The sequence below is a fragment of the Buteo buteo genome, chromosome 9 (assembly GCF_964188355.1).
Source record: "Buteo buteo chromosome 9, bButBut1.hap1.1, whole genome shotgun sequence".
NCBI lineage: Eukaryota > Metazoa > Chordata > Aves > Accipitriformes > Accipitridae > Buteo > Buteo buteo.
The window spans coordinates 39,308,293-39,596,650 of record NC_134179.1 but is presented as its reverse complement, the minus strand read 5'-3'; the positions used below and the strand labels follow the sequence as shown (position 1 = coordinate 39,596,650).

Sequence of the window (288,358 nt, the reverse complement as noted above, 5' to 3'; positions counted from 1 at the left end):
CAGAGAAACCCTATGTGATTCTAGGTTGTAGCCGGAGCCGAATGATCAGTTCCTCCTCCTGCAGCAGTTTTGCTTGGTTTTTTTGCGGTGACTTTGTATTCAGAAAGACACTTTTAAATGCTTCAGGATTTTTTTTTTTTTATTCCCACCTTCCTCTGCCCATCCCTTCAGGACACTAAAATTTATGCCTAAAACTTGAATCTGAAAGCAGAAGCATTCATGCCAAGCACTCTGTGTCCTTAGAGCCCTGTTGTCACTTGATCCCTGTTACATGCATCTGCATCTATGAGGTCAGAACCAGCATACTAGTGGGAAGGTGGTGATTTGACCTTGTACTTCTCAGATGATTTTTTCCAGATGCTTCTAACACAGCTCTCACTTTGGCTTTTGGAATTACTGCCTTTTTGTTAAAAAGCAGTAAATAAAAAAAAAGGGAAAGAGCTGAATCCTATCCCTAAGTGAAAGAAAAGGAAATGTCAAAACTCAAACATACAGGTTCCTGTTTTCCAGGCAGTCCCAGCAGTCAGCTGCAATTGCAATGAAAATAATAGCTCATGAGAAAAGTAGATGGTACTTAATTGATTTTTTGGACTTGAGCTTTTACTTAAGTAGTCCTTGCTCACGGTTGTGTTACAGAAAGCTTGTACTATGTAATTCTTCTGGCATTTTGTAAGTTTGTGAATTCGTAAATCAAAACAGGAGGTAGAATGGAGAACTGTCAGCTACAGGGACCAACATTTGGTTAGAATTACTAATAAAATAGTTTAACACTATTTTTTCAAACTGTGCTTCCTCTTACACTTCCTTTTTACCTGTGTGAGTTAAAGTAGAAAGGTGTTTTAGCTTTTCAGTTTTGAGTTACCAAGGAAAGTAGAAAGGTAACTTAAATAGGCATAGAAAAGGATATCTGTAACACCACCTACCTTTTGTATGGAACTCTTTAATATTGGCTCCAGTGAAGAATAACACTATACTTAAAGACAAATCTGAGCTATGTTTGTTTTTAATATAAAATACTGTACTAGATGCTATATATGCAAAACTAAATAGAGTCATGGAATACTTTATTCCTTCTTAAGTCTTGCAAACATTGCTTATGGCTAGTTAGCTTCTCTTGGGATGCTAATGCCATCTTTCCCATGAGAGTTAGTATTAGATGGGAGCAGGCCTGCTAAGAACTGTGTAGTTCATAAACAAAAATAAAAAATACTTAATTCAAAAAATGTGGTGTTTCTCCTATTGGTTAGGTCAGAAAGATGAGGTAAGCATTCATCAATGAATGAAGCATCTTTCATATAATTGCTCAAGCAAGCCTGTATAGCATAAAACATCATACAGACTCGAAAAGGGCAAGTAGTAGTGTCCAGATGTAAAGATGTTATGCATGTGGAGTTTGGAAGACTTGTTTGTTAAATGTTGCATTTAGCTGAAAGGGTTGTGAATAAGCAGAAACTGTATGTGTTAGATCTGTTGACTGTCACATTTAACAAAAAGCAATTATCTACCATAGTAACCATGACAGAATTCAGAATGTATTCAGACATACATAAATACCTAAAAATAATGCTAAGAGATGTCTTCAGTCCTCAATGTTCTTCTTGATTTAAAACAAAACACCCCCCCCCCCCCCCCCAAATTCAGAATTATAACTGAAAGTCTATCTTTACCTTTTCTGTAATGCAGCTATCTTCCAAAACCTGGTTATATATTAGAAGGCATAAAAGAATGTCTTTAGGTACTTCCAGCTTAAATCTAATTGTTCAGCTTGAACTGCACTTTAAAGAACTAGGTGAATCTAGAGACTGGGATGATGACATTATCTCAAAGGAAGTCAGTCTTCAGTGTTTTTTTTAAGAGTCTCTTCAAAGTATTTTAGTTTGGGTATATTGAGGAAAACCTTGCATCCTTTATGGATGTCAGTGTGGAAATGAAAATGCAGCCAAATAATTACAGTATGAAGAACTGAAATTCTAAGTCAATACTGTTTGACTCTGGTAAGCTCCTAGGTGGAAGTCAAAATACTAAGAAACGATGCAAATCCTGGTGAACTGGAGTAAGAATTGTGAGTTTTAAATTAGAAGCAATATGCTTCTTGGTAATGCATACCCTAAAATTGCAAGGGTTTTTTAACTGTACAACTTGAAGGGCTCCAAGTTTCAAAACCAAGCTTGCCCTTTTATAGCAGAAACTCTTGAGAAAGATACTAGGGTTGCAATTTATATTCCTGCTGTATGTATGTGGACGGTTTCTATGGTGTTTTCACTATCCTGTTTTTATAGGTGTCTTGGATTTTTCTCCACCTTGCACAGTGGGAGTTTTCTAAGAAATGTTCTTTGTCTTTTATCAAAATTGCACCCGAAGGCTTCAAGCATATAACACACCAAAGAAATAGCCCCTGTCTCACTGCTCGGGTTCCCCAGCTGCCAGTTTTGGAACTATTTCTTGAAAGGGGACTTGGAATCATCTTCTTGGCATTCTCTTGATAGATATCTTCCTGGTGCAGAAAACTTATCTGCAGTTCTCCGCCATCAGGCTGAACACCTGATGGCCAGAATATCTTTTAAATGCTTTCACCAGATCTACTGCTTACCTTCAGCTGTTTGTTTATCTCAGTGGCTGTCCTGGGTCTGTATTTTTCTCACAGCCATTTGACACAGATGGCACTTCTGTTCTGTAGCATTGTCCACGTGCCTTTTTGGTAGGACTTGGACTTTCTCATCAGTGCATAGTGGCATCAGTTCTCAGAATGTGGTTCTGTGCTTTGCTGCGGCTGTGATTTGCCTGTCATGTTTGGTCCTCCCTTAAATACAAACCTCTGCAGCTAAGTATGTGCTTAACTTCAAATGTCCAGTTTTCTTGGCTCACCCTAGACCTTGCCACTTGCTGGAGGTTAAGTATGTGTTCCTCCATAGGAGTGGAACTTCGCAGTGACATTTGAGAGCAATTGTGGTACTTAAGTTATTGAAGAACAGGACAGCAAGAAGGCAGAGGAACAAACGTGGCTCTTGCGGTGAGGGAATGATGCAAATGACAGAAATGTGATATGGGTAGAGATTGACTATTACAGATTTGAGGGTCTTTTTTTCAGCTGCAGCTTGTGTGAAATAATATTTATAGTATAAAAACCGGAGATAGAGATTTGAGAGTGACTGACACTTAGTGTTTTGAAGAAATTCCCCTCATAATACATTTCTGTGTATCCTCACACGCATTAACTCTTCAGGCACTACAGTACTGGTCAGGGAGGTAGCTTGATCACGAAGTGATTTTAAACCGATTCAACTGGCTGCTTCGGTGTGTGCTCTGTTCTTAAATATAGGGGTTATCCCCTTGGCATAGCTGGGAGTTCACACTGTGTTGCAGATCAGGTTGTCCTACAGCACTTTGCTGGTTTAGAACACCAGGCACCCAGGAGATGCAGCATTGCTGTGTGCTGCTGAGCCCTGTCCTTCCAACGCTGGAGCTGAACTTCGCTTGCAGATTCCCAAAGGGAAAGCAGCAATGCCCGTGATCTCTTGTTCCTATGATGCTGAATCAAGCTCAGCATTGGTATGCTCTATAAATACCTCCGTGTGTAATCTCTTTCTTCATAGAGATTTTTCTAAAAACTATTCAAAGGAAATAAGTCCCCAAGTGATTTAAAGAAAATGTAAATGGCAGGCTCTTTCCTGTGCTTGGCTGAGTCACATCCAATGTGCACAATTAACAGGTGCGTGGTGGCAAACTGTGCTTAGCAGGCAATGCTGAGCAGGTTTCAGAGTCCTGAATGTTGAATGAGTTTCTTCTGTAGCACAGGGTTTGAAAGGATCAGCAAGATAGTGAGTATCTCAGTACCTCTTTCATTCTCCTGTAAATTCTTGCTTCTGGATAAGCACCTTTTTTAACTTTGCAGGTTTTCTAGGGAGAGATGCAGACCTCATACCTGTTCTCTTCCTCCTCGTGCTGACAACATAGCTAGCAGGTTTTCTAGGGAGAAATGCAGACCTCATACCTGTTCTCTTCTTTCTCACACTGACAACACGGCTGTAGGCTTTGGCTGGAGCTGGAGTGTCTGTATATAGCTTCCTCGTTTGAGTCAAAGATGAGATCCAGCCTAGCTCTTGCCTTTTAATCTGTTGCTGGGCTGGCGTCTGGTGACGCGTTGAGCTAAGCTGGCTGCAGTGAGTTAATAGAGAAGAGGAAAGGTGTCAAACCCCTGCGGAATGGTTCGAGTACTTGCGGTGTCTGACCCATATCCTGAATGCTAAAAAAAGATGATAAAGCTGCCTCACAAGAAATTACAGAAATTTTTCCTTAAGAAGGTAAAATGCTTTTTTGCTTGCTGCTTTGCTTGCTTTAATTAGGTTGATGACAAATTTTGACAATTGCATTGTTGTTGTGCAGTTAGCCTTGTGATTTCTTTGCGCCGAGATGCCTCAAACTGTTTTCTCTATGTAATGTTATTCTTGGCTTGTGGTTTGGGACACAATGTAAAGCATCAAAACCGTACTCGAGCAGCATGCTACGTGGGTTAGTTTGATTACAGCTGCAGTTTTTGGGTTCTGTCACCCAGTTGTGTTATGCTGCCTTTTAACCTTGCTCCTTGACTCAGTAGCACCATATATTCTGAATCTGTCAAGCAATTTTAGTGCTCTCTAAGTTTTTTGCAGTGTAAGAGAGAGAATGCTGCTCGTTGACTGGTGCTTATTTAAAAAAACAGTTGATATTAAAAGATGATGTGCATATATTTTACATGTAGGCTGTATATTTGTACTCTGTTTTCAGATATACCCACGTAACTCAGTAGAGATATGGAGACATCTAATAAAAAACATATTATACTTTCAGGTAGAACTCTGTTTAAAACTACCCCTAGATCATATTTTTCTATTAAGCACTATACCTAGCTAAGGTTTGAGTGCTGTGGTAATTAGCTATCTGAAATAGCATTCTTGTCTGCATTATCTCTGGATCCTGTTTTGGCAACATATCCTGTAGGTTATGAAAATATACATATATATGCTGTTTTTTTTGCTCCCCCTCCTTCTCATCTTAGCTGTTCACACACACAGTTTATTAGTGGTTGATCAGAAGCGCAATCTGTTTATTCTGTAGAGCATCTCAATTTTAGTGCAGCGCGCTCTCAGTTGTAGGCAACTGGAATTTTGCATTTTCACCATGCAGTATAATTTCACGTGTATGGGATTTCATACTGGTATTTGTAATACGCTGCTTCAAAATAAAATATTCATCTTGGTTGTATTTGAACTAAAACAGCTTTAAAGGGGTACAGGAAAAGACAGTTCCATTTCAGTGCAAGTTAGAATCTGGCACATAGTTAACTGATTTTTGGCACCTTCACAGATGCAGATGGTTGGTTGTACCTCTTACTCTGGAGTAAGTTTCCAGCATTTAAACATTGACATCACAGTTATGCTGTTGAACTGTCCTTTTGGGGTTTCTTATGTCAACTGAAAAGAACTTTCCTTTTTGCTAGAGTATATACTCCTTACTGCTGGCAATATCTGATCAAATGTTCATAATTCCACTGGGATATAATAACAACTCTGGATTTTCTGTTACACTTCTGCATATAGGACTGAAAGCACCCAATTGATTAACATGGGTTAAAGTGCAAGAGAAAGATGAATTATGCTAGATTTGATTTTAATGTAGCTGCTGAAAATGTGTTTGAGCTACTGGTTTGAAGTGATAAAGTGAAGGTGGGTGCAACCAAGGTGGTGATGAGCATAATTTAACATGGAAATAACAGCAGGTCATTGCTAGTCTTGGGAGTACCATAGCAACTTGCTGTCTTATAAAAAGATGTATCTGTATGGTGCCACACAACAGAGATATCGAATAGGATTCCCATACTTGCCTGTGTTGACGGTTCATGTTGTTTCTCTGGAGGTGGATGGAGTATTTTCAACAAACTATGTTTTTATTTGTGGTAATGTGTGAAACACAATTGGTGAAAACATCTACAGTCCTTTTAAGAGTTATATGCTGGTTCAGTTTGTAGAGGTTTTTTTCTAGAGGAAGAAGTGGCTAGATTCTGCCCTCTGCTTATGCGTGCATACCTTGGACTCAAGCGAGTGCATGAACATATTAGGACAGAAACGTGACTCAGACTGGTCTTGTGCTTTGATTTAAGTCACAGTAATCAATAGCCTCTGTGATCCCAGACTATCTGGTTATACCATAGCTAGTTAGTGTTGAGAATTTTGTTTCCCTTCTTAATGACTGTTGCACGTGAGCAGGCAGGGCTGTGGTTAAAAAAAAAAGAAAAAAGTAATCTCTAATAACTGGGAGATGAATTAGGTGAACTATGTCCTGGAATGGTGGCTGGGAAGAATTGGTGGATATTTTCTGGCGTCTTATTCTGTGATAGTCAGATACAGAGTTCAGCTAATGATTTCTTCCTTTACTTATGTGGCCACTGTCAAAGCAATATCTTTTTGAAGCAAGTTTTGAAAAGGACCCATAGCTCCCTTCTTACTTTTGTGAATATAACTTTACAGTGGTCTACCTGATGGCTAGCTTACCTGAATATTGTTCAGATATTGGTGCAATTAAGTAGCTAAAAGAACATGCTTGTAATTTTGCATACAAAAGAATGCCCCAGACTGACAAGTTCTTTAAAATAATTAAGTAGATCAGACCTTAGGATAGTCCTGTATTTTCTGGGGAAAAGTATCTACTGAAGAACGACATTGAATTTGATTATTGCAGTGAACATCTCCTTCAGAACTTACTCTTCAATATTATGTGCTGAAGCAGCAGCCAAACATCTTATCAGATGTTACTCAGCTTACTGTTTGTGTAGGGACCAGCAGCTCTTAGGCAAGTGAATGATTCTTTTTAAGTACATTGAGGGGTGGTTTCAGAGTTAAGACTTTAATGGCTGTGTTGAAAATATGACTTTGCCCTGGACAGTGACTGAAAACTGGCATGTTGTGTTTCAAGCTCACATTATTATTCAGTGGTTCCTAAAACAACTTTTTTTCAGGACTGGCAAAAATTAGTTGATAACAGTACATTTACCAACCTTGTTGCCTACTGAACTTCAAAAGAACGGTCGTCTTTCAAAGAAAGGACAGCCGTTTAATGTGTGCAAGTGTTCTTCCATGTGAATTTACCTGTGCAACTAAGTTTCTTCTGAAACGATCATGCAAAGGCAGAGAGAGGTGTTCTTCCTGTAGCATAACAACATTGAATTAGGATGCTTTACAAAATGAGTATGCGTAGAAAATTCAATATCACATAAGCTGTTTGATTTAAGGAATGGATATGAAAATCATTGCTTGTAGTAAACTATAACTCAGTAATTGAGTCAGCAGGAAAATAAAAAGCTAGTGGAAAAAAAATTTTGCTTTGAATGGCATTCTGGCAGAGAAAAATAGGTTTTATTAAAAATGGGTAATTTAGAGTTTCACTGTTTAAGAGCAAGATGCAATCTCTGCTAATAGGTGAAAAGCAGTTAAGCAAAACAAATTAAGACTTCAGCTGATGCCCTCTTATAGGGATCTGGTGCTGTAAATGCTGATTGTGTGATTTATGGAAATGTGTATGTTCTTTGTAGCTTTAAAAGGGAGGATCTTTAATTATTTTCAGTGTTGTGAAAAACAATTTGGTTATGACTGCAGTATTGGTAGAATATTGCTCTGTTATAGCTTGTGATAAATGTCTGCCTCTTTCCCCACTGCCACCAACAGACGTTTCTGTCCTTAGGGAGAATGTATGGCTGAGTCACTGATACAAAGGAGAGCAGAATGAAAAGATACATAGCACCAAAGGAATCTGACAGTGCAGACCTCTTAGAAGTCTTTCTGTACATTCACACATATGCAAGTCATACATATGGGCAAGGTATTTAGTGATCTTTATGATGTTTCTGATTTTTTCATATTTTACATAAAGCAATATATTTCATACAGATGTCTATAAGGTTAGCTTTGTTTGTCATATGCATGCTTGTTGTTTGTTGTGTTCTGAGGAACCTAGGCAGCTTGTTGAGTTGAGGGACTGCTGTATCTTGGTGATGCTACCTGTCCAGTATGGGTAGGGAGCTGGAACCCTTCAGAACAGAAGGGTTTTCAAGTCATGTCCCCCCATGCGCACACACCTCTTGAAATATTCAGTGTCACGGTTCCTGTCTTTGGTGATGTTGTTGATCAGTATAGGGTCAGCCCTCAGGAGCACGGGGAATTTTAGTGGTGTTTAACTGACTTGTCTATTAGTATGTGAATATTGCAGGGCCTGTGTGTTAAGGCATTGAAATGTGCCTGATCTTGCAAGTAGTCTGGTTCTGTCATGGCTGGGACGTTGTTAGAGAAAGATGGGGATAGTCCTCTTCAAATATGTCGGAGAGTGTGGAAGGCATGAGAATTCACTTGTGGACCTGTTTTGAATGAGTATGTGGGGTTTCTCTTGTGTTTTGTTGTCTAAATAACCTGCTGTTGTAGCTTCAGCCCAGCTGGTAACAAAGCACCACACAGCTGCTTGCTCACTGACACCCCCCCCCCCCCCTCCCCCGGCCACAGTGGGATGAGGAGAAAATATAAAGAAATGCTTGTGGGTCGAGATAAGGACAGGGAGGGATCACTCACCACTTATGGTCACGGGCAAAAGACAGGCTCAACTTGGGGAAGAAACAAAATCAATTTAATTTACTACCAATCAAAACAAAGATATTAGGAAATAGAACCAACATTTAGAACAGCTTTCCGCCACCCCTCCCTCCTTCCCGGCTCAACCCCACTCCCGATTTCTCCACCTGCTCCCCCCGCCCCCCCAAGCGGCACAGGGGGACGGGGAATGGGGGTTGGGGTCAGTTCCTCACACCTTGTCTCTGCCGCTCCTTCTTCGTCAGGGGGAGGACTCCTCACTCTTCCCCTGCTCTAGTGTGGGGTCCCTCCCACGGGAGATGGTCCTCCATGAACTTCTCCAACGTGAGTCCTTCCCATGGGCTTCAGTTCTTCACGAACTGCTCCAGCGTGGGTCCTTTCTGTGGGCTGCAGTCCTTCAGGCACAAACTCCTCCAGCGCGGGCTTTCCCACAGAGTCCTGGCCATCTTGAGGGGCCTCTGCTCCCCTCCACGGGCTGGGGGGGGACAGCCTGCTGCCTCACCACAGGCTGTGGGGGCATCCCCTCCTCCCCTCCTTCCTCACTGACCTCGGGATCCCCAGAGGGGTTCCTCACATGGTGATCCCCTCCCTCACTGTAGGTTCCCCTTAAATCTGTTCTCCCAGAGGCACTACCGCTGTCACTGATGGGCTCGGCCTGGGCCAGCGGTGGGTCCGACATGGAGCTGGGGAAGCTTCCAGCAGCTTCTCACAGGAGCCGGCCCTGCAGCCCCTTCCCTGCTACCAAAAAAACCCCCGCACCACACAAATGCATAACATCTACTAATAGGGGTGTGTATACATGGAGGTTTTTTCCTCTATCTGGCACAGAGAAGGTTCAGGTTGGCTCAGTTGCCAGCTGGAGCCAGCCTCCTTGGCTCAGTCTGCAAAGACCTCGGTGCTTGGTTCATGAGGGCTTTGATTTCGTGTATGATGTTGGCCCATCATGACCACTGTTGACATTGCTTTGTCTCCGAAGTAAATGCTAATGAACCTTCATTTTACTATTGTGAGGACTAAGATAGAAAAGCAAAATTACTTCAGCTGGGCAGTTGTAGGGATGCTGTTGAAGCCAGGTATGGGAAAGGAGTCTTTCTGTTATTTTCAGCCTATGCTGCCTCGGACTATTAAGCAGAGCTGTTGTGGTCTGGAGCCAGCAAAGCTGCTGACCGGGTACGAGGACGATGGGTGACTGCAGGTACGAAGACCTGAGGCTAGTCAAGCCAGGCACCTTCCCCACGTGGCAAGAGGAGGAGAATAGGTTGGAGCTGGGACACCGGGTCAGGGGCAGAGCTCCAGAAAGCCAGCCTTGTGTTACTGCTGCAGTTGCTGGGGGGGACGCAAGGGATGGGACAGGCTGGAGAGAGCTCTGGTCGCTTCTGCATGTGTGGGGCTAGCTGCTGCCGTGTGATCCCTGCCCTGCACTTGGCAGCAACATCCTTCTGCCTCTCTCGGGGGCTGTGGTATAGGTAAGATAGGGCAGGGAGGAAGGCTGGTTTGCCACATACATCAGAGTTTCTCTGGCCAACCACCTGCTTTGCTTATGCCTAGAGTTGACCCCAATGCTGTATGGTCTTCCAGCTGTAAATTGGTGTTAAGAAATAGCTGATCTTTTGAACATGCATTATTAACTGCAAGTCCATAGATGTCTTTACAAGGAACCTTGCTGAAAATTGTATGTTAGAAAGTATGCAATTATTTATAATAATCTAGATCCCTGAAGTCCAGAACAGGTAGTGCCTAGGCATGGCCCTTTGAGCAAGTGATTGCATACAGAGAAACCACTGTCAAATGAACTCTTGAAAACACCGGTTTTTTGAGGAGAGGAAAGAAGAAACAACTGGGCGTTATTTCTGGCTGGACTTAAAAAGGAAAGTTGCAAGCAGGAGCAGTCTAGGCCTCTCACTCTTGGTCATTCCTGGTCGTTTAAAAAGACTTACCCACTGCAGTTTCAGAAGGCAAGTCTTGGACCTGCCTGCATGACACTGGCAGGAATTAGGGCTCTTCGAGCTTTTGGCTCCCATGTTGTTACTGCACTGAGTGGCAGAGGATGCTACCGTGTGTTTTGTTGGTAGTCTGTTTTGAAAGATTGCAGGGGAGCTTTCTAAGGCATGCAAGTTTCCTAAGGTTCACAAGACATTAACAAGAGAAGCATGCTTTTGAATGTGTGTTTCCTGTAGCTGAAGTACTGTGTTCAGTTCTTGGTAAGCGGCAACATGGAATGAAGTGGACTGCTCACAGAAAAGAGGAAACTTTCCTTAGGTCAAGGCAAAGGCTTTTAAAATTCTGAGTTTAGCAATGGTTATAGTTGTGTATTAAAATACATATAATATACATATATACAACTAATACAAAGACAAATAATATACATGTATAATATAAGATATATAATATACTTACCACAAAGTTGTATCCCCATATAAAAAGAGTATTAAGGTTGAATATAAAGCACTCCTGAACTTTCAAAATTACACTAGGAGCTAATCTTTACACTTAAAGGATTATATTCTGTTCTTTCCCCATGCAAACAAGACTTGTACATATTTCTGCCCTCTGTATTGGTGTCAGGGTTGTAAAGGAGTGTTTTATTTGGGGTAAGTGGGGAAGGGTTTGTTTTTGAGCTAAGCAACATACGTATCTTTTTCTCACCTTATTCTCAGAAATAGCTGAACCAGTCAAGCTTGAAAGTTTGCAAAAGAATTGAGCTTGAGGCAGTCTTCTGGCATGGAAACTTCAGTCTAAATAGATCTGATTTGGCAGAAATAGGAGCAACTGAAGCATAATTCTGTGATGGGTATGTGTCAGCAGGTTCAACAGGAGGTGGTGCTTGTGGAGGTGGTGTGGGAGCCACAATACTGAGGGAGAATGCAATTCAGCTGTTGGGGGACTGTGTCTTCACACACACACCCCATCTCCAACTTAAGTGTCTTGAGCATGCCCAGTTCTGTGAGCACAACTCAAAAATGTCTACTTACACACACCTCTACTATGTCAGTGGGACAGCTACTGTTATCCACGGGTTGTGTAACTGGATTGCAGGGGTGATGCAAATGAAGATTAAGCCCAATCCGAGAATTTGTTTTATGTGGTGAATGTGTGTCAGTGCAGCCTGGGTGGAGTTGTGTTGGCATGTCATCTGGTACGTGTGATATGGCCATAGGGATTACATATGGACAAGGAACTTTTTATTTCTGTACTTGAAGTGGAGGAAAAATGGGTTCCTTTAAACTGTCACAATGCCACTAATGAGAGGTTTGGATAGAATAGCAGTAGTTATGTGCAACAGCTTTATATGTAATGTGAAAACTCCCTGAATTTCTGATATGAATTAAGGAAGTAAAATAGCAGCTGTATTTTCCTGAGCCCAAATGCTGGATGGGGCTGATCCGTGGCTCTTTGCTAGCAGTTTACCTACAGGCTTCCTTCTTCCCCCTGTTTTAAACAGAGAAACAAATAAAAAAAAAAGAACCCAAACCAACCAACCCCCCCCAACCACACAAACAAACCTGACAGTGGTGCAGGAGGACCTGTGGAAGTGACAGCAAATTCCCACCTCCTAGATGTACCTGTTGACCTCCTATAAAATGCTCCTGTGGCGCCTAATACTGTCTTAACGCTTCGATAAGCTGTTGACGAAGTGTGAGACAGACCTTGGTAGCGCTTTGAGAAAAGTTTGTATTGTTTTGGCCAAGAAAACACCCTGGGGACTGTAACTGCTACCAGGAGATCTCTGCTTTCAGCCTGCCGCAACCACTCTGTGTTCTTTGCTTGCAGTGGAGCTCGGGCTGTGCCGCTGGCCCGTTGCCTGCCTTGCCCCGCTCCACAAGGCATCTCACCTGGCCGTGACCCACCATCACCTTCCTGGGGGTGCTGGGGGAGATGCTGGTGAGAGCGGGACCTTGCTGCGTGGGGACGTGGGCATGCTCTCAGCGGACGGCGCTTGTGCCTCCCTGGCTGAGGACGAAGGACCGCTTGATCTGTCTCCTGAAGGTTATGCGTCTATAGTGTTTCACCAACAGGCTCTCATTTTGGTAGGACTGGGAAGGCTGTGGAATATGGTCCGACTGAGGAATGCTGGCTGGGACTCCAAGATGGGAAGAAGCGCTGACAGGGGCTGAAGGAAGGAGTGGGGATTTTGACACTAACCTTTGTAAAATTGATGGGAATTTCCTTGTTATAGCTAGCCTAGTATGTCTATTAAGCATGTCTTGCAATTTAGTATCTTTTTTAAAGAACTGATGGGTAAAGAGGAAGACTACCTGAAACACCATTGTAACATTAAACAAAAGAAAATCAACAGAAAACAATTGTGTGTGGTGTTACACGCTTATATATGCTAACCTTGGTCTTATGTTGATGTGTGTTAGAATGGGATGTTCTCCCCAAATCCTTCTTGCACAGGGGTGACATCTTCCCTGGAGTGCAGGAGAGTAGTAAGATCTTTGATGACTAGTTGCTGTAACAACTACTGCCCAAGGTCCTGCTGCCGAGTGTGCAGAAAGTGCAAGGCTTCACTCTTATGTGAGTCTTTCTAGTATTGTGCAGGTCTTTGTACTGTACAGTTATTTCTTGAAATGTGCAGTCAAACAAAAATTAAAATTCATGAGGAGAGGTATGGTATATCACAGCTTTCTCTCCCCCTTCTCCTTTTCTGACACGTTTCTCATTTCACACATTGCTTGACATCGCACAGTGTCTCTTAGAGATCGTATGACTAATCCACTGTTAGTTCCTGAGAGTCCTCACCTGAAATATCTTTTTCTTTTGGCTGGAGGCAAGCGGTGGTGCTTTGTTCCCCAGGATCTTGCTACTGGCATTCGGGAATACCTCAGGGCTTCAAATATGTTCCTGTACTCAGTGTGTTGGGGCAAATGCTAGAGTGTTGTAAACCCTTTAAAAACCCAATCTTTTCTGAGTTTTGGAAAGGAGCTCTCTAAGCGGCTGACTCCTGGCTGTGCCCTGCTGCCTGCCGCATGCCCCTGAGGGCACAGACTAGTTAACTTTTACTAGCAAAGGTGCAGGAAGATGGATGTGTTATTGCTTTTTAAAGCAAAATTGATGCTGTTTGAGGCTTACTGCTATGAATATGCTTTGAATCTCAAATAAAAGAAACATGAAAGAGCTGAGGAATTAGCAGTCTGAAAAGGGCTCATGTGCTCTGTCTGCTCAGCTGCACAATTGGGGGAAATTATCCCCAAGCCTGTGGTGGGCATGTAACTGCCTTCTGAAAGGATCTTCCAAATACCTGTGTGTGATATCAGGTAAAAGTACAGGGCTCAGGAAACTATTGCACGAGAACTGTTTTCCTTCCTAGTTTACTCAGTTTTGGTATGTTAGAACAATGGGAATGTGATTTCTTAGTACCCATGACACAGTGCACTTGTCAAGTGTAGCTGTACTGTAATTCCTGGATGTATCTCTGGAAAAGGGGTGACATTGCTTTTGTATCAAGTCTACTTTCTCCATGCTTTCTGTAGTTGTTGGGGTTTTTTCTTGTGAGAGGACACGTGGCTTTCTGTAAAGAGAAGCTTTTGTGTTTTGTTTCTGTTAATGACTCTGAAGCGTGGTGATCTTCAGGACAAGTTATTGCAGCTTTTGCACCACGCTCTAGCTGATGTGGTACATCATGCTGGAGACCTGATTTGTTGCAGAGGAGGCTGCACAGAATTCAGCATAGCTGGTATTTTTTGTCTGCAGTGCATTGGGCCTAATTCTGCACCTGTCACAGCGCCTTTAGACTAGCCCTATAGCATAAAGGGCTATCCCCCTGTGTAGCTCCCATGGATACAAAGGCCAGAGGTAATAGCAATCCATACGCTCTTAAGGATGGCTGTTCCTGTTGCTTGGCTGTGCACTGTACATGCCCTAGCTTTTGATGCACCCCTGAATTCTCTTTTTGCTGAGCAGTCCCACACTGTCCACTCCCGTAATGCTTCACTGAGAGCTAGTGGGAACTTATGATGAGTCGTCAGTTGAAAGGAGCATGGTGAAGGAGCAGGACTTCGCATTGGGAAACACTCAGGCTTGGCTTTCGGGAAACTGAGTCAGAGTGGAGTTATCTCCATACTCTGTGGGGCTTCTGCGCTCGCTGTGGAAATGTGACACAGGGGAGTGGAGTTTGTCTGCAAAGACTTAGTAGATCAGCAGCCTTTGTGGGGACAAAGCCAGTCTGAAATAATTGATGTACATTATTCCAGCTTATCCTGCACTTAATTATTTCTGTAGCCTGTCATCTGAGCTTAACATGTACACTGCATTTGTATTGCCTCTCAAAAAAGCAAAATGTATTATGTCTTGGAAACTCGTAGTAGAAAAATCATCTTCAAATGATTGGGAAATCTGCAGCCCTGGTAGAGGAGTCTGAGGCAGAAAGTGATGTTTATGTGAAAGATGCTTGAAATATATAATCTCCTCTCTAAAGCTGTAACTTTTAAGGAAATACAGATTTTTTGATTCAAAGATGATGATTGTTTTTTTAGGGGTTTTAGCTTTCTGATCCATTGAGTGATTTTTCTTGAGACAGTTTTTTGCCTAGCTGTGCTCATGCCTTCAAGGGAGTGCATATTTCTTGATGCGTTCTGGCAGCGCTCTGTGTTCATAGTGTTGGCTTTAGTCAGTTCTTCTTTTCTGCACAGGTAGTATGCTAGATCCTTTGTTTTAACTAGACCTTGTGATGATAAGTATCAGTTTCTTGTTCTGAAAATCAGAGCATTCTCCCAATGGCTTGATGCTCAGTGGTTCCAAACAGGTACTTTTCCCTGCATGGAAAGCTGTCTGTCAGGGAATGTACTTGTAAGTGCTTTGGGCACTGTTGTCATTCAGATTATTTATACTTTACTGAACTGTAAAGTTCATGATTAGAGGGGAGAATGAGTTATCAGCTTCAGAAACAATTGATGAGTATCTTGTGTGAGCAAGTTGATTTCCTTCCAGCACCACCATTTCCTTCACAGGTATCTTGAATAGCAGTTAGTAATGTGCTTTTTTTTTCCCCCTTCCTTCTTTAATTTATTGCTGTTCCATTTCCTGGCTGACTTTCTGACATATTTCTTTCAAAGCTTTGGTCTGTTATACTTGATCTCTCTTTCTTTATCTTGATTTTCTTTAGCAAATAATCTTCAGTTTTAGAAAGCAATAAACTGCTAATAGCATAGTTCAGTGAATTATGAATTCACATGAAAATAGATTTATAGGTTTATTAATGCCAGGATAGTATAAAAGTTCTCAATTGTCTTTGAGCCCTTTTACTTGTGCTGCCTCCTCTACTAGTTTTCTTTTTTTTAACTTTAGGATTACACTCTATTCTAATTCAATGGTGGTTGTGTATGATAAGTTTTATGGCATAAAAGCTTCAGAGCTGCAATATCCGACTTGTCACTGGCTATGAGTTAATGGCCCAGATTCTTTCCTGATCCTTTTGCTGGGATGCCAGAAAGTCCTTCATGAATATGATGGTACTTGGTACAACATATGTAAGCATTTCAATACTTTAGACTCTTAATGCTGTATTAAGAGTACAGAAGAGTAGACTGTACAAGCCACAGAACTACTCTTACAGAGGCTTCAACTTTTTTCTTTTTATTCTTAAAGTTCATGTATTTCTTTAGCTATGTCTTTGGTTATACCCAGTTCTGTACATCCATCAGAAATGGACCTAAATTTGTACTGTAATCTGTACTGATACTCCTGGGACTTGTTGGATAAACTGGGGCAGGCTGGGGTGGGAAGAAGAGAAGGAACTTCAACTACTGCAAGGTATTTAAGCATAGTCATGTTGCACATCAGCACTTAAAATTTAAGTATACATGTTACTAGATGTAAGCTAAATAGAGTTTGCAGGAGAAGAATGTGAACATACAGAAATTAAAAAATAAAATAAACCATGCCGGTTTATCCTTTGAGTACGGTCTGTAATGGTGGTGCAGCAGTATGGCTACTTCTGCCAAATTGCAAGTCCAGTGTAACTACTGTTGAAATTTTTAACAGCAACTATGTCCACTGAAGGCTCAGAGCCTTAGATACCATAGATGCCTTTGTGCTTACCCAGAAATTTTGAGATGTACAAACAGTAAAATAATCGCTGGTCTTGCAATAAAGCAATGTTAAGTTCACCTGTTTTTTTATAAGGCTTGTGGAAACCCAAATGAGAGGGAAGGATTAGGATAGTGGGCTGCAAGTAAGAGTATTTGATTGCTAGCTTTTTGTTCTGTTATTTTGGTTGAATGTTTCGGCATCCTAGGCCACAATATCCTTAACTTCTAGCTTGTGGTGGTCGTACTTTTCTGAAATCAGACTTACAGGCAAAAGTGTGAAAGAGTAGTTCTTGTTGTTTTAAAGTTTTCCCCTTCTTCTCAACTTCCTATTTACTTTTTCATATCTCTTCCCTAGGTGAAATTTTGGAAAACAATGTAAGCAGCATCCTCCAAAATGCGTTCAAAGTCAGGTCCTCTGAATATTGTAAGGCTCAGCCTTGCTATGTGTTGCTGTTGCCGAATAGTTACTCCTTTGGTGCGCAGTGAACACAAAGATGTTGTAGGATTCCTGCTTTGGCAAAGTGTTTCTATCAAAGTCCAAACAACTTTCTCTTGCCATGGTTCAGTACTAAAGCCTTTCTACAAAGACAGGTGAAACTTGGTTCCTTAACTACCTTTTTGCTTGTCTTAAGATGTAGACTATTTTGGAAAAATTGTTTCTCTGGGCTTCGCTTTAAGGAGAAACTTCACTCCCCTGCTGAATCTAAGGTATCTTAAACTACCAATTTTTTTCATGAGTTTTCCCTCCAGGAAAAGTTAATGGCTAAGCATGGAGATTTTTCTGTCAAGTCTATTGCACCTTCTCCTTGCATTACATCCAAAGGATGCAGTTTTGAAAAGTGGAACTCCTTTTTCTTCACCCAAGTGACTTTAACCTCTTTCTTTGCTAAATACTCAAGTTGTCTCCTGTCCTCTGGAATCATCCCTGCATTCTTTGCCTTGTTTTCAAGTGACTTCCTATTTGTTTTGTCTATATCCAAGATTCAGCACTGTAGATAACAGCAAAGCACTCATGCTGTGCACCTTCTGCTGCAGGCACAAGTCATCCTTCCTGTTTATAGCTGCTCTAGTATTCTGAATGTCATTCTGGCCAAGTTACATTTTCTCCCACTTTCGCCAGTGTGATCTCTGTCTTTGCCTTTTCACTTTAATTTGTGTTGTCTTCCATTTCTTTAATTGCATCCCCTTGAATATGGGTATCAAGTGTCTGCGTAGCAGGTATATCCCATGTATAGTTCTGCACATCCAGCTGTACTTTTTTGCTTGCCATACTGAGTCCAGTAGGTATTAGCACAGACACGTTCTATCTTTTTTGTAGTTTTCCAGGGTGATGCAGCATCTTTTTCCAGTAGTCACTGCTGACCTTCAGAAATTATTTTTAAAAGGGAGAAACGTGCAAGTATTCAGCTCTCAAACTCTCAGGAAGTAAAAACTGCAAGCTTGGCACAAATCTTTTCTCAATGACTTCTGGTGCTACTCCATAAAGGAAGGTATGAGTCATGCAAAGAAGGTACCTTCCTGCACATTTCCAGATACCATGCAAGCATAACTCTCTCTCTTCCTTTGCTTGGGGTTTTTCTCACCTGTTTCAAGCTTGATGCAGGCTACCAAACTGGGTGAGTCTTGGGGGAATGGTAAGCATATACACCCTGTTTACTCGAGAGCAATAAATCCACACTCTAGTTGAGTAGGTGTAGAAATACCTTAGCTATTTCTTACTAGCAGTTGTATCAGCTCAGCACTGCCTAATTTAACCTGAAAAAGTAACTCTGAGATATATCTTCATTTTCAGGTCCCTGATGGGCATGTCTGTATTTCATCTCTAACTGGTTTCCTGTACCAAGCAGAGTAACATTCCATCAAAACCCCTAGAAATTGTTACTGACAGTGCATTTATAACCTACCATATAAACCAGGATTTATATTGCCATATTTCTAAGACTGGACTAGTTTCTAAAAGATACCTTCAGAGGTGAGGAATGGTAAGATGTGGCTGTGAGGTCCTCATTAGATATCAAGTGATGCTCTGTATGGAAGTCACAGGGTTGTTACTTGGCCCAAGTGCAAACAGTAAGTTCCTTGCAAAGACCTGTGTCAGACAAACAGTCCCTGAAGGGTAAGACTAGGGTGGAGGGTATAAAAGAAATGAGAGACTGTTCTTTTACTAGCTCTAATCCAGGATGCACCCTTTCTCATCTGAATTCCTGGTGATAGTTAAATGAGATTTGCAGCACAGACCATACATTTTTGTTTAATCTGATCCTCCCCTTTATAAAATTGGGTTTTAATTATGTTGTTTCAGCCTTTGACTAGAGTGAAGTCAGCCCACCATGACGTACTTAAAAGAAAAACAGCTTTTTAGCCAATTGCAAACTGAATTCTTTTCCACAGGAACTTATTTCCCTTCAGCTCTGCTCACGGGTTGGTGAGAGTGGTACCATTCCCAGAGCAAAGAGTGAAGCCCCTTTCATGTAGGTATCAGATCATGCTCGACAAGATCTCCAAAAAGTCTGTGGGCTGGGGTGCGCATTAGGATTAGGCGACAGAAGGTTACAAGTGTGTCTTACTTTATTTTTTCATTATTGGATTGAAATCAGGAATGTTTATGCAGTCCTTAAAACTTAAAGGGAAGTAGGCAGTGTTGAGGGAAAAGTAAATCATAATACTTCTTAATGCCCATCTCCCAAGGAAGTGAGTCTTAAAAAGGATTGCCAGTGCTTTTCTACATTACAATACTAGAATCCAGTAGACATGTGGAAATGTTATCAAAGAAATACAATACATGTCTTTAGCTTGAGCTGTGGTTAGCTTTCTCTTCTTTTACCATAAAATTTTATTTTGAAGTTTCTTACTTTGCTCACAGCTCTTGGGATTCAGCTATTCCTCAGCTCTGCTTTCAGAGAAGTAAACTGTAGCAGGAGCCATATGATTATACAATATATTTTCCCTACACACACACATACACACACTTTTCTGACTGTTGTAGTTAAATAACAAGGGAACAATGAGTGGATTTTATCGTGGCTTTCTGCTTATCGCTTTCTTTTGATTTTTTGGACTTGCCTTGGTGTTTTGGGTTTTTTTTTCTGTGCTAGATTATTTATTCCCCTCCTTATTATGCAGCACTACACTTCTCACTTGTGAAAAACTGCCACACTAAAAAACCTACCAACATCTTAACATGTATTTCTTTTCAAAGTGACCATTCTTCTGCTCTTCTCAATCCATTGCTTGATATTGTTTGAAATAAGCCTCTGCAAGATAAGTGATAGACTTATATAAAAAAAGGTGTATTCTGTGTGAAAGTTATTCTCATCCCAAACTGGTTTAAAATTCTGTTGGATGTTCTCTGCATTATAACTACATAAGTACATTGTTGTGAGTCATTCAAGCCACAGAAATGAGAAGTGAATCTAGATTTTCAAAATAAGTCAAATGAGTAAGCTCATAGAAGAGACATCTTAGACATCAGCTGTGAGGTGTTGGTACTCTATTTCTGTGGAAGGCTGATGCAGCAAGCAAATAGGACCTCATTCCTTTTATTCTCCCCTTCCTATCCTGCCTTCTTTATATTCATACTGATTTCCTTCTCCCTCAAGGATAAAAGAAAGCCCTGTAAAAAAAAAAAGCTTTCTCAGCTGCTTGCTCAAATATAAGCAACCTGTAAGGCTGGAAAATAAAGGTGCATTTACACAGACTGAAATGGTCAAGGCAACTGCTACAGATACCCTGGCTTTTCCTTAAGCCTTTTAATAAAAAGGAAAATGAATGCTTACTTAAATTTCATCTCAAGGGGATTATCTCTGGAGGCTTTAACAGAATGCATTGCTCAGCTCTGAAAATCAAGGGGATCTTGCAGCCATGGGAGCCCTTTTTGTTGTTTTGTTGCCTCCTCCCCAAAGAACAGCTAGTTAACATGGGAAGGCATCCACCGTATCTCACTTCTGAGTCTGGTGGGAGACCGAGTAATCTTAGTACAAGACTAACAACTATTGTAGTCAGAAGGAAAACTGATTAGAAATGTCTAAAAATATTTTTTTGATACTTATTCCTTCAGGGAATACTGGTTGGCTTTGTTTAACAGAAGACAATAGAAGGTGCATGGTTGCGCAGGGAAAACCAAGCTATTCGTGAAAGCATTAAAAAAGTAAAAGTGCATATTAGTTTGAAGAGCTGTGGATTGCCATGGCCTTGTGTACCTACGTATGTGCACATTCATAAGCAATATTGTGAGTAGGTAGAATTGCACACTGAGAATTGCACCTCTAGTATTGATTTGTCTGAACTGCCTTACAGGATGGAACTGCAAATATCCTCATTTATTTGGGAGAGAACTAGCAACTCAAGTGCACCTGGGGGACAATATCTACTTATAAAAACAATGTTCTCTCCATAGATGAAGAAAATGTAGCAGCAGTAACAAGGGAGGAAAAAATGAAAAACAAAACCAAAAAAAACACCAGCAAAAAACAAACCACCAACAAACCTTAGAAGCTCCTTTCTTTTCCGGGGTGTCAACAATTTTGCTAGTACCTCAGAGTCTGACAAAAGCTATCACTTCAGTATTTCAGCTTTTGGGGTAATAGTAAGCTGCATTATTCATTAAATGACACAAAACCTCTGTAAGATAGCTGAAGATGCCAGTAAGACCTGTTGATTAAAAGGGAATTGCAGAAGAAACAGTGGTAAACCTAAGGAAGTTGTTTTCTTTGTTTTGGTCTTTGCCTTTCCTGTTTGATGTTGGCATGGGTTTATCACATTTAATTTTATGTCAAAAGAGCATTTTAAATAACATTGTCCTATTAAAAGTTGCAGCTAAACTCTCCAGCTTAGTATATAACTGTAGTCAGAAAGACAAATTCAGGGGCAGAAATCAACCTGCTTGATTCAAGGAGAAGCCCTGCTTCTACAGATGTTACGCAGCTGTGTTTGTTGCCCACTACAGTAAATTTAGGCTGACACAAGCTATGGTTTTCCATAGCTGCTACACAGAGTACTTGCTGCCAATGTCCTCCTGTTACTGAACGTTTCTGAGGGGGCAAATAGTCAACTGTTGCAGATGTTAAAGTTGGTCGATGTGCGTCTCAGTCCTTGCGTGTAAGTGTTCCACTAAAAATTTTACGACAATAACTGTTTGCTAATGGCTTTTGTTATTTCAGTGCACAACAGGTGCAGCTGGTGTTTGTCAAGTCTGTGTTGAAAAGCTTAGAATTTAATTTTTGGCAAGTTGCAGCGGAAGAGGTGACAATATGGGATGGAGGGATTAAGGAAAGGGGAACAAACCTATGTTATTAAGGTTATGTAGTTACTTAATTTAAAAGAAAGTGAAGAAAGAGGGTAGGAGTTTTCTAGTACTTTTTCCCCTCTCCTTTAAACTATTTTGGGGAAGAGCTTGCCTGGGGAGCTGGTTCCTGAATTGAGTAACACCAGTCTATATCGGTGGACCTTGAACAAAAAACATTGTTAAATTAGTAAAGCATTTCCAGATTTTCCTCCTCCTCAGTCCACTATGTATACAAACTTTGTTAGGAAGAAATGGAAAGTGAAGTCCTTCCAATAGTTCATGCTCAGCATTCAATACTTAAAGGTTTTACTGATAATAGTAATCAAAATTTTGCATGATCATGAAATGTAAGGCACTTCAATCAGATACTAGGGAAATAAAAAGTGAGAAAAGATGTGAAAGCTATTGAATGTTAGCGTTTTCAGAAAATTATTGTAATCATTCAATTTTTACGCTGTCAACATCTTTTGGCAGGAGAACATAGATTCTATGTATTAATAAAGTCTCAACTTAGAGCTATCATGGAGAAAGTAAGAAAGCAAATGTATAGTCATAGTCCCTGATGGAATCTTTATACAAGCTTCTCGTGTGACTCGGCAGCAACCTGTCCTGAGTATTTTACCGGCTTTCCAATTAGACCTCAGCATGGTGGTTCCTGCTTGTTATCAGGTTGGATGCAGTTTTTGGGTCTGAAGTGGCATGCTGTTTCTGGTATGCTGGGGAAAAAAGTAATCTCTTGTTTACCTGTTAACATCTGATCCAACCACTTATTCAATATTAGCAGTAATGAATAGTAGCAGTAATCAATAGTAGGATGCTGTGTGTGTGCATGTGTGTATGGCAGCTGCTCTGCAGTTCGGTGCCTGTCTTTAGGACAGAGGTTGAAAGAGCAGAACAGATGTTCCCCTCAAACTGCTCTGAAGCTAGCAATCAGCCTTATGGACAGAAAAGGTGCAAAATGCAAACAGCTTGCTGAATAAAATATGCCCAAGTCCTGGTTTCGGCCATCGTTTCCATGGCAGCCTGGGGCACAATGGTCTGATGCAGCTGAGCAGACTGACCTCCCCAAACCTGGCTAATGACTCTCTTGCATGCTTGCCAAGGGAGCAAGAGGGAGAAGCCTCCCCGGACAGCAGTACCTCTCATGGAAAGAGCTAGAATTTATAGAAATTAATTTAAAGGCTCTCAGAGAGGTGAAGGAAGAGAAGACAGTGAGAACAAGGCAGAATCAGAGACACGGATGACTGCCACTAAGTGTCCATTCAAAAAGACGTGGGAGCTGGAGGAAAATGTGGAAAGATCTCAGCAACAATCTTCAGAGGACTGAGCTGGAAGAAGAAAGCAGGGTGACTTGAGAGGGGAGGGATGTCTGTTTTGGGGAAGGTGAAAAGGAAGGCAGGAGGGAACACCTGTAAGCTGTGGTAAGGAGCTGGCTCAGGTGGTGGCTGTTCATGTAGCTGCCTGACCGTGAGCTCTCCTCTCTCAGGGGCAGATGCCCAGGCAGGATGCAAACTGAGATGAAGGGAAGCTAATGCTTTTGCTCACTATTGCTTTACAAGCCCTCCCAACCTGCGTCACTCTAGAAGGATCTATAGACGTATATTTTTAATTAAGAAGTTTAGTCTGGAATCCTACAAGCCGATTTAAGAACCACTATTTACAGATGAGTGACTTTTTTAATTTTCCTCTTATGTTCTCAGTGAAAGGCTTGTGAAGGGAAAAAAAAATATACTCTGTGTTTTGTAACTCAAGATAAAGTGGTTTTATAGATGTGGGAAAAGTGCTTATGATGAAGTTTATAGTCTTCAAGGTGCTGATAAATTGAGACTAGCATAATTTGAAATACTGCATAATTTTTACATGAAGTTTGTGTAAACTGTATTATATTAACTTAATGTATGATAAACTAAAATAACTGAGCCTGCCTGTTTGAGAAGTATTTCCAGATGAAGCAGATTTGGACCTTTTATTACTAGCGAAAAACACCTAAAGTTTATACACCTTTGCAAATAACTAAAATGCAAACTGAAAGTGACCCATAGCTGTAGACAGTTAGTTGGAGGTCAGCAATGGGATAATGTTTCACATTAACTGAATTGAATGAAGGATGAGTACAAAAACATTATAAAATCCATTAATTCCTTTTAAGCCCCACTAATCTATGTGATTGTGGATAATCCTTTGGATGGCACCAAAATCAGTATGTGGGGTGTAGTCATAAGCATGATGTTCAGCCTTATAGCATTGCTTGTAGCCCACTGGTGCTTTTCAGAAACTGCACTGCCCATCATTTTCTTCTCTTCCACTAAAATACGAGTGTCTTCAAACTTAGAAGTGCCCCCATTATCCTTTTCCTTCTTGTCCTCTGCCTTAGGTTTCCTCAAGAAACTTACACTGGATGGTGTAAAGAATACAAACGTGTTTTTCCAAATTATCTAAAGACACAGGTTTATTTAGGTTGTGTTTAGTCAAGTATGGAGACACTGAAAACAGGAGAGTTCCTGACTTGCTGGGGAAAGCAAATTAACACCTGCGTGTTCATCATCTCTCTTTACAAGTCACGTGCTGGGACTGTTTATTTCAGGCTTAATGTTCTTTACCAAAACTACCAACGATTAATAATGCTCTGTCTACTCAAAGAACAATTTGACCTACCATGGTTTCCTCTCATTCCTTTCCTTTCCTTTTTCACCCCAGCCACTTAGAAGTATTTCCCAAGACAAACAAGCTGAAAAATCCAAGAGCAAGGAATTAAAAGATGTCTCAGTTATGCCTAGGCAAGTTGATCTTTCTTCTTACATGCATATGTCATTCTTCCTTTGCTGATCTCCAGGTTTAATAGTGAGTGAGTTTTGTTTTTAAAAGATGGAGATGCACTTCAAAGCAGCCTTGAATCTGTGATGCTGGAAAATGAAGAAGGGGTGTGGATATGGGGAAAGTATCCTTGCATCATTAGGAATGATCCATGCTTCATTAGGAATACAATTTAATTGAAAATCAGCTTTGTTTACAGTTTAGCTTCATAAGCTTTTATTTACTCTTTGCAACCCTGATTTCTGTGCAAATAGCTCCTTCTAAGCTTTAGCAGCATTACCACCACAACTTGTTCACAGGCAGATGGTGTGCTATTAAATCCACCTGACTGCCTCATCAACAGTGAGAGTAGACATGAATGGTTTAGCTGGTTTTAAGGGGGGAAAAAACCCCAGCATTAATACTAAAACAAATTGGTGCAGCATTGTTCATGACAGCCCTGACAAGTGGTAATGGGAATGCCTGAAAGTCTTGCCTAGATGATTTTTTTTTTTTTAAATTAGATAGTTCTTTCACTTCACTGTTGTTCTCATGGTCTCATTCTGGACTTTTGGTTGTTTGAGCTTTAATGTGTTACACTAGATGAAAAAAACCCTTGTATTTAGAGATAATTAAAGGCTTTTATTCTATTGGAAGGAATTGTTATCTAAATATGATATCAGTTATAATAAGGTGTCTTATTGAGAAAATTAGGAAGAGCAATTAAAAAAAAAAAAAAGCATTGATCTTGTACATACGAATAACTTGCAATGACTCATGCAGGTTGCCAAATCACCTGATTCAAGGACTTTGTGTCTGGTAAAGACTAATCCATCAGAAAAGGCCAATGGCTATTTATCACTGCCCTTTCTAGACTTGTCAAGAGAGCTTAAATCAAACATACAAATGAAAAAGGAAAAAAACAAAACCCAGAGTATTAGTCTATATAGTTTTATCAAACATGTAAAATTAACTTGGTGAGTCTTGCTTAGTTCATGATTTTCCACTTCTGTATGTGGTTGTTGATATTTACCTGGGAAGCATCTAGCCTTGCTACAAGTTTTGTTAGCAGTGATGAGGGGTTTTTGTTTTGGTTCTTTTTTGTTTGTTGTACTGGAGTTCAGTAGTATAGGGAGAAAAGATTGCACAGTATATGCTTCTGACAGTCTGAGAGTTTGCATCTTTATGTGGAGCTAGTGATTTCTATTAACTGGTCACTGTTGCCTTCTACAGCATGTAGAAGTACATAGAGCCGTTTTGATGCAAGCCAAACTCAAGACACCAAGCTGTGCAGGCTTACAGAATTTAATATCAAATGCAGAGGAGCTTTTAAGTCTATATCATTTCATTCTTTCAAAAACTAAGAATGAATGTGCTTCTCACATCTACATGTATATCAGTTATTTCTGTCTGGTTGCTCTCAAAACGGCTTTTTCTTTTACTTATAATGGAGACGATCCATGCTTTTTTCTTGTTCTCAAAGACTCAAGTTTCATTATTCATTTTGAGCTAAGCCATTTTTGGGGACCTACTGATGTATGGCAATGTGTGAAAAGAAAATAAAGATCAAAAGCAAGTGGCATGATAAAGGAGAAAGAGACAGTGGAAAGCACTTAGCTTTTCTTAGGTTGTTTTATTAAATGAATAAACCTCACACTTTTCATGGAAAAATTCCTACCACTTTCCCATGATCACTTAATACCTTAAAAGGGGAGGTGGGGTGGAGGACTTTAAAAACTGGATGATCAAGCACAGTGCCATATGAAAAATACAGGAGGGCCTACAGAGATACTATTACATATGAGCCCCAGAAGCAGAAAAACTATGACTAGCTATTCTGATGAATTTAGAAATTAATGTTTTAAGTAACAGCTGCTGGTAAAATAAGAGGATCAGAATATGTCTCCAAACACATATGATTGCAACCTTTTCAATCTACTCCAAAGATTACTTCTGCGCTCACTTCCCCACACCTCTAACTTGCCTGTGTTGCTTTGTTACTGAGGTTCACATACATAAAGTGTTTGTTATAGATCTCAGCAATGATAGTTCTGATGCACTTAAATAGCTTCTGTGATTCTCCCATAGTCTGTGTCACCCTTAATTTCATTTATTAGAACACTAGCTCCCTCCATCTCTCTCCATCTTTTCTTCTCTCTCAGTTGCATGGTTGAGAATGCTGATAATACATGTCATTAACACCCTGACCCTGGGCTTGTGATGTATAGAGAAGTTGTTAAGTGTTTGAGGTATTAACGATCAGAGCTGATGACAAGCTTTCCAAGCATGTTGCTGACCTGATGTACGAGGTTAATGTAACTGTTTGATCTATTTGATGATGACCAATAAGATTAAATATTTGCTGAGTAAACTTCCAAGAATCTAATCGGCTATTACAGATAGGAGATAAAATGAGAAGAGATTACAGTTTCGTTTCCCCTAAAGGAATACAGTATACATGCACCAAAATTGCTAGGTGATCCAAACCAATGTGAATTAGTGTGGATGATGGGAGGATTTGCTTCATAATCCCATTACTGCTCTTAAATAAAACAGTGCTGCAAGCATAGTAATGGGAGCAGATGCATCTGTGTTTTCTAATCTCAGGGAATGAATATTATGTTGTAATTAGTGCATCCCTACCTTTCTTAGCAATAAGATGATAGTTTGTTTTCCACTGGCTAACTTGGGCAGAACTGTCCCTCCTAACTTGTATACCTTGGTCTCCTTTTCTTAGCAGCTAATTTGTATTGTGCAAAATTAAGTGTATGTATTGATGTCTAGATTGTTCATGCACGTAACGATGTGGATTGACTTGTTTATTCCCTGAATTCTCTTTATGGACTCATTTTGATATAACATTTTTTTAGTTACTGATCTGAGTAGTTCAGGAGATGGCTGAACACTACAATTTTCCACTTCAGAACTGGCAGTGCAGCAGCTGGAGTGAAAATGTTCACATACATACAATCTTCAGTTTGCGCAAATCAAAAGGGTGACACTGATGTATTGCAGCTGGGGATCTAGGCCATCAGAGAGATAATGTACAATGAATAAAATTTGATTGAAGTGTGCTATAAGATTTATTTGCATAAAAGATGTTATTTATGGACAAAAATACAAAATACTACAACTACGCAGAGCTGGAAGTAGTGCTTAGGTAGGCTGTTTTCTAAACAGAGTTAGTGGCCAGCCAATGGAAAGTGTATGTTGTGAGGTTTTTACTTTTAACATAAAAGAAAATGTTGTCTCTTGAGATGCTCTGTCTTTCCGTTGTTGAATTTTGTGGGCTTTCATAAGCTGCTTAATTCTACTTCCAAGCTTCATGGACTTGATCTCACTTCCCGTAGCAAAACCAAGCTCTGCAAGGTGATGAGAGAAGTCCCAGTTGAACTGTTTCTCTTGCCAGTTTTATAGGACTGAGTACTAACCAAGAGCTTTGCACAGGTTTTCCCCTTTTTTCGCCTTAGTTTTCTTTATTTGCAGAGCAAGCTCTTATTTCTGGAATTGCTATACTCTTCTTTGCAAGGAACACATGCTTTGGAGCCTGGTGCATTGCTGTTGGGAAACGACAGCCTTCATGTCTGACTTTCATGTTTGTTTTCTGTGCTCTTCTTCTAAGAGTTCATGAATCTCTGTCAGCAGAGTATGCGGTGGGACTTTCACCTTTATGTCCCTACTTGCTTAGGATGTGCCTAGAATAAAGCAGTGGCGCTTTTGTTACTTATTTTGAAAAACGCTTTCTCAGGGAACAATCTCCTTGAGAAGTTTTATGCTAGCAGAGTGCCGAGTAAACACTAAGGAATATGCTATTGGGCTAACATAGGTATTTCAGCTGAGAAGAGAAAAAGCAGTAGATTTGAAGTGCCAACAGTAGAGAGATTCTAGGAAAAGGGTAAATATTTCTTGGTTTTCAGATTTGTGCTACTGGAATAAGCATGCATGGTAACGAACATTCATACACTTATTTTAAATGAACCAAACACCTATATGCAGAGACTTTTTCTGCTATGATTTACTCTTTTACATTGTACATTTCAGCCTAATGCTCTGTGCTAACTAAACCTTTCAATTATGTATGAAGAGACAAAATATAAATGATGACATTCTCTTCTACCACATTCTTCTGAAATGTGCTGCATCAGGTCACTTAACTCTTCAGCTGCCAGGAGAAGCAGCTTTTCCCTGATGAGTGGAAAAAGTTCTTTACTGAAAAGTGCTGAGATGTTGTTGATTCATTTATGGAGGGATTGGCTGATTTGAGCTAACTTTCTTCTATTAACATAGATGCTCAGAATGTAGTAGACTTATTAACTACCACCACCCTTTTCAGAACTCTTCTTCCACATTTTTTAATCACTTAAAACAGCAAATAAGAATTGCCATTCTGTCGTCCTAGAATGGTTTTTGTGATACAGCTGCTAAAATAGGGACTGCATAATGTCACAGAACTACATAGTTTTACTTCATTAACAAGCAAAAGGTTGTGAGGGAGAATACAGAAAATTGCAGTCAGGTTGTGTTTATATCCCTTCTTTTCTCTTTGGAAATTTGCTTCAGTTTGAAAGTCACAGTTTCTTTGTGAGAGCATTTCTTGGATAATTTTCTTAAACACTGTTATGAACTGTATGGATGCTCTGCTTTTTCTGATATTTCCTTGAAACAGTGTAATATTTGGGGATAAGTGTCTTTTAAGCTTCTATCACAATGCATAATGTACCAACATTTTTGAGGTACCAACAGCATATCTAATATAATTAACAGGTTCTTTGGACCTCAGCATTTCATTGTTAATTTTGTCATCTCTTCTTCAATTACGTTACATCCATTTTATTACTACTTCATAAATAAACTAGGAATTTTCTCTCTCTGTTTAAATATATAATTATTCTGAGGAATTTCACTTTGGCTACAGACTGTTTTAATCACAAACCTTCATCTAATCCTTATTTTCTGTAAGCCTAAACAATAATATTTTCATACAGGTTGCCCATATGATGTGCTTTAGAATTAGCATACATCTATTGAACGCATCAGCAAATTTGTAAGAGGCAAATTCGATAGGAGGATGCAGTATTGTGATGTTGACCTGGTAAATGACTTGTGTGCCAATGCTTTTTTTTTTTTTGGAATTATTTCATGGAACACTTTATTCAATTACTTCAAAATTTTTTGAGGAAGACATTGTTGAACAAAGCTAATGTCTTGTTCTTCAAGGCTGTTTGAGCATTGCTGTTTGAATTTACACAGCAAGCTATTAAAATGTTCCTTTCATGTGCTTCAACTATTGAAGTAGCTGACTTTTCCATGGCTTTATTCTAATGTCTTTTTGTCAGAAAGAAGGTGTATAAAGAGTACAGTAATTTGTATATTGTCAGAGGGATTTTTCATTTAGTATAGAATCATAGAATCATTTAGGTTGGAAAAGACCTTCAAGATCACTGAGTCCAACCATCAACCATGCCCACTAAACCACGTCTTGAAGTGCCCTGTCTACGCGTTTTTTGAATACCTCCAGGGATGGTGACTCAACCACGTCCCTGGGCAGCCTGTTCCAATGCCTGACAACCCTTTCAGTAAAGAAATTTTTCCTGATATCCAATCTAAACCTCCCCTGCTGCAACTTGAGGCCATTTCCTCTCGTCCTATCTCCAGCCACCTGACAGAAGAGACCAGCACCCACCAGTTGTATTATCCACAATCATGAGAATATTGTGGGAAACCGAGAGAGGAGCTGTGGGTTTCAGAGGGCATGATCAGAAAAAGATCCTTGCCAGCTCTATGGTGCTGTTGAGAGTTCAAATGCATGCTGTGCATAACAACTTGCATTCATGCATCTGCTTTCATCCAGAGGACAAGATGATAATTCTTCAAATACAGGAAGCAAAGATGATTACAGGCCAGGTTCTGCTCTGCCTTGTACCTCTTGGAACTGACAGCCTCAGTGCAGGTTGATATTTTCTGATTGGGCTGCAGTTTGAGCCCACTTGACAGGGGTAAGAGACTTCCCAGACAAGGCTGCAGGGCATGGCCCTGTTTCTCTTGTGTAGATGATCACACATGGGATGAGTAGAGGCTTATCTTGGTAGCCTCAGTCAGGATTAGGATTTTGCTTTACCAAATGCTATAGGCATTCAGGAAAGAAGACTGTCCTCTCCTCAAGCTTGATGACCTGAAACAAATGCCTGGCAACTTAATGTGGACTAAAAAAGCCAAAGCAGGGTTCTAAAAAAATGAAACGCATTGCTTTTTTTCCTACCTTCTTCCTCCCTTACTTGCCAGGTCAGAGGAGCCACCGCAGACATGGAGCATATTAAAAATTTCCAACCTGCTTGAAACTAATTGGTTCTCAGCTGCTGCTCCTCCTGCAGCTATGGGATGTAATAATTGTAGACAATGTCCATTTTCTATGGACCAAATAAGTCTTTGAAAAGAAACTGTCAAAATAAAGACCGAGGAATTTGAGCGGCGATAACAGGGGGAAGCCTGGTGCCAGGCGGGGTGGGGATGCAGATTGTTTCCTGTAGAACTGAATGCTGGGATGCTGCCACAATATCCTGGTGTAGTTTCACTTGTTAGGAATTTCACGCCAAAATGATATGAACGCTGTATTTCTTAGCAGGAAAGCGGGGTGAACTATTTTTTATTTCTTTTTTCCACGTCATTTACAGTGGTTATGCCAAGAATTGGTGGTGTTATACCAAGAATTAGTGATAGTTTCCCCTTGGTAATATTTTGCTTCATACTTCTAATGTTTTGATATGCTCTGCTACTCAAGATCATGTGCTTTCACTAAGAGTGGGACTGCCTTATCTAGGAAGACTTTGTACCATCCAGGAAAGTTAGCGCTGAAATGGTTAAAACCAGATGGGAGTTGTTTAGAAGAAACAACCAAACAAACCACAACAAAACAATATAAAACCCCATGAAATGTGGGGGTGAAAGGGTTTGCCCTTCCCTCCTGTATTGTGTTATGTAGAAGGCTTAAATGTAGCTTGTAAATTAATTAAAAAAAAATAAAATTGGTTTCCTTTCACTATATTTGAACAGCACACGAAAAAAGGTCTTGGCTACAATGGAAGCTTAAGTCTTCGTTATGGATGTCACTATCCATCTTTCAGAGAGGGAGTTGACAGCTTCCAAGTAAAACATCAGCTATCACTTCTTTTCATGTAGCCTTAGAAGTACAGAGAAGTTTGGATATTATACTGCTGATAGCACTGCGGAAAAACAGAGAAGTGGAAAAGAATAAAACAGTATTAATAAAAAGAAAAAATTTTTCCCTGTTTGCAGATAATCTTAGGTTATTTGTTTTTCCAAGTTAAATTTCCCATTTAAAACCCAGTTTTGCTCAATGTTTTTCCTAGTGAGTTTTTTCTCAGACTTTTCAAATTATAACTGTGAGTCAGAACTATCAAAAAGTTATGACAAATACCCACTACAATAATTTTGTATTAGCTGATGTACCTGACAAGCTAAAGTCTGTCTCTGGTAACTGTTGAGGATAACAAGACATCTCTTCTCTTGTTCTTTAGAAGTTTTGGTATGGTTATTTATTTTGGTGTAATACATATTTTTCACTTGCTAGCAGTTTTTTATTTGAAATTGATGAAATGCAAATCTGGTAATGTTGAACTTTTAGACCCATTTTCCCATTGGTGGCGATACATGTTTTTAAACTATGAGTGGCTGTAGTGGTACACACCTGTGATGATAAATGGTCTTTTACAAACGTGAGGCTTTCAAAGGTGGAGATGCAGCAACTCCCAAACACCTACTAAAGTTCACGTGATGGTTGATGGCTCTTGAACATTGTTGGATCTAGTTTTGTTGGTGCCTTCTACAGCCTCCCTCCTCTCGGGCCTCTTAGTTTTGACATCAGCATGTAGACGTGGTGTTGAAAGATTCCAGGTTTCACTAACTTCTCCAACAGGAGAGCTGCGTATACGTTTTGTGACATGAGACATTCTGAAAGGCCCTAAAATGAACGTACCCAAGTACATCTATAATAAACGCTTAGCAGTGCCCCGAGTAAATTAGTGTCTGCCAAAGCTACTGCTGGTTCAGGCAATCAACTAACTGCTTATTATTAGAAGCTGGGAAGTTCTGCGGAGTCGGGGAGGGGGGAGAAAGGTAGAAGGAGAGAAATCTCTACATACTTGTCCTGCTTGTGCTCCTTCCCCAAGCACGTGGTCCTAGCACCTCTGAGGCAGATGCTGGCCTCTGTGGTCTGTCTCAGGATGTCCTTTTGCTCTTGTGCCTCCATCATATTTGATAATCACATGAGGCTCTCCTGAGTCACTGGGATTGTTTTAAATACAAGCCGGAGAGAGTTGTAACTAATGCAGCCGTTTTGAATAGCTTTTCATTAAGGTCACTGCTGTTTCAATTTAAGTTCATTGCTGTTAGGCACAACTTCTGTTCAATGTGTACTGTAGTGATCTGTTGCTTCAGTGCTGATTCTACCCTGAAGGGCAGAGAAGTTCTTCCCCCTCCCTTTTTTTTCCTCAGCTTGATGTGGCTTTGTTCTGATTCAAAATGGCATGAGACTTCTGCTTCTGTGGTAGAAATGCACCCACCCGAGAGGTCCACATCCCCTATTTTCAAAAGTAACCGTTATGTGGACTTTTTTACATTAATATTTTTGCTGTAACAGCTGTGTTTGAAACCATAGCTATCTGTACCCCACAATCCTCACAGAGGAGTCTATTTCTGTAATGAGTTTTGGTTTAGTACTATCTGCTGTAAGATGACTAGAAATTAATCCTTTCTTGCTACTACTGTAATCCTTCCATTTGCTCTGTAATAGCTGCCTTTCAGACTACTATTGATCCACATACTAAGACTGTCAGCATTTCCAAGTTTGAGTCGGAAGTAATGGACATTTGTGCCATATATTGTTTGATACTTTCTTTCAGGCAGGCTATTTTAAAAAGCACTTCTGCCTGAGGATGCCATAGAAAGAAAGAAAAAGGTCAGCTTTCATCACCTGCTCTCCTTGCACACTGTCAATCTATGGTGTTGGTCAGGAGGCTATTCTGTACCAGGAATTTTACAAATTGTTTGTGTATCACCATCTGAATTGTTTAGGGGAAGTCAAGCAATCTATCAGCATGTGCAAGGCGTGTCCTTCAGAAGACAAAACATAAATTTTTCCACCCTATTACAGCTGCAATTTCATACAATATTTGACAGTAGAAATCATGCTCCTATTTCACTGTTTTGACTTAAAATGGAAGTTCAAGTTCCATGTTCAGCAGCTGGAACTTTTTGCTCTGAGAGGCCTCTTGGCTGTGTTCTTGCTGCACCCACCAAAGTGCTTGCAGGACCACTGGCATATTCCACAACATCACCTGCAAGCCCATCACCCACGCAGGCAGCGTGCTTTCACTGCTTGAGGCTTGCAGGCACTGTAATTTAAAGTAGCTTTGATATCTCTATGTTCAGGACCTGGGTTGAACAGACTCTTTTCTATTGGATGCAGTTTATCTTGTGTAAACCTGCCTTGCATGTGCCCAAGAACTGTTTATTCTGGATGAAGGTCTTGTGAGGAGTGGGGTGAGATGACCTTGAATTTGTCTATCAGCTGTTTATACAATAGGCATCCGAGCTTCTACCTGTATGCTGAACTGTAACTAGTGAATGAGTTATTCAGTCTGTAGCTGCGTAACACTGGCTTGTGTTTCTTTTGAATCAGCTGAACCTTTCCTCTAGCCTTGTTTTTCATACCTGTTGGTTTGAGGGGCAGTGTGGCAGCCTCACACCAGAGCGCCTTTGGCCAGAGGAAGGAAAATGGATAACAGCAAAGCTCCAGCATTATTTCCTGCTACACTAAATTTGCCTGTCTTATTCTTCTGTCTGTAATGAAGCACGTGGGTGCTGATCTGTTCGGGTCCCTGGGAAATGAAAAATGTGAGCTGATGTTTCCAGACTTGCAGGATGACACGCAGCTGACTTGCATTGCAATTCCTGTGTTGCTAACTGTGTGGCTGTGCGCAGTAGGAGCCGGATCTCTGCAGTGTGAGCAGGTGACAGCGTGAGGAGCGGGATGGGATGGAATGACTGGAAGTTCATAATACATATGTCCAAACAGGCAGCTAAGCACCTGGTGTTTATTAAACATCTCGTAGGTAAACATGTGCCAATGCTGACTGCTTGTGAGATGGGAAGAGGTGCAATTTTAAAAACTCAATAGAGATTTGAAGGGTGATCAGACCAGAATTTACATAACCACTCCCCCCCAAACCATGAAGCCAATAGTACCATATTGTAAATATTTAAGTACATGGATTAGAACCTCAGGTGCTAATTCTACACTCAAAGCAATTGAAATGAACAGAGAATGGCTTGCAAGTTTTAGGAACAAATGGAAATCAGTGCCTGCCTGCATACTTGAGGCTATAGAGTTTATCTGAACAATTCTACACAAGGACCAAAATTTTTTGATTGAACCAGAGCATTTTTCTTTAGAAAGAAGGCTTATTCTCAACTTACAGGCTTTAAAGATAGAAAAATTCATGTGTGCAAGAATATGCAACCTTTGGCTTGTATGCAGCTTCATTTTCCAGCTAATATGCACATCTGTAGCATTCGCTACATATCAAGGTGCCATGCTTAGTTCACTGGTCGGCCCGGACCAGGGAAAGAGACAGATAACACACGCAGTGTGAGCGCCAACTTCCGCCTTTTATTGCGCAGTTAATTCCTTTTATACTAACAAGGGGAGGTGGGGTTACAGGTACATCACAAGGCTGCGACTAACCCTCTAACTTTCTGTGATAACGCGAGATCTTCCGAACGCCGACCCCCACACACATCCATGTATTGATGTATTGTTTCTCACCTTTTAATATTTCTCCAGCTTTCTTAGGTCCTTTCTGTAATTCAAGAGCCACTGACTTCTTCAAAAGCCACCTTTTAATTCACAAACCCACTGTTCCGTGGCATCAGATCTGTTGTTATCGGGTTCAAGTCTTGTTCCTGGTACAACTTGGCACTTACTTGAATCTACCGTAGTCCCTCTGCATGTCTCCAGAGCAGGCTACCTAGAACCTTGTGATCTAAACCCAGGTAGTTTTACTTCAGAGTAACTTTTCTGCTCCCACTAAGCTGTCATGCTTACAAGTGACAAACGTGACCCTTCTGCAAAATCTGCATGATTATCTGGCACCCATCTGCAGAGCACTTGGTGCCTTCCAAATATTGATTAAAACGCTGCTATTATGACTTTCTATTTTCTCCAGTATTTTTTCAGTGAAGAAGAAAGCAAACAAAGTTGGTTTAAAATTTTAAATAAAGGGGAAAAAATTTGTTTCTCACCTACTTCTCCAGCTTTCCCTTTTACTTCAAATCACATTTTTGCCTGAACACACCACAGTGACAGTAAAGAGGAGGAAGATACAGCCACAGCTGGAAGGAAGTTTCAGTTCCTAACAGGAGGCTTTTTTGCCCCAGTGTTTAAAGGGCTTGAGAGATGTGGAGGCCATTTCAGGATTGGTCTAATGTCTTTCATGAGTTCATGGAGCTATTGTGTCATTTGAATGTCAGGCTTTCTTAGGAAGGAGACTGACTTGCCCCCTCCTGCCCCCAGTAGTCAGTCTGTTTGGTAGCCGCCAGAGAGATGGAGGTTGCCCCATTCCTTACTGCCGTGCCAGGGTACTCCCATAATCTCTTTAGTTTTGGTATTCTACAAGTTTTGGTGCTTGCCAGACCTCTCTGTGCACTGATTCAAGATGCTAAACCAGAAAAAAAAAACTTTACAAAGGTAAAATTAACAGTTTTCTTCCAGTTTATCTCCCTGAAATGATTCCTTGTGGTGCTAGAGCCTGCACGCCCACAAAACCTGTCCTTATTAAGACAGTTGTATATGTATACAGGCAAACTTACTTAGAAATGTTGCATACGATTTGTCAGTGTTTATTTTGTATTAGCAAACAATTAAAACCCATTTGTTCATTCTCAGTTTACATACCTGCAGAATTGGATCTCTTCAAGGTACAATAGGAGAATTGGGTCTTGTTTCATTTCTCCAGCTACCAGTGCTCTCGGGGTCATTCTTCTGCAGTTGCCAACGCTTTGTTTAATGGACACACCGAAGCCAGTATCATTCCAGATAGTTGTATCTGGGTTTCTCAAATCTCTCAACAGAGTTTAAAACAAACCCAAACCACCTTGTGCCTGTTATTTGCTATCTGAATCAGTGTATTTTCTCCCCACATTGTTTCTTCCCTCTCTCGAGCCTTTTGTTTGTGGCTTTCATATTGCAAGCTGTCTAGGGAATGAGTTACTTATCTTTATTTTGTTAAAGTGGTGTTCCTGTCAGTAAGTGCTTAACAGTAATGGTGTTAATAAAGGTAATGTTGAGTGGAGTGATGTTTGCTTATTACTGCTAGGAATCATTGTTCTGAATCTTACCTTACCCAGGCAGATGTTCAGAGTCACAAACTCACTTGTACCATTCAGCTTCCAAAGGTGGTGGAGGAAAACAATTTAGTTTTGATTCACAAACAGAGGAATTTAGCTCTTCACCACAGTATTTATTGTTCATTGTCATGTTTTCTAGCATTGTCTTTAAAACCTCAGCTGCTAGAATTGTGCTAATCCGTTAGAAAAGTGGCTTTAATTTATCTTTTCAAAGCAAAATATCTACTTGCCCTTCTAGAAGAAGCCTTCAAAGTGTGATTCAGGTGCACTGTAGCCTGAAAAGCTGGAAGGCAAATTAAAAAGAACTCAATATTAATCGATTCTGGAAGACCTCATTGTATTTGAGCGAGCCCCGCGATTTCTGGGAGCTAAGCCTCCCCTTTTTGAACTTTTGTGTTGAGCAGCTGAGCAGGCTGAAGGTATGGCATACAGACAATGAATAAGGAAACACAATATGAATATTGCTTTAAAGACATGCGTAAGCAGCACCACTTTACAAACTTAACAGAATCCTAATGCTAAAATTCTTACAAGCTGTTGAGCAATCCTAAAAGGTGGCCAGCTTTTTATGGATAAGCCTGCCCTAAGCCCCTGGTGTTAAATTTCAAGGTGGGAATTTTTGTAAGTGTACAAGCTGAATGCTAGGAACAGGTAGTTTCAGGACAGAGACCTCTTTTTCTGATTAATTCGGTAATATGAAGTGGCATTGTTGCAAATAGGGTAGCTGTCATCATCATGGAATCTTTGGCACAATAGAATACTGGTCCACAACCGGGGTTTCCAGATACTGCTGGCAGTCTGTGTTGTTTCCAAAGCTATTGATAACAAATCCTTATTTTGCAACAGTTGAACAAATGTGTATCTTTGTGGGAGAAATTATATTTGTTCTCCTAAAATATTTTTTTCTATCAGTGTATTGCTAAACAAAATCTCACATTAGAAAACAGAGACAGAATGTCGTATTAGTCCTTTATTTATGTCATGTTTGAACTTCATAGCTTTCACTATGCCAAGAGGTATCTGAGGTTGTTACGTTTTCGGTTTTGTAAAAAACATTGAGTTGCAATATATTGTTTGACCACTGAATGTCTCTGAAAACCACATAAAGTTCCAGGAGCAGCAAGTACGTTACCAATAAAGAGCAGAAAAACCGTGTAACTATTGAATTCCACAACTGACACTGGTCACAGTCTCTCAGCAAATTATCCCAAATTATACTTCCTGTGACTTAGCATATTCTGATAATTGGCCCTTTTCTTTAAGTTATTCTGCTTCTTCCTACTTTGCATAATCACAGAGTATAAGCCTGGAATGAACTTCTGCTGCTGGCTCTCTGGTTATCCCTGGGTTATCCTACACAGAGCCTGCAATTTGTACTTACAAGAGAGTGGCCAGAATGCAGTGAAGCTTCACTGGAAGACTTCAGGGGACAGCTATGTTCCTTGCATCTCTTAGCTGTTTGTTCCTGTGTCTAGTAACTTGCTCAGAACTTTTTTTGACTTAGTAGAAATATGAAAGTGGTGGGCTTTGGCTTCTCCTATTGTTCCTCGATGTATCCTCAGCTCAGGTAAAAGTACATTGGAGGATCTAATATGTCCTGTAGTCATGACACCTCCTTAAAGAGCTCATTCTATTGAGTTTATCAAAAAGGGAAAGAATATATCTCTTAGGATGTTCTCTAGCTGTTGTTTCATACTTTCTGTAACTTTTCTGATTTTTTCCCCATTCTTCTAGAAATGTGGACACCAGACCTGGATCAGCCCTGTTTGCAGAGGTAAAATTCCTACTGCAGAGCAGTGGCAGGAGCAAGAATATGAGTTTCTGAATTTTCCATTTAAATCGTCTTCTGAGTCACACCATTTTTTCTATGCAGTGGTGACTATTCTTTGTGTAACCTGCCATCCGTAGTACCCTTTATCCACTTGATTTTTGTGCTGCCTATTCTCTAAATTTTCTCCTAAACTCCACCCCAGAAGACCTGGAGCTTCTTGTTTCCTGACTGAGGTGTATTTGTAGTGACCTGAGTCTATTTTTTTTGATCTAGCAATTATTAAGCACCTTGAAAGGTTTTTCTTTAACATTTAATCCTAATCTGATCAGCTCCTAGCTTTTATTTAAATACCTAATCAAATGTATTCTGCTTGTTTCAAGCCTGAAAGCCCTTCATCGTGGGCAGATGATGTTCAGTAGGGCACAGGAGGGAAACAGGGGTCAGGACTTTGGTTTGGAGAGTAATGCTGATTTTACATATGGATTTGGGCTGTTTGTCTTAAGGCTTCAGCTTGCTTACGAGCATATGCATATCTGCTTCAGAAGGGTATTGAGATGTTTTAGACAATGGTTTTACAGGTCTTTGAAATCCTATGAGAATGGCTCCTGGATGTGTTTATTTCTGACAATAACAGATTAGAAATAATTCCTTTCCTTTATTTGGACTTTGGACATTATTGAGCTGTTCTGCATGGATTCTTTAATTCTTGAAGAATGTACTATGAAGTAATGATTAAAAAAATAAAAAATTATTCCCAACAAAAAAAATCTAAATAAAATTATTAAATGTTGATAAAAAGGCATGACTCACTGTGCTTATAGCAGAGTTGACATTTATTACTGAGTTTTAGAATAACAGTTTTTAGTGGAGTTGAGTTTGTTATCAAATTTCCGACTTCTCATGCTTGGGGGGTGTGTGTGTGGGGGAATGTCTGTATTTTGTTTGGTTTCAGTGAAAATATTGATTCCTCAGAACCAAAACTTTTCACACAAACATTTTGTGAAGAAAGCTTTCTTCAGGTCAAGGTAAGGAAGTGTTTCTGGGGGGGTGGCACCCAAACCAGGGGCTCTGGCAGAGGGGCAAAGGCTGTACGTGTGCTTGCAGCGGTCGCCTGTCCCCTTGAATCAGGGCTGAGCCGGCCAATGCTCAGGAGGCACCAGAAGGAGCTAAGGAGGGACGAGGGGGTATTGCAGGGGGCAGAGCCGGTGTGTGGTGGGGAACTTGTTTAATTAAAGCTGTGTTGAATGGGAGTTACAGCAAAAATGTTGTAGCAATATAAGATACACATCTGTAAATGGACTTTTTCAGTTCCCCGTACACAGAACAGGCTTGCTAATTGCCCCTATAATTTGGCAAAGCGTTACATGTGTCATGGTTTTCAGAGTTGTCTAACAAATTTTAGGGGAAAAGTTTATGATGCCTGATAATATATCATTTCTACGTGAAGACTGTCTTGGGTTGCCACTGACGAATGTTGCTGAGAAGCAGTGGCTGCAGCACATACGTTTGTAATGGTTTCTAGACACCGCAGTGTACCTGACCCTATTTCATAGCAACATAACTGCAGTTTATATGCTACCTTATTGTTCTTCTGCGTCCCGTTCTTTGTATGAAAGATCTGAATTGTTGGTTTCAACAGTGACAATAAGTGCTAATGCTGCTAGCAAAACATTCATCCTTAAAGTTTTTATTTTTAAATAAATCACAACTGAATTTGACTCCAGTCCATGGGTAGCAGTGGTAGAGTTTACATGGCCATGTAAGTGGAAGATATGTGGAAGTGATCATGTGTGTAACTGCATAGGAAGGTACTTGGTCAAGTACAACTGCTGCATAGGATTTTCTGTCACTGCAGTTCATTTAAGGCTTTCATTTTTCTAATCTATCTAGGTTGCAAACACTTTAAAATACAGGTTGAGGAGTAACTACCACAAGATGATGGTTCTTGCTATTTGTTCACAGTGCTTGATATACAGGATTTGGTCTAGGATGTGAGTGTTTATGTATCATCAAATAAAAGGTTAATATTTCTCTAAAAGTTAATTTCTTTTTTATTTGCCCTTTACATTAACAACAAGATGACAACTTTCTTGCTCCCTGCCTCTGCAACAAAATCTACAGTAGGTGTTTCCTGAGGAAAGAACATGTTCCAGGGAAACAAATATCATGTTGCAATCACTAAAATGGAATAAATTAACCTACCAAAATGTGTTTGTGCTGTGGCAATATCCAGAGGCTTCAGTCAGAGCTGTGGAGGCGTTGTGTTAGGCACCAAACAAGCATGGAGAAAGACGACTGTGGGAGGAACAATCTTGAGCTGGGGGAGTTAACCAGCAATCTAGCACCTGTGTTAATTACTGTCAAGAGATTTCTTGGAGCAGGCTTAAGTTGTGTAAGGAACTAGGAGCTCTGGTGGCCTCTAGCAGACAATAGGTTAGAGACCTGGGCTGTGGTATAATGGCAGTGTCCACTTTGCAGGGCGTGGGCTTTGAAGGATGATACTAATTTTATACTGTACTGGAGTGATTTACGAAGTATGCTTATTCCCTACTGAGAAATGGGGTAATCTACCAGAGAAACAGAAAGGTGTTACTTACAGTCAAAGATCTGCAGGAATCAAACTGAATGGGAAATAAAATCTCTCGCCCTGTTCTGGCTTAAGTCTTTCAAATGTATAATCCCCACACACAAGTCTGGTGAGGGAAAAGGTTGGAGAGCTATTGCTAGCCTAGAGCAGTGTTTTGTTTTGGTTTTGTTTGTTTTTAAGAAGGAAAAAGAAAAAGGAAGGGGGGGGGGGGGAGGCTGCCTGATCTTTGTCCCAAGACTGGGCCAGAACCTGCAAACTCAAGTACTATATAGCCCTTTTGAAGTTGTCGCTGGCAAACACAGCTTGGTGTTTTCTTGATAAAGTGTTTCTGTGCACCCACTGTTGGTAAAGAGCACCTGTTTTTCAAAATCTGTCCCCAGAAATAACAGGCTCTCCCACTGCAGAGCATTGCAGCCTTTAGAAAACACTCCTTCACCAGGTCTGAAAGACAAACTTTCTAGCTGGAAAATTAAAAGAAAAATGATAAAGCAAAGAATGACGGAACTAACTCAAATGTCTACACTTTTTTTTTTTTAAATGTGCCCTTTTAAAAGAAAGAAAAAGCTGCTATGGGCTGTGTGGCTCTTGCTAGCGTCTCGGAGAACCCGTGCAGGTGTGTGTGCAGGGGCACTTCCCCGCCTGCCCTGTTTCAGCAAAACCTAAATGCAGAGGGGCTGCTAGTGCTACCTGTTGCTGCTGAGCTGGCAGAAGTTTCAGCAGCTAGGCAATTTCTTTCTTTTGGATGATTTACACAACAGCTGGTATTTATCTACCCCACTCATTACACAGTAGACCTTGGATAGAATATGCTGTTTAAAACCATGGCCAAAATAAGAATTGTACAGAGTATTTAGTACTTCGTGTTGCATGAGTAATAGCACTGAACTAGAGATGTGTAGAGCAATGCTCCCTGTAGCTCTTCTGAGACATTAAAAATTATTTACAATTCTCTAATGAGACATATTTGCACGCATTTTTAATTTGGTAATTTATGAAGCAAGCCATAACTCTGACCCAAGTTAAGATTTTAATAAGCTTAATTTTGACGCCTCCTCTTTCACAGTCCTTGCAATAAGCAGCTCGCTGGCAAAAAAACACGTACCTGAGCTTGCCATTTTTGTAGTTTTGAGGAAGGCACTTTAGATGTTATTTTGAGGTAGAAAAAAAAGACCATTCACTGTAAAGTTTCTAGGTTTGCCTGTGATATGTTTCCAATTTATCAAAAGAATAAATTCATGAAGGCTTAAGGGAATAGCTTCAGCTAAAATTAAACTTTCTGCCTGTCATCTTAAAGTATTTTCCTCTTCCTCTCCAAACATTTCAAAAAATATTTTGTATTTAGTAAGCACAGAAAATGACTTCATAAAATGGCTGTGATAATCACAAAATTGGGCTATACACATTTGTATTATTTTAGATGCTCCCATCCCCTGTTATTTAGGCAGTTATACACCCTTTTGAGATAAGGACAGGATGTTACCTTAGTTTTACAGACCAGTGAGGCACAGGCAAATGGTGGTTTCTCAGTGTTGCACAGGGAGTTCGTGACTGGGAGGGAATTGAATCCAGGCTTTGCAAAGCCTGAGCTAATGCCTTTCCTCCTGCTGTGGTGGGGAGAGAGAGTCCTCAGCAAATGTAATATATCCTGCCAGGACTGGAGAGACAGGGTAGAGTTGTTCTATTTCTATCAAGTTCAGAGGGGTAGAGAACATCGGGGTTCAGTCCTCCTGTAGTACTGGGCAGTTTATAAAATCTTTTAGAGTCACGGCTCTTGGTGGCATTTCTGTCGCTGAGCAGAGCTGGGTCTTTTCCAGGCATATTGGGGGCAGTCGGGTGATACTTGTGTAGCCTCTTTTGCTTCTTTCTTTCCTTAAGAATATTTGAGATAAATCTACTGTTGCATAACAAAGAGGGAGGATTTGGAAGAGTTTGGAGCTTGACAACATGTAGAATTCCTGTCACTTCTCCTTCAGGCACAGTTTTGACCAAGCAGTGCAAAAAGCTTTGCAGATACTCGACTTAAACACATGAAAAAAATCAGAAATTTGGGACGTGGCACCGGTACAGAGATCCATATTGGTTCAGAGAGCTTAATCTTTGTCTTAACAAAATGTTAGATTTTTCTTTCATTCACACTAGTGTAAATCATAACCCCACTGAAAGCCGTTGATTTATTCCAGACTTAGGCTTGCGTGACTTAGAGCAGAAGTTGCTTCATTAGTTTTGTCCAACGGCAAAGGCTAGAGTACCCAGGTAACTGAGTGCTTGTACTAAAAGAAGTAAATTATTTCCTGCATCATATTCTCCTTCTAACAAAAATTTTGTAAGAGGTTGTGTGTGTGGGTTTGTTGGTTTTTTGTTTTGTTTTGGTTTTTTTAAGACTTGTAAGAATTTGTAGTGAGCCTTGCCTGCATGTAGCCAGCCTCCCTGCATGAGCTGTGTGCCGTTGCCTGTGGCTTGTGCTGGGGAACTGACGCCCAAATGGGTGATTCAGATGCCTAGACTTTGGCCCGGTTCCCTTTTTGTTCTGGCTGTCACTTTTTCCCTTTCCTTATGCCAAGATTATCCTCTGTGTTGGGTATTGCCTCTCATGTCTCTAGGAAGGGTCACCCTCAGACATCTCCTTGCAAGCTGGTACCACGCACGGCACGTGCCAAGTACTGGAACAAGCCACGGAGAGATTTGGGCGCAAGGAACAAAGCAAGCCTGCAGCTGCTCTGCCCGTTCCTCTCAGTCTGATCACTTACAAGTTCATAAGACCAGAGCCTGACTTTTTTTGCCTATTGAGTTTGGATTTATCCCTGTGTATATAAAAGCAGTTATTCACTGAGGGAAGTGGATTCTTGCAGTATGTTCCTATTGCCTTTTTATAGTAGCTCTTCTTGGCACTTTCCTGGCTCTTGTCACCCAAGAATTTTCAAATGGTTTATGTGTATAAATGTATTTAAGCATCAGTGCACTCCTGTGATATTTGGAGGCCACAGTGAGAAATGTAGTTACACTGTACTACTACCTGTCTGTTTGTCTAGATTTGGAAAATGACACTGTTTCACCTTCTAAAAGACAGCATAGCTAGGAAGAGTATAGGCAGCTTGACTGATATTATATGCTGAATTGCAGGAAAAGAACAAGGATATCTTTCATTGGCTTTTTTTTTTTCCTTTTCTTTTAGTAATGACTGGATGAGTAGGAGCATTACTTCTCCTGTTTCGGACTGAAATGAATGGGTTAGGTGCGGGGGGAGGTGGTCAGCATTTCATAGCTAGCTGTGTCACTAAGGTCCTTTTGCTGATCCAGTCCTCAAGAAGTAAATGATAGTGTTCTCCCTGAGCAGAGGACTGTGCTTGCTGAGAAAAGGAGGTGCTTTGCAGGCTGAAGATACCTGTCTGTAACTGGTTATAAATCATTCAGGAGGAAGATGCAGAGGATATCTCCCCTTTTCCCTGCTTGCAAGGTACAAAGTTTTTTAATGTTACAGGGTTTAAAATGTGCTTGTCAAAGACTTATCAAAAGATCTCACAATATTGTGGTTAAATTGTGCATATGAAGTGGAACAGTTTTACCATTGGATGAAATTTGGGTGTATAGCCAATTGTGCAACACAGATAGGAACAAATCTAACAGTCTCTTCGCAGGAACTATGGGATGTTTCTATTTAGATGGATTTAGTTATCTTATCAGCATGACTTGAGGTGCTTCTAGAGCATCTGTTACAATAGTATATTGTGCTAATTTCTACTACAGCTAGTAGTGGTTCTAGGTACATTCTAGGCAGTGGTTTTCCTCCTAGTTCTAGAACAATCTGATATTTTTTTTAAAGCTTTTATTAGTTCTTCGTTAGAACCCCTTAAATTAACCCCCTTAAAAACTACCTATAGAGGTAATGTTTGTGTGCCTTAAAACGTGAGGCACCTGTCAGGCTCCTTTCTAGCATGTGGGAAAGAAAGGAGGTGCAGCCCAGGTTTTCCAAGGAAGGAAAATGCAAATGAAATTAAGCTAAGAAAATGTGAAAATAAACATTGACACTTCTGTAACAACAGTGCCTATAAACTTATGCAGTTATCTCCCAAGAAAAGCACTATAGGTTATGCTATTTGTTTCTTTTCCAAACAAGCAACAGGGAAGACAGATCTTCACTCTAGGAAACAAACTGCAGCTTAACTATGTGGTTTCTTCCATTCATCATTTTCCTCTAAGTCCTGACAGTGTGCCTTTAGACAGGCTTTAGAAAAACTATTTTTTTTTTTTCCCCACCCCCTAAAGGTTTTTATTTCCTTCAGGGGAATAACTTGTTTCCTTCAGTATACTTCTATTTGTATCATTGACACTTCTGTTTCTCTTGCCTTTGAGGTGCTTTTACAAGGTATAATATCTAATAATTGCTGGGCACCAGGGCTAGATGCTGGAATCAGCTGGATGTGGATGGTGGCAAGGAGAAGCAGTCTGGATGGATAGCTGCCGTCTCGGCTCTTTAGCCCGCTGTGTGTGTGTGCTGTGGAGTGCTAATGGGAAAGGAGATCTCCCTGCCCAATAAATCCTTACCTGTAGTTCTGTTGGGATGGAGGGGCTGGTGTCATGTGTCTCACTTTCCAAAATAAGTAGTTTATTAAAATGGTAGCTTAAATTAGAAATCACTGAATGAACCTATTTGGCTGCAGGAGGGTATCCTGAAAAATTCCTGTTTATTAGGACAAGTGGGGGGACTCCATGTTCACGCAAAAGAGGAGGTGTTTGTGAAATAATATTTTCATTTCTGAGAGTTCAGGCTCTTTTCAATCTGTGCGCTCTTCCGAGGGCTGATAAAGGAGTCCTTAGCTGACAAGACTGAGTGAATATATTTACATTACCTCTCTGGTATGCAGGAGAGAAAATGAGGTAGCTACAGTCAGCTGAAAAATCAGTGCTGAGGACTGTGCAAGTCAGTTGTGATTGCCATGAATAAGAGTTAGGTAGGTGACTGAAGTGCTTTTCAGGAAATATGCTTGAAATACAATGATTTTTGCTATAAAGAAGAGAAGGAATATAGCTGTCTTTAAAGATTTACTAATCTTATATCTCCTATTGTATCTTGGAGGAATTCAGTCACAGATTATCTTACCATATGTAGTTGTCATATTGCAAAGATATCTATGGGAAAATACTGGGATTTTTAATTTTTATACTTTTTTCTGATTACGGCCATTTACCAGTATACTGTACTGTCAATGAATATTGAAAAGTATGGAAATAGATATATCTTGTGGGTTTAAGTGAGGACTTTCACAACATTCTGACTGATTTAATTGATGCGATTGTACAAACTGTAGTTGTCATGGTTTAACCCTATCCAGCATAATAATAATAATGATAATAGTAATACTAAAATGACAATAATAATAATAAAAGGATTGGAATATACAAAACAAGTGATGCACAGTGCAGTTGCTCACCACTTGCTGACCGATGCCCAGTTAGTTCCCGAGCAGCAATCTGTCCCCAGGCCAACTCCCCCCAGTTTATATACTGGGCATGACATCACATGGTATGGAATACCCCTTTGGCCAGTTTGGGTCAGCTGTCCTGGCTGTGTCCCCTCAAAACTTCTTGTGCCCCTCCAGCCTTCTTGCTGGCTGGGCATGGAAAGCTCAAAAATCCTTGACTTGGTATAAACACTACTTAGCAACAACTGAAAACATCAGTGTGTTATCAACATTCTTCTCATACTGAATCCAAGATATAACAGTATATCAGCTGCTAGAAAGACAATTAACTCTATCCCAGCTGAAACCAGGACAGAAGTGTAACTCGATGCATCTTATATTGACAAAACATACTTAACTGTTTCTCAGCTTGGATAGCTGAAGGAAGTGAAGTTTTTCTAAGTCCTGAATAAACATCTGTCCTGAGTATGCAAGTATTTGATGAAGCAAAGCCACATAAATGCGGATAACAATGCCTCATTAGCTATCGTTTGTTTCAGTTCAGGATTCTCATTGCAGTTTGTTTCAGTTCAGGATTCTCATTGCAGTCTGTTTCAGTTCACAAATTAGCATGCCAGTAGCCTTTTACTGCATTGATTTCTATTTTTTCAGAGAGCAATAGGTGACTGATTAGGGGGGTCTCAGACCAGATGACGATAACCATGGAGCCTGATTCTGATCTTGCTTGCATGAGAAGAGACAAGAAATAGTGGTGTTTACATCAGTAAAACTTAATGTAGAATAAAATTATTTCAGAGGGATCAGAATTAAACCCATTCCCATTTTCCTTACTCCCCAGGAAGTCTTACGAAGTAAGACTTTCAAATTTATTTACTTTGAATTATGTTAAAATGTATTTTAAATTTCTGAGCAATCTCAACCTTTGAATGCTTCGGTTAATGTTCTGAGCCAAATCTCACCCTGATGCAACTCCATTGAAGTTGGTAGACTCACACTCAGGATTAAATTGGTTGCTAAATTTTAGTTTGTTTTAATCTTTCTAGCACACCGTAAAACAAATTCCCACAGATCTGACATGTCACATGTATTTATATTTTCTCTTAAAATGAACCCGAGTTGTAATATAATCTAGCTTTTAAGTGTGTTGGGTTTGTCTTGTCTTCTGCTTTTTGTTCTATTCCTCTGTATAGTGGTATTTGTCCTAATGATAATTATGCTTATGTGATTTCTCTGAAGGCACAAAGAGCTTCAAAAGGCATAATTAAGCTATGCAGAATCCTTAGGAATCAGGCAAATGTCCTCACAACCTTTTGAGTGATCAGTGTATCTGGTCAAAACAAAGATGAATTTTTTTTCTGGATTTTAAGATCTGGGAACTTTAAATCATTATGCACCTATGAATTAAGAGGATCCTCAATTAAAGATATACAGTAAAAATACTTTCTATAGATTATTTTTGCAATATCTTAGTATGTTTTGTTCCTTTTAAGTGTATGAATTGGTGAGAGGTTAACCAGTTAATTGTGTTCCCAGCATCTTGAAGCTGATTCCTGTGAAGTGTACAGCAGCTGTGGTAAGGGAAGTTCATATAATGTCTCAATGTCATTTCAGGTGCCCAACCATAGAAACAGGCAGAATTTCTGTACCCCACCTGAGTGACAGCCAGTGCAGTGCATCTGCATAATGCCAGTTTTTTGTGAATGTTCAGTCAGTCCCTCGTGTCAGGGAGAAGGTTCTTGTCTGGCTGTTGAGAAGAGTACAGGAAAAAAAGGGAGATGAGAGTTTTCATCCCACTGAGTAGCTTCCCCACTGAACACTTCTGTTGAAGGGCTTCTGTTGACCTGAACTTACTTACCCTATATGTTTTTTCTATTCCATTTTACTTTTATTAGGTAAAATGAACTGTCTGACCAATAACCTAGCTGTTTAAGAGTGACTTGGAAGATCATGGATATGTTATATTGACACTGAGTCAGCAGTTGTCTTGCTGTACATGTCAGAATGACTGAGGCTTCGGCAGGCAGCCAAAAGCCATTTGTAGCATATTTCTTCACAGAACTCTGGTGTAGTAAGGAAGAATTGGTAGACTTTAATTGCCAGACTCTCAGTTTGTGAAATATGTCTTCAGTATCTTTTAACTTTGGCCTTTCATAGTCATTTTTGTTCAGCTTCATCTACAAAATTCAATTATTGGTGATTTAATTAAATGATAAAGGGATAAAGCAACATTGAGAGACTTAGTGAGAACAAGGCTACTGAATCCTTGAGTAGGTGTGCCCTGAGGCAGATGTAATTTGCAATGTGTAAAGAGAGCTTGTGCGTGCTGTAGCCACATCTATGTTAGGGCACCTGGCAGTACTCTGGGAATGCAGGCAGAGACAGGGTCTTGCAGCGGCTCTCACCAGAAAACAAATGTTCTGCTCACATATGCAGGCAGGTTTTAACATTTTGTTTTGACCTATGCTGGAAAGGGGAAGAGACGTACAGAAATGTTCATCAAAAGCACTTGGATGGAGAAGCCCTTGATGCAGAGCAAGCATCAAGCAAGAACCTGGCTTCTCCCGCAGTCCAGGTGAGAGTCATAGCCTTTGACCTGTTCTGGAAGAATTCACTTTACAAAGATAGTAGGAGGGAAAACTGCCCCCAGAATGAAAGGGTCCCAGCAAATAGTTCTTAGAAGGCTGAAGATATTCTGCCCCTGCTTTTGAACTGCAGAGTCAGATTAACTTCAAATGAACTCAGAAATAATAAAACACAATTTAAAATATTGTCAAATTCCATTTGAATTACAAAAAGACACCAGAAGGAAGTAATTTTATCGTTCTAAGCCAAAACATTCAACAGGTTAGCATTAAAAGACAAACTTGTGATTTTTGAATACTTGTGACTGTGGTCCGATGGTGCATTTAATTAAACAGTCACACAAACACTTTTTTTGGAAGTACTTTATTCATTCAACAGGCTTGAGAGTGTTCAGTTAATTAGTGTTAGTAGTTAATTAGTTAATTAGTAACAGGGATCACTGACTTTTCTTTCATCCTCTTTCAACACATGGGTGAAGGGTTGAGCTTACTACATGTTACTGTTACCTGCTCTGAAGACCACGCTGTTCATTTCCTTTAGGTACTTTTATATGCTGTGCATTGTTAGAATCTGGGGTGCTTTAGCAAAAAAATCATTATGAGATAAATGGGCCTGGTTTGCAGCTTGAAGATGGGGAAACTATGGCATAGGTATGAAAATGAAAGTATTCTGGAAAAAAAAAAAATCATAAATGAGCTGAACTGTTTTAACCTGAAACTTCCCTACAAAAGTCCTGTGGCAGGAAAGTGACTGGAGAGAAACTTCCCATGGCAGCATTTGCTAAATTTAAAAGTGGCTGAAAATAGGTCACATAAAGGAAGCATCATTCTTCATATTAATACTGTAGCCCTGCCTTATAACAGCAGCAGACCTGCTTGTTGATACTTTTAACATAGACCGTATTTCATTCAGCATTTTCTTCCCTAACAATTTTATCTGTATATTTTGTCTGAGAAAGAAGTTAGACTAACATAGGAATTGTATTTAAGAAAAAAAAAAAAGTTTAAAAATGTGGGGGTATGGCAGAGATGACTCATGAATCATATATGTCAATTTATGTAATACACAGCGAAGAAGAGGCACTTTCAGGCCCTTTTCAGTAGTGTATCTTTACCATATGAGCCTGGTGAGTGATTGGTGTTGCGTGCTGTGCTGGTCTAAGCTTTTAACATGAAGATGGGACACAAGTTGATTGCATGGTTATGCTATGCTGTTTGCGTATCTGTTGTATTTTGTCTCAAATTACATCAGACCTCTTGCAGTACTGCCTTTTATGCTTTTTCAGCTTTGAAGAGTGGGGATAACAAAAATCTATTGATTCCGTTGGCTAAATTAAACATGTAATATCCACAAAAGCTAAACTAATCCTAGAAACTACATCAAAACCTTTAACTTTCCTAGTCTTTTATGCTGACAAGATGAACATGGTAAAGGGTCTAAGCAGATACCTCTTGGTCTGTGAGCTCATCACTTCAACTCTGACAAATCCCTCCCAAGAAATGCAAAAGGGCTAGTACTGAATAAGGTATTTTAGTGTTGTCCTGTGTCCCAGAATACTTCTAGATGTTGCTGGAGGTGTTATTGTCAAAGGCATTTGCACAGCAGAGCTCAAGCATAAAGGCTTCAGTTCTCCCCGCAAGAACAGGGGCTGTTTACAGTGGTGTCCCAGCCAAGCCCTTGTTGGGGAAATCGTTAGGACTGCAGATCATTTTCTCCTGATTTGCAAAGACTTGTAGTGGTTTGTTTTGTTAGGGTCTGTGGGGAGAAGGGTGTAAGCTGTTGGAATTAGCCTACATAAGCATGCCCGAGTGATTTCCTGATGGTTTACAAAGGAGTCTGTGGCAGAGCTGCGAGTTGAACTTGGGCTTTCTGAGACATAGGCTAGAGTCCTGTCCATACAAACAGCCTGGTTTTCCTCAGACTAATCTGTAGAGCTGGAGGAGGCCTCCTTCCTAGGTATTTTTGCTTGTAGTAGAGAAATGCTAAAAATTAGACCAACACCCCTCCCCCCCAACAGAGTATCTTCAAGCGTTCAGTGGCTCTATGGCATGTGCTGCTTCTGACTCACTGACATCATTAGGAAAATGCATTATCAGAAAGTATTTGAGCCTCTTTCCTGAGCAGCTGAATAAACTGCTTTCTTGAGGCAAATATTGTTATCCTGTAGATGGAAATTTTTATCACAGTTTAGTCTGGGGCTAAAAGATATTTCTTGCCTTCCTTTCCTCTTCCCCTCACCCCATCTGCTCCTATTCAGCCTCTTACTAAAAGGCTTCAGTAAAACAAAAAACATGAGGTAAGTTGTCCTTGAAAGCAAGAATGTGTATGAGAGCAAAGGCAAATTTTTACTGTCAGTCTGCATGGAGCAGACCATGTTTGCAAATCATTGATGAAAAGGCAAGGCATTTCAAACACCTTGAAAATCTGGTTCCTACCCATAACCTGGTTTTCCTCTATTTAAAGAAAGTACTACTTAATGGTCATTTTTCCTTTTTGGCACAAATATTTATTAATTGTTTCTTCATGCAGTCTTTCTGTGGATTTGATGAGAACACAGAAAGGAATATGGGAGAGCATCATTTAGCAGCTGTTACTACAAGAGGATACAGGATAGCTGGAAAGGCTGGGGAAGTATTAAGCAGCAGGATCAGCTAACTTTGGCAGTCCTTCAGACCCAGGGTGTTCTGAATATACCGTTTAGCCTGTCTCTCGCCAGCTTACCTGTCTCAACTGCTTACCCTGACAGCCAAAGCCTCCTTCCAGCACACATCATGGCTCTGTAGAAGTGGACAGAGCGAGCAGCCTACTAGATTTGCTGCTGTCTTTTGCTCACAGTGAACTTCAGTTTCACCAGTTTTTCTTCTCTGAGGTTGAAGATGGGCCTGGGTCTTCAGAGTTGGAAATGAATATCAACTCGCTTTCCGGGAACAGTTGGAACTTCATTCAGTAGGATGTCTCTTGTTTCTCCAGAGACCGATATGCCTGAGAGCTCTATCTTATCAATTAAACCACAGCCCATCTCTTTTTCAATTTCCTGTGGCTGCTGAAAGGTGATTTTTCTTGTACTTATTTCCATTTCTTTAGGGTTTTTTCTTTCTTCCTTTCTTTGTCATGATTTGTATTCCTAGTGGAATTTGACTGTGTTAACAACTCATTTGTGGATATCTGGATAAGGATTTTCCAGGGCTGGAAGGGTGGTTGTTTTTAAATCATTGCAAATTACCTGCGTTCCAGTGAATTCAGTGACTGAGATTGCAATGGAGAGGAAAGAAAAGAAAAAAATCCATGCAATAGCATGGAAGGTGGGGAAGATTCCCACACCTGTTTTCTTAGTTAGCACCAAAGTTACCCCTGTGATCTCCTGGATTTCCTCCACTCAGAAAAGGGAGAGTACAAAATTGTCAGCAAAAGAGGCTCCAGGCCAGGAACTGTGCTTAGCCAAAATCCCTTCTGCAAGGAAGATATTTTTGTCTCCTGTTTTGATACCGCATCTCAGTAGTCTTCAATAGCACAGTGTGGGTTTATGTTCTTTTCCCTGTTCATGTTAGGCTTTTCCTATTCTATAGAAAATACTGATTTATTGCTCGTATTTTGGTCTTATCTTATCAATTGCATGTTGTAATTCTTTTGCCAAAAAAAAAAAAAATGGACGTAACACGGAGTCCCTGTTCATCACCCACCCTGATCCAAGCTCTTCAGGGTGGGTAGTGTCTGCTCATTTTGTTCGAAAATCGGTCTCGAGCCCTCCTCTGTACTCACCCACTTGTCTACGTCAGTGTGCCGCGGAGTAGATGTTTTAATTGGCAGACTGTATTTGAGGGTTTTCTTGCAGAGGTCTTCACAACTCCCTTCCCTGAACAGTCTTCTGCAAAGGTTCTGCCAATGCTCAAGTAAAGCTGTTTGCCTTGTGATCTTTCACAGGGATGTAGGAGTGAGCACTGAGGAAATGAGCAGAACCAGTTTGATTGCAGATGACAGCGAATCTGTGACAACAAAGGAGCAGAGGCAGGAATGGGAATTACCCTGTGACTGCTGAGGGGATTTGGGAGAAAGGAGGGACCCGATAAAGCTCTGAGAACTTCTTACCACAGTTTCAATATTGCAGGAACCCAAATAATGTTGGTTGTTTCTTTTTCTTGCTCTGGGATAAATATGGACACCTATAGCTCCAGCTGCAGAATGAGGAACTACTCAGACAAACAATAAAAAAATGCATGCCAGGAAAAAGCAATTCAAAACAGATATCTTCCTTTCTGAGGAATTCTGTAATGTGAGTCTTACTTGTCCAGGATTACTTGCCACTGAATAAAGAACAGGAAAATTTCATGAAGTTGCTTGCTTGATGTGTTCTTAGAAAAGGGAGAGTGGAGAACCAGACACTAAATTAAAAAGGAGGACATAAAATTCTACAATGTATAATTTTTATTTATTAAAATAGTATTTGAAAAAATCATTAGAGGAATGGGCAAAGCTTTGAGCTGTTGAAAGGATCAGAGAAGTAGTTTCTGAATGAGTATTATGGCTATCAGATCCGGCAAAGTCATGACCACACCAAATAACTCATAAAACTTCATGGACTCTGAGTCGGGGAAACATTTTTTATTATTGTGTTTGCAGAGCTTCAGTAAAGGTAAGATGTTGATAATCTGTAAATATCAAATCCATGTTACTTGAATCCTGTTACTTTCATGTCTTTATTTTGTTAAGAGGCAGGACATGAATATTAATTTTATTGAGAAGGAGATAAGTGAAAGTGAAAACAGGTTCCAGCCAGGTAGATCAGTCTTGGGGTGGGAACATGCTGTGCTGATATTGCCCACACAGTGCTGCCAACGTATATGAGTCATGAGTACCAATGCCACTTCCATTTATAGATTCCTTAGGAACAGATGCAGCTATACATGCTGTTGAGTGGCATTTTTTTTTTAAAGAAGGTTTGGGCTGAAAATGTTGAGCTCCGCACAACTGATTAAATCAATACAAGGTGTCCAGAGTAATTCCCCTTTGAGAAATTACTGAAGTGGTTGCCAAATGCAACTCCTGTCCTCTGGGGAAGTTCCAAAGCTTTGATAATTGCTTTTGTCCCCAGAACATACAAGCCATTAGAAAAGTTCATATAAGACATTAAAAATGAAATATTATGCTTTAGAAGAATATCAGTGTTTTGAAGTACAAACCTCTTGAAACAAAATGTTTGATTCTTATTTTCCTAAGGGAACATTCCAAAATATTAAGAGCAAATTGAATCAGATTCACATTCTGAAACTTTCCAGGCTAAAATGTTGTTTGGTTTCAGTTATTTCATCTAGAAAGCATAAGCTGGTCATAGACTGAAAGACTAGGGTACCTTGAACTATCTGTATATACTATATGTGGAGTGAGCCATATAAGCTGTGAATAACCATACAGTTAGTGTAACAGACTTTAACAGGTTGAAAACACCATATATAGTGTGCATATATTTAATACTTACGCACATACTTTATATATGTATGTGCATATATATTAGGTAAATTAATTTACATCTCCACACACCAAGTATTTATTGAGAAACCAAGGTTCTGAAGGAATAGGAGTTCAGGACTCCTCTTCCAATATCTTATAGAAAGAACAGTCTTCATGGCCTACATAATCCAAGTTGCAAAATATCCACTGTAGATGAGGCCATTGTGCCTGCAATAATCAGGCACTCTGTTGGGATATTTGTTGTTTTTATTGTTTCTGTTTAAAGGAATATTTTTCTTACTCTTTATGCTAAAAAAGAATTTAGGGTATGTTACTATTCATACATATATACACACATGTGTGCATATGCTACATCTAGGACAGTCTCTCAACATCAAAATTTATCACTTCTCAACAGAGGAAGTTTCTGGCATCCAGATGGGAGCACCTACCCTGGCAGAGCACACACACAATGTCATATATTTAAGTCCTATGAATGTAGTTCAGGTTGAGAGCTTGAAATTGTCACTTGTGTCCTATATGAATGTCTTAACCTTGAGGCAATTTTTGGGGTGTTACAATTTCAGTCTCTCTTGTGAAAACAGTTCTGCTTTATGTAAGTAATTAAAATACTAATTGAATCTGGATCTTTCACAACTTGAGATGAGTCCCATAACCAGTGGGCTTAGAAAAACAGCCTTGTTAGCCCTGTGAATGTGTAATTAGTTATACAAGATGAGGTTACTGCAGTAGAATAATTGAGAGCAGCTCACCTGAGAATAGCAGAGAAGCTGGTAATTAGTGCACTCACCTAGGCTGTAGGAGATCCACTCGTTCCTGGTACGACTTAGCCCGAGCTGGGATTTGAATTATGGCATCTCAGATCTCCAGTGAGCCTGTGGCTGGTTAGATTGTGGATTGTTTTGGAGGAAGCCTGTCTAGATTTTCATAAGAATTTTTAGGTGGTTTGGGGTTTCTCTGGATGAAGAACAAGAGAAAAAGAAATCTTTAAAATGTTTTGTAGTAGAAGAGTTTCCTCTTACGTAGCCCTATCAAGGATAACTGCACAAAAAATTAAAGAACTTAAAAAAAAAAAAAAAAAGTATTTACCAGGAATAAATGACTCCCCAAATCATTAATTTGTTAATATTATGATTTACAATAATACATAATAAAAGTCACTGCTGTTGCCAATAGGAGAAGTAGACAATGGGAAACATGATGTTTGCATTGGCCTGTATTTGTGTCTTGATTTCTCCAAGTGTTTACGCATTTTTCTTTCTCCTGACATCAGTTATGGAAAAGCCTTAGCACTGTGTTTATAATAGATTCTGCATACTTAACAGCAGTTCCTTTGGGAAAACAAACTCGAATATCTAGGAAATGTTGCAACCTATTTGCCTTTCATAGGATATGACAAGCTTCCTCCTTGCACAGCCCATGGTGTCTGCCTGCACGCCTGCTGGCGCTCCCCGCAGACAGCTCCAGACCCGTCTGATACTGGCTGTTCCCTTCTAGATGTTCTCTACCTACCGGGACGGATCGGTGAAGAACATTGGCGAGATGTGGAGTAGCTTGTGCCGCCCAAATTCTTCACTGTATTTGTTCCTTGGAATGAATGGAGAACTCCTCTCCAAAATAGGCTGAGACTATGTATAGCACACCCAGTCACAACCAGAGCTCCAAAATATATTAACCCCTTACAGTACTTTGAGCAGAACACAGCTTCACAGCAAATCTTTTTGCCCTCTCTAAAGGCACGCTATTTGCATATGACCAAATAATCTGTGTCATGCCTTAGAAAATAAGAGGGTAAGCGCTCCTGCGAAATTGCTGGCTTTGGCAATTAGTAGATTATATAACCTTACTCATGCGAATTTGTGCTTTAGCAGTCTAATACTTAAACTGCTGAATCTCTCTATAAAGTTGATCTGTTCCATTACCTGCTTGGGTTGTCTACAAGTAGTTTTGCTTCATAATTTGTATGAGGGAACAGGTGCACTGAGTCCAAGTTAAGTTTCTGTCATAATGCATTGCATATTGATTCTGCAAATAAAAATGTTGCTGCCCTTAACTGCAAACTGTCTTGGCTCTGGAGCCTCTGTTTTTTTAATGACAATTCCATTGAGTCGCCTGGTGCCAGTGAATCGTCCTAAAATTTGTTCTGTTTCTCTCGCCTAAGCAAGCCTGTGACGCTGTGCCAGACTTGACTGGAGCGTCTGACTATTCCTCTGACTACGATAGAGAAATAGTAGATGGCTCTTTCCATGGCAGCCCCTTTTTATTCTTTTTGGCAGTTCTTTTTGGCATTCAGAGGCAGACGTTGCTGAAGAAGCCATGTTCAGTTAAACTGCTCTATCTGATGTTCAGTAATTGGAAGCACTAAAGTGAAGCCTAGATCCACTACCATGGGTAGATCGATATTCAGTGGTAAGGTAAATTATTCTCTTACTTTATTCTAACTCTGAGCTGTCTGGTGCCCTGTGTGTCAACATCCTCATTTGAGATGTTTCCAAGTTTTGGATGGGAGTTGTTGCTACTCTTGTGCCTTTGGGCCAGTCAGGGGGCCAAACAATTTCTTTAATGTCATGGTCCCATAATTTTCTCTTTATGTCAATTAACTGGAGATGCATCTCTCATTCTGTGTCACTGATCTAGCTCTCCTTTTTATCACTTGATATTAGAGTCATATCAGCAACATTCTTAAAGCATGTGCTAGTGTCATTTGTCACTTCTTCCTTATTAGGCTTTAATATTTTATGTCCATGTGCTCAGCCTACGATACCTGACACTGTATTTCTGTCCAAGGGATTCTGGAGTTCTCCTGTGAGGTTTTTAATTGAGTTGATCTCTTTTATCAAATGCTGTTATGGAGGAGTTCTGTGACACTGCTCTAGACAAGGAGAACAGACCTAATAACACGACTGAAAAATTTGTATTTAATATCAATTTTTATTCATGCTTCTTTTATATACCTCGCCCTAAACTTTTACAAGTATATAAAAGCCACTTCCTGCCTCGGTTTTCATTGCTTGATTTGTTAAGAGAGTTTAATCATCATATATTCTACTTCCTAAAAAGGTAATATGATACAAATTTATCGATATTTCTCTATCTGATATGGGGTTGGTTTGGAATAATTAATAGCCATGGGTTTTTGTCTTCCTTGTCAAAAAAGTGACCAATATGTTTTGCTGTGTCTGCTAATAACTGGTCTGTTTTTTCCGCTTGGAAAGTGAACTGAAAATCATCCAAATGTACCATTTGCCCATGAAAGTGTTCTCAGTTGCTCACTGCAGTCATGACCAGTATTAACAATAACTGGAATATTATACATTCTGGTCTTATTCCAGTTACGATTACAAACAACAGGACAGCACAATTCTGACAGTACAATTTCTATCAAAAGCTTTTTGGAAATCTCTAATATTTTTCATGAATGGTGCTTGTCACTTCACATTAGCTCTGTAAAATAAGAACAGCCGTTTGACACCGGTGGTTTAAAATCTGCTTGGTGCTGTCTGGTCCAGAAAGCTACTTGCTTCTTGACAGGCTGCAGAAGGAAATTGCTTTTGAATTTTATTCCCACCCACACCCCCCCCACACTCCATGGTGTTGAGAATAAAACTGTTTTTTTCTAGACATTGAGGCTGACAATGCTACTATAACCTGAAATGCCTGCTCTGGGTCTTTCCTGGCTTGCGTTGGTGTCTTTTGTACTTTCCATATTATTTTTAAAAGCATGAGAGGTGACTAATGGAGTATTTGCCACTTGTTTAACAAATGCTCTCTAACCAATTTTCCCTGTTTGTATTTACTCACTTTTGTCATTTCTGACACTCTGAAGCTTTTAAATCAATGTCAGACTGTCAAAAGATCTTTATCACCAAATCTCCATCTTTTAGGCCTGATGTCTTTAAGACAATGAAGGCATGTCTTGAATATCTCTTTTTCATTGTACTTGTTCTTTACAGAGCACCTTTCTGCTTGTATGTTGGGCAAGACTGCCAATACTGCTTGAAAAAAAAAATCCATTGGTTGTTTAGTCTCTTTTGGATTCATTTTGGCTTTTCAATCTATATCTCCCTAGACTTTTTGCCACTTGTCTTTTCTCCTAGTTTCTTATCATCTAGTCTTTTGCTTTCTTTTTCTCACTGCTACCAAAGTAACATCAGAAATGTCTTCCTTCCTTTTTCATTTAATTCTATTTGGAAAAGTCTTTCTACTTTTCTAGCTGTACTATGGAATAACTGTAGTTATCACAAGGTGCCAAAGTCTTCAAGGTAGTTTTTTACCTTTGGGGCTTTCAGTTATGAACTGTTAACTTGAAGCCATTTTTTGAGATTCTCATCTTTGATTTTCACTTTAGTCATACAAAAGTTATTGTTGTATCTTACATTTTCTTGTTTATGTGTGTGTAAATATTTACTGAAGAATTACAAAAGTTAGTTTAAATGAAGTCATTTATATAAAGTTGTACGTCAAGTACAGTTTTACTTTCTATTTTCATGCAAGAAAATAGGGATAGACTTGTGGATTTTCCTTGTGGAAACCACACAGTTTTCTGTGAGAAAAATATTGTGATAACCAAATTAAAGACAGCTTGAACTTAGAATATCTGTACCACCTCGGAGGTACCAGCTCTGTCGTCATCAGGTAGATAGACTTCATGTGTAGGTGATGGTTAAATATATTTCAAGTATTTTATGAAGTGAATTGCTTAAACATTCCACTGATAAGCCTTTGAAAACAAAATCTGTTTCTTCAGTGGTGTGCTGGAAAGATTTTGTTCATGCCGTGTAACTGAATGTTAGTTTAAACTGTTGTGCCAGGGTGTGTGTTCATGCTGGAGTTCTCAGATGTCATAAAAAAATTCAGTTAGTTCCTTGCTTTTCCTGGCAACATTACCACTGATTTAAGATGCTTAATATCACATTAAGGCAGCTGACTTCTGTGCCTCCCTGATACCCAGTATCCAATTTCTCTGTGAGGGATTTGCAAGGATAGACATCCCCATTTTGGCAACAAGGCAAGGTCAGAGAATTCTTATGCTCCAGCACCCATTAAAGTCCATGCAAGGATGCTTAGTTATTTTAGAGAGAGACCTATTTTGGAAATCAATTAACTGCTGTCACCTCAACTCACCAACTTACCAACTCTCCCTCTAGTTCACTGCCTGAGAGAAAAATAGTAAAAAAGAATGCACTCTCTCTACTGGAAAATGTAGCAGTTTGTCCCTTTCATGTGTGCCTCTCCACCACATCTGAGCCTTGCATGCATTACTTTTTTTTTTTTTAATACAAAAGGTGTATCACTGTCACTACCAGTTCACCTGCAGTGACGGTGAACGTGGGATGCTGAGCGTGCACAGCCCTCAAGCTCCTGCAGCCCTTGCAGTGATAGATCAGCTTAAGCCAGCCCAGAGCAATTCACTGGTTTTTGAGAACAGCTGCCAGAGCTGACAGGCCTCGGGCTGCTGCTCCTGACAGTCTGGATACGTCTAGTGCCGAGCTGCCGTTAGCTGCAGTGAGGATGCCTTTGTATAGATGAATCTGTATGTGGGTCAATTTTGAATACTCAAAATCCAATTAAGACTGGGGGCTTTAAATTTGCCCTTCAGCTACCCTGAGGGCAAAATAATCTCATTTTTGCAAAGAAAACTGTTGTTAAAAATGTTTGTCTTGGCATTTTCTGCGAAAGAGATTTTTCAGTACAAAACCAAACTGTACCTTCCTGCATCCTGCTCATAAGCAAAAATCCATGTCAGTGCAACACTGTGGTGTTTGCATAATGTTTATGGAAAACAGGCTTACTTAGTGGCACCGTGAGCAATTAAAACAAACCAAACAGAAGATTTGATGGTAAACATTTTGGTATGGATTTTATCCATCCAGATTGCTCAGGTGGTCACAACAGATACAGTACACACACAGAAGGAAGCCAATTTAAAAACATGCAGATTCACTGTCTGACTGTATGTTTTATTATTACTAGCTCTAAACGCATCCTTAGCCCATTTAATTTTTTTTTTGTATTTTCCATTTACATATGTATCTGCAGTGTGGTGAATGCAAATGCTTAGTAACTGGCCATAGTAATACACTGTACTCCAGCAGTAATGTCCCTTTCAGCCTTTTTAAAGCCTTCTGATACCATTGGTACTCAGGTTACAAGAATTTCTCCATCAGAGACAAACTGGAGCAGCCAAGTAACATGAAAGCTTTCCCCTTATATGTGGGTGAATGTTGTTATAATCCCGCAAGGCTGAGATTCAGTTTGGTCACATAAAAAAGGCACTTAAGGATTTCTCTGATTTGCTGCTATTAGAATCCTTCACAGCTGGATTCAGAAACCTGGTTTATCTAAAAGCCCATTATAGAAAGGGGGAGTTAGATTTCCGTTTTGATTTTTGTCTATAAGAACTGCCTAACGAGCATCCTGTGTGCTAGCTACCACCAATTGAAATGCCCTGGGGTTTAATTCAATAAAGGGTACGATGGCATTGGTATCTGCAGCGTTTCCTACGCTTCACCTTAGGTGAATGGCAAATGTTACAGTAAGGTGACTGAGTTCTCCAAGTGAAAATGCTCCCTGTATTGACTAGGAGCGTTTATTTCCCAAGAGGCAGTGTTTCTCAGACAGCTTGTCTCTCTGATGCCTCTCCCCCACGCACAATGCCATCTTACAGTTTCCCTGGTCAAGCCTGCGTGCTGTCAGTATTGCTCTGATTTCACGCGCTCAGGTCCAGGCGATGTGAAGTTTGGGGAGAGCCTTATCCTGAACAAGGGATGAATTCTTCTTGATCTAGTTTAGAGCAGCAAAGCTGGTTCTCATGCTCTACAGGCAGCACAGTAAAATCTTGTTGCGTGGTTAGGACTCCCAGGTGCCATGTAATACAAACAGTTAAGAATAAGAATATCCCAATTTCAGGCAAGATTAAATCCCAACTGTGCAGATAACAGCTTTCCTTTCCACGCTGGAAGTCAATGGTAATCCAGTTCAACTGGTGATTAGTTGATGGCTAAAAAGGAGGAAAAACCTCTGATGGAACAAGATTTTGGGAACTGAGACATTATATGCACTGCTGATTCTAAGATCCATTTGTTTTTTTTTTTTCCTCCTGCAGTTAGCAGGATTCCTCCCCCTCCCCCCCCTTTAATAGCATGAATTTAAGATACGAAGCAAATGCAATTACCCCCTCGGGCATAAATGATGTGAAAATCTTGCAAATCGCTCTTAATGCTTCAGACACAGTATGACTAGAGGTTGTCCCTAGAGAGGGTAATGGTTTAAAATTGTGTGTTTGGTGGAAGTTCTGCAGTGGAAGAATCTTATTTGGGTTAGTGTATGGATAAGAGAAGAGCCACAGACAGTTTTTAGGACTTAGTAATTGATTATTATAGCCTGAAGTCCGGGAGACCCACATGTTATATCTGTTAGAGGTGCCTAAGAAAGCTCAGTAGCCATAGTAGCAGTGAGAGGATCCTCTCATTGAGGAAGAAATGTTTGGAAAATGAGGAAAAGTAGTGAATTAAATGGTAAGCTTTCTCAGTGTAGGGAAGTTACTACCGGGACCTGTGCTATTTATAACTAATCTGGAAAGGGAGAGACCAGGGAAACAATGAGTTCAGTGGTACTGTGTCACTCAGGATAGTTAAAGAGAAGGGCTGATTGTGAAGAAATGGCAGGACCTTGCAATAAAATGACAGATGACATTCGGTACAGAAAAATGTAAACTGATGTATGTGGGAAAAAATAATCCCAGTTATATATACACAATGATTGGCCCTGGGTTCACTATTGCCACTCGGGGGGGGGGGGGGGGGGGGCGGATAAAAATGCTGGGGTTATTACAGTTCCATGAAAATGTTAGCACAGTGCTCAGTATCTATGTAAAACACAATGGACTGCTATGAATTGGAGAAAAAGAGAATAAAATGACTGTCTTTATAACATTGTAGGATTATATGGTGCACCCGTGTCTTGAATACTGTGTTCATCTCTAGTCCTTCTGCATTTCAGAAAAGGATGGTATAGAAATGAGAACAGTACAAAGAAAAGCAATTAAGGTAATCAAAGATGTGGAAGAGCTTCACTATGAGGAACAACTAAATAATCGAGAGCTCTTAGCTGGAAAAGGAGACAGCTGAGGGAAATGTGATAGAAACCTACAGAATCATGGTACTTGGAGAAGGTGAGCAGAGGCTGGCCACCTTGTCTCCTAATGCAAGAGCATGGGGCGACGGGATGAAGCTGGTGAGGGCCTTCTTTAAAGCAATGAAATGAGCTGCTTTATGGTCTGTGTAATTAAGCTGTGGAACTCCTTGCTAGTAGATGCTAATAGTGTATATGGGTTCAAATGGGGCTGGACAAACTAATGGCATAAGAAACTGTAAGTGGCTGCTGAGTGTGTAAAGACTACTTCTGGCTCAGGAATTCCCTGAGCCCCAGCCCAGTGCTGGGAGGATATTCAGGAAATATCAGTGTGTTTGCGCCATGTCCTCCTCTTCCTTCTTGGGCAACTGCTACAGGCTGCTGTCGGAGAGAAAATACCGGTCTCTGTGGGCCTTTGGTCTGAGCCAGTGTGCTTTGTTCCAAGGCTGATAAATCCCTTGTTTCCATCTTCAGTGTCCCTTGCTCCAGATGTAGCAGACCTCTCCAAGACGCCTGATCAATGTCTAGATCTATACATTTACCAGGGATATTTAATACCTGGCGTCAAAGGGCAGATTACCAAGGGCTCCTATTTTGGCTGCAGCAAAAGCTTAGCAAACCTAAGATGTTTCTGAGAAAATATTAAGAGTCAACAAATGGACGTCTTCTGACAAAACTTCAGTTCATTGGGAAATGTTCAGCCAGCGCTAGTCTCCAGGATTTTGGGATGCTCAGCAATTTGCATCCTAATAAAGGGCAGAAAGGTAAACAGAGTAGGTAGTAACACTGCTGGCTGTGCCTGTAGGCTGTCCTGTAGCTGCAGTAGAGCAGCAGTGCCATGTAGCTAGCAGTTCTCTTCTCCACCCTTTGGGTGAACACCTGCATCAGGGCTCCATTGCATGAGTGGATGTTATCACATTTTAGGCAGTTTATCTTCATAACAGTGCCCTTTAGTACAGCTGTAGAAAATCCCTGAAGTAGTAAATCTGCCTGTTCGGTACTGTCCACAGTTACTCTATGGTAACTATTCCATCTACTGTTTCTTCTCACTGTGAAAATCTAAGCATAATTTTTGAAGCATAGACTAGGTAGGAAGTCTAGTCAAAAGAGAAAAACAGTAGGGCTTACAGGTCAAGGAGGGAAAGAGAACATTTTTCTAGTTCACTAATTCTGGCCCATCAAATATTCCACCGTTCTGCAGTATGTAGCCAAGCTATTGACACATACTGTACCTGCAGCTGAAAGCCCTGACTGAGAGTACGTGATCTGTTGCACAACTGTCCAGGTCTTCCTCTCTAGAGACTGATGGCATATTCCTTGTGACAGGTAATACCTGAAGCAACTGTCTGCATTCAGTTAATGTTACAACTAAAAAATCCATTGGTGTCCACTAAAGCAATGGATTTGGTATTTTGCAGCACTTCTCTGAAAGCAGCTGTTATCTCACAGCACATAAGAGCTGTAAAATTGTAATCTGATAACAGGTAATCACCTTTTTTTAGTGCATTCATGATCATTCAACTCAGCCTACAATGGACCTTCCTGAACCAGTTTTACAAGGTTGTCTTTGGTGGAGTTACTCCAGATTTGCAGGAAAGAGAACAGATTCATGCCCAAAATACTTACTTTCGTTTGTGTGGAAACTTCAGAGCTTTTCCCTGGAAAACCTTTCCCCATCTTAGTCATCTACAACCAATCTCAAAACTGTAAACACTTTACAACTCCTTCTCTGTGGTGTAATACTGTTCCTTTTTTTTCCTTCCTTCCTTTTTGTACCGCTGTCAGTTTTGCCCAGGGTATTTCTAAGCCTGATCAGGCAGAGTACAGTTGGGGTGGAAAATTACTTAAAATAACGTGCTGGTCTTCATTCTTTCCCCAATCTATGCTTCACCAGTGACCCACTGCATTCCTGCTGAATCCCCTACTTTTTGCATGCACATATTAACTCAGCATCTGACCCATTTGTTTCTGCAAAAGTAAAGCTGTGTTGACTCAGTATCCTGGCCAAATTTCAGCCTGGGTAATTACATGCCTGTCTACATAAGTTTCTCTCTGACTTTCATTTCAATAGATGACTGTATTCCTCCTGTTGCATTTCAAGTCCTTCTACCTTCTATTTTGTTGTTCAGTTGTTGTCCTGTGTTACCTGAAAGAACCTTCATTTTGAATTGTGTGGCAATACATTGAAATATTTCCTGTCTTGACACACAATGCGTATTGAAACCTTCAGGGAGGAAATATACTTCTATGTGTCACTGTATTAGCTCAATTACTATTATGTAAGAGAAAATATGGGCACCTTTTCAAGTTAAAATCAAGGTGAAACAGTAGAGGGCAAACACAAAGAAGAACAAAATGTTTTAATAAAAAAAGCAAGATTATAATTTAACCATTGAAGTTTAAATGATATTTTCAGAATCTTATACACAAAAGAGTAAAAGAAATGTAGTAACAGCTTCCTAAAGACTAGATTTAATTTGTATTCCTTTTTTTTTGCTTTTTTTGACACTATTCTACCCTCATTCCTTGTATTCCTGGCCCTGAGGAGAAGAGTAGGTTCCACAGAGATTTTTGCTAATTGCCAATTAGTTAATTTCCTTTTTTCAGAAGTCATATATTTCCTTTAGTTTGTGCAATTAGAAGAATGGGAAAGGGCCTTTACTTCCAAAACCCTTGTCATTGTTCTTCATTAAACTTGTAATTTGTCTGCTTCCGAAGTAGATCCATTTCCTACCAGGCGATGGTCATCATGGTAAGTCTGCAGTCTGCCATATTCAAGAGCTATTGTCTGTTATGTGGAATTAATGACTCTTAGTGCTGACGTTTTTAGCAGATTTTGTTGTCTCCATAGCAAAATGTCTTTCTACATTAGCGTGTATATATAAAAATATGTAAGTATGAAGATTAATAAGTGACAGTGTGAAATCAGCTTTTATTTTTACCTTGTCTTTAATCACCAACCTAAGGTGCACTAGGATATTAAGCTGTCCCTCCATTTTGTCTAAAGCTGTTGTATTTCTCCACTTCGTTCTCCTCTGCTGTTGACGTATATGGCACTTACCTACTTTTGAAATTTGTCCTGGTCTTATGTTGTTTCATTCATGGACCTTAGATGCTGATGGACTGGACCTCTGTCTTTCATGGTGTTTATAAGGGATGAACTTTTATTCCAAGCAGTAGCAGCTGATAGTGACCTGGTTTTGGGGCAAACTGTGTTTCACTCTTCGACAAAGGCTTTTGAGTTATTTGTCTCCTCGCATCTGGAGCTTTTTAGATACAGTTAGTTACTGCTCCATCTCTCAAGAGGTGCCCTTTGAAGACTAGGTAAGATAGGTCAACATTCACTTGTGGATATTTCACTTTCGCTTAAAATACTATTGTTGCCGAAATCCGGAATAAAACTCCTTGACAGCAATGAGAAGTTAAGAAGCAGGCACTCCTTTATTGCAGTGCTGGGCACACAGGGGATCGCTCCACCTATCGTGTGCACCTGTCTAGTCTAACTGTGCAGGTTAAATACACGCCTGTTATATTCACTAAATTTCTGGAAAATGTTATACATAATCATTAACTTTCTGATAAATCATTAGCATATGTAAATGTCTCTTCACGCAGGCGCAGTGAAGGTCTCTGGTGGTCTTCAGAAGCCCTCTGGTGGTCTTTCATAGTCTTCCTCACTTGTCCTCCTCTTGACCTCTCTTAGGTGATTCTGCTTAGTACGATTCTCACCATCATCTATATTAGTTTACATAAAAATGCATACTATGTCTATTCTTAAATGTAACCTTTTTAATAATTGGTCCTTCAGTCACACCATCTTATTAATATTCTTATGTTAAAACAATAATTGGTTAATCCCACTTAACAGTACTGATTGGAATCCTCGATAATTAGATCGAGGTGGGAAGGGTATGGGGTTTCCAAGCAGCAAACTGGTGTCCATAACAGTTTCCTTAGTTTCCTAAAACAAAACACTTCAACAAATCTTTGTCAAAGTTTCTGTGGTTAACTGATTTTAGACAATACTTGAATTCTTATGGTTACACATAGTACGTTTTCTAAAGTTCCTAAGTTCCTATGACTACATTTCAAACGTAACACTACCATACCTATGCTTCACAATTTTCTACTTCTTCATCAAACCAAACTCTTTTATATAATTAGATATTAATTTCTTCATCAAAATATTTGCATCACTATGCAGTGGTAGTAACAAGGCCATATTTGCTACAAAATGTGATACTGAGAAGGAAATGCTGACATCTGAGTCCTTGTGGTCTGTAGAAGCAGATTTCATGATTTAGAGCAACAAGCATAGAAGGTGCATGGGGAGCAACCAGTGCCTGACAGAGGAGGAGACTAAATGAGATTCCTTTGTGCCTTGTGATTACCTACATACTTCTCCATCGATCAGCTGCCTTAAACAAGTCACTGTTAATATGACCTCCAAGCCTTAGCACCTAGTGCCAGTATTCTTCAGGCTGTTCTCTAGAAGCCTCGAGTGTATCAATGCTGACCCTTAACCATTGCTTTTTGCCAAATGTAGTACTGGGACCACTCAGTCTGTCTTCCAGGTAAGTTTGGTGAGATTTGTATGGTTCCCCGTAGGAACTGTTGATTATATAGAACAAAAGAGTAAGGCAATCATTCACATTCCTTTTGGCAGGTTAATTTATATGAAATGAACGTTGGATGGTACCTTCTGGGCACATTTTACATGACTTGGTGGTAATTCACAGTCACCGCCTTGAGGCACTCATCATGACCTAGTATAAGCAAAGATGTATGACTCAAGGAATGTGTTGGCTGCCATCTGTCCTGGCTGGTGCACTCTTTCAGATGTGTCCCCTGAGGCAAAGCAAAAAAATAAAGCAGCTGGGAAGATTTCACCCAGTTTTAAGCCACTTTCCTTTTATTTAGGCTTAACTTAATCTTTTAACTATTAATTTATTATGCAAAAACAATCAAACATCTGTGGTTAAAGTTCAGGGGAATTCATACGTTGTCTATAAACTTATTTGAAATAGAAGTGCCTTAGTCCTACTTAAATTACAGTTCTTGGTAATTTTCTATGCAGAAGAAATTGCCCAACCTAATTAATTTAAAGTTTTGTGAGTGTTAGGACATCCATACAATTTTATCACTAGGCTCTTGAAACAAACCGTCTGTTAGCACAATTTCCATCAGAAAGCAACTTCCCTCTGAACTGGCCATACACCATGACTTGAGTGAGCTTTGTACTGTGTTTCGGTGTTTGACAATAGCTCACAGAAACTTTATCCTGCGTAACTGTGCATGCCTGTTGCTTACCAGAACATTTTTCATAGTTCCCAGTGATTTCCACTGCTTTTCTTCCCTTTCATTTACCTGTGATACCATGTAGTTGGCCTGTAGAGAATTTGAAGATTAAGTAGTGTATACTGGATCGAGTGTAAGCTGAGCTCCTCAGTCTTCACAGGGAGACAAATAGTTATAGTCATTTGTCAGCTTCGATACTTAGGCATCACTGACAGTTACAGTCTGAGGTACCAAATTATTTCTGATTTCTTAAAATGGAAGCAAGTGTACAAATCTGTATGATACCACTTTGTGAATGCTGACAATTTATGGCAATTACTGTCTGTTCTGTAAAAGTGATTTGGGCTGGTTCTTTCCTTTTCTCTGGGAGTGAAGGATTTATTTCCCCCCCATTGTAGTTATAAATCCATAGCTGAGACACCTCCATTTGGTACTAACAAGACCAGTTAAGTGCAAAACTATTTTGCGTCTCTGCGCTCACATTTTTTTCCCCATGGGAGATAATTTTCATCTGTTTGTGAGGGGAAAAAGCAGCATGTCTGAGGATTTGTAAAAAGGGACTTCACAAGCTTTAGGTTACTGTAGACCGGATTCTGTCCCTTGGCTCTCCCATTTCTCCTTTGTGTGCAGTGAATAATCCATGTTTCAGTAGAACTGGGCATGGTTAAAGATGCTATGCATCTTTCTATTTAGGGTGATGCTATCTAGGCCTGAAAATTATGTAGATGGTCCATGCTAAAGTGAAATTCTGAACTGTCTCCAGGGTTATTATTAAAACAGTTCTCTGCTGTTCTTGTTTGAGCAGATATCTAGACATCAGTGAAGACTGGTGCTGTTTCAATACTCTTCCTCAGGTTGCTTTTTCTCACCATTAAGTATTTTTTTATTTATTTTATTTTCCCCCACATAGCAGGTGTTTCATCTGCTTCCACATGTTACATATTGCAGACTCTAAGATAGTGCAAGGGAAAAATGGAACAGTTACTTGTTTCAAGCTGCAACTTAATGTATTCATGAGGTTAAGTACTCTATTTCTAGGTTTTACAAAAAGTCTTCAACTTACAAACCATTTGTATAAATATCGATTACTTCCCCAACATCTTTTTTTAATTCTGATTTAAGTTTTCCCATTCCTGAATACTGGAGATAGTGGAATGACAGAATTAACTACAGGAAGAGCCATAAACAAATACTGCATTCCATGAATATTGTATTGGCACTGAGATGCACATTTAGAATCCCTTAAGATAGTATTTTGGAAACAGTGTTAGCGTAAAGCAGGTGGCTTAGGAAATGACTACTGTTCCTTAATGGCTTTCCAGCAACATTAAGTGCTGCCCCACCCAGAAAAACAAACATATAGCAATTGGAAATTAAAAATGCCTCTTATTTATATAATTTGTATCTTTGTCAAAGCAGCATTTTCTAAACATTTTAATGATCCAAGCAGGTATAATTTGATGTAAAATATTCCAAACCCATGTTATTAACATAATTTTAAAAGATTTTGCCAAAGTCTTATTGTTGAAAAGTTTGTTCTGATACGCAGCCTAAATATTCCCTCTTAATTTTATCATATTGCCTCTAGTTCTGATACATGTGACCCTCCCTAACATTCCCTTATTACTATCCCAATCGGTTTCTCCTCGCTTTTGTACATTTTAATTCCTCTTGTAGGTGTTTCTTAGTTCTCTAGCAATAAGTAGAAAAGTAAAATAAAAATGCTTTCATCTCCTTTGATTCTGTGTGCTACTGTTTGCTGTTGGAATAGGAGGCAAGTGCTGCCCTGGCTGGGAGGGAAGGTTTGCGTGGGGACTTGCTGCCCTGTGCCGTTCCCTGGGGCTTCTTGGCAGCAACAAGGCTGGGGAGAGGACAGCGGTGCTGCCGTGAGCGTGGTGGCAGTTTTGGTGGGTAACAGCAGTCAGAGGACGGTCAGAAATCAGTAAGTTTATAGCATCTCCCCGAGAATTTAACGCACAGCTGCAGCAGCTCCTACTTTAGTTGGGATGCTTTTTCACGGACTTGGCGGAGGGTGGCACATGCTCTTCTCGGGAGTTGCCCGGTGGCTGCTCAGCTGTGTTTCCACTAAAACTTTGAGCTGCTCTCCCAAGAGGTGATGATCCAGCCCTCCTTAGATCGCGTGATCTTACCATGTCGCCATGCACCATAACAATGTTGCAGAAAACATACTGAAGTAAATAGTACTGTTTATTGGGGCTTGAATTTTTTTTTAAACAATTTTGTTAGCATAAGCATGGAAGAATAATTGCATTTGGGAAAAAAAAGCACTATAGACATCCCACGCTGAACCTATGTCACAGACTGCTAGCTATGTCTGTGGCTACATACCTGTGTAAAACTTCATTAGTCATTTTGCTTCTGAGGAAGCAATGATCAGGAGATACTATGTAAAGAACGAGCCATTCGCGATATGATTCTAACTGCAGAAACCTCACTTATAAAAAAAAAAAGTATTTAAAAATGCATATTAGCTAGGTATCTGGTAAATATGTGTGTATGTGTCTAGGTACCTAGCATTTCTTTAAAAAACCAGCAGCAACAGCATGATCTTTGTCTTGTTAACAGCAGAAATTCCTTCTGCAGCTTGTGTGATAGCTGTTACTTTGCACACCAGAAGCAGCAACCTGCTGCTCCTGCTAATCCTTTCAGCCCCTCCTGAGCATTTCTGGGGCTATGTAGCCAGAGTTCATCAATGTTAACATGGAATCAAATAAATATTTTTCAGAGAGTATTAAAAATGTTGTTTATAATAAAAGTCCTGTAATTCCTATCTTAGTCTGTTTTGAACGTGCTAGCAGATGGAAGACTCTCCGCGCAGGCTGCGCTGGGAGAACACCATCTGCTTAGCTGGGCCACCATCTCTGTGCCTCTCCTGCCAATCTGGTTCTGAAGTGGGGCCTGAAAACACTTAGCTTTTGTCTCCCTTCTGTGGATGCTCTTCAGGTTGTTATGTTTGGGTCTTTTCCTCCTGCACCTCTGATTCAGCCTCTCCTTCTTTTTGTGTCTTATGCTCCCAGCAGTGATGGCAGCCTTGACTCCCCAGTAGTTTTCAGGATATCCTTTCCCATGACACACAGTACTCCTTGGGTAAAGCAATGCCGTTTTGAGACTTTTCAATCTAGTACAATCTATATAAAGTTGAAAAATTATTACATTCCTAGTCAGGCCATTTGCTTTTCTAACCTGAGAAAATGGAGGTAAAGAAAAAAGCTTAAGTATAAATGCAAACAATTTGCTATTTTATTTCTAAAATGTAAACATATAAACTGAATTGGCATGTTATCTTATCCCACTGGTGGCATAAGAAATCATCATGACAGATACTTGCTTAGAAGAATACTATGTTTTAAAGGCATTGTGCCATGTCCTAAGAAAATCTTTAGAGCTACATTAGGTTTCTGTCTTAATCTACCAAATGGGACTTGAACATCAGTTTAATTTTCCAAGTAGTCCATTAAACAGCATAAATATTCAAATGTATCAGCAAATTGAGTCATCCAGCTACACTCTTAGCATTGCATGTTTTCGCTTCCCTGCTCCAGAGCAAAGCAGGGCAGCAGTAAAATTGCAACAAGCTGCTGAGATTCAGTTTCTGGCAAATGACCTTGTGGGGATGCATATTCATTAATCTGCCAAGACTGTGACCCAGATCCCTGTTCCTCATGTGTTGATTGGGTTCACCTAATTACATCAGCTGTCACCTGATTCCCAGTGACATCACAGGTTCACCTAACCTAAGCTCTGTGCTTGAAGCAGGTAATTAAGACAAGCAGAACAGAGCAGCAACTTGGAGAGACAAACTGGTGGAGACGGTTTAGCTTCTGTCTTCTTTCGGGAATGTAGTTTCAGAATTATTAGGGAACGGAGACTACTCAATAATGACACTCTGTGGTTTTTGCTTGGGCTTCTTTCCAGACTGGTCATAAAGAAAAGTTGTCTGAATAATTTTAGAAAGCTAACAAGAGAACAATATCCACCTTCCTCTATTCAAATGGTCTTGTGCATACATGAGTGTCCATTATTTCCAGTTTCTTTCCTGGGACACCTGTCTAGCTTTCCTCAATACCGCCAGATGTGGTGTGTATGAATCTGGCAGTGGTCTCTGCTGTAGCTAGCTGGTCTAGAGATTGTACCTTGATGGCTTGGAGACTTCCATCATGTGTGTTCTTGTTGCTTTTCCCCAGGTGCAAGGAATGTTGCCCAGGGTCTGCTGGGGGAGGCCGCAGCCTCAGGCAGTGAGAAAGCCTCTACTTACTTTCTCAGATGTTGTACTCGACAGATGTGTGCAGGGGTTAGATTAGAAAATTCTCATTTTAGTTATGTGAAAAGGCAGCTTGTGCCTTCAAAGGTAGTCAAGGGAGTTGTAATTTTGACCTCAATTCAAAGTGCATCCATTCTCTTCTGCACAGCGCAGGTAGGCTTCCAGAAAAGTTTCTTCATTTCTGTGAAAAGTAGGGAAAATGCTTCAAGCCTTCCACTCCGTTTCAGTCAATTCTGGTCATTTTCATGCTCATCTATGCTGGAGAAGAATAGCAACAGCCACTGTGAGCTGCTCTCTACCTTGCATTGACCCAGCCTGGAAGAAACATGTGCCAGAGAATAAGGAGGCACCTGGAGAGCTCTGGTTCCTTCTGTGTCAGTTTAAGGGCAGGATAATCCAACAACTTGGTATCTGCAGTGTGGGAATTTCCATTTGCCATTCTTAGAGATTTCTTTCCTTGCTCAGAAACAAACAACAATTCATAAATGAAGCTTAAACATTCCTGTTGGAATAAAGCTTATAGCCACAAATGCACATTTACTCAAGCAAAATTCTACCTGAGATAAATGATGGCTTGCCTATAATTTTGAAGTCTTGCATTGATCTAGGAGATTGATTGGTTTTCAGTTCCATACTTTCTAGTTGGCATCTTTTGTACTTAAATGAATAGTAGAAGCTTTAATTATTTGGCTTGCTAGATTTATCTATTGGAATTATTTTTTTAGTGGAAAGATGCATAACTGAATAGCAAATATTCTAGTAGGAAAATGTGTGTTTTGATGGGATAAGGGGACCCCAAGTAACCAAAGGTTTGCTGGTTTGAGGTGGGATTTTTTGTGGGGTTTTTTTTTTTGGAAGAAAACTATTTTCCCCTGAAAACTGTCAAAATTTCTGCCTCCACCAACTTTGTAAACCTTAGTCAACTGGAGAATGGGAGCTTGACTGTCTTTGCAACCTGTCTTTTCTTTATGAATGTCACAGTATTTACTTCTCAAAATTATGACTCTTATTCTCATACGTCAGTTTAGAGTATGAATTCTAGAAAATCAGTTTTCCAAATAAACCCAGGAAGAATTATTTAACATGTTGTATTTAATCTGTGCAGTGGATTTATAAGTTGATTTTGTGTACATACATTGGGGCTAGAGGGATGATAGCAAAATGTATGTATGTTTCAGCCCAGCGTACATCTAATTACCAGCTATACAGGATCCATTTTGCACTGTTTAAAACTGTAAAGCAGGTTTCAGAAAATACTTGATTTAATCTTTTTTCAGTCTGATAAAACAATCATTTTTCAGTAGCAACAATTTTACAAGTGCTTTTGTCAAAGTCACTCTTTAGCTCTCTAGAACCACATTTGTAAAGGTAAGTCTTAATTCTACTCTAAATGCTGCTACTTTCATAAATAACGCATATCTGTTTACTGTATTAGTGCCTGTCTTCATTTACAGTTTCACAAGTCAAGTAGTTGGCAGAGGGAGAGGTCTGTATTTGTAATGCAGGCACCACTTCTCCTTTGTGTTAAGTATCAAGCCACAACACTGTGTATTTACTTCTAAGCTCCATAAATTGTTGTGGGACTCTGCCAGTCAATTGCAATGCACTGGGCCAGTCAGCTCTCGTTATTCTGAGCAGGGTCAGAATTAGTGTTTGTTCTTACGCATGCTGTGCAGTCATCTGTGGGTCGCTATGGATAGGGCGATTGTTGTGAACCACTACACGATGCAGACAGAAAAGTATTCTTCCCGCTTCCCCAGCAGCAAATCTTCATTCTGACTGCAACGCATAGTGTTGTTCAAACCCAAGCCCTCTAGACTGACTTTTTATATTTTTTTTATTTGACTCAGTGTCAGAGGCAGTAAATACATGGAGAAATTACTTCATGCCATAATGCACAGTATGGAAGTCACTTGAAACTCTCCAGACAGATGATTTTAAAATGCTTTTTCAGTATGTATTTAATAGGACTTCATAGCTGTTTCCTTCATTGTTTGATTTCTTTGAAGAAGAGATCAGAGTCCTTGAGGCAAATTTTGGTTTAAGCTATTATTTTCCTCATATTAGAAACAATAAGAAGTGGACAGGCCTAAAATTGTCAAGTTGTAGCTTGTCCTCTAATTTCCTCTTGCTGTGGGGAGGAGCTGGTTTGATTATGCCTTAGCATCTGAGATCTTTAAATTTCATTCTATCTGCTAGCATCATGCTTTTTCCCTTTTGACCAGGAAAAAAATGTTGTTATAGATTTTGGCTGCATATTACATTCTAGTATGGTACATACTGCAGTTTAGTATAGGTCCTGGTTACCTGTTACGTGGTCTACTCATGCTTTGTAGTCTTTGGCACTTGAACTGCTCCATACAGATTGAAAACATTTCTAATAACAGTGTAAGGTCAGCTGGCCAGCACTGGGGCTGTGCTGGGTTTGCTGAGCAAGCTGAATCCCATACAGTGGGAAGAAATGACCCAAAATAAGTAATGTCAAAAGCTCCGATTCCCTGGGACCCGTTGTACACTATAGCTAGTCTTGTCTTGAGTGAGGTTGTGGAGTCCCAAGGAGCCCAACATCCCTGTCCTGTAAAATATTCCTGGTGCTGTCTGGAATTTGGCTGTCTGAAAGTTTCTCGTACAAGTTGTTAGGTCATATATATTGCCTGACCCAGCCAAGTTCTGGAATAGCTTTTTTTCAGTAGAAACTTTTATGTTTTAAAGTCAGGAGGACATTATTCTCTTTAAGTTGCATTGAAGAGAAAAGGCAACAGTGAGCAAACTGAAGCAGTTTCTGCGGTTTCAGGTCCTACCTCCTGGTTTGCAGAGGTCATGCTGGTTTGACTCATGAGGTCATGAGAGCTTCCAACCAGTGCTGGCATTTGGGCCACTTGTTTTCACCTCTAGCCATTGTTACTGTGTGGGGAAGCACAATCTTATGCCTTGTCTTCCTCATTCGGTGGCTCTGCATTGCTGCTACTGCCAATTTAATTCACTGCTTTGTTTCTTTTTCTGTCAAAATATCCCAACTGCTGTACTTTTCATTAGCTGACTGGTACTAAAGGAGCATGACTGACTTGGGGTACAAATGACAAATTTGAAGTTAGCATATTGTATGCCACGTGCTGATGGATGGTAATGAGCTCCCTGTTCTCCCAGCCATGTCATCTCTGATTCAGTCACTAAATGACAAGGCTCTGAATAATAAAATATGTCTGGAGTACCAGCAATTTATTTCCTGCCATCAGAGAGGATTAATCTGTATCCATCTTTGGGAGAAAATCAACTCGGATTAAATTTTGCTTTGGCCTTATATGTTACCAAATTGCAGCACGTGGTGGTATTTTCAGGGTAAAGAGGGGCAGATCCTCCTGCCTGGAGCTGACGGCTGGGAACAGAGCTCGTGCAGGGACCCAGCGCTCGCCCTGGGTGTTTGCTGCTCCCTGCCCTCGTAGCCCTTCAGAAGGGGGACTAGGCTGTGCAGCATGCTCTTTGATGAGGTCAAGGCAACGCATGTATGTTGTGATAATGGCAGAAGTGTGACCTGAGCCTTTTTTTCCTCCATTTCACGTGCTCTGGGGCTGTCTCTGTTGGAGTTTAGTGTCACCGAAAACAGAACCTGAAAGCAGAGGCTGGGGGGTCTGCCAGGAGCCTGGGCAGCTGTGAGCAGGGTTTAAAAAGAGAGAAGCAGCTTCCATGTCTTGATACCCCTCCTGGGGTCTGGCCTTTGCATCTCAGCATCTGCAACTCGGTGAGATAGGCGAGCACGTGCAGAGTCAAATGCAGACATTGTTCTGCCAAAGTCTTCTTTTGCAGTTGCTGTTGACCTTGTGCCAAAGGCTTTGGTGAGGCCAAAGCTTTTTGTGCTTTGCCTTAGCCCAAAACTCAGTGTTTCCGGAAAGTCTGACCTCAGTCTAATTGTCACACAGCTGGTTAAAGGATTCTTTTTCTCTCTTTGGTTTGGTTTTGCCTGTGAGACTGTTTGAGTACAAAGTGCGTTGTTAACAGCTCATATTAACACCATTTTTGACCTATATATTATTTAAGATGAAGATAAGAGTAAGTGATCATGCACTCCCTATGCAAATTATAGTACAACTGTATTACATTATTACTTCTTTTAAGAGTTTACTATGAAACGATGATGTCATACTACTACGAATTAAACCTAGTAATATGCAAAATAAGTTATACTCATTTTATATCACTCTAACTTGGATAGATACTGGGCACAATGTAGAACATAGCCCAAAGTGGTAGATCTCATTCAGTGGTGGGAATTTCATTTCACGTAATTTTTCAAGGTCACAATATCTCTGTCATCTGGGTTTTTAAAAGAAAGGGCAAATGTCAGCTAGTAAAATCATAATGAATTCATATATGCAGGTTTTTAAACATATGTTGAATGAACATATAAAGCAATTGTACTGGTTTAGAGATGCTATCAGTCTTTACCAGTATTCATCATCTGAATAGGGGATATCCCCAAACTGTTCAAAATCAAAATGCAGCCTTTATGGTGTGCCTGCTTTAGATTTGAATCTATTAATTCATAGTGCCCACACATCTTTTTACTCTTTTAAATGTCTGCAATTAATCAATAACTTAGGTTTTGGCTTTGTTGCTTTTTTTTTTTTATACTTGCCCTTTCTTTGATATGATGAAACTTTTGAGCAAAAGCACATTATGCAGCCTCGCACACTCCTCAGATAGGATCTTCCATTAGATTTCTGAATAATTAGGGAAGATATTAAAATTAAGAAATTTTTCGAAGACAAATTCTCTTTTAAAATTGTAACCCCTTGCTGTTAGTATTAACCGACAGCATTGTTGCATTTCAAAACAGGATGTGCTCATATGCATACATACAAAAGTATCTGAGATAAAGACACTGCATGGCATTTTCAAAGGCACAGATGGCAGCTAAGCAGTTCAATCTTTCTTGGCCCAACACAGGACCAAATGTTCTGTCACAGCTGTGAAAATTAATAATGTAGCAGGAAAACTGATCAAATGTTATAAATGGGTCAGTTTTCATTTCCAGGAGTCAAGCAGAAGAGAGAAATGTCTTTGTGTAAGTTCTGGAACTACATGGATTTGTATTGTGGCCCTTTTCCTTCCTTCTGGTGATATGGAGGAGGAGGAGGTACAAGTTGGTGCAAACTTTATCCACTTTTAAGGCTCTTTCTGCTGACAGGACAGGTCAAGGTGGTTGTAGTTAAATGATAATGATTCTATTAATTATAATGTTCTGCCCTATGTTATTTTAATGAGGAGAGACTTCAGATGGGAGTGTCAATTTGCTCAGCTGTAGGTGATGTCATCTATTACCCTTCTTTGAAGAATAACTGCAGCTTTGACTAGGGACAGGGCTCAACTTGGGAGGTGCTAAAAAGCACTCTGTGATGGATGTGGCAAGTGATTTTTATGAAGGCACTTACAGACCAACTTCCCTGAGCATTGCCTTTGCATGTGAATTTCTTCTGCATGAAAATTGAGGTGCAAGGAGAATAAGTGTAATTCAGGATCATCTCCTAAATCTGCAAGCAGGGAAGGACATAAATCTGTGAGATCTGATGATAAGGGACTGAGTACTAACCCTGTTGTGATTCCGAATGTCTCTATAATAGCATCAGCTGTCATTTTGGATGATGTGTGTATAATACTGCTATGTCATCTGCATACTGTTTCAGGGAATTAGAAATAAATTACAGCATTACAGGACTCAGTCCTGCAAAGATTTATGTGGAACATTTTGCTCTCTTTCATAAGTGTTTCTAGGTCATCTGTGTCATTCTGTAGGAACAAAATTTACATTTGTTTTCCTTACTAGGAAATTATTCCAGGAACAATAGGAAAGAGTATGATAAGAAAGGTACTTAGTAACTGATTCTCAGGTTTTCTTTCAAAAAAAGACAGGATAAAGTATTATATTCTGACATTCTGTGTAGACATGTTAGTACTCCTCACTCATTTTTAAATTTCTGTTTTAATCTTTTTAAAAATGAAAATTAAAATCTGCAGTTTCATTCTGGAGCAGAAATCGGTGGCATAAATTTTAATAACCCTGAAGTTACATATCTGTCTAGTTAATTCTTCCTCTCTCTGCAACCCTTCCTACTCTTTGCTGTTCTTCTGTTCCCTCCCTGAGATGCCTGAAGCAAAACAGGAGAATAAAATCAATAATGAATATAAAAACCTGCAGTGCTTTATCAGTGGCTAATACAAAATCTGCTCTCCTGAATGCTTCTGTAGTAGAAAGTCTGAGTGACTGAGCTGCTGGGTAGCTCCTGAAAGCTGTGGCATTGAGAAGAAATTGGTCTGACCTGATGAGTGGGTGCTAATCCTTGTTGGGATTAGCAGTCTAATAAAATGAGACTGATATATATTTGAGGATGGCTGAATTGCTTATAATTACCTTGTTGATGAGAAGTATATAAATCATGGAGGAAAACCTTTTGCTATTTGCTTTCTGTGATCTGTTTTGATTTTTTTTTTTCATGGAAATTCTTAAAACTGCAAGGAAGCTAGAGCCTTTGCACAGACTTGCTGGCTTCATTGGCTTCCGGAAGGACTCCGCTTCTGAACACAAGTGTAACTTACCCTGCAGCCCATACCTCGTCTGTCCCTGCAAGCTTATGCCCTGTTTTCTGAGCTGAGAGTATGTTAGCGCCTTCCCCCATGGCCATTTGTCAAGGCTAAGTCCAGCGACTAACATATGTCAAACTTCTCTGCTTTATAGGGGAAAAGGAAAAAATGCTCCAAATAGTAATTGTCATTCCAGTGGAGGGAATTTTTAGAGGAGACTGCTATTGGCACAGAATGAGAGCATTGCTTTAACTGGAAGTCTGATTTAATTTGAGAACAATGAAAACCTGAAACAGAAGCCACATTGCTTTAACTCAAATTCTGGATGCAGCAGACCTTTTGAGATTGCAGGGGAAAGAGGCTTTCCGCATAGTGACAATAACATTAAATTAACATAAATGTGTTGATCGTTCAGAAACAAAACAAGTAACGATATTGCTCCTCTTACTGGTATGCTGATTCATGTTCAGCAAATGTGCTAGCCGATTTTGATTTCAAGTGGACTGTTCACAAAGTTATCTACTTAGCATAACTCTGCCCGGCTGGCAGTGTACTCGGAGCACAGAATATAGAGCTAATTCTGCTTGTGTATGCTTTTGATTCATTCAGCCTCACAGACTTCAGTAGCATTCTGATTTCTTTATGGCACTGATTAGTGTTGGTGAAAAATGAAAGCAGCAGCCCTTAGGAATTTATCTTTGAAAAATTGTTGACGTTATGCTAACACTTAACAGTATCACCCAAATAGCAAGTGTGGCAGCTGTATGCTGGCCTAATTAAGTTTTTGAGACCAGGTGTGTAAAAACAAAAACAAAACTCCAGAAGCACACACATTTTAATGAGTAAATCTTCCTTTATGTGCTTACCAGTCATCTGGGCTGAAATTAAAAAGTAACCTTTCTTTATTCTGGATTCTGTTTGATTCCCTCCTTGTTTAATTTGGACATGTCTATTTTACACATTCAGCTGTTGCTGTTGGACCGTATGTAGCTGCACATGCTCAGCGTCTGCCATATCTATATCACTGGACAGAAATTCCTGCTAAAGGAGGAGTCCTTAATAACATGGATCCTTTACAACAAAACAGACTTCTGTGGAGACAATAGCAGTAAGGTCTTTCACATGGTAGAGAATGAAGGCCCCACTGAAATCCAGCGTTCCCTTTAGAAAAGCACAATTATGCATGGGGAAGGGAGACTGCTGATGGGTTGCGAAAAATTGTGCTTAGAAGCACAGAAAGTAATGAGTTGTTGTAGATGTGTGTCATGTTGTCTGTTGTTTTATGATTGCTGTGGGAAGACTCGTTATGAAGTACGTGAGCAGCATCCTACCTAGACCTGGGAAAGATTATGGAACAGATAATATGGATAAAGTAGGATAGGGTTTCTCAAAAAGGAATTTAAAAAAAATGCTAATCAAACTAAGCTTTAAAATTAAGCGTTACCATTCCATCTCACTCTCCAGATGTGAGAGCTACTATGTATAACTTAGAAAAAGCAAGACAGAAGCCTTTGACCTTTTTCAAACCTAAGCCCTTCTGAGTGCTCAACTCTAGGGCCTGGATTGATAAGAAAGTTCCCTAGGAACTGTCACGAGCTGTACGCTGGGATGGCATGAGGCTGGCACGTAAGCTAGAGTGACACTGCGTTTTCTCAGATAAGGTGGAGGTCAGGTGCACGTATGTGTTATATGAGGAAGTCGTTATATGCTAAAAAGACAAGAAAAATATAAGTCCTGCAAAAAATTAATTCTTTCAGGAATTTATATTAGAGTCTCTTCAGCATGCCCAACAAACTTGTGTGAGCTGACAGTAGTAGTGACACGGGAAATCCTAAATACTATATCGGACAATAGAAGTATTTATGTATAATGAGCCTCTTACAGTAGAGTTATTAATCTTCATTCTTTTTTTGTCACATAAAGAGAGATAGGGATTAAAATTAACATTTTGGAACTTCATCTCTACTTTGCTGAAGATTTTTATAGACTTACAAAGTGAGGGTACTTACTGCTACTTATTTTCTAACATGCAAGCTTATTGCATCTAAAACAAATTGAGTGCTTTTGGAGGAGGATTTGTAATGAAACTGAATTGTCAGTTGCATTTTATATTAAAATCTTCTTTGTGGAAGCATCTATTGGAAAAAAAAAATGCATTTTAAAGGACAGCGTACAAAGACATAGTGATTTGTGGGTCTTGGGGTGTTTTGTTGGCCCCTGAACTTTTCCCTAAAAAAGGAAAGTCTTCAGTTGAAAGTAGAACAAACCCTTTCCTTTATAAATGAAAAGTACAGTGATGATTTTGCTGTTTATTGAGCATTGGGTGTGCTTGAAAGCCAAATACAGCTTACATTCAAACAAGCATGGTTTCATTATCTTAGACTTCCCTGAACTATAGTCAGTTGGCTGTAACTTATGTTGAAGAGATTTTCTTTAATTTGGGATCTGGTAAAACTCAGATCAATGAATAAGACAAAAAAGCATTTGGAAGCATAATCAACAACTATTCTAGTGAACGAGAAAAAGATAAGTTCACACTGTTATATTTAACATCATATTAGATGTTAAACATCTAATTTATGTTAATATCATATTACATATACAATAAAGCCAGCTATATGAAATGCAAATTCTTGGAGCATATAGTCATTAAATAATCTGTTAGTGTTTTCCTATATTTGAAATAATTAACTGTTCTGATTTCTTTATCTGTGCTTTTCTGCATTGTCTTTGATAAGCTGTTTCTGTATTTTAAAAAATGTTTTATTTCCTCAAATTAAGATGCAGTAATTATTGATTTTTGCAGTGTTATTTTTGTATTAGTCAAGCTCCTAATATGTGCTTAATGCTTATATAGGGAACATGTGTCTTCTCTGAAGAGCTGACTGTAAAAAAGGTCTTGATTCTGAGAACACTGAATGATGTAGGTAGCTTTTTGCAGATGAGTAATCCCTTCCTGACCAACATACTGCTTGCGTGTATTTCCCTCTATTGAATTAAATGGAAACACAGAATCATAGAATGGTTTGAGTTGGAAGGGACTTTAAAGATCATCTACTTCCAACGCCCCTGCCGTGGGCAGAGACACCTTCCACTAGACCAGGTTGCTCAAAGCCCCATCCAGCCTGGCCTTGAACACTGCCAGGAATGGGGCAGCCACAGCCTCTCTGGGCAACCCATTCTAGTGCCTCACCACCCTCACAGTGAAGAGCTTTTTCCTTACATCTAACCTAAATCTACCCTCTTTCAGTTTAAAGCCATTACCCCTTGTCCTACCACCACATGCCCTTGTAAAAAGTCCCTCTCCAGCTTTCCTGTAGGGCCCCTTCAGGGACTGGAAGGCTGCTATAAGGTCTCCCTGGAGCCTTCTCTTCTCCAGGCTGAACAACCCCAACTCTCTCAGCCTGTCTTCACAGGAGAGGTGCTCCAGCCTTCTGATCATCTTTGTGGCCTTCCTCTAGACTCGCTCCAACAGGTCCATCTCCTTCTTATGTGGAGGGCCCCAGAGCTGACCACAGTACTCCAGGTGGGGTCTCACGAGAGCAGAGTAGAGGGGGAGAATCACCTCCCCCGACCTGCTGGCCACGCTTCTTTTGATGCAGCCCAGGGTACGGTTGGCTTTGTGGGCTGCAAGTGCACACTGCTGGGTCATGTTGAGCTTCTCGTCAACCAACACCCCCAAGTCCTTCTCCTCAGGGCTGCTCTCAATCCACTCCTCTCCCAGCCTGTATTTGTGCTTGGGATTGCCCCGACCCATGGGCAGGACCTTGCACTTGGCCTTGTTGAACTTCATGAGGTTCGCAGAGGCCCACCTCTCGTGCCTGTCAAGGTCCCTCTGGATGCCAGCCCTTCCCTCCAGCGTGTCAACAGCACCACGCAGCTTGGTGTTGTCAGCAAACTTGCTGAGGGTGCACTCGAACCCACTGTCCATGTCGCCAACAAAGATGTTAAACAGCACCGGTCCCAATACCTATCCCTGAGGAACGCCACTTGTCACTGCTCTCCACTCAGGTGTCATGCCGTTGACCACAGCTCTTTGAGTGCAGCCATGCAGCCAATACCTTATCCACCAGGTGGTCCATCCATCAAATCCACGTCTCTCCAACTTAGAGACAAGGATGTCATGTGGGAAAGTGTTGAATGCTTTGGATAAGTCCAGGCAGATGACATCCGTTGCTCTTCTCTTATCCACCAATGCTGTAACCCTGTCGTAGAAGGCCACCAAATTTGTCAGGCACGATTTGCCCTTAGTGAAGCCATGTTGGCTGTCACCAATCACCACCCTACTTTCCATGTGCCTTCGCATAGTTTCCAGGAGGATCCACTCCGTGATCTTGCTGGGCACAGAGGTGAGACTGGTCTGTAGTTCCCCAGGTCTTCCTTTTTTCCCTTTTTAAAAATGGGGGTTCAAGGCTGCCCTTGAGCTTCACACTCCCCACCAGCCCCTCCTTGTTGATGAGAACAAGGTCTAGCAAAGCACCTCTCCTCATTGGCTCCTTTATCACTTGGAGAAGGAAGTTATCATCAATGCATTCCAGGGACCTTCTGGATAGCTTGTGCCCTGCTGTGTTGCCCGTCCAACAGGTATCAGGGTGGTTGAAGTCCCCCATGACTTAGGGGCTTGTGAATGTGAGGCTGCTCTTATCTGTCTATAGAGGGCCTCCTCCTCACGGTCTTCCTGGTCAGATGGACTGTAGCGGACCCCCACTGTAATGTCACCTTTCCCTGCTCTCCCTCTAATCCTGACCCGTAAACTCTCGGTCGGCTCCTCATCCATCCCCAGGCAGAGCTCCATGCACTCCAGCTTGTCATTGACATAGAGGGTGACACCCCCTCCTTATCTCCCCTGCCTGTCCTTCCTAAAGATCCTGTATCCTTCCATTCCATTCTTCCAGTCCATGTACATGCTTGTATATACTTGCTATGAGTCCTAAATGAGAAGTAAAAAGGCTAAATATTTGCATTTGTGTTATATGTACTCCCTTTTCATTCTGCTCAACTTAATTGGAGAAGTGATTATTTTTTTTGCGGGGGGAAGCAGGGTGTACTCTACTGGATGTGGAGACTGAGAGGGATTTGATTTGGAGGTTTCTTTGTTTGGGTTTTTTATCAATTACAGTATTACTCTTTTCCTAATATTTCACAATATTGAATCTTGCAAATCTATTTAATGGCAAAAAATCTTAGGGAATTTTATGGTGAACTTTCAGAAGGCATATTGCCATTGTTGGATGTAGGTTGTCCTTCCTCATTCCTTCTTTTCAAAAAGAGGGTAGAAGGTGGTGTGTCATTGCCTGTACCAATTAGCAAATCAATAGTTTCTCATGAAGTGTTTTGAATGCAGTAGTTAATGTCACTTCATGTCATGTTTCAAAGCTTGGCAACCCTGGAGTTCAGAAATGTTTTGAAGCTTCCCAGGCTCACGGGTAAAGACATGGTGACAGGCTTGCTGTTGGTCCTCATCTGCGTGTGTGTTCAAGCCTTGCTCTGGACCTCCACCCTGCGTAAGCACAGCGAATTTTACAAGTGATTTGAGCTCCAGTATGCACACACCGTACACAGGCATATGTACGTATTTACCATGGGGAATCCCACACAGAAGTGTTGTAGCCCTAGCCTTCCTGCCGTAAGCCCACACTGGGATCATCAGGGCCATGGGGCCACTGACAGCTATTGGCATTAGCCACGTGGCTCCCCTGCTTGCTGCTGGCTGCACAACCTGGCTTGTCTTGCCCATGGAAGGCTCAGGATAGACCTTTGACAGCTCTAAACCAAAACATTATGTCCTCATCGGTGATCAGAGCAATTATTCTCAATTCAGTTTAAAGAGGGGACCTGGCTACAAGTAAAATACATGCTCAAAAAAGTGTGAAAGACATAAAACTAAAGGCAGCTCAAAGGTTGGAGGCTCCGTGCCAGGTAAGGCCAACTTACTGTATTAGGTAAGGTGCTGTTTGGCATTGCAGCTAAGCCCACCTCATGGCCAGCCATCCTGGAAGGGCACAGACCTGCTGTCCTGCTCCTGCATGTTCCCATCATCTCCCTTTGCTCAGGTACTGAAGCTCATCCAACCCCTCAGCGGCCAGTTGAGGAGCTAAACCAGCAGAAGATTTGTGTGTGAAGGGTGCCTCCTCTGCTCCTTGGGTCAATCCACTGCAGGCTCCCTGGCAAGAGGCAAGAGAAGGTGTTAAGGAAAAGGAAGAGGGAAGGTGACAGAGCATGAGAATCCCTGTATCAGTAGCAATGGGGTATTATAATGTTAAACTGTACCACCGTAATGATCATGAACTAAAGCAGTCGATGCCCATCAAGTGAAGCAGATGGTGTTATGTGATGAGGCATGGAGTTGTAAGGGGATGACCTTGTATTTAAGATGGATCCAGTTTTGTTCTTAACTCTATCACAGACTTGCTGAGAGTCCTTGAGCAAACAGTTTCCCACTTCATTGCCTGTTTTTCCATTTAAAGTGGCAATAATATTGCCTTCTCATTGACAGTTGTTATTCAGGTGCTTAGATGTCCTCTGGTAGGGAACGTTATGAAAGCAAAACCATAAAGTGCAGAACTCTAAATATGGAAAATTAGTAACCATAAAGTGCAGAACTCTAAATATGGAAAATTAGTAAAAGACATGCTAATTTTCTGTACTCCAGTGTTACTTGGACCTACAAGCTTAAAAAAAGGAGCTTCCTTTTAATTAAAGGAAAATTAAAAGTTAAAGCTTCGTTACTTTTGAGTGGATGAGAGCTCAGTGTGAAAATATCATTGCTATTCAGAACTACCAGAACCTACTGCAAGTCATCTGTGAATCATCTCTAATTAACAAGGTGCTCTATTACAGGGCTGTCTGAAAAATGACAGGCTATTCTTTGCAACCCTCTAAGCTAAAGTCTATTAGCTTTTCATTATCTCAATTATTTTTAATATTCTGGAAAGGCTGTTTGTGGGTTTTGCCTGCCAAAGTACTCCAAAATGCAAAGCTGCCATTGGAAAATAAGGGCATGGAGTTTGCCTCCAAACTCCCCAAGAAGGATATGCTGATTCCCTGAAATATCTGGAAATCAGAGCTGACATGGAGTTTCTGTGCAATCTGCTTGTATGAACTTTAGACCCACTGTTCATTTTCAGCCAAGATATCATCACAAAATGTGTTAAGTTTGAGAGGCAAGTAGAAGCAATGAAGAAGGCCAGTCATTTGTGTTTAAGTTGAGAGCAAAGATTTGCAACATGCTAATGATGGAAGACCTTCAATGTGGCTTCATGATTTTCCTAAAAGACAAGTTACTGAGTCTGATAATAGGTGAGGGAGAAAAGAAAAAGAAGATGTATTTTCCACACCTAGAAATTGTAAATAGTAAATCTGAGCTGCTAATAGCAAGTTGTCTACATAGCCAGTGGATATTAGCTTCAGCAGCCAACTTTCTCAGAGCATTTGAAGAGTTCAAACCCAGCTGGATATGAACTCAACAGTCAGCATTTAATATATACGAAAATAATGCATTGTGTGCCTGCTGATTCAGAGATAATTCAGTGGAAAGGATACTTTTGGAAGTGTTTGTGAGGAATGCATTTCCCACTAAGCATAAAAGGTTAAGCAATGACCCTTTGGTCACTGAAGGCTTAGGGCAGCTGCAACCCCAGTGTGATCCATTTGGTTGCTGCCAGCATCAGATGTGTGTACGTATCTTGCTCTTGTATTTTCCAACCTGTGTTTGCTAAATCTCCATGCTATAGTTCACAAGTGTTTCTTCCTCTTTCCAGGGACATGGGAATCTTTTAGATAACTTTTCTTCCTTTTCCTTCCTTGTCTCTTAAAGGTACTCTTGTTTGCTGGTATCTTCCCATGGCTACAGAAGATAAGTCGGCCTGGGGAGGGCAGTGAAGATGAGGCTGGTGTTGTTTTCACTGGAAAGGGGAGGCAGTCTGATTAGCAGACGTTATTAGCATTACTTTGATGAGATTTGAGAGACTAAGTACCAGTAGTTTAGAAAAGGTATTTTGGGTGATGAAGGTAATTAGAAAAATGCTAATGTGGTACTGTAATTCAAACCAAAACAAAATAAAAGGATGTTTACAAACAGGAAAACTGAAATAAGAGCATTCCATAAATTTCATATTCTCCTGTTAACCAGTTTGACACCTGTCACTTTGCTGATGGGAGGCCTGGTATGTGCTTAAGAACAGGAACAGAGAAACGAGTGACACAGTGGCTGTATCTGCTCTGTGCACACCAACAGTTGAAAAGGTAGGATGTTTGGGAAGGAGTTGCTGAAGGATGAAGAAATCACACAGTAATGCCCCTGTAGTATGAGAATTGCCTAATATCCCATGTACATTATATGAAAACATAATCACAGAGGAAATAAGAAAAGTCTAGAAAAGAGGAATGCAAATGTCTAGAGGCATGCCAGGATTTAGTTAAGAGATTGGCGTTATCCAACTTGAACAATAGCGTCTTCAAAATCACAACACAAAAAACAACTGTCTTACTGTATCATTGGTACAATCGTAGGAAAATTCTAATTAAAGGACGCTAAATTCAGATCTAATCCAAGGAAACACAGTGAGCTTGCTGTCAGAAGAGGTTAGCAGCAAGCACCCATTCTGTTGAGAAATTACTGAGGGAAGGGTGATTTATTTCAAAACTGTTTTCAAATTGTACAACCAAAACAAAGGTAATTTCATATTATCCCTCAGCATATACATGAATGCACACAGGTTTCAAGAATACATGCCATCATATCCCGTGGCTATTATGTAAGTGGCTAGGTGAATTGTGTTTTGTCGTCTTTATTTTTTTTAAACATGAATTATTGGTCAATGAAAGATACTTCTTACTGAATTGTAAGGAACTTTAATCTGAACAGTACAAGAAATCCCATGTATACTTGAAGACTACTTTAAATAATGCAGGTAGTGTTTCCACAATTTATTGCTTATCGTGAATGGATAAAGGTCAGCAACAGTAATTTCTGGTTCAGGGGCTAATTGCTGCTTTTTTTCCCCCGTTTTGATACAGCAAAGATGCATGGAGAAAGCAATGCTGCTATCGCTAGTAGTCATAGTAGTGTATGTTTCAGTTCTGATGCTGGGGTACTTGGAGATGAGAAAGATTTGTGCTGCTTCACTTCTACGAGAATCAAGCAATCTCGTGAAAAGCACATATTCAAATGAAAGTAATAAATACAACTAGTTAAATGCCTTTGTAAAATAAATGGGCCTATATTCTTTTAAGTGAGAAGTACTGAAGTAATTTATAACTGAACTTTTTTACCTCAATTTTGATGACAGTTCTTTCAGAGAAAGAAGTGCAATGACTTCACTTTGAAATTTTGAATTTAAATATGATTTAAACTTTTGAGGTTTGCGTATATTAAAGCAATTCTCATTAAAATATAAATAATGACATTTTGTTTTTTCATGATACTAGTCACAACACATGCACCCCTGCTATCGACAAATGTGAGAAAATATATTTTTTTAACTTAACAATAACTGTGGGTCACAGTTGCTTCTTGCTACTAAAAGTATCTTATCTTATACTATCCATTTTGGGGAGACCTAAGTTAAGAAGGTTGTTGAAAAACTGGAGAGGGCTCCTAAGATGGCCAGGTCCTAGAGCACATTATTTACAAGGAGAAGTTGAGGGAGCTGGGATTGCATGCTAATTTAGTAAAGATGATGCTAAGGGGTGAAGTAAGAGCAATCTACATCTATGTGAAGGATGGTCAGAAGATGAAGGTGCCAAACTCTTCTTGATAACTAACACCAGCCAAACCAGTTGTTGTGGTCGGTGGCTGCAAGTGCCAGCAAGGGAGGATCAGGTTGGAGATCAGAAAAAACTTCACCCAGAAGGTAGAGTAGCACTGGAGTGGGTCATCCAGCAAGACTGTGGAGCCTTCATCTGTGGATGTTCAAGACTTAGCTGGACAAAGTCATAGCTGACCTGATCTAGTGCTGATGACTGCCCTGCTTTGAGCAAGAGACTGGGCTAGGGACCTGCAGAGGTCCCTTTCCATTCACATTTACATGCTTTCTATTATATTTTGCTATGATGAAATAAATCAAAATATTGCATGGTAGGAAAGAACGTGCAAGGCATTTCAGAAATGTTCCCAGAGTTTTTTCTGAAACTTTTTTTGTCTGCCAAGTTGTGCATATTTTTTTGAAAGACTGAGTTTTAACCATTTCCAAATCGGAGTGCTCTACTGAGCCACAGGCTTTAAAAATTCAAAGTTTTAAAACTGATTTAAGAACTGTACAATTATCTAAGAAATATTGGATGGTAGTATTTATCCCGTGATTGCTTAGCTTTGTTCTTTTTCAAATAAAAATCCTCAAGAAGTATCCAAACAAAACTCAAATCAAGGTTAGAGTAAAATACAGATTATGCGTTAGTGGTTCAGAGGGGGAAATTTCTCACAGAGATGTTGACGTTGTCACCAAAACAAGCATTACTACATTCCAAGCTAATGGTATACTTAAAAGAAGTGCTTATGTATCACAGGAAGAAATGCACTGTTAGTGCATGTGACCAAGGTGAATTTTGACCACTGATGATTCCAAAAGGCAGAAAAACATGAAAAAGCCCATTTAAAAAAAACACAACCCAACAATTTCTTAATGCTCCATAAAATTCAAGACCTGATAGAAGAGTTCAGTGGTACAGAAAAGGTCAGAATACTCTGCTGATGTGGTAATACAACTAATGACTTCAGTGCAGGATTATAAAGTGGGTTCCTGTCCTGAGGGAGCCATGAAGAAAGAAAAGGGAGATGGCTTATCTGCTGTAATGCTTGCTTTCTGAATTTATTAGTTCCCCATTTCTTCTTTTTTTTTTCTTCTTTTTTTTCTTTTTTTCTTCTTTTTTTAAATTGATTTTCTCCCTGTCCCTTGAAATCCTTCCCTTTCTAATCCACTCTCTGGAGGAGCCACGGCTAAATAAAATTGGTTTAATGCTGTATGGGTAGGGCGAGTGACTCCACAGAACAAGAACTAGCATTATCAAGCAACCTCATTTTTTGTAATGTACTTTCCAAATTGGCAACATAACAAACTTTTCTTTGTCCTCCACTACTTATCTCCCATGTGTCTGAGAATGTAGGTCATTATTTGGAACTCTGATAAAGGGAATTGAGAGAGAAAAGCATGTGAAAGGTCTATAGACAAAAGGTTGATCAGTGCCAGATTTGCTTTTCTTCTGTCAATCCTTTTTCAAAAGTTGGTCTCATCTTCCTACCTCTTATTTTCGAACTACTGCTTGACATTTTGGCTGTTGAATGAACATTAGAAAAAGCAGATGTGTGTTCACACTGTATACTTAGAGTAGCCTGAGAAATAAACATCCTAGGTCCCAAGTCAGGTCACCATATGAAGTAATTCATAGCAAGAAATGTTGCTTTAGAGTTGTAAAAAGTCTTTGTAGGTCCAGCAGAACACCTCCCAGCCTGCCTGAAGCAAAGGAAAGGAGCCTTAGGTCCAGTTACAAGCTAGATGTATGCCATTAACATAGCAAATAATTAACAACACTTTGGTTATAGTGGTATTTCTAGCTCCAAATGTGCTGAAGATTTTGTCAAAATCGAAAAATGTTAAGACTGTCTTTTAAAATGATACTATTAAAAAAGTTACATTTTGGGTGAGTTTAAATACTTTTTAGCCTTTATTGTGTATGGCATACAATTTTCAGCCTTTGTTCCCCCTGCCCCCAACTGAATAATATAAGTTTTGTGAAATGAAAGGGCAGACAGCATACGCTGCCCAGAGGAACATCTTTGGCATCAGAAAGGCCTTGCTGCGAGACGTCCTGAAGGAGTGATCTTGAGACTGTTCTGGTTTAATATTTTTAAAAATAGCATCAAAACCAAAGCTAAGAGAAAGAATGTGAAATTTGCTGATAGCGTAAAATTAGGAAGTGGCAACAATACAGAGAACTGCATCATTGCATAGGAAAAGTGGTTGATGCTCATTTCTGTAGTATTAAAAGTAAAATGAAATCAGTAAATCGCTGGGTCAAATCAGGTACTGAAGGAAGGAATTTGTCTCACTCTAGCTGTCTAAAGTTAGGCATCTAATCAAAGATAATTGTCTAGGCTCCTTTTGCAGTCAACGTAAAGGCATTTCAGAAGATAAATAATCCCTCTTACCCTGTGCGCCTCAGAGGATCCAAAGAGAGCATCTGAGAGCTTTCTGTCTCTCTCCACTGACTACACAACAGGTGTAGAATACCAGTTAGAGTATACCATCGAGGAAGACTGACTCTGTCTCCTGTTCAGTTACATGGTAACAGTGAACCAAAAATCTGAAATAGTCATGGGAAAATTGAGGAAAACCCTGAAGTACTTCTTGTGATGAAGAACTTCTAATTAATGCTGCTACTGAGGCTCCGATAAAACCTCTTCTGTTCACGGCATCTACAAGGAAGATGAACAGAGACATGAACAAGACTAGGACAGGGCTGTCTATTGGGATGCAAGCATGGAGAGATGGTTGAGGGAGAGGAGGCTAAAAGAGCCCGGTCTCATTTAGCACAGCCAAATCAAGACCAGGAGGAGATATGATGACCCTTTAAAAAACAAGATCTCCCTATAGGTAAGGAAAAGAAATACTTAAGTTAAAAAAAGGTGCTGGTATAGGAGCAAAGGATTTTGTGTTGGCTGTGGTGCATCTAGGGTAGGCACTAGAATGAATAGGAAGGTGAGTTTCTAGACAGCTTCCCGAGGGGACCAGCAAAAATTGGAAGCTTAACTAGCTGTATGATGACTTTGTGATGGCATTAAGTCAAATTTATAAGAGTTCAAGCAATTTGTATGTTGATTGGCTGCCTGTGGTTACATCCACATTGCATTTGATAGTGGTTCTCAAATTCACTGAGCAATGTGCATCAAACACATCCAAACTGTAGAGCTCAGGTCATGCCATTTGCATTCACACTGATGTCAGAGCTGTAGCACCTAACCTGTACTCAAGTTCTGCATGTACTAGCGTAAATGCTAGTTACGAACAGAGATTAGTAAGAGGTGCATGTTTGTGCGTGCAGTTATACAGGTGTAACAGAGCATGGAATAGCCTGACAGGGAAAGTATTAGCAGTCACAGAAGATGAGATCAGGCAAATGCCAGAAAATATTATTCAGAAGATCAGTTAGTGTGGTGCCAGTTAATGCTGCTGTAACTTCCAGTCTTAGTTCTGCACCACACTCCCAGTGGTTGAGCTTCTGCACTAAAGGGCAGCCCAGTCAATTCCAGTGGGGTTCTTGGCTTTCCCAGTGGGTGGACTTGGCACCTCTGAGTCAATTAAATAGCAGTGTAGCCTCCTGAATTTCTGCAGCACAGCTATATGTTACTCTCTCTCACCCTTTGGCTTCTTTTTCCTTTTAAACAAGCTGAGAACTTTTTATAGATTCAACTTTTTGGAAAGCATATAATGGCAACGCATGATTCCAGGTTTTGTATGTTTTTAGCCAATTAACTTCTGCTAGTTTTATAATAGAGAAAATACTTTAGGACATTTTAAAATGCATCTTCTATACCAGAGCTATTACCTTAACCTTCGCTATGATCTGAAGGGTAGTTTGACGTGGTGATTCCAGTTCTCCAGGGCCAGGCAGCAGCAGCACGCCACTTTCCTATCTGGGAAGTGGCAAAACCCATCCCTGCCAGTGGAGGAGGCAGAGCCACCTCGCAAGCACACGTTCCTGGCCCCACCTCAGGAAAAAATCCTGAGTAGACACAGATATTTGTATAGTGAATCAGATCAGGGAACTGAACTGGTTTAAAATTAACATTCTAGGGTGTTTTTTGGCCCAGCTTTAACTTGGACCAGTTCCCCAGTTTGGTTCATCCTGTGGCTGCGTGAATACTTTTGTCAACAGAGAGGAAGAAGGAAACGGTGGCCTGGAGATGGCAGAGTGAGGCCAGAAGTGATGGCTTATGCCAGGACTAATGACATCCCTCTTATGAGCCAAGATCTTTTTGTCTAAAATGCAACAAACCTCCATGCGGCCTCCAAACCCACCACTAGCCCTGTGAGAAGCAGGTGGCATTAGCTCCACTCCTCCTTCCTATGAAGAAGTCGTTTCAGTTTCCTCTTTTCCAGCATCTTTTACAGCTGCACCCATCTTGCAAGTTACTGGGGCCAGGGCAACCAGTTGTATTTTCTTCTTCAGTGAAATCTCATGTTTCTCATGTATTGCCATGGCTCCAGAAACCAAGGCATTTTAACGTCAGGTGTGCTAGGAGATGCCCAATAATACTGCAAAAATCAGTCATGCTGCTAAAAGGATTTCTTTCTGTCCTTCTGTTACCAGGCTAAGTGTTGCTACATGACAGGTATAACCCCCTGAATGTCCTTTTCTGGTTCCTTCTCATTTGTATTTCTTCTTGTATGCTTTTGGACCTTCTGAATTCCAAAGATGTGCCATAAAATAGTCCCTAAACATCAAGTACCAGAAAGCAATCCTTCTCCCTTCAAGCTCAAGTTTGGTTTTGGGTTTGTTTTTTTTTTTTAATTGTTATTTCAGCTTTCTTAGTTAAAAGGAATGAAGCTAAGAAGTGAGTCATGCTTTTGAAGAGAAGATCTGAGGAAGTGAGAGAGGAGATGAGGAGAGAACTCAGGAGTGAAGGAAGGGTGAAAAGAAGATAGTGTCAATGTTAAGAACATAGTCAAATCACAGTGATAAGTAAAGCAGTTTTCAGTCCCCAAGATGTCTAGCAGCAAGGCTCTGCTGTGCCCTTTGAAATGCTCCTTGATGGCCTTGCTTGTGTGCATTTTCTAGGCAGCCCAACTAGAGCAAGCTGCCCTTGAAAAGCTCTTTGGAAGATGTAAAAGGTCTCTATTGTCTGTAATGGAGGGAGAGGGAACCTCGTTACAAGTTTGTGTAGTAATTGCATTATTTTTTTCTCGTATCTGAGGTATACATCTATTTCTCCTTTGGGAGTTGAAGCAAAAGAACAATCTCAGTCTTTGCCAGTTTCCTAATGGGTTGATGCTCTGTCCCACATCACTTTGCATGATAAGATTGTATATTGGACATCAAAGGAGGTATCAGAATACAAAACCAGATTCCACTAATGTATTAGGACAACACAATTACATTTCAGTGAATATACAGTGTGTGAATCACACACTGTACACTGCATGCTTTAGGAATTTGAGATGGCTGCTTTGTGACATTAACGTAAGTTTACTGTTCAGAGATAGGTGGTTCCTATAGGATTTTTCATTGGCTCAAACAAATGTTAGAGTCAAACATCAGATTGCCAGTGAAGTAAAGAATTTAAGATTTGTATTGTGTGTTAAAGCATGTTTCATTTTGTTTGTGTATCAATCACTGTATTTAGGTAGATAGTTTCACTTGGAAAGAGTTTTATAACGTCTTAGCCACAAGTGTGCATTGTGCCCCATAGCGTACGAAGGAGGACAGCAGAAGTTCTGCCAGATTTTAATCAATATATCCAAGTGTATGAATAAGCATTTGAACTTCTATTAAATAGTATGGCTTACTTTATGATAGAATTAATTGTACATTTTAATCTCTAGTTGATGAAAACCAGACAATTTGGCATTGCACATATGGGAAATAGATAATTGTTGCATATGTATTTGTGTTATAGGCAGTGTTGCTTATTTCTGTCTATACCTCATGTTGAATTATAGGGTTATTTCAGGATTCGAAAGGCATACTAAATTCACAGAAAGATGTCAAAGACTTTAATTGACTTAATATGGTGAGTTGGCATCTTTTTGTCCACTGGGTTGTCATTAATCAAATATTTGGATGTTGTATATTCTGCATGTGCTCTTTATAACTAATTTCATACACTTGTTGGATGAGTAGGAAGACATATACAAGATGTTGAAGTTTCTTCCAGATATTTGTTGAAGCATCAGGCAGGAAGACTAACCTCCAGCATGGGCAGGCTCAGTTATGCAGAAAGAGCATCATGTCCTTCCTGCTGCCTGGTGGCTTAGGTGAGAGAAAGGACACTACAGTTAAAAGAAGGTGACACTTTACGTAGCTGAATTCAAATAAGGAAAAGGTCATCTAACATATTGAAAATATCCAAATTACAGTGGGCTCCAGCCTTGTAACAGCAATCAGTCCTTAATCAGAGACATTTGTATGGTTTGTCTTTCTCACCTTCACCTAAGATGCTTTCACTGGACCACAATGCCCATCTCTGGACCCATATAGTCCTTGTGGTAAGCAGAGACCTGTTCTTCATCCCTGTGTCGTTGGGCAGTTATTGGATGGAGGCTGCTTTGCTTTGATCCCAAGTGAGCTGCCTGCGCATATGCCTCTACAGTTGAGCGCTGCTGTCAGGTTATATATGTGCAGCCCAGGGCATGTGGATGTTTTTAAAGTAGCTCTAAAAACTCAGGTTCTATTGCTTCATGATGTCATGAATCTTAGAGTAGATGGTAACATAGTAATTTTGTAGTAGTATTTCCACATTCTTCTTAGTTTCTGGTGTTACAAAACCCCAATGCCAATTTCTTTAGCTTTACTATATGAAGTGGATGGAAGATGAGTTTAATACTGGTTTTAGTTTGTTAGCATTAAAATGGGACCTTGGGCTATATTGTTCTAGGTGAATTAGGAAATCGTTATATGCTTTTGTAAATATCAGATGGAATCTGACTAACTTTTTTGAAGGTTAAAATGATTTTGCATGATTTTTTTCAGTTTCACACTTCCTATGTAGCTGTATTAGAGACAGAAAGAGGGGGTGTATCACAGCACTTCAGACCTTTTTTTTTTCTGTCTGTTTCTTCAGCTTCTATTTCAAAAATAGGCAGGGAGAGCTGTGCCTGTAATCTGGAGTTAAGTACTGTTATTACAGTAATTTAAAACAGTCCTTCAAAATTTGTCCAAAAAGAAATACAAGTCCAACAAGAAGGAAGCCAATGCTAAAGATTTTAAGAGTGACTACTGATTTTTTTATTTATGAATCTCCCTTTTTTGGTGTCTAACATGGGGTAGGTGTTCATACAACCTTAAGCCTGATTTTCAGTGAGTGTTAGGTGCAATGTATTTTGAAAATATCCTGTGTCATTTGCCCTGCTAGTTGTAATGCCTACCAAGGTAAATTTGCATGTCCTATCGGTTTATTCTTTTTTGACATTACTCACAGTTAATCTGTTTCTGTAAACAAAACTAGCAAATATGTGCCAGGCTTCAACTGAAATTTTGGCTGTAAGCACATAGTAACGATTGCTGTGTTTACTCTGAAAGAGCTCTCATGCAGCGCCGGAGTGCTCCAGCCCCATTTTATAGAAGGAGATTTGAAAGAGAGACGTGACTAAACTGCAGTGTGGATGCAAACCGTTAGGGTCCTGAGCTTACACAAGCACATGTCAAAATCAGGAACTTTGCTGGAGTCCATTCTGCCTCCTCTCTGGCTAAAAATACCTGGATTTTCTTTGCTGGGGACATGAGGTGCCAGCAGGAAAGAATAAAATGGTGCAATCCATGCCCCCATTCTAACAGAGGATCCAGGATGTGGCTGGGTTTTGTACACGCCCTGGAGCTAGACATAGCCAGAGAGTTTAAGGTTCTTCAATGTCATATGAAATAGTCTCAGACATAGAAGGAGGATATTAATTCAGGTCACTCAGCTCAACTAAATATGATGCTTTTTGTCTACCTAGTTTACTTTTGTACCTTGGCATGTAGTTTTATTAGCTAATCGAAGGGAAAAATTTTACCTAAAATTGATACTTCCCCAAATAGAAGTTTGCAAGCACCATTCTACACTCATCTCTCTCTCAGGATTTCAATAGCAAACAGTGGTCTGGCTTTTCTGCTTACTGCAGTGTCAGTTTGGTCTGTTGATGATTATTAAAAGTAAAAACAGGGATTTCAGTAAACGTTCCATGCACTGTTTCTCCTGTTAGGTGTATGATATCTTTCAGAGCCTAGCAAGGTGAATTTGCCTATTAGCAGATTTCTAATGAATGCATTCCTTTTTAGTATTGTTCGTGGCTAGTCTGAATACACAGTAAACATATGCTGTGCATAATGAAATTCTTCCATCCAATGTTGTATTGTATAATGTTCCCTCAAAGTGGATATTCATAAATACTCATGTGATAAGACTGTTCATACTTCAGTGACCAAGTAGCATCCTTCTTTCTAGAAAACTTATAGTCCGTTCTAGGAGAACAGTATGATTTTCTGCTTATTATCCAAAGGCAAGAAAGCAGAACTGTATCTTCAGTAATCTCCTTCAACCATGTTGGAATAGAAGCTTATACAATATAAAGGAGATTGGGGTTTTGGGTTCTTTGCCTTATAGTCCTATCTAAGCCACCAAAATCCAGCGAGACCAGTATACAGCATCAGCCAAGAAAGTAAAACTCTGTGACAACACTAAAAAGAAAAAAAAAAGAAAATTGACGCTGACACTCTTCCTGGCCTGTTTTCAATGCAGATTGCTAGACAACCTGATCTCCATCCTAGAAGTAGTTTACAGCCAACTGATATGTATGTGGCCAGTGATGCTGTTGCATGTTCGTGTGAGTCTGTAAGTAGCAAAGCACATATGGGAGCAGTCAGTACAGCAGTTGTGATACTTGCCAGTGTGATGTTCAAGCACTAACACAAGATGCTTCTGTGAGAGTCAAAACGTCTGTCATCTGCTCAAAACTCAGTCAAATCTTGTTATCTCGTCCTGGAGCTATTATTTCTATAACAGTCCCAGTTGTCCATGCGCAAATAAGAACAAGCCATGTGAGCTCATAGTGCTCCCCGTTTGATATCTCTGACAGTAACACTACTCTATCATCATGTGATTAGTGGGTGTTTAGGAGGGATTGAGGAAGTAGGTTTTTAGGCAACTGCAGCAAGGAGGACATTTTCTGCACCAGCATGACACATACAGAGATGGTTCGCCCTCTCAGTGCCACTAAGTAAATGTTTTTCATCTCATCTGCTGAAGTTGTCTGGTAGAGAGAAAAGTACAGAAGACTTTCCATCTAAGCTACTTGCATCCCTGCAAAATACTGGTTTCAAATCTACCAAGAACTTATTTTCATGCTCAGTTTTGAGAACATTTGAAGCTGTTAAATGGAATCCGCTAATTGGAATATCACCATATTGAGCAAAATTCGTCTTTTCAAAGCAAGTCATTCTCTCCTGTGATTGCTGCACTTATACTAGTCACCTTTCATATAACTGCCAATGTGTTGGATAATGATTTTAGCAATTAAGGAATTACATATATGTGGGTATAAGAGGTACTCTGTCTTTGCCCAGACTCCTGAGGCCTTGAGTTAAAAGGTGCAAGATTAAACAGGTGTTGTAGACCTGTTACCGTGTTCTTTGGAGTACAGAAGACTGCGGCAAAGCAGTCTGCATCCTGCCAGTTCATTGGACACAGTAAGACAAGATGTATGACTTTGCTTTCTTCTTCCTTCTAAGCAGTGATTTTTATTTGTGAAATGGCTGAAGGGGCCTGCACCTCCACTGGAATTTTCTTGTAGTTCATATATGGAAAAGGTTGAAAAATTCCTGAAGCTTGTGATACACAGGTAGGAACAGGAGGAGGTGAGAGAAGGGAGAATAAGCACTTTCTTTCCTGCCTGTTCCCTTACATCACCATCCGGCCAACATTGTTCATCACTTATCACTGCTGGTGAGAAGAATGTCTGAGATGGCAAGTCGCTGCCTGTATTCCACAGTGCTGGCAGGGCAGTGTACCTTTTTTGGGAAGAGAGAAAACTCCAGTCAAGTAAGTGGCATGCTAAATTGGACAAGGTATTTAACTAGGTACGGCAGCTGGAAAGTCTGGGACCCACATTGGTACGCTGGTGTCATGGTTTAACCCCAGCTGGCAAGTAAGCACCATGCAGCCGCTCGCTCGCTCCCTCTGCAGTGGGGTGGGGGAGAGAATCAGAAAAAAACCCAACCCAAAACCAAGAACCCCTTGTGGGTTGACATAAAGACAGTTTAATCAGACAGAAAAGGAACAGAAAATACTACTACAACTACTAATAATAAGACAATATACAACTACAACAACTACTGCTAAGAGAATATACAAAATAAGTGATGCACAATACAATTGCTCACCACCCACTGACCGATGCCCAGCCAATCCCCAAGCTGCCATGCCCCCTGGCCAACTGCCCCCAGTTTATATACTGGGCATGATGCAGTATGGTATGGAATACCCCTTTGGCTCATTTGGCTCAGCTGTCCTGGCTGTGTCCCCTCCCAGTTTCTTGTGCACCCCCAGCCTCTGCTGGCAGGGCAGTATGAAAAGCTGAGAACTCCTTGACTTAGCATAAACACTGCTTAGCAACAACTAAAACATCAGAGCGTTATCAACATTATTCTCATCCTAAATCCAAAACACAGCAATATACCAGCTACTAAGAAGAAAATTAAGTTTATTCCAGCTGAAACCAGGACAGCTGGTCTAATGAGATCAAAGCCCAGGCGTTTCTTTGGGCAAAGCCCATCATATTTTTTTAAAGGAACATCAATAAGAAAAATAACCACCTCACTTGTTCATTGAGGAAACAAAAACCATATGGAAATTTGTCCAGCATTCAAGATCAGGAAACAGCAATCACTGAAAGAGTCATGTACCATCTAATCACCGGGGGAAAAGTGGTGTTCCTTATTCTGCATATTGGTGTCTCTTGGAAACATCTGCTCTTGCTCCTGATTTCCTTTAATGAGAGCATAAATGGTGCTGTGTAATTCACCTTTTCTGTAGCATTGTCTCGTGGGAGTCTCATTTTCCCTTCCTCTGCATGCTATGTTCTACTAATCTTATTTGTTCTGTCTATGGTGTCTGTGCCTCTGATGCTTTCTGACTTCTCTCTGGATTTTTTTCTGGTTTCCTGATGAATTTACTGAGGAAGAATAAATAATACTGATCATATTTGCAAGGAAAGTACTATCAATTCATATGTTTTTACTTTTACAGGGATCACTAAATTTGCTCAAGTAGGAGAGTCATTCTGGGTTTGCTCATAAATTGTTGATTCACATAAAATATTAGAAGGTCCATTTTGGAAATAAAGCCTGATGTGCTGTGTAATATAGTAATACAAAACTTCTCTCAATAATTTTATCATCCAGCCTGTGGTTTGTGATAGATGTCTTGGACTTGTGTGTTCTTTCATGCAAACAATTAGCTCAAGTTATTTTGTTTCTTTAGAAATTGATGATTCATCCAGCATTCGGCCACTGGCATCCTTCTCACTCAGGTTCTGTGCAGGATGTTTCGCTGTTCCATGTGAATTTCCTAAGTTTGGGTCCTTCAGACTGTTACTACTCTTGGGATGGTCCATCTGTACACATGAGGAAAGGAGCTTGGGCTTTCATTGTATATTAATTGGGAATTCTTCATTTATCTTTTAAAAATCGGAACCTGGGCTGTGTAATATCTAATTTCAAGTGGTTTCTGTTGGAGAGTTTGTCTTGAATCCTGCTTTGGGGCTTTTTTTTTTTTTTAAGCCATTTTCCAGTTTAAGTAAACTTTATTTTGCTTTTAAGTTCACTGGGCAGAGGAGCAGGCATGGTCTTGTATTTATTTATTTTGTGTTACAGCAAATATGATTCTAGTTTTAAAAACTATATTTCAGAATACAGATCCAGAGTACAGAGTATTACTGGTTGATGCCAATGCATATATGCCCCCTTCACCAGTTTTGTTGTTTATTCTTGTCTTAAGCAGAGACATTTGGTGGATTTTTTTTTTCCATCGAGTTCCTCAGCAGTTAAAATCGCTCAGAGGGGAGCTGATAAATAATTTATAGCCATGAATTTCTAAGTGCAATGAATTTTGCAGGTTGTAGGTTGATCTGACAGTTGTGTGTTTATAAATATAACGATGAACGTTCCAATTCAATCTAATTTATGTTTTGGCTTACACGTTCTTATTAGAGTCATTGGGAAAAGTGGATATTGTCTGACTAGCTGAAAGGTTGAGTTAATGTTTTTGAAGCCTCTTCTCATTTGTTTTTCTGAAGCAAAGTTAAGTTCCATGTCTTGAAGCATACCATGGTGAATGGAACTGTAGTAGAATTTGCTCTTCAGATATCTATCCCTATACTTTAGTTTTACATGCTTATGTATTTTGTTTTATTTTGCTATTTGTACTCTTTTTTATGTACATTTTTGGAACTCGGTTGCTTTTCCTTTTTACGGTTGGAAGGTACACTCTGCAATATTTCTGTTGCTCAGCTGCCCAGTAGGTGAGCAGCAACATCCTGGCACTGATGGCTGGTTGTCCTTCTGTATTTAATCCCTAATCACCTGGCTGAAAGGGGAGTAAGAAAGCAAGGAGATCATGCCTGCATCTTGGCAGGGATGTAAGAGACTTACCCCGTAGCCTGGGCACGCTGTTCATGTTACAGTCTAACCTTTAGCATCAAAAGCTAGCTTTTGCTCTGATGTTCACAATAAATTGCCAATACATTGTACCTGATTTTTTTCTTTTTTACCAGTAAAGAACAAAATTCTGCACGCAGTAAGTGTACCTGATAGTTAGGCATTAAGTCATAGCCTGTGTAATCTTCTTGGAAGTTTATTACAGAGCAGGTACATTTAATGGTGACTGCGTGTCCTTATATGTGAAAGCACTACGTGCATAATGGGATGAGAAGACTGTGGTAAATCTACTAGTATAAGTAGTAACAGGTACTCATATACTGCTTATTATTACATGGAGCGGAATATACACCCGCTGTGTATTCCAGGCTGGGAAATTACCACCTCCTCTGCATTAATAAAGACATCAGTGCCCGGGTGGGATTTTGTGGAATCCGTGATGGGAAGGGTTCATTCAGGGAGCTACCCTGAACTTGCCTGATTGCTATTTAAAGCTCAAGTGGCTTACACAGGTAGGAATGTGTGTGGCTGCCAACAGCCTTTGTCAGCGCGAGGCCTGGCCCCGCTCGTGTCAGGACAGCTCTTTGCCAGGCAGAAGGCAGGGCAGAAGAAGCAGCAGCAGCACCAGCTCCCTGGTGTAGCAGGGCAGGCGAGGGTGGGAAGGGAGGGAGGTCAGATAATCCGGTGAGCACGAATAATTTTGGCGTTGACAGTTATACCAACCAAATTGCTTTTTTACCTGTGTTTTGCTTGTCAAAAGGGTTTTTGTGTACCTATAGATACCTTTGGTTTTTTGCTGGGACAGTTGCCTCTGCTGCAGGAGCTTTAGCCAGGAACCAACAGAACTGTACTGGCAAAAGGCTCCTAGGCTTGACCTGGGTTACACCAGGGCAGAACAGTTGTAAGCAACCCCACAAGATATATTTCTGTTGCAAACCAAGAGAATTAGAGAAGCGATCAGAAGGAGGTGCCGAGAAGAGAAAGGCACAAAGCAGACTGCCACGGTAGTTATCTCAGGCTGGGGGAGACAGCAGTGGTCCAGGCATAGACGAGTCAGAGGCTGTAGGAGATTACAGAGCCCAGCACTAATTGTAGCCTTTCCAATCTGACCTCCTTTTTAATGACACCATACATGCCAAAATATTCTTTTTCTTTTTTCTTTTTTTTTTTTTTGAATGCTTTTCCAGGTACATATAGACTGTGGTGAGCTTTAGATAGAAGAGAGGGACAGAGAACCTGCAAACAAAGCAGGTAGTGGCAGGCATGACCAGCCAACATAGTTCACAGCAGAGTCCAGACATGCAATTAAAGCAAAATGTGTCTCTCTTTTAGAGCAGATTGACTGGAGTGGTATTGTCATTTAACCTCCGAGAGACTTCTCAGGCTGTAGCAGTGTCAGCTCTCCCTGGGCTTATTTATCTGAGTCATTAATAAGTCATCAGAGTCATTCACTTTCCATATGAGGTTATGGGAGAAAGGCATGTCTGGGTGCTCCTCGGTAGTCAGAAAGGAAAGCCTGCCAAGGACAAGGAGCCCTGTGCAGCAGGCAAAGAAAGCTCTTTGGTCTCTGGATCACACTGAGGTTCATTAGTTTTTGAAGAAAAGCTGAAAAATGTGATTATGTTGGGGGGGGGGGTGTGCAGCTGTAAGTCTGCATGCTTGCAGTATTGTGAGCAGCTCAAAATTACAGCCTGTAAATAGATGTACATATTTAACCTCTTAGAAGGGCTGTAGCTCCCTGCTGTAGTACAGTAAGAATAGTAATACTTACCATCTAGATTGGGCTTTCTGTTTTCAGAGCTGTGCCAGCGTTAGGTATTTTAACATAAAGCCGGTGTGTAATCTGTGAACAGGATTTTAAGCTTTTCAATTTCAGGGGGGACACACTCCCCAGAATAAAAGGGGGTTCAGACCCTTCTCCGGCAGTGGGCTTAGGGCATCTTTCAGCCTCCTCCCAGGAGAGACTCTCACGCAGGAGCCGATTTCTTCTCAGCTCTGACCACCGTAGCCCTCGGTAATTATAGCAGCGCTGAAATTCCGAGCTAAAAACAGAAGTGCAGCATGTGCCTATTCCCCATGTGATTCGGAAACCAGGAAATTGAAAGAGCCTGCCTGAGAGGAGGGAGAGTGCAAAGCAATAGACACATCTAATATTTATCTCAGACCCGCTACGCTGGGACGCAGGAGCTGTCATCCGCCGGAGCTGATTATCCATGCAGCCAGAGCCCAGCCTGATTGGATGTAGTAGGACCTAAGGCGACGGGGAGAGGGAGCGGGGAGAGAGTTCGCCTTGCCGCACCGAAATGTAAACAGTGGGAAGCGAGCGGGAGTCGAACGCCTTTACGCTCCGGAGAGCAAAGCCGCCGGCTGTGGGCTCCCATGGCTCCGGCGACGTCCCTCTCCCGGGTCTAGCTGTGCCCAGCTTGAGGAACGGGAGCAGACGCCTCAGAGGATCTCCCGCCTGTGGGTAGAAATAGGGGCCATCGGGATGCGCTAGTTTTCTCCGGCGACGACGCAGCTCCTTCGTGCGCCGCAGCCGGGACGGGGCGATGGACATGAACATGAAGAAGTTCACAGTGCGACGGTTCTTCTCGGTCTACCTCCGCAAGAAGTCTCGGTCAAAGAGCTCGAGCCTAAGTAGATTTGAGGTAAAATTTGCCTTAACTTTGTTAAATGCAGCAAATGCTGTGCCAGTATCGGAGAGACAAGAGAATGCCTGCGCTTGCTGACACGATAAATATTTAAAGGTGATGTTTCCCAGGAGGTGGTGATGTTCGCGCCTGATGTTCTTTGTTTCAGTGTAATTCAGTGCTTTTTCTTGGTAGTATTCTATACATTGCATAATATATTTAGTGTGTTGCTAAGGATCCTTTTATCAGCCTGGCAGGGGAGGAGGAAGCTGGTTCAGGACATCGTGAAGTTGTAGGAAATAATTATGGATCTACTTAAATTAGCACAAATGGCACCATACTTTGTAATAGCCTCATATTTTAGTTTTCCTCCCTTGCGCGTGTACCATTCTTTTTCAGTGCCAGATTTCCAAATAATTAATCAATTTGCTAGTGCCTATTATATATATGGTATGTTAGATAGGGATTTTCTTGCTTGTTTGCCCATAGGTTCTCATACTTGCACAGATTTTTACATTTATCTTCTCTCCCATGCATCCTGGGTTTTGTTGTTTGTTTTTTTTTTTAATTATTATTTTGTCATAAGGAGAAGTTGTTCTTAAGGAGCAGCGGGGGGGACAATGTCAAATTAAACCTACCAGGATTTAGCAGCGTGGGGAGATGAAGGCAGTTCAAGTCAGAGATAGGGGCAGATAGGAATGTGTGAATGGGTTAGAACCAGGATTTCTGCCTCCCTTCCTCGAACCATTGTTCTTTAGCCCTGTATTTGGAGCTGTGAATAGTCGGCAGGATGTGAGATCAATTGAATAGATGTCAGTTATATTTACGTTGCTCACTTTATCATTGCAGATGATCTGCAGCCTCTGCATTAAAATAGAGGTAGAGGGGGCCTGATTCCCCTCTGCCTCAGGTTTGTTTTGTGCTGGTGTACTTCAACTGACCTCCGAGGAGTTACTCTGGTTTGCACCATATTCCCAGGAGGAGGATTAGTCTCATGCTGTGTGAATACATTTTAAAATACTATTCCCTTAGTGTCCTATTTAAAGTACCAGGTAATTGTTTGAACATAAAGTTCTTCATGTGTCATTGCTTAAACAGGACATGCAGAAAAGCAGAGGTTTGGGCCAGTGTGTTTTGGTTTTTTTCTTTAACTCTTTAAAATCAGCTTTCATGAAAAATGATCATGTAAGGTACCTAATTTTATTTCACTTATCAAATAGTCATGCTGTGCATTTAATACACACTAATAAATGAAAGTTGTTAAAGCTCCCTCCTCGCACCAGCCCTGTCGCTCTAGGACTGAGGGGAGAGGGGGGGAACCCTTCCTTTCCCCGTTTTGAACCCAGAATTGCAAAGGCTAAGCTGAAATAGATGTTCCTCGTAACACACTGTAAATTCACTAAGCTCATGCTCCGCCAGAGCCAAGAGAAAGCAGACCTGGAGTTACGTGAAGTTCCGAGAGGGACAAGCGTCTTCACCGGCTGCCGCTGTCGGGGCGGGATGCTGGGAGGGGAGAGGGGATTGAGAAGCAGAGCCCCACCAGAGCTCCTAACTAGTCATTTGACAGCGCATAGTTTGGGAGAAACAGATTCCACCACACTAATGATTTAACTTACTGGGTAATCTAGCGTGAGTGACCAGTACGACTCAGCATTTGTAACAGGCTAGAGCCTCGCTTCGTTTTAAAAAAGAGTCTTTACAATCCCCTTGATCATCAGTATTATATTAGATTTACTGGACTTTTTCAATATCTATGAAATAGTTTTCCCTTGTGTGAGTTGTCTTGTAATGATTTTTTTTTTCTGATTTTAAATAGTTTGCTTCATGAAGCAGCCTGATACGTACCCTACTGCCTGTGTAAGTTCAGAGCATTTTGTCCACTTCCCTCCTTTCTCCCTTGATTTGGCAGTAATGACCAACTTTATGCAAAGTAAGTCAGTATTATAACGCAACAGAGAACAGGGGTTGTTCCAACCAGGAAGAAAAAATGATTCATAAAATCTGTTCTGCTATTTAAGTGTGAAAATCATCAGAGATGTTCCTGCTTAGAGGGGAAAAACCAAACATGAACATCAAGCCCCCTCTGTGATTTCCATCCCTAAGTACTTCTGTGTATAAATTTGTAATTGCAGGCTAATGAGGGCTTGTCAGCCAAACAGAAAATGCAAAGAAACTGTTGGTAGTTGGATTTTTAGAAGTCAGGCTATTCTTCATCCTAATAGGTGGATATTTTTAAAGAAGCAGTTAAAAGGCACAGGTTATTACATCATGGAATGAGTAAAAGTAAAATAAAGGGAAGAAATTTGGAGAAAAGATGTGTAGCACTGCTTTGCTTAGTGTGTGTTAGCTAGTGTACCTGGCAGAAGTTATGTGTTGCTAGATGTCATTTGAAATTTGGAAGGGGACTGTTGTTCCTAGGTTGTGTGGGTTTTTTGTTGCAGTGTTCTTTTGGCCAGGTGGGAAAGGGGGTTGAAGAGTTTAAGATAGATACTCCTGGATTCAAGCATTTGATAACTTTAAAATACCACTATTAGAATAAGTTCAAAATAATGTAATACTAGTTATTAATATCATATGATGAAAAACTAATTAGTTATTAATATCATATAATTAATTACTTTTTCTACTGTGGTATTCTGCTATGCTTTAAATTCACTTGCAGTGAGCTTCATAACTTACGGAGCAGGGATACAGACGCAGAAAATGACTTAGCAAATCACAGCTTGTAACTTGACCTTTACTTAATCGTTTCATATGCCAATATCATTGCTGTATCTGAGACAAGAAGATCATTGCCTTATGTAGATAGCTGGGTTTTACACTTTGTCTTGCTAAAGGAGGCAGAGCACACTCTGATAAATGAGATATTACAGGGGTTTTCTTTCGTCTTGCCTAAAATGTGTGCCCTCTTTATTATTCTGGGAAAACCTGGCTGAAATTTGAACTTATTTGGCTACACTTTCGGGTTTTCAGTTTATATTATTTTTCAGTATGGCCTGCATTGCCCTTCATTTATAAGGTATCTAGTGATATAATTTTATTAAATGTGCAGAGCCAAGTTTTGCCCTTCTGCATGCACATAGTTCTTACTGAAGTCAGCTGAAAATCCAGCAAAGTCAATGGGAACTGCATGTGTGCATCCGAGAGAAGGGCTTTGTTTATGGTTCTTGCTGAGTGTTGATGAACATGAATGTGAAACCATCAGGAGAAGGTACGCACAGTGCGGATCTGCTAAAGACTTTGAGCCCCAGTGGAATGCATCTTATGGCAGTGAGCAAGATCCCTTGATTTATAAATCAAAAGTTAAATATGCTATTTGAATAAGCTAAGAAAGACCTAAGCATGCAGGGAATTTGATTATAATTTATTCCAGTGAAGCAGAAGCCTTTCTTGGTGTTTTTGAGAAAATGACCAAATAAAACATTGCCCTTGATTCTTTTGGGAGATGTTTCCGAGTTTTGCATTCCTGACGTATTTTTAATTTGTTGTTCTTATTTTTTAATTTGTTATTCTTATTCTTTAATTCTTTTAATTCTCATTTCGTCTTACTGGTAATGGTGAATCCAAATTCTGTTTGGTCTATGTATGGGGCTCAGAGCCTAGCAGAGTTCTTGCAAATTAATTCAAAATTAATTTGGAGCCTGGTGGGTCTCAGCATAGTCAGTTGTGAGAGGCAGGACCTCCCGTGGGTGATGCAAGTGTGGGTCCTCCTTGGGTTCCAGCCCTGGCATGTAGAAAATAGAAGCAAGCCTATGCAGTCTGGTAAGAAATAGTGCAGAAGGATTGGCACTGGCTTTATAATACTTTGTTATGAGAGATTTTCGGTTCTAATCTTAGGCTCTGATTCTGATTTCCTACAGGCTGAAATTACAGCAGCCTTAGGTAAGTGGTCAGCAAATGCTGAGCTAGACTGCTCCTTTTGCACAGCGGGCTGGAGCAGTGCTTCTCTCGCAAACGCTTGTGAACTCTTCTGCTCTTGTATAAAGAACAATTCTGTTCTTTATCAGCAGTATGTCCTTTATTCTGTCTCCTCTTTTTTATTTTTATAGGTCATCAATTGGTAGAGGAATATATTCTTTCTGTCAAAGGTTAGACAGAAAGAGGCAAGTTAAAGAACAGAGATGGGGATTAACAGCCCAAGATCAGCTCTGCAAGGTGTAAGTCCCGATGCAGCTGAAGGGTCTTTTTTTTGCCCTTGGTGTAATGATCATCTTTGCAATGTGTGTTCTTGTTACAGCAGAAGTTACCGACACTATTGTAGTCTGACTTCCCCCAGCTGCATGCAAGACTTTTACGAGGAAATGCTGCAATTCTTGTAGTCTTGCATGGCTTGCTGGGGGGAAGGGAGGCAGGGCAGGGGAGGGAGAGCAGGAGGAGCGTGTAGTCCATCAGATAGGTCACTTGAGGAGCCAGGAAATCCAATTTTCAGGCTCATTTTGATAACTTGCTGTGTCATTACAGATGGCTCAGACCTCTGTGCCCTGCATTCCCCATCTGTAAAATGAAAATTATGATGATTATTCAAGTCCTTTGATACAATTCTACCTATTTACATCGGTTTTGGTGGTAAGAGAGCTTACTCACATGTGTACCCATTCGTAATAAAGAAATTGGTCCCCAATTCCCCAAATACTTCTGACTTTATCCAAAATAAACAGTCCCTTGTGTCTCAGACCTGCTATGTGCTCCTTCCTACAAGCCTCAAATTAACTGCTGAGCTACAGAAAGGGAAAATTAAGCAGGTAGATATAGGGATAACTTCTCCACAGAAAAATCATAGAAAAATAGGGCTGGGAGGGATCTAAAAAACCTTAATCTGGACTCCCTCTCCTCATCCTTTTGCAGCATCAGCTATATCTAAACTATTCCACCAAAGAAAGATGTTTTTCTAACCTATTCTTAAAGGCCTCCAATGGTAAATGCCCGTAACCTCCCCAGGAGGTATACTTTCTGACATTATCCTTAGCATCTGAGAGTTTTTCTGATGTCTAACACAAGTTTTTCTTAGGGCAGTTTAAGCTTGTGTCTTCTTGTCCTGCCCATTGTACCTGTGAAAAAGAGATTGTTTCCTTTTCTTTGCAAGAGGATTTTTATGCATTTGAAAGCTTTTCAGGTCCCCTTTCCTCAGTCTTTGCTGCAGAGTGGGAAAAATGGCTTTTCTCCTTTCTGAAAGTTAGGGACTTTCAGGAGCAAGACCTTGTACCAGTCACAGTAAAGTTGTTAGGGAGAAGCTCTTCCTTTCTTTTTGATGCTAATGGTCCCTTGTAAAAATCACTTTTATTTCAAAGGACCCCACCCTGTCAAAGACCAATCCAAATTGTCATTTTATGCTCCATTTCCACCATCTAAATGCCTGCACAATGCCTTGATCTGATGGTATTTGGCATGTAGTCCCGAGCTGGCGGACCCTGTCCATGGGCTCTGATGTCGGATCAATTGTGACACACATCACACAATCAAACACGGACTCTGGTCACGTAGCCGGGGCACGTGCGTGTTTGGGCACGGAGCGGGGGCCTGATGTCCTCATGTAACAGAAGAGGGTCTTCATTCGGTTGTGGGATGGGTCCTGTCCCATCAGCTGATGGGACACGCACGTGCTTACCTGACGTGACTGGTGATGACACAGCGGTATGGTGAACACACGATCGCAAACAAAAGATGAAATGAATGAAATGGAGAGGCCAGTGCCTCTCCGCTGCGCCTGTGGGCCAGGCAATGCCCTGGTTCCCTGAACCTGGAGCATCTACTTACGGGTGGTCGGGAAGACGAGAGCTGAACCTCGTGGGCTGGTTGGGACCTGTGGGCAGCTGAGCCCCTGCCTAGCAGTAATTTGGAGTAATTTGGTTCCATGCAAGTGGAAAATGCGTAATTTTAATCTAGAAGTTAGCTTACAATGTTACGGCCTATCTGACCCTGTGGCACAAAAAGTCTCTGCTCAGAGGGCTGAGCTACCTCCTGCGCCTGTTTTTATTATCAGTAGCATCTGATTCATCTGTTTTTCTGCTAGTCTCAGGAGAGGACTCCTTTTGTGTGTGCTTTTTGCATTTGTGTCCTCACAGGTAACTGGAAATATTTCTGAAGACAGAAATCAGAACGAAAAACCTCCTTATGTTTATTTACCAGTTACTCAAGTAGAAATACTTTTCATCTACTTGCTAGTTAGTTCCTTGTGTTCACTTAACAAGACTTACAGTCCCAGTTCTGCACTGATTCTGTTGAAGTATTTGCTGTTAAGAAAGACTCAAAGTACTGCAGAGAAGCAGCAGTTAGCTCCGTGCTCAGGACACACTCTCTCGATCTCTGTGTGTGTGTGATGCCATCAGCCCTCACACAAGGCACAGTTTGGCTTCCTGGAGAACAAAGTCTCAGGAAATGGAAAAGGACGAGTGGACCACTGAATCTGCTGTGAAAACAGCTTCCTGGCCAGGGATGTGTAAGGAAGCAAGCTATACATCTATTTGAGGTCCTCGCAGCACAGCGACCGTTCGCACCCAGGGAAATCCCTTCCAGGCGAACGGTTTGGGCTGCAGGTTCCCTCAGTGGGCGCGTGGGTGGTGATGGGGCAGCAGCCATCCTTTGGCCATGGAGTCTCTCCCGCTACTTGGAAAAGTGCTGCCGGTGTCGGTTTTTCAGCAGATCCGCTTTTACTGTGGGTGCAGGAAAGCCTAGAGCTCTCTTCTAGCTGAGCGCCGGGGGTTCGAGGAATACTGGACATGCAAACCATTGAGAGTGCGGAAGACAAAACTGCGAGGTTTCCCGTGAGGAAAACCTTTTTCTCAGATTGCAGTGATATTATTAGGCGTTGTGTAGCAGTGTGCGGGCAAGAAGGGGAGATACAGGCTGCAATGTGCTTTCAAATGATAAGTAATGATAGTTATCGGCTAAATGCCAGATAGCTTATGAAACCTAAATAAATAAGCTCATATAAACTCCAGGTGTAACTAAAGGGTGTCATGCCTCTTTCCTGCAGGGCCAACTTTGGACCTGTGCGTGACTGGCAGAAGGCAGTAAATCATTCTCTTCAAGAGTTGTTAGGAACAAACTGAAGGCTTTAGAAGGGTGGGAACTGAGTGTGTGGGTTTTATTTATAAAATAGACCTTTACCTGTTATTAAATAACAGAGGCTACCCCGTCCTGCTTGTTCTCAGAAGCATTACCCTCCAGACAAGTTTGTGGTACCCATTTGTGATGCCCAACAGGGTAATGTCAGCTCATGGGGCTTCTTTAGGGATATCTGAGTCCTGGGTGGTGTCTGTTCCTGCTACACATTATGAATAAAAAGCAGTGGTTAGCTGAGAATTATGGTAAGCAGGAAAAGAGGGGTTTTTTCTTGTTTTGTGTAAACATGTGCAATATGTTTTTATGCACATGTATATACTTTCAGGGTCTGGGATTTGATGTTGTGGGTTTTGGTTTTTTTTTTGAAGTTCTGTAGAACTCAACAAGGAGAAAACTGGTATGATTAGACAGTTTTTTAAAGTTTGTATGGAAATTTAGTTTAAAAATTACAGAATTTAATATAGGCTGCTGTTTCTACTACAAACAATGAAATAATATTTAAGGATAATAATAACAATAATAATAAAAAAGACACTTCTGTTCCAGAGGAATTTTAGAGGTTGACCTTAAAAACTACAACGAAAACTTAACTCTGTGCTGAATTTGTGAGTCTTTTCTAGTATTATTTACAAGACCGAGCCTTAGACATCTCTATATACAAATTAACACGGAGATGTATTCCAGACTGAAAGCTTCACCATGTCCCTAGGAGAGAAGGAATCCAATAATTGTTTCAGCTAGCAGAATGGCACAGGCTGCCGAATGCCATAAAGAGTGAATGAACTAGGTGGTGGTGGTAACTGTTGAAAAATGCTCAAAAATGTTTGAAAAAGTTCAAGCCTATTGCTTTGAAAGATGTGTGTATTGTAGAACATGCTTTGGGATTAGGCCTTTTTTGGGGTGGCAATGCTCTGGAGAAATTGGTGTGTTCTTAGCATTTGTCAAGCCTGACCATCCCAGAAGTCAGTATTTTGGTCCCGCATTCGGATGGAAGACTAACTGCTATGTAATTTATATGTAGAGTGGCCAGTACTGATAAATGGTACGAAAGAAAACCTCCATAATATATGCTTATACAAGCAATTCTCCTGACAAATAAGTAAAAGGCTTAGGCGGATATTTGGTTTTTTGGTCAGGGGGAGAGAATTTTCTCTTTTAGTGGAAATTTCTGTTGTTTTGCTAGTGAATAACAAAGAAAATCCTGCAGCAGTTCAACTTTGTCTTCTCCACTTCCATGTTGAGGGCAATTAGTGGACAGGTCCTGTGACTCTGGCAGATATCTTTGCCTTTAACTTCTGCATCAGCACATCTCCACGCCAGCCTTTCCTGTATGAGACAATCTCTGTCTGTGACTAGAAAATGCCTGGGACAGCAAATAAGTGTTGTAATTGCATTCATTTTAAAGTCATCTGTCTAAATATCTTAAACCCTGCTGGATCTGCTGCTAGTCTGTACAGTATCTACTTTATTCCTGCATGATTATGCATTGCAATTATTACTAAACTATAATATGAAAGCAAGGCTTTATATTAGATTATTTCCATGACACAGTTCAAGACCCTTTCATATCACTGAATTTGAATTTTTGATTACTAAATGCGTGCAGATGTTAAATAGTACATACTTCAAAAGTATTTTAATAACATTTCATAGTGTTGAAAAGACTTGAAGCTTTTTCTTGGCAAGTAAAATCACTAATTTTTCTTCTGAAATGAACTCCTTAACATTTCATTAAGTCAGTACTATCAAGATAGCCAAACCAAGACATTTGCAAAATGTAAATGGTTTTCATGGGATGGCAATACAAAGGAATTTTCAAGTGTTGGCTTTTTACGGCTGATTTCAAACACATTGCAGTGCCTTAATTTCAAAGAATATATGCCTCTCTGGAGAAGACGATGTATCTGTCCTTGTTTTCCAGAGTCTCATACCCTTGAGAGTTACCTTCTCCTTTGTATGTGGCAACCGGTGAATAGGCACAAAAGAGGAAAGGCAAGTTAATCTGTTAATCTTACCTCTTACTTCTGCACTCTGTCAACTTCTCCTCAACTTCTCGTTCCAAAGGAGGACCACGTGTTTAGGCTCGCTCGAGAAGCAGGTGGAAGGGTGTTATGTGAATCCACCCAGAAGCAGCGCTGGATGGTGTGAAGGCAGGAAAGCCCCCACTGAAGCAGGCACCAGCTAACCCCTCTCCAGTGCTGCGAAGTTGTCTAGGTTTATGATGCCTGCCAGTCTGAGGTAATGAAACCACTTCATTTTCATTACTGAAGCCTCCTTTGTTCGTGGTGAAGTTTTAGCAAGTGTGAAGCAGAAGATATGTAAAGCTACTAAAGCTGAAGTTGGGTCAAACTAAGCTGAGGGGGAGAGAGGAGAGACTTTGCTTTCTCCTTTAAAAACTTTCAGTGTACATTATCGTTAGTTTGGTGGCTAACTGAAGCCTTTATGTCATCAGGATGAGCACTTTGGGGACAGTAACTCAGGTCTGAAAAAAAAAAAAAAAGACAGTTGCAGGTACCCTGTTAACTGCAAACTGATACAAGAAAAAAATAATCAGCAGTGTTACCAGAGCTGGAGAGAAAACACAGTTTCCCATGATCTATAAGTGAGAATTTCTTTTCCCTGTGATTTCAATTTTTTTTTTTATTGCATTTGCAGAATTGAAGAATCCTTACTTAAAAGCGTACTTCAAATACACCAGAAATTTTTTTTTCCCCACATTTTTGTGAAAAAGTTAATGCCACATCACAGTATCTCGAGCAGCAAAGCTGGTAAGGATAGTGGGGAGCAGAACTTACTATGCCTGCAGAGTAAATGTAGATAATATTTACTCACCTAACTTCTCTCTGTTCCACCAGTGCAAATATGGCAGCATCTAGATGTTCTGTTTTCCCTTCCTACGGGCTGTTAATGCCATCGATGCTATAGCATCCCTTCTTGCACAGCAGAGAAATTCAATCTGTATTTACTTTTCTCTGAAAGGCCATGTGCTGAAAAAAAAGTCTAGTGGCATCTTTTGCCTGTTGGTATGAAATGAATTTCTAAAAACCGTCTCAACAACAGGGATTTTGTAATTTAGCAAACAAATTTCTCATTTTTCCCAGACAGGAAAACCCATAACGGGACACTAGAAGGAATACCATTAATGGCTCTGAGGACTGTCACTCCAAAGCATACACTACCTGTAGTGAATATCTGCCAAAAGATACTCATTTTATCCCAACTGCCTTTTTGAAAATATTCTCTCCAAACATCAGGATAAAGTTTACATGCAAATTTACTTTTGAAAATAGGTATTCCTCTATGAAAGGGTTTAAGTTCCCTGTAATAATATTGTTTGCCTAGGAAAAGATAATTATGTGAATGGTGCCAACTACCTGTTCTTCCCCTCCTTGGTTTAAAAGTGTTTTCTCCTTCTGTAAGAGGCTTATAAAAGAAGCCATAAAATTCATTTGAGTAATGTTTGTATTGAAAGAAATGCTGTAACAGGCAGACATTTGTGATGTTATGGGAGGAGTTTTCTTGGACATTTTTCTTTGGAAGTTTTTCCCTGGAGTTGTAAGGAAAGTCTTAAGTTTTTCATTTAATATTTCCATCTTTCTCATTATGGATGTCAAATGAGTGGATTAAAAAATTAACCTTTTCTAATGCAGACAATCTGGGTCATTTCAAAACCAGAGCTTTTTGAAGAGCCTTATTTATGAAAAATAGATCAGTCCTTTGCTCCCCCCTTTGACCACTTGTTCTTTTATTGATTGGTTTAGGATTTTTTCTCTGCCTCTTCTTTTGTGCTTGTCCGTTCCTCCCTGTTATTTTCCACATGCACAACCATGTCAATTATAACCCATCTCCGGGGACTTACAAAACATTTAACATACTGTGCACACCACAGCCAAGAGAAACTTTGCCCTTTTCCCCTTGCTTTTTAAATCCTTTTGCTGGTGTGACATTCATGAGACTGAGATGGAAATAAGAATAGCGCTCTCTCCATGGAGTACCACTGTGGTCCACAAGCACTCATTTATCTTTCTGGTGATCAGAAAGCTGTTGCCATCTGGGATTTCATGTCATCTCTTCAAGGAGGCACATCAACTCCCCATTTTCCAGTTACTAAGGAGAAGAAATTAAGTTGTTCTGTCCTCCTGGGATATGATTCTTTACTCTTGTCTTCAGGCTTTTCTTCTGTCTTGTAAATAAAGGTTGAGGATTTGAACGTGCTGTGCACTGGCGTGTAGAGTCCCACAGCTGGACCACGGAAATGCTGAGCTCTGCACTCACGGAAACTGTGCCTTTGTGACCAGGCTCTTGGCTCCTGGTGTCTGCTGAAACTCTCACTTTGCCTTCTTGGATGTTTCCCTTGTAAGGTAATAGTTCTGCTTTTTCCTCCTCTCTCACTCTATCGTTCATCTGATTCAACTTTTTAAATTTATGCCTCAGACTCAGACAATGGGAATCACATGTTTTTGCTTTTCTTGTACTGCCTCTGTTTTGGTACTTTTCACCCTCAGTTTACTGGAGTAACTCGGGAGTCATCAGGAACAACAAAGCTTTGTTTGAGGAGGTGCTGATTCAGCGGAGACACTCAGCTCCCAGGCTGGGCAATGGTCCCATAGCTCCAAAGCAAATCCCAAATACAGTACTTACTATGTATGCCAGAAACGTCTCCCCCCTCATATACCATAGTCCTTAACTGTTTATCTTCAAATGGCTCTGCATTCTGGCTTTCCGTAGGTTAAATGTGTTGTGATTGTTCCTCTTTCAGGGAGAGCAGCAGCAAAACCTCCTAGAGTCCCCTTGCATCACAGGCTCCCAAATGGACTGTTGAGGGTTTCATACCTAGGACTCAAGTCTGCTTCCAACTGAGCAGGAACGTCTGTCTGGGATTTTAGCTCTGTATAGTACCATTTTCACAGCACCGTACTCTGTTTTTAAAGCACAGTTACTATGGTATCTATGATACCTTGGAAAATAGTGAAATAAAGATGTTACCGTTTTGCTTTGCATGACAACTTTTGTTCCTGCTTTGCCTGTGTGTTTTCACCCTCTGGGTTTTCTTTTGAACGTTGAACAAAAAACCTCAAAGTGAAAATCAGCTGCCAACTTTGGACCATTGTCATTTCTGGGACGTGAAGTCACACAAAGCCTCCTGGCTTTGCATGGTTTCTGCTCGGTCATCATCCGTTTCAACTTGCTGAAAGGAGTAACCTTGTGTAGTTGTTCATCTTGGGATTTTCATGACAATTTTCAAACTAGCCTGCGTTAATTTAGGCATTTATGAGAAAAGGATCTTCCATTCAAAGCACCTTACCCTGGTAGTTAAGGGCTACTTCTCCTTTTAAATTTACAATGCTATGAAGCCTAAACCAGTGCAAACCTATGCTATTCAAAGCAAAAGGAAAAGCAAATCAAATTGCTCCCCCCCCCCCCCCCCGGAATTGTAATCGGATCTGAATCAGAAGAAAACTTGTATTGCTTTTGTTGTGACACTTAACACATTACCAGCTTGGCATTGTTGTTGTTGATAGAGCAGTATTTCTTCCTCCCTGCCAAAACACGAGATGTAACAGAATGGATTAACAACCTACTCTAGGTAAACCTCCTTGGCTTCTGTCAGTCTCCTGGTTGGTCGCCTCAAGTTGCCAACAAGGACTACACCAAACAAATGTTGCCTTCTGTTTAAGTGCATCTTAAATTATTACCAACTTACGGGCTAGCACAATACTGGTGTCCTCATAACAGGATAGATAAAGGAGAGCTATCCCCTGGCCAAGTCTGTGAACCTCGCAGGCTACATTTGCTTGAGCTGGAGGTTAAAGTGTAGGATGGCAATACATCTGGATCTGCAATCACAATATTCTATACATTTGGTCTCTAAAATTAGATTGAATTTGTTAAATTTGGAATCTCCCTTTTTCTCAGTGTAATTCTAACTGTTGCCTAACTGGATCTTAGTGTCTTCTTTCCTCCTAAATTGAAAAGTCTTCAAGGCATAGGAGGAAGAAAAGTCAAGTTGTAGGTAGCAGGCATTTTGATATATATGTATGCACCAAGAGTGTTGTATTCATGGAAAATTTTTACCTATCTATCTATCTGTCTGTCTATTCTCATTAAATAAAACCCAACTAAGTGAATTTTGAGCTGCTGAGGTTCCCACCAGCAGTGGACAGATGAGGTGTTCTGTTACCCCAGCAGAGGCTGGTTCCCTTGTATGCAACCCCAAATGTCGGGGTCTTACATTGTGTCTCATTTACTTTTCTGAAACGGTGATCTGTCAGTGGGCTGTGTGTCTGTAGTGGAGTGACCTGCGCGCACTTTCTGGCCATTTGCTTTGAAAGTATTGTCAAATTCAAGAGAGACAGACAGAAGAATAGTGTTCTTACAGATATAATGTTCATGTAAGATTCATGAAAAAAGGGGGCTACAGAAAGAGACACCACTACTACCACAAAATGAGGGAACAGGGAACGAGAGCAGAAGTGTACTTCTTAGCCACTTAAGAAGCCAAGCAGAGGGAGATGGCAGGAGAGAGGGGGACAGCTTGGTAAGAAACTGGGATTCATCACTGCACTGTGTACACAGCAGTTTCTAGTTCAGAAATGCCAGGAAGCAAGCTAGGATTTTTTTTGTGAGGAGTGTATTTGGATTTGCTGTGGAAACAAGTGGATCAGTCTATTTACCTGTATAAATATTTGGGCTTTGAAATACTATAGTCCCCAATAATGAGATTATTTATCATAATAGTATGGTCTTTTGCTAATAGTTTTCCCATATTTAGAAATAAGCTAGGTCATTTGTTTTAGCAGTTCCTACTTCTAATCTAATGGGTGTGGCAGAAGAAGTTAACTAGTAGCAGTGTTTTGTCAAGGTTAGTGAGATGCTTTGATATGAGGAGGAGGTAACATAGCATGATGCTGGGTGTTTTTCTCTTTGGAATCCAGTGATCATCTTTGTGTCGAAATATATTAAAGATGTTTGTTTGGAGCTACATACACTATGGTGAGGGGGAAAAAGAGGCATTGTACTATAATTTATGGAGAAGAAGCTCACAGAACTTAACATCAAATAACTGATTTATCACTAGAATTATTTTAGCAATCCTATAGATGTTAATAGAAAGTGTAGGCTGCCAAAGTAGGAATTCATCAGAAAAGATATCATAGTACAATAACTCCCAAGGTTTTAGAATGCTTGTTACAGAATTATAATAGAGCGTCAGCGTTTGCTTGAAACATCCTGTCTTGCTAGCTGATACTGGCTTTGCTGACATGAATAATTAATGTCTCTGGATAAAAGTGGATATTTAGACTGTCTAGCAAGAGAGGCTTTGGAATGTGCAATGACGAGTCCTCAGGCAGGAATCTTTGGAGCAAGCAAGTCTGGGAAGAATATTGGTTTTTACTTGTGCTCTCCTTGAAATAACGCATTATAATAATTGCTACAAAATTCTGTTGGATAGGACTATATTTATACAATATCAAATTACTTAGTTTGATGTCTCATATTTGCATGCTGAATGGTCAAGTGGGTCAATATACAAAATTTTGACATTTTCTGATGATTGCAGGATGTGTAAATCACAAAACAAGATTTCTGTATGGTGACACTTCAGAGCTGCTAAATTTCTTAGCCAAGCCCTGGCTATATACCTGTGCCCCACAACGTGGAATTAAAACTGATCTGTTTTGTACAGCCTCCTTATACTTTGCCTCTGAATTATGAACAAGACATTAATGCATACAGGAGAGAAGGGGACTTATGTGGGCATGTATAACAAATGGTTTACACTAACCAGATTATACACATCTTTTTGTCAGACAGTCTGTTGTTTGCAATAAAGGGAACATAAGCAAATAATGCCTAGTGGTATTTTGCTCCTTTTTAAGGCAGTTTCTGAACGGGATTCAGATTATACAACATTTAAGGAATATGTTGTAATTACAGCCATATTTTGTGTGTGTATATGTATATAGCATTTATATGAATAAGTCATGTAACAGTGTAAATACATACAGTATGGCAGGTTTTCCATGGAAAATGCTACTAAGAGGATTAGAGTTTGGTCTCATAAGGCCATACGCAACCTCTCATTGACTCAGAGTGAAGGTTTGTTTAGTTCTGCTGGACATCAAACAGATTAGCGGCTTGGGTTTTTGCTGCTGACATTCCTTTTGGACCGAAAATTACTACAAAGTTCACTTTTTTTTTTTATTCATGGAAATCCCTCCCCCAAAACAGTATTGTGTAACTTATTTGAAAAATTGTTTCTCCCTTTCAGGATCTTCACTACTCTTAAAGTGATTTTCAGGACATGACTGAACAATTTCTGACCTCGTTCCTTGTCTTTTGTTCTCATGATCAAGCTGTTTTTCTAGATCATCTCCTGTCTCCACAGGTGTAGGCTTTTCCCTTTTGGTCTTTAAGAGGCTCTTCCTGCCACTGAAAAGCGCTGCTAATGAAATCGTCTTTTTCCCAGTTGCTTCAGACGTATCTTCTGTTCCATTGCTGAAGCCTGTCCTGTAGACTAAGCCACTTCCCTGCCCTTGTTTAAATATCTTACAAACACCCAGTCTTGCCACTAACCAAAGCAAACAAGCTCAGTAGAGCATCTCATGCTGCAAGTGTCCTTTCCTTGAAACTCCCATGACCCTTCTCTTGCCTTCGTTTCCACTCCGTAGCCTTTCTCCTCATCCTCCCTTCTGGTAGGGAAGGCTGTGGACCCCCTTTGTCCAGGGAATGTCTGCTAGTCATTGAGGGCAGGTCCACGTTCATATTTAAGTCTTAAGTACTGAGAGGTGTTCGTACCATTGCACAGGCGTTTTTGTAATCCACACTGTGCACCATCTACTAGTCACACACACAGGTTTTCACCCAGCAAAATTAAATGTGAAATCACCTTTCTGGAGTTTTTCAAATACCTGTGATGTTTTACAAAGTCTTCCAGCTTTTGCTTTCATAGTGAGTGATACCAGGGAAACAAATGACTTGCACCCAGTGCTCCCCCCTGAGCTGCCACTGCATTTGCTAGCATAATGCTGAAGACTATCAGAGTTATTGATTCTGTATGATAATCAAAACTGCTTGCACCATTATAATGGTAAAACTCCAAAGCAGAATCCCAGACATTTCTTTTGATCCAAATCACAGATTTCTGTGTTCTGCACCGAAGGGCTCCATTTCATGATGATAAATAGCTCTTACTTATGAAGGATACCCATGCTATCAGGTTTCCCAGTGTTAGTGCTTGTGTGTTGTATTTCACAACCAATCCCTACCCCCACCCCTGCCTCATTCACAAGCTACTTATTATCGTAAGAAACCTGAAGATGGGAAATGCTCTGTTTATTGCTGAGCAAGTGTCCCTCAGACCAGACAGATGCTTCCCATGGTGTGAACACTGGATTGCTGTTCTTCACTGTCCCACCATGGTGGGCCCAGGCATTCTCCTCTGTCCTGAGTCATGCTGCAGCCAACTTCTTGAGAAACAGCTTTATACTTACTACTCCTACGCTAAAGACACTTGAAGTGTCTCTGGACCAACGAAGACTAACTACCCAGTAGTTTTTAAGTACACTTTTCCCAGAGCTTTCATCATGTACCCACTCTGGGTTCACATTCAGGGGCTACTGGTAGTTTGAGCAAAGAGACAAAGATATTTTAAGGTTTCCAAACCCAAATTGTTTTATCTTACTTTGGGGGGGCGGGGGCAAAGCAATGTCAAAAAAAGAAAAAAGTTTGCATGTGTTTCCTTGCCTTTGTTTCTTCTCCTACTTAGGTGTTCTTTGGCTTTGATCAGGCTGCTCTAAGGGATTTTATGGATTTATATTCAGATCTCTGTTTCTGATTAATCTTAGGAAAAAGCTTTCTGTCCTACCCAACCCTGTACAGCTTCTCATCCCAATTACTCTTCTGAAAGGATTTGTGCTCTAACCGCATTGTTTCTCTTCCTGACTAGTCACATTCAACAATACCCCTCTCTGGAGGGGTGTATAAACAGGAAAACAGCTAAATATAGATTGCAAACAGAAAAGGAATAGAATGCAACAGTGTGCATGAAGAGAAGGAGTGCTTGGCCAGATGTGTAGGCCCTAGAGGAAATCTGGAGGGAGAGAGAAAAAGAGGCTTGAGAATGAACAACGAAGATTTAAATTTAAAAAAAGAGAGAGAGACAGAGATTTTCCTGCAGCGTAACTGGTCTGTGGGAGAAAGGAGGCAGACAGAACATCCCTCTCTTCCCTGGAGCAGCCTGTAATGAACTGGGTTAGCATGACCAGAGAACAGGGGCCAAACCAGACTTGAAACCGTGTTTACTTTGCGAGTATCTGCCACCTTGATCACAAGCTGGTCAGCAGAACAGTCCCAGCCACCTCCTCCTGGGCCATCAGCTTTGGCGGAGCAGAGGGCAGGGGAGGTTAGTCTCTGTATTAAGCAGAACATAAACATTCTTTAACGAAATAGCAAATGGTGAGAAATTTAGCGAGGTGCTATTTCAGACATCTTCCTGCCTTGGTCTCTTACTGGTTTTAGCTCTCTTTGGTATGAACACAAGTTGCTGACTGGGAGCAGTCTAACAGACTCCAGTCAACAGACTGGCTTAGAGCAGAAATGACCCTTGCATCTCTCCTTCTCCTTGCTGCAGCCCTTACCCAGGTCTTACCCTTCCAAGCCGGGTAGGCTGTGACCGTGGCACAGTGCTCTGGGTTTACAGCATGCACCAGGACCCAGCTGTATTCCTAATTACCGCTGGCTGCAACTTTTAGCAGGCGTGTCTTGCTATTAGTGCCTCTGTAAATTGGGAAGATGAAGTGCTCCCGTGGTGGGTTATCTGCCTTGGCAGCAGGAGGGAATGGGTGGCCACGCTTCGGCAGCCTGCAGACAGCTGCTCGGTGTGCCGTCCCAAATCCTGGATGGAGCAGGGCAGTGATGGGCAGATGCGCTGTCTGTCCTGCTGCCTCTGACACAGGGGCAGTAATCTCCAAGGGAGACGGAGCAAAGGGTGGGAAGCAAAATCATCTTTGATCGCTGTTGCTAAATCTGCCAAACCCCGACGGTTGGAGCCTCAGGTCATTCATGGAAGGACACCCAAGGATCTGTGTAAATTAGGGCTGGGATTCAAAACCTTCTGCTGCTTCCTTCTGTGCTCAAGTGGCTTCTCTACAGGTGCGTGCTGTCTGTCTTTCTCTTCCCCAGCATCCTTCCAACAGATCTGCACAGGCTAAACTCTTAGTTGCTGATGACCTCTTTTTGGAACTGTGATGATTACATGGGGCTTTTTATATTGCCAAGCAATTTTATACTGTTTTGCTTTCTATTCTATGTTTAAGTCTGCAATTACTCATGTTTCTTGTTTAGAAACATATTTGGAAAAAAAATATAGTGACAGAAAATAGCCAATCTATGTCCCATTTAATGTTTAGAAACATTTTTCATCCTGTCTTTTATTCTTGAAGTGAGACATGTTCATTTGAGGGATATTTTTCTCATTTGAGCAAGCATGAGGAAAAATACGATCATTATAGAAAAGCTTTGAGAGACATAGGTTTCTGGCAAGCAGCACAGGTAATAGCATTTTATAATGTTCTAAAATGAGGAATAGTTCAGTTGTTATTTTAGTTTTTACAAAAAATCACCAACTTGTTTAGAAGAATGTTATTTTACAGTTAATGTATTTTTTACAAACCAAACATATCTGTGTGAGTATTGTTGGATTTAAAGCACCAGAGAGCCAAGTCTGATATTCATCTGGTTGTGGAAAGACGCGTCATCTTTGATGAGACTATATCTTAGATGCACAAGCCTTGGCAGGATTGAAGCAAGGGTTTCACCCAAGTACCTCAAGCTTCAGTTTTTTCAGGAAGTGATCTTAAGGAGCTTATTAATTTTGATATTTTGTGAGTTTTCAGTCTTAGAATATTTTAACATTGCCACAATCCATACAGAAGGACACAGAAGTTGGTAAAATTAAGTTCTCTGGCAGAAACATGTGTAAAGATTGCTGTTAATACAGCCTGAAGTCTGAAATATTCTCTTGCACTTGTAATTACTCAAGTTTTAAAAAATCAAAGATATGTGTAGTCAGATATTTTGGATTGAGTTTTCTTTTTTTGAGCTGATTGTCCAGAAATACTACTTACTGTGGAGGAAGAACCAGTAATTGCATTTATATTACAGCAGAAGATTATGGAGAGTAGAAGCAATACACACCATTTGTTCAACAGTCTTCAAAATACTGCAGATTGGCTCCACTCCATATTCTCCTCAGTGGTAAAATCTATGGGCGTACTTGCAAGGTTTCGGTTTTATTTCTTGATTTCAGACTGCCAGAGCAGATACTCTACTGTTTGAAAAGATTTAACTGATTAGAGCACGGTAATAAAAGACCACAGATCTTACCCCTTCTGTTCCCAGTAACACCAAAGTGCCCCTGGCAGGGGAACCAGTGCACAGAAGGCTGCAGAGTGCTGTACCCATCCAGCATTGAATAGAAATACGCTGGGGGCCCTTTAGAGCTGGGGGGCCTGCTGCAGACTCCAAATTGTTCCATGACTTTTTTTTACCAAAGAGGTTATCTAAGATACAATTTGGAATATTTTCTAATGTGGTATTAATTGGCATTATTTCTGATGTTGAAAGTCTGTAACGGCAGTGCTTGTTACGTATATCTAATCTGTGTTAGACAAGTAACCATGAATTAATAAGAAGGTAAAGGTCAGGAATCTGGTTTCTATACGCCAAATAAAGCTTATTGTTATGTATTGCTAATGGAGCTCTTTGTTCTTGGAGCTCTACGTATTAGCTCTTATTCTAAAAGTATATAATACCTTATGTGACTTTAAATGTTATATATTTATGTGAGATTGCAATTCAAACAGACAGTCGGGTAGTGATGAGTTGAAGCCTTTGGTGTCTTTACCCAACATACACAGGGCATAGCAGTTTTTCCGTGGCCCCTGCCTGCTTCCCCAGTTCTGGCTCCTGAACCATCAGCAGTCTGGCTGCAGTGCCTGGATGCACACAGATGTGTGCACACCAATTCATGCACATGTGCATACACCTATCTGCCTCTCCCGTCTTGTCCGTGCTCCTGACAGGTCATTTCACAGACTTTCAAGCCTGTCCCCACCTGGGGACCAGCAGCCACCACAGCCTGACTCCTTTGGTCCATGCCCTGAGCCTTGGGCACGCCGGAGAAGAGCCTAGGATGTGAGTGAGGAATGAGGGATTACAAATGCTTTTTAAGATGTTTTGCCACACTGGAGATGTAAGAGGAATGGAGAGCTTTCGATTTAGTTGAGGAGCCGTTACTGTGACGATGCCTATTCTGCATTGGTACCAGCAGCTAAGTAAGAACAGGACGTGGCTGTGCTGGGTACTTTGATTGTGAAGGTGGAAAATGCCCTGAGGACTTTGTAAGTAGGGGATGTGCTGGGGGGGGGCTGGCAACGAGGGGCTATAGCAGAGAGAGAAACTTCAGCAAAACTTGTACTGATGAAGATGCGGTACTTCTGGAAGGGAGGAAGGCTCACTTAGAACTAAATCTAAAACGAGAGGAGAAGGAAGGGAGAGAGGAACATGGCAAAGAGGAGGAGAAGAGGTACAGTGAAGTCAAAGGCAGAGAAATAAGGGTGTGGAGAAGGTTGGGGTGAGCAAGCAATCAGCACAAGGCTGAGAAGCTCTCACTGGAAGCATAGAGGGTGCTGGATGTCTGGGAAAAAACGCTGTTTTGACTGTTTTAGCAGCTGTTCCTGCCAGCTGGTTTTGTACTCTGCAAATCCTGCCCCCCCACCCTGCAGTGCACTGTGGTGAATCACAGCTGGTAACTCTGCTGCTGGAGCTGCAGAGTTTGAGCTGAGGAAAGTTAATATCCTCTGGTGTTTCCACTTTTTGTCTGGAAATCCTGTGAGTGATAGATAATCCGCAGACTCCCACTTTTTCTAGCATAACATAAGTCCAGTGAAGAACATGCAGCTTGCGCCCCGCAGTATTACGGGGGGGGAATGCAATAAAACATCTCCCTGGAAGATGGAAGATGCAAGCAAACCCAATGGCTGGTCAAAGTTACATCTGTGTTCCAGGCAATATTTTTTTTTTCATGTTCACAAATGACAAAGCTAGGGCAGCAAAAGCTTGATATTGTAGATCAAACCTAAAACACCAGTGACATAAGCCCAGCAAACTTCATTTCCCATTTCCAATAGATTTTGTTGGTTTGTAGCGCAATCGGTAGAGTGTTACTGGCAATCTGCCATTTAAGATTTTAAGTGCTTTACTAAAAGAAGAACCTGCCCTTTACAACATCCACTGCATGTGTATGGGGCTACAGTCCTGATCCGGAAAATATCACTAGCATGATGTTACTTGGTTATTATCAGTATGTTTTTTCTAGATCATGTTTTTATTACTCTCTAATACAAAACCCATAATAATTCTTAAAATTTCACTTGTACTTTACTTTTTACTTTGTTCATGTGCTTTGCACTCCCCTAAGCCTGGACAATGAATCTGAGCCAACAGATTTGGGTTTTTTTTCTTTACAGTCAGAGTCCACTGTGTTCATTTTTTTGGAAAAAATGGGCCCAGAGACTTAAATGTTCATTTGTCAAGGTCACTAGCTATTGAGAATATATGGCTCATGCCAGTTTTTCAAAAAATGCTGTGTTAATTTCTGTAGAGTATATGTGACTAGAGAGAAAAACATTTGTATAGCTCTCGCTACAAAGTGTTAAAGACTTGTATGAAAAAAGGTCCCTTATTTAACTCTTCAATAATTATTTCATTTACTAAAATTACCACCATAGCTCTGAAAAGTAACGTTATTCCTTTCAAAACCAGTTGTATTGACTTTAAAAATATATTTTAATATCGCTTCACTTGATTATATGTTTAAGCAAGGCCTTCAACATAAAATTTAGGTCTTGAATTTAAAATAACAACATACATTTTCAGGATCTAAGACGATGTTACTTGCTGAGACAAGACTCCATTTAACAGGGAATATAAAAGTGATACTTTAGAGTGCAATGAAAGCTAAAGCTTAAGGCTGGACTGAGGCTTGGACCGATGTGATGGCCTCTTAGATAAAGTTTTCATCTGAAGGGAAATTTTTCTTGCTGTTGTGTCTGTGTAGTACTGCAAACTGTATAAAACAACAATAGCAACCTACAAATGCATGCTCCCAGTCCTGCGCTTATAATGAGTGTGTGTTTCCAGTTGGATGCAAGTCAGTAAGCATCTGATAGTAAACTGGACCATGGTACCGAGTAACATTTCCAACTACAAGTCAGAAGAATGAGTTATTTTCTGTGAGCACGAGGTGTACGCAAATGATCTATTTTCTCTTGGGATTACATGTTACAGTGCAGTCGTTCACTGGGCTGCCCAGGTGAGTGATCCAGGGCTGCTGGCGAAGCTGTACGCAGCACGGACTGTTTTTTTTTTCTCAACCTTCCCCAGCACTTTTGGCAAACTGTGATTCTCTTCCTTTGAGCTCTAAGTCTGTAAGATTGTGGGATCTATAGCATCATGTGAACTAAGCATTAATGTGGAAAAACAAATCAGTAATACAGAGCACACTTGTGTCAGCGAGTGAACATCCAGCTCTTAGGCTATCTTGGGCGCTAGTTTTGCCACCAGTTAATGTAAAAGCCTAATGCATCCTCTTCCTGGCAGTTTTGTCCCCTTGACTGTTGACAGGATGTAGTAAAAATAACCTGCAGCCTATAGATATCTAAACAATAAAACTACCGATACAACTTTGGGAGGGGGGGTGTTGCCCCCGAACTATTTATTAACACTAAGCAGCAACAGGAGGCAAAACTAGTTTCAGTAGACTTAGCTTAGTAAAAATCTCTCCTGAGGTTAGAATATAATTTCTTCCTCATTTTTGTTTCAGAGAGTAGTTGAGATAGGGTAGAAATACACTTTCCCCTTGATGAGCAGAGCAGTTTGTTTTAAATTTCCATGGTAATCTGTACACAGCTCAGAAATTTATCTAGCAAACCCAAAGGATAACTGAGCTGCAGCATGCAGAAATTAATGGAATTTCATGTTATGCTTGGGACAAATATGGCTGTTTCTAGTTACGGTGCCTGATTAAAAGGCTGTAAGTCTTAATGGGTATGAATAAGTTTATCTTAGAAATAGGTGAGTTGGAGCTGGTTCATCTACTAAAATGGAATGAGGTAGAGATGAATATCTCTACATATCTCAAGGCAGAGAGTGAGATTCTGCCTTCTTAAATGTTTCCTGTACCGCGCTCTGTTGAAGCAATTTATGCTAGTTCCACTTGTATTTTTACTCCCTGCACTGAGCGTGGTTAAGGCTAGCAACCTGTATGCCCATGTCCCTAGCAAGGGCTACTCCTGGGGTCTTTGGCCTTTCCCAGCACTGCAGGTCCGTGGGTGTGTTACGACAGGCCATTATGAAGGAGCGTACAAGGGAAACTGTTTGCTCTGGGGGGCACGCGGGAGCTGAAGCTCAGTTCCCCCTAGACCTGCTGGAAGGATTTGAGGAGTCCAGGCAGGGCAGCGAAGGTATGAATCTGTGGCCATGGGCCAAACGCAACTCATATTAAGCAGTGTATGAGAAAGACAAACCAGTTTCTTTCCCCTTCATATTATAAAATTTGATATAACCTGTATTGGAATGTATCATCTGAACTGTATTTATGCTCTTTGGTGGGTGGGTGGGAGATAGGAAATATGTTTTACTATGAAAAGCAATGTGTGACCTTGTAGTGCTATTTCCATGGTTATTATTAATGGCATAGCCTTTTGCATACTAGGGAAAAAATGCAGATGTTATACCGCTGTATTTGTCATACAAATCATAATCACTAGGCAAGTCCAGGCAAAGACTGCTAAAATGCTTATGAATAATAGAGCACTATGTGGTTTAGTTGTGACTGGCTCTTTGCAAAAATTTTTACTATTTCAGGAAAGTGAATGAGCTTCCTCTTAAATAACGCTTGTTGGCTCTCAGAAGGAAAAAGATTGTTGGTCTGCACATCCTGTAGCTCTTCTTGCCACCACCCAGTACTTTGTCCCAGGTGTTTTGGTTTTTGTTGACCTCAGGCTGTCTTCCCTGCTTTTGTCTCCTTCCTCTGTTACCTTCTGCATGGTCCCCTGTGCATTCACCACTATTTATTTCTCTATTTCTAGTAGGTCAAAAACATTGTCCCTTTTACATGGAGGCACGCAGTGCTAAGCCAGGGAGGCTGCCTAGGTGGCATGCAAGCTTCTTACCATCCATACCCATGACTGCCAGTAAGGTCAGGCAAGGGAGGATGAAAGATGTTTGAGAAGTTGTTGTAGGGACTCAAGCAGATGCAAGCCAGCAGCCTCCCCTCATCAAATCTACTCCCAAATTCATTTATGTCATGAAGCTGAAGAGTTAGAGTGCACTGTGTGTCTCCCTCTGCCCCAAAGCCTATCTCTAGCCGCGGCTGTGCACAACTTGATGTCATGTCACACAACTGAGGGACTATAGATGACAGGCAATTTCAGGAACCCTCCTTGACCAATGCTTCCCAGGTTCCAGTAGGCATACAGGCTGACCTTAAACCTCCTGAGATTTCGTTTCAGACAGCATAGTAGAAAACTAGAGCTTAAGAGTTTATTTTGGCAACAAAACAGTAATCTGAATGTAAATGAGATTGAATTTTGGAAGCAGCTAAAAAAAGGGAGATTGACAGAAGGGATTTATATCTCAATGTCGGATCCAGTGTTCTTTCTCTCCTCCTTCTCTAGTTGTTCAAGAGATTTCCTGTGGCATATGTCAAGAGTGTGCCTCTAATCACTTGGCTGGTAAATTATGCTTTTGTGATGATGCGTGCCTGGAGCCTTCCACTCTTCTGCTGTCCTTAGGTAGAGAGGCATTTCTGGGGAGCAGGTACAAATTGTGATGGGAAAACCACCTGAGAGGGTCTTATAGTGTGCCTTAGAGATGGTCCGATTCCACTTGACCTCATCACCTCACCTGCCTTTTACAGCTCAGGCCTTTCTTCCAGGAATACTTACCTCCGGCTCTCATGTGCTTTGCTGTGGTCTCTGCATCGACATGCAATGGTGGAGTTCCCTTAGGTGATCATGAGGAAGGAATGCAAGTCATGGGCTACTTTATGCTTTCCACTTTAAGCAAAAGTAGTCAATTCCTAGATCAAGTGGCAAAAATTGTGATGAAAACAGTGATAGTAATTCCTATTGACAGGTCGCTTTGGTAGATACAATGATTCTCCACTTAGCTTGAAGTTGTTTGTGTGACTGCAAGTATTAAAAATCAGATGAACTAAATTTAAAAATATGTTTGGGAACATCTGAGTTCTGAAATGGTCAGATACTATCCGCAAGCCTCTGCTTTCTTCCCTGTCTTACTAGAAACAGATCTTTCTTCAGTAGTAATTGTCATGAATCATTGAATACAGGGATTTGCTTGGCAAATATGCATTTATAGTCTTTTCATTAATAATAAGGCCTATTGTTTTCTGCTATGTGTTTTTTTCTTTTTTTCTTTTGTCCTTTTTTGAAGAACAGCAAGCAAGAAATATTTTTTATTGAATTTTCTGAGTGACATGTCACACCTGATGCCTCCCAGCATCTTGGTTCCAAGAGACATATGAGTAGTAGCACAGTCCAAAACTGCCATGACAGAATGACATCTTTTAATACATCATTTAGAAAATGTGAAAAGGGCAGCAGTCTGTGGAGCAGACAATCGAAGAACTTTGGTTTTCAAAGAAAGAATAACCTTTAGGCAACCATGCCTATTGTTCTTGGAAGGAGTGGGGTGGGAATGTAGCTATTAGAATATATTGGAAAGTGCAGGAGATTCCTAGTCTTGTAATTTCCTTTCCATTCTTCATTCCTTTCTTGGCGTATTCTCTCACTCCCATCTTTGTAATGCTTTTTACAGCTGGAGTTGCCATCTGTCTGGTTAAAAAAAAAAATATACAAAAACCCCAGCGACCTCAGACAAACGATTGCTGTGTGTGCAGATACTGGATGCACAGAAGCAGCATCTTCAGTGAATCCAGGACACAGGAGACCTAGTACAAAGGCGCAAACTGCCTTCCATGTGCCCAGGTTAGCAGGCTGAATCTTGTGTGCTAACCAGAAAAACGGCATGGCCAAGTGAAAAGTGGAGAGGAGGCAGCCTGTGTCTCGCCTGTTAAAGCTCACACAAGTCAACAGATTACTTGCACAGGAGCTGTTCTAACCCACAGGTATACGTGCAGTTTAGAACACAAGCTTTTTGTGTAGGGGGCTTTTTCTCTGCCTTGCAAAACGTCTGGCATGCAAAGGGCACTGAAGAACTGTGCCAGCTACAGCAGTGAGGTGGAACTGCCGCTTGAGCTGTCCTACATTTCTGGAAGCAATGGGCGAATGTCAGGACATTTTGAATTGACCTAAGTGTCCAGCAGAGGACGAGGAGGATGTTCAACTGCTGCAAGTTGCCTTAGCTCACATCAGCTGTTCCCCGAGGTTTCCCCAAGCCTTATCAACAGCGACCGTTTCCTTCAATTCTTGTAGGAATTTAATGTGGGGAGGAAAACTGATGGGTTCACAGCTTTGGAGACGAACAAGTCTTTTTGTTTATGAACAGCAGAATCAAGCATCCCTTTGCTACTTTACCAATGCATTTCATATCTAATAGAAACAAGACAAGATAGTAATTCATTTTTTGTACCCAGTTGTATTCCTGCCTATCATTTGGCATGTAGTAGTAGGAGTGTTTAACACACACATTTACAAGGAATTAATTGCAGAGCATAAAAGTCATTTACACAACTTAGTTTCCTTCTGATAACTACAACCTGGCAGCATTTTAGCGAATCATAAAGTTAATATCTCACCAGTCAATTTTGTAGCCTTGACCTCTTCAGGTTACAGTCTTGCTTTTCCCCCTAAATGCCATCATTTCTGTATTCGGAAAGGGGGGGGTTGTTTTGAGCCTCACAAATACGCTGCAGCTGCAGCAGAAAAAAATTCTCTTGCAAGCATTAAAACTGTTTCAGTGTTGTTTTCTCAATTTCTCATTTTCTTCTGTTCCCCTTCTCACATGTTGTTACTGTCCCGCCCACCTCCATGGTCTGGTGAAAAACCAGCTGCTTATGGTAAGCTGTGTGGAAACTACAAACAGAACACTTCACACCTCAAGGCAGCTGCCCATAAACATCTGGGGGTTTTCTTTTCTCTTTTTCTTTTTTTTTTTTTTTTCCAACCTTCCCGAGAGCTTGAAGGTATTGCAATTTTATTTCAGAGGGTCCAGGATAGATAGCAGCTCATTAACAGTCCTCTTTTGAAGGTATGTCATATGCTGATGGTGACCTCTGTCATAACACTTTTGTTCTTTGTGACTGCTGTCTGGGCTTGCAAATGAAATAAGGCCTTTGAAGGTTTATACTGCATTGCTAGCAGTGCATCTGAGGTGGCAGCAATTGCTCACAGCCTCAGAGCAACAGTAGCCAGAGTGCAAAATTTGGACTTGTTTTTCATCCTTTGTTAGTGGCTCTTTAATGAAATCGTCAAGAGAGAATCCAGATGATGAATAATAAGATTGTTATCTTCAGCATCAGGAGCCAAATTACCAAAAAAAAAAAAAAAGGGGGGGGGGAAATACAGATCTTTCATGTGGGCAAGAGCAGTAAGATGAAACAACAAAAGCCAACTGTGAACCATTGGACCAGCATATTCATAAAACTGGAGAGAGGAGTGCCTTCAGTTTCCTCTTGCGTCACTGGAATTCTTTATCTGCTTCACGGCACTGCAAAATAGTAAAAGGTCATGGAAAAAAGTTTCTCTGCTGGTTTGTTCCATAAATGAGATGGTCAAATGGGAGGTGCTCCCTCGGAACTGATGACAGAATTTGACTCATTGTATTTACTTAATTTTTTAAAATGTTGGGTTTAGTAGTGATTATTAGCAGTTTACTTAAAGCATGCAGGGACTAGGGATATTCTTTGTCAGAACTGCTGAGCTGTGCGTCGCCCACTCGGTCCTCATGAGATTTTGATGTGCTGAACATTTCTGGTTCTCAAATGTACCAAATTAGGCAGAATTGTGGAACTGTTTCTTCAGTACATTTTCTTTCCATTTATCACATTTGTATTTTGAAATCTTGCTTCAAGACTGTCCCTACTATTTCCTTTTATGGGACAATATACTATCATACTCTTCTCCACCATTTGATTTGCAATTGATTGCTTTCTTCAGTGAGGCTGGAAAATTAACTTGGATACACATGAAAGTAACGTTTAAAAGACAACACAGTTTTGCTTCAGTGGAAGAGAAAAAAGGCTTTTGGTGAAATAACATAGAGTATCTCTGAACATCTTCAAGGGCTTTGTTTTGTTGCAACAAGGATGCAAATTTTACAAATTTTTGCTCTCTTGTTAAGGCTGGGGATGAGGAGTTGGGAGTTAGGCATTTTATTGCAGGACTGTCATAAATATTTTCAGGCATGTATAGAAGAAAGCACATTGTGTTGCCATGTTCCTATACTAGCTGGAGTCTCAAGAACACTATAAATCATCAGCACAGGGCTGCACAATCCTGTATAGAGACAGGATTAATGACTCTGGCAGAGTGTTTGCAATAATGTGGTTCATGCTTTTCAGGTCCCAAGCTGGAGTCTCTGTTTAGCTCCATGTTATGTGACATACTTAAGTCCCTAATTGTCATACAATTGTTTATAGAGTGATTTGAAAGTGTGGTGTGCTGTGCTGTGAGTGAGTGGAGTTATTTATTTTTGTTCCAAAGTATGGATTGGAAAGATGAGTGAATTGAAAGGAAACTGGGAATTAGGCCCATATCCTGCAGACACTTATGCAGATGTAGCAGATGAGTAGGCATGCTTATATTTAATCATGTGCATAAATGTTTACACAAATAGTGCTTAGGTTTCTATTTTTAAAGGGAGGAACTTTTGAATTGTTGCCTTTTGTCAATTCACTTCACATATTACAAAATGTTAATACCTTTCTTTATAGCTTCTTGAAAAATCTAGTAGTCCAATAAGTCTGTTCAGATTTGTCACAGTAGCCAGGGAACTAGAATAGAGCATTGAACATTGTATAGTTCTAAATAAGTAGTGCAGATATCAGAATTATCCAGTAAAATAATTTTGGTCAAATCAAAGTCAGAATTCAGATGCATTTCAAGTAAGAACCATATAGAGCATATACTTTCTGACTTTTAAATTGAAAGCCCTCAATACTTGCAAATACTTCAGACACACAAGAAACTTTATGCAGTTGAGTTGTCCTCTGGAACTTCAAATTATTGCAGATTGCTTCAAAATGTTCAATTTGGAACATTTCAAATATGTCAATGTGGTGGGCTGACCCTGGCTGGATGCCAGGTTCCCACCAAAGCCGCTCTATCACTCCCCCTCCTCAGCTGGACAGGGGAGAGAAAAATATATAGAAAAAACCTTGTGGGTCAAGATAAAGGCAATTTAATAAAAGCAAAGGCTGCAGGCAGAAGCAAAGGAAAACAAAAGATTTATTCTCTACTTCCCATCAGCAGGCAATGTCCAGCCACTTCCCGGGAAGTAGGGCTTCAGTATGTGTAGCGGTTGCTCTGGAAGACAAATGTAATAACGCATGTCCCCCAGCTCCTTCTTTCTCTTAGCTTTTATTGCTGAGCAGACATCATATGGTGTGGAATATCCCTTTGGTCAGCTGGTCAGCTGTCCTGGCGATGTCCCCTTGCAAGATCTTGCCCACCCTCAGGCGACCAGTGAGGAGGAGGAAATTTTGGAGAGACAGCCTTGATGCTGTGGGAGCACTGCTCAGCACTGGCCAAAACACTGGTGGGTTATCAACACCCTTCCGGCTACCAATACAGAGCACAGCACCACGGGGGCTGCTGTGGGGAAAATGAACTCCATCTCAGCCAGACCCAATACAGTGAAATTGCTGCTCACATTGGACCTAAAGCGCAGTGCAAGCACATACTGACAGTTTCTTACCAAACTGCTCAGCTAGGGTGTCCTGGTTTCAGCCGGGATGGAGTTAACTGTCTTCCTAGTAGCTGGTACAGTGCTATGTTTTGAGTTCAGTATGTGAAGAATGTTGATAACACTGATGTTTTCAGTTGTTGCTCAGTAGTGTTTAGACTATGGTCGGGGATTTTTCAGCTTCTCATGCCCAGCCAGGGCACCTGACCCAAACTGGCCAACAGTGTATTCCATACCATGTGACGTCCCATCTAGTTTAGGAATGGGGAGGGGGGGGACAGTGATTCGCCGCTCGGGGACTGGCTGGGTGTCGGTCGGTGGGTGGTGAGCAATTGCCCTGCGCATCATTTGTACATTTCAATCCTTTTATTACTTACTGTTGTCATTTTATTAGTGTTATCATTATCATTATTAGTTTCTTCTTTTCTGTTCTATTAAACTGTTCTTATCTCAACCCAGGAGTTTCACTTCTTTTCCTGATTTTCTCCCCCATCCCACTGGATGGGGGGGGGAGTGAGTGAGCGGCTGCGTGGTGCTTAGTTGCTGGCTGGGGTTAAACCACGACATAGGGACATACGAGGACTCAGTCTTGCGAAGACCCAAGCTCCAGTGTGCAAATACTTCATCAACTGTAACGCGAGACAGACTGACTTTACTGCCCCTTCCCCAGGCAAGTAAATTGCAGCTATTGCATAGGGTTGATCCCTCGAATTAACTGAAGCAAACACCACCTTGCCTCAAAAAAGCAAATTTTTGTTGAAACACAATATAATCTCAGGAATGCAAAAATTTCAATTCATTTTTAGTAAGTGGGCAAAATTTGGCTGGAGGTTTGGGAGTTTGTGTCAGCTTTCAGCTGGCCTTAACTTTTCACAGAGTCTTAAAATGCAGATTGGAAACTTAGTGGTGCCCAATGCTATGGGGCAGTGGAGCCACACCATGAAGATTTCAAGTGTGTGTTCAGTGAAAGCTTGGGTAAAATCTTTCTGAGGCTGGTTTAACGCTTACCATTCATTTAGGGTAAAGGCAAGCTCACAGGTAAAACAGTAAGGACCGCTAACAGAACTACAGGCAACCTGCAAAGCAAAGTGGTCTGAGATGGTTTGCCTAAACTCAGGGGAATGAATAAAGCTTAATGAAACTGCGTGTGAGAAGAGGCGAACAGCAGGGAGGCCCACGGAGGAGGCGCCTTGGAAGCTGGATTGCATTTTCTATGTGGCCTCAGGAGAACGTCTTGGTAGAGAGTACTTGCTGGCCAGGGTCTAGCACCTGGGATCAGAGGCATGGTTTCTCCTCATCTATAGCTGCCCTTGCTTTATAGATAGGATTACATAAAGTAATTAGCTAATTCCATCAACTCCCTTCATCCAAGTGGTCATAAATATTAGCCATTCCTTGGGTGAAAGAGGTCAAAAGGTACACTATTCAACAAACCTACCCGTTTTTCATCAGACTGCATTAAATTGGGGAAATTAATGTAGTTTAAGCCTTTACATCAGAAGTTATTATGGGGATTCACTTGCTTTGGTGGTTTGAATCAAATATGTATGTGTAAAACACTCCCTAAATTTCATTTGTGGGTTGATGGGCAGGCAAATATTTGTAAAATATATTTGGTTTTACTTATTAGGTTGTCGATAGAGGAAGTCAATAGCATAGTTTATTTTCCTACAAAGCATTTTTCAAAGATATGAAAGATAATGGAAACCAGCAGATTTGAAGCAGGTAAAAGTATGAGTTACAATAAGTAGATATGTTGCTTGGAATTTACAGAGGACCCACAGGAAATCAGCTAACTCTATTGAAAATCCTGGCCATTGTATTTATATAAGCTATTGTACTCTATACCTGATATTTTTTTTTTTCCAGTGTGTCTTCTGTGACTCATCTTTCTTAAAATAGTTCATCTGGTAATTCAGCAAAGATAATACATCACATACACTTTTTCCTACAGGACTGCAGGGTGATAACAACAATATGGGGTTGGATTGGGAAAAGATGTAAGTAAACAGATCTGTCTACAGAAGAGAGCAGAGCTGAGGCTGGCTGCAGGGAACAGTAAAAGTTCTGTCTCCTGGATAAAACACACATAGAAAAAAATGTCTGTTTCAGTATTTAAAAAAATAAAATTGAAGTATTTAACCAATAGGAGAGTGGCAGGCAAATGTATCAATATTTACTTCTGGTATCAGTCCATCTAAAGGAAGAACATGAGGCCAGAAAAAAGAAAGAGGACTTGGGCTGGTTTCTGATTTGCATTTATAAAAATACTGCTGAAGAACATGCCCAAATTCCACTGTACTCTAATGAACTTTGGAAGACAGCAGAAGCAGTAGGAGAGAGAGGAAGCCAACAGGGGCAGAGAAGTAAGTCCCGGAATGAAAACTATTTCCAGTATCAGTCCCGTATCAATGGGAAAACTATTTCCAGAATCAGATATCCAGTGAATGAGCTCTACTCATACAGAGGACAGGTGAAAACAAAAGGATAACATCCCCCCCCCCGCCTTTTTTTTGTTGTCTTATGTGCTAGCTTCACAGAATCTTCTTAAAACTATTTACCATTCACCTCATGCTCCTCTTAGGAATAAATAGTTTCAATACTTGTCAGAGTAGATGATGCAGGATTTTTTCTTTTTTTTCCCTTTTTTGGTAGACTGTTGGGTAAGGACTGTAGCAGAACGTAGGCCAGTAAAATTACCCTTGCAGTAAAGTAGCTAAAATGGTCCAGTCTTCCTGAGGAGGGTTACAACTACAGAGACTGCTCTGTGGGTGTCATTGCCAGACCTGTCCTTACGCTGCTGGAGGAGAGCTCAGCCGTGAGGGACACTGAGCATGTAGTGTATTGTGCCGTCAGAGAGAGCCATGAAAGAACATGCAGAATGGAAAAAGTAACAAAAATTGCATGCAGATCCATGCCTCTTCCCAACATCTTTCAAAAGCTTTTCAGACTATCAGTTTTCAAAAAAATATTTTTTCTAACTCCTCCTGTCCTGCCTCATTTTCTGATCTCTTGCTGTGTTTTCTTAAAAAGCTTTTGGGAGCACAACCTTTTAACAAAAAATGTCAGTTTTGATTTGATCCTACCTATGACTCTTTTGTAAGGGCTTCAAGTTCTTCAGGTGATCAATCACCTGTTCGTATATCACCATATATCCATATCATATATTCACCAGGTTCATATATCTTTCAGTATGAGAGAGGTTTATGTAGAAGCCGCTTGTTTGTTTGTATTCCTGCTGTTAAGATGAAACAACAGCGCAGTTTCAGGAAGGCTGCCTCTCCACTCCTTTCCATACTGATCACAGTCGCTTAAAGGAAAAAGCTGATGACCCAGGTGCCCACAGCTGCAGACGAGCACCCAGTCCAGAAGGCAGCCAAGGAGGGGAAGAATCAGATTTGTCCCTGTGGAAGCACAAAGTCTGATTTGCAGGGGCGATGTGATCGAAGAGAGCAGAATTGTCCTTGCAACCAAAGTCCTGTCTCTCCAAAATCCATCCAAATTACACGTCACACGCTCTCATATCCTTTTGGCTGGTGCAGTTAATGCTCAGTTGTTCAAATCAGAACAGAGGAATACTATCATCCTTCAGCAGGGGCTGGGACAGGGGAGGCATGGGTAAAAATCACTATAGGCTTTAACTCTATTCAAATCTTGGAGGTTTTAAGGCATGCAGTATAACACATATGTCTACCAGTGTGTATAATTTTTATGTTTTATTTTCATCTTCTGACTTTACTTGGAAGTACTGTCAGGAATTTTTTTTAATGAAATCTTTATGGAGAAGGAAAATCCAGATTAGAAATTAGTGTCAGCTAAATGAAGGGAGTTAAGCACATGGCCAGCTGCTGCATAAAGCTTAGAGAGAACTACCTCATGTGCAAACTTGAAGTTGGGAGGGTTGGCCTTTTGTTTGTCTTCAAGTTTAAAAGCTCAAGTGGAGTTTAATTGAAGTTACCTGCTGTTACTTAAAACAGTTCTTTTCCTGCTGTGAAACTACTTTCAAAGGCAGTCTTTCCAACATTGAATTAAAATGGCTACAGTCTTTGAGACCAAAAGTCTTAAAATATATCAAATCCCATAATTGCCATTCTTTCCCCCCTTTCCCCAAGACGTAGAATCTGTTAGAAAAAACCCTGCTTTGAACTCAAATGCATGGTTATATTTAAAGTGTGTGCTATAGTTTCCTATGTTTTTTTTAAATGGCATTATTTCTGCTGGATTAAAGTATGTATGGCTTTCTGAAAATCTTCAGTGCAGCAGAAACTGAAGCCACAACACCAAAGCTCTTCCTCTTGCCTTTTTTTTTTAACCTTTCCAGCTGCAGATTTCCACCTGGCCACATTTTGAGATACAGTGAGTAATTTGAACATAACAGAAGGCAAATGTTATTTAAAAACAGTTGAACTGTGGAAGTCATGAAATTCAAGGCTTGAACTGTACCCTAGTCTACCCTGTCTGTTGGACCTATTGAAAAAGATTATGAGAACGTGTTTGTGTATCATCCGTACTGTGAGGCTTTGCTGTGCTGCTGCAGTGAGCAGATACGTGTTAAGGACCAGGTTATAGTGGTGTGTTGTAATTTGGTGTAATATACCTGCTTCTATTTCTTGTGTATGACCTTGAGTCCTCCTAGCAAGTAGTAATAGAGTCCTATGGACTTCAGCAAGTGTTTGAAACAGACTCTAAATCCCTTATTTAGGCACATGTTTAAAGATAGATTTGACTGGCAGCAGTATTTCCATGTAGTTAGTTGTCAAATGTATTTTATATTTGCTTGGCTACAAGTACTGCATTGCACAACATGTTGCTTCCTCTTTCCCCATCTCCCCACACTCATGAGGAGTGGTGAGCTAAGTTATCTACGAGACTGTGAACACGTATGACATTTCTGTGAAAAGATTTTGCTTAGAGGATGAAAAATGAAGTATTTGAGATCTTTATCATCAAAATACTGGGTGGTTTTATGGATTGACTTGCCAAATGGGTTTGCGAGTATGTTTACGTCTCGTTAGTAATTCAGACTAACTTGCTGACGTTACCCTACTCACCTGTGCTTCCAGGCGCATGGGGCAGGAGGTACATACATATCCCTGTCCAGGAACTTTTAGGTCTGGATAATGTTACTGACTTTTCTTTGGCTCTCTAGAAACGTGTCTGTGGATACTGTACACCTATGTGGCTTATTCACTCTACATTACTATTATATTTGCAGCTACAGTGTGTAAACGAAAGTTATCTGAGAGCGTTGTATGAGGCGTAATTTCCCAGTCCAAGGTGGAGGCCTGGCACCAAGTCAGCGTCAACTCTTGGAGCTCCCAAAGTCAGGAGATCTGCATGACCCCTCCCGATACAGATGACGTTTTGTTTGTATGCTTTGGGATTGCTTTACAACAGAGGACTCGGGCAGAGTTTAACAGGTCAGCAGCATGTGTCTTCCATGGAAGCTGAAAGGAGCACACACTGGAGACTTCCAATGTCTTCAAGGTTGTGAGGGGTTTTTTTAAAGTGAAATGTAGTGCTTTACTTGGGTGCTAGTTCTTAAATTTCATAGGGCTTTGGCTTTCAGATCCAAATATGGTATCGGTGCCTTTTTATATATGCAAAATGGTTTGTGTATGAACTTCTTTGTCATCACTTGGGAGTGAAAATAAAACAAATGTTTTGTCAACTGATTGTACTTGCTCCTGGATTACCTTGGAGAAATGTGAACCACTGATGTGTAAGTATATTTATCTGCGATTGTGGAGGAGGATCTAGAAGCTAATAGATGCAGTGTGCAGTGTCAAAAGTTTGGGAGTGTTTTGCCTGTGGTATTTGAATTGCTTAGAGGGATTCCCGGAGTACCTAGTGAAGTACCTTTGTTAAGCTGTATGGCCAAAGCAGACAAAATTACCAAATACGGTCGACCTTTTTAAATGTCTTTCAAATGAAGATCATCTCAACAGAAAGAACAGTAGAATATTAAGGACTATTCTAATTTTTGTTAATCACGGGAACATTTTAGTTCGTAGTGTTTTAGCATCTGAAAACTACTTTCACCTTTAAAATACAGCTAGAGGAGAAAATCCCATTAAAGGAGATGCAGGATGAGACTTTTTCTATTCAAATATTGAGGGTTTGTCCCACTAAGTCAGGACCAAAATCAATCCTTGGATCTTGATTTAAGACTGTATGTGGGATTCGGAGAAAACAAAACATGACAGTAAAATGATATTTAAGTAATATAAAGTTTGATGAAGGCCATTTGGATTTTGGACCATGAGGCTTTTGTTTGGAGAAGGGGCTGTGTAGTGTTGTGGGAGGAGGAAGAAATGGTCATTGACCCAGCAATGACCGAAAATAAGCTTGATGGTATCAGGTTAACTAAGTATATTAGGAACAGCTGCTTTTCATGTATACCAAACAGGATCCCTGACTATCAGCTATTGACTTTTCTAACAGGCATCTGGAGTTCCAAACGTGATACGCAGCAGCCCATTACTATTTTGAACAAGACCTCATATTTCTTCTTCTGAAGATATATGAGAAACTGCAATTCTGGTGACCTCTAGTAGACCTGTCAGACTTAAGCACCCAGGATCTCATTTCTTCCTTGATAATTGTTTTTCTGCTCCATATCTCCCTTGAAAATTGAAGGTATTAGCTTGTTTCAATCATGTGTGACAGTGGTACTCTCTACACTCTGCATTAGAAATTAGTGACATGGAGCCAGCCTGGCCTGTCATACAGGAGGAGGTTCTGGAGGGTAGAAAGTGGAGGGGTCCGTGCTCCGAATCCCTCACTGATAATCCCAATTAGTAATGTGGAACTTGCTGAAATGGAATTTGTGTATAAATTAGCTGATTTTTTTGGCATGGAGCATGTACATCAGAGTAATACCAGAATACTAAAAAAAAAAAAATTAAAATAATAATTTACAGCAGCTACTTGTATAAATACCTTTCCTGTTCTGTGCTACGCTAATGACAGAGGATGAAGGAGTCACACCAAACAGGGAAACGTGAGTAGCTTTCTGGCAGCTGTCCCTCCTGTGGCAATCAGCAAGCTCGCTTCTTGGGCCAGGACCCTACTCAGAAAAAAAAAATTATGTTGACTTTGGCACAGACATGTGTCTGTAGCTCTGGGAATAACTTGTCCCTGACTGAGTGGCACAGAGGATTTGCATTCAATTTTTATGAACCCTCATAAGGCCATTGTTCTCCAATTTCTGATTGATTGTCTTTATGTAATGAGAACAACTAATATAGACATGTCAGAATGACTGAGGAAGGTCAGCTGTGACTGCTTCAGTTTAACACAGGCTGCTAAGGTTGCAGGATGAATTATGTTTTGTTGCATGCAGCGAAAAGCACATTACTTAAGTGAGTTTTTTTTAACTGATGCCTGAGGAATGTGCTTTCTTCCTCTAAGTCTTATTCTATCGTACAATAGTCTTAATTGCAATTTAACTCGGGCTGATTGATATCCTCTGGCCGCAGTCCCGTTGTCAGTTTTGGAAGGTTGATGTGGAGTAAATGTTTTCAGAAGTCCCTGATTAGGGGTGCTCTTGAGGAAGGGTGTCAATTTACAGAGCAGGTAATCAGTCACGACTCAGACTGAACAGGATCTTTAAGTATTCCGCATCTCAGAAAGTCAAGCCCAGGTGCTTTGGTGCAGGCACCTGGTATTGTTCATTACTTGTGCTGCCATAGAGTAGGGGTAGGAAAGTGAGAGAATGTAGACTCTGCAATAAAATCTTCTTAAGGCCTGCAACTTTGTACAATCCCCAGCTCAGCTGCATTATATTCATTACAGGGTAATGCTGAAGGGTGTGTTGACATGGGCATGACAGTGGTGTCTGAATCACCTGTCTGGACTTCTGCAATAAAAAAATTCCTCCCTTCTGCCCGACAGCCTCAGTCACAGACCCTGAGCCCATTGCATCAGCCCTCCACAAAAGCAGAACACAAAGAGGACGGTTCTGCAGAGGAGTAAAGTAGTCCTGGGTGCACCCTTGCCCCCAAGCTGGAGTAGCAGAAGGAGGTACTGGCTGCACCTAAGCTCAGATGAGATTCCCAAATGTCTTTTCCTGGAATCTTTTCTGTCCTCCCCCCACCCAGCCCCCATACACAGTTCAGAGGTCCCCACACCAGCCCAAAAGCCTCCCAACACTTCCGCCCATTCTGGAGTTCCCCACGGATCCTAGCACAAACCCATTCCTAGTCCTTACTCTGCCCTAAATACCCTTCCACTTTAGCCACCCACAGCACCAATCTCATCTGTTGCTGATCCTACCACGTATTTGTACTCCCTATTTTCATCCCAGTCCCAAATCCCTGCCCACCTGCATCATCTTTCCAATGCCAGGCTTGCTCTTGGCATTCCTCTCCAACCTCACCTCAAGGTCCCCAGTGTCCTACACCCATCCTACCCCTCTGCTTCTTTGCTGCTGCTACTCTCTTTTTGGTGGCCACTGCTGCTGCCCTGTATGTCAGACCTGAGCCCACTGTGGCCGCCTCCATGCTGGGCTCCCCTTTCAGAAGAAAACTCTTGTCTCCTGCTGTGAGGCTGTAAAAAGCCCAAGTGCCAAAGGCACCCACCAAAATTATACAAGACAGAAGATAGAAGCCTCAGAGGTTTGCTTCTCTTAGCGTTTGCTCTGGTCCCTGTTCATTGTCCACCTCAGAGAAGCTTATCTGGTGGGCCAGTGGTCACCCTGGAATAGGAGGTTCAATTCTTGAGGCTCCACAGCTATCCCAGGTTTAGTTTTTCTCTGTTTTCCTGCTGGATGCTGGGACCCTGCACCTAAGCTGCCAGTCCTCATGACACAGTGTCTCATCTTAGTCCACTAGTCACGCTGGTTGCTCAACATTGTCTCTCGTGTTAATTTTAGGATGAGACGTGATGGGTTTTTATGCAGTGCTCCTACACCCTGTAAATACAGTATGGATGTTAAGAACAAAACACTCTTACCAACAGGTAAGAGGTTATTGTATGGAAATTGGTGTAGTTTAGATGGTGGGTATTGACTCCTGCATTTGTTGCTGTTACAGTTTGAAGGGACCCATACTGAGAATATATGTAATATATTCCTGATACAAGGCCTTTTTACAGTTCCAAAGTGACATGAAGGAAACAATGGAATAGTATTAACTGCGAAATAGAAACATCCTTGTAGACATTGATTTTCATTTATACACAGATCCCCAAGAAAAAAACCCACAATGTACCATCAAAAATGGCATTGAATGCAGTAGAGGAGTTGAGAAGCTGACAGTGGGAAAGGGAGAGCAGAATTTATGAAAAAAGTCCCCTTGCCCACAGCACTGCCCTCAACATCACCTCCGTTCCAGGCTGTGACCCTGTCTGGCCTCAGAGCTGGCTTCAGTGGAAACACTGTATTTTCAGCAGTATTCCACAGCAGGCAGCTTTTTGTTTTGTCTTATTTTATGTTTCTTCTGCCTAACAGCAAATTTAGTTATAAATCTGTATGAGAAATTTATTTTTAAGTTGTCTTTAAAAATGAATGTTCCTATTTGGTACTGTTGGCATTCCTCTCTTCTGCCATCTGTAGCTTTTCTGTGCTGGCAGAATAGAGGCTAGCTAGAAAATCTGATTTAGGATTAGGGTCAGTCTCTAGCTAAATTTGACCTGGATGGCACTGAACACGTAAGGATTCATTGCTAATAAACAATTTTATCAGTCATCTTCACGGAATCAGGATGAACATTGTCCATTAGAGGATTAATTTATTATTTTAGCTAAGGAATTTTGTAATAAAAACTTTGAAACAAAAATTAAAGTATTTTTTATGCATCATATCTTTCTACAGAAATTTAAGAATTTTGCTGATAAAAACAGCAATTATATTCACAAAGAAAAAAAGATTAATTATTGACAAGCTGATAGGAAGTGTGATTATTTTTATAGCTTTGTATACGTATCTGTCAAGATATTTAAAAAGGTATGACTAATACAATAGATTTAGCAAATCAATAAGAACTTTTTTGTTGAAAAAAGGTGTATATAATTCATTTGGGCATGCTACACATTGCTGAATTGGTTGAATTTGTTTCTTAATTCTCAGTGCTACTGTTAAAGCTATATGAATATAATTTTATTTGGGCTTACAGCTAGCTTTCAATAATAGTTACCTGATTTATTTCAATGTGATTATTTAATCTTTGAATTCCCAGTAATTCCTGTAATAATCTGAATTTATATTTAAATTTCTTTTCTTTTTAAAAGTCAAATTTGATAGAACTGAATTCAGTTTTCCTGCAAAAGTTTTGCAGCAGTTCTCTCTGTCTTCTCTCAAAGGTCAGGCCTTTCATTTCTTTAGTTTCTGCGTGTAAAACCCAGAAATTCCCATCCCTATGAAACGCTTGAGACTTGTCCACCACGGAGTCAGGTGCATCCGTAGAGACTGAAATCCAGTGTCGGTAAAAGGTGGCTACGCTGGGAGACAAGGTACTAGAGAAGCTGTTCGGGGCAAGTGAGTGCCCTGAGCTGCTGCCGTACCAGGTGCTCATTGCAGAAAAGCAGCTACCTACGCTGTGCATCCTTTGAATGTGGAGGTGTTTCACACGTAGCTGTTTAGAAACCCTTTCGACGCAAGGCACATCGAGTACCCTGGAGAATATTGTCTTGTCTCATCACATAAAATCCATGCATTTCAGAAGAGTGTTTTGCCATTCGATGTGACTGCTTTACGGCAAGAAATGCAGTTTCTGCAGCGTCGCGTCTCTTCTGCACTCGTGACTTGTGTTTGTAGGTGTATGTACCGTTCTTAGTCTTAACTCTAATAGAGTTAAGTGCCTTTGAAGCGCAAGAGGGGTTTTTTAATGAGACTTAATCTCATTATGTGCTTTTATCTGATCTTATCATTGCTTGTTCCCTACATGGTAGGAAAAGAAAAGCTCCCTGAAATCTTGTTGCAAAGTGTGGAATTGGTGTGAAATCTTTCTTTCTTTTTAACAGGAATCTGGCAGGGAGGGAAGGGGGTGGATCACAGATCAGAAGCACGGTGCACCAATAAAGTGTTTAGACAACCTTCAGCTTTGGTTTGGGGATTATTTGTTTGCTTTTCCCAAAGCTGCATGGTTAGAAGGTTTCAGTGATTTCTCTCCTTTGTTTTGTTATAATTCTCATTAATTATACTGCTAACCTCTGCACTATAAATTAAAGCTCCAGTTCCTTTGAAGTTGTGACACTCCTTTTTATTTATCTATAGTGCTTGTTAAGCATCTAACTATAGTGGGGTTTGTGTGTTATTACTTTCTGGAGTTGTGCTCAAGCCTACAGTGGAACAGGTATTACTCAGCAAATGACTGTGGCAACAGTGGGTTGTAATTGCTAATTAGGCAAATGTATAGTAATTTAGCAAGTGAGATATTTTAGCCATCCTTGATTTAATTACATGATGTATGGGTTTGAATGGCACACGAAGAACTAGAGACGGAAAATGCATCACAAATTGGTCAGATTGCTTCATTAAACATAGTTTGGATTTTCCTTGGGATACAGCTTTAATAAACCAGTTTAAGTAGACTATTTCCTTTAGGAATTCAGGCATAAGTCACTGCCTGAAAAAATGTCATTAATTATTCACAGCAGGTCTCAGCCATTGCTGCACTTTCCCCCCTGCTTTATAGGGGAAAGTTACCTCCCGTCCAAGTGTTTGTATTGCTAAAATTCCTGCAGTTTTCCTGTAGGCATGGAGCACTGCAGATTTGCTGAAATGATATATTATTATTTCCTCCTTATATGCATAATCTGTGAAATACTTAGAATCTGCTCAAATAGTGGGTGTATTCTTTTCTTCCAAAATATATTCATGGTGTGTGGGGGGACAGGAGGAAGGAGCAGAGCAAAGTGGCATGATCCATTTTCAATTTACCAACATTTTTAAATATAGTGGGCTGGATACCCCATTCCAGCAGGTTTCTTTGCTTGATGCAACATGGTGTGTAGTGAATGTGCGAGACAAGTGGAAATCCTCATGGAAAACTCTTCCTTATTAGGGTCAATTCCATCTACGTAGTGGTCTCCTCTACAGAATATCCCCTTCTTTCCCCCTCCTGGAATAGAAGAGATGAGGCAGAACATGTGGTGGAAGGGGAGGATATTGCTCCTCTGGTGCAATTGCTGGTGCTGGTCTCATTTTTGCCAAGAACGGTGCTTACAGCTCAGGAAGCCGCCAACAAACCTTTCTGCTTCTGAGTCTGCCGCTTGCTGTGTCAGAGTACAGCTTGAGCAAAGGAGAACTGAGTGCGTTGTTACCTACAAGATGTTTTAAAAGGGTTGAACGTTTTCTAGTGGTAAGGCAGCATGCAGAGATGATGGAGTGGCACCTGCCAACACAGCTGCATTAGGGCTTCTCGCATCGCAGCAGTGTCCTCCTACTCTCCCGGCAGTGTAGTATTGCTACCTGGATCTCGTGTATAAAACAGATGACGCTCTTCTCTTTGTCACTTTTGTGGGCAAGAGGGAAGTCATGCAGAATCGAGAGCGAGCCATGGCTCTTTCTCAGCACGATGCCCCACATTTCAGATGTCCTTTAGGAAGGTCCGAAGAGCTGGGTTATGCATGGAGTCTGAGCTCCAGGCAGGAAAGAGGGAACTGAGAACAGCTTTTTGATCTTAAGTTGCCATAAGGTAACAATACTTTATGCTACTAATTTTATGTTCCATAAAATGTATGTCCTATAATAATTTGTTATAAATTATTTATTGCAGAAATCTGTTATTCTAGAGTTATAGTCCCTTCCCCTTTCAGAGAGTATCCACCCTTCTCTGCCTGACATTTCATCCTTATTGATGAGCTGCATTAGTGAAGCCGGTGTATAATGTAAGTCTATTCGCACAAGAAATACCTGACTATAGCATCCATAGTTCATTTGAGTGAGGAAGAGGCATTGAGGTAGACTGCTGAAAATGAAACTTGTTCTTTCTGCTTCTGGAAGCTGTAAATAGGTTCAAATATTTAACAGAAGAACCTGACTTCTTCAGGTTGTAGCAGTAAAGAGTGGCAGCAATCAACCCCAAGAAGAAATTCATTTACACAATAATTAGCAATCAGTTGCCTTTATATGGAAATCAAAGGTTGACAGCCTTTCTCATGCACTGAATGATCTGAAACTTGGTTCCAAAGCCAAATGTGTCTTCCGTGTCCCAGCTTCAATCGGGTAAAATTTGCTGTAGTGGGTTTGCTGCCAGACACTGAGGTTGAGCGACATATCGTTATTAGCAGTAGGGCTGCAGATCTGCCTCTTCTCTTTCATGGTGTTTTCAGTCATACTTTGCTTCAACTTTCTGCAGTCTGTTTATTACTGCCTGACATCATTTGTTTGTCTTTCTGGCAGGTCACAGGTAGATGGCTGGGGTTAGTTCAGTGCATATACCAGGCCACTTTAGCGATACAACTTTAGGGCGTTTCAGTACTCCTAGAATGGAAACTGAACTTTTCCAAATATCAATGCACACATGTGAAACAAGCCACATTAAAATTCTGTTTAATGATTCATAGGTGCCAGGAGGCTGTGATATTAATATATAGACAGTTATATATTGTTTAACCGTGTGCAATTTGGTATAGGAAAAAAAAAAGCTAGGTGCCTAGTACCAGGGCTTCATCCAACCTGTTCTGGATAAATTCAGGTCATATTTATTTTAGATTGACTTCCAGAATGATGTCTCTTGAAATGCTTCCAAAAGATAATCAATATATATGGTGTGATAAACAGACTATTTTTAAAATGTGCATGACCATTTTCCAGTTTTAGATCAGTTATGATAGGCAGATTATCGGCTCCCAGTGAACTCCTAAGCAAGCTAAATCAATCAGCACAATGATGGGGTCAAATTCCTATGATCAGGGGCCTGGCAAAACACCAACGGGTTGCCCAGGACATTTGATGGGAATAAGCAAGAAGTTCTCCATCCTCCCACGTTCCTTGTAGGGACCTTCTCCCTTCCCGTTCCCCTCAGCTGCACACTGATGGGTACCACTGTGGAGTTTGGGCAGGATTTTGCCTAGGGACAGAAGACAAATATAAACACAGAAGACTAATAGTCACTAGTTACATCAAATGTGAGTGGAATTTTCCAGCATTGTTATTGCTTATTGTACGTATTGCCGAAACGAACAGCATCCCTGGCCAGGAGCCATGGTCCTCTGCTCTGACACTCCACAGGGGACAAAAGATGACCATGCCCAGGGATCTTGCCAGGCACATGCAAGTCGGTGGAAAACAAGACAAGACAGACAGGCACAATGGCAGACAAGGGAGTACAAGGAAACGGTAAGATAAAACTGAGCAAACTAAAAAGCAACGTGCTCAGCAGCCGGTAACCCTAATGATGGGCAGTTTTGTTTTCCTTTATTTTTTTTTTTCCACAAAGTAGGTGTTTGATATACTCCGTATTTTTTACTAGTGAAATGCTAATTCTGTCAGTAATTCCTCCTCTACATCAGTTGCTACTAACTAAATCTTGACACTTTTCCAGAACACAATGCACATGACACAGAAATGAAAATATTAGAGCGGATGTGGGGAATACTTGCATACTTGATCTTAAGAGAGTGAATAAGAAGATTAAAACCTCAGTAAAAAAGGACAACTGGCATGTTTAGATAGTATTCTCAGGAAAGGGTAGATGGTTAAGAATAGGGAAACAAATGTTTTCATTTGCACCCTCTGCATCCTAACACTGTTCTCATCAGTGGCTTGCTTGAATATTGCTCGATGCGTTAAGGCTGTGCATGATGCTGTTGGGGGCTGCCACGGTTGCAGAAGAGCTTAAGGACTGTTCTGCTTTGCAAGTGGTGTTCTTTCAGTCTTGGCAACTTTTGAAAGTCACCTAGCATTTATGACAGCACGTAAGGAATGTCGATAGTAAATATTAAGAACAAATTTGGGGGATATATGAGGAATTTCCTCTGGGAAAGGTAGCTGCCTGTTATGGAATGTTTTATGCCAACATTGGTGGGTGAAAAATGTGGCCAAGGATTGTAAACGGTTAAGAGGCATCATACAGGTCTAAAAAGCAAAGAGTTCCCTTCCTTTTAGTTTTATCCATGATAAAAATTACAGATTCAAATGTTAATATTTTTATTATTATGCTATGAGGAATCTAATAGATCTTCTAATTTCTTTAATATATTTCTGGAATTGGAGTAGAAATTTTCAGTGGTGAATTCCGTTTCGTGTTAGAAATGATAGTGGCCCATATGAATGATCCTCAGATATAACACTGTGGATTTTATGTCAGATTCCACTTTTGAAATTTCAGTTGCAATTAGAAATTCTTGTTCAATGTATATTTGAGATTGGGTGTAATTTTAAATAAAAAGATACTTTACAAGATCCTAAGGGCACTTGATACTGAACTAATAGATACCGTTAGGAACATCATCGCCCCAGTTCTAAAGTCTGAGGGAGCAATCTGAAAAGATTATCGTCTTCTAAAAATGAGAAATAAAACTTACTCATAGCTTTCAGCTTCTAACACTGATGGGTACTCAATGTGTAGGTGTGATTAGCAGCATAATAAAAGTCCATTTTCTCTGTAAGAGGAAAAAGAAAGTTACTTTGCCCTTGATGATAATGCTGCTAGATGTGAGTAATCTTTAGGGCTTTATTGAATTTATGAGCAATCATGTGAAGTACCTGCATAGAGCTTTTAAAACTAAGTAGAAGTTTTTTAATTAGCCTTTTTTTTTCTTTTGGTCTTAAATTCAATTCCTTATAGAGAAAGCGAATATGAAATTGGCATTTGCATCTTATTTAAATGTTACTTTACTGAAGTTTACCGAAATCTTTAATTCTGTTAGGAGTAAAGATGGATCAGTTTGCTAGTGATTGACTACAACAGGTAAAACCAAAGTATTACGGCATTGTGCACTTTTTATAACTATACTTGTAGCAAAATGTAGAAAATAATATTCTTCAGATGTGTGTTATGCCTTGCTATCTACTTGTCTATTATTTTCTGCACATTATATTACTCATAGGAAAAAATCAAAAGCTCAATTAATACTCATAGAAACCAGTGTTGTGCCAGATTCCTTCCTATAACAAAGTTGCCTGACTTCCCCCTTTTCTTAGAGGGATCTGAACCACACGTTGATTGTGACTGGGAGTTGAAGATGTCCACCAGGGAATGTACCATAGGTACGTTTGGTGCTTGGCCTTGACATCAGTTTTGGAAGATGGAGTTTTCCCTGGGAAAGCCATTGTGAGCGCTTCTGAAAATGGCAGTATTCCCACAGCTCTGCTGATTGACAGCTTGATTATCTGGAGCTGGAGTTATCCTGGGTCGAGGGAGAGGGGGAATGACAGTTCTTTGGGAGTTGAAAGCTCTTTGTCATGGCAGACTGTAACAGGAGGAAGATTTGGTTGCTGATGTGGAAGGTGCTGTAGTATCAAGGCAACAGCACCCACTAAACCAGGCTGGATGGACCACAGGCTCCCCAGCACCGACTGCCGTAACAGTAACAGAGGCTGCACGTGGCCAACCGACTTACTTGAACGGGAAAATTAAACAAGAATGAGCAAAAAAAGATGAAAGAAGTATGTTTAGAAGTAATTTGGTTCCGTGGGTTTCAAGGGTCAGTGAATTCTATGAATTACTTTTTGCATAAACCTTTTTTTCAAAGCACCTCCACATCTGTGAGCTTCCTTGGTACTTTCCTCTATGGATGGAGGCCCGTAGCACACAGCCCTCGGGGCAGTAAGTGGCCCTGTTACTAAGGCTGAGCATCCCTGTGTTGGAAAGCGAACAGGATAACTGCGGTCACTGGATTTTGTGGTGAACGTAAGCAGCAGAACGTCCGCTTGCCAGCTCCTCAACCGTCAGGATTGTTTGGAAAACAATGTGTGTGTGAAGTGAATGAATGTGTTCATCTTTGGTTCCTGTAGTCCTTAAAAGTCAGGGACAGCGCAGGTTTACCTCCAGCCAAGAAGGCAGAAGGTGGTGGTGGTGGTGGTGATCAGGGAGACAGAGATTTTAACCGCCGCAGAGAGAGCTACAATGGTCTGACTGAAGATGCGTTGAAGTCGTTGACTGGCTTCATTCCAGGGCTTAATTCCCTGATGGCGCTGGGCCTCACTCGCCGTGATGAGCCCACGCTGTAAGTCAGACCGTGGAGGACCTGCTTCTGGAGGCAACCGGGCTGGGAGGTCCCTGTGTGTCCCGGCACAGTCTGTGCCTCCTGGGGCCGAGGCAGCCCCTGCTCGTGTCCCACCCATCCCAGTCCGCCACAGCCATGGCAGGGAGCTCAGGCGTTCGACCCAGCGGCACGAGCTTTGGTTGGTTCGCGTTGCTGTCAAAATGCGAGTCCTGACTTCGTTTGCTTTGGGCCTAATGCGAGGCGTTGCATAACCTTAATTTTGTTCTTTTCGCAGTGCTTGGCCAGCAGCACCTCCGGCTGGGAGAGATGGTGTCCTTAGCTGCCTTTATACAGGGGTTTTATGGCACTGGTTTATATAAGCCACTTAATGGTTTTTTTCCTTATACTGTTGCCAGATGGCACCCCTTGTAGTATGTATTTGCCCTTTACAGCTCGCTTTGCTTTTCTTGATTGGCGCTCTGCCTCTCTGCTGCGCTAGCAGGGCTCGCCCCTGCCCAAGAGGGAGCAAACGGGTTGGAAAGGGATGTTCTGCTTGACTGAGGATGAGGGAGCAGAGCATGGTCCCGCCATCCCCGACAGTCATTCCACAGCTCTGACGGGCTTGTTCAGCTGGGGACGAGGAGGCTCCGAATCTGTTCTCGTGTTTGGCCCTGGGCAGGAAAGAGAGCACCAGTACTTTCTGCAGTGGCTATCAACCCCACATCAGTTCTGTGGGAAAACCCCTGTAAACGACTTTATGAGGGCAGTGACTCTTGAAAGAAGTGTGTCGCATTGTGGTCAGTGTATTTCATTTATTTTAAATGGGCGCATTGACATGTCCAGGCTGCTGTCACAAAATTTTCCAAGAATTTGCAATTTACTGAGGTCTTTAAGATTTTCCCTCTTAAAGTCCATACGAGGTACCAGTCTCCCTGACGGTAGGGCTTTCCTCAGCTGGCTGCGTACAGGGTCGCACAGTGAGCTCCCTCTTTCCCAAAGGCAAGCGTTCAGTCACTGGCACGATCCGGATGACACTGTGAGACCTAGGGTGTCTCCAGTGCCATGACCAGTCTGGTCTCTGGCAGGGCAAGTGCTTCCGTCCAGGGTTATTTTTCTAATCTGGGAATGAATTGGTCTGTCCTGTGCTGTTCCCCATGTAGAGAGAGGTGCCATGAAATGATGTCAGTTGTGGTAACAACAGGCCTGGAAGATTTTGTGGGTATGTGTGTCTTCCATCTCAGCCTTACCCACGTCTCCTCCTGTTACTGTTTATACTGCTACAATACCTGACTTAAATTACAGCTACCTAGCAAACATGATTTTCCATGCAGACTTTTTTTATTTAACTGGCGGGCGGGGGTTAAGTCACCAAGTCATAATGTTTGTAACAGCTTTAAAAAGTTGCTTTAAGTTTATTAACACTTCCCTAGAATTTTTTCTTGAAAACTATATCACGCTTTTTGTATATAATTTTTCAATTTTTGTCTTGGGATGTTCTTGAAAAGCAACATCTTAATTTTTTTAAACTTACCTTCAAACTAAGATGAAAATAGAATTTTTAAAAAATGAGGGAAAATGAGTTTTTATGGCATCTTTTGAAGATCTGTTATAAAACCCCAACCCAAAAACTGTTCTTAAAACATACTTGATTAAAAAAAAAGAATCTGGTTCTAGTTTTCCGCATATATATCAAGTGAACTTTGTAACAAAATCCAAGATAGTTAAATGAAGTTTCCAACACATTCTTAGTGGAGTACAATATTCTTTCCAATAAGTAGATTCTTCAAATTAAAAATGAAACAAGATGAAGTCTATTAGAGGTTCAAATGTGTTCTTACATTACAGTTGAGCTGAAGTTCTTCAAGAAAGCATGTCTTTATTTTAGAATTAAGCAAGTAGCTGGGATAACTGGATGCCTCTGCCTCTGATATTAAACACATGTATGCTGTTGTACATGCAAGTAGTTCCAGAAGTTCATGAAGAGGTGATTGTCAGTGAGAGCTGAAGCTGTTACTGGCTAAATGTTTTTTTGTTTTCTTTCCCTTGTGCTAAGTAGTTCCTTATTCTAGAATTGGTTAATGACTAGAAGCATGACTCAATCCACATTTAGTGACATTGCAAGCACCAATTTCACTGTTTGTTTCCTGAAACACTGGAATTGATATTTTTAGAAACAGAGAAACCTATTTCACTGTGGGTCCTACTTATAAGATTAAAATACTCTTTCTAGGCAAATACTGTCTACCTCTAGGATTACTGTAATTGATGGCTCTGTCTGTTGGATTTGTGGAGATGGCTATTTTCAGAATGTCTGCAGGTAATGACTGTTCTCTGACTTGTTAATCTCTTCTCTTCTAATTATCTGAGCAGATGTTGTTTAACCCACAAAAATGGCTAGGACCGGTAAGATCTGAAAGACCAATAAAGGATGCAAGTCAGGGGAAAAGTTTTTATTAAAAGGTGGGGAAGGCATAGTCAGTTAGCAAGAGAGATGAAGGCACAATGAAGACAGTGAAGTGAAAAATAAATTTTGAAATTGTATTTTGCATGTGCAAAACTTTCTGGAATGGTAGACTTTGTTTTTGGATGAGTACTGGTGGTAGTTTCTGGACACAGAAAGGATAGTCCACCTGTATCGTGGTCCGAAGCATGCGTGCTTCTCCGTGCTGCTTCTGTGTCCTTTGCAAATGATGAATTTCCAAAGGCTGGGTACCTGCAGCTCATCCTAGCTCTCCGCATTTGGGGGCTCTTGTGACCTCTGACAGAAGAGAATTTGGGGTTCCTCCAGAGAGGTGTGTGGGGCACACACTTGTATCAGCAGAAATGGGACTGGGGAACGGGCAGTTGAATCCTATAACAGTTCCTCCGACGAGCTGCTCTTCGATCTTTTGGAAACCAGAATAGCCTCTGAATGCAGGGCAGGTAACCCCCGGGCTAACACACACCGGGTACTTGTCCCACCTAGGGAGCATAAGCCGAAGATCTATAAAATCTGGTGGGGCTGACCTCTCCTTGTGGCATTTCAAGGGAGCCGTGCCATTGAGGGTATGGTCAAGGTTACACCTGCCTTACGTAAAGAGGAGCTGGGTGGAAACGGCCCCGGCAGCCCCGTGCAAGCTGATCCGAGCGCTGCATTGCCGGCTCCGATGACATGAGTAATCAAACCTGAGAGCTGCATACCTCACACTTCCATACGGTTCCGCAAGCATTAGCGTGCTCTAAACAGCACGGTGTTTTGAGATGGACCATTTCATTTCCATTAAACTAAAACCAGCTTTTAGTGTACTTTGTACTTTTGAACCCGAAGTAAAACATTAATACCTGCTGTTACGAACTCTGGAGATTTAGAAATACGAATTGTACAGACCATTCAATTAAAATTTAGCAAGTACATCAATGTTGTCTTGTGATAGGGCTGGGAAATCAGGAAATGTGGGCTTTATTCGTGGTCCTGTCAAATTCACTGTGTGACCATAGGCAAGCAGCTTAACCTCATAGCGTGCGAGGTTAATACTTACCCAACTTGCAGGGGTTTCTGAGACTAGATTAATGTTTCTGTTGTTACTTTGACGTCCTGCAGTGGATGATGTTCACAGTGCATATGCTCTTGATAATAACAATACAGAAGAATGAACTGTGGATTACTCTTTTTTATTTGTTATAGATGAAAAAATGCAGAAGTTACAGCCTGTGTGTTTTAGCATTTTGAAGAACGCTGCATAGTGTTTGATAGAAATAGTTACAGATAATTAAGCAAGTAAATTCATGTAACAATTAAATTTTTTTGTTTGTTTTTAGACATGTGATTAATCCTAGGTTTTTGATGACCCAAAATAGGTCAGTATTGCGGTCACTTTAGCAATGCAGGAATACAGGAACTCTCCAATGGAAAATTATAGCAATGGATTCCCTGAGGAAAGAAATGTACAAAGCAGCCCTTTCTATGGCAGTCAAAAGGAAACCATCAATTTTTCATTGCTTTATAGATGCAGCTACAAATTGCAAAACTCATCTTCTTTCAGAGTAAGTGGTTTTGGGGCCTTTGGCATTAGTGGTCAGTGGACTAAATCCTGTATTTGGATTGTTGAAATGTTTTTCAATGGCAGCAGAAACTCTGATGAGAATTTAATTTCCCCCTCACAGAGAGGGAAAGCAAAAATGGCAGGACACTGCAGGACTAATGCAATGCTGGGCTGTTCCTCAGGCAGTTACCTTAATGCGTTTATAAGCGAAGGTTGTGTATTCACCCTCTGTAGTCAAGTAGTTTTGTTTGGCAAATCGTTTCAACGGGATTAGTAAAGGTTCCGAGTCTTTCATAAAGCAGGTGAACCGTGCAGATTCTCATTTGGCTTTCAGTTGAAGTAGTTTTGAATTACTGGGTTTGATAAAGATCTATATTACAGAAAGATTTTTGTAGAGTCTGCAACATCTGCTGACATCCTGTATAAGGAGCTTTCAAATGTGGATGAAAACCTAGATTTTCATAGCCATTTTCTATGTATCTGGGGTTTGGTTTTTTTTTTTTTTGTTTAATTGATCATGTGTTCAGACCTGTATCACTTTAGGAAAACTTTAAATACGTAGGTCACTTCCAGGGATTATTTTGAATCCAGTTTGTTTATGGTTGCTCTTTGTGTAACATTATATTCTGGAACTGAGCTCTTTCGCACTGAGGAGTGCTAAAATATGAATGGGTGTAGTGCTGGAGCTCTTCTGGCTGGGCTGGTGTATCAGGAGCACTGGGATTTTCCCCCTGCATACTTTCACATCTGGAGTACGTGGTCCAGGTGCCACTGTCTGAATACAGAAAAAGTCGGTGGGATTTATCTTTTTCAGAGAAGACTTGCATTCTGAAGGGAGAGAAGCTGGTGGAATTCTGGAGTTTCCTTCTACTCCTTTTTACAACAAGAGGTGAGATAATACAACACTATCTACAACACTTGTCTTGACTGATGCAGCCAAGCAGCAAGTAAAATAAAGGCATAACTCTTCAAACCTTTATGTCTTGATCAATATAGTGTTGTCACACTGTTAGAAAACCACGATCAGGTTCTAATAATTTGTTCTTTTCTCAAATAACTTTTAAAAACCCAAGTGACGAATCTTCTCTTCGTGCTCGGCTGTCCTTCATGGAGTGATGCTATTTATGCATTTTGATCCTGACCTAAAGTCTGTAGAGAGTCCTTTGATGGTCTTTGAATTGAGCCAGTAATTTGTTAACAGGATGTTTCCATCTTCTTTTACTGCTTGAAACTTACCAAAAACAAATTTAGAAACTCTCCCTGTTTACAAAGGAGGTGACAGTGCTAGTTGATTAAAAGGGGCATAATTTGTTGCCCCACTTGTCTCATTTTGTTGATTAGCTGCAACAGACGGTGATGCCCAATTCACTTTTTAAATGAGTAAATTTGGCACATATGCATGACAGTTCCTCCTCTTCTTGTACCGTCATCAGCAGGCTCTGACTAACTGGCATTCTGCCACCGTGGAAAGCGAGAGTTGTTTTCACTCTGTGTGCATCTTGTGTTCACCATCTGCATCCTCTGTTTTTAGGGCCTGATCCTGCAAAACTATTACAAGAGCAGTTTCTTCTCAAACATCTACTTACATTGCCGGTGATGGAGCTAACAGTATAAATCAGAATTATGCCTATTAATAAAGTGAGGGGTTTTTTTTAGATCTGGGCCCTATATTCGTGAGGTGGATCCTGAATATCTGCTATAAATCTTGTAATAGCCACCATTTGTTAATAGTATTTGTTGTATTTACAGCCGTGTGTACGCACTGTGGGCACTTGAAACCCACCCACAAAAGTGTAATATCAGATAGGATAAAATAAAAAGGAAGCAGTTGAAGGGAGGTAGGGTACAAGCTGGTTACATGTTAAGTGGCATCTGTTCCATTGTTTCTCTGCCCTTGCCAGGGAAGGATTTTCCTGATGTCTAACCTGAATCTTTCGTGCTGTGATTAGGTTTATTGCTCCTGACTTCATCCATAACTTAGGTTGTGTGCATGTCTCCAGTCTCGCATAATCAGCTAATTAGTGTAGGTGGACATTATAACAGGCTTGGTTTAGGGCTTGCGGTTTCCGTGCACAGATTAGAAGGTGGGCAATGGCCCCAGTTTAGGCCAGCAGTGTAACTGGTTTTCGCCAAGTCCCAGAGTGGGCTGGGAGGTGGTTCCAAGACCAAGTTCGAGAGCTGCCCTGGTACCTGCCTGCAGCGTTCGCGGGGGTTACAAACCTGTTTGTTGCCTTTGCTCAGGATTTACTGTGGCATTTATAATAGCCCAGGGATCACCCTGCAGCGTTGAACAGGCATGCGGCTGCGGCAGGCTGGGGGATTACGTCGGCTTTGTTTAGTGGGATTCTTCACAACCCGAACCCTTCCATCATCGCTTCGAGGCCGTGCTGCTGGAACGTGCCCCATGTGTTTTGCCTGACTTCTCTCCCAGAGCTGACCGCAGTTACAGCACGTCCTGACTCCTTTCGTTGATGCTGCTTCTCTGGGGTGGTATACGTTACGTGAGCCGCAACCTCGCTCGCCTGCGGCACGGTTTCAAGTTGGGATTTAAGAGGCTGGTTACAACTTCCCGAGCGCAGAGCAGCTGGAGACCTCTTTGAGGCGATGCCTCTGCGGGGTTGGGGAACTGCCAGCGGACTGAGGGGCGGCTGCTCCGCTCATCTCCCCGTTGTGCCCTGCCTGATGCTGGCACGGCTCCTGGGGACCTGCAGCTGCATCCCACCCCGGCTCCCGCCCAGCCCAGACCTGCCGCTCCTCTCGGCACTCTCCCAGACTCAGCTTACGACCCAAATTTTTTGAGATGGGATGACTGGAAGGAAGGCAGGAGGTTTTCAGGTAGGGCAGGGAGGAGGAACATGGTTTGTTGGTGAAGAAAATACTGCAAGGGATTACGTGCCTTTCGTTGGTGACTGCTGAGCGAGAGGTGTTCAGTAGCTAACTTGGCTGATACGCACCATTTAGTATGTGATGGATTCCTTAGGTCTTTAGATGAACTTTTATAAAGAATAAAAATAATTTTCTTCTGATTTTCCTCCAGATGAAACCCAGTATATACAGGTATACATATATCATGTATTTTTTTCTTGTTAAGAATTGGAAGTAATATGTTTCCTATAATACTTCTCATGTTTGGTCTACATCGCCCTAGGTCAACTCACAGCCTGTGTACAAAAGGCTGGTTCCATTTTCATTATGTGAGAAAAATGGCCTAGACTGCTCTTCTGCTCTCTGCAGTTCCAGGAATCCTAGTTATAAATGCACCTAATCAACCTTCAGTGTCCTTAAAACATGCAGTTACAGCTCGTTGGCATAGAAGTAGTTACGGAAATGAGAAGCTGATGCGAATTTTTACTTATCTTTACTCTTACTTCCAAATGAAGACTATTTACACAGCAGTGTTATGTGTCACCCAGCTTTACTTACTACTTCATATAACTGGAAGTTTAGATATTGCAGCTGTGCAGGGCTGTAGTTCTTATGTTATTTTACTTTTCAGATGGATCCAGTAACATAGTTTAATGCAAACTCACTGATGACATCCACGTGTATCTTCACAAGCATAAGGAGTTTTATGAGGAGTAAAGATTGTGATATTGCCCTGTACAAAAAGTTTCAGTTATGAGGTCTGGATAAAGTTCAAGGATAGCAGATGTCAATTTGCTCAGCATTTGTGGGTAAAGAAACATTTTGAACATTGAAAACCAATCAGAAAAAACACAGTCCAAAAATAATGTTTTTGAGAAAACTGAGTCTTTAACAAAGCAAACTGGAACTCTGCTTTGGCACAGCGGGAGCCTGCTGTGTAGCGATGAAAAAGAACAGTTTTAAATGTAAATAACTTGAAGAATATAAACAATGCAAAATTTGTGGCAAATTCATAATCAGCTTTTCGCTGTGTTTTACATTAAAGATTTTTTTCTTTACAGTATTGGCTTAAATTACAGAAAATTTACCTCCCATGGCTTCTTGGAAAAACTGTGGCATTGCTCATAGTTTCTGACAGGGCAAACGGGGAAAACAAATGAGTGCTGGAGTTGTGTGTTTGATTAAACACTTCTTTGAAGTAAAACTTTTGTGTGGTTTCAGCTTTCCTCTTTGGCTTTCACTTGTCATCTTCTGATTTTATTGTCTAGTTTTCCTTTGTCCACAATATCAATTTTAGCTTCCTGTTGTTACTGATTGATTGAATTACTTCACTTACCATTCAGATGTCTTTATGCTGTTATTTATAAAACATTAATATAGTAACAAGTGGTGCAGATATGGTTAGTTGACTAGGGTCATAAAGTAAGACTCAGTATAAAGGCTATAATCTACTGCAGACATAATTGCCTAGGATTCACTGAGGAGCACAATAAATGCCTTATCTGTAACGGAACAGGAGTAGCTGTTGCTTGGTATCCTGTGTTTCGTACAGGATTACTGGGTTCAAGTGGGCTTCCGATTTTTTGACGTGGCAAAAAAAACCTCAGTGATTATACTGTTGCATCTGTTTCTTCTTCAATATTTTGTCTCCCAGCTGCATGAAGGATTTCACTGGCATTGCAGCCCAGTGGAGCCAGCTGGTGATTTTGACTATCAGTGTGATAGCATCCACCCTATAGAACATCAGAAAGCATTTTTCTTTTATTAGCTTGATATTAAAAAAATGGATTATGCATTGTATTTTGCAGTTTGAATGGAAGGTTAGCCTCTTCCAGGAGTCCCAAACAGCTTTGTGGCTGCTCTGAGCATAGGAACAATCTTGCACAGTTTACTGTACAGTAGCCTTTAACTCCTCCAGCTCACTGGGGATACACTTAGGGGAGAGGTCATGAAGTTGCACTCTGCACCTTGCTGTTGATGGCTCAAAGGTAATAATGGTCTTTATCTGTGCTCTGGTCTTTTTGTAGGTGTAGTTCTGTAATCATGTATGAGCAAATCTGTCTGTTTGGTAGGTAGGACAGTAGATACAGGTTGGTCTTCTCTCTCCACCTTGTCCGTTTACAGTGTGCAGTAAAGGGGACTGCCGAGTCCACTTATCCTTTGGGACTGGATTCCCTTAGCGGGCCAGGAGTCTGTCCCACATATCTGCCAAGGCTGGCAGGCCTGAACAGATCAGGGCTCGGGGTTTGTTGCTTGTAACACAGAACCATTGAGTTTCACAGTAAATCTCTCTGTGTCATGATTTCACTCTGAAGATGTGCTGTACATTGTCAGGAAAATGTGTTTGAGTCTAGGCCAATCATAATTTTCAGTGAAGCTATTTGGATCATCTTTTATTTTTAAAAAACCCTCTACCTGTTAAGATGCCATGTGGATTTGTTATAACAGTTTTCAGCCAGAACAGGAAAATGTTGAAATAGCCACAGGTCAATGAAAAATACCTGGCAGGAACTCGGTGATCTCAGTTTGACCTTCTGCATGTTTGCATATACGTTAAAAAAAACCTTGCAGAATGGAGGCTAGAGCAGTGAATTTGCTCTAAAACTGGTATCCTCAATACTTTCAGACCGCAGAGGCTTCTGCACGGAAATGGATTAAACAAAAAGAGCTCCTTTCCACTTCCTTCCTTCGTCATCATGTACCTTTGCTTTCAATAGGGCTTTTGTGAATAAAGTGCCTGAAGATGAGAACCAAGAGCACTTGATGTAAACATCCCTTTACACGGCTGCGACAGAGTAAAAAGACTGCAGGGCAGCTGACAGCCACGTCTCGCAGTCTGCAGGCACGTGGTGGTGAGCACTGTGATTGTGCTCGGGTTTAAGTTGTCTTGGCAGCCTTCTTAGTCATGTCAGGGGATCTAATGGGCCAAATACTGCAAGGATTGTGCTAAAGAGTAAAATGTATTTTTGAATTAAGAGGCTGAAGAAACTGGTGTTTTCTCATACTTACTGAAGCTTTCCCCAGTGTGAAAGTTTGGCATGGTGTCTGACACAGCGTTGTGGTTTTGCTTCTAGTTTTATGTCCGAGAAGAGCCTTGATTTCTGTGATTCCTGGTGGCAGATCACGGCAGTATCCAGGCAGGGTAAGAACATCCCTGCAGAAGGATGTTGCGATAGTTGGTACAAGTATCCATCAGGCCAGAAAGATGGGAGTATCTCACATTGTCTGATGGAGACTGTAGAAAATCCATAGTGAAAAAGGTGGGTCGATCAAAGGCTGATCTGGAAATATCCGGTAAAATGCAGTGTACATCTTTTGAAAAGCTCATATGCTCCATCTGATGCTAAAGGAGTCACTGAGGGACGTGGGAAGGGAGAATTAATCTCTATCTGAACACATCAGCATAGCTTTCCTTTACAGTCAGCAGAAAGGGACACATTTACTAAGTCCTGGTTTAGAGGCCTGCTTTTGTCTAATACGAATCAAAGCCTGAAGGCACCCCTTTCTCTGTCAGCTGTACAGAAGTTTAGACAGCTACCTCAGAGAGAGACATATGTTTGGATGAATCCTACTCTGGAAATCCTTGCAGACTTTGGTAGGCTGTGGATCAGCTTTGGCCGAACTGTTGTTGATCCATTTCTGTATTTGAGCATATTCATTTAATGGCTCTTTTCCACGCTTATATGTAGTTGTTTTATAAATAATAATTAAAATAAAAAAAAAAATTGTCTGGTGCTATTTAGGAATTTGGCATTACAATGTTATATGTAAAGGTTTTGATTTTTGCAGCTGTAACGCTCTAGTGATAAGCTCATCAAGATCCCAGTCAGCTGAGAACCATCAAACTTACCACAAGTACTTTTGTTATACAAAAACACATTATACGTTGGAAATTGCTGCAAAAGGGCAGGACTGGTGCGGCAGTTTGACCTCTTTGAAATGAAGCAGTCTTCCAAACAACATTACAAAGGTGTTTCTTTGCATCCAGATGGATTTTCTGCATTTTGTTTATTCTCATTCCTAAAATACACATCTTTTCAGTGCAGTGTATATACATAATATATGCTTCTGTTTAGTACTGTATAACATTGTAATTGTAAACAATTCTTCCCTTCACAGAAAAGAGAATGTGTGATAATCAGTTAGCAGTTTGTTCCTTGGAGATCCACCATGTGAATCTTTGAGGGACATGAACTAAACTAGAGGCTTCTTAGTAGTTCACAAAATCACAAAATGTGATGAGCCTTTTCCTGGGCCAGATTTCCAGTAGACTGCAGAAAATCTGTTTAGACAGATATTTGTGCATATTAACAATCCTTAGGCACTGAAATACGTACTTCTGCAAATAATGACCTGCGTCTTAGCCATGGATGTAATAAAGTACATAGCTGAAGAGATAAATATGCAGTTCTAGTACCCCTTGTTAAATATTTGTCCATGAAACTGGAGCCCAGCTTGAGATGAGGTATTGTCAGGTACTTTGTGTAACTTTATTTTATTTTATCTGTGTGCTTTTTGTATAAGTTAAAGAATTAAAGCCTGAGTCTACATAAATAAGCAGAGCCTGGATCCACAGCATTCACTTATGTTTTGGCAGCCCAGTTGAGTTACTGGGTAAGACTGGACCCACAGGGCCCTTAGCTGCTCCCCATCACGCTCTCACCCTTTCTTTTGGGAGCAGTTCTGAGCATACCAGGGCTGCTTACCAGCTTCCCCATCAGATCACTCCAGTATGTACATGCATACCTGCACACTCTCTCCTCAGCGCAGGGAGATGGCTAGGTATTTAAATGGGATTAAGCTGCTGCATAAAAGGGAGAAAAATTGCATTTCAAGTTGTTTAATAGGATAGTTACGATAGTTTGTAAAGTCCAAATTATTTTCTCCCAGTCTTCTCTGTTTACTGCTCAGTTGGCATAGACACAAACGACAGTTGCCCTTGTACTGTAAGTCTGGTGTCCTTTTTGATACCCCCTTTTCTCTCTTCCCTCCACATCTTCTTCCTCTGTCCAGTGTTGTTGCTAAATCTTGTCATTTTTTCTGTGTAAAATTTCCCTTTTGCCATCTTCTTTCTGCCTGATTCAGCTCTATCACCCTGTCTCCTTCAGTGCCTTCACTGATGCTCCAAGCTGTGAAACAGTTGCATTAAAACTAATTTGTGTTTGCCTTGATTCCATAATGACCTCACATTAGTCCATTTCCCTATTAATACTCTGCCTGTAAAATGCCACCGAGATAATGAACCTCATCACAACGTGCTTTTTCCTAACATAATGGCAACAGTCTTCCAGTTTGTGAAGTACAAGCTGGCTGAACGCTTAGCTGATGCTTAATTTAATTAATGGGAGGATGCAAAATGTGCTAGCAGGCTAGTATTCCTCTCGGAGAGAAAATGATGATTACCAGACGCTACAAGTGATTTGTAAACAGCAGACTGGTATTTTTCCTGAACTGACTAATCCAACACTTCAGTAATGTGATTATCTCTTATTACAGCCTTTTGCCCACTCTGCCTCACATTTTGAGATGAAACCTGATATTTTTCCTTTAATATGCATATTAAAGATGATTCAGTTCTTTAAAATCACCATGCAAATGCACCAGGGCTTTGTTACAGTATTTTCTAATTACTGTGCTGTGGTGCCATTTACAGTGCTATGGTTTTATTTGGATCATTTGAGAAACGGTGAGGAAATGGTTGCAAATATGTTTTGCTTAAGCAGTTTATCTTCCTAGTGCAGCTGGAGTTTTTATTTCACACTCAAATGTACTAGTAAAACATCAGGCACTTTTTTTTTCTAGTCTGTGAAGCAGCTAAGTACAGCAATAAGGGAACTGGAGCCCTTTTGTAAGTATTTCTATTTCTTGAATAGTATCCCAAATTTTTTGTCTGCCTGCTGCCTTATCTGAGCCTAATATCAGAGTATCTGAGCATTTCATAGTCTCTGCAGTGCCCTCATACTCCAGTAACCCCATGAAGAAGGAAGACGGCCTCACTTGCATTTCACAGATGGCAAGCTGGGACACAGAGGCATATGGGGGCTGTCTGTACCCTCTAACAGAAGTGCATGAACAACGGGCTGCCGTCACATTCGGACCGTCACGATAGGGCTTCCCTGCGAGTGCTGGCGTTCCGCAGCGGCCGTGAGGGTCTCTGGTGGGAGCAAACCACTCACGGAGAGGTTCAGACCAGAGCGCCGAGGGCACGTTACTGACCTGGGAGCAGGACTTGAGCTGTAGGGGAGGGTAAAATAGGAAAGGCTTCTGTATGAAGTGAATATTCTTTTTCTTAAATGCAGCGATGTATACTGTCCCCTACTATTGCATGTAGTCTGCATAACCCTGTTTAGTGGTGACGTAGCGTCATCCGAAGGAAACAAGAATGCTTATCCTTCTAGGAGTAACAAGAATTTCTTCTAGGCACTGGATCCAGACTTACTTGCAGTTAGTTCCTTGGGGAATGAGCAGCAAGTGTTCTTCTTTTGCCTGTTCACCAGCAGAAACAATCAGTAGTGGACCGTACAGCCCTTCTGAGATGTGGAGGCCAAAGGCACACCTGTAAACCATGCCAAGTAGGATGTTGATGAAAATGTTCCTGCTCTTACTTATTGTAGCTTAGAGTAATATAGTGGAGTTCTTTGTCCCGTAATGGTGTGACTCATTTTGAGACTGTTTCTGTTAAAGTTCACAAATGTGTTTGAGTATTTGTAGAGTGCTGCTGTATGAGTAAGGCTGGCCAACTGTTTGTATTTTTTTGTGACCAGATGGTTCTGCTTTTGCTCTGCTTTTTTTAACCCCTTGCTTCAACAGGTTTCTTATGAGCTCTTTCTACTCACCACTCCACATAGACCATTGCAGTTTGCACCAGAATTAACATAAAAATTAGAGTTACCCTGGCTCATGATTTGAGTCCAGAGTTGAAAGTTAGATCAAGAGTTGGCATCTCCCTCTACTTCATGTATATCTGCACTCTGAGTAGGAAGATGGTTCTCCTCATGCATCTTCACAGGCATTGTGTTGTACATATTTGTCCTAGTCAGGAACTGAGTCTGTAAAGACACTATAGTCATCAGATAAAGAGCACCAATCTTCAAGACCAAGATGTCTCAGTCTGAGCTAAAGGAGAATCTGTTTGTAGGCCACCTGATGTCATGTATTACTGGATATATTTCAGATGGTTTTACTGCAGTATGAGATAATTTCACATTTTTTTCTATGTTAATTCTCACAGTATTCCCATGAGATAGCAAAAAGCAACTATCCCTATTTTTCAGGTTGGGGAGGAAGTAGAAGTAATGCCTAATTTACCAGAGCTCCAAAATCCTGATAGCTGGATTACTCCCAACACCTTAGAGTAATTAAGTGCCTGGATGTTTCAATTATCTAAGTTCTTTTGAAAAACACTTCAGTTTAATAGAAGTTCTGTTAAAATTTCCATGGCATGTATCTGTGAACATCTCTCTTGTAATGCCATTAAAAATCTGGCCACAATACTACTCTATTTAAATGTTTTTCAAAATTTTACAGTAAACATGAATTCATCTGACACAACTGCAGAAGCCCCCATCTCAGCAAGCCATCTTAGGCTTTCTTCATAGTCAGCAGAGAGAAATGTGCACTTTTAGGATGTGACTTCATCTAATCTCTTTTAATCATGAAGTGCCTGCTTCTCTCTATTGACTGCAAAGTAAGGCTAGACAATTAGTTCAAAACATTGTCTCCTACGCTATAAATACTTGCATTTATTTAGCTGAATCCAACCCTAAGTGATTCATCAAAGATCTCCCAAATACCCAAACCTCCAAGTCACGAACTTCACCAGTCTATCCAGCAGATTGTATTCACTGCCTTTGCTCTCTGTGATTCCTCTCTTCACATTTAGTTTGTTTTGATTTCAGCTGAACCTCAGCTGTAGAGACATGCATTAGGGAGAAGAAAGAAAAAATGTAGGATAAAAAGTTAGAGCTGGAGAGAAGTGCCAAAGAGAGTGTAATAGGTGTTCTCTTTGCAAAAAGGTCTGCTGAATTTAACAGGGACTGATAGTGTTGCACTCCACAGAAATTGCTCTCAGGTTTTTGTTTTTGACTAAGTTTTGACCTGCTTAGTGGAATTCCGTATGCAAGATAACACTTTCTGGTCACATTTGTGAAAGGTTTGGAAAAGAAATCCCAACCTGTCTCAAAATTATTGTGTATTACTTAACTTTATATGACCTTTTCAGAAGGTAGGTGACCTTATGCTTGAAAGCCAAATGCAGGCCTGGCACAGCATCCAGTGAATTCACTGTGGGTCCCACATGCTTCTCTAAGGGCTCAGTAAAGTCCAGTTCATTGTTGCTAAAGCAAATGTTAATTTGGCAGTAGAGGACAAAACAACCAGACACATTTATGGTATTATTGCTCAGTGGACATCTTTCCAGACCACAACAGAAGCCAGAACTTGGATTACAAACCATTTAAAATGGAAGATTTCTTTCTCAATTTTTACTCCAGCTGCTGGAGACTGGTTTGGGAAGAGGCTAATGAAAATGCTCCTATACATTTTTTTTTAATATGGATGCTTGTCCTCAAAGAACTGAACACAGGCCAGCAATTCATTTCCTGCACTAGGCAGCATTTGAATAGCCTATTATGTCTTGACAAAAATTACTCTCTTATGGGTTGAGCCAGATTAGAACCTGTGAAACAGAGGTGGAAACCTGGCCTCATCTTTATCACACATATCCTGTCCTAACTATTCCCACATCAGAGTTTTAAACGTGCTTTCCTAATGAACCATATTATTTTGGAATGTTGCGTTGCCTGTGATACTTGGAAGTTAAATGGTTGTGATTTGGGTTTATATTAGGTGGTAACCTGCCAAATGGCAAGACCGGTAACAAAATGAAGTCTCTATCTTGAGTATATGCTGTAGACGAAAAACGATTCTCTCAAACAACAGTAAATTCTCTTTAGAGTTACCATTATTTCTTATTTCCTCTTGCCACATTTTCATTCATTTCTTCATTGCCCTCAGGCCCTAAAGCATGCAAGCCCAACAGATCTGAAGACTGGAGAACTTGCACATCAAAACTGCATATATTTTTATTGGAAAATGAAGCTGACCTTTTACGGCCATACCTGCATGGCAGTCTTGAGCCTGTGCAACTGGGGAGATGGCCAGGCAAGGAATAAAAATAAGAAATCTGTCTTACTGATTTTGCAAAACAATAATCATCTTACATTAGCACCATAACTTTTTCTCGTGTGATATGGTTGCATAAAATTGTCAATCACTAAAAGTAGCTGATTCTGGAGTGACTCCCTCTCCAGATGTTTCAGGCCGTTTCAGGAAGTCTTGGTGAGGGAAGTTTTTGCACGTGCTTGAAAAATATTGGGCACAATGAATGTGATTAATTAATGCACAATTAAGCTGAAGAGAAAAGAGCTGCTCTCCAGGAAGGGCCGCCCTTTTGCCTGACTTTTTGTACCCCGTTCCCTGGTCCGTACCCCTGCGCTGCCCGATCCTACGCGGACACGTGACAGCGAGTCGGGAAGTGCCGTGGCAGTTGGAAGAGTTTTCTGTGGTTGCTCTCCAGCAGCCACCGAACATTAATGCCTCTCTCCCTCCAAGGTCTGCATGAGGAGATCTTGGAAGTGAGCTGGGATCAGTGCTACAGGGAGCAGCTGCCGCCGGGAAGGGCCAGAACAGATGTGTCTGTGCCATCCACGGTCATAGGGCAACAGCAGAGGCTCTCTTCCCCTACGTCCCAAAGGAAAGGAGATCAAAATGGCCTTTCTGTTCAAATACTGGGTTACTTGTGTGTCCAAAACTTCTGCCATCCTGGGGGGCTTGGGGGGAAGCCTTGGAGTGAATAATGCAATATAGAATCAGGCCCTGAATAGGTCATTTTCATATTAGGACAGAGCAGCACTCTCCAGTCCTCTTTCATCATGTATTCCAGTTCATCGCCCTCCCTCCCCTAGTCTGTGCTGCTCGACCACGTGCTTTCTTCAAGCTACCAAGGGCATCCATCTCTCTTTTGTCACAGGATGATGCTGTTTGTGCAAACATAAATATTTAGAGAAGTTTACAAAAGATTAAGCTTCATCAAGTCAAGTATTCCTGCTAATGCAGTGTCGGGACAAGTCAGCAGGGAGCGAGGGCCTGGGCTGCTGTGCACAGCTGTTGCAAGACCAAACTGTGGAATGTTCATTTTTGACTCCACCAACTCCACTGATCAAAACCATTTTGGAAGTTGGCTCGTGGTTTTTTCTAGAGTGCAGTCCTCTCCATCAAAACAGCTTCTTCAGTGTGCGGGCTTCGTCTGTATTGTGAATCTCTTGCCTCAGTTTTATTGTTGTTATGCAAATTCCTACTGCAGATATGCTGCGCTTGCTGGACCAGTGAAAAAAATCCATGTTAGTGAAGTCCCTAAGATGCAACTCAGAACAAAAATAGTTGGGAGATCTGCCCACAATGCTTGTGCTCTCATAGTTTGGGTTTCACTCTGATCATCAGTACCTGAGAAAAATTATGCACATTCCCTATTAGTTATTACAGGGAGACTCCAAGAGACATAAATGATAGGGGAAAAATCCCAAGTAAGTAAGAATATTAAAAGAAAACCGTGAAATTGTTGGTTTGGGGTTTTTTTCCTAGTAAGGCAAAGCAAACAAACAGAAGTCATTCCAGAATTCATGCACCAAAATAAGTAATAAGAATATAGAAATACATGCAAGGCAAATGGATGCATGTGTGCAAACACATCAGCGTATATTTCCTTTAAGGGGCTGTGTCCATCTTCAGTCTCAAGTACTGACAGTTTGGCTTTCTGCTCCAGCGGGAAGTGGATTTGTCATACCAGCTAAAATACTATCCGCCTCTTGGACGGCTCACAAGTAACACCACTGTGGTGACAATTGTTGAAAAAAGAGATGTCTGGCATGCTTTTCTTCAGTGCTGCTTTGCTGCCCCTTTCTAGTGAGGAGACCACAGGAAATCCACAGGAAATCCTACCTTCCTAGAAAAATATCCTGCTTCCTCCTAAGGACCCATGGAGCAGGCAGTTTGACATGACTGTGGGCATTTCTGAGCCAGGCAAATTGAAAGAGAATAATCTTTTGTAGGAAGTGGCTCAAGCCTCATTGTTTGTCCACAGTGGACAAAAACCAGCCGGTCTGATCAAGCGTCAGTGATATTTTGGGCAGGAGCGTTGGACTAGATGACCCCCAGAAGCCCCTTCTAACCAATGTTTTTATAGTTCTATGAAGTCACATAATCTAACGTTTTTTTTCCATCGTTAAACTCTGTGCTCGTCTGATAAACACTGCTAGGCCTTGTATTTGGTCCCATTCTTTTTAAATAATATTTCTCTGAGATTTTAATTAAAGATGCATGTAATTAAAGTGTTATTTTTATTGCAAGTTATGAATTAATTATGGTCTTCTCTGGGAACACTAGAATTTTTTAAGCATTTTTCCAGCAAGCTGAATTATCATCACTTTAATACTTCTAATATATTCCTGTAACTGAACACATTTTATGAACCTAAAGAGGTTATATTAAATTTAATAACACAATGAGAAATATGCTTAAGGTTGTAGGCCTGTGACTTTGATGACTAATATGAATGGGCAAATTGAAACTCATCATTTAAACTTGCAAATGTAGCTGAAATGACTTCATGGTTCAGGCTGAAATACAATCTAACTGAATTCAATAGGGGTTTGCTGTTTGCAGCAGATCTCATCCACGGGTTTTGAGATCAAGGTGTCAGCTCGAAGGAGAAGTATAATCTGAGGAGGATATTGGGTGTACATAAAGTTGGGCTTACTTTCTTTTTTGCAGAGCTTCGTCTCCTGAATCCATTTCAAAATTGGAGGTTGCAGTGGATGGTCCTTGCTGTGCTGCTGTGCAAAACAGCGATGGGCAAAAGCGGGGAATGGTGACTAGGTGTCTTCAAGCTGCACTGACCTGAGAGAACGTTGTGCAGTTTTTTCGTCATAGGGTAGTTGTCAGGGGGGTGTCCACACACCCAGAGAAGCCAATCCTCCCAAGCCCTCGGTGGAGAGCGCGCTCCCAAGCGTACGAGGTCTGGTGTAGAGGTGACTCAGGAGCCTGACTCCACGGGGCGTCATTTTTAGCCTTAGCGAGTAACCACTGAACAAGGTGGGTGGTGAGCCCTGCGCTCCCGGTACAGCACCTCAGCTGCCATGTGGCAGGGTGGGCTAAGCTCAAAATAATGTTCTTACCAGTGTGCAGGTCTCTCAGCTGCAGGCAGTTTACCTAAAGATGCGTGTCCCTCGGTATGAAAGGCCATCGCTTCAGAACTTGGGGGAGCCTTTGTAGGTTTCCTTAGGAAACAGCTAATACAGTGTATTGAATTTGTATCGGTTTACTATGGATTTTCTCACCTAGAAAAAATTGAAAAAAAAGTATATTTTTAATATTACAAAGATATTCTGTCTTCCACAGCAATTAAAGCCAGAAAAACAAGAGGAGAGATGCTGGCTGTTATGTACTTCTAAAACTTTCAAATCTCTCTGGGAAAACTGGTCATTGGTTTCAAGCGTTTCCTTTCAGGCAAACTTTAAACTAGAGGAATTAGGATCAGAAAAATGAGCTGCTGTCAGATGATTATTATTTTCCATGATTCTGGTACCATGCACAAAGTAGAGGAAGGAAGCTTTCCAAACCAAGAAAAGGATATAGTCCGTGTTCCAAAGCACATAGTGTAAAAAGGCAGGGTAGGGAAGAGGAGGGATGAAGCTACACTAGAGAGTGATCTGGGTAATGCTAGCCATGCGTCAGATGAATTACAGCTGGTAGAAAGTGATAGCAATTTTTCTGGAGGAGAGGGGAATCAAATTTATTCTCGTTTAGTAAATGAACGTGTATTGGCCAAATGTTTTTGTGAATGCATTTTCATTTTAGGATGTTATTCCTGTTTTCTCCACATTAATTTTTAAGAATGTGAAACAAATGTTATATTTCCAGGTTTTATCAAGATATTTTCTTGGGGAAAAAGGACAATTGCGGGGAAATCCCATATAAAAATAATGTTTATGAGATTCTAATTTTTTCTGCTGGGTGCAGAAATGTTCAAACCTATTCCTAAATGGGTAAATCCCTTCGACCTGGGAGATGAAACAAAAAGGTTTTGTACTCAAAATCCATGTTTTAGTGTAGAGAAGTTAGAACAAGTAGTTGGAATAGAAAAAAAGCTCAAATGTAGGTGTACAAAACACTACAGAAATAAAAAGGTGTGTAAACATTACCTTTCCTCACTGCTGTGTCCTTGAAGAGCCGGTCTTGTCTTGAGGTTTCTTTTCAGCTCAATGACTTTCTGGGTTGCTGCAAACTCTGAGTAGCCCCTCTGGGTCTCACATGACCCAGTCGCTCTCTTTTTAGAGGAACATGCCATAATAACATTAAAAAAAAAAAAAAAAGCTAAAACAAATGCCATATGTCACAGCTTGCAAGATAAAAGTCCTAGTTCAACGGGTGTCTTTGAGGAATGTGCGTCTACTGACAGTGGAAATACTTTAACAAAAGAACCTGGAAAATGCAAAGCTTTTCAAGCTAGTTCCTGCAAGCAAGAAAGTATGTGTCATTCTTCCTCCCACCACTCCCCCATCTTCACACCTAAATCATTAATTTGTTTTCTATTTAGAAGGTTACCAGTAGTAACTTTCTGTTCTTTGAGGTAACTAGGGAGAGCTGCCTTTAGCAATGCTTTTTCTTTATTGCCTACTCATAAGAAGAATTGCTGCTTAAGACTAAGGGAGCTTTTTGAGGTGGATTTAAATGATGCTTTGAGGAAGAATGAGAAAGGATGTGGAGAGAAGTGTGCTGGAGCTTCTGTAGTACAGATTTGAGTACATGCCACTGTGCTAGCAAAGTCTGTGATGGGCACACCAAGCTCTGCAGTGTATTTTTGTGTTTCAGCTTGCATATTCTATCTTTAACCAGTCATATCTTTGAGGGTCAATAAACAGAAGCAGCAGGCCTGGATGTCCTGCCATTACCATCCCCAGCCAGCAACAGGCACGTGGAATATTTGGACAAGCATTTGTTTCTGTTTTCAAAATTTCATACATGATTGTAGCAGCACAGAAGATGAGATTTTAATAAACAATATGTTTCCTTAGGATAACAGCTCTGATTTGGGGATTTTGGGTTTTGTTGTTTCCTTTGCAGGAAGAAGGTATCGTGAAGGAAATAGACATCAGTCATCATGTGAAGGAAGGTTTTGAAAAAGCAGATCCTTCTCAGTTTGAGCTGCTGAAAGTATTAGGACAAGGTTCATATGGAAAGGTAATTTTTAATGCCATCTAATCACCTAGAGCAACATTGAAAATGTCGTGTCCTTTCTCTGAGTTCATTTATGCTGGTAACATTGTCCGTATATAAATTATATTGTAAAGGCAGACAAGCAAGCCCAAACCCCTTCTGTCTTCATTTTAATAACACTTTTGTCTGTTTAGCTGGCTTCCTGTATATAAAACAATTCAGGAAATAGTGCTTATGGCTCTGGACCTGGACTAATGAGCACTAGTGAGCATCGCTGTTTATAAAATCAGACCCCCCTCCTTCTTTCTGACCTACCCACCAGGGAGGTGAGTGCTGCTTAGTTGGAGGATGTAAACAGGACCATTCAAAGGCTTAAAGAAGTTAGCTGCCCAATTCCCACTGAGGGCAAATGGGATCTCAAGTACTTTCCCAAGCCCCAGACCGCTCTTCAGCTCACACTCAAAGGCCCGTACACTTTGCTGAGAGGATCCTAGAGACAAACCCCAGTGCTGAAAAGAGCAATTGTGACAAAAGCATGGGGAAAAAACCCCTACCTGTATGACCACAAGCTAATTTGTGGAGAAACAACATTTTTATCATAAGTCCAAGGCTTTTCTTAATCCCAAAGACAAGTCTTCTTCAGCAGGATGTGTCAGCTGAAAATGAGAATGGGAAGGAAAGATGGAGAGAAAGAGGTAGGAGTCAATTCAGTCTTAAACTCTTTCCATGGTTTAAATAAATAAGACTTTGAAACCTGGGGAATAGTCAGCCTAATTTCAACCAGGCATGGAAGTCCTTATCATTTTAAGTATATTATTTTGTGGAGTTTTAGAAAAATATTTCCTAGCCTTCAATTCAATGGTGGATCATCCTGGCTAATGTGAAGAACTGACTTATACCTAAAAGTTGCCAAGGTACTCAGCCCAAAGCTGAGCACCCGGACAATGAATTCAGGGCCTTCAGTCTGATTCCTGAAAGAAGCTATATTGAGAGTATTTAACAACTTCCTGAGTATTCAAGAATTATATTGATAAGCAAGTGTCTTAGAAGTTCCCTGAGATGAGAGATATCAGGAAAGTTAGCATTCACTACCAAGTTTTGATCTAGAGAATTTCTTGAGAGCACAGTAATGATATTTGAGTTTTAAATATTACAGAAATGTAAAAAATCAAACAACTCCAAATTAGATAGTCTGTATGACTCAGTACAAGAAGGAGAAGAACAAGAGTAGAAAATCTCTTTTGCAAAAGTAACAGAGGCAGAATGGCCAGTTTTCAGATTCAGGCAGTAAAGAGTTTAGAAGTGGTTCACTGGCTGTCTTAGATTGTACTGATGTATTTCATTATTAACTGTCCAAGTTGGCCTTCTAGCTTTAGGCATTTTGTAAGTGAAATGCCTAGTCTCTACCACCACTTCCCAAAAGGAGATCTGATTTCTGGGGATCAGAGTGTGAGTGTGGACATCATAGCTGTTTGGAGCTGTGTGTGATTACAAATCACTTTCCGTATCTTATGTGAAACAGGTCAGTAAACTCCCCAGAGCAGCAAAGATGCAGGGGAGGGAAGTCTGCTTGGGAAGTCCCCAACCACCTAAATTTTCATCACCTTGGTATTTGAGCTAATGGTTCAAATCTGTAAGTCTCCAGGGATGCAAACCAGTTGGTTTTCAGGTTCTTCGCCTGAGGCCTAAATAATTTCTTGCAGGATTAGAGAAGATGCCTTTGGTGTCAGAGGAAGGGCTCTCAGCACTCTTGAAAGTCACAGCACTCGCTTAGCTTTCTAGGCTGGGATTTGGGTGATAAATCCATTGCTCCAGCTAAGGGAGTTTTGCCAGTTCAGGTATTAGTAACCTGAGGTGTTTGCATGCATATCAAACTAGAAAATTGAAAGTCACCTCCAGCTGCATACCTGTGCTGTTCTGGCAAACTAGTATAGCATAGCTAATACAACCAGTCAAGTAAGCACTCCAGGCCCACTTGGTGGTTTCAAGAACAATGTAACTTTCCCTTTAAGAATAATCAGAAGGACAACATCATTTTGCAGTACAATGCATTTTCATTTGTTCTGTTTCCTTTTTGGTTTGATGATTATTGTGATGTCCTCTAAAACAGCACACAGTGTTCTTGACTCATCTGTTTTGGAGGGAATGCAGACAAGTGCCCTATCCCGTGCTACAGGGAACAGCTGATTAGTGACTAGTAACTTAAATTGATAATTTTGCTTTTTATGGCAATACGGGTAGCAAAAGCTTTGCAAGATTACATAGCAGATAAGATATTTGTAGAACTGCAGCATAATATTTCTGCAGATGCAGAACACTGTGCTGTTCTACGTGCAGTACAGTTTAAAATCATTATCTCTTAAGGGTCTGGGGTTTTGTTTTTTGGATAAAGATTCCGTGACCATTTTTACAGATTAATAATACAGCTGAAAATCTAGGGTTTGGACAAGCTTGCTTTTGACTTTCTCCTCCCTTTCAATGTAATGCAAAAATTAAATCTTTTACTTAGGCTGGATAGAAAAATATCCCAACGTTTCTGTCTAGCCGAACTCTAAATGAATTGACTTCCTGTTAATGCTGGAGCAGCTGAGCTTAATTTATTATGAATGTTAATGAAAAACACTTCAGAAAGTCTTATGTGTTCCTGTCGCATCCAGATTTCATCATCTGTTCCTACAGTTGTGAGCACCGGAGGTATTTGTATGTCCATCAAACTAGGAAACAGGAGATGAGAACAAGCAGCATGTGTCCAAGCTCAGCTGGTTAGGGCAGCTTGGCTGAGGAACTATGCATATCTCATATGCACAGGAAACATCTTGAGAAGCAAAGTCTCACCAAAAACGTATCAGATTGTATTGCAGAAGTGTTGTAGCTGTGATGCTGTTAGATGTAATAGCCCTGATTAAGGTGTTCAGAGAGAATTTACCCCAATTTTTTTTTTCCCCCCAGCTTCTCCACCTGGTTGCTAAAAGGTGTTCTCCCTCCCCACAAACCTGTCCTCAAATGTGTTCAAGAAAAACATAATCTGTTTACACATGTTTTTTTCAGGAGGAAGAGTCTTTTAACTTACAAATAATGTGCTAGAAACAGACTTCCTCCTTTCTTTTTTTGGCTTTTTATATTTTGGGTGGAGACAGTTAACAAAGCTGCATGGTTCCTGAACAGGCAATGAATAAAATAATCGCCACAGATTTTTGTAATCCCACTAGACATTCATTAGTTACATAATTTTACCTAGCCTTTGTTAATTTATATATTTATAAGTATACGCTCTGTGTGGGGGCTTATTTTTATTTCTGTATTTGGCTTTACTTCTGCTTCTGTCCAGTAACACAAGTGCTGAAATTAAAAAAAAAGAGTCACTGTTGTCTGGTATTTCTGACCTCAGCAGACAGAGTGAGTCCTGAGAATGAGCTAAAATATTTGTTTATTTTATTTTCAATTGTTAAAACACTGAAAGTCCTATAAAGACCAAACTAAATTACTGATTCCTTTGTTCACTATCCCTCCAGTACTCAGATGCACTCAGAGGCAGGTAAGAAATAGTTCCATGGAGTAAAACAAAAAAGATACAATCTTAGCTACAATTTTATTTCAATTACAAATTTACACTGTCAGAAGGTGTAGCATAGGAGGCTATAACGGGAAACTGTCTTTATTGTAATAACCTATTTGTTAATCAAAGTAGCCCTACTTTTTGTTAGGTATGCACAAACAGATTTTCAGCTGTATGAACTTTCTGCTTCAGCTACATCTTAGGCAAGTCACCATTCATGACTTATGGCATAAATTAAACCAAAATGTTTTTCCTCCTTAATTTAATTGATGGCAGTAATTTTAAGACACTGCACATTCCTAAGCACAAATGAGACATAACTTTTTTTCATGTAAAGCTGCTCAGAATATCAAGAGATGTGTATACACTGATTCTGATTATTCAGCCATCTTTAATTGAATGTGTAAGGGCAATTAATAACGTTGAACAAATTTTTTTGTGTAGCAGTAAGGGCTTAAAACTGAAGATTTCCAGACCTAGCTCAACCAATTGCAGGTGAAATAGATACAAAGTAATTTCAGCTAATAATTTTCATTAGATTTCCTGAACTGTAGTATCCCTCTATCAAATGCAGCAAGGCTTGTAGCTGGAAGTTCAGTACTTATCTACACAAGATGTCTGCTTTTTACAGGTATTTCTAGTGAGGAAGATCAAAGGATCTGATGCGGGTCAGCTTTATGCCATGAAGGTACTTAAGAAGGCAACTCTGAAAGGTAAGGATTGGGACAGTGGCTGCAGTCTCTATTTCTGTGCTACTTTGTCATTTACTTTTCTTGCCATTTTTTGTATTGCTGCTGTCTTACGGTATATAAGAGTGCACAAATATGTCTCTACCACCCTCCAAAATTCTGCCTTGCTGTAGCGAACGTTCTAAAAAAACATACACAAAACCCATTACCTATACAGTGTGGGTGCAGGAGAACAGGTCTTTGGAGTTTTCCAGCTGCATGCTTTCTTCGCTTTCTTGGTGTTATCTATAGGACTTCTATTGGGCATACATTTATTTGTATTGCAGTGACAGTATCTTTCGCTGAAGTAAACTGGAGTAAGTATTTTTAAATAAGGATATTGCTGAAGTAAAACGTGGCTCCTACTGGGCAGAACGGCCTTCCAGCTGGTGCTTCTCACTATATGCCTGAAAATTCATGGGAGCATATTTTCAAGTGTGAGGAGTCATTCGGAGGTTGCTGAGATCATGCTGTTTCCTAGCTCATGACCAGTCAGTGCATGGTCTGTAGTAGGCTAGGGCTAAATTACTGATGTTTAAAGCTGGTCGTCCTCTTCTGGAGCCACTGGCTGCTACAGCCTCACTCGGACAAAAAAGAAATTTCTAGTAAAGCACAGGACTGAAAAGCAAACAGAGTAAGTTCAGTCTCAGCTGAAGTCCTTACTGTTTGTTCCTCCACAGAATTCGGAAGATCCAGTTGTCTTCTTGTTTCCCTGAATTCACGCTGTACTCTGTTTTTTCCCCTCAAAAGCCTCACACTTTCTGCAGATAAGGTGGACAGCATTCGTTTTGCCCAGAGCAGCTCTGTCTTGGACAGTGTGGGTTTGCACAATGTAGTATAGTGCCTGAATTTCTATCCTAATGTGAAAACAGATCATTTTGAGATCGTTCTGATGACTTAAAAATCCAAATTGCTTTAGCATGCCTCAATTTGGGGAACCAAAAGAAGAATGAAGCTCCTGGTTATGGCAAGGTAGAGTTAGAGCAGGTGGTGGCAAGCAGACACAGCGACTCTTCTGAGTACCAGTCAAAATGGGGAAGTGGCAAACCAGGTATTTACACAGTCCTTTCCCATAAGAAAGCCTTTTCAAAGAAACGTTAATTTGAAGCAGTTCTGGCGTGCTGATCTTTTTGTTTGGAATGTAGATGGGAAAGTTTGTTCTGGCAGAGCAGCATGGTGTAAATAACACTTAAATAGTACTGGGCGTACGTAATGCCTAAAAAGTAAAAGGTCAGGTCTGCGTACACAGTATGTATAATAGAGTGATTCTCTGACTTCTCAACCAAGAACAGAACCCCGATGTGCCCAAACTGAGCTGAACTCAACTCCCAGAGCCTTCCCCACCTGGGAAAGCCATCTCCTGCCAGGCGCAGGGTCTGAGGAAGGACTGTGTGATCCCTCTGATGTCAACACGTAGCAGAAACTCGTTTCAGTTTCTGTTGAGAGCCACAACTTTTCACCTAAGGTGAAAATTGGGTATTCTCTCTTTTTATGTGTAACTCTGAGGTGTGTTGAGCAGAAAGAGTTTTTGTGGAGGGTTTCTTCTGCATCCTCAAACACGCAATTTTTACTTAATGTTTGATAGCTAAATCTGTAGTGTTAGGTTCCACTAGGAAAAAAATATTTGTATTATGGCAGTATTTTAGGAAATCTGAAAACTTACATGGTGATTTTAAACTGCTCAAAGTGGTTTAATCTCTGTTCCATCAGGAACAGGCACCTCCAGATGCCCTCTGTGTTGGCAGTTCCTCGGTTTGTTATACCACAGAACCACTGCCTCTCTCCTCCCTGGACCGTTACAGCAGCCTATTTATTGTTTTCTCAAGCGTGGGTCACAAGACCAAAAGTTAAGGCTGCTTTGTGATTTTGCTGGATTGCATTTCTCTCCCATTCAGACTACTTACCCCTCTGACTGGTAGCTCTCGATTTCCCATTAAACTCGAGATAACTAGCACATTGGTAGGAACTAATTTGTCCACACTAGTTTCTACAAATAAATTAAACTTGACAGCTATTTAACTTGAAGTACAAAAATGAAGGCAAAACCCCATTGGCACAGGGCAAGTGAGCCAAACAACAATGAGGATTGCTCTTAGTGAGCTTCCATGTAACTTTTGGCACAGAGGTAAGATTTCTGACAGCTTAATTTCATCTTTTAAGTGAGAGTGCTGAATTGTTGCTGCCTACCTACACTCAAAAAGGCTGGAAGTCACTCCAACGTGAAGTATTTATTACCATGTCAAGTAACGGGAGCAAAGCCATAAGTACTTGTTAGCACTGCATTCAGTATTTACTGACAAAAGGCATGCTACGAGACAAATTTCTGAATGATTTTGCTTCCTAACTTATACTCTGCACAGTACAGCATGGAGCAGGAGACTCAAAGCTCTCAGTGCCGATGCCATTGACATGGCCACACAGCCCTAAATATCACAGCAGTTGTTTTCTTTAGTGAAAGAAATTTGCAAAGCACATAAAATGGAGAAATGAGAAAGGAAAGAAAAGAAGAGGGGGTAGCAAAACTGTTTTTTCTTTTCTGGCTTAGTCTGAAGAATTAAAACCTGGATAAGTAAGAACGTGAGGAAGTTAAATGCCTTCAGGAGTGATGGGTTAAAACTAGCTTTGTCCCTTGCTCTAAAGAACAACCATAGTGGGTTCTGCTGAAGGGTTTCCTACCCCAGGAGCCTGACTCTGGTTGTGGCTGGCTGGTGACGTTTAGGAAGAAGCAGAAATACAAAATGGTGCTTCCTCCAGTGAGTCTGCTGCCTCCTGCCTCTTTCCAGGGTAGTTGTCCCTTTTTAGCATGATCCCCACTTCACCAACAGCAAAGGGTAGCATAAGAAGGGTACAGCAATCCACAGCAGTACTCTTCAAGCGTTTACAGCTCAAAAAAAGTTGTTTGATACAAAAGAGGCTTTGTAGATCAATTGCATGTGTGGATTTAAGCTTGAAAAAGGTCTGTTAAACAGCAGAACCGCTCCTGTTGTGAAGGGAGAATTAGACTCCAGAATATTTCAGTTTAGATTGTGAAAGTTTGCAGAGGCACATGCTGTAGGCACAAACATTTGTGAAAATGAAATTAATCTTTACCTCATGAAGGTTTGTATTAAATGTAGAGTATATCGGAATAAGCAGCTATAACAGCATGGATCCTTGAAAGTGAGAAAGCCACTGCTCCTCTCAGTTGTAAATGAGAGCATCACACACGTTTCTTTCCTTCACACCTCATTTCCTTTTGCAGGAGCTTCTGGGTGTCTGTTTTTTAAAGCAGAGAACTTCCTGAAGAAACTAGATAAGCGTTTCATTCTAATTATTAATTTTAGGAAAACCTTGTTCAAAGCATTTGAGAATGTTATGTCTGTTATGTGCCGGATGGCAAATACATCAGATTCAAGGCTGCATGTATGCACGTACTCATCTGACTTTGAAACACTATTTATTAAATTACAATACCCTAATAGCTACCTTTGCAAATATAAACCCTTTTTTTGGGGGGGGGGTGTCCAGGTGTGCAAAGACATTTAAGCACTTAAATACCTTCCAAGAGTGAGACTTTGGCCTTTCAGAATGTCATTAGATAGTACTATTAAATACCATCTTAAAATGTTGCTTTCATGTCTTCATTACTCTCCTTTTTTTTTCTTGAAAATCAGATTTTTAGATAAAAAAATGAAAGAGAATGAAGCTGATCTGTATGTTTAAAAACTTCCACATATATACCAGTATGTCTTGACTGCCCAGCCTGAATGCACCATGAGACTGAGGAAGAAGAAAACAGGGACTGTTTATTCTGTATGTATGTGTGCCTTGTATTCGCTGGCAAAACTGGGACAGAGGGAAAGGGCAGGCTGATTATTTTGATTCACTCAGTATTTCTCTCAAGGTGTCTCAGGCTCCATTGGCTTTACGGGATGTGCTTCAGGATGCTGTGAACAAGAGCTGTTTAGATCACTTACAGTGTAAGCCTCATTAAACACCCATGGAGTGCCCGTAAATCCCCAACGGGTTGCTGTGCTGGAATGTAAGGGTTACCTCTGGAGCTCGAAAATCAAAGACCCATCCCTCCAGGAGACATGCAATCTTAAAGAAAGTGGCACGAAGCCATAATTCACTGATACAATGCTTATGAACTTTGTAAATATTACCATGATGATGTAGGGAAGGTTATGTGATGGGTCAAGAGGAAGTAGTTTGCATCTGCCCATCTTGTTGGTAATGAGCTGTGTAAATCTCGGCACTGGAAGCTATTTGATGCTGAGAACTGAGAGTCTACCTGTTTCTGCTTACGGGGTTTAGAACTGATAATCTGTTTTGTCAAAAGCTCTGAAGTGCTTTGCAGTTTATGATCCTCTCAGTCTAAGCCAGTAGGCTTATGGGTTTACAGTTGTGCTGAGCGCGTGTGATGGTTATAGATGCAGCGAGCGGTGAGAGCAGCTTTAGTGACTCACAGAGAGCTGGTGGTGTTTTTGGGGATGTTAGACTATGATATTAATTATACACTAAATGGAACAACTAACTTAGATGTCACCAGCTGGACAGTGGTTTCCATCTAAACCATTGATAAAATTGTAGTAGTGGCTTCCCTGTTTGGACACCAACTGAAGTAGCTTCTTCAGCTTTCCTCTGTATGCAACTCAGTTTCCCCGAGATGATTGTGGTGTTTAGATCTAAGATGTCTAACTCCAGTGGTTTCCCTCTGGTTTGAAGGGAACAAAAACCCAACAAAACAAAGAACTGAGGACAATTTAACCTTATAAGGCAGGACTCGGAAAGAGCCTTCACCTCAGATAAACCTAGCTCTTTGGTGCTGAGGTTTTCAAGGTGTCATGTCCTATTTTGTTCAGCCCCTGTGTTTAGTGAGAGGTTCTGTTATTCACCCAGGTTCACCCTTGAAATTTTGGTTTATTATCTTTTCTTAAAGCATTCTTCAAGCTTTTTTATATCCTCCTGGGCCTCTTATTACCCCCTTGTAAACAATTCACTGGGGGAGTCCTGCCCACACATCCAGTTTCCTCTGAGTCCAGACCCCACAGCAGAGGTCCCCTTGCTCTGCTCTTTGGAGGAAAGCCTGCATGCTCTGAGAATTGTAACTCTCCAAATGTCAGGGCTCTGTCCTCAAAAAAAACATTGCTGGACCTAGAAGTGCTCTCAGAGATCCAGCTGAGACATAGGCTTACCCCTCTCCACAAATAGCCATATGCTAAATTTTCAATCTGGGAAGGAAATAGCAACTTCTGTGTGCCCAAACACAGTAACACTTGATTTCTCTGTATATCTCACAAGTGTCTCTAAAATGTAAAGCTCAGCCTAGTCGGTATATGCTCAGCCACACAACAATGCTCTTGGGTCACCATCTGGACCTTGCCCATGCGCTTGCAAGTTTTGTGGGCCAGGAGTCAAGGAGAAGATCTCCAGCTTTGTGCTGAGCTGCAGAACGTGCCAACCTTGCCCGTCACAATTTAGGAGCAAGCTGGAATTAGTAGCTGTCATCCAAGGAAGCAGAACTTTCTTTCCTCCCGTGGGAGTTTTTAAAAGGAAACCAAGAAGATCTTCAACAATCAGTGCTTAGAGGTCACTGTCGGGCTCTGGCATCAGACCACCTCTTTCTTCCTCCCCTAAAAAGTCAGCTTATTTAGGGCTTGCTTTCTGAAGGAGGAAAGGGTACGGTACATTTGAGAGAGCTCACTTAGGCTGTTCCTAATGGGCTGTGGAGAATAATGTGTTCATATATTATAAGAAAAATGAGCTGTGGTTAGGCAACTAGCTCATTGTGTGTCAGCAAATATTACAGAGCGTCCCAGCCTGAATATACAGCAGACTGGACAAGTCAAAAATGACGAAAAGCATCGCTGGAAATTTATTTTCGTAGTGCTTGCTAAAGAGCATTGACTTGTGTTCATTGAGATTGTAGCTGCTGGGTTAGATACTTAATACTCTTTAGTGATTCTGTGCAGTGTTTGGATTCAGGTTTGGATGAGAAGGGAAATCTTGCCTATAAATATGAACTGAGCATGCATCACTTAAAGATTTTATTATCTGTTTCTATTCAAGCTGTGTGGGACGACTTATTGTATGAAGTCCTGATTAAATTACAGCCTCTTCACAGTGTCGAGTGCATCATGAAGATCCTGTTATCAGGCAAAAATTCCCACCGGTAAGACATTCAAGAAATGAACTCTGGATATTAAAAATGCTCTCTGCTTTGTAGCAAGGGAACATTTTGGCTAGTTTGTTTTTGCACAAAAACCTGTTGTTCCTCAAGGAGCTTTTCCTACGTGCCAAAGAAAATTCAGCTTTCTCTTCATGAAATTTTTGGCTCTTGAGTTCTGTATAGGGTCACCTTGTTAAAATTGTTGCTCAGGTTGCTAGATAGGAGATTCTTCTTATTGTCCTAAGGAGGACAGAATTATTAAGTCCTCACCTAAATACTGGTAAAAATTATAATCCACCTCCCTGTCATTCAGCCAGACTGATTCGCATAGGAGCACACACTTCTGCACTTGTTGTACATGCTGTAGGTAAATGCAGCAATATTGCCCAGTTCTTTCCTGTCCACACATTTGTTCCAGTACAACTCTGCTATTACACTCATATCAAAATACAGCTCACAGCATAGTTGTATGTTCATTTGGAAACAGCCTCAGCAGCTTAGTGTATTGCTGCCTGAAATAGCTTCGCCCCGAAGAGAGCACAGGACAGGACTGAGAAGCAAACCCCAGCCTTCTGCATGAGAAGTTCAGTGGTGTAGCAGAAACTGTGATGGGAGTCCTAGCATCCAACAGCATTGGTGCTTTGGCTCAGACCAAGCTTTTGAAGCAATTCTTCCAGTCATCTCCATTTGCTGTGCCTTGGTTTGCTGGGCACAGCAGTTTTGGAGCACACAAGCTAGGTTCCCTCCTGAGGAAACGAAACCAGGAGCACACCCAGTGCCCTCCAGACTCTCGTGGGCATTCAGGCCATGGGACCAAAGTGTGACATCAAGTGTGGGGCAACCTCAGGTTCTCAGCACCCACCGTTACTTTCCATAGATTGCTGGCTGCACCACACTGCTTGCTAGTGCAGTCAGAGGTTTAAGCCAAAGTTTCAGACTTTGCTGTGAAGACACTGAGTGCAACTGTGTTTGTGTTTTTCACTAGGTATAGCACAGAGCTGTCTTAAATTTTTCCATCTTTTTGATAAGTTAACGTGCCCACACCCTTAGCTTCTAATCCCTGTGCAGTTCCACGGGTTAGCAGCAGCTGAAAGTGTTGCATTATTCAGGTATTCATATGATGATTCCCTAGAGAGCATGAAGGAGATTCAAATCTGAAGTCAGAGGAAGAAAGCACTGAAAAGTCTGCTGATTTCTTTGGCAGAAAGGACATGTTCTTCACCTGTGATCAAATTATACAAGTTTGTTCTAAACGTTTGTTGAGTCACACTGTTCTGTCAATGAAATAGGGAAAGAATGACTTCTTCAAAGTTTCTAAAAAAGCAGCAGCTCTTGCAGGTTGCATTTGAATATGTCCCCTGGCTATTCCAGCCAGTCAAGGAATGGTGGCTGGTTTTTTTCAGGAATGAGTAGTCCATCATACTCACTTCTTTTTTGATAGTAAAAAGCAATTTTCCAAATCACCTTGTAATTTTCAGTCAATTTGCCATCTACATCTTTAAATTTTCAGTTGATCCTGCTGTGCTTGACACAGTGAATAAGTAGCAATGGAGACACTTGAAACTGCAGCTCCTGTAGGTGCCATTGGTAAAAAGCTTTCAGACCCAAACTCATTCTTCAAAGTCCCCGTAGTAGACTTGATCAAGGGCTTTCATTACTGCTTGCTTTCCCTTGGATTATTCTTTTTGTCGTATTCATTGCACTGCGTATCTAATGACAGCTATTTGCAGTTATTCCCAATTGGTTGTAGCTTTACAGAAAAAACAAATTTGGTATTTTCTATTGTCTAGTAGCAGATTGCTGTTAGTTGCTTTTGGTGTAGTTTCAGGAATGGAGAGACTACACGGACAGTTGTCCCGAAGCCACGAGTGAAATGTTTATCCTGTTTGACAAATGTGGTGCAATTCCATTTTAGCTGTAGAAAACCCGCTTTCACCAGGAAAGAACTGGGAGGTGCAATGCCCTTTGTCAGCCCTCACACCCCTCCCCAGCAATAGCTGGAAAGCAGAGAGAGAGGAGAGAAAAGCACAGCTTAGTTTAATTGGAACAGATCTACGAAGACCGACGTGAAGCTCCAGCTGAATGAACGAGTCCGGAGTGAGGCAGGCACCGCTGGCTGCGTGCAGTGCTCTGCCTCAGCCAAGTACCTGGGAGCGAGGACTGGCTGATCCCTGGGACAACCACAGAGGCTCAGTGGTTCTGCTTTGGAAGCCAAACTCGTGTCCCTGCCTGCGTCTGCGCCAGGTGAACCCACCGGCGTGGGACTCTCGGAGGGCACCTCGTGCCTTGCGCTGCCACTAATGCGTGGGCTGGAAGGCACCCGGGGCAGTCCTGCAGCCCACCTCTGACCTCGGTGGCACAGCTCTGCTTCTCTGTCATTCCTGACAGATGTTTGCCTAACTCGTCCTTAGGCTGTCTCTATGCCTACCGTTACAAAATGCTTCCTAACACCTGTCCTGTGTCTGCTTTGCCACAGCTGAAGCCGTTAGTTCGCATCCTCTCCGCTGTGAACAGTTTTGTCTCTGCAGTTTTCTGCCACGTCTTGAAGGTTGTTATCACGTTTAGCTTCCCTCTTCTGTAGGCTGAGAATCTCTTCTCTTCCTTTCCTTCCTCAGGGTTCACTTTTTCTAGATGTCTGGGTTAGAAGAAGATTTAGTTATACACTAGGTAAGTCAGAGGTTATACACTAGGTAAGTGATCTGCTCTGGCTGCGTGTTCCAGATCTAAGGTTCTCTGTGAATGCTTTGTTATGACAGAAGTAGTAGCAGTACCCCTGCTCTACCAAGCAGATTGTTGAAAATTCAGGTTTTTTAATGAAACAGATAAAAATGTCTTGCTGCAAAGACAGCAGAGTGGTCGTATTCTTGAGATGTTGAATGTTTGTTCCTTGGGGGAGTCCCATTCAGAGAAAGTTCCTAGGAAAAGCCAGCCCTCAGGTAGAAGGATTTGCAGTACAGCTTTTCTGGCACCGCTGCGCGAGACAGCAGCACTTCTGGAGGGTGGTTTCAGTTCCTCATGGTTGCCTGCAGCTGTCAACCTCCATTCCCCTTCTCTCATGTGTTTAGTTTCAGAATTAAGCTGAACATCAGTGGGCAGGACTTACCCAGGCTAGTCAGGCTTTACCAGCGATAACATAACACTGGTCACTGTTTTATCTTGCCTGATGCCCTTTTCCTTCTGCCTTTCTGGCTGGCATCCCGTAGGACAAAATGGGCATCTTCATGTGAAGGTCTGCTTTTCTGGTTTTGTTTTGGCTTGGTCTTGGGACTTGAAATTTTTTTGTGTCTTGTTTGTCTTGTGCTGTCTTTAAGGAGCTTTGTAAGCTTTCTGTTTGCTTGTAATGCTTCTAATTTTAAGAAACCCGCTGCTGAAAAAGAGAAGCTATTGCTGCCAAGCCATCGAGTCAGCTGTGCAGCACGTGAATGAACCCTGGGAGCCTTTTAATCCTGCCTGACGTCCAAGAGCTTGCTGTTGGTACCACGAGGCTGCATGAATTACAGGAAGAGAAAAACTGCTCTTTTGGCAAATACAGGCTCAAACACTTTTAGTCTTCATCTCCTTTGAATTTATGTGATGTAGTCTGTTCTTTCATGGCAGGCTGCGTTTAGTATAGGAGCTGGTACCTCAGTTTAGGAGTTAAGACTTTGGTTCTGCTCAGATCTCTGTTGCCAGCCTGCTGCATGAACATAAACCAGCTACTATTACTGCTGCTCCTCTTCTCAATCTCCATATCTGTAAAGTTAACCTAATTATGCCAGCCTCCTCTTCACAGTGCTTGATGTCCTTATGAAAAGTAATAGTCAGATATTAATGGAGATGTTATTAACACTTCTCCTCACTTAAGTGCAATCTGCTGCGTTACGGAATTTAGTGGCTGAAGAATCCAAACCAATAAATTGTTAGGAAATGTCTCTTCTGCATAATACATTGACTATTTGAAATAATCAGAGCTGTGAATCAACTGTACTTTTGCATAAATTTGTAGCTGTAGTGGAAAGCTAAGCTGGAAATACAATAGCTAAATATCCCTGGGATTTTTAACTTCCTTGATGGACTCTGCAAGTCTTTGGCTGTGGTGCAAATCCATTATCTATATAAAAAGCATTTGTTTGTTCTGTTCACTGAGTAAGTTGCACCGCTTGGAGCATCCAACATAATTGCCATTTAACCAGTTTCAGCTGCCTGCAACTGCAGTGCACGTATAGTTGGTTGGACACCAAATTCGTAAGCATCCTCTGGGATTTGAATCCCACTGCTTTTACGGGTTCCCATAACACAACAGACAAATGTTATTTCCTTTCAAGCAGGAGGGCAGATGAGCAGAGAGGTCAACGCTGCCACTTGACGCCATTTGAAGCCAGCGTGACGGCAGAGGGCAGGGGGTCGGTTGCACTGGCGGTGATTTGCCTCGCGGCGTTGCCGTTGGGTCGCTTGTAAACCTTCACCAAACAGCTGGCCAGGCGTTCTGTTCACAACTACTGCCGGAGGTGTGCTAGCACTCAGCTGGCTCTCCATAAAAGTTAGATGGCACAGTGTAGAAACTACCATCTGGGATTTGTTTCAACGGAAACGAAATTATTGTCTGTGGTTTTATACTCTTCACGTGGGTTACACATGTCAGTTACGGCTTCCTCATGGCTGTGGCGTTTGCTCCAAGTTGGAGGTTTTGATGATGTTTGAAGAGAGACCAGCAATCAGCATCAATGACAGCCTCTCCTTTCTATTTTGTCTACAGCATTTTCTATCTGCATGTGACTGTAACTGACACGCTCGAGAGGTTTCCATGGTGCAGTAATTTAACTGACATTTTCTCAGCAGTGGTAGATTAATTTGTAAATTTGGGCAAAGCCTGAATTGCTCAGATAATTGCGCTGCATCCCTGGTCATCTTTCAGACTTTGTTTGTGCTATAATATACTTGCCATTTAGTGGGCAGTTGTCATCGTCATCACTGTTAACTCAGAGTTGCCTTTCATGCTCAGAGGGAGTTTCAGGTTTATGGGATTGTACTGCTATATGGGTTTTCTCAATGCTCATCAATTCAATTTGGTTTTCATTATGGATACAATAAGCTATACAATGTAAAATATTAATGTCGTACATCTAGGTAGGATGTAGATAGATGCAGGTACTAACTTGACCCTTGTTATCATAAGAAAGAAATATTTTCAAATGTACGTTTAGAAGGACTATTTTTTATTTTTGTTTTTACATGGTGTTCCGTGCGTTTCAGTCACCTTTACCACCTATCTCTGTCTCCTAGAAAAATTTCCACATGAAGGGAAAAGGATGGGCCCCCAGCTTGTGCCCCTTCTGACTTGCTTTGTTCAGGAAATTAGCCAGTGGCTTTGCTCAGCCCCCAGACTTTTACACAGAAAATGGTTTCTTAAGCAGCACGTTTTGACCTTGGTACAAAGGAAACTAAGAGGCTCTTCCTCGACCATCCCACTAAGTGCACAGCCTTCATTTAGCTGACTTTCCAACCTACTGAAATCTGGACATCCCCATTTTCCAGAAGCCCCTCAGCTGTCCCCAGGTGAGCTGGTGCCTCCCAGATTCCTGAGAGCAGCTTTCTGGGGCAGCGGAAAGCTGCCATCCCCCGAGCCAAGCATCAGGAGTCGCAGCAGGCTTGGAGATGTCATCTGGGGTGTGGAGCCAAAGGAAAGGCAATAGGAAGGGCAAAACCACAGTGGAGAAGTGGAGGGCCAGGAAGAGAGTCATGATCATGGGCAGCACTCGCTTCAGGTGTCATTTCGAGAGCATCACCCCTCCTCCCACCCCTTTCTGCTTGGGACTCGAGAGGGGGCTGCAAGGGAAGGGGGCTGCTGAGCGCCGGTGCTGGCAGAGGGGTGCTCGGTGCTTTCCCTTGGTAGAGAAGAGTGAGGCTGTTCAGCTTTGCCACCAGAGCACGGGGGTGGAAGGGGTTTGAAGGGTGGCTGTGGGGGAGACTGGTGGAGCAAAAAGGAAGTGCTCATGAGGCGTAAGACTTGACTTCACTACTTGAGATTTGCCAGTGTCAGAGGACTCCTTACATGCATCTTCATTAGAAATATGCAGAAACCCTGCCATGCTGTTATGGCACGCTTGGTTTTTAGTTTGCTGTAGAGACTTTATCACATGAGAGGGTTTGAGAGCACTTCTTCATAAGCAGAACAAAGCAAGCAACTTCTAAAGCAAAGCTTTAAGGAAGCCTGAAAGTTTGCACTCTGCATGTGAGGAGTATGGTTTGCTGAGCAGTCACTGGAAGGACTGTAACAGGGCTGGTGGTCGCTGGGCTGGGTGGCCCCGGAGGAGCTCCATTACCCCTCTGCATTACCCCCAGCTATCACCTATGGGGTAACAGCCGTAGTGATCCGAGGCTCTTGGTAAGGCTGTTTGAGATCTCAGAATTAAAAGCACTGTGTGGAAGCTAAACTGCTCATGGTTATTCTTCATAGGGTTTTTGAGTCCATTCCCAATACAAATTTCTAGTTCCTGGGTTTTTTTCACTTTGCTGGAATATTCTAACATGTTACAGGCATTAATCCTGGTACAAATGTTCTCTTTCAGTCAGTCTCCCAAACACTTGTGCATAATAGTGAAATCTAGAAATGTTTTTTAAAAAGCGTGCTTTATTGAGGTGGAGTCACTGCAGCAAAGTAGCACACAGTGAAAGATGCAATCTCATTCCCCTGCAGCCAGGGCAGACTGGTTTCTTACTAACTCATTATTTAACTTTTTCTGTTCAGTTTTGTTTTAAAATGTGTCAGGTGATGAGGCACCAATCCCAACCCTTCACTCTGCTCTGTAGGGGTTCATCCAGTTACGGTTTGCCCGACAGCCTACATTTCTTCTTTTTCTGTTTCAATTACCTCCTCCTATTTATATTCCTTTCTTTCCTTTTATTTTGATAAATAAGTCTCCTCTGTCCTTCATGTTTATATCCTTTAAATATTTATCTGCTCTCCTCCTGTCTCCCTTTAGTCATTGCTTAGTATGGTTTATGTTTAGGTCTTGGCAGTTACCCAGTGACATAGGAAAAAAAGAAGATTTCCTCTTCAGTTAGGTATTCTTTTGGAGTTCAAGCAGCTATGTATATTTTCAGAACTGTATACAGGGACCAAGATGTAGATGGTGAGATCCTATTAATGTCAACAGCAGTTTTACTACTGACTGTTTTAGGGCCGTGATTTCACCCGGCGACTCTCTGAACTTAGTCATATCTTCCACGAGGCTCCCTATACATAGTGGAGTCCAGGCTGAATAATAATTTGCGACTGTTTAAGCACTGTTTCTCCACTCACAGGAGAATACACTAGATCAGCCTTTCTTTCTTGTTTGTGTGGCCAAGGCTGGTTGCAAAGCTTTAGTCAGTGTGTCGGTACCAAAATGAGACCAGGCTTTTCCTTATGCTCTAATTTAGGAAATGACCTTGCCTTGACTTCGCACCCTACTTGCTGATGGGACTGGAGGCTTCTTCAGTGACAGACAGCCGTCTCACAGATGCTCATTTATTTTTATGAGGCAAACATATCAACAGAGCTATATTAAGCATGTCTGCGTAGCATGTCAGGGCCTGGGCAGAGCAAAGGTTTGGTTTGCCTGAATGTTGACATTAAACTCCACAATTTTCCTGAAATATTTTGAGTTCTAAATTCCCATCTATTTTGTGTGCAAGTAGCTGAGAGGGCTGGATTGCAGGCAACCTGATAAACCTGGTCCTGCATGGTTTACAAATAGAAGCTGTCTCAGGGCTTCGTATCTCCTAAACCAACTGAGTGTCCTCAGGTTTGGATGATAAGCCACTATCGCAGCTTCCTCAGGGATGCCTTAAATATACTAGTTACTCATTTCACAAACAAATATTTGGAATTCAGTAACTAAACTGCCCATCCAAAACATTTTGTTAGAGCGAGTCAGATTGGATCGACTCTGTGTTTACCACATCCAAGCAGCCCAATGGAAGAAGTGTTTGGAGTGAGAAGTCAGCCTAGCGCAGCCATGGCCAGGGCTGCTGCGTAGCTTGGGGTCAATGTTAACGTTTGCCTTGTGCTCCATCGCTGATCCATCCAAACATTCTCTTTTGAGAAACGTCCCTCTCACTGTCCAGCCACTGCCTTGCGTTACCCGTATTGGAACTAAGCTGGCAAACTGCTCTCCAACTAGGTCAATCACAAACCCATCACTTCATACTTTTGTACATTTACCCTACACTTGGAAGACACGGGGGTTCCGTTTTAAAAATTCCTGGTGGGCTCAGTGAACAGATTTTTCCTGAAGCACCCATAAATCCTCTTTTTTATTATGCCATCTTCTGAATGTGTGTTACGATTGATAAAGAAAAGATTCAGTGTACCGTTTCTGGTAGAGTGTCTATCCACCAGAATAGGATTGTTGAGTGAAATTTCTCTTGAAAAAACTTTGGTAGTAAGCATTTCAGCAGAATGCTCTGGTTTGATTGTATATCTTTGTAAAAATTATTTTATAGTTGTACATTGTAATTAGTGTTTAAGAAATAATAGATGAAAAATAAATTAAAACCCTTAACAAAACAGTACTTTGGTGCACCCAAAACAATTTTTTGCAATTTAATTTTGGCAAAACTTGCTGAATTTAAGCTTTTTGTTCCAATTCAGAACAAAAGCCACAGCAAAAACATCTTTGAAAATGTCCAAAATTACAAGTTTCAAGCAGCAATACAGAAAACATTTACCAGGATTAGTTCAGCCTATAAGCAAAACTGCCCCGGTGGTAAATGACAGCATCCCGGTACATACATTCCCCGCAGAGGGATGATACCGCGTTTCTGCTCCTTCCAGGAATTCTCACTTAATATTATATAAAAGTTTGTTGGTCTTGTCCATAAACATCCCAACTGGACCGAGCAGAAGGTTCCATACTGTACCATTAAGTAAAACAGTAGGGGCTCATGTAACAAGACAGAAGGGACTCGGGTGGGCTTTAAGTCGCTCTCACGCAGGCGTACTTTGCCCTGAGTTAGTGTCTCAAGGAGCTCCTGGGGAGCTCCAGCACCACCCTCACCCCCTTCCACCTCTGCCAGGCTTTGCAAGCAAATTAGTATTTGCTCAAAGATCCTTGAAGGAGAAGAAACTTCCCTTTCAGTACAACTGGCTGTTTAGGCCCGCAGAAACTAAATAAAAGTAAAATACAATTTTTTTTCTGTAGAAGGCTGGCATAAAAGGGAATGTCTTTGCATTTTCACTGCTGAGCCAGTGGTCACTCCCAATACTTTTCAATCACAAAAGCTGGTTTTTTGCCTTTAATGATACGCTGCGGAACATATTTGTGGTGAATACCAAAGCACAGACAGTTTTCACACTTCCAGAGTAAAGTAATCCACAAATTTTATTCAGCCCTGCCTGTAACACCCCCATAAGAGGTGTGTTTTAAGAGCAAACAGCAGCAACGGTTGATTAAACCACGCCGATCCTCAAGCTTTAAAGGCAAGCGGTGAAACTCCTTACCCTGAGAGACCCAGCAGCTCCGGGACGTCTGGATCATCTCCATCTCCAGCAGGACAAGAGAAAAACAATTTCTTCATTGCTTCTGTCGACTTCGGAATATTGCATTAGTAAACAGAAGGCAAATGCTCACTGAATGCTGGAATGCCCCGTGGGTAGGAAACATCTGGCTCGGAGCTGCCTCTCCTTTGCAGCTGCACGCGAGTTAGCCAGCGCTGCAGGAGCTGCAAGGGAATTGGAGTCTGACAGGAGATGTGAGAGAAGTTTGATGGTGAAAATTCATCCCTCCTTGGACTGTATTGAAGAGTAGGACTGAGGACTAGATGTACCTGTATATCTTTTCTCTGTTGGATTCTGGTAGGTTAGAACTAAATTTTAAATATCTATTTTGTAAAGGGAGAAAAGGCCAACTCTCTCATAACTGTTTGAAGCAACTTTTCTTTATTGCAAAACTATATGAAACAGCCACCAGTTTCTCCCTTCAGGTCATCATAATTTCCAGAGCTACTGATGAATGGTGTTTACTGGGACCGCTGAATTCTAAGGCCAGCCCTCTTATCCGTTTGTCATTTTGAAATTATGCCTGTTCCTAGAGCACAGGTAATTATCGCCTGTCAGTAAGAGTTAATATTGAAATTGTTGCTATTGCCTGCAATAATTAATAATAATAATGATAATAATAATGAAAAATCTGTTCAGCTGAAGCAAATATAATAAAAAATAGGAGTATGTTATAGTAGAATTCAGGAAACAAATATATCACTTCATGGATCATTTGACAGGATATCACATCCACTAAGGTAAACAAATTTAAATAAAACATATGTTTTACATTAAAAAAACCCAAAACCAAACATGACCCAGGTGCAGCTATGCAGAGGTGTTGAGGGCTTTCTGTTTTGCACAAGTCATGGACAGATGTACTTCTAGCTGTACGTTTTGGCTTTTTGAAGGAAGTTCCATGCAAATGTTCCATGCAAAGTTCCAAATGGCAGCTCTCTCTGCTCTTCATCGAGCCGTTTATTCAGTTTGTTTATAACAATGTTAGTTAGGGACTGATTTATGCGGTTGTAAGGGGTGTAATTCTGACTTTGTTGATGTTGTACATCACCATAGGATTTGGCTTATTGGATATCATTGCACGTCTGCAGCTCACAGACTGTGGAGGGGGAATGGCTTCACCTGGGAGCTGTGCACAAGCACATCTGTGTATATTCTGTTGGTCTAGTTCTGTTTAAAAATACACAAAAATTGAAATTTCGCCTCTGTGTGAGGACATGAGGTTTATACGATCATCAAGCTGGTCTATCGGTCAGTACTTCTCTAATGACGGGGTTGAAATCCACTGGCTAATTTCAGCCAAAAATCTAAAACACACTTAAGCTCCTGCAGCGTCTGTGGGATTTTTTGGCCGGGGAGAGAGGTCCAAACTGGTGTCCCAGTGGGGAAGCGGCGGGAGGTCAGAGCTGGCAGAGACTCTGCGGGGCAGGAGGGAGCCCACCGAGCAGCACCCGCAGAGCTCAGACCTGCTGCAGCCTGGGCGAGGGTGTCAGGAAAACAGTGGGGAGAGCTCAGGTCACTGCTCTCAGGATTTGTTTTCAGCAGAGTTAGTATGTCCTAGAAACCCGTGTTTGCTCCTGACAGCTCCCATATGATTTTTTTTTTTTTTTTGGTAACGTTAAACTTCATCAATCTGTCCTTTAATTCTCCTTGTTGGAAAATTGGGCAGAGGTACTTCAGAGGGATATTGCAAGATTTAATTAATTTTTCCAAACGTTTAGGGAGAATAATGAATAGGTGATAAATAATATAAGTAGAAGTTCAATATTGAAAGTTTAGGATTAATTTAGAAACATCTGTCAAGGATTAATTTAGAGACATCTGTCATTCCAAATCTCAACATTGAAGCATCCAAGCTACTTTAAAAAAAACAAAACCAACAAGAAACAAAGGAAAGTCTTTGATTTCTTTAAAGCCAAATATGTTGTTTCATGTAAAAGGGGGAAAAAAGGAGAGGTGGGGGGAGATAAAATGACCTCCTCCAGACCCTGGACTCCTAAAAACCAATCTGCATTCATATTGATTTTTCAGAGTGCCCTTCTACAAAGGAGTGTCTCCTGCTCTGTGAATCTGTCTTTTTTCCTTTGCTGCAGCAGCGCTAGGGCTGAGTGGTAAAGCTCTGTTTTTAATGGCTCCTTCCCCATATCTAAAGAGTTTCATATTTGGGGGCGCAGAGGATCTTTCTTCCAGAAAAATAACCTTCACGAAATTATATGCATTTCAAAAGAAATACGCATAAAATCCCTATGTGACGTTATTGGTGTACTTCTACATTCAGGTGTCAACAGGACACTTTTCTGTTTTCCTTTGTGTTGTAATAATGGTGTGCTGATAAGGTACAACATGAAAGGCTGCTCTTTAGAAGATTTGTGTATAATACTGTGTGGAGCAGGAACACAGTAATGCAAATAGTATTTCCAAGCAGAACCACTGAAGCCAGATTATGATCCTTTTTAGAAAGCCTCTACTTCTCCATACCTCGGGTAATTAGTCACCACACAAGTACTTTGTCTTCCAGACATACACAGTGTGGATTTGAAATTAGAATCTAGTTCTCTGCTTTTGTCTACAACAGCCAGCATTAAAAACAGATGAAAATAACAGAAATAGAATCGAAAAGGATGTTGCACATAGTTTTATGTATATATTCCATTTTATATATCACTGGCGTGTACCAGTGCTACGTGAAGAATTTGAAATTGAGTTGCGTGTTCCTGTGTCTGAGTTATATTTTGCTTTTGTTCCACTGGAGGCATGGCGCTGTGTTTTAGGGAAGTGAGGAGGGTAACGGATGAAATTTAAATCCATTGGCTTATTCACTGATTTATTTCTCCTGCTACCAATATTTTTCAATGGTGATTTAATTAACATAGTTGCTAACTCTTCCTGTTCTTGCTTTGTTAATTAATTAGTGCTCCGCTCCTGGCTGAGCTGGGACATTTCTTATCACGAGGTCATTTTGAAAGGTAGGGATGGGCAAATAATTTATAGTCAATAATGCTTTTTGCCAAACACCTCTGAGCAGATTGTGGACCCTTTGACGTTATTCGTGTATTTTCTGTGTGTATCTTCCTGCAGGGACAGATTTCTGTCAGGGGCGGTTGCTGGTGTCAGACACGCAGCGGGGTTTCTCTCCCTGGTGTTGCAGTTCAGGGGATTAAACAGCACTTTGGGTAAAATTGTCAAAAAGCACAAAAAGCCATAAGGACAAGTCACTGAGGCACCAAACCCATCGTCTGACATTTCTACTTCCAAAACCAAAAAAATTAAGCTTTCAAATGCCAATTGCAGCCTGGTGACACCAAGATGGTTGCCTCCAATGGAGAGAGACTGGCCCGCTCAGAGAGGCAACCAGAGCACCAGGTCCTGCCCTGAGCCACCTCCAGAGGACTCTGGGGAGGGACCAGGCTCTGGTGCCAGCAGGTATTCACACTGCGACTAGAGTTACAAAAGGACCTGTGCACCAAACACTAACTTAGGAAAAGTAAGAGTTACCGCTTTAGTGCTATTGAAAAGCGGTAGAACCATCTTCAGCTTTAGATGCCTTGCAGAGCTCATAAAATCTATCTCCATCCCCTTTTTATAACAGGATTTAGGCTAGAAGTCATCATGTCTAGAAGTGTATCGGAGCATCCAAGTGCTTTGCTTGCATTTGCGAGGCTGCATCAGTAAGTCAGAGACGTTCACAGGGCATGAACAGGCAAACAACTGTGGTCATGAGCAAAGCAGAATTGTGCCGGACCTCAGCTAACGTGTACAGAAAATATTTCACTGGTGAGACTCTGGCTCCTCATGGTGTTGACCGACAGAGGTGAGAACGACACCCAAGCTCGGCATCTGTGGAGGAAGCAGGAAAGTACCGCATACGTTTCCACACCGTCTGCATGGGCAGCCAAAGACCAGCTCCTTGCACTGTGGCTGATCCCCAGAACAGGCAGGATGGAGGCAGACATGGTCCCTTGCTCCGCGCTGGTCTTCCTTGTAGACATACGCCTCGGTTCCTGTCTCTTAGCCCTGATGCATGATGCTGTGGTTCCTCCCAAAGGTGAGCCCGAGACGGGTTTCACTGCATTGAGGATTTTGCTGTTTATCAAGTCTGATGTGCAGTTCAGTGGCCTTAGCTAAGGCAGACCATTAAGATGTCTGTAATACGCTCTCCCTTGCTGGATCTTTCTCTACAAAAACCTTTTAAAGGCGAAAGCCGTAAGTGGAAAATGGTATCAGTCACAGGAACGCTAACTTAAGGTGTCCGTGCCCTGACGGGATGCAGCTGGTACCAAGGGAAGCGTGGTGTGGGACACATGCAGGGCACCAAGGGGTTTCAGGCAAGGAAGGAGGGCAGAAGGAAAAGCTATTTCATTTTTATTTGACATTTGAAAATTGAATTAATACCAATATAAATTTGATACATGTGTTAGCTTGTACAAGGCTGTAGGTAAACCCCTCGTGCCTTGTAACACCAAATCTATATGCAAAAACCAAAACTGCACTGCAAGTTAAATTGAAAAATCACTTCTCTTGAAGTAGAAACGTCAACTTTTACTCCAGGTGAGTCTGAAGACAGAGGAAAGACCAGCGAAGTATTACACACAAATTTAGAAGATAGCTTCAGGATAGTTTTCTTCTAGTAGAACTAAGAATTACTTTGGGCAGCAGTGAGAAGGGTACTATTAAATAAAAATGTTGGGAAGTTATTCTTTGGCCAGAGAGATCCCAGAAGCGATACTCTGGCTCCACTGAAACCAGTGGCTGAATGGTGTTTAACTTCACAGATCTGTGACTTCAGCTCAGCTCTCCAGTCACTAGTTATATGACAAGTTACTTTCCTCTTATGGTGAATTAGCTATAAATTTTAATCAGTATAACAGTGAATAAATTAGTGTCTTTTCTATAAACTCCCCCTTTACAGCTCCAATAGGCCATGGTTTCACTAATTAAAGTTCTCATTGGGTTGGCTTGACATCCTACTGAACTGAAACGATGTCATTGCATATTGCATGTACATCAAGGGATGTTCCTAGATCATCATTACTTGACAGTGTACATAGCTTAGAGATGCACTGACTCTTAGTTTTTAAGTGAGACGTATGGACAAGAAGTTCATTGCTGAAATTTAATTTATATTTCCATATTTAAATCTCAACCAAAGTTGATATCATGAGAACTTCAGAGAGGGAAGCAGGATTATGGTTTTATTTTCTCATTCGGAAAGTATACAGCTAGTCCGTTATCAAGAAGGAACTTTTTTTTGTCTCCTTGGAAGATGCTCTGACTATACTTTTCCCTTTTCCCCCTTCCCTTCTGTACTTCATGGTTATTAAAATGAAAACAGCCCAAGAAGTAAAAATTCATACCTTAAATAAAACCCTCTCCTTAAGCATTCAGTGTTAAATAAAGCAAGCAGTAACATCCTTCTCTTTGATGTTCAGAGCTAGACAGGCAGAATTGGATAAGCTCTATTTATTTGCATATATCCTCAGCTACCTCCACTTCTTTTTCTTACCACGTTAATACCTGGAAATGGGAACTGTTTTTATTTCAGGGTAGCAGGTGCTTCCTCTGTTGTTACAGGTCTCTTCTGTCCTGTGACACCAGGGATTATTTCAGGGAGAGCTAATTTGTCCAAGAGCGTGCAAACAATCTTCATGACTTTGTGCTCTTTGCTCCAGGTTGCGTTCTCTGCCTCTGTCTGACGTGTAGTTTCAAGATAAGTGGCAAAACTCACCTTTCAAACCAAATTCGATAGTGGGTAGAAAGGGCAAGAGTTTAGCAGATGAGCACTATTTCCAATGAGCATTTCAGTGATAGAGGTGAACGTCTGGTGTAAGCATTGCCTGCCCAAGCCGCCTGTGTGCTGCGCTGAGGCCGCTGCGAGCGTTCCAAGTGAGGATGGGGGAGCTGAGTTATTTGCACTTTCCTCTGTGCCTTTGGTGTACAGCCTCTGACATTACTGAGGGTGGGCAGGAGAGGCTGTTCCGCAGCACCAGGCTGGGACCTGGGCAGGAGGAGGCCAGCCCTGTGCTGAGAGGTGCTGAACTGAGCCGCACCATCGTCTGCCCTGGGGTACTGAGCTCCAGGGCTGGTTTTGCAGTGCTTTGAGTAGACCATCAGAGAAAAGGGAGTCACTCAGAAAGGAATCCATAGAAATAGCTCCTTGTCAGAGATCCAGTCGTTTTGGAAATGAGTGGAGAAATTCATGGTGGTACATGCTCACTGATCCCCAAATGAGACTAAGCAAAGACACGCGTTTGCTTCGTCACCGGCGTAGAAGTAAGTATCTTTAATGTTCAGGCCTTTTCACCCCTGGCACTGCAGCAGCTGTGCAGACCCTGTCCATCTCTCCTCCCGCTGCTAGGGAGTCCCTCCGTAGCCAGGATCTAGCAGGCTGAATAAGCAGCCAGAACTAATTCAGATCATGCTGGAGCAAATGAATCTAATTATCTGACTGCCAGGGTGTAAGAACTAGAAAGGAGACTCCCTCAGCAGAGCAGACTGGGGCCCCTGAACACTAGGAAAAAATCTCCGAAGTGCAGAAGAGAGGCACTTTCCCACTTGCCGCACCTGCATGATGGCAGAGAAGTCAGACGGAGCCAGAGCCTCATGCTGTTGAAATGTTACGTCAAAATGCCACCTCTTCTTAAAACCTTTGCTGATGCATATCAGACCTACCTTGGCCCGATCCCAAAAATACAAGAGGGAGGAAGAGCAGGGGAATTCCTATTTCCAGGTCTATCTGGAGTAAGAGAAAATAAACCTTTCCTTCTGCTATGATAGAACTAATAGTAAAAGGAGAAGAGATTTAACCTTGCACATTTATGAAATATCATGACAGTGAAAGTGCAGCACTTGGTACAATAACTGACAGTGCCCTGTGGTATGTAAGCTGGTGCAAGCAGGTAGATGTGTCCTGTATCTCCAACGGCTACCTTGGAGGTTAAGATCGGGCATGGCCTGGGCATATGGAAGGAACAGGGTAAGAATGGGACAGTGGGAGAAAGCAAGTGGAGTTCCCTATGTAGGTAATGTGATTCATAGCTTCTTTAGTGGGTAGGATTGTATAAAAATCTGGGCCTGTATAGCTTCTGCTCTCAGAACATTTAAATCAGGCGGTATTTGATGCTGGAAGAGGGGGAGGGCAGGTCACCAACTCATGTACCAAGCTGTAATCCTGATTACAGGGTCTAGTCACCTTTTCTGGAAGCCACTACGTAGGTGGTGATTAAAGCAGCTTTGGAGGAGTCTAGGTTCAGAGTGGTTACGGGGCCATGACCCCAGAGAATGAGGTGTCTTCTGTGCTGACATAGCCTTTTCTTTAACATCGCTGTGGCTGCTGTGTACACGTGGAGAGGAGGTTGACATGGCAGCCTGACACCACCACTGCAGCGAGCAGGGCACAGCGCAAGGGGTTTCGGCAAAGCACCTGGCCGCACAGTCGTGCCTCTACCCGTTCGGAGGTTGAAGTGATGGGGACAGGAGGGTGCGCTACCATTCTGCCAGCCTGCTCACACACCTGTGCTGTGCAAGCGCAGAGAGGCAATTGTTAGGCTGTCTAACCAAGCTTAGTGGGAAGTGTCCCACATAGAGCCTTCAGCAATGCCCACCAGTCCAACAAGAATCCCTGCCTGGGAGCAGCGTGATCTACAGCATGAGAAAAGCTCTGCCTTCGCGTAGCTTAAGCGTTCTGTGAGTGTGTTATGTGTGGTTTTTACTCATGAGATAAAATTAAGATTCTGAGATTCCCTTTTCTTTGATTTTTAGCCACAAGGTAGCTTAGGTTGCGTGAGCTAGTAAAGCTTGCGTCACTATTGACCTAGGTAAACCATCAAAATAGCAAGAAATCCAAGTGTATCTCCGCTCCTATTTAAGGTTCTCAGATCAGCTGTTTTGAACCTATTTCTGTGCATCAATTTTTGATGTACAGCAACAGAATATGTGGTTTCATTATGGCATGTTCATTACTCGGGTGCTGAGAGTACTCAGCTTCTCAGCAGCTCCACAACACATGCAGGCGATGACAGAATCTCACTAAGATCTCAGGCTTTACCACCTAAAATAGTCTCATAACATCCCTCAGAGACGCTTTCAACTGAAAAGCTTATTGGTATTGTGTAATGCAGAGAAAGAAGAAGAAGAAGATTTCAGTATTTTCATTACGGAATTAGTAAGTGAATCCTCCTCAATGTCTGAACATACTGCTAAATGTGTTTGCTATGAAATCTTCAGCATTAGTTTTGATTAGTTTGAACCCAGCTCACCTGTTTAACTATCTTTTGTTTTACTCTCTATTCCTCTCAACCACAAAAAATATTTTTCTCACTGCTATCACACAATAATTTATCTCTACACATAAAAATAGTTTTCTTTATTACTGATTGTTTGGGTGGTTTATTGGAAGCTTAAATAATTTATATAAATCACTTCCAGAGAGTGCTATTCAGTGATATCTCATAAACGCTGCATCAGCACAATACAGAAAGTTAATTTGCATGAGGTTAACCTGATGAGCTCTGGGACTGGCACATTCTGTTTCATCTGAAATGAGATAGAGTTAGTAATTTTATATAGTTTTAATTCTCACATTAACATTCTCTTCTGGAAAGCATAATCACCTTCCTGTTGTTTGTAATACTGTAGTCCTTTCAGTCAGGGCTGTTCTCTACAGAGGAAGACATGGTGCCTTCCTTAAGAGCTTACTCTTACTACACAGCCAACACAGGCAAAAAAAGGGGACACTAGAGAGTGGCGTGATTTGCCAAAGGTCACACCACAAGCCATCAGCAGTGTGAGAAGCAAAATCCAAATCACCTGAACCTCATTCCAGTATTGTATCCAGTGACCATGCTGCCTCTTAATATGTCGCTGTTCTTATTGTTCTTTCTTTATAGTTCGGGATCGGGTACGATCAAAAATGGAGAGAGATATTTTGGCAGAAGTGAATCATCCTTTCATAGTCAAGCTTCATTATGGTAACTATAATAAAATATAATTCATGTTTGTTCTTAAATTTGTTGGGGAATTGTAACTAGAAGTCTTATAATTTCATGCAGATACCCCTGCCTACTTATGACTCTTTCTCTAACAAAATCTTAGAGGCTACCTGTGTGAAATTCTTCATTTATGCTAAAGGAGAATTTCGGTATAAGTAGGTTTTAGCCATTCCTCCATCAAAATACATTTGTCATAGAGTCTAACATGCTAGATTGTGCTGGTGGGGTAGCTGGTGAATATATATCTGCCAACCCTCTCACCTGCTGTCAGGTATCATTCAGAAAACCAGAGAATCTAAATTAAAAATTATTTTTAATAATCAGCACCAGTCTGAATTTGTATAAGTGTGCATATGAATGTGGTGTCTCGCTGGAATTACCTTCCTCCACCTCACCAGCTCCCTGAGGAGCCCCGTTATTACTGTAAAGGGTCTTCTGAGAACGTTTTGGATAGTGTGAGGTCTCCCCTCACACAAACTGGGGAGCTTCTCTCTATGCCTAGCCCTCAGCGACTCCTGGTGTCTTGTGCAATGAAAAGCAATATTAATTCATAGGTGCTTAGCATGGAAAAGAATATATTAGTAATGCATCATCTCTCAGCTGATACCATTTTTTCCCATAGTCTTAAGCTCAATTGCTTGGTTCTATAGAGAAATTAATTTTTTCTGTTCTCAAAGTGCTGAAATGACAGGGAAGTTAATGGCGCAAATGATACGCTGGTAGTCAACAAGATTAATTCTTTGGGGACTTTTATCTTGATTCAAACTTCCAACATCTCCATCCTTTTCTAATGCAGCATTTCAGACAGAGGGAAAGTTGTATCTAATACTAGATTTCCTGCGGGGAGGGGACCTTTTCACAAGACTCTCCAAAGAGGTAAGCTGACAGATTTTAACTTTGGAAATGAAAGACTGTCCTGATTTCCAGAATTCAGATGAAGTTGGTGGGAATGAAAAACAGCCTTGGGAATAGTCCTACTATATATATGTAATAGAGCTATATCATCTTGCATCTTTAAATGCGTTCTTAATAATTGTATTTGAATTATGCCGTAGGTAATGCAGCAGATAGCATGTAAGCATCACTGTCAGAGAAAACTGCCCCACTACTAAGCCATTCCCGTAGCAAAATAGCCCCAGACTCATCGCTCACAAAATACATCTTGGATGTGATGAGAAACTATCTGAGAAATCAATCCTCAATACTTTTTGCCCGGGACACAGGCAGAGAACTGCTGGAAAATCACAACCGCTGCCAGCAGAAAGAGGAGATGGCCGTAGGTCAGGGGCCAAGCCCTGCAGCAAGCATGGCATCAGCCGGCAAGCGGGGAAAGAGCCGTCTCCCGCAGCAGCAGCTGCTGGGAGCAGGTTGGAAGCCATGCACCAACCTCGGGCTTGGGGGTCAGCCGGCTTCCATCACCTCCCCGGGCTCCCATCCCTTCCCTGTCCTCCGTGAAAAAGGCAGCCAGGAAACGGGCCAACCTCAAGTCTCGCTAATGCCTGTAGGGAGCCGCAGCGGCAGGTTTTCTAGGTGGATTTAGCACTCGCCCGTGTCTCCAAATGCCTCTTTGAGCCAGCCGTCTGCCTTGCTGGAAGCAGTGGATCCTCCTGCGTTTAGGCTCAGAGAGGGCCCTGCAGGCAGGACGGGAGGCTCCAGCGAGGCAGCCCCACCACCCCGGGGCTTGTCTGCGCCCCGGCATTCTCTGTCACCAGCACCGTGTCCCCAGCCCTTGGTCTCTTCCGAGGGTGTGGGCACAGGGGTGCAGGCAACCACCTAATGCACAATCTTTAAAGATAAGATAGGGGCCTTTCAAATGCCATCTTGAGGGGAAGCTCTGTTCACTCTTCTTGGTTTGGGGAATTACTGATAGACTAAAAAAGCTGTGAAGTCAGTGCTTTTATTCAAGAGTTCCCTAGCTTTTTTTTTTCCCATCCAATTTCTGGGTCAGTGACATGCTGCAAACTGCTGTGTGCACCACAACTTGGGACCCCAAGTATTTGCTTTCCAGGCTTGTTTGCTAACGTGAGAAGACAGCAACAGGTTAATTACACTGCCAAGTAATGATACTTTTGTAAGTACTCAGTACACGGTAGCAGTTATTTTTAATATGAGGAAAAAGATTAAGGAAAATAAAAATATGATTCTGCTGTTTGTCATGAAATCAGGCTTTGTTAGTGAGGCAGTGTGTTGTTAAGACAAAGAGGCAAAGGCCTCTCCACTTTCATGGAAGAAGAGAGAAAAGCGTTCTGCACAATCAGGGAACTCAAAAGTGAAAGAGAACAGCTCAGATTTTGTACTGCTTTAAAACGTCACATTTTCCCCAAAGCTTTTCTGATGCAATGCACTGACTTCTCTGCTTTATACTATCAAGGATGAGTCCTCTTAACTTGACAGTCCTTTCACGTACTTCTTTTTTCAGTGTTTGCAGCTCATCTGGTCTACCTATACTTTGCAGCTGTTTAGTGGCAAGGTATCGCAAGGGAAGAAGTTATGGGAAAACCTGTACTGCTTGCAATTTGTTAATTATGGACTTGGTCGAACAGTACTGATTTCAGTGGATTTTCAGTCAGATCCCATATACTGCAGCATGCATGCATCCAAAGCTTGTCTCTGGCTTGCTCTATCTTTCTGAGACATCTGACTTTAACTAGGTATAGCTGTGGAGATTAGATTTTCCGATTCTATTAATTTAACCACTTGCCTACATTATTTATTTTAAACCTTATAAATAACTTAAATTTATTTTGATAATGCGGTTTTTGTGATTAGACCAATTAAATTTTTAGTCTGAGTTTTTGCTTGTGTATCCTTTTTCTTTCTAACCTTTGCAGTGATATTCTTAATTAAATTACATGACATCTGTTCTCTGAATCCTCTCTTTTTTGCTCTCAGCCCTGTGCAGCTTCTCAGAGCACTCAAGTATTGTGGCTGCCCCTTTCCAAAAGCGGAGATTTAACTTTAAAAATAAACTCAGCAACTTCTACTCTAGATGTTTACATTTACATGTGACATGTAAATTTGTACTGAGCTGACGCATTTTACTTCTGTCATACATAGTATTCACACTGTGTATCCAATGTATCAGCTTCTCTTTCTGCATTATTATTGCTGTACTTATTGAAATTTAATTAAAGAGAACTTAATAACATCTGGGATATAACGAAAGCTGAACCAAAGGGGTATCTTGCCATCTGAGTTTTTCTGAGCTTAGTGGTTTTTTGATTACAGAAGTTTCTTCCCACTTAAACCAGAGCTTTCAATGTTAGCAGTATCCATATCAGCTATAGAAAGGAAACAACTGCCCTCAGTTCAGACCTCCTCAGGCCCTGAATGTTAGATAACACATCACTGCTTAGGGTACCTGCACTGAGATTCCTTGAACCCTCAGTGCACCGGGGTTTAAATCCATCTCTGAGTCTCTTCATGCTGTGTATTCTGCTCAGATTTGGAAGCATTTCACTTCCCCAAAGATGTTTCCCCATGTTATTTTGTGGGAATTTAGTAACCAAATACCAAGATTTTAGCAAATTAAGAGATGTGAAACCAATAAGGGCTGCACTGAACGTATTGAATTCTGCCATTCATTGCCAAAGACTAAGGAGTTAGAACCTTATTCATATTATTGTGACATGATGTCATCTAAACAGATCAAACAGATGAATGAGAGCAGCATGTCTTAAGGAACGAAGTACTAGGCAGATCAAGTTTTGTTTTATAAGGAGAATCTGGTAAGAATTGTTAATGTGAGCTCAGACAAATTATGGAAAATTGAACCCGATACGATGGTCCTTCCAGCATTCCCTGAGTTAGACAATTCCCTCCCCATATCTGTTTAACGCAAGCCAGCCCACCGCTGTCCAGTAAATAGTCGTGTTCTTCTCTTCCTTCTCTCTAGGTGATGTTTACAGAAGAGGATGTCAAGTTCTACTTAGCTGAGCTGGCCTTGGCGTTAGACCACCTCCATGGTCTTGGAATTATTTACAGGGACCTAAAACCAGAAAAGTAAGTTAATTAGAAAGAGTGAACCAAAACATAAATACATGAGCTTTTAGGTCGTTTCTGCTCCTTGTCACGCTAGTAAATCAAGAAGTGCCAGAGGCTCTGCCTTCCTTCTTGTATGTGAAACTCTACACGAGACCCTCACCATCAGCAGTAGGGTCTTCCTGTCATATCATTTTAGCATGAGGCCAAATATTTTGACTGTGCTACAGTGTGATGGAGCCTCTGTGTGCCTGGCCTTCAGTTTAGTGAATGATCTCAGCGTGGGATTCAGATCTCTGTGCCTTTGAGTTCATTAGCACTGTCCTCCATTTGCAGCATTTAATCTGGCCTTCCCCTTCATGTGGTATAAACCGCTCAAAGCAACTCCACTTCCAGCTTACACGAAATATGTCATGGCACCATTCAGTTTTATTGAGCCATTGCTTAAAGTAAATGAGCATCTCTGAAAACTAGCGTATGTATTAGCTTATGAGAGACACGATAATCAGGATTTAAAAACGCTTTTATTAACAATCCAAACTATTTTTCTAAGAATTATTCTCACTTTTATTTGCGGCTATTTTCTATTCTTAATGTGGTGTTATGGAGCATTGTCCTTTCTCTCTTTTTCTTTGCAGTACCTCACTAGACTAAATGACACCCTCAGTGCTATCACTGGGAGTGATGTGATATTGGTTTTGTTCTGTGCTGCTTCCCTGGTGCTTTGCCTGCATCTTGTGTGCCGGCATCAGTAAAAAAGGCTGCAACGTTTCAGAGTTGCTAGCCTTTTTAACGTAATGGTGACTGTCATTTAAAAGAGATGATCTCTGAGGGCAGCCTCTTTGGCTGTTGCTTACAATTCCGAAGTATAACAGCAGAGCAGCCTTTTCCTTCTGTGACAGGAAATTAAAAAATCTGCAGCTCTTTCTTTCAAATGGAGTGCTATTGCTTTCACACTCACGGACAAAATAAGAGACCAAAAGTGATGGAAGGTGGACTTTGTAGGTGAGAAGTTGAAGAGGAGGAGACTATCTACAATACAGTAGTATGTGATTTAAACTTTAAATTCAATTTTATGTTTTGGTTACAAAAATAATAGTGGTAGTACTATATGAATTCATACAGATGTGTGTAACAAGAGCTCTCAATCCTTTGGGCTAGAGACCCCTTCGCAGGTGACCAAAATTTCCAGTCTTGCCTGTTTACGCAACCAAAACTGAAAACCAGAGTCTTTGGCAAATACAGGAAGTCATCCTCCAAATTAAACTGGAGGGTAAAAGGTACCAGTTTGTTACTAATATGAAATGCAGGTATGCAGCGGTCACACCACAGCTGCCACTGCTATGTGCTGTTGCATCATCTGCCAGTAGCTCTTCGGTTTCAACTTTGTTCTGAATTGCTATTTTATTCATTCAGCATCAACAAACATGTACATAATAGAGTAACTCCAATTATAGGTTTTCAGTTTTAAACTTTGTTTCTAGTGAGTGTTAGTATGAATCACACATTACTTTTCTTTCTGGTGTTAGATGAAGCTGTTTTCAAGCTAACACATGATATATGAAGCTGCTATTAGAAGGTACCCAAATATGAGCCTGTATATTCAACTGTAAGTTACAGTGCTGTTACATTTATAGGCACATGCCATAATTTTTTTACTTTAGGAGAAGTTAGAAACTGAGGAGAAAACTAAGTGCATGTCAAAACTATTCACTGTATTTGAGATACTGAGAACCTGATTTTTCAGAATTCTCAGCTTTAAGTGTCACTTTGTGTTTCAAAGCACATCTTTCACTGACTTCAACTGCAAGTGTGAGCAAATTTCTGCAGAGCAAACTGCAGTGCCTCAAATCGGGGATCAGTGAATTGAGAAATTAGAGCTCACTTAAGAAAGGAAGGTGTCACTGGTTTGCCATTGTCACATAGAAGCATGTCAAAAAGGCACAAATGGGATCCAGTTCTCTGTGTACTTTTGTCTGAGCTGAGACCAGCCAGCCATCCCCTTCACTGTACTGCTCTGCTAAAATCGCAGAGTATTACCTGTTCTGCCAACTGAGGCGAGATTTCTCTGGAAGAAAACAAAAAGTGTCATCATGCAACTGAAGACCTTTATAGAGAGAGATCACTGTGTGAAGTTAAGGTGGCAGCCCTCATTCTTGTATTTCCTAACTTTTGAATATATGGTTTATGGTCTTTGATGTATAGTTAAATAGATACCAGTGATACAGTTGAATCTGGATACAATTGTGATAGTATAAAATTAGTTTACATGAATATAGCTATTATTGTACAGGAAAGGGAATGACACAGACTGGTATAACTAAAGTTCATTCCCAGGGATAAATCAAAGCATCAGTTTGATTGAAAACCGTATCCTTTAAAAATAGCTTTATAAGTGCAAAGCCTATGTGTATTCATGCCTAGGACAGCAGAGCACAACAGCCTACAGTTTCACTGGAACTTTAGGTTTAGAGTAAAAAAAACAGGTACAGCAGAAAAAAAAATTCTTTGCTGCAGTTGCAGTCCATTGCTCCTTGGCCTGTCCTCCTAGACTCCCCAGCTGTGCCGTTCCGCTCTCAGCAGGAGCCTCAAGGGATTGTGAGCACATCCTTGTCCTTGGACCCTCTTCTGTACCCTAAACAATCCAGCTACTGAACTCTTCTTCATCACCAGTCAGTCTTTCTAGGCGTTAAGTCGTTCTCATTCCTCCCCTTTGGTTTCTCTTGATCCGTATCTGCTTTGAAATGCAATGTGCTGAATTACACCCATGTCTTCAGGAGAAGCATTGCCAGTCTGATTAGAGCACAAGGTTTACTCTATCAGATTTGCAGAACTAGAGATAAATTAATTAGTTTGTAATTTCCCTATTGTCTCTCTCCCCCTTTGTTAAAGATAGGTGCTGCATTTGACCTTCTTTCAATGTTCAGTGCTTTTGCTGTCCTCCAGAAGCTCCCAAAAGTAACTGTTAATAGCTTTGAGATTGCTTCACTCAGCTCTTTAAGTATCCTAAAATGAAGTTCATCGGAATTGTTTATGTCAAAGAAGACTAGTTAGAAAATAGCACTGTTCAGACCACTTGAAAGAACCCTCAGTACATTAAAATTTAAGGTTCCACATTTTTTTGATTCCCTGAGCAAAAATCCATATTAACAGTTCAAAGCTGTGAATTAATTTTAAGTGCAACCAGAGTACATACTCTGGGAGTTGTTATAAAGTTAGCTATACTTAATTCAAAAAGGCAAGCAGTTGAATTTTCTGGTTAAAGTCTTGTTTAGAACAAACAGATACTTCCCTTAAATTATTGCAGCCAAATTCTTCTCCTTGAGTTGTCTCGGTGGTTTCAGTGGCATCCCTTGTGGAGCAAGGTACTGTTCAGTCACACTGAAACCCATGGAGTTACTTACATGGTGAGGCATGTTTCTGTTTAAGAACTGCAGGATCAAGCTATTAAATATGGTAAATATACCAAAATGGAAAAATGAGAACTTATTATGAACTAGTATATGATGCATATGTTATTTCTTATGCTGTGATTTAAGGGTGTGAGTGACTTAAAAGTAACTCTACCTGCTGAAAATGCACAGACTCTTTTTATCTTTGCCTTTTCTATCTCCAGGTACCTTGATATAGTTCTGTCGTAGGGCCTTTGATTAACAAGGAGTGGTTTATGTTGTCGTTGTGGTTTAAGCCCAGCTGGCAACAAAGCACCAGGCAGCTGCTCGCTCACTCCTCACCCCTGGTGTGATGGGGAGGAGAAAATATAAAGAAACACTCATGGATTGAGACAAGGACAGGGAAGGATCACTCACAACTTATGGTCATGGGCAAAAACCAGACTCAACTTGGGGAAAAAACAAAATCAATTTAACTTACAACCAATCAAATTAAAACAAGAATAATGGGAAGTAGAACCAAACCTTAGAACACCTTCCCCCCACCCCTCCCTCCTTCCCTTCTTATGAAGTTTCAGGTTTTCTTCCAACCTGAAAATTTGGCTACAATTTCTGAAATACATAAAGTGTGGGTTGAATTTTCTGTAAAACTGAGCTGACTTGGAAAGAAACTTAAATCGTCCAAAAAACCCCCAGCATTCCAGCTTTAATTTGGCAGAACTTCACATTGATTTGGGTGTGTTGGAGTTCAAAGTGAAGCCTAAAAGACATGTCCAAATACTAAAAATAAAGAGAGAGAGAGAAATGGGAGAGAATTGCTTTGACCTTGATTTAAGACAAGCTATAAAATAAAGTCAACAAAGGCTTTTTATCCTTGTGCTAGAGTTGCAGCAAAAGACTACTACGGAGTTTGCAGTCCTAGCTCTACTATGAGCTTCTCCTGTAACTTGGAGTAGCATTCCCCTGCTACTAACTTAGCTGCCCAGCCTCTAACATGGAGATTTTCAGCCTTTATTTTCTCAAGGCATACTTCTAAACTGAGATCAGTGAAAGCAGTTTGAATGTTTGTGGGATGATCCTGAGGCTAAAATGTTGCTATTGTTTTGAAATAAAGAACAGGTTGACAATGACAGTATCCTGTAAATAAACTCAAACCTTAAACTGAACAAATAAAATGGAAAAATCTTGTAGTGAAGGTTGTCACTCAGTGGGATTATAGCCTAGTTTAACATATACAAGCAGTCTACTTCTTACATTTTTATAATTTCAAAACATTGATTTAGAGGAAAGATTTTTCTCAAGCCTGGATCACATTAACAACTTCTCATTCTTTTTTGCTTTCCACAAAATAATACTAGCCTATTTCAGATTAGCTGATCCTGCAAACCGTAGCTAAAGTGATTGTGATTGTCACAATAGAATTTCTATGGACAGTGTGGGATAAAAAGGAACTGTAAAGCGATAAACAGAGAAGACAGAAAGTATGATCAGATAATAAATTTGCTTCTACAGTAAAAGGAAAACTATTTGTCTTGTGTTCTAATTTGGATGCTCAGAAGCAGGTACATTGTTGTTTACTACTTAATGTCACTCTAAGCTAACTCAGAGCAACAGTTACCTTTTTTCTCACTGTTAGCATATTATTGTCTTTTTACATCAAATGTAGTTTTCAGTTCATAACCATAGCGTTATAGGTGTTGGCAGATGGCAAATGTGGAAGCACCCAGCTGTCCAAAGGGTGCTGCCAGGGGCCACAGGGGAAGCTGTAGACAGCTGAGGGCACTGTATAAGGGGGATTAGGGAACATGAGACCGAGGAGGGAACAGTAGATCAAATTCTAGGGAATATAGGATACACATCCATAGGAAACCTGGACCTGTTCATTTTGCTGCTCATGGAAACGCTCAGCATGAGAAAGTCTGTTGTATGCTTCTGGCTCACTTAACCTAAAACAGTATTATCAGTCTGATAGCTGCGTTGGTATTCCTTCCATCTCTTTAATGAGGGTAAGGTATGAACTCTCTAATGAGGGCACAGGTATGAAGAACATATATTGTATACATAGAAAAGCAGCATGGATTTTCAATGGGAAATCTATGAAATACAAAATTGATGTTTGTGGGGAAAATCCCCCAACCTTTGAATTGCATTGGTATTCACAGGGGCTTCCTGGCTGTGGGGCAAAATTTTGGGTGATTTCTGTGAGCTGTATTCCCCCTTGCCATTTTTCCAGAGCCAGGTCTGTGGAGTTCTTACATTCACGCTCACTTCCACACAGGCAGGTGTTTTATTCTGTTCTCTTCTGAAGCACAAGCCTCTTGTTTAGGGATTGCAGTCACAAAAATACATTTAAACATGCCTGTTATAGGCTAGTACTTAAAAATTATGCCTCTTCAAGAAATCTGGGGAGAAAGAATAGAGGTAAAGATGCTTTTATCTAGAAGAAAAAGCTTTAATTATTGAACACATAGTAGTGACTCAGCTGCTGGCCTTTGTTTGATGAATTACACAATAACAGTCTGTTCTAAACACACAAACGAATGACAGATCATCTCTTGTCAATTATGTTTCAGTACAGAGAGAGCCGTTCACAAAAGTGTAGCCCATGTGTTTATTTCACTTCTGTCTTATTTTCTTCCTGAATAATTGAAGTGACTCTCCAAGAGAAGGGGAATATAAAAATAGCTGACACCTCACTAGACCATTTTGAAAAGAGAAACATACTAAATCTAACTAGAACTGCAGAAACAACACCCTCATTACTGTGTCGGCATTTATAGGCAGAAAAGTTACAAAAATTCATTATTCTTCAGTTTCAATGTTCCTTCTTGTTTCCATCAAAACTAGCAATGCTTTTTGTGAACTATAGTCATTTTTCTCACAGAAATGTTGGAGTGCCTTTGTGAAAATAAAATATGTTGGCAGGTGGCAGACATGAGAACACTTGAACTTGGCTTCCAGGCTGAATTTTCATTTATGCTTCCGGACAGAATAAATTAGCAGGGGCTGAGATCCATGCAGTTAGGCTGTGACTGGTCATTGTGCTCTACGATCACTTTTATTACTTACAGCATGAACATATCTACCTTCGGAGCTAATTTTAGGTCCAGTGAGTCCAAGCCCTGATATTTGTGTGCTTGCCTTTATTATTAGGAGAAGAGCAGAAAACCTGTAGCTCCTTCTCCTGCTGGAAGCAGATACTCTGCAGTTGTTGGCTTTGAACACCCTGTTTTTTCTGAGCTCGGTTTGCATGCCCACCCTGAGCGTGCTATGGAGTAAGGAGGAGGCTCCCCGTACAACTGCCGCAGGCTGTGCGTGCTTCAGACGTGAGATTAGACAGACCTTTGAGGATCATTTTTCTTTCTGGAGGCATAGAATCCACTGAGGGTTTGTTTACACATATATTTGAGTCTTGCATATCTACTTAACTGTCTTAAATGTGTTTTATTCTTGCTTGTTAACTGTACTCTGTGTCTGCCTAATGTATAATGTTTGCTTTTTTTGCTTTACAGCATTCTTCTTGATGAAGAGGGCCACATTAAGATAACAGGTATGTGAGGAATGGAAAACTTAATGTCTACGAGGTGATTTTTTTTCTGCAGTATGTTCCATGCATCTTGGTCTTTACTTGGAAAGAGTTTGCTTACAAAAACTCAGAAGCCAGCAGAGTATGAGTGTTGGGCTTCTCTTCTGTGGCAATTTGTCAAGCACCTGTGCTGCACAGCACATGGAGAACATAGCATTTTTGTGGTAAAATTGTACTCTTGACTGATGTGAAGCATGCAGGCTTGACTGCCTGCCACCATGGATGGAAGGATGCTTCCAATATGACTTCTTACTCCAGATTAAAACCTCTGAATTGTAACTGTGCAGAGGACACCTGGAAAGACATGCCTTTGCCACCCTGGAGGTGCTGTCTGGCCATCCTTTCTGCTGGTGTCTATCTGGGATTATTCTTCCTAATGCTTTGGTTACCTGACCAAGAATCCTTACCAGGATTGTCTTCACCAAACCTGAACTGTGTACTTTTGTTTCTTTAAACTCTCTCTTCTGCTTTGGTTCAGAACCTCTTTCTGAGCAGAGAAAATGGTACACCTACTTTCAGGACATATTAACGAGTGCCAACCAGGCACTCCACGTAGGCAGGGCTTCAGCATGCACGTGCCTGTGGCCTTTCTGCACACAGTCAGATGGTTAGTGTGACTTGGTTGAACAGTTTAAGCGAGCAAAAGTGTAAATAATCATTTTTAAAGACCTGATGAGTCTTTTTTGTTCCAATTTATTTAGATTTTGGCCTGAGTAAAGAAGCCATCGACCATGACAAGAGAGCGTATTCATTCTGTGGGACAATAGAGTATATGGCCCCAGAGGTGGTCAACCGGCGAGGACACACACAGAGTGCCGACTGGTGGTCTTTTGGCGTACTCATGGTAATGGAGAAGTGGTGTTTGTTGGAGGGGTGGCTGTAGGAGTGATCAGATCCCTCAGATAAAAAGTACTACATTCAGCAATTAAGGGTTAATAGAAAAGTAGATGTGTGATGATTGCTTGATTGTTTTCATTGCATCAGCAATAACGAACCAGCTGCTCCTGGGGGTATATGAGGTAGCATTTTGCCCTAGATTCTCTCTCTTCCTTCTCACAGTCCTTTGCTGTCTCGGTTGGTTACCATGAGCCACTAATTTTTCCGCTGCACAGAAACAGGGCAGGGCAAGCTCAGAAGAGCACAAGCGTTTCAGAAGAAACATCTTCCTAGTTACTAACATGATGCCTGTTAGGAAACAATTTCCCAAGCAGCAATTTTCAGATGTTAGGGACATCGTCTTAGAGAAATTCAGAAATTTACTTCTTTTTTTTTTAATAGATTAAAAAGGACATATTTTAGAGGGCACTCTGGATGTTTCACAGGACCTCAGTATTTCTTTTGCCGTTCATCTGTCATCTTCACATTGGCATTGCTGATTCTTGTTCCACTAATGAGATTCAGGTAGTTTTTGGACTGGTGGTGGATCTCCTGTAGTCTTATTAGCTGGTAGGAGACTGTAACTCAAAAATCTCTCTTTTCTCCTGCTGGGAAAAGAAAACAAATACATAGGGGCACCATGTCATCCTCCTTTCTTCTTCTGTTCCTTTTTGCTGTGTCTTGATTATGACTAGTTTAGGATGTTTGCTTTGTCGTCAGTGCATGCTGTTTTTAAAATGATGTATGTGAAACAGGTTTAAAATGACTGCTCTTCACAGGGGGGAAATCACCAGAAACAGACACAAATGTATCAATTGGCACAGTGGAATAGCTAGGAATTAATCTTTTTCTTACACGTCTTTGCATTGGATTAACTATACAAAAGTTGCAATTTTTCCCCACTGTTGCTTAACCTTTAAGAGTCCTGCAAGCTGTTCTGGAGGTAGTTTAAATTGAATCAGTATGAGAAACTGTGCTAATTCATTTTTTATACATGCACATCGATGAAAAGTTATTTAAAATGCAACATGAATTTACTAAAAATCAGTCATTCTAGATTAATCTGATATTTTACTTGATGAGATAGCCATCTTTTTCTAAACAAAGTAAGTGGATCTCATGTGCCTCCATTATAATAAAGTATTTGGTACAGTGTTGCAGGGAAAATTTATTAATTGAAGATGCTTATTAGTCCAATAATGGTCCAAAGATGGTATAGTACCTGTACCATCCATGAATACGTCACAGGGAAAAACACCACAGGGAGAAAGGAGCTGTTCAGCCAAAGAGTACTGTTGCCCCAAGAGCAGGTAGGAATAAACTCATCGTGAAATGTTGTTAGTCTGGAAAGTAGAAGAAAGCTCCCGACTGCTTCAGAAGTGACGCCCTGGAAAACACTTTCCAAGAAGAGCTCTGTGAGAGATACCTGACTACAGTGGAGCTGCTTGGCTTATGAGAAGTACCCGATAACATTTTGCTAAGCACTGCAGTGTTTGACACAGGGATGCAGTGTCGGGAAAGTTTTTCAGAGAGGCATTGAACCCTCCTCAAGCCAGCCATCTAAAATTAGGTGTTTGGGTGCTAACCTGCTCCCTCCTGCATCCACCTAGCCTCTTCAGTCTGTGATGGCATTGTTGCTGAGGAGGACGAAGAGAAGATCAAGGAGCACTTGTTTTGTGACACTGTGATTTTTGAAAAGCTATATGAATGCTATAGGTTTTTTGAAGCCATTATTCCCAGTGTCATTTTATCAAGCATAGTGCTGTCCCATGAGCCCAGACGCCACGCATTTATTACTCTCACAGGGATATGTTCAGATAACGAAGGTGATGCTGCTCTCTCCTGAAGCCTCTACCCAAGGTCTCAGTGGTGGACCCAAGGTCTCAGTGCCCAGCCACCAATGGGCAGCGCAACGCAGTGCAGCACTGCAGCTGTGGCTCACGCTGCACCTCACCGTGGTTATCGTATTTCCCCTGCAGAATTAGGGCAGAAGCACAAATTAACGTAGCAATGTGCTCTTCTAATACAGCTCCATTTCCTGTGGTATGGAAGCTATTTTAGGTAGCTATATATTACACTACATACCACAATCCATGGAGTAGGTTTAAATTTTGTTTACCCTAAGTAGACAACTCTCTGCTACCAAAGGAAGTAAGGATAGGATGCAATGTGAAAACTAGTGAAAATTTGGGGTGGGGAGGGCCTACATCACTGACCCAGCTGGTTGACAGCAGTTAATCTAAGCAAATATTGTAATTTATTACCTGAATTTAAAAGGAGTGGAACATCCTTATCTCCTATGGCCACAAATGCATTTGTGGATGCTCAGCACTTCTGAATCATATATGTTTATTCAGGAAAATCAATAGGTTATGTCTCATATAATAAATATATCCCAACCCTTTAAATTTTTTTATTATATATTTAGTTTTGGAGGATAGCTGTGCCTTCTCGCTATCTGTCTCCAGTTAAATGATGGTGTATTTGGTATATAGACTGCTTTTCTTTCACCTGCTAATGAACTTGGTTCCTTTCCCCCTGTTTTTTTGCTAGGCTTTCTTTTTTTTTTTTTTCCCCTCCATCTCTCTTTTCATCCCTTCCCCCAGGGAATCAATGTATTAGAATTAGAAAAGATAAGAGTCCATATAAAAGGAGCTGAGTTAAAGAGAGTAAAATCTTTTTAGCTGTAAGCTAATGCTTTAAGCCTTTGAGTGCTACCAGACATCTTAGAGAAAAATAGCTCTTATCTGTTCAATCTTTTTTTCCTTTTTAACAATTAACTGGTTGGAGCAGAAAAAGGGTATTTCCATACACTGAAAGTGCAGGAGGATTTTCTGATGCTGTCTTTCGCTCTGCTCATTTCTCCTTGTTTTCCTTTCTCTGTCACTTGTATGTTCTATTACGGAAACTGTTTTTCTGCCAGTGTGAAAAACTGAAGAGAATTAAATGGTATCCAATTGATTTATTAGCATTTCTCTCTAAGTAGTTTGCAGTATGATGTGAAGTATACAAAGAAAATATACCAGTTGGTGGAATATGCATAGGTTGAAAGGAAGTGAATGTGATAGTCTAATTTTCATACCTACAATTTTGATCAAAAGAGGGAACATATTAGGCAGATAGTGATAAAATGGCCTGTAACCTAGCCATCAGAAGAGCAGCCAAACAATATCTTGTCTGTTCTGTTCTGTGAAGAGGGATTAATGCTACAGTGTGAAGAGTCAGGCTGTGCTAGCAGCTCCTTGCCAACCTGCATTGACCGACACACAGGCTGGAATCAAACTGAATGATCCTTGAAGGCAACCTTAAATGTGGCATGTTGTGATTACTAATATCAAAACAAACTTACCTGAAAAAGACTAAATTCTGGTCTTGACTTATTAATTAATTATGTTAGTAATTATTTTATTAATTATTATTCAGTGGGAGTTTTACGATCCACAACAGTAAAACTTCATTTACCACCAGCTAAGTCTTTGACACAGGCCACAGAACTAAAACTGTTATCTGCTCTGTTCATTTGCTGCTCGGTTTGTTTGAATTGTTTTATGGTAGCTTAGCATGTGTCAACAGGTATAGTTATACACATCTTGAAATTCACTCTTTCCAAGCATTCCAGAGGACAATACCTGCATTTCACTTAGTCCTAATTGGGACCCAATTAAAATTTTGTGCTGGTGAGTTTATGTGGTTTATCATGACTGGACAGATTTTGTTTTCTGCCTTCCTGCATCTTACTCACTGCATTGGAGATTTTGGATAGGACATATTCTACAAAAGCTTTGCATCAAGAGATCTGAATGAACAAGCAATTGACTTAAATTGTTAAAAAGTTGTGTATATGACTAATACCTTTTCAGCTGTGCTGCAAGAGCCTCAATGCCCACACTGCCATCTCTGAAGCCCAGATAAACTGGTCTGCACGATATAAAATCCACAACCCTCTCTGAAGGGCTCTCAAAGCAGTGGGTTTATAGTTCATGGTACCAGCTGATTTACAAGGCCACAGACGTCACAGAAGGTGTATCTGTTTCAGTTCAGGAAAAAACCACTGTACACCTTTGAGAGTCATGTGAGGAGAGAGGGGAACATAACTAGAGAAAGAAGGGGTGTGGTGACTCAGTAGGTAGTCCCAAATAGAAAGAAATGTGTTTATATTTGTCAGCAATGTAGTGAATGTGTAAGGAGTGAAGTCTTCACGAGAGAAGAAAATATCCCTTTGGTATCCAGATGATGTAGACAGCTCTGTAGTAATTTTGTAGTAACTGTACAGTGGCATTGGAAAAATCAATATGAGACATCAAAGCAATACAATCTTCTTTTACAAAATCCCATTGTAACACTTGTTTTATTCCCAGTGCAAGAGATGGTCTTCATGAACAGTATTCTGAATGTTTATGCTAGCTGCTATGTGAAGGTGTTCAAACCCTTTGCAAACACTAATTCATTATGCTTCACACCTGGCTAATAATGAAAAATACTTAATGCATTTTACAAATGATGAAACTGCATGGCTGACCAGCTCCCAGTTACCCAGAAAATTACTGAAAGTGTTGAGAGGCGAACCTGGCCGTTCTGACAAGAGTGGCGCTCTCTGCTTTTCAAACCCGAGCGATATCAAGGTTCTTTGTAACCCTGAATTTTATCCTAGAGTCACACTACTTTAGCAGACTTGGGCTATAATAATTTGCACAATCTGCTCTCCTTCCATCTGCTGGGAAGATTCATCTGGCAATTATCCCAGGCTATGGATTTTTTCTCGTTCATTATCTTCCTCAGTGACCTACCAGGGTCGCTTCTTAAATCCATTCCCTCAGGCAATGGGGCCCTCTTTCCCAAGGTCTTCCCACATGTATATCTTCTGGGGTCTCCAGTGCTGGTGGTTTGCCTACCGAAATGGGCAATTGCCCTGAAAACTAGAGAAAGGAAGCACTGCAGAGTACGTTCTCTTAATAGGCAGCTGAACTGGAACAGGGAATATTTGCCTTTCGTGCTGAATATTAGTACAGGAAAGGTTGGAGGGAGGCACAGGCTTCTGAAGTGCTGGCTAACAGAAGGTGGCCCTCCAGAATACCCAGGAAGCAAATCATTGGGAGGCAAGGAGCAAACAGATGGTTTATACAGATGGGGAGGTGTGGAGAGTGAAAACTGAGTCTCCCGGCAAAACTATAGGGTCTGCTTTAAGAGCCAAAAATACTACAGAGTTTCTTTACACCTAGGCTCAGCTCCTTGTCAACCTGTAGTGACCCATACAACTCTGTATTTATGTGCAAGGGTGTTAGCAGCAAGTGCTCACTTCTGTTTGCATGTTTACATTTAGCAAGATTTTTGATTTTTTTAAAAAAATAAGCAGGAAAACAAGTTGTTGTGCAGTAAAGCAGTAGCTTTAACTGATGAGATGAACTATTTCAATTAGTATTTTTTTTTCAGTCTTGTTATTTCATTTTTAACCTGTAACAGATTTAATCATGACTGCACTTGAGAAACCAGTGCTTTCTTCCAGCTGCTGCTTGTTGAGTTCATTGAAGTAAAAAGACATTTAACTCGTGTAGCTGCCTTTCACTTTAAATACTGATGTATTTAAGTGCATTTCTTCTGAATCTGAATTAATCTCAACATTAGATGTACAAAACTGGGAGACATGTGGTAACAAAGTGCTAGCCGTTAGAGCAGTGCAGTAAATGTTGCCTGCAGCCTCCAGGATGGTCATTTCCCCTGCTCCCTCCTGCAACTTAAATTGCTTTTTTCCTTCCTTCCTTCCTTCCCTCTTGGACACTGCATCTGAATTTCTTTTATCTGTATCATCTGCATCAGCTGTGTCAAGCCCATTTCTGCCAAAATAAATGAGCTGTAGACGTCATTGTTAGTGCTGTTAAATTAAATTTATTACAACAAAGTAATGTGAGCAAGTGTAAGTGAACATTAGGTACTTGCCCTGAACATAAACTCTTTAGAAATCATGAGGAGGGTTTGGTACAATACGTACCACTTCTGCTGCTGATCTGGGAGGCAATGTTCTCTGCCCCTCATCCCCAGTATATCTGAACACTTTTATCAGGACTAAGGCTCTAATAGGTCAGCATTACTTTGCAAATGGTGCTTCAGCTCCAGTGTCATTTAGGCAGTCTTAAAAATTCTTCCCCATCGTGTTTGTCTCTAGAAGATGAGCTGCTTTCCTCCAGCTCTACAGAGCAGTTCTTAACTCTCCTGGACCAAGCAGGAGTTAACACATTTGTGTTGTCCGAATCTTGTTTCTATCTGTCAGCCATACACACTTTTAAAAAGTGTTTTTTCCTTGTTTCTACTATATGTTTTATTGCCTTGAGGTAATTTGTTACTAATGCAGATTAATCCTGCAATTAATTATAGTCAATTAGTTACCTGGCTTCTAAACCTCTCCTCTGCTCCCTTCCCAAAACTCACGTAACAGTTTCACGGTTACAGTTTTCTTATGTTTTCTTATATTTTTCTTATGGTATGGCTATATTTAATCTGGGAAAAGGGCAGAGTCAGGCTGTGAGGCAGTCTGATACCGGTTTTGGTAATGAAAGGATCCATTTTTGCACATATGTGCTTCCCGAGAGCAGTGAAACTACTTGTGTGATAAGGTACAAAAACTACATAAGGGTTGCAGAATCTGTCCTGCCTTAATGGGTATTTAATTATAGCAACAAATATTAATTAGTAGGTACTTATTATAGTAGAAGAGATCCAAAGCCTGAGTCACAGATGGAAGCGAGTAACAGTTCTCCTTACCCTTGATGGACATTGTCCTCATTTGTGCCTGGCCTGAATTATGTTCTTGGTGTCTTTGTGTTTGGTGATGCATAACCTTCATCATCCCTTCGTCAGAGGAATCAGCTGCCACTCATACCCCACGAAACACTGTGGCAAGAGCTGCGTGAAAGACCTGGTATTGAATCCATATTAGGCAAGCTTCTTCGGCTGGGGTTTTTATTTTTTTGGTTACAAATGTGAAATTCCTGTCAGATTTACTGAAAGCACTAATCTGTTTCAAAGGAACCATATCTGATTGATGTTTTCATGTGTGAGTTAGGCTAATAATTGATGATGATTGCTGAGTTTTGCTTTGAGATTTGGGTTCATTTAAATGTGACACTTGCAAAATTCATCACTGAATAGAGCCAGGGGAACCAAAGCGGGAGAGAAAAAAGCACACTCAGATGCCTTGAGAACATGGGGTTTGTGCGTGTTTCTCCTGCAAAGTATAGCAGTTGCGTCTCTAAGTGGTGCAAGCAGACAATCGAAGAGGTGGTTTGACTCAAGCTAAAAAGATTGGGAGTGGCATGTTGAACCCATTTTCCTTGCACCACAGTCCGTGCCAGACACCTAAGAACAGCCACACCTATTTGGACTAAGGGTCCCTCCAGCCAAATTTCTCATCTCCAGCATTGGCCATAAAACGGGTGCTGGAAGAAACAGTATATATGACACTTCTTTCCAAACACACCAAAACTTGACCCCACGTATCAGTGTAAACCGTTTGTAACAAGACTCTTGAACAAAACAGTCATGTCAGTCCTTCATGTTCTGCATAAACTGGACTTGCTGTGTCATCTTTTTGTGAAGTACAGCTTGTTGGACCATTTTTTTCCCTCAAGTTTTCAGTTGTGTTGGAAATAGAGGGTGGGTATGGTGTCTATCAGCTATGCAGACCATCTCAACACTCATTTGATTTGCCATTTTGTTGTTACGCCACAGTTTGAGATGCTGACAGGATCGTTACCCTTCCAGGGAAAAGACAGAAAGGAGACGATGGCACTCATTCTCAAGTGAGTACTGAAACCGTTCCTCTAACTATGAGTTAACTGTACCCTCTGGGCAGCCTATACGTCCTAATTATATGAAGGGTAGAGAATAATAATGTCCATAATGCGTTTTTCAAAGCAATGTTAGACATGAATTTGGTAAGGCATGCTCAGTGGATGCCTGCATGTGGCTGTAAAATTGCCTTCAGAATAAATAGCAGGAAGTGAATTACTGAAGGGGCCTTACAAAAGAAATGTATCTTACTTTCTGTAATATTGTTATCTACGCAAAAGTGGTAACAGTCAGATTTCTGCAGGACAGCTTATGTTTGTTGTTGACAAGTTTCAAATCTTTTCCTTTGCAAATTTCCCATTCTTTTAACGTTAAGTGCATACATAAGTATTTGAAGCTTATCTTTGCTCAATATTACATTTTTTTCTGTAGCAGTGAGTCGCCAAGGGAAAAGTTTTATTCCCTTTAATCAATATGTGGTTAAGTATAATTATTTTCATGAAGTTTTGTTTGTTTGTCTAAATTCTTCTTGATTCCCAAATTTATTCCAGCAAGCTCAAGAAGTGAAAAAATTTCTGTAGGAAAATGACCTTTGTAGGTTGCAAAAGGTGTCATGAGATTCATCAGATCTACTCTGCCTCTAGTGAAGCCAGTGGTAAAATCTTCTTTAACTTCAGCAAGATCAGGTCCTCACTCTGTATTGCATTATGCTTAGGTAGCCTTTGGTCACCAAATTCATGTGTCTGCCCTTCCTGACTACTGCAATTCCACTTTTTAAACCACAGTGGGATGGAGAAAATGTTTGAAAAATCTATTTTCTTTTCAAGTGTTGTGTTTTTTCAGAGCCAAGCTGGGAATGCCGCAGTTCTTGAGCATAGAAGCCCAGAGCCTGCTGCGAGCCCTCTTCAAAAGGAACCCCTCCAACAGATTAGGTATGCACGCGCATTTGATCGGGGCATTTGTTATGTGCGCTCTGCCTTGTCAGGTGGTGATTGTTTCTCTCGGTGCATCTTCCCTGATAGTTATCCTCTTCATTATGCGGCATTTTGTGTTCCTTCCCAGAGCGCAGTGAACCTTGAGCGTTACTAGAGAAATTTGCAAAGAGCACAGGCAAACCATTGGAATCTAAAACATGATATTAGCTTGTATTGTATTTTTTTGGTGAAGAGGGAGCGTAAAGCACCAGCATTTATGAAGGGTTTAAGAGAACTGCTGCATATGATAATATAGGCAACTGAAAAACAGGTCTCTCTTAAATTTGTATAATTTAGCTGCAAATCTGAGGTGCGGAGCAAAAGGGAGTAGAATTTGTCTCTCCCATTCTCAAATAAGTTTTGATGCTGTCTCATTCTGTTTGCTGGGAACATTTTCACAGTAGGTTTTCTTCTTTATTACCCTAAATGTGTTATCTCCTTTCTTACTAATGTGTTTTTACCTTTTGTTAATAATCCTATTTAAATTGTGATAAACTAGGAGTATGTATTGGATCATGCATCTTATGCTATTTATACCTTTGTTTGGGAGTTTTATTACGAAATTGATTGCATTTGGTGAGGTCATGGGCAATGCCTGGTGCATGATTTTAATTGCAAATTTGGTCTTCGGTTTTTACGTGGAAGAATAAGAACAGTCATATCAAGTGAATGATATGACCTTAATGGCACTGGATTGTTTTTCATTAAAAATCCTATCTAGATCTGTGAAAAATTCTGGAGCTTTCTTTTTTCTCCATAGGTCTCATATTCTGCATTTTGGGTGAACAAGGGAAGAATTTGCTTCTAAAGGAAAGGGACAAACCTTTCCTTTGTACCTCTGTTGGGGTTTTTGTGCCTTTAGGAGCAGGAGTTGACCTTAGGTGCAGGGATTTAATCCTTCAGTTTTGTAAACTGCATCACAAGAAGACTGCTGATGGGTCATATTTAAATATGTGGTTGACTCATTGCCATCCATGGGAGTTTTGGCAGCTAAGAAATTACTTGTCTTTTAGAGAATGGCATAGACTGGTTAAATATTGAGACGTGCGAAAAGCAATTTGCTGTTCTCTCTTGCAACCGTTTACACTTGTAAGATTATTTCAGATTGGAGACGTAAAATTAGAAGCAAAAAGCTAAGTTAGGAAATGCCTTGTTCCGAGACGTGAAAAGAGCAAGAGGTGCAAGCGAGGTTTCCCCCTTTCCGTCCTGCAGTACCCACGCTCGCTTCTCCGGTGCTGGAGGTGGTGCTGCCGAAGCTCTGCCGCACTGTGCCTTTGGTCCCTGCGCAGCAGTCACAGCGTTAGCGGCCAACCGGGCGGCAGAGCGTGAAAGGCTTGACAGCCCACTTCCATCACCGCCCGCCTGAGAGATGGGTCCTGCCGGTTTTAATAGGCACGCACGGGTGTGCTCGCGCACGGGTGGAAGATGGACGCTCTGCTCTGCGCCCTTGAGCTTCTGCTTGACCTTTTCATGCTCTGGTAGTTCTGTCCCTTGCTTCAGGTGGGGCGGCGTGGGAGCTACTCCAGCCCTCTGCTTTATACCGAGCACCGTCAGACTGTCACGTTTTAGGTGAATGGATGTTTTCTGCCTGGCTGCAGCATGGCAGCCGGAGCCCCCACCGCACGTAGAGGTCAGACACGGTGGCTCAGCTGTTTCCCAAGGGAGCCTGGCTCCTGCGGAGAAGGCCAGTACGGAGCAGGCTACCTCTCCCTGTGACTGCCGGGGACAGAAGGAGCCGAGCGCCCTTGCTCCACACAGGGACCAGGGGACAACCCCACCTCTGGCAGAGGTGGGGAGCCAGTCCCTCAGCACCCCGCTGCGGCCCCTCTCCTCCCAGGCAGACGCCCACACGGCCCGCAGAGGGAATGCTCTCCCATAGGTTTTACCTCTTGACCTAAATGGTAGCTCTTGTAGTCCGATATGCTGTAGAGATGATAGTGGAAAAACACATTTTCTCAGCAGGTTTCAACTGTTCTCGAGCAATTTGCTTGACATTAGAGAAAATTAGAGTCTTGGGATTTCTAGGTTTAATCTATGTTCAGAAAGATAATATGCTGCAGCAAATATAAACTTTTTTCCCGCTTCCTCCCTCTGTTCCTTTCTGCTGTTTCCTCCCTGTCTCTTGGTTTTGTTCTGCTCTGCTCGTTTTGTGGCTTCCCACAAGCTGCTATCCATCCAAAATGGGGCTGCAGTGAACTCAGTGGGAGTTTCTGGATACTGGTCCTTAAATAAAAAGCTACTCACTGAAATAAGCAAAGTTGCTTAGTTTTAGCCATGACAATTCTAGCCCCCTGTCATGATTTAACCCCAGCCAGCAACTCAGCAGCACGTAGCCACTTGCTCAGTTCCCCACCACCCAGTGGGATGGGGGAGAGAATCAGGGGGAAAAAAGTAACGGTCAAGGATTGAGATAAGAACAGTTTAATAGAACAGAAAAGAAGAAACTAATAATGATAATAATAACAACAATAATAAAATGACAATAATAATAATAAAGGGATCGGAATATACAAAACAAGTGATGCACAATGCAATTGCTCACCACCTGCCGACCGATGCCCAGTTAGTTCCTGAGCAGTGATCCCCCCAGGCCAACTCCCCCCAGTTTATATACTGGGCATGACATCCCATGGTATGGAATACCCCTTTGGTCAGTTTGGGTCAGTTGTGCTGGCTGTGTCCCCTCCTAGCTTCTTGTGCCCCTCCAGCCTTCTTGCTGGCTGGGCATGAGAAGCTGAAAAATCCTTGACTTGGTATAAACACTACTTAGAAACAAATGAAAACATCAGTGTGTTATCAACATTCTTCTCACACTGAACCCAAGACATAACACTATACCGGCTACTAGAAAGAAAATTAACTCTATCCCAGCCAAAAACGGGACACCCCCATATCATCTCCCTTTTAATACTGGGGAATGGCTAAGGGTCAAGGTTTTAAACCTGAGATTTATTGAAATACTGGGAAGGCTGCAAGAAAGGAAGACATTATTTATAACACAAACATTCAAGGAAATAAAATCTAAAAAAGTAACAGAAAAATAGATCTTAGTATTCCAGGGACAGCGGTGGAAAGCTTCTGAAGGATCTCTCTGTTCTAACTGATTGAGAATCAGTATGAAGGATTATGGAAACAGACTTGTTGGTAGTAAAAGAAGGAATACTTAATGTTTGGCCTAAATACTGAACAGAAGTCAGTAGAAAAAAGGACTGCTTCAACTTTGTGGATTTTAGCTTTTTCTGGGAAAAGTTTTCTGGAAGTTAAAAGAAAAGTAGGCTTAGACATCCTGTTTTGAAAAATCTTTGGAAAATTAATGAAGCATGCTAAAATAAATGAACCATATTATGGCTCAAACACTTGTTTTCAGCCATTGTTTCAGAAGTTTACAAATCTGGAAAGTGTATTTAGTTCCAAAGTATTTTCAATATTGGCAAGATGAAAGATGCTGAGCTTTGAAAATCATTTTATTCTGATTGCCGTCTTGCTTTTTGCCATTTGATTTAGATATCTTAACAAATAGAAGTAAAGATTGATGAAGTATTCTAAACTTTTGCTTTGAAACTTTGTTTTGAAGGTTTGGATTATTAATGGAAAAAAATATTAGAGTTGAAGGGAGATACTCAGATAAGGCAGAGAAGGAATTTAGTAATCCAGTTTACGTGATTCTATTTTTAAGTCTGGTGCTCGTATTAATGCTTTAGAACAAATTTTTAAGGAATCAAAAGTCTTCCTTCCTTTGGCATCCCTTGTTACGGGTGTTGTCTGTTCTTTTCTGAGCCTATACACTCTGCTGTACAAATAGTCTGCATTGCACTGCTTTGGTAGTATTGCTCTGATTAAGTACAATAAATTTTAGTTTACGAACAAGCATAACTTTAAATTATTAAAATAAACTAACTGGTATATCCAGGCAAACAAGGAGGAAGCATCTCAGAAAGGAAGTTGTATGATGAAAGTGTTAGTTCATTACATTGCCAGGAACTTAGGCAAGGGACTAATTCTTACTTGCCCTAGGGCCTGAATCTAATCAGGTAGGTAAATGAATGTAAAGAGCATTTCAGGAACTCCCTATGCTGCTGAGCAGTATGAAGGTTCCAGAGTCCTTATAATTGAGAAGCTTGGCCAAGAAAGTATGGAGTAAAAGCATGTGCTAGTAGATTCAGAATAAAAGCCAAATAAAGAGTTATTATTTCCTTAATCCTATGTTCTCAGTGAAGATATATTCTGCTTTGGCACATAGAAAACTTTGTTTTTCCAGTTTATAAGATGGTGGGTTTTAAAAAAGAAGTTTCACCTTTGTCAGAGCGACTGTACATCTTTCTTGTAAACCTTAGGAATGCATTTCAAAAAATCTAGCCCACTAAAAAGATTATGAAGCTGTGGAGACACTAAAATTTTATTATCTGAAACTAAAAATCTGGAAACTCTTTCTGCTCATTTTGAATATCCAAATAATCAACTTTCAAATTTCATAGGTCTCCCTTTTTCCCCTTAATATATTAGAAAGCTCACATTATCCATAATGATTCAGCAATCAAAACATTCTACTGTTACTGCTTGCAGACACTTTTATTACAGGCATAAAACAATCTTAGATAATCAAGTTCTCACTTATTAGCATGAGGCTGCTTTTATATAAATCCTTGCACTCTATAATGTGTTTAAACTGGCAGTTTTATCTGAAAGCATTATTTATCTTCACAGACCCTCATGGGACTGGATGGCACATAGAAATATTTGCAGGCAGTAGGTTTGATTGTGCTGATTATTCTTTACAGATAGGTTTGATTACTACATTGAAGTTAAAGTGAAGTTAAAAAAAACAACTAGAAACTTAGAGGAAGGTGAGAGGTTTGCGGTCCTGTGGTGTGCCATCCTGTGCTGCACTTCAGCAGTTTGCTAAATACCCATCTCGATACCAAAAAATGTCCATCCCCATGAAACAGGACTTTCCACTTACGACCTCTCTGGTGCTTCTCTTTTCTCCATGAAAGCACATCTCTTTCCAGTACCACTTTAGATTTGCAGATGATAAATGAATGGCTGAAACATGCTGAGCAAATCCAGAGAGACTCCACCATAAGCACTGGTGCCTAACCTCTCCCATGGACTTCTGCAGCAGGGTCAGGGTTGCCCCTCCTGGCTCCCAGAGCTGTCCCTGGGCGAGCCCTTGGGCCACCTCCTTCCTCCAGTTGAGGAGAGGACCAGGCGACGCACGGCTGCCTGCAGCCACGGCACACAGCCCGAGAGGGAGCGGTGGGCTACGCCAGCAGGTCTCATGGCGAGGAAGGTCAGGGAATAAAAACTGCAGGAAGCGCTGAACCTTCTCCATGGTGTAAAATTGGTTGCTGGGAATTGGAAGTCCTTCACTCTTGGCAAAATTAGGCTATTACCTTCCTAAAGCTCTTCAATACATTAAGCTAACCAGAGATGGAGTCAAGCCCTGGCACTCCTAACAACAGATTCCTTCTCTGCTAGAGTTCTGAGGTGGTCCCAAGTGGGAAATGCCAATTTTTCAAATGAATGCCTGTGTCAACTGCATGCTGCGTTCCTTACTGCACACTGCAGTCCCCCACTAAGAAAAGCAGCTATGGCTGGGCTTCTTCCTTGGTCCTGATTTCTGGGTTTTTGTGGAAGAAAGAACAACAGTAGCAAAAAGTGTGGCTTTCAGATAGATAGTCTGAAAAAGGCAGATCATTCCCATCACACAGTGATGTATCCATAAGCCTACAAAAGAGGGAAAAGGGAAACAATGGGGAAGGGACAGAGCAGAGAAGATGGAATGCATCAGCAGTTATCCTCAGTCCAGGGAATGCTACCAGTAGCTTACAGTGTCTGTAGCATTTATCCCAGTCCTTTGAATTCAGTTTGGCACTTGGATTTCATCCTTATATAGCAAAGAACATCTACTGCACATTACAAAGTTTCCAGTCATCACCACTGAACACAAAACATTTTTCACAGATATTTCTTCTCTGAAGAGTTGCTTAATGTAATTCTCTTCAGAGTAACTGTGTTGGTTTCATGTTCCTGTTGGCATTGCTAAAATCAGAATAAATCTTCCAAGGGAATCTAGTGCAGACTTTAGACTGTGCATTGAAAAAACATGCTAGGGAAGACATAGAACAAGTCTTATTACTATCTAAGTCTTACTATTTTCTTGTTCAGTACCCGTGGGCCACAAACAACTGCCTAGGGAAGAGTAAGAATAGGGTAAGCATATGTAATACTTCACCTAAATTCTCTCCCAGTCTACACCTGCTTTAAGGTCAAGCAAGGGGTTTCCTGAACCTCCTGTGATTTGTCGATGAAGTAATCTTCAATAGATTTCTTTTCAACATACTTTTCTGGCCTCCCCCTGAACCCATATAAATATTTTGCATCCACATCATCTTTTCCAAGGAATTCCACATCACGCAACTGTCTGTTGCCTGAGGAAACATCTCCAGGTTGTTCTGAACCTGATTCCTGCTAACATCATTTAATGACCTATCATAAACCTCCTCAGTCATCTCTTTCCAGGTTGAAAAGTCCTGGCCTACCCAGTCATTCCATACTATTCCTTGTTGCCCTTCTTTGATTTTTCCTACCTTCAGTAAGTATACCCTTTTATAGGTGAGGGCATCAACTACATTCTGTACTCAAGTTGTAGGTATACAACAGACTTATACAGTGACAATGTTCTTCCTTTTGTCCTCTTTTCTCTTTCTAAGATTTGATTTCATGCTGTGTTTGCCTAGAGCCATCTGTCCGTCATAACCCAAAGACCTCACGCCTCAGTGGGGTTGATTGCCTCCGAGCACATAATTTGGCGTGGCGGGCTAGGATTGTTTATCCTTATGTGCGTCAGATACATTTGTCTATACTGTAAGATTACCAGGATGGGGAAGTAATCAGAAGAGCATTCCTCTTGTGTTATTATTTAGCAGGCCTGACAGACAATCCTGCATGTTACGTTCACAAAGTGTTTGCTTTTTGTATCCATTCATCAGTGAATGTTAATCAGTCTGTAGGAAGCCGTTCCTGGTCAATGCATTTTGGCAAACATCGGTAATGTTTTGTACACAAAGAGAGCAGATGTCACATTTTACAAAAGCGTGAGTTGACAGGACCTTTCTAAAGCTACTTGTAATGCTACATATAAAAAGCTGAGTCCTCTGAGGTGCTGAGTGCCTTTTGCAAGGTGCTTATGAATCCCAAGTCCTTTTGGGAATCAAGGAAGCTCAGCAACCTTGTAAAGAAGCACTGGATACCTTTCAGGAACTGATTCTAAAATTGCATTGCAAAGCCTTTGCTTCCAAATGTTATTTTTCCTACTGGAAAATGAAAGGTGCTATTAACAAAGTCAAATCAGCCCCCAAAATGGCATGCTAAATCATCTCTGACAGTTATTTAATTATTACTGAGCACCTGTTGGTTTTTGCGATGGCAGTGAAGCAAATAAATTGAGCTAAAGGAATAAAAAGGCAATCTTCAGTGAAGACATAAGGCAAAAGTAATTAGATTCATTACCAGATCTCAGAAGAGTTTCTCTAATTTTCCTATAGTAATGTAACAGAAATTTAACAGTGAAGGAAACATACCACTGAGAGTCACGATTTTGGTACTGAGGCAAATTTGAAGACAGTATTTGAAAAGGGGGAACCTAAAATCCTGGCTCACATTATTTGGAGCCTTTAGGTATTTTGAGTCTGAACTTACCTGAAGTGCAGCTTTCTCTGCCCATGGAAAATGGGTAATTAGACAAGATTTGAAAGTCGGTGCAGATAGAAGAGCTGCCATGGGTGGCGGGGAGCAGCAGTAGCCTTGCCGTAGTATCAGGACATCTTGGGGCTTCTCCTGGCCTCGCTGGTGCGTGCACTCTGCTGCAGCTGAAATCCTGCGTCTCATCTGAAGCCTGAAGTGAGCAGCTATTCAGCCTCAGCACCAGCCTCAATTAGAGAAAAGTAAAAAACCCGCCACCATCAGATTTTAATTAATGAAGTGCCCTTGTCTGTATTTGTGGTAGTTTGTGCTGTTATGGCAGTTGCACTGTTCAGGGATTCTTGACTAGAAGAAATGTTTAGATGGTGACTCAGACTTTGTCAGAAGAAAAGAAGGGACAGGGAGGAATGCTGGAGAAGAGATGTCATGCAGCACTGTTCTAAGCATGACTTAATTTTGATTCTTTCATTCTCTTGTCAGGTGCTGGATTCGATGGAGTGGAAGAAATTAAACGTCACCCTTTCTTTGTTACTGTAGACTGGAACGTAAGTGGAGCAGCATTTTATTTGTTCTTTTTCAATTATTTTTCTTAGCTAAATTTTTGAAGGCAAACTGCCATGCTTAGAAAGAAGATGAAGGGAACTCTAACATAGGGAACTCAGGAGCTAGAGCCTTTTAAGTGGGTGCCTATGTCTCTTGCATACATATTTGGCAGTGTTAGGTTTACGGTTGGACTCGATGACCTTAAAGGTCTTTTCGAACCTAAATGATTCTATGATTATATATATACATTTGTTCACATACCCAAAATGAAAGAAGTAGAAAGCTGCTTTCAGCATTGCCAGTTTTTTCTAACTGCTTGTCTCTGTTTTGTCTGATGGTCTGGCTTATCACGGTACTATGTGGGGCTATTTGCAGTGTTCTGCAGAATAATTTCCACATTCAGCTCTAATAAACATGATGCATTGATTGTGGGAGCTGGACTGGAGTGAAAATGAGCAGCTTTAAATGACAGAATTCCCATAATATTTCAATTGCAAAAGAAAACAGAGCCAAAGGACTTGGGCTTGAAAGGGATACTCCAGAGGGAAGCGGTGTGATGCTCTAGGTCCCTCCACCTTGCTGCTTTTATGTGCCATGTTGAAATACGTGTCCCTTCTGACTGGGTTGGGCAAGCTGGACTAAATGCTAGTTTTATTCTTTCTGATGTCAGGGACCTCCAGGAATCCTATTCTCTCTTGGAATTATTCACGTCTGCCGACAGTAGCTCCAAAGAGCTCCCAGCCCTACAGGCGCACCCTTTTCCCAAACACAGCCTGGTGCTGCTGGGACTGTCTGGGTATCCGTAGAAGTGGCACAGCAAGCTGTACAGCAGGTTGTGCTACTTTATGCTGGGGGAATCATATATCTTCCAACACGATAGCTCTGTTAACCCCTTCTTGTCACTTTTGGCCTAAGTGACCATAGGATGGGATCTGGCCCTTCCACTGTATTGTGATAGGGGCTACAGAAAAGCCCGACATAGATGGATTTTCAGAAGAGTGATTTTACATCACTGAGTCAACCAGCCAGAACAGGAAACAGCAGCTCCTCTTACAAGTGGTTGATGTTTTATTGAGGTGAGTCATTAATTTAACATCAGCACTCAAAATTGGAACAGCAAACATTTGATCAAATGTAATATGGTTCAAATAAGACATGTCAGACATGATTAACAGAATGGTAAACAAGGATTTATTTTATTGCTATCAGCTACAGCTCATAAAGCTGGAGGCAGAGATTAGCTAAGTATTTGATTTAGACTTGGAACAGGTGAAGCCTTCCCACATTTTCAGCGTCATATTTGTTCAAATCGACTTATTTTTAGACAAACCTGGAGGCAAACATTTTTCATTTTTGATCTGGACATCTGCCAGTGCATCAGAGCTCCGGTTTGCCACATCCTCTAGAATTTTCTAGTTTAATTTTATCTGACCTGTGTTATGGTATTATTATGTCTCTTTAATATTTGATCTGAATTCACTCATGAATGCTAGTGTTACAGGTCACATTGATACAGTTCTCACTATAAATTCTGGTAAACCAGCATGAATGTATGTGACAGAGCCATTCTCAAACTGCTGCCCAGGGCTTTACAGTAAAGCTAATTCCTCTATGAAAGGACATTTTGTGGTGCCCAGGTGGCCTTTGAAAGGCCTACAAAACCATTTATTTTAGAAAAACTCCTGAATCTGATTTGAACTGCATGTTGAAGAGTTGGCACGATTCATAAGCATTGTTACGAGGTGATCAATGAAAGTGGAGTTTGAGATTTTCCTTTCTGGTCCACCTGACTTTTAGTCCCATTACATCTGTTGTAGAGTCTAGATTCTCTTTCTTCTGCTGCTTTTTACTAATAATGAGATTCTGTATGAAGACTTTACATTTATGAAAACATTAAGTGAAAATTAAAAATAGAGAATCCTGAAGAGTTTGGTTCATTATTATTATTATTATTATTATTATTAATTTTCTGTATTCCTCTGGTATCTCCACAGTCCTCAGCTTTGCAATCAAAATACAGGTCAGGTGCATACATCTTAATGTAATAAGGAGCACTGGAGCAGTGAGAGGGTTTCTCCCTCTGTGTTCGCTAGTGGAGAAGCTCAGTAACTCATCACAGAGAAATGAGGCTCTGCATCTTAGAAAGGTTTTCAGCAAAGTCAGTTCTGGTCTGTGAGAGTCCTCAAGACCACCTTCTCTCATGATGATTGGCGATTGTTTCAAGCTCAGTTCTTTAAGGAACAATTTCATGCCTGTCTTGAGGAAATTGTACAGTCCTCCATCATTTGAAAAAGTTCTTATGGACAGGTTAGAGAAATATCTACCGTGAAGAGGCTAGGTATGCTTGACCATGACTTGGAGCTAGAGAGGAAGGTGGATTTAATTGCCCTTTGATGTCTTATCTAGCCCTCTAACTTTGCTGTAAAACATAGCTGTAAATACCCATTTTAATCCAAGATAATTAGTGCTTATTGCACTCTCTTGGAGACAGATGGTCATTATTACATAGATCAGCTATCATCTTTGTAATATATTTGCTCATTTAATCCTAATTTTGCTATCACTCATGGAGATCTTGGGAGGCTTATCTAGTTACAGCAGCAGTACTGTATGCATTTCAGAGGGGTGTGAGCCAGCTGGGCCCTGAGCTGAAGCCAGGACTTTGCCTCACAATGATCACCCAACTAACTGTTAACGTGTTCTCCACGGACAGAAACAGAGCAGGGTCAGAGAACAGAAACAATCAGGCACACAGATATTTAGTGCTGATCTCTGTACAGTTGCAGGAAAAGAGTCCCTGATGCCCGTATTTTGTTCTCCCATCACGTATACAGAATCCCTCACAGCAATTTGCAGGCAGTCAGCAAACAACATTTTTGAGGCAGGACATGAATGTTGATTTATTTTATACCTTGGTAATATAATATAAAGACCTCAGAGAGCAAGAGGCAAGTTCTTTTGGAGAGCTTCTATACTACCTTGACAGCTATGATAGACAGGACTGCTGCGACTGACAGCATAGAAACTTTCAGCAATTCTAATAAAATGATCCTTCATCAAGAGCCCCTTATCATGACGGCTCAGAATGGGCTACTGTCTTCGAGAAACCCAGTGTGAAACAAGTCTTTTTTCAAGCAATACTTTTCCTACAAGGGTGACGTGATAACCGTGAACAAACCACCAAGTTGCTTCATCTAATTTTAAAAAGAGATTCAAAACAGCAGTGAGCTAGCTGCTTCCTTCCAAGTTGTGTGTGAAGTCTGGATATCACAGTGATGAATTCATTAGAATCTGCCCTGATTTCAGCTGGGATAGAGTTAATTTTCTTCCTAGTAGCTGGTATGGTGTGTTTTGGATTTAGTGTGAGAATAATGTTGATAACACACTGATGTTTTAGTTGTTGCTAAGTAGCGCTTATCCTAAGTTAAAGATTTTTCAGTTTCCCATGCTCTGCCAGCAAACAGGTATGCAACAACCTGGGAGGGAGCATGGTCAGGACAGCTGACCCGAACTAGCCAAAGGGATTATTCCATGCCATAGGACATCATACTTACTATATAAACTGTGGGGAGTTGGTCAGGAGGCACAGATCGCTGCTTGGGCATCGGTCAGTGGGTGGTGAGCAATTGCATTGTGCATCACTTGTCTTTCTTGGGTTTTATTTCTCTCTTTTTGTTTTCTCCCTTTTCATTATTATTATTACTATTATTGTTGTTGTTATATCTTCTTTTCTTTTATTTCAATTATTTAACTGTTCTTATCTCAACCTATGAGTTTTACTTTTTTTTCTGATTCTCCTCCCCATCCCACAGCAGGGGGGGGCAGGAGGGGGAAGTGAGCGAGTGGCTGCGTGGTGCTCAGTTGCTGGCTGAGGTTAAACCACGACAGAATCACAGGCAGAAATGTATAAATCGGACCTTCCTTTCAGGGCACTGTCAGAGCTGTTCCCTCAGGTTTTGGATTGGGGCTTGGTGATTGTCTCTGTCACCGAGGTGTTTATCTGTTTGAGCAGTCATTTCCCACTTGTTTCCCATCTTTCACTGTCTTCAAACCGATGCAGCCAGACATAGTGTCTGGTTCGGATGAAGGCAGCAAACACAGTGGAAGCAGCACACGCAGTGTAAGAAAGCCCCCTGTTACGATGCTGCGGATGCTGCTGCCAAGCCCAGCAGAGCTGATGGCGTATGACCGCTGGATGCAGAGGCAATAGGTGCAAGCCTGGAAAACAGGAGTGTGGCCAGAGAACGACCGTCCTCCTCCAGATGCCATTCCCATGTTCCAGGGTGCCATTCCTCAGCACAAATCTCCAGCCAGCCTAGGTTTAACTTCTGGTGTATAAATGGCACTAAATGAACTGTGGACAATCTGACAGAGTTTTTATGCCCAAACTGAAATTGTGGCATGAGCTAATCTTTGTAAGGGTCTCGTTTTTACAGCTATTGTCACCCAGTAACAAAACGCTAAATTCCTACTTCCCAGTGTGAAAAATAGATGAAGGATTCTACAAACATCAGTCTTCCTGCTCTAAGGCATTTAGTAGGCACTGTGACACAAATTTGATGGATCCTTTGTTGAATCAGTGGGCTGTCTTTCATGATCAAGGCTGGGATTCACAGGAAGGAGATTAGATGTCCAGCTCCTGAGTTTTACCTGCTTACTACCCTTGCACCCCCTTTTCTCCCTAAGACAAGCAGACCCAAAACGAGTTGACCTCAGATAATTTCAGCCATTGGCTCTGAGAAAGCAGTCTGGTTCCTGATTTTTTTTTATTACTATTTCTTCTTTCCAGGTCATGCATAAAGAATTTCTGGCTTTTCATTGAAAATGAAAAATGAAATCCCCTTTTGCAGACTGCAGTCAAGGTGGTGTATAAACAGTAGTTTTTGTTTAGATGACAGGCTAAATTGGAACTAGAGCAAATGACATGCTAGAAAATGAACTGTCAAATACAGCTGAGGGAAGGAGTGAGAAGTAAGTGGACTCAAGTTCTGTTTCCTTCAATATTAATCAGAGATCAGACTAAACTGAAAATGTGAATTATTTAATTGCAGATTTTACCAACAGTGAAAATTGATCCCAAGGTCTGAATTCTGCTAGCTTTTCTATCATTTGTAGGCAATAACATTGAGTCATTAATCTAGGAAAGGACAAGCATTTTAGAAGGTAGTTCATCCTTTTGTCTGCTTATTGGATTTTCCATGACAGGTATATGTATCAAGGGAGTTTATTCTCATGCTACAAGTGCGTCACTGCGGAGGGTAAGATCTTTCTATTTCTAGAAGGTGTCTAAGGAAAATTCAGTTCTTCATCGAAGAAACTCGGTGGAGGAAATGACTAAATAGTTTTTAATTAAATTAAACTGTTTTCTTTTCCTTGATATTTTTCAGGCAAATGTACAGGGCATTTACATCTCTGGGATTTTTTAGGAGTGCATTTTTTTAAAGATGATGAAAAATTAACTGCTTATAAATAACAAGAGACAGACACATGTCACAGCATTTTGTTACTAGTCTCCCTGCTATATTACTGAAGTCCCAGCTGAGGAGGTGTTCAGATGAAGCTCATTTTAGGGGTCTGGCAACATATATTAAGAAAATGTCATTGAGGCCTGGGGGAAAATTAGTTATTTCAAAAAAAGGGTTTTGTCCCAAATCAGAAAGGAAGTTGATAGAAGCTCATAGGTTCTCAAACTGCTATAGAACTGTGTTCTAGTTAATTTGTAGGTACTTACTAATCTGAAGGTGCTGATTATCAAAGTCTCAGGAGGATGTGAGGGGTCGATAAGTAGACAGAAGCATGGATATGTATCCAGGTGTGGATATCTAAATCAGTACTTTCACACCTTGGAGTTCATCCCCCTCATTCTGTGGATTACACACTCCCTCTGCACAGCCACTGGATACGCCAGCCATGCGTGATGCAGTGTGATTCCTGATACATCTCAGTCACATTTTTCTTTGATAAGTCGATGCTGTGGCCAGTTCAATAAAATGGGGGTGGGATGTAGGGAGTAATTCTTTACTGGGAAAGAGACAGAAATTACATTCTCAATAAAACATTAAGGGCTAAGGAATGCATTCCTCCTTTATGGATGTGGAAGCAATGTGGAAGAAAAAAAATCTTCAGCTTCTCATACCTGTGCAAAATAACACACATATAATGATCTTAAGTACCCAACCTGATATTTAAATGCTCCAGTTAGCACTAACATATCCAAAGTCTCTTTTGAATGCCTAATAAAGTCCCCCCAAATGGATATAAAAACTGGGATTTAAACTGGGACAGCTGGAACCCTGCTCCCATTAAAATAGAACTCCCAGTGTCTTCTGCATACAGAGCCAGGATTACCATGACTTGGGATGATGTAGCTAACTGTTTAAACTTTACCAGGATTTATGTGACAGCCTAATAGAAATGGTCAAAGGCAAGATTTGAAGCTTAACTTGCTATGTCATTTGCCGCTCTGGTTGGTTTCTGTTGGAAGAGATCAAGGTGATCCATCAGCCCCAAATAATTTGGGACCATGGTAAGAGATAATAAATTAATAAATTTCACCTAAAATTAGAAATATTCTTGGAAAATCCAGAAGGCTCTCAAATCCTCCAAGAGATTTGTTCCCTGTGTGTGTAGAAAACAGCAGCTGTGGTTCTCACTGTTTTCTTAGATCATCTTGGGTCACGTTGTGTTTTGCAGTCTACAGGATGCGGGTTTTTAAAGGACAAAGTGTCCTGCCTGTAGCAAGCCTTCATGTTTAACTGTGTTGGGCTGCCCTGTGGTTTAGTGTGCTTCAGCGAATTGGCTTTAGTTGTAGTGGCTCACTCAGACAACTGGAGCCAGTGTGGGATGGGAAAGCCCATAGATGACACTGCTCTGCTTGTTCTTTTTCCTCAAAGATTTAATTTAGTTACCCAATTCAGGAGTTTGGGGGGGGGGGGGGAGAATATTTTAGGCAGTTTACCTTTTGCTGTTCCTAGCTGTCTAGTCAGAAACACCAGAAATAATTTTTATCACAAGTGGAAAAGGAAATTGAAAAGGGAGTCATCGCGTTGCGCTCAGAGGATGTGCTTTTCACTTGCAAAAGCAACTTCTTTGTTTCCATCCCCTCCCAGCAAGCGAATTTGTGATTACACATCTTTAGGTGGCGTGTGACTCATGATGAATCTTCAATCCCTCCCTAGTAGTGGAAGATGTGGGATAGGGATTCAAAATACAAATGTAGCTCCAACAGCACTTAAGAAACAACAGGCGGGGGGGGGAGCAATTAAGAGGCCAGAAAGAATATGGTTACGATAATCAAAAGAGAGTGCACTTCCCGAATGATGTATGACTCTCAAACATTTTCCAGTTTTTGGACCTCACAGGATGAGGGTGCAGTTAATTCAAGGAGAAAGCATGTGCATGTGACCGTATTGCTTTCTGCAGTAGAATGATGGCAGTTGTGAATTAAGACAAATAAAGGGAAGCTGGAAGCAAATAGCTTTCTCAAAATGAAATCCTAGTAACAGAAAAACCTTCAGTAGGTGCTGAGTTCCCTTTTAAAGTTCTGTGCAGACAGAAAAAGATATATGTTAATTACTATGTTGATACTTTTCAGCTGATGAGTGACACTTCCTGCTTAAGATTACAATTGGCTTTTAATTATTTGGAAGACTGGCTTTCCATTGTGGGTCACAGCAATTATTCATCTCTTTTTCTCTCAGAAGATATGGAGCAGTTTTACGCAAGCAGGAACTTTTTATGGTGAAATGGCCATTAATTATTGCAGAGTCATTTCCAGCCTCACTGTTCCACTTTTCCAAGGAATCATAATTCAACCACAAACATATGCTTTATGCTAATGCTAATACTGTGTTGCAGAATGTCAAGAACCTTTATTTATCTATGCAAAATCAAGTTTAAATTATGTTGATGTGTATACATCTTAGGTTTGACCACATGCTTTATATTGCAGAAGCTAATTCACCACAAAACCCACAGTTAAAAAGAATCTTCCTGCATGCAAAGAGCTGGACAAGCATGTATTAATCTCCATTAAATATTTTGAAAAATCAGCTCGTTATGAAGCTGTTTTAAGAGCTAACCTGAACGTACATATTACAAAGAGTCATAAAATTGAACTCTCCAGCTCTTACCATGACTTGAAAGTTTGGATGAAACTTTATGCTCAGACACGTTAATTATTGGGCGCTGTCTGTGGCAACTAATTCAGCCCTTTGAAACCTGAGAACAAAAGCATTGCTAGAAAGGGAATGCAGTCTAGGGACTGAAATACGGGGCGGGAGTCAAACTGGAGCTCTGTTCCCCATGCAGCCATCAGCATAATGTTCGGTTTGGGCCATTTCAAGCAGAGATGATGCAAAGATCGCTGAAATCAATAGGACTTTTTCCATTAACCTCTGTAGGCTTTGGATCAGATCCAGGCATGCGGCACCTCAGTTTGTTCATCTCCCGGGGGGGTGTGCGTGTGTGTGTGAATGCTTGCAAAGGAGCACAGTGAACCAATTTCTTAAAGGTCACAAAGCATGAGTAAAGAGGCCACGAAGTCCCTGGTAATAAAGGCAGTGTATTGGCATGCATTTATGGGGACTGTTACTTCTGTGATCCCTTACATGCCCCCTCACTCGCCAGCACAAACTCACACACCTAGCAGTGTTTGCCTGTTACCTACCTTCCTCTCTTCCTTATGTTTTTCCTTGGTTTTGCTCCTCTGCTCAAGCCACGCTTAGCCCTTCAACACGATTCCCCACCCATCCATGGTGCTTCCTTCCTAACATCTTTTGCTGGGAATTTCATCTAATCCCCAGCTGTGAGCCCCTTCCCTTCTACCAGATATGCCAAAAGAACAAGTCTCTTGTGTAGGTTGTGAGGACCAGGCGGCCAGGCCTGTTGCTCTGCTCAGTCTGGCAGAGTATCAAACATATTGCTAGTTCTTGACAAATAAAAGCTAAACCAGGCACCGCTTCCTAGCAGTTCGTTGTGCTCATTGCCATCGCTGCGCTGCTGAACTCACCCGTGCACAGTTTCCTGGTGTTACCATTGCACGGTCTGGTCCTGCCCTTAAGATCAGTGAATTTCCAGATGCCTCAGCTGGAATATTGTGCCAGTCTACGGGGTAGATTTTTACCAGAAAGATCTGCATTTATGTGCTGGATTCCAGTAACTAAAAAGTGTGGGGACCATCCAGGGCACAGATTTTAAGCCGACCAGTCAAGCAGGAGCCAGAACTTCGAATACATCGTCCTTTTTTGTCAGTCCTGCAAGGATGGGACAGAGCTGAGAGAAGACACCCTAAACAAAGCGGGGAGCCTGTCTGCAGGTGCTGAAGATGTACAGATTATTGTTGATTGTGATCTGTTCTTCTCCTTGTAGAAACTATACAGGAAAGAAATCAAGCCACCTTTCAAGCCCGCAGTGGGACGGCCAGAAGACACCTTTCATTTTGATCCAGAGTTCACATCTCGGACGCCCACGGGTCAGTAAGGTGGCACATGGGTAATGCATCTTTTCAGTGAGTAAATTCATTCTTCCTTCCCCTCCCCATTCCAACAGGGGTCTAAAAGTCTGATCACCTGTGGGGTTACTGGGTTTTGCAATATCCAGCAGGAAGAAAACGCTGGTTTGGATTTCCAAGGAAAGCAGCTTATAAGCATTTCACTGACTTCACATTAATTTGTCCTCAGGAAGGACAGATTTCACATTTTTAATAGGAAAATCAACTATTAATTTGCTATTTTATTATTCTTATCATTGCTTACATTAGCTGAATTTAACTATTTTAAATTACCTCGGATTCAAAGAACTTTGCATTTCTGCAAGTTAGTATACAATTATATATTCCATAGATGTTTTCTTTAATTATGAAATCCCATAGACTAAGGACTATTGGAAGTTAATACATGGTTAAGAGTAATGAAGAATCATCAAGTTCTCAGACCAGTGGAGTTATGCCAACAGGAACTTTGGCCCACAGTATTTGGAAAATCCTTGCAGTGAGAATGTTGTTTCTATAATTTCTATTTCCTAACAGGAATATCACCTTTTGTGCACTATATATATGAAGATGATTGTTGCACAAAACACCATCCTTCCACTCTTCTAGTTGAAAGCAAAAATATCAGTAACCTCAGAGTGGTAATCCCAGTTATAATGTTACCTCTTGCTAGACAGGGATAAGCTACATTACATTCCTGCCTGTGATATTCCTGTGTAAAGAAGTACCTATTTATATGTTCTAAAATGTAAAAATTTAATTAGCTGTCACTTGTAAAAGACTTTGAAGATGGTAAGCGCTGTAAATACCACATAATACTGCTGTAATAACCAAGTATAAGGTCTCAAGTGTCAACCCTCAAATTGCCCCAGAACTGTTGCCGTGAGAGTCAAAGATCTGAGCTTTCGTTATGAAAACCCTGCATTATAGCACACAAATCAGAGCTGAGATTTCCTGTAGTTTTCATTCAGGCTTATCATGACCATCAGCCTTTTTCTTAAAACTAGCCCAAAGCTCTATTCAAAGCCTGGCTCAAACCTCCTTTCATGGGTTATGAAATAGTGGTATCTAGTCAAAATCTTTTATCAATCTTGGTTCCTAGGTTTTTTGGCAAGCATGTGTTGACTTTCACAAGCTATAAAAATATTACACTCTGGTTATTCAGCTCCAACTGGAACATCCACCTGCCTCCAGTATATGTTAGTCGTGTTCTGATACTCCTATCCCGCTGCATGGAAACAAATGATCTTTGGATACCAGACATTTCACACCTTTGATGTTAGCTTTAATTCAGATTTCAGAGGAACTAATTTCTTTGAAATATTGGAGACTGCGAGTTAGTCTGATCTTGAGAGCAATGCAGGCTGGTGCTGCCCGGGAAAGTCTCAGAGAAGCACTGAGAGTTTGGGTTTCTTTGGAAGTTCACACTTCACTGGTTGTACTGGCATGAAGACCCTTGTACTTCATGCATGTGCTGATGCCCAGGGTAAAATTTTACATTCTACACGCTACTCCTGTTGCCTAATTCAATTTGATACCTCATGCCAGACACTGACTTGGAAGGTTTGTCTTGGGGTGGTGGCTGGGGTGGGGAGATGGCCTGCCTCAATTCTGCTTTGTGCTATTATAGAAAGTGGCCTGAGAAGCAAATCCTGTAATTTCAAAATGGGTGTGATTGGAAGCGTGAATCCCTTTATGCTTCCAGAGTGATAGAAAAGGTCTGGTAGACTGGCAACATATTTTGCAGCCCCTGACTGTTGACTGGTTGGGTCAACCAGAAGGGAAGAGCATCACAAGAGTGTTTAATAATGGCTCATATGGCCGGTGGAATGAAACAAGAACCCTTTTTATTTTGTTTTTTTTTCCGTCATGACATAGGCACCATACAAACTTACCCTGTTAGTGAGAACGTACCTAGACAGAAAGCACTGTAATAATTCCTGTTTCATGGTGATAATGCAGTCATTGTGTTTAAATGAAGTTGTCAGAAAGATATTACCAAGGAGGGGGCACAGATACATACAGTCATTTTGCACTCTGTCTATGAGTGAGTTCTCCTGCCTGGAAGCAGGTTTATATCAAAGTTTTGAATCCAGTAACTTTTCAGTCCAGTAATTTGCTGTATCTCAGAAAGTTTCTTTAGCCTGGAGGTTGAAACAGCTTTCTGTGGATTCCTAACCTCAGCTCTGAGTGCACCGAAGATGTGGTTTCTGACATCAGTGATTCACCTCTATGGGTATAGTTTCATATATGACTTTTTCTCAGAGATTCCCATGAGGTGGAGTTGCTTTTTCTGGCTACTTGTTTCCTAAGCCCCCATCTCATTTGTGCTGACTCAGCTCCTCACAGGGAGCAGGAGACTGAAGCAATCCAGGTTATAAATGGTGATTTAAACAAACATCAAACCAAAATCATTCTGATGATCCAACTTAGATTTCAGTCCATAAATGTTTTTACTGTTCTAAGTGATGGGGCAGCATGCTGTAACCAGCAGGGATGTCTTGGGCTGGCTTTACTGCTGAGAAAAAATATGTAAAATTGCACCTGGAGTATCTAAATTTCCTCCTCTGCAACTAAGATAATAACATTTGCTAACCCCAGTGAAGCATACTGAAGTAAATTACTTAAGATTTATGAAACCTTTGAAAAATCCTGTAAGTTAGATGCTCTAGTGGGATAAATCATTATAACTCTCACAGGGAGAAAGATACCATTATATAAGATTGGTGTTTGCAAGTGAGTCTAATTCAGACATGAAATTATTCTGGATTTATCAAGACTAGGAAAATGATTTAGGTTTCATAGCTATCAGTTAATTAACACAATTTAAACATAATTTTGCACTTAACAGAGGTGTTTTAACATTTAATTAGTATGATGTGCGTATCAGTTGGTGGTGATGAATATTTAATATTGAACACCAAATAATCAGTAGATCTTCCACAGTGTTCGATAAAGAGATTGGCAGTGAATTATGAAGAAACAGTTATTTTTAAAGAGAGATGACCTAGCACTTACATTTTAGAGCCGGATCACAGCTTTTCTGAAGTTCAGGAGTGTTCAGATTTGAATTACTGTCATTCCTTCTTTTAAAACAAACATTGTTTTCTCTTAATTAATACCTCTTGGAAAATCACTGTTGTATATGTGCCATTGTAAGAAGTACCCAGTGATGCAAGAGGTCTGCTGTCATTCATCCATGTATTTGCAAGAAGAGTGCCCATCAATACACTGAGATAAACAAATAGCCCATGTCATTTTACCAAAAGACAAGCTTCTCCACCAACTTTGCAGTGAGGTCTGACTTGCTGTGCTTATTTCTGATTCCTGTCAAAGCTGAGGCAGCTTTGTAATGAGATAGATAATTAGCTGCAGTCTCAGTTTTGTTTATACCTGAGCAGGTAATTTGTTTTTACCACATTCTGGCTTCAGATCCTCTCTTGAGTTGACCATAGATTTATACAGGGAATGTCCCCACAAGGAAATACATTCTCACGTATTTTCAGGACCTCAAGCAGTACTCAGTCTTCCACACCGTTGCCCTTCACACTAATGGGTGGTGCTGATGGTGTAGGTAGGTGAGTCAGATATAAGGTCCAGTGGGGATGTATTTTCTTTACCCTAGTGAAACTGGGTACTTACACACTCATACAAGGAGATGGCTTTCTAAAGCAGGTTTAGCTTTGTAACCTTGCCATGGTAAATCACATGTTGCACTGCAAGAAATGTGAAGGGGGGAGGGGACAGAAAAAAGAACAAATAAAAGGTGAGCAAATTTGGGTACTACAGGTTCTATAATACTCAACCAGCTACCCAGCTACCCAGGAAAGGTTTGCAGTGCAACTCTCACTTGCTTATGAAAATACCTGGGACAAAACATAACTGGGGCAAAAGATGTCTTTAAAGCTTTTCAGAATTTTAAGTGAACTGCAACACTTCTCGGTTTGGCAGGCTGTTTCTCTCACTGAGCAGTGGCGTAGGTACCAGAAACTGCTCTCTAGTCATTTCATTCCAAAGGTAGACTAATTCAGGGCTTTTTTATCTCCAGCTGTTCCTCCCCTGGGTTTGCCATGTCAGGGGAAGGAGTGGGCAGAAAATATCCATGAAGGGTAGTTAAAACACTCCTAGCTATTTTGTTCACCTGAGGACGAGTCAGCCAGCATCTTCCCTGGAATAGGTCCCAGGTCCTAAAGCTACTGCAGAAAGATCCTTATGAGGCTGCAAACCACCACTACTGGAGCATCGTGCTTTTACACCTGCTTCAGGTCCTGTCTTCTCTACATTCTCCTGACCCTCACAACATACCACATTACCCAGAAAGCACTTTAGGCTTTGTAATTTCTGTAGTCAAGGTGTGCTGCGAAGGACAGATACAGCATCTGGCAACTTTTTCCCACTCCTTGGAGAACCTCTGCTAAGCCAAAGGGGTGCCCTGCCCTGAGCCATCCATCTTTCTCCTAGCCTCACCATCCTGCACCTTCTCTCTCTGGGTGGACTCCTGGCACAGAACGAGCAAGCACTGTGAAAAAAACCTCTGTATCCAAGAGGAGAGATCCTTGCAAACAATACCCCTGTACTGTTCAGATCCAGAGGAAAGGGATGGAGAAGGCACACCACAGTCTTGATATGGAGGTGGATTATATTCACGTGTGTCTGCCAGTGTAGCAGGATCTGCTGTTGAGTGGCAGGGGTGACTTTGTCTGTTGCAGGTGCCATGCTATTACTTTCTGATCTTTTGTGCAGCTCATGAGGCTACTTTCTTCCTTCTCCTACAGATTCCCCTGGTGTTCCTCCAAGTGCCAATGCTCATCATCTTTTCAGAGGGTTCAGCTTCGTTGCTTCTAACTTGGTGCAGGAGCCAGCACAGCAAGAGGTGCACAAAATCACCGTCCATCCAATTGTGCAGGTACTGATGCTGATGTTACACTTCACATCTGGTGGGCAGATACATATGTGCATAGTGTATTTAAACTGCCTCAGCATTCTCACTGGTATTTCACAGCTACCCGGCGTAGGTAGGAGGTGTTTACATGCAGCTTGTAGGAGGTGGAAAATGAGAATTTTTTCCCAAAGGCTTTTACCTTTAAGTTCACATTCTCCACAGCCTTTACAAAGGAAATAGGAATTGCACCTTACAACAACTGAAATGAAAAGTACTTCTGAATACCTGAAACACTATTCCAGTTGTGCATGCAGGACAGGTAACGAAGTGTTGTTTCTCCAGTGAATGCATGTCATTCTCAACAGTTTTGTCTTGGATTATATGATACAGTCTGTGTTGGCAAAGGGGCTCAGTGAACTACTGCTGTAGGTTCCCACAGACACGGAACCCAAGCTCCTGGGTGTGAGAGGCCACCGTGTTCCTGCTGCTATTGGACAAGAGCCTGGGTGTATTCACAACCCAGAGGGACTTGATGGGGGAATGACACTTGCCAGACACTTCATTCTTTGCTGCCATTCCCCTACAACGTGCTCTCCAGTTACTGTCATTTAAACCAGAAATAAATTGCTACAAATGGCTCAATACAGCAGAGGAACAGTGAATTAGGAGAAAGAACTGGGCTGCTCAAAGGTGCAGCAAATTTTCCCACAAGGAAAAAGTTCCTCTCCTACCCACAGCCAGAGGTATACATGCCTCAAAGAGAGACCCCCTGCCTGTGGTTTTCATCATTTTCATCCCTATTTTAATAATTTACAGTGGAATATGTCATATTCTTAAAGATTCTCTTAATGCAACAGGAAGTGAACTGTTACCCAAGCAATTACATCCCAGAAATTTTATATTTATATTCCTGTGGTTTGCTTTGTAAAAATGTATTGAATGTTAACACAGGCATGTCTTATAATTTAGAATATTCTGTGTGGACTTTGCTAGTGACGTTAACGTTTTTAGACAAAGGATCCTAGAGGATTTTTAGAGCTGCTGGTCATTTCTTGAGGCCTGGCATGGAATTTGCAGCAAGGCCTCAGATTTGGGTTTCACCATCTAACCAGTCCACCTGCCCAGACATTTTCCAAAGGGCATATGAATCAATGATGCCGTAGTTCATTCTATACCCTTCAATAAATAAAATTAGAAATTTTAAAGTATTTTCCCACTATTTTCACTAGTAGTATATTTTCTTAAATTAGGTTGGCTTAAAATAGTAACTTTTCTCTCACACAGAAATCATAATTAAATGTGTCCTGGACAAGACATCCAGTGGTCTAGAGGCACACCGCATACGTGGGGTATCTGTTTTGAAAATTGTGAAGCTATTAGTGGTTTATGAGTTATCTGGCCCCTCAGTAACTAGGAATGTTACAAGGTACATGGGTTTGTCAGGGGATTTGGGCCCACAGTTTCCTGTGACTTTCTTATAGGAGGTGATTGTCTGCATTCCATAAATAGTTTAGAAAATCACAGCTATTTTGCCACTACTTCTACATGGACAACTCCATCTTCCAGACTGGAAAAAGGTAGAAAAGGGAGGGGGGACACTTGTTTAAGTAAAGAGCTTCAGGTTTTTTTAATTGGACTTAGAAAAACTGCTAAGGACAAGAGAGCTCTGTGGAGTTTATTAAGACGAGGCTAGTCCTTGCTTTTACATAGCCATGTCCTGATTACCTTGTTTCTTTTGTCTTTCCATATAGCAGTTACATGGGAACAACATTCACTTTACAGACGGTTACGAGATCAAGGAGGACATCGGAATTGGCTCCTATTCAGTGTGCAAGAGATGTGTTCATAAAGCTACAGAAACAGAGTTTGCAGTGAAGGTAAGAAACCCTTCTGGTAGATGCCAGAAATGTGGTTGAGACTGCTCTGCCAGCCCGGGCAGCACTGCGGTCAGTGGGTATTTTGTTGGCTTATTGCTTGTTGGCAGGTGTTGCTTGTTTTTTTTCTCTTTTGGAAGATGACAGGTTTCATGATAAGCCTTACTTTATTTCTCACACCTTAATCTCATCAAGTAAAATTCCTGGATGGGAAAAACCTTTACAGTCTTGCATGGAAATCCTGCTAATCATTTCAGCCATGCTCCTTGCAAGCTAGATAAGATTTTTAACAGATCCTACACTGAACCATCATAAATAAACAAAATAACATATAAAATGATTGCAAAGTTGAAATAGCATTTTATTCTTCTTTCTCAAGTTATTTAGTTCTGACTTTTTTAATTGTAATTAGACAGATTTGTCAGTGAAAACCATGATCACCTTCAAAAACTTAGATTTCCTTTTGCCTCCTTGACATTCAACACCAACAAGCTACACAAAGGAGCAAAAGGCAATCTTCAGCGGAGATTTAAAAGATTAATTCAGTGGAATTTAGTTGGATATTAAAGACAAGCCAGTGAACTTCCGACTCGGTAAAGCAACACTACATAAAACAGCATCACCACAGCTGCAGAGGCCAGGAAGCTGCTAGGATGTAGGTATGAGGGAACCTTTTCCGATAGGGAAGAATTTCAGTAGAACTGCTTTGGAAGGTCATGCTCAGAGGACTAAGTCGCAATCTCTATTAAATGCTGTTGAATAAACAGTATGCAGCTATTACAGAGGGCAGAACAGACCAATGTATGTGGCAAGTGGTTGTGAGGTTATGGCTCAGAGGAAGAGTTCCAAACATTCAATTGTCTTTAACAAAAAGGTGTAGCAATTAAAGCACTCGTATGTTAGAAGAGTATTTCATGTTTTTGTTCTTGTACCAAAAAGAGACAAGATTAGATTAATGAGGAATTAGTATAATGAATGTGAAAAGACACAGACAGTTAAGTCAGATTCTTTCATTCTGTATGTCCTCATGGGAACAGATTGCTCAAATGAGCATAAGACAAAAAGTAGCTCCTTGAAATTAGTACATAGAGAAATGTATTTACCAAACTTGCAGTAAGTGAGGGATTCTAGCCAACTGCCACTCTACTTTTCTTATTTTAAAATTTTAGAAAAGTTATGTAAACTTAGCTTATGAATGAGATGGTATCTTTGCTATTAAATGAGATGATGAGAGCTTACAAAAGTGATCCAAACTGCAGTCCATGAGATAAATGTGCTGCAGGTAGTCAATAGAATAATATTAAACCTTTTATTCAGTCTTATTTTCCATTACAAGACTGGTGATAATGCAGTATCCATGAGTGTCCATGAAAGATTTGGTGTCTTCCCATGGTAGCCACAAAAATCTGGAAACAACTAATAACTGACAATCTGTTGATGTCACTGTTCAAATAACAGTTGATTTTTCTAGGCTACACCATAATTAGGAGCATGGACCTACCAGCAGGTCTGCAGGCTGAAATGGAAAAATTAGATTTTTCCAGTGTCCAGGTCATTTTTCAACAGATGGCATTATGTTATAGTAGGTATGGGTTCTGTATAATTAAATTACATCTGTGATGAACAAAATGTATGTTAAATTAAAGTAATGACTTTGGTGGGTTTCTGTTTGTACTGTCTTTCCAGCACATTGAGTGCTGCCTCGTTGATTATTTTTCCTACCAATATATTCATTTTACTTTCCTTTCAATTTTATTTTTATTTCATGTGAAGATTATATCATTTTGTTATCAAAGTATCTCACTTTCATAAAGATTGCACAATGCCACCCATTTCAAGTAATTAGATAGCACAGGAGTTGCAACTGATATTATCATAATTATAGATCGGTCCCTTTTGACATGCATCCTTTAACTCTCTCTATAAAAATCACTGTAATTAGACTCTTTTGATTTCTTTCAGTAAGTATAATTTTCTCAGTGCTCCCTAATACATGACATTCACAGGAAAAAATATCTGCAGCGATCGTTTGTATGATAGGCAGCAGCCCCATTTGCCTGGCACCACCTCATTAAAAGCTCCCTCTAAGATGAACTGCCGACACGTCAGAGAGCATCATCCCGTTTCCCCAGGGGAAGGTGGTTATAGCAAAGGAGTTGAGGAAATGACGTGGTGGCATCACTGTGGGAAGACACACATCATGTCACTGGGTAAAGAATCCCCCCGTGGAGACTGCCACTCACCAGGACTTATTTACTATTGCTGTGTAGTGCCACACTGAGACCACAGAGTACCGAGCCAGAGTAACTTCAGTCAGAGCTACAGCCAGAAAATCCACCCAGAAAAATAAAACCTTTCCTAGCCCAGAAGCAGAATATATTTATTAAAATGCAAAACATCTCATTCGTTTTCCTTTTGCTGGCCATCTGTGACTAATTGGGGGCCATCTTACAGAGATAATTACATGTCTAGCAGTGCAAAGAAGTTCTGTGCTGGTGTTGTAAAAGCACTTGAACAGATCTGGAATTTCACTCATTTCAGAGTTCAGTGAGACTAGGCACGTCACTCACTGCTGTGCTTTTGGAAGTCTCCCTAGACACCTCTGCACCTGCAGATGTCTAACTGCCTTTGTAAATCCAATCACTGAACCTGCAGAAGAGAATTTTCTTACAACCTATTCCCTCTTCTTCCATGTCATCTGTAAAAAAGAAATGCTAATAATAAACTCTAAGTCTATTTTAGATGTGCCCTCAGGCTCCTAAATGCAATATTTAAGAATTCAGGCTTATATCTCCACTTCTGAGAGCATTTCAATACCATGCAATAGAATACATTGTAGACAGACAGATTTCCTGCAAACTGAGTCTACCCTGAAACGAGTAGCCACTTACCTGGGTCAGTGCGGGTAGATGTTGGTTTAGCAAGTCCTTGTATCATATTCTACTGTATTTACATACTCTGAGGTATTTTTAAAATTTTACTCTTAGGCTTCCTTTCCATCTCATTCCCAAGTGAAACAAAGTATAAAGTTATGAAATGCAAGTAAGTGTATTGTTCATTCTTCTGAATGCTTTATAAGACTCTGGTAGAAAGAAGAGAGATGGGGAAAAAAAGAGTGTTTCTCCTCTGACGGACCTCTAACATGTTGGAGATTCTTCTGCTAGAATATTGAACATCCTGACTACAGCAGGCATAATAATTTTTAGTAGCAAAGGGAACTGGCATCATCGATCACAGTTACAAGCTTCACGAGGGTATAAATGTAACAGTGAGGTCAGAAGCAAAGGAAAATCAGATGAAACTATTTCAGTCACATCAGTATCTAGAGAAAATAAGTCAATTAAGTAAAAGAATGATGCTAGAGCAGATGGGCAGGATTTCTGTGGATGGAAGAAAGTCTGCAATGGAAGCCTAAACAGATTAAGAGCTCTTGTTTGGAAAACAAATGAAATGCTACAGTTCAGAGTTCTTGGTGAATCAGATTTTTCAAAGCCTGCCAGAGATTCAATACAATTAGAGTATTCCATAAGTTTTTCTTTACTTAAACCCATTGCGCTGGTTTCAAGCTTGGACCCCTACTTGTAGTGAGGCTTTCAAGCTGGATTTCAGATGTGCTTCTTACTGATGCCAGATTCAGTAATTTTGCAAAGGACCTGATTGCATCCCACTTTTTCTAAAGATTTCTCTATTTAGATTGACTCCTTACCCTCAGGAGAGGTTACTGGTGGATAATAGCCAAGTAGAAACTGCTGCTGCTGTGGCCTATTCTACCCCCAGTACAGTAACTGCCCCAAACATTGCAGAGGCGGGTGGCATAGGTGCCACCTTCAGCAGCTTGATGCCAACTGTTTTCTTCTCCAGGTCAAAAGAGTATCTAACTGGTTACGTCTTATGGATTTTTAGTCCTTCCATGCTCTTAGAGCCAAGGCGAACCACTGGGTAAAAGGACAGGGTATACATTTCTCCCTCCCTTGAAGGGGAAAAACATACAGTAGAGATAGTCCTGAACGACAAGTCCAATTTTGCAGGTGCCAATATTACAGTGGAATTTGGATCAGGAAACACATGTGAATTGCATGACTTTTTCCTATCTCCGTAATGCACTAACCAACTATTTGGCTCCAAACGTTCTACAGCTGTGAGCAAAGCCAAATTTTGCAGTCTACGTCTGCCTCTGGGATACAGGTTAGTTTATGCTAGAGTCCTAGTAAATCCTACAGTTCATATATAATTATGGTAATTACAAGGCACTGAAAGTGCATCTATCTTGGCATATTTTGGTATGTGCAGACTGGGGAGAAGGTGCCTTTTAATTAGCTATAAAAATGCAATACCAGTGGAGAAGTGAAGTCAACATGCTATCAGTAAATAGAAGTCAGTAACTTGTGAGAGCTGTTTTTAGCAGGCCTGTGTAATCAGACTTGCTATATACCTCTATTTATTTGCTAATTACAGTGACATAGTCACCAAAAGCTGTATGAATTCCACAGTTGTTTCATAATTTCTTTAAACTTCGTTTTCCTCTTCCATTGATGTTCTCAGTCTTGGTTTGGTTGGGTTTAGGTGGTTGGTATAAGTAGATACAATATCATGCTAATCTGAAGGCAAGAGGTTACACAGTGGTATTTAGTTGGCTCTACAACATTTTCTCCATAATCTATATTATGTTTATGTCTGGAGTTTAGTGCTGAATGCAGAAAGTGTGAATAACACAGAAAAAAAGGCAGTCTTCTAAGATTGACTGCAGTGTGGTGCGCTCTTTTGGAATTCTTTTATAGAAAATAGGAATGCCAAACACATGTAGCTTGATTTACTGAGACAGGAAGAGGAAAAAAAAGAAGAAGAAAAAAAATCAGTCCAAAAGTCATAACATCTTGACAGTTAAGGTGTCTGTAGCTCTAGAGACATTTGCCGAGATTTGTTTCTCCTGAACCAGGGAAAGTCACTAAAGTGACTTTCCTCTAAAGTGACATTTTCAAGGGAGGGTTTGTGTCTATTTTTGTCTGCCTGGGAGGTACCTAGTGTCTGGTGAAACATGGATAAATATGTCAGTATTTTAATAGGCAACTCAATGGAAAGTTTACTGGATAACCTCAGATTTCTTGGCCCTGTGCCTACCAGCTTGTCAACACCAGCAGGTACCCATCCATGGCTCACCCGACCTTCCCTCCCTCTGCCTGCGCCAGAACATGGTGCAGGGGTCAGGCCCCAGGGCATGTGCAAAGATCTCCAGGTCAGAGCCACTGGTAAATGCATCCCCTTCAAATTTAGCTTTGAAATTTAGCAGAAGTTACCGACTGCTGGAGCAGAGCAGTAACAGGGAGAGGGTGGGCTGAATGGGTGTGGGTCAGATGCTGAGGTCCTGTTCTCGTTCTCATTCCATCTCTAGTCACGCAAACATCTCTTGATTCTGCTGGGTGGCTGTCGCAGTAAGGTTTGTATGGATGAGAGTACGATTCTATCACACCTCACAGTTGGGGGGGTGGGGGCAGAAATGGCATCAGGAAGAATATAATGTGGTGTAAAAAGACCTCATTAAAAAGCCTGTTACCCATCTGAAGGGAAATGGAAGTGATAACTGTGCTTGCATAAGCCTCTAACTGTCCTTGCTCTTCCCCAAGATGGCTTATCAAATTATCTATGAAGAGCATATCTCTTGCCTCTGTGAGATCATATTGATGATTCTGAAAGACACTTTCCAATATTTTATTGAGAAATATCTCTGACTGCCCCAAAGATTTTCATTCCTGTTTGCTTTCGTTCCCTGAATGATGTGTAATGAAGCTGTTCAGTATACTCAACTAATATGTAGGATGGAAATACAATGATTTGAATAGCAGCATCAGGCAATGCATAAATGTGTTGCTAGTGCAGTTAAACTTCTATTAATAAAATTGAAAAACATTTCTATAGATTTCTGTCTCAGTAACATGCTTGCATATAAGTGAGTTTTGCCTGTGGTACCTTGAGGGTAGGAAGGCTCTACAGAGAGACCTGGACAGGCTGGGTGGATGGGCTGAGGCCGACTGTATGAGGTGCAACGAGGCCAAGTGCCGGATCCTGCACTTGGGTCACAACAGCCCCATGCAGCGCTATAGGCTTGGGGCAGAGTGGCTGGAAAGCTGCCCGGTGGAAAAAGACCTGGGGGTGCTGGTTGACAGCCGGCTGAATGTGAGCCAGCAGTGTGCCCAGGTGGCCAAGAAGGCCAATGGCATCCTGGCCTGTATCAGAAATAGTGTGGCCAGCAGGAGCAGGGAGGTGATAGTTCCCCTGTATTCGGCACTGGTGAGGCCGCACCTTGAGTCCTGTGTTCAGTTTTGGGCCCCTCACTACAGGAAAGACATTGAGGTGCTGTTCAGAAAAGGGCAACAAAGCTGGTGAGGGGCCTGGAGCACAAGGCTTATGAGGAGCAGCTGAGGGAACTGGGGCTGTTTAGTCTGGACAAGAGGAGGCTGAGGGGAGACCTTATAGCTCTCTACAACTGCCTGAAAGGAGGCTGTAGTGAGGTGGGTGCTGGTCTCTTCTGTCAAGTAACTAGTGATAGGATGAGAGGAAATGGCCTCAAGTTGCGGCAAGGGAGGTTTAGGTTGGATATTGGGAAAAATTTCTTTACTGAGAGGGTTGTCAGGCATTGGAACAGGCTGCCCAGGGAAGTGGTTGAGTCACCATCCCTGAAGATATTCAAAAAGCACGTAGACAAGGCACTTCAGGACATGGTTTAGTGGGCATGGTTGATGGTTGGACTCAATGATCTTGAAGGTCTTTTCCAACCTAAATGATTCTATGATTCTATGATTCTACCTGGGTAGGACTACTAAACACTGTGGGACCATGTGCTATTTTGGTGTCCATGGTTTAAGATAGAATATAAACAAATTAGAGAAAATCTATAGCAGAAAATATGCAAGAATTACAAGGCAAGCACTATTAAGAGAGCTACAAATATATATGATGTGAGACAGACGAGTCCAGTGGGATGCGCTCAAAATCTATAAATATCTCTAAGGTGATATAAATGATGGATGACAACCATTTGGCTGCTAAAGACAGCAAGACAAGACAGAACGTCTTGAAGCTAAAAAAGGGAGTTTCAGAAAAAAAAGTCCGATGGTGAGAGCAGTCGGTAAAACAGACTCTTCAAGGAGATGACCGAGATGTCCTCCCACACACGCGCAAAGAAGTTGGATCTGTCATATTAGTGGAAATGTGGCCTTACACAATGCAAGGTCAGAGGTGTAAGACCCCTGCTTACCTTGATAAACTACAAAGAACGCATACCATGTTGTCCCATGAAATTTGGTTTATAAAGCTGGGATTCAGGAAATCCTGTTGTCCAGACACTTCAGTAAAAGCTGTTTTTCACTGTGTGAAGGATACTTAAGCTGGTAGTGTGGCACCAGATTCAGTAGGCTATAGGGTGCCATGTAGGAGATACAGGCTTCAGAGCAGATTTAGGCACAAATCTCTGTGCTGCTTTGGGTTTGCGTACGAAGGGCTGTTTTCCAGAGCACTCTGCAAAGAAACCAGCATGAAGAGCCCTAGATTACAACCAGGGTCCATGGTGGATACAGTAAGAGTGATTACAAACAGGATGGACTGGTGTCCTCTAGATATGATGGAAAGAGAAGATTATTTACAGTAAAATGGATGAAGTACAAAGGAGTGGTGGAGAAAGTTGTCTATGAGGATCTTATGTCTGATCTGTGAGAGTATTTTGGAAGGCTTTCTTGGTTTTCCCATTTCGAACAACTTCATCAAAGGGCCTGACTTCCACACTGGACCAGGGCCGCTCTGTACAATATCACTCACCACAGCAGGAGGCAACGTAGCATGTTTTATATGCCATCATCATTTTTTAAGACTTGAGTTTAGGCAAATACCTGCAAAACTTCAATGAGTCTCACTTTTCTATTGTTTTGATGTGAGTGCATTCAGATTTCTGCCAGATACTCTTCCCCTAGAAACAAGTCAGTTCTCCAAGGAGGCACTGCTCAAATAGGCATGACCCTGCAGCTACAGCTTCTGAAAGGATGGGCCAGTACAGAGTGCTGGGCTCTGCTTGAAGGACTTGGGAGAAGAAGGCAGGGCAGAGAGCCAGGAGTGCCTTGAGCAATTCTACAAGCAGCAAGCCTGTTTGGAGCAGTAACAGCTATTGCTGGCTGGTGACTTTTGGGATAAATGGGATCAAGGCATTGCTTCAGTCTTAACAAAATAAACACAGGAGGCAGATGGAAATACAGAAATGTGTGCAGACCACCTCTTAAACTCAGCTTCCAAGCAGACTGTAGATGTGCAGTGGTTGTACATCCTCTCTGGTGTAGGGATTCCTGCAGCCTCCTTCCCATTTGGTCACAAAGCTCACGGTGCCTCTCTTCTTGGCGTGACTGAGCCTCTGAAGAATGTGAGATAATGGTATTTCTCACTGCTAACTAGATCTTTTCTGAGATCTAGGATTGGGCAACAATTTCCTTACAGCTTAGTAATACCATGTTTCTCTTCTCTAGCTTGCTTGCCAAATACCCAAGTATTTTGGACAGAATTTGGTCCTTTGTGGCTCTGTTTCTCTTTTGAGGCCATTTAAACTGTGTTTCTTGTATTTGTCTTCAATATTGCTGTAATAATTTTTCCCTTTTATAAGGTCTGAATATGATATACTGGTTTCCATCCCTGAAGCTTTTTGTAAAAGAAGGTGGGAGTAGCACTGCAGTCATTTTACGGACTGAAAACTCATCAGTCTGACCCAAGGATATGTGCCAGGGCTCATCAGAGCACACTAAAACACAGTGCAGAGCCTTTCCCACCAAGCCATTCTGCCTCCAAAACTGCAGACTTCTCTCTAAAATGAGGTTTTCTGTTTCACAGGTGCTATAGGAACAGAAGTTGTTAATGTTTCTGCGTTGCTTAGAAAATGCGTGCTACTGTATAAATGCTAATTAATAAGTACTACAGTTGCAGATGACAGCTTAGGAGTGCTAAGTCGGCAAACACTGGCAGCGAGTGGGCATGCTCTGTGTGCAGAAACTTCAATGTCTCACCCACGCAGCTTGATCTGATGGCCGGTGCTTATTTCAGTAAAGTATTGCTAATTAGGGCTGTTTCTTTTAATACTCATTTCACTATTTTTCTGAAAGATTTAAGCATGGATGGGGGGAATGAATCTCTGGAGCTAATCAAAACTAATAGCAGAGCAAATAGTCCCTCAGAAACTATTAGGCTTGGAATAGTTCTCCTTGGAGACAGTTTAAATGTAAAATTATACCATGTCCTTTTAAATAATGTTAGCCTTTCTGCAGTGATTTTCATCCAGCTTGAGTAGTTTGACATCAAAAAAGGAACCAAATTAAAACAGATGCTTGGCATGAATAGGGCTTATTTTTAGAAGGAAATATTACTGGAATGGAAACCTGTACATTTTCCAGCAGCACAGAACTGCAGAACTCTGTGTCTGTGACACTTTCATTGGAGTTAATATTGTAGATGAAACTGTCAGGTTAAAATTTCTGCATGTATTGTTGCACCTCCTTTCTTCAGAAGGGATGCGAATCCCACCTATAGTCAGTTCCACCAGTGGTGCCCTGAATTTTCAAATATATCATAGATATGGTGTAGACATAATGTGCAAAGGGACACAAAATTAATTCTCCCTTTGCTCATCCCTCCTCTCCCAGGAAAGGAAAGGATTTCTACAGGGAGTATCGCATCACACCGTGCTATATAGATCTCTTCTCAAATGTGATTAACCCATGCTTACACTCCAAACAAGCTTTCAGAAAAAACTCCGACGTATGTAATAGAAAATAAAGCAGCAGACGTGACTAGACAGAGCTTTTGCATTCTGTTCCACTTAAGGGGAAAAAGCAAGTCAGAGCCAAGCAAATGTTTTAATGCAGTCTTGTTTGTTCATTAAAGATGCACAAAGTCCTTTCTCCCCAGCACAGAAAGACCCGACAACAGGCAGCAGTTTCCTCGCTGCTAGCCCCAGCTTAGCCTGGCCAGAGCCCCATCCTTTCTCCTCAGGCCTGCGTCACTGCTCTTCCCATCAGTGCAGCTCATGTTTCTTTTCTGTCTTCTTTCTCACCTGGTTGCTTTTCTCTCACCCTTTCTTTTAGGCCATTCATTTTCCAGACAGCAAAGGCAGTTAAATTGTCACCTCCTACCTCTTGCCTTTTTCCAATCTCACAACTGTAGTGATGGAGAAACTCCAAGTGAGAAACGCAGCCGTCCTCCTGTCGCAAGGTCACCCGGGTTAATTTCAGCTGTTTGAAAAGGCAATTTGTATTAACAGGGCTAATTCTGCCCAAAGCGGATTAGGGAGTGCTCACACATAGCATTTCTTTGGCAGGGCTGTGAAGGCTGTAAGTCCCAGCTGGTGGGTGGTATCAAACAGCTGAGGACTCTAACATCTGCTAATGGCATAACAAGATCCAGAAGAAGAAATTTATCTACACAGTTGGAGGCACGCAGATACCTTCACAAAACTGCAATGAGCAAATATAAATATATACTGGCTGTATAGTTGCTGTACCAGTTTCAGCAAGGCTAAACCCACACAGAACTGTATGGATACTCTCTTTTATACTCATCAGCCCACTCTGGCAAGGCTGAAGACATTGAAAACCCATTAGTAAGGGAGAATCGGGTGATTTTTTTTGACGCAAAAGACTTGTAAAAACTGGCCAGACATGTTAATTAGGATTCTGAAAATATTCTCTCCTGATCCTTTCTTCCTTGACAGAGAAAGAGTTCAGTATTGTCCTTTGATGGAGCTCAACTAATTTTAAAATACCATGAGGTTCTTACCCTGAATTCTGCTGAAGGAAATGCACCTTTTCTTTCAGCTAGTCAGTGCAATACACAAAGGATGAGATAGTCAAAGAACAAACAAGTCCCCTAATAGAACAAAGGACACTATTGCGTGTGCTGAGCCCATCTTACTCTGGATTGTTTCACCCACTGTTTAATACAGATGAGTTTCTAAGCAATCCCTCGGTGTCCAATGCATAGAGAAAAGTCTATTTGTTGTATGGCTCAGTTTCTTATTTTTCTGAAGGACAACAGAAGACCCCTGTGCTTCGTAGCTCTTCTCTGCCAAAGTACAACAGAGCTCTTGTTACATTTTCAGTTAAGTTATTCATACATTATGATGGCTTTCTGAGTTGGTGTTCTTCACCACACATCTGCAGAGAGAAGTAGAAAAGTGGCATCATTACATATTACTCAAAACCTCAGGACTAGTAGCAGAGAAAATCTTCCCTTAACTCTAACAGAGAGTGGTTTTGTATACATTTTAGTTGAGTTCAAATTAGAATGAATTTCCTAAAGACAAGGCATCATTCCTTGCACAGGAAGAGCTGCAGGAGGTTCACGGGCTGTCACAGAGGCAAATAGAGAAGAGTCTGTCTTCTCATAAAACACAATGTCTCAGAGGAAACAGAGTGACCAGGGTGGCAAATGCTCTTTGTTACCACAAGAAATAATTAGAAGTTATGTAGTTTTGCTCAGCTTTTAATCAGAGTTTAAGAGTGTCATTGCTTATCTGAAATTCAGACAGACATATTTAGCTTGCCAGCATCCAACAGTAGAGCTTGAAAGCTATTAGATAGCAAAAAAATTAACTGATTAATAATAATATTAATTCTGAACAAGGGCAGACAGTGTGTCCCATGGTGTGGCCATGTGTGGTCTCATGTAGGAAGTCTGATGAGAGTAGGGCAGTTCCTGTATCCAAATCTGTAACATTAAATGCTTTTTTTCTTTCTAGCATTGCAGCTTCCAGTATACAGGTCAGAAACAATCCAGAGCCTTTGGTCCTCATTGGAGCAGGGTAGCCGACAACGGGCTATCCTTGTGGGGTCTCTCTGGGCAGCCTGAAAGCACAGCTCTGAGAGAAATTGTGTTAAAATTAATTTGCAGACCATACCTAACTGCTACATTGGTTGAGTGTGAAGTGCCAGATACGCTGTTGCCTGGTCTGCACGATCTGCATTGGTTGAATTCAGTGGACAAAGCTAAAACCTCTCCATACGCAGAGGTAGGCTGACAGTAATGCTGATCTTTAAAAATTAGAATTGAACTCCAAAGCAGGAGCTGGAGGAAGAAGCAGTAGCACAGAAATGGAAAGCCAAGTGCCTGGCGTGGGTGTCTGCTCTGGTAGTGGTTCACTGCCCATCAAAGCCCACTGGAAGGAATCTCCGTGTCCGTGCCCTGGGAGAGCCCCGCGTGGCACCAGTGCTTCCAGGAGGCAGAGTACAGCCGCGGTTAGACTTTATAACACCTCCCTCACCTTCACGGGGAATCGCCAAGTCTGACTTGACGAACGCTTTTCAAATTACGGTCGAGGCTGCTCCATATACCTTGGCATCGACCCACTCCAGGAAGGGGGAGGCATGTGTAGATAAGCACGTAGGATCGTGGACGAGGTGTTCACGGTGATTTTGGACTCTCTGCCCCGCAGCCTGGGTGTTGCCGTCTGGAGAAGAGAGCAGTTACTGCACAAGTACGGCAGAAGCCACGTGGCCGGCGGGCGCGCGTGGGGAGAGCGTGGGGAGAGCGTGGGGAGGGGGCCGTGCTGGGGCTGCCTCCGTCCTGCCCCTCTCCTGCTGTGTCTGCACAAGGTGCTCGGAGCGTGCTTTGCCTCGACGTTACGCACAGCAACACTCATGCTGAAAAATCAGAAAGTGCAGCTGCACAAAGAGCACTTATTTAACACCTGCCTTTCCACTTAAATAATTTAATGCATTTAATCTGATACTTTCTGAGAATCTCAGAACTACTGATGAATATCACCGGAAGCCCATGACGCGTCTTCCTTAGCTCCTGTGTTCGATAAGGAGTGCTGGGCATGCATTTTACCACGGCTCATTTCGGAACTAAGCTGGGCCAAGATTTGCAGGTGTTCTGGCGATGCAGCACCTCAAGTCATGATGCAGACGCCTCTGGGTGTAAAAAAGAAGGCAGCACCCGCTGGCCAAACCACCCTGATTTGGCAGCTTCCCTCTCTGGAAGGTCTAGCGTGGGTTTAACAACACACCGAAACTTTCTGAAGAGGAAGACAAAAGGAATCGGGTATCACGACGGAGCTATGGGGCATATTTAAGGAGCTGCTGTGGCCGTTGCAGCATGTGAATAAAGAAACTCTGCACCCTGCAGCCGGTCTGAACTGAAGAGAGATTTCTGTTCAAGCTGCAGCAGCCACCTCGTCTGCTGCTTCATCAGTCATGGGCCAAGTGTAAGTCACAGGCATGCTGAAGAGAGGCACAGTCACGGTGACAACCTCTTGCTGTGGAGGAAAAAAATTGTTCTGGTCTATCCAGCTGGACTGCCCAGGGACTGAGAGGAATTGGGCAGGTCCCTTCACAGCTCTGACAACGATTTGTTGGGTGGTTTTCGGCAGCTTGTCCATTTAATCACTGTATTGCAGCTTGTGGACATATTGAAGCAAAAAGCATGCATATTTAGTAGGACTGTCTTAAGATTTAGATTTATGTAGCATGTTGTGAATTAGGAGCATTATATATCATGTACTGCTGTTGCTACTAAATCAGTAGCAGACTGCTTCAGGTTATGTTACTTTGAGTTTCGTGTCAATAGCTGAGACTATTTTTGGTTTGGATTTTTTTTAGGCCATATATATACATTTATTGTCCTGCATTATTAATAGTTGCTTAAAATTTTCCACAGCTCTGGATATTTCCTTTGACAGGAAAATAGAACAGAAAAGGAATCTGGAATATATTACTTGCTACAGTACCATAGTGATAGTAGTACTTCGCAGAGTGGTAGCAGTACTTCTGCAGTGAATTCTGCTGGTTTGTACAAGGCAGGCAGAGCCTAACAGGTGCACATGTGTGTAACTCCATTAACTTGACAAGAGCGATATTAGTTTAGCCAAGGAAGTGGCCCTGAGGATCTTTTTATATGTTAGAGTTATTGCTTGAGTGGGACACATTCAGTCACTGTGGTTGTATTTATGAGGAGTCATTCAGGCGGGGTTTCATTGGCTTTTTGAGAATGTCTCAACTAAACTGGGAGAACAACATTTTTCGAAGGAGGAATTGCTAGTAGAATTTTTTCCACTCACCTGTTTTTGATGGTTTTTCTTTCATTTACTCAAATGTGGACAACAGCCATTTACCTGCATCGGCTCCCTCTTGCACTTTCACTTGTCACACTGCTATTAATTCAGAATCGAATCACTGATACAGCTTCAAATGCATACTTCAATCATGGATAACTACTGACCATCATTATCACTGTAAATGCATGCCAGTCATGATGACTATGAAACCTCTGATATTTATTCAAGTATGTACTATTATAACTGATGCATAAAATTCTAGACAAATACTTAAATGTGTATTGCCATAATTAAGCCATTAAAAATGCGTGCAAAAGCAGCCAGGCATTTATTCTCATTAACAAAAGAGATTTTTTAAAAGTTGTTTCCCTGCAAGCACCATTGTTTTAAATCTGTGCTCCGTGCCTAGTTCTTAGAGAGAACTAACCACATTTCAGGTTGGAAGCCTTGAAATCCAAGCCAGTAATGGAATTCTGATTTTCTGAAAATGCCACCCATTCCTCTTTGGTAAACTTGTTACTCAAAAGTACTGCTACTGTTTTCTAGCAATAAGAAATTGTGCCAAAAAACTGTACTCCTAATGGGTTTCTAGTAGAATGAGTCTTTCGCCATTCCCTGTGCAGTTGCATTTGAGATTCCAAAATACAGAGATCTCCCCTGGATTATTTTATAGCTATTTTTTGTTTCATATTTATCATTTAAATCTGCAAAGTGAGAAGTATTAATCAGTGCTTTCAACTGGGCAAATGATCGAAGCTCTTTGACATCCCAAATACAGGTAATAGGAGCATCAATGAGAAGCCGGTGCCATCCCAATAGCAGGCTTTCCCTGCAATGATGCTCTCTAAGCAGCAGGTGTCATGTTTTTCTGAGCTGCTGCTATAGAACTAAAACGGTTTCATGTCTCACTATACTCTCTGATAAGGCAAAAGACGCTGAATACAGAAAAGTGATATATAGAGCAGATTTCTTTCTAGCTTAGGAATGGGCAGAGTTTGGTTACATGGCCAAATGCAATCTCTGGCCACTCTCTTGTTTATTACAACAGCATGGCCCAAGAGTCAAGCAATTACCAACAGCTTCAACTCAGATCTCCCCTGACAGTAAATGTCTATACATTTTCATTTCTGACAAACCCACCTGATAAGTAATTTCTATTAATTTATCAGCAGATAGACACGCATATGCCAATATTATGAACGTATCCATTTTTTATGTCAAAGAGGTCATTTTAAAACTACTATTATTTTAAAACTCTCCAGGTTCTTTGATTTCTAAATGACACTTATTGTAACTGCCATTATTTACAGGCAAACCATAGGCATCAAAAAGAGGGCCTATGCCTTCAGAATCTCAACTAATTATTGCTCTATCTGGCTTTGGCGCATAGCCAGCATGGCTCTCATTTGCACAGGGTTTGAGCTGTCCTCTCCTAGAACAATGATTAATAGAAGAATTTAAAATGCTAATTTGTTTTAAGTGTAGAAATTGCTTGTTTTGTGCTTAGTGCTACTAGCTGATATCTTACTACACTGTGCTTCATTTATTCCAGATAATTGATAAGAGCAAGAGAGACCCCTCTGAAGAAATTGAGATCCTCTTGCGATATGGACAGCATCCAAACATTATAACTCTTAAAGATGTGAGTAGGCTTTGAGCACTTCAGCATTAAATGATTTTCACCTTATGGTCAGGCTCACCTACCAGTCCATGTCTGGAAAATTCTTCAGTTGAAGGTCAGAGCTAAAACCAGACCCACTGAAATCAATGAGAAAACCATGATTTAACAAATTACTGGATAGCAGTTGGAAAGACTGGTCAGGTTGTACATTCTCCAGTTAGCATCTGACCAACTGTCAATAAAACTGAAGGGGCACAGTGCTGGTGAACAACAAAACGTGTTTGGTTTTGCAGCACTTTTCAGCAGCGAGATCTCCCTAGTTGGGTGTTTTGGAGCAAGTTGCTGAGCACACACACAGTGGTGCTGCTGGGTAGGGGATGCTCTTTCAGCAGCAGCAGCCATTCCCATGCAGCCTGTGGTATCTGCTGTGTTGGGAAGAGGAGAGCTCACCAAGTCACTTGGGTTTCCCCTGGTAGTGTTCTAATACTTACCTTCTCCTCAAGCAGCCTGAGAAGCCATGAAGGTATCTTTCTTCAGCATTTCATATGAAGAATAGCCTTTGCTATGCTTACATGCAGTAATGACCTTTAGTCGGAGATGTTTTACTTGCGCTGCCTGCGGTCTCACCCACACCTTGTCAGATTCAGAGTTTACAGAACAAAGTTCTGCTGGTGTCAGTGGCCAGTACATTATGGTTCAGACCTTAGAGAAGTATATAAAAAATTTCTAATCACATGCCCTCAGGAAAGTCTCACCTAATTCCCAAATGTTAAAGAGTTATCTTAAAATCTGTGCAAAAAAGGTCTTTCCAAAAACATCTAGCATTGATGCCTACAACACCGCCTATTACTGCGGTCCAGATAAAGGATTATGACATGAAAACAGCTGCCTTCCAATTTAGACAAAAAATGCCTTTTACCCCTTGCAATTGATGTTGAAGGTAGATACATCTTGCGGCTGTTGTCAACAATGCATTCACCGAAATTGCAAATCTGAACTATATAATATCATTGGAAGCGGGTCTTGGCCAAGAGTATAATACAGTTCATTTAGCTGATCATGAGTCAAAGGGAAATATTGATATTTGAAATGGCAAATGTTACCCTGTAGAAGTGGAAAGAGAGAACACTACTGAGAAGGAGGCTTGGGTGAGAGCCAGCAGACATTTCAGGCTGTGCAAAGTGGTGCTGCTGCTTTTAGCAGCTTGGTCTGCTCTGCTGACATGATAGCAGATAAGGAAAGCTGTGTTTCTGTGTGGACAAATCAGCAAGTTGCTACAGACCCAAGAAAAAAGTGATGATTAGGTCATTTTATAAAGTTGCCTTTTCTTTTGTTAAGCGTAATAAGCACGTTTCCCACACATTAGCCGATATTTTCTTCTTGCAACACCTCACACACGCAAGCCAACACTGTGATTAAAGGACCAACCTTTACCAGGTTAATGGGTCCAAAGCATATATTTATTCTGTTACACTTCCAGGTCTATGATGATGGGAAATATGTGTACCTTGTGATGGAGCTGATGCGGGGAGGTGAGCTCCTGGACCGCATTCTTCGGCAGAAGTGTTTCTCAGAGCGGGAGGCCAGTGCTGTGCTGTGCACCATCACCAGGACTGTGGACTACCTGCACTCTCAGGGCGTAAGCATTGCTTTTTTGGCTATTCACATCAACATTCTTAAAATCTGACTTTTAGAAAAAGCAAATAGCTGTGATTTTGCTTCTCTGAAATGTAAATACCTTTTTTTCCCCAAAAAAAGTCTTTCTCCATATTTATAATTACATTTTTGAAATAGCATCACAGGGTTTTTAGCCATTTCCCAACTGAACTGCAGTATGTTGAAGTGGTATTTTCATTCCCAAACTACACTGATTTTCAAGTTCATGTACCTTGTTGAGATATTACTTGTTTACTTTTTATCACAGTCATCATTGCAGTACCTGATCTTTTAGCAGAATTTCAAATAGGGTCGCTGAATCAGCAGATAGGTAGAAAATCAAATGCTCAGCTTTCCAAATGAAGTGGCAGTTTGAGCAGCTGATGGGAAAGGCTTCTGACATGCTGTTAAAGAGCTGGCTTTTAAAATCTAAGCTCTCTATATATGGCAGTTTGAAATTTTTTTCCTTTTCTGCTTTTCAGGGACAAGCAGTTTGGATGACTAGTCAAATATTTGCTGCTTTTTTCTGTTTCATCGTTAAAACAAGTGCATTTTTTGCTTGGGCTTTTATGTTTTCATGATAGTTTGTCAGTCTTGCTATAACAAATAAAGGCTGTTTTCCCACCACTGAAATGCAGCATGTCTGGTAAAACACGCAGCCACTTGAAGTTGCGTCCCTACAGAAAGGATTTTTGTGAATACATTTTGAAAGGAGGAAAAAAAAAATCCGTCCCTTCAGGTGTGAGCCACTCACATTGACAGTCGCAAGAAGACCCTCACACACTTTCTTCCTGTGATGGGATTTCTTCTTCGCCTTTCAGCTGAATATTTAGGGCCATCAGGTCGCAGGAGACTCTGACACTGACGTGTTTGTACAGCAACCTCCTCTGACTGCCCTCAGAAAAAGTGTCCACCCTTAGAGCAGCAGCCTCCATCTTAATACACCAGCAGAGGCTGTTGAACATGTTCTTTCTGATTTTAACAGACTTTAACCTTTTTTTTTCCTTCGTTTGCCTGAGGCTTTTAAGCAACTTTTCTCCAAAACTTAAATATTTTCAGCATGAGCTCTTGACCTACCTCAACCAGCAGACCAGATATGGCAGCCAAGCCAGGATGCTCCCTGACCTCCTCTCCTCACTTGTTACTCACTGCTTTCTTGTTAAGGTGGTGCACCGAGATCTCAAGCCAAGTAATATTCTCTACATGGATGAGTCAGGAAACCCAGATTCCATCAGGATCTGTGACTTTGGGTTTGCCAAGCAACTGAGAGCGGAGAACGGGCTCCTCATGACTCCCTGCTACACGGCCAACTTTGTGGCCCCTGAGGTAGGATCACATTTTAAAGCCGTGAGTAACGAGCCTGTCCTAGGAAGCAGTCCTTCCTCCCTCTCTCCCTTTTCCTCCCTGCCTTTACAAGAGGAGCAAGGCAGAAACCAGGCTACCGGCACTTGCACAGCCTTTATTACCATAACTTTCCTATTCCTGATCTTGTCAGGGCAGTTGTTTCTTCTCCTGACAGAAGCCGGTGTCTGTCTTGGACTGACGTGCACAATGCTTTGGCTCATTACTAGGATAAATAGCTTTTTTTCTCTAGCTGCTTCTGCTCAGCTGCTTCCCCTCTAGTGCACTGTGTCAGAACGGGATAAGGCTTAAGAGGGAAATCTTGTTGTCAGGAATAAGAGTCAAAAGAAAAATCCATGCATGAAATCCTTACCACACCGAAGTCAGTGGGAGCTTTGTTGTTGACTTCATTGAGCTAAAGAAACGTCTCTCCTCTCGGCTTTCCTAGTACCAGTCCCCCCTGTTATGGGGGATGTAGGAAAGGGCTGCTTTCCCGTTTTTACAGATGGGGAAATGGAGGAAGACCAAACAGCTTGCCCCAAGCACGGGGAGAGGTGGCTCTGCATCACTGGCGAGTGCTGTTCCTTTCATGCTGCCCCACGGGAGTGGGTTTGGGTCCCACAGCTGTTTGAATGGTTTGGGTTTACTTGACCCTTGGGACATTTAGAGCTGCTTCCTTCCAATGAAGGAGCGAGAGGTTAATTTCCTGGGTAATTGTCCATTTCTTGGAGTGATGCTTATCAGCAATTTTAGTATTTGCAATATACAACTTCAAATGTATGTCTTCCTCTGCTTGTTATGGTCCTTGTAAGAAAAATACAAAACTATTGCCTTTCAATACTTCATCTGTCCTCTACTGTCAAATACCACTGTCTCCCTGTTGGTATCATTCAGCAATCTTTTCTTCCTCATAACTCTCCTCCATCCAATGTTCATCTGCGTGGTATGTAACTGGGAAGAGAAAAATGGGATGATCTTTCCGTACAAGGCCCTTTCGTGACCAAAAGTTACAGGAATCACAGCCTTACAGCGTCAGAAGGAACATTTGCTAAATTGAGACCATTGCCGGGGCAGTATAAATTCAAAGCAGATTTTTTTTGGTAAAAAATCTTCCATTGCCAAGACAGATTGGTTTGTTATTTTATTGCTGTTTGGTTGGGTTTTCATTTTAGAAACTGGAATGAGCTGTTTAAAATTTATCAAAATACGTAAAAAAAGTTCTGTGGCACCACAGCAGTTCAATTTCTGAACCAAAAATAATCATGTTTGCAAGATTTAAAGCACTCAGGTTTTCTCCAAGGTACAATGTGCTTAACATAGATGTAGCTATTTTTCATGATGGGCTATTGCGTATAGTGTCTGTAATCACAAACGGTGCCAGCCCAATGCAGTTTTAGATCAGACTCTTCTGATTTGAACTGAAAGCAGAAATCACACTCCCAGATGTTTGTGATGACTAAGACAGGGACTGCTAATGCAGGAAACGTTGGAGATTAATTGAAACATTACCAGAACTGGCAGAGGGATTACATAAAGCCTTAAGTGCTTTTACATTTTACCTGTGATATAATGCTGCCCTGCAACCGGGACTCGACTTTCACGTTCCCCATCTGAGCCCCGCTGCGACGTCTGCCATACACCCACGAAACTAAACGAGGCGGCAGAAAGTCAGCCGAGCTGATGCCACAAGAGAACAGTGGCAGAGGAAGGAGGACATGTTTGCCCACTTGGATCTCCCTTTATTTTGGAAACATTTAATTTGGGGGTTAGATGAGAACATGAGCAAAGATGAAGGCTATCCGGGAGAAAGACGCTGGCTGCCACCTAGTGTGAGCCATGCTGTGTGCAGGGAGTGAAGAGCCAGCCTGGGTCAGGAGGGAAAAGGCAGCCTGCTGTTTCCCTACTGATGCAGTAGGGTCCTTTTGGATAAAGTAAAAATATTTTATTCTGCAGTTTTCCTCCAAAATCCGTGAAGAACTACTCGTTTGGCGTTGTTTATTAGCTTTCATACCCATAGGCATCTCTGCTTGTGTCACAACTGAGAAAAGCCTGTGTTCGTAGCATTGTTAATCCAATAAAACAAAGCATATAGAAATAAAAGGGGGTTGGATAACTATCTGAGCCATTATCAGAATTGGGTGAACCCAGGGGAAGTTTGTTCCTTGTCACCACAACGCCCTGCCACATGTGGCACCAAGAACCAGCTCTTGCCTCTATTTCAGATCCCACCAACTTCCTGAGGTGACCTAAACGCCCCTTCACGGGTGGTAAATTCTTCAGCATCGATTAGAGCAGGACACCACTGCCTGTTTTGCAAAGCTCTTTCCCCGACTGATTTATTTCTAAGACACATGCCTGTTCCTGTTTGATAATATCTGCCCCCTAAATCAAACGCTAATCGTTTTGGCCAAGGTTTCCCACACTTGCTCCTGCCAGCTCAGCGTTCTTGCTTTAACCACAGTTGCACAGACCGGCTGGAGACATTTTCAAATAGCAGCGACACCAGCTGATAACTCTCACTAGATCCTGTTGTTACCCGTGGGGTGAAGTTGCTGTCGATAAAAAGTAACTGCCAGCAAAGCTTTCCCTAGACACTGGCACAGAGTGAACGTCCCTGTTATCTAGCAGCATTCTTGCAAACTGAATGACAGCACACAGCAACACCTGCTCATCTCTTTAGGGTTGTGTAACCGCTTGCTTAATACCCTGCTCCACTAAATATCATCACTGCCCCTTTTTTCTGCCATTTGCCTTGGACTTGATTGTCCTTGGTTATTGGAGGCAATGAAAATGTAACTGTTCAAGAAGCAATGAGAATGGCCACACCAAAAGATAAATGTTGGGTATTTGGTCTCACAAGCGAAGCAAGAAGCAACTGAGTTTGTCAAAGAGCAAAGAAGTTTCTCCCATAAAAACTAACCTTAATAGAGGGGGAACGAATGCAGGACCTAAAGTTATAGAAACAAATAAAACAGAGACCATATATATGATGCGCAGGAGAGAGAGGCAGAAGCAGGATTTTACCAGCTTTGTCAACAGGAAGAAATGCGGCTTTTTCTCCATTTTTTTTTTCCAGGTAGCAAATGTTCACTCAGCAGCATACCTGGCAGATGGTTGCTTTACCACCCAACATTTGTAAAATCTGTCGAGGCAATATTTTCTGAAACTGCTTTTCCCTAGCAGTTCTTGGTCTTTTCTGTGATGGACTTCAGAGAGGTGAAATCACTCCTGGGTAATAAGGCTGCAGGTCAGAGAAAGACTTGCTGAATTTGTACGTTCCTTTTTCATGTGCTTTGCAAAAAATTAATGTATCTACTGATCCATCAGAAGGGGACAAAACTCTCCTTGTGTATGAGAACTGAGTAAACAGAAGGGTAGTTTGCTTTTACGAGCAAGTGGAAGATCTGGGGGTGGTCCATGAGCTTTTCTGAGCCAAACAGAAACAAAGTTCTTCCCCTAAACTCAGCAATGCTGCCTCAGTTGGCGACTTCACTTTCGCTTGGACCTGCACTGACTCAAATAGGCATTTCTTCTAGTATGCACTAGCATAAATGAAATCTAGATTTTACCCTTACTGCTATAACTTGCCATCCTGTACCAATATTGAACCTACTAGTCAGATCTCTGCTGAGTACCGTGGGTCTTGTTTTCCCCATAGGAAAAAGGGATCAAGTTTTAGCCTGTTATCTCTTAAGTCCAGTCTAAATGTGGCCACTTTTCTTAATACAGAAGTAAGATAAGAATAAGCCTTTTAGCTTTCTTTGCTGTTGTCATGCATCTTTACTAGTCTGACATTAGGTATGCATTAGTGTGCATCCATTTATTGTATCAAATCCAAACTGAGCTCAGACATGCTTATCACTGTCACTCAGCCCTGCGCTTGTTGCATCCACACTGTTCTTGGTAACCTTTATGTTAAGAGGATACGTTTCAAAGTATTGACGAGCTTTTTTTAAGAAACATTTTAAAACACTGAAATGTCATTCTGCTTTGCTGTGTGTTAGATGGTCAGAGAGGCTCCCAGAGCCTCCAACAAACCGCACTTATCTCTGTCTCTGTGGAGGTGACAGATGTGCTGGGCTTGAACACTAACCAGCTCGTTCCAGCCTGGGCTTCACCTTGCGCCACACCACTGCTGAACGTTTTGATCCTGAGGCAGCCACCTGTTCAAGCCAGATAGGCGGTTAAACCCTGGAAATGTCCGCAGATACAACCACTAATTGGTGCTTTCTGAAGATCAGGAGCTAAAAATTCAGGAATGCAGATTAACCTATTTTCGTCTCTCTCTTTCCTTCACATAGGTCCTTAAACGCCAAGGTTACGATGCAGCCTGTGACATCTGGAGCCTGGGGATCCTGCTGTATACCATGTTGGCAGGGTGAGTGAAGAGGTTTTCCTAGAGCAGCCATCTCCAGTGGGCTTAGCACTTTAGCACTGATTAAGCCAGAAAGGAGTCACAGAGAGAGACAGCAAACTGTCTGGCGTCCTCTGAGAAACGTGCTCAGTTGTATGAGGCAAGAAAAAGATGCCAAGACCTGGAATGAAAATAAGTTTTTCCAGAACACATAAATATCTTTGATACTTTACAAGTCGTTTAGGTTTTTAACAGCCTGGCCCATAAGCATGCGCTGAGACCTAGACTCCTAAAAGGCTCACTCGCCACTCAAGCAGCATGAAAGTTTTAGACTAGGAGAGAAGCATAGGAGTGCGAAGGGCCGTACCATGTTCACCTTATCCATAAGAGGATGTTCATTTGTTTCTATTAATACATGTATTCCCTTCCGCTTCGTTCTTCTTCTACTGTTGTTGTTATCAAGGTAACTGAGCACCTTTAAAGGCTAAAAAAACCAACCCAAAATCCAAGCATAATTTTCAGATACTATTTGAAAAATATGCTGCAGAAAAGATAGAAAGTAAATGAACAGACCAGCAAGAACAGCAACAGGCAGCAGGAACTTGGCAAAAATATACTTAGCAATGTATTGGCTAAAGTTAAATATTGACACAAGAAGACCTAGACAATGAGACGGATTGAAATAAGCAGTGAAGGATAGGAATAAGACATACTGGGTTGAATGGGAAGCACAGTTTGCAAACCCAACCTGGAGTTATCAGGCCCCTGAATTTCATTTCTCAGGATATGGTATGTGCATATTTATCGTACCTAAATGCAGCTTGAAACTTAGCTCTTTAATCTGCTTCATGACCATTCAGCTGTGGCAAGAAGCTTGGATTCATCCCTAGATTTATACAGAAAACAAAGAGTTGGACCCTACCTTTCTGTTATTCATGTCTCTTGCCTCATGGATTGTAGAAAAGGTGCCAGGAGTTCCTATCCCATTTTGTTCCTGAGTGCAAATGTGTTCATAATTAGCTGAAATATATTTTGACTTTCTGGGGCAGCCTCCCAGTCTGCTGGGATCTCCAAAAACCTGTTTCCATTTGGCTAATGCCATAGATTTGTGGTGATACACAACCAGAATCAGGAAAATAAAATCAACACATTATCCATAGTTGCATTTGTTTAGCTGATTATATTCAAAATGCTTCCTTTTTAAATGTGAAAAAAAAAGAACACCAAACCAAATATATTTGAATCTGAAATACAAATTGTACAACTTGGTGGATATTAAATTTGCCGACAGATGCTATTAACCTGTATCTCACTTTTTTCTGCACTTAGAAAATAAGAGTAATGCGAACAGTTGAGAAGTGCTGACTTTTTAGGTGCCACAACTACAGTTAAGGACGGTCTTGTTCTTCCTCACCAGAGGAGAGTTAGTAGGAACTGACTATTATTTGCATCCAGGATTTTATTCTCCTCCCATCATCACTATGAGCAGAGAGGGCTCAGACAGCCAGGACAAGAGCACAAGCCTGGGATCCTGTTATTGCAGGTAGTGACAGACCTCAGAGTTTTAGCCAGTCCTTAACACTTAGTGCATCTCTCCTGACAGTTATAGATTGGAATAATATTATGTATCTCCTTGGGCTGAACTTCTGTGAAGTCTGAGGTGGTTTTGAAAATTAGAAAATACAGCATGAGGAATTGAATTTGCTACTAGAAACCAGGTGGGATAGCAAGCTGTGGCCAAACTAACTGTTTAACGATCTAAAAACTACTCTGGCAAGTTTTCAGAAGAGAAAAGACAGATGGAAGGAAAACCAAAATAATACCCACTTCTTCTAAATCTACACAGCTGTTCAAGATCGCAGAGTAAAACTTGGCCTGATAGATTTTAGTCAGTCACAAAAATCTTATCACTTGTCACTTTATGAAGACAAAAAGTGTGCCTTCTGCATGTGATGCTAATTTTGTAAAGCTGGGTGCATGTTACTCGTCCTTTCTGACTGGCTAGATCAGGAAGTAACCTATTGCAGATCATTTGTTTTGCCCAACAGACTTGAACATTATGGTTAATAAAGCATTGCAAAATAGATTATAAAGGGTTCTTTTTTCTTCTCCGTTTTTCTGTTTCAGATCCTAATTTTTCTCCTTTATTATTTTTATCCTTTCTTGGCATTATCAAGGTACTTCTATTGGCAATGAAGCAGAGGTAAAACAATTAAAGAGGTAAAAACCTGTCTATTTTTTTAAAAGAATATTTCATTCCTAAAAAATGAGAACAGAACGAAAATTTAAAAAAAAACAATTAAGGAATCAGTCTTTTCCTCTGCAGAACGACTTAATATGAGGAACCACTGGACTGTATCGTTTGAGTGAAAATGAAGCAGCGATGTCTGTGGTCCATTCTGCAACCAAATTCCTGTTGTAATCGGTGGCAGTTAGCACTAGATCCTAGAAATCAGATACTTGCAAATTACACTGTATTTTTTTCTTTTTTTTTAAACAGGTTCACTCCTTTTGCAAATGGACCAGACGACACCCCAGAGGAGATTCTGGCCAGGATTGGCAGTGGCAAATACGCACTTACAGGAGGAAACTGGGATTCAGTATCTGATACTGCAAAGGTCAGTGAGCACTTCCTCAGATTTTGTTCTTGTTCTCTGAAAGGGGCTAGCAGTCTGCAGTTGAAACAAACTTAAGAGAGAGATAGACAGAAAGGTTATTTCTCAGTGCCTCATGAAATAAAAGCTTGCTTCTTTATGCTTATACCACTCTGCATGAAATACTGTGTCAGGAATTTTGGTAGTTTGTTTCCTTAAACTAGAGCATAATATAACACCATCAGTTGTGAATGCTCTGGAGATTTAAATAGCACAGAACTCTTTTTTGGTGCAACTGAACTTTTAAAAGAAGTGTAGGGTTGTCAGTGCCACAAATGTATGGTTCATAAGTGAATCACCTTTTTGCTCCTCAAAGTTACAGAGGAGCAGACAGGTTACAACCTAGCATTTTTAACTCCTGTACAGTTCACAGTTTCGGCTGCCCATCTATCACAAAGCATGGAAACCCCAGGAGATAAAATACCTCTGGTGCTGAGACTTCTGGGCACGAAGCTGTGTACTAGTCTATGAGACAGGTAGGTGGGCAGGAAAGCTGGCAAGCTTCCAGTTGCCTGACATTAATCAAAAACTTTGACAGGATTTAGAGATTCCTGCAAGAGATTTCAGGTTTAGCAACTGGTAGTATCCAATGGAAGATCATTCATATATCCCACCAGAAAACTGCGAGCAATCCTAGTAACATATTAGTCTTGCTACCAACACCTATGAGCCTCACCATGTATTTTTTATCAGATGTCCAGTTTTGAAATTAAAATGTTCAGATGTGGTAGAACTGATCTTATTGAATTTTAGCCACTTGAAGTTTAGATTTCTATTCTGAGCTTCTTTTGCAAGCATGTTTTGGAGTCAGTGAGGAGATGCCTCCTGATGGCAGCCTTTCTAGGTGGAGTTTACCACCCCTGCGACGTCATCGGTAACTAACACTCACTCAATAAGCTGAATTCCTTCCACATTATCTTTTGACGGGATTATCAGCTGAGAGTTGAACATTACACCTGAAAATTTTAAAGATGAGACTTTACACTTAAAAAATACAAAGCATATCTGAAGTGCATCCCTTTCTCCATTGGACGTGCTGGTGATGACACTGCCACCGGGAGGATCTTAGTAAAACCTGCACTGCTATTAATTACTTTTCCCCTTTTACTGTTTTCTTCCTTTTAAACCCAGGACATTGTGTCTAAGATGCTTCACGTAGACCCTCATCAGCGCCTCACAGCAGTCCAAGTCCTAAGGCATCCATGGATAGTGAACAGGGAGTACCTGTCTCAAAACCAGCTCAGCAGACAGGACGTTCACCTGGTGAAGGTACGTCCTACACCCCTGCCTCTTCCTTCCTTGCCGAATGAGCTGTCATTTCTGTAAATATTCTGGAAAGCGACAGAGGAATTGGGAAGATTATTTGCCACAGAGGCCAAATTTAATATGGCACTGTGTTAACAGTAAAGAGTTTTGACCTGCCACCTGCTTGATATTTTTAACTTCAAGCTGCCTTGTAATGACCTGGTGGCATTCTGTGCACATACTGCTACCCACCGCTTTTTGAGTCAGAGACACCCCGGTGGTTTGCCAGCCTAAATGTTTTCATCATTTCATGGAGATCATCCACACATGTCCATTTTTCAGGGGACTGAATAGGGGAAGGGAGGGGAAACACATCAAAGAACTGAATTTCAGCCCAGCATTTTCTCTTTCTCTATTTTACAGGGTGCAATGGCAGCCACTTACTTTGCTTTAAACCGAGCACCTCAGGCACCAAGGCTGGAGCCTGTATTGTCCTCCAATCTGGCTCAGCGGCGGGGCATGAAAAGACTTACCTCTACAAGGTTGTAGCAGTACCCCCAAAAGGCCTCTTTGAAAAATCACCGTTTATTATTTGAGAAATTCACCTTTACTTGGCTAGCAGAACTTTTTTGGACAACCTGCACATGAAATCGCCAGAACTAGCAGAAGCCCAGCGTAACACAAAGTTCTCCTTTGCTCTGTCATTTCTTTTACATTCCAGCCAGGGTCCCGAGTTTAACAACTTCATAAAGATGTGCCAATTTTGCCAGTAGCTCTGTTTCCTTACTGAGATAAAGCCAGATAAAGCCAAATAAAGTAGGTGTGCTCCATCCTTCCCACCCTAGGAATTACTATTTCTGAGTCCTTAAGATGTTCCATGGGAACACTGTTTTCATTTTGTTTCTCAAGAAAAGCACTTTTTGCTATGAAGAATGAAGTCGAGTTTGAATGTTTTCAGCTGTTGCAGCATGCATCACGAGGAAGTGACTTGGCCGGTCACCAGTAGACATCTACTGATCTCCACTCACCCCAGGAAGAGTGAAGGCTGCAGAGACACATGAATAGTACCTTACTTGAAACAAGTGCTGTACAACATGAAGGAGAGTGAGCTGTCAGTGGTGGAAATACCTTCTGATTTCAAGAGATCTTTTGCACTTTGCCCCTGCGCTCTCTGGAACGACGCCAGCACCGCTCAAGCAGCGCGTGCCACCAGCCCTGACTTACTCGGAGGTCTCCGAGAGCAGAAAACCTCTGAGAAACTCGGTCCTCTGAGGAAATTATTGGGTCTTACGAGACTGTGGGAAAGCGTTCTCGTAAAACAGTGTGAGTAGGAGCCTGTGGATCAGGGGAGAAAAAGGTGTCTGGTCTTGGCCAGCGACCAGGAGGTCTGCGAGGATTAGGTGAGGGGGCTGGGGAACCGAGCAGAGGCAGGGAAAGGCGCGGGATGCTTTGAGGACAGTGGGCAAAAAGACCCGTGGCAGCGTGCTGGGGAGCACTGCCAAAGGGAACTAGGGTGCATGTGCCTGGGGGGGCAAACTGGGACTCCCTTTAAAAGCGAGGGACGGTCCCTCCTCAGTGGCGGGTGCAGAAGAGGGTGGGTGGGCAGCCGGGCTGCCGAGGGGCCGGGTGGGTTGGTGCAGCCGTCCTCCCACCCCATCACCGGGTCTGCTCACGGAGACCGGCTCTGGCGGGCCAGAGTGCCACCCTGGGGCAAGCGAGGCCTTTTCCAGTCGTTGCTCCCTGCCCTTCCCTGGCTGCTCACCCGAATCCGCCTCCGTCGCCCGACGTTTCATGTCCCTGCCTGGCTGTTCTGCTCTAGCAGAGCTAAACTCCCTGTGCCACGTGTGTGCAGAGAGTACCTGCTTCTGAAGAGTCCAGCTAACTCTGTTACAAGCTTTAATAATAATAAAAAATTATGAGGAGAAACGGGAGGATGCTCTGCTTTTATATTTATATAAATATGTACATGTGTATTTATATACATATAAAAAAAAAGTTCTGTACCCTAATACCTGGATTTTCCAGGTTCATGGAAAGAAAACTGTGTTAAAACCGTCTCAGCAAAATGGACCTTTTTTCTCGTTCCCTGATTTCCAAGAAAGTGAGCAAGGTTTGTGGTGCCAGATGTGAACTATTTTTTTATTCTTTTTCTTACCCATCTTGGCCTATGGTGGTCACAAGCTGACCAGGATACTTCTTTGTACTGCTTTTGTTAATTTTTATTTTCCAAGTAAATTTTGTCACCTCAGATGCTTTGTGGGAAAAGCTAATACACTATGTTGGCTTTTTTTCTGCTGTGATGGGAAAAAATGGAAAATGTGAACATGGAGCTTCATATGCTAGAGATGGTAATTTTTCCTTGCTGGGTAGTATGTGTGTCTCAGTGCTGGACTGGAATTATCGGATCATTGCTTCAGAGTGTCCAAGGGAACAAGGAGTTGCATTTGCTATAGCAATATGCTTCCTAAAACAAGTTCTGTTCCAATGTTGACTGAAATTTGTTTGTTTGCATTAGTCTATTTTTAAATTTAAATTTATTCTTAATAATTTAAACCGATATTTAATGTTCAAGTTTATGTGCTGTGCACAGAGGACCGCTGCAAAGCAGCTCTCCTTGAAGCCCTTCTCTTTTCCAGAATAAACAATGCTGTGAAACTTCACACAGTGGCTGAATTGGCTTGGACTGATGTGTGCAAACACGCGCAGGTGTGTGTCTGTGGTTATATACACAGCAGCCCTCATTCTCTCCTCTGGCTAACCTGTGCTTAGTATCAGCTTTTTGTTGCCTTTACACTTTTCCTCTTCTTAGAAGTTAAGTCTCATATATTTCCACTAGCAGCACACTGCGAGGCGAGTCCACAGGCAAGGGATATCCTGGCTGATGCAGAAACGCTCTGGCCAGCCCTTGTTTCCCTGTAAGTGACTTCTGTCCTGGAAGAAGGCAAGGTGGGCGCAAGGATGCTAAGGGCAACCTGGAGGGAAGGCTGGATTTTCTGGGGTCCCAGCTGATTTGTGCTGTTTCAACAAAATATATTTTTAATGGTCAGTGTAATTGTATTGTATACGGGCAGAAAGAGTGTTGTAAATATTATGTACAGTTTTTGTCTCCCCCTGAGATTTCCTGGTCATCTTTCATTGCTTCAGTTTGCTTTCTCTTCACAGCCGTCGGAAACAGTCTAATTCCTTCTTGATATACTCAGTCTTAATTCTTTGAGCAGTTTTTTCATCTGAATATTATTGTAGGCCAAGCTTACAGGATGTCGCTCTTCCTGAAGTTTAATGGTTTAAATCTCTCCCTGATTTAGCTCTTTCTAACCCACCAGCTATCACCCTATTAACCATACAAGGTTAGGGCCACATACAGAATGATACATGTTGATGCTCATTAATTATTTTATAAGCCTAGAAATTACATATGAGGGGGTTTACTTGTTAAGATTTTGTTGCCAGTGCATCCAGATGTATGCACATGTGTATGTATATGTAAATACACCAAAAAAAGTGCTGTCCCAGCTTGTCCAATTGAGGATAGAAGTGTAGTCAGTGCTTGAGGTGATACTTAGAAGAGTTTTGTCTGTCTGCGGCATTCTTGAAAATCTGTCTTTGAAAACAGTAGTGGTTACTCTTGGTGTGGATAGGTGGCTGTGCCCATCCATGGAAGAAGCTGTCCCGTCCAGCCTCCCCTCTGTCCCAGCCGTGCATCCCCATGCACCCCCAAGGCAGATCAGCCCCCCCTCCCCAAGACTTGCCATGGGAGGTGCTCCTCTGAGGGTTTTCTGGCCTGTTTCAGTCAAGATGAACCGAGTTAAACCATTTCCACTGTCAGTCTTGCTGATCCAGCTCACTTGGACTGAAATACAAGAGCCTCCGTCAGCAAATCCAAGGGATGGTCGCTCCTGGCAGAGAGGGAGGAATAGGCTGTTGGCACTCGTTATTTCACACTGATGGCACCCACTGCCTCCCCTGGCCCAGCTGGATCCAGGTGAAGAAGCATGGCCATGGCCTAATTACTGCTACGGCTGCTTTTATACCAGCATCTCCTTTCCAGACTCCTTGCTACACAGTACAGCTCAGCAATAAGCATTTATTCTTTCCAGGAGAAAACTTAACTGAAAAAAGCTTAGCGCCTTTCTCTCTCTCTCTCTCTTTTTAATCTTAATGGACTTCTACTAAATGTTATGTTTAACTCCTGGAAGTCTAATAATCACTTTGAATTAGATCATACCGTCTTGCAGGTTAATAGTCCACAGAGTGATGGAGTGCCTTAGGCTATTACAAAAAGTATAGTTACATTTCTGAGCCATCACGGCATGCAAAACAACGACCGTCCAAGTCATACTGAAGTGTATGTGTCACAGACACAGTCAGCTCCTCTGGAGAGCCACTTTGAAAGCTGCCGAGGAGAGTCTGCCCGGCAGGGAGGAGGCATCTCCCCACACTTGGCAGAGCTGGACCCCACCTCTGCAGCTCCAGGACTATGACGAAACCAGACGGCCCTGATGAAGAAGATCGTGGGAAGTTACCCCAGTTCCTACACAGCACCACAGGTTGTGTGTATGGCAAAGGTGGGGGAGATGCTGCTCAGATGGAGGGCTGACCCCCGCCTCCAGTTCCCCATGAATTTTTACTTGTTTAAAATCTGTTTAATTTTTTCTGAGCCAGTTTTAACAGCAGATAGCATTTATAAAGCCTGACTTTTTCAGCAAACCGCAAGTGACCCTCACAGATACTTTGTAATCAATCTCTACATCCAAAAAAAAAGTCCATCTGACAGTAGGTTCTGGTTTGCTTCTCCAGAAAATCATCTTCAGCGGCTCCCTGAGACGGCCCCGGGTACTGGGGATAACCCAGGCACAGAGAGCTGGGAGAAGCACGTCTTGTGTGACATGACGTTGTGACATGATGTTGGGTGTCACGCTCTTACAAAGTACCAATTGTGTGTCCCTGTGCTTCGTCTAACCCTGAATGTACTGGGACTCTTCTCAGCCAGACTTAGGGCTGAATAGGTTTTGGACTGAGTTTGAAAGGGACAATAAATCTGTTGGCTTACAGGGTAGATCAGGCTCCGTTAGCAATCAGTATGCAGATCTTTAAGGGACAGGCTGGTTTTGCCTGCGTAGTGCAGTGCTCTCTCTAACAACTTGTACCCGGCGCTGGTACATCCGAATACATCCGAACCTTGGTCGTGTATGGCAATTGCTGTGTGTCTATGATATGAATTATGCCAGGGCTTGGATCATCCCCTAAGCCACGAGTGCCACAAGGGTTTCTCATGCCGCCGGTCCACAGAGCTTATGCCAGCATATGCAAGTGCTGATGCTAAAAAAAGGCAGGTAGTCACTCTCTCTTGACCTCAGCTGCTCATCTGTCCTGTTGCACCTCCCTTAGCCAGGTCACCACAGGGCAAAGCAAAAGTTTGTGCGTCACAACAAGTGGCTGGGGACAGCAGGAAGGCAACAGCGTCTTTTTTGCCAGCAGTGCTGTCAACACATTGGTGTGGCTGCAGCATCGGTGTCACCTCTGTCCCTCTGTTTCTGAGTTACGCTGAGCTGAGCCCACGTGTGGCTCAGTCAGGGCGATAAATGATGGGATGTCTGTATAGCGGCAGGTCACCAGTGCCAAGCTGTGCACACAGAAGGGGACAACACACCCAGGCTTCTGAAAATTGGCCACAAGTTCATATAAATGCCCTGAAACCAGCAGGTGTAGGGCCACAGATGACATGCCATGGGGACAACAATGTTGACTGTGTGTATTTTTGCCACCATTGCCTTTATAAAGAGGATAGAAAAAATCCTGGGGTTTGCTTTTAAATTACCCATTTTTACAGAGGAAATTCCTGATTTTGTGGACTGCTACAGCTTTCTAGATCCCTAGTAGGAGTAAGGCAGACAAACATGGAAGATCAAGCAGATTGCTATAGCAGAAAATGAGATATCTTAGCTTTCACTGGAAAATTATTTTCATTCAGGTGTTTTAAAGCTCTGTCTTAAGATGTATGTAGCAAAAACACCAAAGCAAATATTTAGAAGCAAAGTTCTCTCTACAGATGGTGCCTTTAAAGAAGAGCCACATGAGCTCCAGGGTCACATATCTGAATCTTAAAAGATAGGCAAGCAGCACAACTGGGCCAACCACCTCAGATATTCCTTACAGTAAAATAAAAAGGGCGAAAATAATGTTAATAAGATGCTTTATTATAGTTCATAAAATAAAGGCAAATGTGCAAGCCCATTTTCTTTCCCTCTTTTGAAGCATACATCATAGTGCTTTAGAAGTGTGCGTTCTTAACTCCGAGCTGACGCTGCCCTGAGACATTGCGGCTAAGCTGCTTCTGGTACCTCAGTTTCTCTGTGAACAGTCCCACACTCCCCCCTCCATGTCTGCCTACAACAGACACAAGCAACAATTGTGCATCCGCTCGTATTCTGTAAGTTAGCAAAAATTTGAGTGTTTAAATTCAGAAGATAAAGTGAAGTTAAAAGTGAGGTTCTCACTGTGTACAGAACTAAAATTCTCAGTATTTAGGTGAAGGGTGGGTAGAAGCCTGTGCAGAACAAGAATGTTACAGAGCAAATAAAGTCACAGTAGTTCTTGGAACCAAATTTTAGCTAAAATCTATTCATAAGTTTTGTGAGCCTAGACCTTGCACTTCCATGTGCAACTAGGTGACAGTGCAGGCACGTCAGCCAGCTAACCAGGCATCTGATCATGCGTGTCAGTACAGGCTTCCACATGGAAATGTTTTGCAGCCAAAGTTTAGAGTCTAAAATAAGAATTTGGCCCTTGGCATCAGCCTGTGTTGTGTAAACCATGATGTTCAGTGTTGAACTGTACAACCACTGCTTCTTGCTTTGGTATACATAGTTACAGAGTCAATTTGTGCTCTGTTATGTCTCCTAAATGGATGTTATGGTCATAGTTTTCAGAGACACCGTAGCCTGAAAGACAAATGAAGAAAATGCATGCCCTCTTTGATAAAGGCAAATTTTGAAAGGAGAGGCTGGAAATAAGCATTTTGAAGTGCAGAAAATGAAAACCAGTTGCTAAAAGATTGTTTCTGATTTGCTACTCAGAGCCAAATCTTGCCTCCTTCACTCTTGTTGTATTAGTTCCTTAATCCATATGCACCTTCACTGAAACGAGGGGGACAGCTCAGAGCAGGGTCCTCTTTTCTGTCGCAGTGGTGGAGTCTGGCCATTACGTCGTGATGTGTGCAAGGGGTTTTCTTGGGTAGTATTAAATGAATTTGACAAAATATGAACCTAAATCTAGCACTTTGTTTACAGGCTCCATATTCATGTTTACAAACAATGATTCTGAGACTCACGCTTTTTACGTTTCCTGTATGAAAAGGGCAGCCAGTGTACAGATATTTATTACGTTTACCAGCATTTCTGAATAGATTTTTTTTTTATAGTACATGGTTTTATGAAGTGTAATATTTTTATAGCAGAATGATGATCTTTGGACTTTCTATATTGTTACCTGCAACTGTTTGCAAATAAGCTCTTTGCTCCCTTTTTTCTGTGCACTGTATCCAGTGTTGCTGCTGCTACTGTTGTTGGCCTCAGCTGCTGCTGCCCCGCCGTGACGTGGGCTGATGGTATTGTGAAACTGTGCAAACTTAACTTCAAAGAGCTGTGATTGTGCTGAAGGGCTGGCTGCGTGCTGGGTCCCTCCCGGCGGAAGGGATGGGGAGCTGTACTCTACCAGGGCAAGAGTTTACTGTGGATGGCACCCCCAGGAGAAGCCTCAGTGCTCACCTTTGTCTGTACTCCGCCGTTTTTGGCTTGGCATGCCCATCCTTTCCTTTCTTTATAAAGAAATAAAAAAGAAAAAAAAAGGATCCTGCTCGTTTTTGCATAGTTCCTTTCCAGTCCCCAGGCACCGGCCACGTTTGAATGCCATGTGTTGGTCACAGTAAAAGCACACAGTCACCTTTTCAGATTATACCTGGAGCTGTTACCTCTGTGCAGCCTGAATGAATATCAAACCTCCACTTTGGGAAGCAACAAGTAAGCCTCTAACCTCATCAGTCAGACAGTTCACCCACCAGACAAATGTAGGATTTCACTGCCAGATAAATGAGTGCTTTCACACAAGCTGCCTGGCATGGATTTCCCTTGCCCCTTAGAGATCTTCCGAGGTACGGTTCTTCTGGAAACTGCTGGTCACTGGCAAGCAGCCTGCATAGCCTTTTCTGCTTGCTGAACTTACTAGTGACCACAAAGGCAAGATCAACCTCTCCTACTTGGAGGGATTGGTTCTGCTTCCCTGGCGTTACCAAGTCCAAGCCTGTGCACCATTGCGCTGACATTCACATCTGTGGATTTCCACCAGCCCCAACAGCATTGCAGAGGTTGCGAGTCCGACACAGGCTCCCCGCAGGAACAGCAGATTGCAGCAGATTGGAGAAACCACATGTGATTCAGGTCTAAGCAAGCATAACCAAGCAAACTTGGACTTCAGATACGTTACTCACAGGATTTCTGCTCTGACCATAGGTAGTCTCATGCCTCTGTTCTCCTGCCAGCTGCTCCTGTCCTCCTCCCACTTCTGTCCTTCCTTTCTTTTCTCTGTCCCTAAAAGAAATGACCCTTCCTGCTCCTTTAGTCCTCATGGACCTTCATCACTAGGACATGCATATGTCCCTCCTCATCCTCTTCCTCCACACCCCAGTGCCTACCATGAATTATTCCTCCTTTCCCTTACGAAGCTGCTGTCCCACAGGTCCATCTTGGGGTTTTTATAGCCTCATCCAGCAGGGAGGCCAGTGACTGCTGTACACTTGTCTTTATAGGCCCAGGGTTTAAAAAAGGAAGCTTTTCTGGCAAACCATAATTATATACAAGAACATCCAAATGGGAAAACTGGGGGGGATGGGGAACCAGGCTTTCTTTTCCCTCCCCTCTTCTAATTCCTCCTTTAATGTGACCACAATCGGGAATGAGCCAAGGTCAGCCACTGTTGGACATACGTAACTTTGCAGAGGACCTGGTTAGGAAGCCCTGTGGCATGCCAGGCCCTGGGCAGGCAGCTGCGAGCCTTTTCCTCCAACCCCAGAAAACAAATAAATAAGATGTCTAAGAGGAAGGCTTTCCAGAATATGCTCAAGTGCCTGATACAAGACACGGCCCTTTTAGGAAATCTGTATCAGCAACCATCTTAAATTTCTGCACTTACTGATAAGTGACCGTGCTTTTTTTCCCTAGATGGAGAAGAACACATTTGTTTAAAAAAAAGTAGCAAACAACTCCCCGCCCCCTTGTAATTCTGCTCTTTTGTCACCATTCATTTCCTTCGTGTATCTGCCTCCTGCTCTATCCCATCCCAGTTCACCTTTGGCTGCTTCATCCCCTTTTTGTGTCCCACTTGTTCTGTACCATGAGAATTGTCCTGAGGCTCAAAAAGTCTTGTTACATGGCTGAATAGTATCTTGCTTGAGGGCAGCATAACTACTGGCCGAGCACCTCAGGCACTACAGCAAGGCAAATAATAGGCAGTAAAAATAGCGGCTAATGTCTGAAGATGACAAGAAGCAGAGATTTTGCATTAAAAACTATGAAGAAGAGCTGAAAACAAGGATTTGGGGCTATGCCCAGCCGTTCAGGTTAACAACGGATAACTCTTCAGTGCACTAGCTGCTAAAGATGCCATACTCCTGCTGTCTAGATGCAAGATGGAAGAAGGGGATCTCTGTCCATCTATTCATCTAGGTGGACTGGAGAGCTATTTGTGGTGCTGTCACTGTTTTCTAAACAACCAAAGCTGGCCTGAGCTCAATCCCATTCTTTGTTGAGGAAATTAGTTTATAAAAAGGCTGGTGAGTCACCATCTGTGGTGAGGCTGCACCTTGTTTTGGCTTTGCATGCTCCCATCTAATTGATTCTTCCCGTCCTTCAGGTTCTGCAGTCACAGGTAAAAATAGCCACAGATGTAAAGCCTCACACTTTCCCTACTGTAGAAAGCAGGCTTCAATTTTAATGATAGTCTCCTTGCTAAGGCATGCAAACAAAGAGTCAGTGATTTCCAGTGCATTTACCGAGACTTTCTAGTTGTCACATTATTGTCTGGGCTCTTCTGTCTATTGTGAACTCTATTATAATCAGTTATTTGCTTTACTTATCCATTCAAGCTAGCTGCTTCTCCAATGGGATAGTCAATGAAGCATGAAGGTGTGTTTTACCTTAGCATTTGATTGGGACAAGTGAGTGGATTTCAGATGTGAATGTCCACTAACTGCTATTATCAACAGTGACCTCAGCTGTCGGACACAGTGGGGAGGTCATCCCCTAAAGTCAGTAACCATGTCCCCTCGAAGTCAGAACCAGCATACTGAGAAAAGAATGTTATTGGATTTAAGCATACAAGACTTTTCCTAGAGGCCTAAACTGATTTCACCTGTTGGTACTAAACCAATTTTGCCTTTAGGAACATTAGCTCTTGTTACAATGGAGCCTTAAACACAGAGAACAGAAACAACCTGCATTTCACTTCAGAGAAGTGAGAAGAGCGACCTGTCAGCTTTTAAACACTGTTGACACTGCTGATCCTTTGCTATTTGGACCTCTGGTCTCACTTCAACCACCAGTCTGCTGCCATCTGTTACACTCCGAGTGGAGCTGAGCATCAACTACAGGGCTGCCGTGCTTCTGTCGGGTCTGTGGACTAATACACTCAAGTAGAAACTCTGTCCAGGAATGAACAACATGCTCCATGATGTGTGCTTAGATGGGCAGCAATAAAGTGGAATACACAGCTGAGATGTATGCATGCTTTTGGCCCAGCCAAAAAAAGTGCACGTTCAGCTGAGCAAAGGTGAGGATTATTTATTCTGCAATTCAGGTGCAAGTTTGTTATTCCAAGCCCAGGAATGACAGCAACATTCTGTGAAGCTCATGTCAGATACCCAACGCACACATGCACATAACTTTGCACAATCCCCAGTTCCAGGAAGTCTCTAAGTGGCCCCATGTGCTTCTACCATCAGATAGTCTGTGAGGAAAAATTGAGCGCTGGCATTTGAACCAGGGTGAGTTATGTATTAGTACGTCCACCAACACATGCAGAAATCGTTGGTCTTTCTTACAGTAACACGACCTTTAAACTTGATATGTTTTTATACCATTTGTAGCAATTCAAGTCAAGAATACCTCCATTGTGATGCAGTCAACAGCTATAAAACTCAGTGTGAAACAGGCTGGGTGGCTCCCTCAGGCACAGAAGCTTTCTTCCAGATTATGTTTCATTTCAAGTCCCATGCCTAACTGGGGAAGATCCATTGCCATTGGCCACATCCTATGCTTAAACGCCAGTGCTTCAGTCTTCTCAAACTTTCAGTCAATATCATCAACAAGCACTTGATGCTCTTAAAAACTGATCTATAAGAATTACGAGAAAAACCTCACCAATGTAACAGGAAGCTTCAGCGCTGCCTTCTAAAGCAAAGTGGAAGAAGAGAATAGGTAGTATGTCTTAAAGGTAAGAAAATGCCATGCAAAATCCACCATTAAGGCCTCAAGTGCCATTTTTAAAATGCACCAACTAATATCACTTAATATATTTAAAGGGTTCAGAGTTCAAATGCAAGGGAAAACACAAAATGCCTGCTGTGGAGATGATTAAAGACCCTGATCTGTTCAGCTCAGCCTGGAGATGACTGAGAGGTGACTTGATTATTGCCTACAAGAATCTTCGCTGGGAGAAAAAAAATCCCATGTTCTGGAAGCATGGAGATGCCAGACCAGAGCACAAAACCAGGCAAATGTCTGGGTGCAGAACCCACACAGCTGCAGAAAGGAAATAAGATAGCCATAGCTTTAGAAGTGAGGCTGGAACAAAACCAAAAGAGAAAAGGGGTTTGACATTCCTCTCAGTTGCTTTCAGTAGTTATGCCTTAGCAGACAAAAGGTTAGTATGGAAGCAAGTGAATGACTTCAATAGTCTGCAGTAATCTGGAAATCAATTTAAATGCTATGATGGTCTCTTTTGGCCTCGAATATGATATGCATTCATATCACCCTACCACAAGTAGTCAGCACTGAGTGAACAGGTTAGGTTTCCATAGGATTGAAGGATGAACTCCCAAGATTCATTCAAAGATTCTTAGGCCACAAACAACTGGAATAATCATCTTTCTCTGTTTAAATCTGTATCTTGACTGTAGTATTTGTGGAGAATCTTTGCTGTCTTCAACAATATAGAATATCCCTCTGAAATCTTGTGATGTTTACAACTATGTGTAATGTTAATTTAGAACACCCTGTTTCACACCATTGCTGCAATATGGTTAAAACTGGTAGCAAGCCTAGGTAAATGGTATTCCGCATAGAGAGTAAAAAAACTCACTGTCTTAAACCCAAGTTACAATAGCATTAGTAGTGCACTAATCCTGTGAACCACAGGAGGGCCTTAAACAAATAGATGTTGAACATGAGTGAAACCTTCCAGTACAAAGAGAGAAAGAAGTCTTTAATCTTGAATAATCTCTCCAATTAGACTTAAGCTGTTTAAAAGAGAGTGAAAATTAGACCACAAAACCTTGAAATCTTAAATTTCCAAGGCCTGGAGCTGAGCAATGACTCATGAACTGACTGACTTTATGCAGCTTCTGCACATCTGTATCCCAAGACAGATAGATAGAGAGGCTGCAAGATCCTAATCACAATATCCTAGGTATTAAAAAAGAAAAAAAAGGAAGGAAGAAGGGAAGTAAATTATCAATAACAAATGCAAATGCTGTTCATAATAATGCATAGTGACAGTGAAAGAAGGTGCTTCTCCAGGGAAAACACTACCCCACCTCAGCTTCAAGACTGTAAATCTTAGCAGTTCCCACAAGAACTATTTTTGGTAAATCCTAAACACTGAAGCTCACATCTAGTGAGAGTTGTTCCACTTCTGTGACAAACACTGCTGAGGCAGCCTCCCTGAGGTATGATGTGGCAGAGATTTGTGCAGAGCAGCCACTCAGTATAGAAGTGCTGCAGAGCCACCCCCATCGGGGTGCCCTGCTGCAGCATGGCAGTCCCTCTTTTTTGCCCAAAGGGCCTTAAATAAGCCTACACAGTTGCAAGCTTGCGTCACGCTCCTGGGCGGTGGTATGTGTGGGTCTGACCAACACCGGCCTGAGGAAGGAGCTGATGGGGTTCCCTGCTCTGATCAGCAGAAGCACAAAAGTCACAGGGCGGTGTCCCGAAAAGGGCATTCCTCTACTCCAAATTTCCTCCTGGTTAGGTTTTGTTGAGCTTCCCGCTCAGTGTGAAAGGTTTGGCTTGCACTTTGGCAGGGCTAACCCTCCCCTCCTCACCCATGTAGGGAAGCTGGGTGTGCAGGGCAGATGCTGTGGTCCGCTTCAGGTGCCAGGGATCACTACCTAGGTATTGCATGGCTTTTGGATGTAGGCGCTTGTATTTAATTTATAATTGAATGTAAAAACCCAAGATGTATCTTGTAAAAAACAAGATAGTCCTTGTGAACTGAAGCTGTAGCATCACCACCTAATATAAATATTTATTGGAAAGATCAATACCCTTACAAAAGATGGCCTCAGCTATCTGTAGGACACAATATTTCAAATCTTTCTGATAAGAAAAGGACCCTAGCTAAGGAGTTTGGAGGTTATCTACAACCACGCATCTCACTTTTGCACATGCACATTTGGATACATGAGTAGAATGCATCTATTTTTTAAAAAAGTATACAAACTTGAATCAGTACTTTTTTTTTTTTTTTCTGTTAGACCTTGTATAAACCTAAATGACTCCCTGCTGAGTCCGGAATGGCCTTGTAGAAGTCCACCAGGACCTATTGTTTATTTCACTTTGATCCCAGTAGCTTTGGAAAGGACTTTGGTATGTTTACCTTCAAGTTACTCATCTTGTATGCCCATGGTTTGTTTATTCACTGTAGTCTACTGAAAATTCCTCCCTTTCTTTTAGTTAAAGAAATAGGCCAAAGGTGATTTCAAGGTCCTTTTCTGGATATGCATCACCAGTTAGCTCAAAGACAACCTTTGGCTTCCTCTAGTAAGTCAGGGGCATTCTAGATACCGTCTTGCACTCACAGTTCTCCAGTGAGTGGGAGAAAGCTCAGTCCATCAAGCGAAAAATTGACCCTAACTTACGCGGATTTAACACTACTGAGGATACTATCATTAGACCAAAGCGAGCCCTGGTGTAATCATGACTTTCTGGCTCAAGCGTGCTAACCTGCTTTTTTTCCTAAATCAAGCCTACCAATATTTGTGTTCAAGGTTTTCCAGTGGCAGGAGTTGGGCTACTTGTTCTTTAACAGGGGAAGGGCTGGAAGAGGGGAGAAGCACACAATTGTACTTTTCTGCCAGGAATGATTCCCCCCCTCCTGGCCATCCTCCAGCCTCACTTGGGTTATTTAGGCTGGGGAAAGCCAAGGTAACAGTGTATTTAAATATGGTAAGTGAATTTATTAGTAGTGAAACATACCAGGAACCTGTATTTTTATCGTGTTCTACTAAATTTGTATTTATTCAGCTCAATAAAGACCCATGAGTCCTGAAGAAAGGATTACATAGCTAAAATGACTCTTGTTAATTAACAGTGTGTCTCAACTTTGACCCCTAGACTTTCTGCCATCAGTCAGAACCCTGATTTTAGGCTTCTCCTTACAATCTTTGGGACATTTTTATTGGCTAGAACACTTTAAGATGGACACAGAAAGCTTGGGAGAAAACCCGTGACTAGTTCTCCTCAAGAAATACAAGTGTTTCAGCAGACACTTTGCAAGACAGTAATGGAAGAAGAAAACCTCCTCACAACCTTACCTGAGATGTTCATGCTATATCATTGACACTCCTTCTCAGAAAAAGGAAATAGCTTTTAAAAATAGAATAGAAAACTATTTAT

The 288,358-nt window shown here is 41.2% G+C and overlaps 1 protein-coding gene across 2 annotated transcripts; it reads left to right on the top strand.

Annotated features, from left to right (window-relative positions):
• Positions 1-103,720: 103,720 nt before the first annotated feature.
• On the top strand, positions 103,721-276,133 carry RPS6KA2 (ribosomal protein S6 kinase A2). Of its 2 annotated transcripts, XM_075036113.1 has the most exons (21): positions 103,721-104,250; positions 172,407-172,523; positions 176,687-176,768; positions 201,340-201,420; positions 202,238-202,317; positions 205,337-205,443; positions 212,327-212,364; positions 213,102-213,244; positions 220,999-221,069; positions 221,902-221,990; positions 230,217-230,281; positions 239,649-239,751; positions 244,545-244,675; positions 246,403-246,528; positions 262,155-262,244; positions 263,704-263,862; positions 265,044-265,205; positions 269,522-269,598; positions 272,075-272,192; positions 273,360-273,497; positions 273,897-276,133. In XM_075036113.1, the coding sequence occupies exons 1-21, from the start codon at positions 104,152-104,154 to the stop codon at positions 274,020-274,022; spliced, it is 2,202 nt and encodes a 733-aa protein (XP_074892214.1). In that variant the 5' UTR covers positions 103,721-104,151; the 3' UTR covers positions 274,023-276,133. The 2 variants fall into 2 exon arrangements, 1 of the variants encoding a protein (XP_074892214.1); XR_012651700.1 differs by lacking the exons at positions 273,360-273,497; positions 273,897-276,133 and adding an exon at positions 271,702-271,794 and having other exon boundaries at positions 272,075-272,193.
• Positions 276,134-288,358: the final 12,225 nt, after the last annotated feature.

Coding starts and splice junctions, on each gene's coding strand:
- RPS6KA2 (XM_075036113.1), top strand. CDS start 104,152: ATGGACATGAACATGAAGAAGTTCACAGTGCGACGGTTCTTCTCGGTC. Junction 201,421..202,237: donor CATAGTCAAGCTTCATTATG/GTAACTATAATA, acceptor TTTCTAATGCAG/CATTTCAGACAGAGGGAAAG. Junction 269,599..272,074: donor CTGTATACCATGTTGGCAGG/GTGAGTGAAGAG, acceptor TTTTTTAAACAG/GTTCACTCCTTTTGCAAATG.